Source organism: Schistocerca gregaria, chromosome X (assembly GCF_023897955.1).
Source record: "Schistocerca gregaria isolate iqSchGreg1 chromosome X, iqSchGreg1.2, whole genome shotgun sequence".
Classification (NCBI taxonomy): domain Eukaryota; kingdom Metazoa; phylum Arthropoda; class Insecta; order Orthoptera; family Acrididae; genus Schistocerca; species Schistocerca gregaria.
In genome coordinates, this window is record NC_064931.1 from 652,305,990 (window position 1) to 652,594,347 (window position 288,358).

Sequence of the window (288,358 nt, forward strand, 5' to 3'; positions counted from 1 at the left end):
CTCTAGTGTATTGATCATCCCTCTTTTTGATGATTTGAAGGCTTATGCTTTTATAGCTACATGTGTGTGTTGGTCGCTGTATGTACTAGGTTCCTCCCCATTTCATGTAACCATCACGTGTAGAAAGGGTAACTCCATCGTGAGTTTTATGTTGGTGTGGAGATTATTCTGGCGTCCAAGGAAGTGACCGAACTGTTCCTCATTATGAAGGTATCGTCGATGTAAATCCTCTGCTCGAACTGCTTATAAACCAATTAGAAAGGAATCGGGGAGCTGCGATTCTGTCTATTAGGAAATTAACGAATTTTATACGTATTTTAAGTAGGATATGTACGTACCCTCAATCACATTTTTTGAGTTAGCCGTGTTTATTAGTAGTAGTAGCGATTTTGACAGATGAGGCCATGCCTCACTAGGAAATAGAGCGAGGAAAAACGACATGAATATTTTAGTTAGTTGATACACTGAGTCACTACTCATGTCCTTCTGCATGGGAATGCATATGAAAAAACAGCGATATCTTACAAGGAAGTAAACAGCCCGATCAGTAGCCAAAGGAGATTAACAGTCTTATTGTGGTTTACAGTAGCATCACCACTGCCCTGGTAGCCTTCCTCTTGCAAACAAAAGTCACGGTCCAATGTTAGATAGTTTTGCTCATGTGCAGGATAATATAGCAATTTCGCCCTGACACAACGTCTCTAGAGTGCCCCCTCCTCACACTATTAAGACAAATATATGTAGCATCAGTCCACTCTCCTACAGAACACTGTAGGGAATGGCTTAAGTCTGATAGACGCATTGATTCTTCTCCTTAATTCTTAAGGAATAACATTACTTGTGAGAATCAACTGTAATTGGGTAATATCTATATTCGACTGTATGTGTGAGAACACAGTTATGGAGTGGGATACATATATTTCGCCTGCTTTAATATAGCGCCTCTGTGTAATACTTCATTCGCCTCTGTTGAAGTATGTGTTACGAAAACCCACGTAGTTTACAAGGGGAGGTTGAAACTGAATGCAGCTGAGCATAAGTTTTAAGCTTTTATTGGTCTTGAGTGTCTGCGTACCCCCAATCCACCTCAATTCCTTGCATTTCATAGCACTTTTTCTCTAATTTTATGTATTCTCAATCAATTTACGTAAATTTGCAAGTCTTTTTCACCATTTTACATATTTCGTCATATTTCCCCAAATTTTACGTATTTACCACAATTTGTCGCAATTACACCAGGTTTTCCCCGACTTTTAGGATTATATGTCATTTTTCATATTTTTGTTTGACTTTATACGAGAATATTTGTATGTTTTATACACCAGCCTACTAAAAAAATCTTAAGAATTCCTCTCTTCCTGATGATCTACGTACATGCATTTTGGATAGGCTGACCTTGAAAAGTATAATAACCTAGATGAGGCTCAACAAGTGGTGCAGATGATGAATATATTGGAAACGTGATGTCTGGAAACAATGCTGCGAACTGCTCCAACCCGTCAGAGAGCTTGTATGCAGACTTGATGGAAACACTTTTTCGTGGTCATTTGACTTCCACTCCATCATGAAGGGATCTGCAACAGGGAGTTGACATGTGTACAGAGTTTATTTCTATTGCTGCTCAGATATTTTTTTCCATAAGTATATGCTCTTATTGCTTACCAGATGTGCCTCGTTATTTCTGTTTATACCTCCCAACTCTGATACGTACCCGCAACCCTGCCAGGACATCTACAGACTGTCGATTTCGGGTATTTTTTTATTACTCCAGTAGTAAGTTATTCGTTAGTTGCCAGTGCGTCAACCGCAGGTAGCATCCTGGGCCGTAAGAATTTCCCTTCGCCCTACCTACAGAGTGCGTCTCCTTGGCAGCGTCATTTATAGATGAAGAGTTAACAAGTTATGGGTTAGAACAGTAACGGTCAACCGCTGTCAGCTCTACACACACATGTAGAGACCCTGTGTGCATATTACCAATCGTGAAGTCTTGATTTCAACCAATTGTATGTTATTTTAGACAGTGCTACAGCCCTGAAAATAGCGAAATAAAATTCTGTTGTGGGTGTAAGCACATTTAACTTCCTCCTTCTAAGAGCATAACATCTTCGATACAATTTATATTACCAATATTCGTAAAAAGATTGTCTAGATTCGCCAGTAATAATAACAAACCAAGGCGCCCCGCTGTGCCTATCTTAAAGATCCATGATGACGGCACATGATCATCCGAGTTCCACTATTTTGTGTGCTAAATATTCGTTGGAAGGAGGGAGACAGTCCATCGTGAGTATTATTCTTATGTACAAGATAGAACAGCACATTAGTCAGACAGTATAATATAGCACTGTAGTCAAATGCATCCAGTAACTTCGTACCACATATCCGCAGTTGCGGTGCATTTACTCTATTTTCTGTATGCCTGTGTCTATGTGTGTTTCATAGATGGCTTCCATAAACCTGATCCAGTCCTCTCGCTGGTGGGTTCACCTTCAGTCCAGCACTCAGTTTCCAGCCAAAAATAATAATAAATAAAGTACACTAACCTAACCTTCCACTCCAGCAGCTGAACAGAGACTTACAGTTCCCCGCCATTTGCAGGAGAGGTGGTGGTGGGGGTAGGTGAGTCATAAGGGTGAAGGGAGGTGTGGGGGAGGCCAACAGCGCCATCTGGTGGATGTAGTGTGAACTAGCTCAGTTGGTCCCTGCGCATCGAGGCAAACACACACATCTCCAACTTAGATTACAGGATGCGTCCCGACTGAGCTAGAAATAAGTAAATAAATTAAAGACCCCTCTTTTCTCTCCAGCTCAGAATTACCGTTTCCCACCAAAAATAACCGAATTACGCTAACCAGACTCTCCTGTCCAGCAGCTGGACAGAGTCTGACTATTTCCCACGATTTATGTAGGTGATGTCATAGGAGGGTTAGGGGTGTGTGATGTCATGGGAGTGGGGGCAAGGTGGGGGAGTTAGGTTAGGTAGGGGGTAGTCCAGTTTCCCTATTTCCCTACAACGTTTCCTCCCATTCCCAGGGGCAGATGAAGGAATGACATCACAGGGAGTGAGGAAGGGAGGAAACAGAGCCGCCATTTTGAATAAATTATGTGCACCAGAAATTGCCTAGCCCCACTAATGAGCGAATGATTAGGTTGGATATAGATAGTAACCCAGGTGACAGTTAGGGTTTAGAATAAAGGGTTTGGTGGTGCTATTGAACAAGAGCTGTGGCTGAATGGTGATGTTTTGTGGTGGCTAATTGCAGCTCCATCTCTGGCCAGGGGAAGGAGATTGTCTGTGTGATGGAGGATATAGGGAGGGGTTTGGATTGTGTGATAGGGTTGGAGGAACATTTAATTATGGATGAAGGTATCGACATTGTATTGGGACAGGGTATGCATTAAAAGGGGCTTGTTCGTTGGTAGGGAGTGGATGTTAAGGTATAGGATGCTGTATTGCTGTCGTGTGATGATGATAGCCTGAGGAGTGGGCTTTGTGGGTGAGAGGGTGGAAAGGTTTAAACGAGGGGTGTCAAGGTGGCTGAAGATGAAGTGCACCTGGTTTCAGTAGTAGGTAGCTTGAGTACTGAGATGGAAGGAGGAGCAGGCAACAAGGGAAATTAGTTGTAGGGTATGCAGGCATTGGAAGGGCTGGATTTTTGGAGGACTATGGTGAGGAATCTGTTGATGTGTTTGGGAGTGTGAGTTGGGTGGAGTGAGTTATTGGGATGGACACAGTTAATTCTGAACTGACCGGTGAGGGTGCAGCCTTGCACCTGGAGGAGTAGATAGGGTGCACATCATTATGGGTATTGTAGATGGAAGGGGAGGTAAAGTTTTGGCAGTGTTTGAGGAAATGGGCGTCTTTACAGTGAGGACAGGTGGGAAAATTTTTAGAACCAGGTGAGAGGCACTTTTGTTAATGGTAGGGCTGGGGGAGGAATTTGGAGGATTCAATTTTATGCTGGCAGTTGTATGTCAGGCGTCCAACAACAGTGTTGACCCTCTCTTACATTACAGACTCTCAATTTACTGTATGAGTGCGGCATTTGCATTTATTTCAGTTTTGGTTATTTGTGAGGTGCTTTTAATAACGGTAGGACTGGGGGAGGAATCTGGAGGATTCAACTTTATGCTGGCGGTTGTATATCAGGGGGTCCAACAACAGCATTGACCTCCCCTTATATTACAGACAGTCAATTTACTATGTGGGTGCGTCATTTACATTTATCTCAGTTTTGGTTATGTCTTCCAAATAATAGTTCCCTTGTATTCATCACTGGTTTTAACGTGATTTGGCATGATAAGTAATGTAATCCCTTTTTTATGTTTCACTTAATGGTTCCAATTTAGAAATTTGTGGTAAGCTCCTGTTGGACCAATCTTCTGAGGCCATTGGTCCCTAGGCTCACACACTACTTAATCTAACTTCAACTAACATACTCTAAGGACAACTCACACACACACCCATGCCCAAGGAAGAACTCGAACCTTGGACAGGGGTAGCCACATGTACTGTGGCAAGGCTCCTTAGACTGCATGGCTACCCCATGCGGCAATTCCAATTTAACATCTTAGTAGATGACTTAATGTTATGTGATCAGTGAGGTGCACCACTATCGAATATGAAAAAAAATCCATAGCTGTTATTATCATTGGGTTGTGCATTGTCTTGTCACGACTAGTTCTTAAAAAAATTAATTTTTTTTAAAAGTTTCTAGTCGTTCTTTTTGTAAATTTCTCGTATGTGACATGTAAACTTAATTCTTAAAAAAAATTAACTGCAGGTTTGTGGATTTCTTACATTATGAGAAAATGGTTTGATATAAATGGTGACCCAAAGGTCTATTAACATTTGAAATGGCGCTAATTCATGGTATAATGTAGGTAGAGAGGTAAAAATCATCACACATGAATGAAATAACATGGGGTCTAATTGAAACCAAAAACGAGTGCAAAAACTGCCCAATAGATGACGCTGGACAGCAACATGCTAGTGACACTGCAAGAGGTTTGTGTATACAATGAGCTGTAGTGAGAGTAGGAGCCATCCCCCAATGAACATCCCCATGTCAGTATACATTTTAACTCCCATTGTCTCCACTTACTATATTTTTATGTATCCCTTTATTCCATCTTTTTTATGTATAGTTTCATCTTCTTATTTCATTGTAATGCCACTCAGCTGAAGAGCGGAGGATTGTGCCGCTGCCAGCCCTCCCCGGCCCATATGGGGCAGGAGGATGAAATCACAATAAAGAAAACAAACGAGAAGGAGCCAGAAGAGCCAACAATCGCAGCATGTTGGCTTTGCCGGAAAAGAAACTGTTTGTGAAGCTTTAGTATCAGAATGGAGAATCTGCTACTGCAGCTTTATAATTCTATCATCATAAGAAGGGTATTGGATCGGTAAAGATCCTGTGACAAGTGTCACTGTGAAGAAAACGATCACAAAGTTCGAAGCCACAGTTTGTGGCCCCATAGCGCACAACCAGACACAAGTGCTGTTATTGCTTGGACAGTTCAGGGAAAAATGGAGACTTCAGAAGGTTCATCTCCACAAATATTGGGGCAAGGGGGGTTCTGGCCCAAAGTACCGTTATCTAAGACGGCAAAGATGACGTCATCCAAGGTGGCGGATTTTGGCAGGAAGTTTGAATTTTGGTGGAAAGATAGGTCAATTGGGCTACCTCCACTAACCTAACTCCTCCTCCCCTCCCATCCCCTCCCTCAGAAATATTGGCGGGAAATTCAAATTCCAAAAGGATAATTCATCACACCACGGTTATCTATACTAACCTAAGAAAATGGCTGGAAAGAAAGGGCAGTTGGGCCACCTTCTCTAACCTAAGTTACCTGACCACCACCTTCTCCTATGAACTGGCGCCAAGTTTGAATTTTGGCGGGAAAATAGATCAATTGGGCTAACTCTACTGAGGAAATGACGGGAAAGAAAGGGCTCTGGGGTTACCTACACTAAGTAAGTCCCCCAACCACCACCTCTTCCTAGGGATAGGTGGGGAGGGAACTTGACCTGTGCTTGACATAAGTCTTTATTTTGCATGCACTATTTTAGTTAAACAATTACGGGCACTACCACAATCTAGTGTGGTCCCCAAGGGGTCCAGACTCTAACTGACCTAGTACACAGTATCACCATCAGAGGCTGCTGTCATCTCTCCTGTGACGTAATCCAAGATGGTGGTCTGTAGGGGGAAAATGATGCAAAAATGACTTAGCCTGCGCTGGGCTGCTGGAGAGAGTAAGGAAGGAGTGTACTTTTTTTTTTTTTTTTGGGAACGAGTTACTTATGGATGGAGTATATTTATCACACTGATGCAAAACACACACTCTGATGTGCTCGGGGTTATGCCATACAGCCCACAGACCTGTAAACTACTCCTAAGTAACACACACAAACAACTCCTAAATTACCCAAATAATTTCAGTACAGACATGCAAACTACTCCTAAATAATGCAGATGTGCTGACACACAATCAACTCATAAACTGTCCAAATAGTGCATAGCACAGCCTACAGACCTGCTCGCAAAATAATGCAACAGACACACAATCAATGCGCGCAATTACCGTTTGCTACCTCCTGTCTACTGGACTGCACGTGAGGCTAGCAGCAGCCCCTGCAAAGTGACGCGGTCGTCAACTGTCAAACCACGCACAGGTGCCCGTTCGGGTGTCGCAACCATGAGGTGGCAACATCTCTTTCATTCTTAGTACCTGAAAAATTCCTATCGAAATACGTGTTCACCTAGGCACCGTTGCTGACACGACTGGACAAAAGCGAAGACCTATTTACTGAGTGCTCCAACGCCGACTTGAGCCACCGCCGGACGCAAGTCAGAGCGACCCATCGCTCTCACCCTGCTGTAGGTGAAAGTTGGGTCTATTTTCGAGTATACAGTCAGTGTTATACTAACGTCACAGAAATCCAGGGCGTGCTCTCACCAGTCTAATCTCATACGCGAGATGCCTCTGGGCAACATGTCCATTTACCATTGATGACAGAATAGCACAGGGTGCACTGTTCCTAGCACGACATGCGTGATGCGTCCAACCATGTTTAACTGCTCAGCATGACTGACACAACGCCACAAAGTGCGCGCGCGTGCCACAAACCATCTGGAGTGTATCTAACAAGGTCCTCAATCTTATACTGACGTCACATGGCTATGTAAAATCAGAACCAAGTCGACCTCTAGGAAATTGTATAGTGTCCCAGAAATAGTTAACACTCGCTTTCTTGATGTCTCAGCTTGTATGCACGGAAATTCCTGCCCTAACAGAACCTGTTTACAGAATAACTTCTAATGCAGTCTTCCTAGCGGTCCTAATGTGCTACCCCATCCGTCACGTGTTCCCCTTCCAGCTTTCAAGACACACAAACGTTCCCTCTGCTATGTAGAGACTCCTATATCCCAGCACAAAAGAATGTCTTGTGAATGAATCGAGCATTATGATTGGCTCTTATCGAATTTACCCTCCAAATTACTGACGCGACTGGTGTGGAAGCACCGCCCGCTTTTTCTTTCTTTCTGTAGATGAGACTTTCAGTGGGAAAAAAATATTTTACAATGATAGGCATATTGCATCGACAATTAAACCCTGCAAAGTATCCCTACATATCAGCAATATGGAAAGAATATTACTCTATTACACTGCTCTTCCACTGAGAATAGGAGCTTGAATATTAGAGCGTGAAACCGAACTCCAATCCAGCAATATATCACTGTGTACTGTGTCGATGTACTAAACATACAAAATCGCCTCTTTTACATCATTCGTACATATACCATGAAGACAGACAGCACCATATGCACTCCTCGCAGCACTAGATATCCCCCTGCGAGGTCGGCGGTCATCTACTCCCGCCGGGTGACCAGAACACCCTCAGTGGATCGAAGTCACTCTTAGAACCGTTCTACTAACGCGGGCTCGTTCCCCTCAGCAGGCTTCTGGTCCAGACGTGCTTGCTTTTTTCTACACATATCTGCAGAATCTGGGATTACAAGAACACATGTATTTTTGCATGGTTTGCACACAGCAGCAGCCTACCGATTACTCACGCAACATAATTCCGAAGACACAGACTGGAAATTATTTCTCTACAAACCCAAAACATTAGCGCTTATCCCATCTACAAAGACCTTTATGTGAGAACTCGAAACAAATAGAGGAAAATGATATCTCCACTCATGAATACCGATATCGGTGATGTAACAGGTTCCAGTTCATCCCTATAATTTACAAAGTCAACTAAGGTGTTTCTCATATCTAGAAAACAAGCAAACGTCTCTTTCATCTGCTAGGTGCACACACCACAATCGATGTAAAAATCGAAATGTGCAGAAGCAGTCAACCAAACAATTTACGAGGAGGGGAATAACGGTCCAGCGCAAACACACCTCCATATTCAATCTTCTCAAAAATGGTTCAAATGGCTCTGAGCACTATGGGACTTAACATCTGTGGTCATCAGTCCCCTAGAACTTAGAACTACTTAAATCTAACTAACCTAAGGACATCACACACATCCATGCCAGAGGCAGGATTCAAACCTGCGACCGTAGCGGTCACCCAGTTCGAGACTGAAGCGCCTAGAACCGCACGGTCACACCGGCCGGCCAATCTTCTCAAATTTCCACGCAATCACGAAAGCTGTCCAACGCATATTGAGTATTAGTTCCCTATTCTGCCCTCTAGGGGATGGCCAAGTTAAAGCAGCTACATTCCAGCATTCCAACAGGTCTTTGCATTCAGACGGCAGCTGCCGTTAATAGGAAACGTGCATCATTCCCGCATAGGTCGCAGCGCTGCAGGCCAAGTATGCATACACAGAATAATCCTACGAAATCGTTCACATACATATTTTATCCCTGTACCTACAACTAAATGTTGCCATTGTGGTCTCAGCTGAATGACACTCGACAATGAGCGAAGTATGTCTGAGGCTCTGGAAATAGAAATATCAGTACCCATTCTTATGACTTGACATACTCTTCCCATGCTATCACAGTACTCCATGTCAAATCCATACCTTCCTTACAACTGGAAATAGTCATTTCCTTTGCACATGTCAGAACACAAACACCAACTTTATAAGCCTGATGCTCAAATGCGAACATATCACGCACCCACTACTACTAAGTATAATACTTCATCAATAACTGATCACTGGCGATATGAAATAATACTGAGATAAAATCAACTATGGGTGGATACGTCTCATAAGTTTTTCTTGCAAGTGCTACCACCGTGTCTTAGAAAGAGAGGTTTAACCGTCTTACAAACCACCAAATGTTAAAAAAAAAAACCAATCCCAACAACTACTGTATGTTACTGTCACAAGATGTCTTGGTTCTACAGGTGCATACAAATATCCATGTTAAAAGCTATACCCGCTTTACAATTCGAGGTATGACGCTACCTCTGAATGAGGTGGTTTCTTGTCCAGACAAATCCCGTGATGACGATCGCATGAGTACATAGTATCAGACCAACAGTGAACTTTCATGTCGCCGACGGTGCAACCTCGTAATAATATTTCCCAATTTAGAAAGTGATTCGGCTGAGGAACGTGGTATGAAACCGGTATTTGTGAATCCTTTATACCATCGCAGCTAGATGTTTCTACAGTATTTGTAGCGCATTCTGTCTCGATCCCATGTCAGAGGTTTGGTGATATATCCACTGGGCTATAGGCGATGGTTGATTGAGAAGGATCACAAACAGTAGTAGGTAGTGTGCTGATTCAGGTAGTAAGAAAATGTACACTAGCTTTTCAGATCTCTAGTGTTATGCTACCAGATAGAAATGATGTCTACGATTTTCTCTGCCTTGTGATGACTGGGTGTTGTGTGCTGTCCTTAGGTTAGTTAGGTTTAATTAGTTCTAAGTTCTAGGGGACTGATGACCATAGATGTTAAGTCCCATAGTGCTCAGAGCCATTCGAACCATTTTTTTATGTCTACGATTTGGAATCCGGTCTTTCCATTCAAGCACATACCTGCTTTGGATCCTATTGACAATTCCTTTAATGATTACAACCACTACTCAGACATATTTCTGGCACTCTCGTATCTCGAAACGAGCCACCTTTCTTGAACCTGTCTGCTACAGTAAAATTCCAACCTTATTTTTGTCAGCCCCTACACATATTGCAATTGCTCCCATTTCTACAGCTTTGCGTATGTGATCATTCCAACTGAAGTCAGAACTGAGCAGAAGTCGAAGAAAGACATATCCATCACCTTCAGCAACCCGTGTAGAAACAGAACGACCTGCGTTAGTGCAACAGGACAGTGTTTTGACCATGCGGCAATGTGGTATGTCTCCAAACTAGATACAGGCACTACAGTCTGAAGCAGATCCGCGTCCATTCACTTCTATCAGTCCAGCATGCTATCATCGTTATTCTGTACCATCCAACAGAAAAAATTACGAACTATAAAAGCTCCACTAACTTAATCCAATATAGAACCCACCTAGCTGCCATTGCAGGTGCGATGACGCACAGCTGCGATGTGGATCCAGCACAGAGAGAGAGTTGTTGCGATGCTCACCAGAATAGCATTCCTAATGGGACACCCTGCCCGTCATCGAATTTACCTGTCAAACTGCTGCTGTTGCCAATGTGGGACGATCCTATTAAATATACAGCTTTTGATCCACTGCAGAGGGCAGTTTAAGGTTTCACCACTCATACTGTACTATGATGACTGTATCCCACAAACTATACTGTAAGTCGCAGGACACGCTCCCTGTGACCCTGTGTCATTGTTTGAAACATTGTTTTCTAACATGATTTGTACACTGCTATACATTTTGTTTTTCTGCCACGACTTCGAGGTCTGCGTTAGGTTCTAAACTGACATTAAGATGCTCTGATCCACGGCCTCTAGCAGAAAACTAGACATCGCACGGTGTAAATCATTTTGATACTGCGGCTACCATAACACGCAACACACGGTGGATGATTTTAAATAAAAGACAGATATAGTAAAAGGAAACTAGAAGAGTTTGGCTGCGTTGTGGAGAGTTTCCAAACTGATGTCTGAAAGTGATTCACGACCTCTACATTTAAACTCATCTGTCACAGTGACAGAGTAGATGATGGCTCTCCATTACCTCTCGACTGATTCCTCATATTGCACTAATGTATGCGATCTCTGTTTCGGTGCTAGCAACCCCCAGAAGGTGACACCCACCCACAAAACTCATTCCTCGACTCAAACAAGAGTTGTCAGTCAATCATTATGTGGTAACCAGCAGCTCACCAACGCATGGATGGGATGGAAAATACACAGCCGATGTACTGTAATCATAAGCATCACAGTTGGTAGCGAGAACAATTTTAGCAATATTACAGTAATTTCAACACCGGTCAATGAAGTGACAGCATGTTTCCCCAATTTCAGTATCGAGGCTAAACCGCCCCTTCTCTACTTTGCGAGTATCATTGCAAATGTAGATAGATGAGTGCACAGTACGTCCATTCAGTGTTGATTCACGAACACATAAATCATCAAAGTATACCAGACAGCGCTCTATATATTTCTGACATCTCGAGCACAGTGCTCAATTTACGATCTCTCTCTCTCTCTCTCTCTCTCTCTCTCTCTCTCTCTCTCTATCTCTCTGCGCATAGAAGTCATAGAGCCCTCTCGCTGTCTTAGGGTAAAATTAGAGAGTGGAAGGCCCTCATCATAGTGTCATTGACCAACCCGCCCAGCAGCACTGTTACCGAATTGATCTGCAACCGATCAGAAGTAGACTGCTACATTCCACGTCTCGTGAATGAATGGAGCTTTCCAAGTCCTCACCCATACAAGTGCGCAAGATTTCTCGAGATGCGCCCATGCCGACGAGCTTAGGACTCCTTATCGATGTATAGTAACAGATTTCAAAGTGTCGTGATGTAAAAACAGACGGTTAAGAAGAACAAGAAAGAAATGATTTTTATGCGTGATGGAGCTCCAGACGGATGGATTCGATGCATTTTTACGTAAATCAACCACGCCATCAACTCAAGTATTGTTCTAGAGTCTAGGATCGATACCTGGAAGGTATTGGTAAGAGAGATCATAAACACACGCACTCCTAAGGCTTCAACATTCCGCAGTTAAAACGGGCTATAATGCTAGATCGCTTGCGTTTCCGACCTATCAGTCGTATGGAATGTAGCGCTGTTAATATTCCAATGTAAGAAATATATTTCAAGCGGATAACATACATCCTTCTTCCCAGTTTCTCTGCGATAAATTATGTTATCGAACCGTAAAACGAAAAAACTATTTCCTTAAAATATTGGCTCTGTGTAATACGAGTATAATATAGCTTTCCGGAGATGTATAGCGCCCACTCTTCACATCCAACCACAGTTCGAAAATTATACTATGTCTGCATCAGCCCTATATAAAATGATCGTTAGTAACGGCGAATACCTCTTACAAGAAAACTGATGAACGCATAGCAGCCACCTCTGACATGTGAAAATTACAAGTCATTCCGTCACTAACTCTGTAAGCAGCACATCTGTCAGGCAAATGTATACACGACGATTGGAGCGCCTCACAAGCACCTATCGCTAACTTAGTTATGAAGCTGAAGTCTTGATTTTACACTCAAGATGCGAGAGAGGGATGGAGTACATCACATAAATCATAGTTCGTTTAGAGGAATGTGCCACATTTCATGACACATGAGATGGAAGTCCTCCGATGAACGACAGGTTTACTGTTAACGATCGCCAGTAGAGAGTGCTATAAATCACATACAGAAGACCTGGCTGTATACAAGTCGAACGCATGCTATGTCACGTGAGTGATGCATCCTGACAGAACAGTGGAAAAATTGACCTGTAGCATCTTCACACCTCTCTAGAATGCATCATCAGTCTATCATTAAATCGTACTTCATTACAGCTCCATCTCAACCGATCACTCCATCCACTCTCCGTTATTCTTTAACACAGATGCATGTAAGTTTAGAGGCGGATGGTTCTCGATCTTCCTGAAAATCGTCAAATACATTAGTCAACTCACGTGTATCACTGCTACCTCAATAGACACAACAGTATAATGCTGCCTCGACGGAGAAAAAACCGACTGCATCCCCGATTCCCTTCGCTTCCGTGTCGACGTTTTCGCAGATTCCTCTTAATGCCGCATACTCGTCCCCACATACAAATTGTTCTGCGCGAACCAGAAGATACGCGAGTACTTCCTGAAGTTCACCACATTTCGGTGTATATTCGGTCAATTTCGTCTTCATGAACGACAATTCGCGCCCCCATCGTGCTGTGATTGACTTGCTTCAGGATAACGACATCGCTCAACTAGAGTGGCGACCATGTTCTCCAGACATGAACGCTATAGAACATGCCTGGGATAGATTGAAAAGGGCTGTTTATGGACGACGTGACCCACAAACCACTCTGAGGGATCTACGCCGAATCGCCGTTGAGAAGTGCAACAATCTGGATCAACAGTGCCTTGATGAACTTGTGGATAGTATGCCCCGACGAATACAGGCTACTGGGTATGAGACTTACCGATGTGTATAGCAATCTGAGCCACCGCCTCTAAAGGTCTCGCTGTAGGGTGGTACAACATGAAATGTGTGGTTTTCATGAGCAATAAAAAGGGCGGAAATGATGTTTATGTTGATCTCTATTCCAATTTTCTGTACAGGTTCCAGAACTCTCGGAACTGAGGTGATACAAAACTTTTTTTTTATGTGTGTATCTTACCTTAATTACTACTTCAGTTTTGTTCTGCAGTTTTAGGCATATATGAGGATACATGAAAAAAGAGGGTAATACATCTTGAAAAGAAAAAAAAAATTGCTCAGTCGGATAGAGCATCATCCAAGTAAGCAGGAGATCCCTGGTTTCGAGTCCCCGTTGGGTTACACATTTTCAACTCCCTCCATTGATATTTATCAACGCCTGTAAGCAGCCAATGGTCTGGATTTCATTGTGATTTCATATACTCACTGTCTGCTCTGTTGTAAGCAACAGCTTCAGTTTTGTTTCTGGCATGTAAATGCTAACGTCATCTTTTACATGTTTATGTTCTGGCATGGTTATTATGCTCATTTGACTCTTCTAGTAATAGTATTTTATCGCTATATTCCCACTTATATGGATTCATATGATTGCATTATATACATATTTTGTACCCGTTCTTGATTCTTTCTGTTTTTGTATTTTAGCGCCGCCGCCGACAACGACGACGATGTTGATGACGATGATGATGGTGTTGGAGTCGAAATGTACATCTCCATTGTATTAGAGATTCTACTACTGCCTGCTGTCGTTCTTCACATTTGAACACGGAACAATGTTTGCACAGTTTACAGGTAGGTGGGGTACATGGCCCCTTGCTCATAGGTTACCTTCGTAACTGTGGTGTCAGATAGGGCATCCGACCATAAAGTTAAACAATAAAATAAATTTGCCAAATCCTGCCAAATCCTGAACCACGTGTTAGTCACGATAAACAATAGCGAAAAGAAACAAGAAGATGACTGTTATTTTTGTCAAAGTGAGCAAATACACATTAAGATGAATCATTGTACAAAAAAAAAAAAAAAGTCTCTGAACGCTATGGGACTTAATTTCTGAGGTCATCAGTCCCCTAGAACTTAGAACTACTTAAACCTAATTAACCTAAGGACACCACACATATCCATGCTCGAGGCAGGATTCGAAGCTGCGACCGTAGCGGTCGCGCGGTTCCAGACTGTAGCGCCTAGAACCGCTCGGCCACCTTGGCCGGCATGAATAATTGTAAATGGCATATTGTTAACGGTATTAACTGGGTATATTGTAAATTTTGAATAAGTAAATAAAAAAACACAGACCATCTAGTTTTGCGCTTTACAACTTTCGCCATCTTCTTGACAAATGTGCATCAACCAGAAATAGTAATCATAGCATACTAATGAGAACTTCAAGTAGCATATTTGTTAAAATGGTAGATCAGCAATTTTATCATAGAAGTAATTGCCAATTCTGGGACAAAGAAATCATTCAGTTTATCACATTATCATAGACTGATTTCATATAGGATAATACATTACTTTGGAGTAATTCTTCACTTGGGAAAAACGTATTCATTACAGACAGGAAAGTAATTACAAATATATTCGATGTTTACATGCTACATGAATCTTCAAGGCACCTGTTAAAGTTGTTCGGAATATCAACTCCAGCGTAACGGTCATTTATTGTCTGATTAAATTTGTTTCCAACATTCCATGTATGTGTGAGAATAATAGAGATATCCAAAAATACTTTAACAGAAGAAAAAAAGATGTACACTACACTCTTGTGAATGTAACGTTACCGCAGGAAGGAGTGAGAATACTGACGTATAAAACACTCTTTACACTATCTCTTCACGGAAATCAAATATTTGACAAGTTGTATTAGTTTTTAAAATGCAGATTTAAGTTAGTTTTCTTGGTCTAATCCTTCTGCTCTGTGGACAAAGTCTTGAACGGGAACAGGTAGTCAGATACAAATTTGAAATTGCATAATATGTTATCACATAAACCATTTTCTAAGGAAATGGTTGCAACTTTTGTTCATATAACACGTTCCACATAATAATGATTATCGTATTGTCGTCTATGGGAATGCAGCTAACTGAAGTAAAGCAAATAGTAAGTTTTATATGAAGTGAACGCCATTCTTGCCAATTTGCTTACAGTGCTTCAAGTGTCTGGGAAGAACAATCGCAATTAGGGTCAACAGGATTGCGGGCATCGAACTTCTCACTCCTTGAGCCCCACTGTTTGCTTTTAAAGATATACGTTGATGAAACGGATCCCCTATGGTCGCCCCTTTTTTTTATGAACCAGCAAAATCCGTGCATAAGCATAGTTGACGTTATCTCTGTAGACAAGCACGATCACACTTCCACGCGGAGAGACAGATAAAACTATCTACACATAGGTACGGATTCTGCATCTGCATCCACATATACACTCCTGCAAATGGAAAAAAGAACACATTGACACCGGTGTTTCAGACCCACCATACTTGCTCCGGACACTGCGAGAGGGCTGTACAAGCAATGATCACACGCACGGCACAGCGGACACACCAGGAACCGCGGTGTTGGCCGTCGAATCGATCATCGTTAGCGATCTCCTACACTGGCCGTACACCTCTGGTGATCGTCGAGGGGACACTGAATAGTGCTAGCTGCGCAGCATTTGTGCACCGCCGCCGTCAGTGTCAGCCAGTTTGCCGTGGCATACGGAGCTCCATCGCAGTCTTTAACACTGGTAGCATGCCGCGACAGCGTGGACGTGAACCGTATGCTCTGTTGCCTGTGTCTACACTCCTGGAAATTGAAATAAGAACACCGTAAATTCATTGTCTCAGGAAGGGGAAACTTTATTGACACATTCCTGGGGTCAGATACATCACATGATCACACTGACAGAACCACAGGCACATAGACACAGGCAACAGAGCATGCACAATGTCGGCGCTAGTACAGTGTATATCCACCTTTCGCAGCAATGCAGGCTGCTATTCTCCCATGGAGACGATCGTAGAGATGCTGGATGTAGTCCTGTGGAACAGCTTGCCATGACATTTCCACCTGGCGCCTCAGATGGACCAGCGTTCGTGCTGGACGTGCAGATCGCGTGAGACGACACTTCATCCAGTCCCAAACATGCTCAATGGGGGACAGATCCGGAGATCTTGCTGGCCAGGGTAGTTGACTTACACCTTCTAGAGCACGTTCGGTGGCACGGGATACATGCGGACGTGCATTGTCCTGTTGGAACAGCAAGTTCCCTTGCCGGTCTAGGAATGGTAGAACGATGGGTTCGATGACGGTTTGGATGTACCGTGCACTATTCAGTGTCCCCTCGACGATCACCAGAGGTGTACGGCCAGTGTAGGAGATCGCTCCCCACACCATGATGGCGGGTGTTGGCCCTGTGTGCCTCGGTCGTATGCAGTCCTGATTGTGGCGCTCACCTGCACGGCGCCAAACACGCATACGATCATCATTGGCATCAAGGCAGATGCGACTCTTATCGCTGAAGACGACACGTCTCCATTCGTCCCTCCATTCACGCCTGTCGCGACACCACTGGAGGCGGGCTGCACGATGTTGGGGCGTGAGCGGAAGACGGCCTAACGGTGTGCGGGACCGTAGCCCAGCTTCATGGAGACGGTTGCGAATGGTCCTCGCCGATACCCCAGGAGCAACAGTGTCCCTAATTTGTTGGGAAGTGGCGGTGCGGTCCCCTACGGCACTGCATAGGATCCTACGGTCTTGGCGTGCATCCGTGCGTCGTTGCGGTCCGGTCCCAGGTCGACGGGCACGTGCACCTTCCGCCGACCACTGGCGACAACATCGATGTACTGTGGAGACCTCACGCCCCACGTGTTGAGCAATTCGGCGGTACGTCCACCCGGCCTCCCGCATGCCCACTATACGCCCTCGCTCAAAGTCCGACAACTGAACATACGGTTCACGTCCACGCTGTCGCGGCATGCTACCAGTGTTAAAGACTGCGATGGAGCTCCGTATGCCACGGCAAACTGGCTGACACTGACGGCGGCGGTGCACAAATGCTGCGCAGCTAGCGCCATTCGACGGCCAACACTGTGGTTCCTGGTGTGTCCGCTGTGCCGTGCGTGTGATCATTGCTTGTACAGCCCTCTCGCAGTGTCCGAAGCAAGTGTGGTGGGTCTGACACACCGGTGTCAATGTGTTCTGTTTTCCATTTCCATGAGTGTATGTGCCTGTGGTTGTGTCAGTGTGATCATGTGATGTATCTGACCCCAGGAATGTGTCAATAAAGTTTCCCCTTCCTGGGACAATGAATTCACGGTGTTCTTATTTCAATTTCCAGGAGTGTACATCTACAAACCACAAGTCATTTTAAGGTTTGTCTCGTAGGGTTCTTCTGTACCCCTATCACTTCCCAACTTTCCTATTCCAGTCACAAATGGTACAAGGAAACAACGAATGTTGGCACTCCTTCTATAAGTTTGAGTGTCTCTGATTTTGCATTCGTGTCATTTTCGCGTGATATATGTTAAAGGAATCAATACATTGGTTATCTCCTGTAGGAGTGTACACTCTTGGAAATTCAACAGTACACTGCAGCTTGGTGCACACACCTTTCATCTAGTGTCTGCGACTGGAGTTGGATGAGCATCTTCGTGACACTTCTGCGCTTGCTAAACAAATACATGACGAAATGAACTGCTCTTCCTTTGGCTTTCTTTACTTCCCCTATCAATCCTATGCAGTAGGTGTCCCAGGGTGATGAACAATACTCAGGTATTGGTCGAACAAGTGTTTTGCTAGCTACCAACTTCGTGGGTGGACCATGCTTCCCGAGGATTCTTACAGTGAATCTCAGGCTGGTATCTTCTATAGAGGGCTAGTTTTATCTGGTTGTTATGTACGGATGCTCTCAAATATTTGAAGGACATAACAGTTTCCAGTGATCGTTCGGAAATTGTGTAGTCAAAGAAGACCCGGCCTTTTCGTCTATTTATACGCAACACATTAGTTTTTTTTGTTTTTTAATTGAGTGTTAACCACCAAACCCAGCACATAGTATCGATGGTCTGCAGGTCTTCCAGAGTTTATAGCGTTGCCACTTCTCTATATAGAACAGCATCATCCGCAAACAATGTCACGTTGCTTTTAACATCATTCACTAAGTTACTTATACACACATTAAAAAAAAGTTTTGCATCACCTCGGTTCCGAGAGTTCCGGAACCTGTACAGAAAACTGGAATGGAGATCAACATAAACATTTCCGCTCTTTCTATTGCTCTTGAAAACCACACATTTCATGTTGTACCACCATACAGCGAGACCTTCAGAGGTGGTGGTCCAGATTGCTGTACACACCGGTACCTCTAATACCCAGTAACACGTCCTCTTGCATTAATGCATGCCTATATTCATGCTCGCATACCGTCCACAAGTTTATCGTGGCACTCTTGGTCCAGATTGTCGCACTCCTCAACGGCTATTGGGCGTAGATCCCTTAGAGTGGTTGGTGGGTCACGTCGTCCATAAACAGCCCTTTTAAACCTATCCGAGGCATGTTCGATAGGGTTCATGTCTGGAGAACATGCTGGCCACTCTAGTCGGGCGATGTCGTTATCTTGAAGGAAGTCAATCACCAAGATGTGCACGATGGGGCCTCGAATTGTCGTCCATGAAGACGAATACCTCGCCAGTATGTTGTCGATATGGATGCACTATCTATCGGAGGATGGCATTCAAATGTCATGCAGCCGTTACGGCGCCTTCCATGACCACCAGCGGTGGACGTCAGCCCCACATAATGCCACCTCATAACAGCAGAGTACCTCCACCTTGCTGCATTCGCTGGACGGTGGACCTCCAAACACGTCTCTGACGATTGTCTGGTTGAAGGCATATACAAACTCATCAGTGAAGAGAAAGTGACGTCAATCCTGAGTGGTCCATTCGGCATGTTGTTGGGCCCATCTGTTCCATGCTGCACGGTGTTGTGGTTGCAAAGATGCACCTCTCCATGGACGTCGGGAGTGAAGTTGCGCATCATGCAGCCTATTGCGCGCGGTTTGATTCGTTCATGACCTCCTGTGGCTGCACGAGAAGCATTATTCAACGTGGTGACGTTGCTTTTAAGGTTCCTCCGAGCCTTAATCCGTAGGTAGCGGTCATCCACTGCAATAGTAGCCCTTGGGCGACGCATGTCATCGACAGTACCTGTCTCTCTGTATCTCCTCCATGTTCGAACAACATCGCTTTGGTTCACTCCGAGACGCCTGGACAGTTCCCTGTTGAGAGCCCTTCCTGGCACAAAGTAACAATGCGGACGTGATCGAACCGCGGTATTGACCACCTAGGCGTGGTTGAACTACAGAGCACACGAGCCGTGTACCTCCTTCCTGGTGAAATGACTAGAACTGATCGGCGTCGGTCCCCGTCTAATAGGAGCTGCTCATTGTGAGTTAACGAGCATTGCGCTCTCATTTAAATATATGGCCGAGAAGTCAGCCTACAGGAATTGTGAAACGAACCCTGTCGTCCAAGACCGGTGCTTGTGTTGACATGCGACTCATTGCTCTACAGTACTTGCATCAACCACATCAGTACGTAGCATCAACAGGTTAGTGTTCATCACGAACGTGGTTTTGCAGTCAGTGGAATGTTTACAAATGCGGAGTTGGCAGATGCCCATTTGATGTATGGATTAGCACAGGGCAATAGCCGTGGCGTGGTGCGTTTGTATCGAGACAGATTTCCAGAACGACGGTGTCCCGACAGGAAGACGTTCGAAGCAATTGATCGGCGTCTTAGGGAGCACGGATCATTCCAGCATATGACTCGCGACTGGGGAAGACCTAGAACGACGAGAACACCGTGCAGTTGACGATAACCCTAATGTCAGCGTCAGAGAAGTTGCTGCTGTACAACGTAACGTTGACCACCTCACTGTATGGAGAGTGCTACGGGAGAACCATGTACAGCGTGTGCAGGCACTATGAGCAGCTGATTGGCCTCCACGGGTACACTTCTGCGAATGGTTCATCCAACAATGTGTCAATCCTCATTTCAGTGCAAATGTCCTCTTTACGGATGAGGCTTCATTCCAACGTGATCAAATTGTAAATTTTCACAATCAACATGTGTGGGCTGACGAGAATCCGCACGCAATTGTGCAGTCACGTCATCAACACAGATTTTCTGTGAATGTTTGGGCAGGCATTGTTGGTAATGTCTTGATTGGGCCCCATGTTCTTCCACCTACGCTCAATGGAGCACGTTATCATGATTTCATACGGGATACTCTACCTGTGCTGCTAGAACATGTGCCTTTACAAGTACGATACAACATGTGGTTCATGCACGATGGAGCTCCTGCACATTTCAGTCGAAGTGTTCGTACGCTTCTCAACAACAGATTCGGTGACCGACGGATTGGTAGAGGCGGACCAATTCCATGGCCTCCACGCTCTCCTGACCTCCACCCTCTTAACTTTCATTTATGGGGGCATTTGAAAGCTCTTGTCTACGCAACCCCGGTACCAAATGTAGAGACTCTTCGTGCTCGTATTGTGGACGGCTGTGATACAAGACGCCATTCTCCAGGACTGCATCAGCGCATCAGGGATTCCATGCGACGGAGGGTGGATGCACGTATCCTCTCTAACGGAGGACATTTTGAACATTTCCTGTAACAAAGTGTTTGAAGTCACGGTGGTACGTTCTGTTGCTGTGTCTTTCCATTCCATGATTAATGTGATTTGAAGAGAAGTAATAAAATGAGCTCTAACGTGGAAAGTAAGCGTTTCCGGACACATGTCCACATAACGTATTTTCTTTCTTTGTGTGTGAGGAATGTTTCCTGAAAGTTTGGCCGTACCTTTTTGTAACACCCTGCATAGTACCTGTGCGTGGCCAATTTTACCTTGACGCGCCGGCACCCGAGTGGTGAGCATAATCGCTGGGTCGCTGGATGGAGTCCCGCTCGTCAGTGTTTTTCTTTATTTCTAACACATTTTCTTTACTATTTATATTACAGTTGATGTAATGGGAAAAATATGTGTAATCGGGTGGACTTTTATTAAATTTACTATGTTGTTTGACAGTCTACATACACTCCTGGAAATGGAAAAAAGAACACATTGACACCGGTGTGTCAGACCCACCATACTTGCTCCGGACACTGCGAGAGGGCTGTACAAGCAATGATCACACGCACGGCACAGCGGACACACCAGGAACCGCGGTGTTGGCCGTCGAATGGCGCTAGCTGCGCAGCATTTGTGCACCGCCGCCGTCAGTGTCAGCCAGTTTGCCGTGGCATACGGAGCTCCATCGCAGTCTTTAACACTGTTAGCATGCCGCGACAGCATGGACGTGAACCGTAAGTGCAGTTGACGGACTTTGAGCGAGGGCGTATAGTGGGCATGCGGGAGGCCGGGTGGACGTACCGCCGAGCTGCTCAACACGTTGGGCGTGAGGTCTCCACAGCACATCGATGCTGTCGCCAGTGGTCGGCGGAAGGTGTACGTGCCCGTCGACCTGGGACCGGACCGCAGCGACGCACGGATGCACGCCAAGACCGTAGGATCCTACGCAGTGCCGTAGGGGACTGCACCGCCACTTCCCAGCAAATTAGGGACACTGTTGCACTGTTGCGAGGACCATTCGCAACCGTCTCCATGAAGCTCGGCTACGGTCCCGCACACCGTTAGGCCGTCTTCCGCTCACGCCCCAACATCGTCCAGCCCGCCTCCAGTGGTGTCGCGACAGGCGTGAACGGAGGGACGCATGGAGACATGTCGTCTTCAGCGATGAGATTCGCTTCTGCCTTGGTGCCAATGATGATCGTATGCGTGTTTGGCGCCGTGCAGGTGAGCGCCACAATCAGGACTGCATACGACCGAGGCACACAGGGCCAACACCCGCCATCATGGTGTGGGGAGCGATCTCCTACACTGGCCGTACACCTCTAGTGATCGTCGAGGGGACACTGAATAGTGCACGGTACATACAAACCGTCATCGAACCCATCGTTCGACCATTCCTAGAGCGGCAAGGGAACTTGCTGTTCCAACAGGACAATGCACGTCCGCATGTATCCCGTGCCACCCAACGTGCTCTAGAAGGTGTAAGTTAACTACCCTGGCCAGCAAGATCTCCGGATCTGTCCCCCATTGAGCATGTTTGGGACTGGACGAAGCGTCGTCTCACGCGGTCTGCACGTCCAGCACGAACGCTGGTCCAACTGAGGCGCCAGGTGGAAATGTCATGGCAAGCCGTTCCACAGGACTACATCCAGCATCTCTACGATCGTCTTCATGGGAGAATAGCAGCCTGCATTGGTGCGAAAGGTGGATATACACTGTACTAGTACAGACATTGTGCATTCTCTGTTGCCTGTGTCTATGTGCCTGTGGTTCTGTCAGTGTGATCATGTGATGTATCTGACCCCAGGAATGTGTCAATAAAGTTTCCCCTTCCTGGGACAATGAATTCACGGTGTTCTTATTTCAATTTCCAGGAGTGTATTTTTATTGCCACAAATACTATAATATTCATAACTACCGACTATAAACGACCAAATGCATAAAGTGATACCGAAAATGTATGCTTGTCGGTGATTTGAGAAGTCCCTTATACCTGGAAGGAGCCCGAAACGACGTGTTACCTCCAAGTTTTGACCGGCACAGACGGCTTTCGAAAGAAGTACAATTAATCTTCGCTTTCGACATTACGAGTACAAGTTGCGGGATGATATTTTCCACAAAAACATGAAAAACAAAGTTAAACGGCACCGACTGCATTGAATAAATGCTATGTTTCCGCACACGCATGGTCTTTTGAGGTTTTCCATGGAAAAACAAACCACGTTAACATTTTCAAAAACCTCTCTTTCAAACGATAATTTGGAAGCAAACCATGCATAACGCAGCATTTCATTAAATATCGGCGTTGATCATTGGTCATGCAGTATCGAGTGTATTTTAATAACGTCTTCACGAGAAACATTTTTTTTTATCCTTGTGTTTGGTCGTTGCGGACGTAACATGACATCCATTGAAGTTCCTTGTTGATCCTTTCTCTCAGTTTTTTTATTACAGAGGCCAAGCAGCTCTCTGACCGAACGCGCTGAGCTACTGTGCCGGCTTGCATTTTTGACGCTGTTCCAATATACACAGACAACAGTGGTTTGAATGCAGCATGGACATAATCAATTGGGTCTAGACAGGTGATGCGCCGGCCGCGGTGGTCTCGCGGTTCTAGGCGCGCAGTCGGGAACCGTGCGACTGCTACGGTCGCAGGTTCGAATCCTGCCTCGGGCATGGATGTGTGTGATGTCCTTAGGTTAGTTAGGTTTAAGTAGTTCTAAGTTCTAGGGGACTAATGACCACAGCAGTTGAGTCCCATAGTGCTCAGAGCCATTTGAACCATTTTGAACAGGTGATGCGTCACATACTCCACTATTATGTACGAAACAAACAGCGTCTCTAATCCATCCCGTTCATCAGCTAAAGAATAAAGTACTGAAGAAACACTTCATTCCCGGCAAGGATGCCTTTGCCACTACTGAACGCAAGGATAACGTACTCATATACAAACTGAGGCACTAAACACAATGATAGCCGCGTATTACGTTTAAAATTTTGAAATGAAAGCTACTAACAGCGAACACAACAGAGTCGTACGATTTATGCAAGGAGAGAAGTACTAAAAATCACAGGTTTGTTTGATCATGGGAAAGCAACGATGAGACGGTGACAAACCTAAACTGCCACTGCTGGAAGAGAGATACGAAGCATCCCGTTAAAGCCTACTTACAAAGTGTCACGAAACTGTATTCAGTGAGGAATTAGGAATATATTATAGCGTCCTACGAGCCACCTCAGTACGGATCGTGAACACAAGATTAGACAAATTACAGTGTGCATAGAGCATTTAAGTAATCTAATTATTCTCCTCACGCTCCATAAACGGTAATACACGAAACTGTGCGTAGTACCCTCCACCATCCACTTCAATGGTTTGCAGCGTCTAGAGGTTAACAGGCGAAAAATATTCACCGACGGTAACTTGAATGACGCAGAAGTCCGCTAATTTTTGTTTGTAATGATTATGCTACACAAAGATAATACACTACTGGCCATTAAAATTGCTACACCAAGAAGAAATGCAGATGATAAACGTGTATTCATTGGACAAATATATTATACTAGAACTGACATGTGATTACATTTTCACGCAATTTCGGTGCATAGATCCTGAGAAATCAGTACAAAGAACAACCACCTCTGGCCGTAATAACGGCCTTGATACGTCAAACAGAGCTTGGATGGCGTGTACAGGTACAACTGCCCATGCAGCTTCAACACGATACCACAGTTCATCAAGAGTAGTGACTGGCGTATTGTGGCGAGCCAGTTGCTCGCCCACCATTGACCAGACGTCTTCAGTTGGTGAGAGATCTGGAGAATGTGCTGGCCAAGGCAGCAGTCGAACATTTTCTGTATGCAGAAAGGCCCGTACAGGACCTGCAACATGCGGTCGTGCATTACCCTGCTGAAATGTAGGGTTTCGCAGGGATCGAATGAAGGGTAGAGCCACGGGTCGAAACACATCTGAAATGTAACATCCACTGTTCAAAGTGCCGTCAATGTGAACAAGAGGTGACCAGCCGTGCAACCAATGGCACCCCATACCATCACGCCGGGTGATATGCCAGTATGGCGATGACGAATACACGCTTCCCATGTGCGTTCACCGCGGTGTCGCCAAACACGGATGCGACCATCATGATGCTGTAAACAGAACCTGGATTCATCTGAAAAAAATGACGTTTTGCCATTCGTGCACCTAGGTTCGTCGTTGAGTACACCATCGCAGGCGCTTCTGTCTGTGATGCAGCGTCAAGGGTAACCACAGCCATGGTCTCCGAGCTGATACTCCCTGCTGTTGCAAACGCCTTCGAACTGTTCGTGCAGATGGTTGTTGTCTTGCAAACGTCCCCATCTGTTGACTCAGGGATCGATACGTGGCTGCACGATCCGTTACAGCCATGCGGATAAGATACCTGTCATCTCGACTGCTAGTGATACGAGGCCGTTGGGATCCAGCACGGCATTCCGTATTATCTTCCTGAACCCACCGATTCCATATTCTGCTAACAGTCATTCGATCTCGACCAACGCGAGCAGCAATGTCGCGATACGATAAACCGCAATCGCGATAGGCTACAATCTGACCTTTATCAAAGTCGGAAACGTGATGGTATGCATTTCTCCTCCTTAAACGAGGCATCACAACAACGTTTCTCCAGGCAACGCCGGTCAACTGATGTTTGTGTATGAGAAATCGGTTGGAAACTTTCCTCATGCCAGCACGTTGTAGGTGTCGCCGCCGGCGCCAACGTTGTTTGTATGCTCTGAAAAGCTAATCATTTGCATATCACAGCATCTTCTCCCTGTCGGTTAAATTTCGTGTCTGTAGCACGTCATGTTCGTGGTGTAGCTATTTTAATGGCCAGTTAGTCGGAGACACACTCTCCGAAACTAAATTACGGGGGTAGCATGTACCGGAAGTGTCGTCCCGCGAGTTTCCGTTGCTTGCGGTGGGTGGCTCTGGAGAAGCACCTTCAGTTTGGCGGGTGCGCTTTGTGGCCGGCAGGCCGACCCTCGCTTGAAGGGTCCCTCAAGGAATTTGCGCGCCCCACTGGCCCTTCCGGCCTACTGGACGCAGGGGCGCAACTTTCTCCCACCACTCGGCTGCCGGCGCTGCATAGTAAAAATGGCCACGCTCAGGTGACCGAAATTATCTTGCGATTTTCTCAATAACGCTTGAGAAGTACGCGCTACTGCTTACACATTTTGTTGTTCTAATGGATTACTACGAGTTTACGAAGTTTTCAGTAAACTCTGCGTTCCAAACGTCGTGGCCTCCCCTTGTTAGTTTCTGAGCGGTCAGCAGCCGGGAGCCTGTTGTGAACTCTAACTTTTTGCGTAGCTAACTTGTATTTCACGATGAGATTGTGAAATGATCGAACTGTGTCAAATGGATATGCGCTCGAGTGTAGCAGTAGCTCTAAATACAAACACTTTCGCTATTAGTTTACTTTCTGAATGAACATTATTCTAACCAAATCGCAACTTTGTGGCCTATATCATTTATGGGCCGTTAACTTTGTATTTCGCAGACTTGCCATCAGCCAGACTATTTAACCAAAGGGTCACAAGCGTCTGATTTAGGGCGTGGAATGCGACACGTGCGGTTCAACCTCTAGACGAGTTTGAGCCAAGACATTTCGACTAAGAGGAACCGCAAGTGAGCCCGAACATCTTTGGGATGTTAGTGTTGTGTTGGCTGAAGAGCCAACACCGTGTTACTAGTGGAGGCCGAAATGCACGCGTTTTAGCTCACGCAGGCTGGCGTGAGGAGGGAAGAACTATACTGACGTGAGGTCTGGAACATGACGAGGAATTAGAATTCTGAAAGCGGACGCAATTAGTTTGATACTTAACTTTAATCCATTAATGATGAACGTCGCTCTTGACGGTACATGATTCACAATATTATCTGTTCAGAACACATTCATAGTAACTGAATATGGCGCCTAGCTAGGTCGTAGCAAATGATGTAGCTGAAGGCTATGCTAAACTGTCGTCTCTGCAAATGAGAGCGTATGTAGACAGTGCACCATCGCTAGCAAAGTCAGCTGTACAACTGGGGCGAGTGCTAGGGAGTCTCTCTAGACTAGATCTGCCGTGTGGCAGCGCTCAGTCTGCAGTCACTGATAGTGGCGACACGCAGTCCCACGTATACTAGGGACCGCGGCCGATTTGAAGGCTACCACCTAGCAAGTGTGGTGTCTGGCGGTGACACCCCAGTTAGCTCGCATCATGCATGGTTGTTTGCATCTTTGGGCGGGTTCAGTGACATCTCTGAACAGTCAAAGGGACTGTGTCTGTGATACAGTATCAACAGTCAACGTCTATCTTCAGGAGCTCTGGGGACCAGGGTGATGCCAAACTTTTTTGAAGTGTGTATATGCCGTGTGCACCAATGGTCTCTTAACACGTTTACTGCCACGAGCCCGCCGCCGCCGTGGTCTGGCCTGGCGTGAGTGGCACATCCATGACTGTGCATCTGACAGTCAACGTGTTGACATTTCTTCTTGGAGCACGCCTGAAACTACTTTTATATCTGAAGATATCTCTCCATTAAGAATGAACTGCTGCGCCTTTTTTATTTTTTCTAAGCACCTGCCGGAAGTCAAGGAATACAGTATCAATGTCGGACGCCGGTATCCACTGCTTTCTGTGTCTCGTGGACGAAACAGAGGGAACTTTCACAAGTTTGCCGTTAGCTGAATCTGTATCGGTTCTAACAGAGGATATTGTTGGAATCCGGAAAGCTCAGAATACGGGAGCAGAAAATGTGTTCAAAAAATTTACATAATTTTAGAGCCAGCGACATAGGTCTGTAATAAAATGACCTGCGCATTTTTCCGAATACTTGCACCTTCGTTGCTTCAGCGCCCTACTTTATACGGCTGCTAGAACGGAAACAAGTTCTTTCGTATCTCTTATGTGGAAAATAGTTATTCAAAGACTTTGCTTTCACCATATTTGATGGATGGTAACGGTTCCGGCTTCTCTTCAGAATTTTGGAACACGTATTATGTTCGAGTATAATGACTTTTCTGGAGACTAGAAATCTACTCTGTAAGAATCAGCATGGGTTTCGAAAAAGACGATCGTGTGAAACCCAGCTCGTGCTATTCGTCCACGAGACTCAGAGGGCCATAGACACGGGTTCCCAGGTAGATACCTTGTTTCTTGACTTCCGCAAGGCGTTCGATACAGTTCCCCACAGTCGTTTAATGAACAAAGTAAGAGCATATGGCCTATCAGACCAATTGTGCGATTGGATTGAAGGGTTCCTAGATAACAGAGCGCAGCATGTCATTCTCAATAGAGAGAAGTCTTCCAATGTAAGAGTGATTTCAGGTGTGCCACAGGGAGTGTCGTAGGACCATTGCTATTCACAATATTCATAAATGACCTTGTGGATGACATCGGAAGTTCACTGAGGCTTTTTGCGGATGATGCTGTGGTATATCGAGTGGTTGTAACAATGGAAAATTGTACTGAAATGCAGGAGGATCAGCAGCGAGTTGACGCATAGCGCATGGAATGGCAAATGAATCTCAATGTAGACAAGTGTAATGTGCTGCGAATATATAGAAAGAAAGATCCCTTATCATTTAGCTACAACAAAGCAGGTCAGCAACTAGAAGCAGTTAATTCCATAAATTATCTGGGAGTACGCATTAGGAGTGATTTAAAATGGAATGATCATATAAAGTTGGTCGTCGGTAAAGCAGATGCTAGAGTGAGATTCATTGGAAGAATCCTAAGGAAATGCAATCCGAAAACAAAGGAAGTAGTTTACAGTACGCTTGTTCGCCCACTGCTTGAATACTGTTCAGCAGTGTGGGATCCGAACCAGATAGGGTTGATAGAAGAGATAGAAAAGATCCAACGGAGAGCAGCACGCTTCGTTACAGGATTTTTTAGTAATCGCGAAAGCGTTACGGAGATGATAGATAAACTCCAGTGGAAGACTCTGCAGAAGAGACGCTCAGTAGCTCGGTACGGGCTTTTGTTGAAGTTTCGAGAACATACCTTCACCGAGGAGTCAAGCAGTATATTGCTCCCTCCTACGTATATCTCGCGAAGAGACCATGAGGATAAAATCAGAGAGATTAGAGCCTACACAGAGGCATACCGACAATCTTTTTTTTCACGAACAATACGAGACTGGAATAGAAGGGAGAACCGATAGCGGTACTCAAGGTACGCTCCGCCACACACCATCAGGTAGCTTGCGGAGTATGGATGTAGATGTAGATGTAGATGTAGATCAGAACACATCTACTATCATGTTGTAAGATAAATTTATACTGTCATAAACAAAGTGCTCCTCCATTGATTGGCAGTGCCGTGTCCACTGCAAACGCTCCTTCTTGTTTCAAATGAAGAACTTGGCTAGTCGTTCTGCATACATACCTTCTTCGTGAGAGCTTCCATACTCTGTAGCTGGCGGTATCAATCTTTTGGTGGCTGCGGGAAGTTGCGATGGTGCGGCGGTCCTGTTCCTGTGGCTGCGTAAGAACGTAACTCGGTCATCGACGCACTTTGTAGGACTTAACAGTCGTTGCAGAACCTATGCTTCAATGTCGTTTCCACACTCTATGGGTAAGAGTTGTGCGAAAAGTACCTCAGTTTGATATGCATTTAGTCTGCCAACAATCTTACGTTGTAGTTTGTCTGGCAAATGAGGCACCGATGCGATTCGATGAAGCCGTTTGTTCCTTCTACCTTCTATCACAAAAAAGGATCAATGTAAAGATGACGCCAGGGACCTACAGCGCCCCTGGTTGACATTTGTCCGCGTTCTACAACACTTATATGATACCGTAGAACTGTGAAACTTTGTCACTGAATGCTGCAGCTTTGTATTTTTAAGTGCTGCTACTCGGCCCAACATTCAACATATAGCTCTGTGCAGTGTGTTCTTTCATAATGCTGCCATTAGGGATGGAAGCGACAAGTATGTGCAATACACTTGAGCTGGTCACGAGGCCATTTTGTTTGCAGCTGGAAAAACGTGTTTATAGATTTCTTGGAAACTGTCTGATGCTCCTGGTAACTTTGAAGAGGTGACTATCTGACGGTAATCTGATAGAAATAAGTTTTATGGGCAGATCATTCTGAATGAGAGTTAGATTTTACAAAAATGTTCTTCAACTGTTGGAAAGCGAAAAATGTTATTTCTGTAGATAGTAGGGGTAACTTTCTGACAGCATACATACCTGCAGAAAATGGTACACGACACTAGAAGAAAAGCTCTCTTAGTAAACGTGGGCGCTAAAACGCAGGCCTCAAGAGCCAGGAACATTTCTTTACCACCGCTGCTGTGAAATACATCCCTTCTACTGAACAAGTGCTCATAGATCTTAAGCTATGCACTTTAGAGCGTATGTTTATTGCATACTTTTTCTTGTTTTCGCCCATACTAACTCCTCCCAAAATATGGAAGGCAGAGACCCTCCAATATAAGGGATTTGTTTCACAGTATTGAAGATGATGAAGTGCTCATAGCTGTTAAGGTATGCATTTAGCGCCCATTTCTACTGAGACTTATTTACTTCTATTATCGTTGTACTTTCAACTGTATGCGTTCATGCCTCTGATTGTGATACACTCTGTATATGGAAACCATATATCCCAATATACAGGTTGGTCCATTGATCGTGACCGGGCTAAATATCTCACGAAATAAGCGTCAAACGAAAAAACTACAAAGAACGAAACTTGTCTAGCTTGAAGGGAAAAACCAGATGGCGCTATGGTTGGCCCGCCAGATGGCGCTGCCATAGTTCAAACGGATATCAACTGCGTTTTTTAAAAATAGGAACCCCCTTTTTTTATTACATATTCGTGTAGTACGTAAAGAAATATGAATGTTTTAGATGGACCACTTTTTTCGCTTTGTGACAGATGGCGCTGAAGTAGTCACAAACATATGGCTCACAATTTTTGACGAACAGTTGGTAACAGGTAGGTTTTTTAAAATTGAAATACTGAACGTAAGTACGTTTGAACATTTTATTTCGGTTGTGCCAATGTGATACATGTAACTTTGTGAACTTATCATTTCTGAGAACGCATGCTGTTACAGCGTGGTTACCTGTAAATACTACATTAAAGCAATAATTGCTCAAAATGATGTCCGTCAACCTCAATGCATTTGGCAATACGTTTAACGACATTCCTCTCAACAGCGAGTAGCTCGCCTTCCGTAATGTTCGCACATGCATTGACAATGCGCTGACGCATGTTGTCAGGCGTTGTCGGTGGATCACGATAGCAAATATCCTTTAACTTTCCCCACAGAAAAAAATTCGGGGGACGTCTGATCCGGTGAACGTGCGGGCCAATCCACCTGTCATGAAATATGCTATTCAATACCGCTTCAACCGCACGCGAGCTATGTGCCGGACATCCATCATGTTGGAAGTACATCGCCATTCTGTCATGCAGTGAAACATCTTGTAGTAACATCGGTAGAAGATTATGTAGGAAATCAACATACATTGCACCATTTAGATTGCCATCGATAAAATGGGGGCCAATTGTCCTTCCTCCCATAATGCTGCTCCATACATTAACCCGCCAAGGTCGCTGATGTTCCACTTGTCGCAGCCATTGCGGATTTTCCGTTGCCCAATAGTGCATATTATGCCGATTTACGTCACCGCTGTTGGTGAATGACGCTTCATCGCTAAATAGAACGCGTGCAAAAAATCTGTCATCGTCCCGTAATTTCTCTTGTGCCCAGTGGAAGAACTATACACGACTTTCAAAGTCGTCGCCATGCAATTCCTCGTGCATAGAAATATGGTACGGGTGCAATCGATGTTGATGTAAGCATTCTCAACACCGACGTTTTTGAGATTCCCGATTCTCGTGAGATATTTGGCCCGGTCACTATCAATGGACCACCCTGTATATTTGTATACGGTTATGTTACGAAAAGTGCTAAAAGTGTCACAAGGTTGCCCAGTTTTACGGTAACAACAGTCTGAACTTTTGTGTAAATTACTTTGTGCAGTCGCAAGTTATTGGTGTTTTATGATTTCTCACTAATAGGGAAATCAATGTATACATTGAATAGCTGCGTTTAAACGCTGCTTTAATTTTTTAATTGCTTCTTATCTTAATATGTTTCCCGAAAATCTGGCTATTATCAGCTGTTTTTCATCATCGAAAAAGTCAGATGATAACGTGCTGAGTGGGTACGTTAGTATTTGCAAGCATTTATTAACTACGTTTTACGATATTTTATACCCTTACATGTTAGTGGATTTCATGATTTCAAATATTACTTTTGATAATGACATTGTCCTGTCATCTGTAACAAATACAAAGAAACATTCTTTTGCCTATATAAAATTCTTATCTTTGCAATAAAACACACAGCCAGTTAAACCAGGCTCTCACCATTGCTTTCTGTACAGTTTCATTCAGATTAATGAATTAAGAGAGATATCGAACTAGTAGAAGAAACCCGGCGACATGCAAATCGCGGGCATTTGTGGCCGAGCGGTTCTAGGCGCTTCAGTACGGAACTGCGCAACTGCTACGGTCGCAAGTTTGAAACCTGCCTCGGGCATGGATGTGTGTGATGTCCTTAGGTTAGTTAGGTTTAAGTACTTCTAAGTCCGGCCATATGCACAATCTGGCAACGCTGTAACATGCGGAAGATTTAGGAGGAAGTGTTGTCTACTTCCGAGACGTTGTCGGACTATGTGAGCCCGTGGTCTAGTGACAGAGTCCGCTGTTAGCAGCGGTGGGGCAAGGTTGTCGTGCCTGTGTCCCCCTGTTAGCGCACCGCGCGCGAGTGTTGACTGTTTACCTTCCGCTGCGGCGAGTGTCACGCGTCCGTGTCTCGGTAGTGCCATGGCGCACTCGTACCGCAAGTCCACAATTAAGATCACATTTCAAGCGGACTACGCAAGACCTCGAGCACGTGACATTGAACGTTTCATCCGGGAAGAACTTCATATTGCACCTCGAGACATAACTGGGATACACTTTTCTATAACACAAAGTGTCGTCTACATAAAAATGATCAATGAAAAGGTGTGCACTGATGTTGTGTGCCGACACGCTCATGGACTTAAATTTAAGCATTCTGATGGTCACTTAGGAAATGTCACGATCTACCACGCTGGATTAGGCCTTCGCACTCTGAGGGTCTTCGAGCTGCCATTCGAAGTCCCGCCAGATGTTGTGATGACAGCTTTCAAACCGTATGGCAATGTGCTAAGCCACTTGGCTGAAAAATGGCAAACGTTTGAGACGTACCCCGTCTTGAATGGAGTGCGACAAATTAAGATTGAACTGACGAAGCATGTGCCATCCTATCTAGTAATTGGCGGCTGCAGAGCCATTGTCATGTACGACGGACAACCGCGTACTTGCGCCGGCTGTGGCCAGGAAGGACATGCCCGATCGGCCTGCATTCAACGCCGACTGACTCAGACACCAGTTGGTGAAGTTCCATCCCCAGCGATGCCTACTTCATTCCCCATCACGTATGCACCGACAACCGCAACAGCTGTTCCTGCCCAGGATCGAAACACCATATTGCAGTCAGTGGTCGATGACAGTGTGGCAGACAGCATATTCCCCTCTACGACGTCATCGGCAGACTTGCATCAAAACGGTGATCAATTGTGCCACCAAGACGAGCCTAAAGAGAAGATGGAAGTAGAAACTCAAATTGTCCCGACCTCTGCCTTCCTACCAATGAAGACCGCATCAGATGATTGTCGCCCGCACTCTGACACAGAACAACATGTCCGTAAACAACGGTCCCTTCGAAAACGCAAGAAACGGCGCCATACGCCATCCGATGATTGCCTGCTTCGGATGTGTGACCCAGACGAATATCCGGCGTCGGACGACACTCAGGACTCTACCACCACAACTCACCCTTCCCATCAAGATGCTACGGCGGATACAATTTCTGAGCCTCGGTCTGACAACATCACTTCTGCTACTGAACATACGCGCACGTGCCCTACTGACAGCACTAATCAACAATTACCAATTGCTGCAACCGATTCTTGGGCGGATGATGTCGAGGATGAGCCACAGTACCAGGAGGATGCCGAAGGCAAAGATGCTCCCTCGGCTGTACCCAGCACCAGCCAACAACAGTGACTACGGCTTTATCGTCAGCCTCTGTGGGGCCGCCCCTGCCGCCCACACCTGCCCTCCTACACAACCCAGTTGCCGACCTGGCTGACCAAACATACCGTCTAGCGACGATTAACATCAACAACATACGTGCCCGACATAAACTAGCGATGCTACAGGATCTACTCAACGCAGCAGACATCGACATTGCGCTCCTTCAAGAGGTGTATGTCGCAGACTTCAAGGGACCCTATGGCTACAAGACTTGGGTCTCACATGCGTCTGCCAATGGCAGTAGTGTGGCGATCCTCCTCCGCGAAGGTATATCCGCAGAAGACGTCTAGTATCTCCCTGACGCCAGAGGCATGGCTCTTACTATCCAAGGAGTCAAACTTATTAACATATATGCACCGTCAGGATCTGTTCTGCTTCGCGAACGATCCACCTTTTTCGCTCATACAATCACGCCCCTCTTTATGGGCCGTCAGGACGCCTTGATAATGGGAGGGGACTTCAACTGTAGCCAAGCACCTAAGGATCAGTTACCACATCATTCTCCCTGCGCAGAACTTACGACAATTATAAATAACCTTCAATTGGTGGACTCGTGGGAACATGTTTGTGGCGATCGACCCGGATTTACTCACTACACGAGCCATTCCTCCAGCCGCATCGACCGGATTTACATCTCGCGCTCCATAGCTGTGGGGACAAGAGCTGCCGAAGTTTGGCCCACAGCTTTTTCTGACCACGAGGCCTACATCTGCGCTATTACCCTCGGCCGCCAGAAGGCATGGCACAGCCGTGGTCCTTGGAAGTTGAACGTCGCCCACCTAGCTTCTCAGGAATGCCGCCGCCTTATAGAGAACACGTGGGACTCTTGTAGCCGCCGGCGTGGCACCTACCGGTCTACACTGTCGTGGTGGTTACTCTGCGCCAAACCGGCCCTCCGGAAGACCTTGATAGGCTACGGCCGAAATGTTGCAGCATGGAAGAGACATACCATGGACTTTTACTACAGCATCTTAAGTGAATATACAACACTGCCGTACTCACCTACACGGCAGGTGACGGTGAACCGTGCCAAGGCACAGATCATCAGATTAACACGTTGCCACCTTGAGGGTGCGATCGTCAGATCGCGCACTCAAGACTGAGTGGCCCAGGAGGAACCGTCTATGTACCACGTCATTGCAGAACGACGGCGCCGACGCAGGACACTGATCCAAGCTATCACGACGGAAGATGGTCGACGCCTTGATACCCAGCGCGACGTAGGAAACGCCCTTCATGCTCACTACACTAGGCTGTACTCGGAACATCGACATCCCCCAGAGGTGATCGCCGAAGTCTCTCAACTCACTTATGGCTCGATCTCTCCGACAGCGGCGGCGGATTTGACTGCAGATGTAACGGAAGAGGAAATCATTGAAGCAATACAGGCTGGGGCTGCTCATAAGTCCCCGGGACCTGATGGCCTTCCTCTGGAATTTTACTGGACGTATCAACAATTGCCGGCACCAGCATGGACTGATATTTGCCGCGGTCTTTTGTCTCCCACGACGCAGATACCTGGGGCCTTCCTAGAAGGACTGATTGTGCCCATACACACCACGATGCGGATCCACGATCAGTGACTATCGGCCCTTGACCTTACTCAACAGTGACTTGAAGATTTTCACTCGGCTTCTGGCGGCACGCCTAAAGCGATCAGTACGATGTTTTGTGTCGCAGGACCAGGCATCGTTAGGTGGTGACCATAATATTCGCACTGCATTGTGCCGATATAGAGATACGATCGCGCTAGCCAAAGCTCGCCAACTACCAGGAGTTTTAGCCTCACTCGACTTTAGCCAGGCCTTTGACAGAGTCGACCACACATTTTTGATGGAGGTACAGCGACACATGGGGTATCCGGACGTCATAGTTAATGTACTGATGCGTCTCCTACGCGGCGCTACGTCCAAGCTGTTATATAATGGCCGTCTTACGCCGCCGATACAGATCCAGCGATCGGTACGACAAGGCTGCCCTCTTTCGGCGATATTGTAAGCCCTCGTCTTGGAACCACTCCTCTGCGGCCTCCGACAACGCCTGACTGGGATGTGCCTTGGTGGACACACTTTTTGCTGCACTGCCTATGCGGATGATCTGGTACTACTTCTTCGCAATAATGACGATGTTCGTGCAGCACTGGCGTGGGTGGCGACCTACGGCGCGGCATCGGGGAGCCATCTCAATCTCCACAAATCACACGCTCTGTCTATAGGCAGAGGCCTACCCGACGAGAGCGTCGCACTGCTACGAATCAGTGACACAATCCGCTGTCTTGGCATTGATTTTACATCTAACATGAAGCGTTCAACAGCCCTTAACTACAGGCGTTAATTGAATCAGATGAGAGCAGGAATAAGTGACCACCGTCTGAGACATCTAGACCTCCTGCAACGGACACGGTATGCTAACGTCTATTTGGCGTCACGTATCCCCCATTTTGCACAGATACTCCCCATACCACCTACCCTGGCTCACCGCATGTTGGCGGTTTTGGGATCCTTTGTTAATACGGGCATGTTATTTAAGATTCGTTAAGAGTCTCTAACCCTCCCGAGGAGCAGAGGAGATTTAGGCCTTTGTCATGTTCAGAACAGAGCGATGGCTCTGCTCGTCAGCTGTCACCTGCAACTGTGGCGACGAAGTCCGACGAGCCTCACAAGTCTCTTACTGGAAGCCTTACGACCAATCTCACTCGCACCCCCTGTGATGATATCGGACATCCCAGCACCTTTCTTCTACATTAGCCAATTCTTCCTTGAATTAAGCTACATCCGCACTGCACTACTACCCACACGCTTGATGATGACGAGGGCGATATATGCTGCCATGCAAATGAACAGGACGCCGAATGTGATTGAAAGCAAACACCCCAATACAAAGTGAAGCGCTGTGTGGCAGGCAGTGAATGCCACCACCCTTGATACTGAGGTGCAATCTGCATGGTACGTAACTGTTACTGGGAAACAGTTGTGCCAGTCCCGCCTACATCACATCCACCTCGCTGATTCCCCCTTGTGTGTCACATGCCAAGTGATTGACAGGGATGAACATCGTTTCGAATGCGGGTCGCCAAAGGACGTTTGGTATTTGGTGCGTCAGATATTGGCTTTTCTCACACGCACGACTCCCGACAGGGTAACTACCCGATCACTTCTTTTCCCCGATAAGATTTATTTCCCAAAAGCAAAAACGAACTCTGTGACGTGGATCAGCGGCCACGCTGTCCACTACCTCTTCGGTAATGGCGAAAAGACAGTACCCGATTTTTCGTATTACCTCAACGAACGACATTGTGCGATCGTCAAGAACCCTAAATATAGGCAATATTTTTCTAATTTCCTTTGGAGCGCATTCCATAATCCGCCTCGCAGCTGGATTATCGATGACATGAGAAGACAACCATAGCACCTCTTCCCAGTTCCTTTTTTAATGAGATTGAACAGACAACAGAAACAACACAGCAACGACAAGACAGTCATCGAAAAATTCGCAGCGGGCTATAGTATGGAACATCCTTTGTCGTAACGGGACGACTTCCTATTATTCTGTTTATGTAGCCGAAGAGGAACGGCCTTCCTTTAATCCATTTGTATAAAAATAAAGTGAAATAAAAATAAAAGAGCAGAAAAACAAACCTTCCAAAATCCTTTTTTTCATTCTTGTTAAAAAAAAGTGGCTAGGATAGCTGGCTATTAAATAAATGCCCATTTGTGTTACGTACGAAAAAAAAAACAAAAAAGAGTGGCAAGCGTCGTGCGTTCTAAACTTATAGTCGCCGGTTCTTTTTTTTTTTTTTTTTTTTTTTTACCACAGTCGGTCTAAAGTTATGAGTCTGACTGAACATCGAAGATAATTCGCTTAACATTCTACCCACCAGCAATAAGAAGTATTCCAGAAACAATTCAGCAGGACAGCTCATGGCTGCGCCGCGATCATAACAGCTTACGCTCGAGCGTTTCCTCGCGCTGCAGCGGCTACCGGCCACCGGCCAGACGCCACCCGACGCCTGAAATCCGGCGCCGCCCATGTGAACGCGGCGCCACGCTGTCAGTGTATGTGTCAATTGTCATTTTCTAGTTCGAAGTTCTAGTTGTGATCTTGCAGTTAAGCATTGGGTTTTGCATACTTGAAAATCATGAACTACAGTTAAGCATTGTGAAATTGAGTCGCAAGTGGAAATAGGTGTAACATCTGCAACACAGCGTTTACTTTTGGTATAACAGAGGGGTGAATGTAGAGGAGGCAGCTAGAAAGATTTGAATTGTGTGTGGAGCGAGTGCTTTTGGCAAAAATACGCCAGAAAAAGATATTCTTGTTTCAACAATGATCGTTCTGGCATGAATGATTTTCCACATTATATATGTGATATATATGTGATATGTGATAGATTTCCATTTTACCGTCATGCGACATTTGCATTCAACAGGCAAAGTTCAGAAGACTGGTGTAGGAGTACTGCATGCTCTAATTCGAAACAACAAAAATCAACGGAGTGACTATTATTGGACGTCATCAGGTCGCTCATTCAGCATTCGTGTGCAGTACTGTTACTGGTGACGTGTTATGATGCCTTTATCGCTAACTTCCTAAGAAGAAAAGAAAGGCTGAGCCCCTCCAAAAGACATAAACTCGACCAAAGAGTAAAGTGAACATAATATTTTACATCTGATTGCTCCAAAAGTGTGTTTTGGGCTACGAATTGTGCCCCAAGGGCTGTGTGCAACACAGCTGGAATTTGCTGCCAACAACTGAAACACCTTTCGGTCTCAGCGTAAGAAAATCGAGCAACACAACTACATCACTTGTGCTACTGCATGATAACGCACTTCTTGATTTGAGAAACAAAACTATCCAGGAGATTGAAATTAAAGTCGTCTCCCAGGCACATGTATTGATAGAGAAGTCCTCCCTCAAGCACTTGTCCCTCTCGTCATATATTCGTAAAGCTTTACCCTTCCCGCTCTTGATCGAACAACCGTCAACGTAATTCATCTCTAGACGAAAATCCTCTTAAAACTACTCTGGTATAATGATATCGTTGGAACCAGTAGGTTTCTACATGCGTAGAATTAGTAAACAACTTTAGCATTGTCAGATCGTTACAGATATCGTGAAAGAAAATTCTTTTGCTGATTAATTTCTGTTTGATGATTACTGTTGCGTTTAGTAACCTAATGGAAAATCCAATTAAAATATTCACTGTACTAATACAAATTAAATTCAGCTTTCTACAGAAACATCACGACGGCAGACTATTCTTAATAAAGCATTAAGTATATGTAAGACGATTGAGCCTATTTTAACACGAATTAGTAGGACATTACCGACTTTTGACTTCGAGAAGATCTGTATTTACTTCATTTCCTGTATCATTCGCAATTATTATGAAAATGTGTCATTTCATGGATATAATTATGTGTTCACAACAACAAAAAATATGTCGTCATTATGAATTTGGCAGTACCGTAAGGTTTTCGCTGTGACGCTAAGGGTTACTGAAAGTAGCAAGGCGCATTTTGCTAGAGCGGAGTCTTACGATTCCCTTATTGCGTTTGTATCAGCCTGCTTGTACCTCTGCTACAAAAGAATTAAAGATCTGGCTTTCAGCGAGTCTCTAAAGGCGAACGAAAGCAGCTTGCACCTGGTAGCCAAACATGTTTCTTGGGAACAGGCTACTTCCTAAAGTGGGAAGTCATTCTTTTGTGGTTGAATTGTTGGGCAATGTCAGTCAGACGTGTGCCGTTGGTCTAAGCGTTTCGGTGTGTGAATTTGTACCAATGATTTTTCTACAGGTTTTTTCTGCCCCAAATAGAGAGTTGAAGTCTCCCATTAGTATTTTCACGTCATCTTGGTGAAGTTTGCTCATAGTATTTTCGAGTGTATATCTTTTGTAGGGGCTCTGAATGAGCATAGTCATAAGTCGATTGTTGATGGATGCGATTTCTTTGACAGAGTTGATGATAGATCTGTGTTCGAGAAATGCAGTGCCGAAGATTGGTACGCCTTTCGCTACCTTTTGTTGTATTTTGCTCTTGGAGATGCCATGGTTTCCGTAATGCAAGTTTTAACTGTCAATTAATAGTGTTTCTTGAAGAGCAAGGATGAGAATTTTTTGGCGGTCTTTTTTTTTTGTTAGATTATTGAGGTTTCTTGTTTGGATCAATGTATCGATGTTTAGTTTTTAAATGAATGTTTTCTGCTTGTAGGGAAATTTACCAGAGATCTTCGATATTCTCTGCCGTGCTAACCTGGACTCCCCAGAGTGCGAAAATCCAACTGCCGAATATCGGTAGCCAGGTTGTGTACCACCTGGGGTAAAGTTACCTTTCCTTGCATTGTTTCATGTTTTATTGTGTTTCATTGGTTTGGCCTGGGTGATACCGGGACCAGACAGGACCAGAGGGTGTTGAAGCCTTTGGAAGCAAATATTTTCAGCCCAGCTCATTGAGCTAACAGACGGTGACCAGAGTAGCGGTGATTTTCACTCAGATGTGTCTGGATTTTCGGTTCAAGGGATTGAGTAGCCGTTAAGGATTGTGTTAGTATTTGGTTCATCCCAAGTATTTGATTTCCTCGGTACCACCCATATGGGGGATGGTTTTCCCTATCGGCCGCACGGGATTTTTATTATTATTATTGTTGTCATTATCTCAGCAAATCCGGTATGGTGTATCTTCACTCCACTGAAATAGACGTGTATTGTTCGATTCAGTATTTTCATCACATAAATATGGGTTATAATTACGTTACATTGCTGGTAGTAGACATATTTCTCACTTTTTCTTAGACAGTAGCTAGCTGTTACTCCACCATAGGAATTTATGTGCGCAGCATTGTTACAATACAGACGTTCAAATTATCCGATTTCTGTAATTTCATTTCGATACAAGATCGTCCTAATCGGATTCAGCCAGTCAGTCTTAATGTGGATATCCGACTACGACTCTCATCATATGATAGACTGGGTGAACCATATTCTTAATCGGACTGTTGAATCCAGATCACTTATCTATGACAGGGAATGAATTCTTAAACACTGTGGAAAATAATAATCTAATATGCTTATTACAAATACGTTATTTAAATATAAATATATGAACGAACGAGCTAACAATGTATTTACAGAAGCAGAGACCCATCCATCATAGTAGAGCAGTGCGAGATTGGTTTCAGGGCCAAGAGAGGATAAAGCTGTTGCCGTTTGTTCCACGATCACCGAACATCAACCAGATAGAGAATATGTGGGCAGAGGTAACAAGGTCATTGACATGTGTCCCTACAAATGCAAGCGACCTTTGGACGAATATAGAAAACGTATGGTGGGAAGTAAACCATCACGCTACACTGTCGACGACTTAATGAAATCAATTCCCATACGCCCTCGAGAAATCTTACGTAATGATCGTGGGTGGGTTGGTTACTAAAAGTATACTCGTCCAAAAATTCTTGCAATGCAAGGTAATTGAAAAATCTCAGCCACTCGACGCCAACTGAGGAACTGACTGGTGCATGTGTTGTTCAACACACAGTAGTTATCAACCTCACTGGAATCAATGACTGTTTGTGTGTGTGTGGGGGGGGGGGGGGGGGGGGGGGAGTTACAAACTGAATTTTTACCCATCCCACGTCCTGCGTATTACGTTAAGAAGATGTATTAACTCCATAGTATCGTTAGCAGAGACAGTGCGCTCTTGTTGTCGAGGCTCGCGACAAATGCAGCGATTAGCAGTGCCCAATGCCGCCGCGATTTGTTTATGTTGGTTGATCGTGGACGCTGCACAGACGCTTCGCCCTAAACAGAAAGAAATCACCTTGGCTCTGACTGCAGTAACCGGATATCACTGCCAGCGTGTTCTTATAGTAACCAACGTGAGACTCTACTCACAGGTGCCATGGAGCAGTTGCAACGGGTATCATGTCATAGGTCATCAGAATATTAACCAGTGATGAAATGTTTACTCTATTTGAATCCCAATAAAATGGGAACCTTCTCACAAAGGAATGTGAGGTGATATCAAAATTTATCCAACATACAAAAATTAATTGCAGGACTTTCATGTATGCAGTAATAGCGCACAAGGAAATATTATGTCTTGGAAGCGTATATTTCATTTCCTCTTCTCATATTAACGCCCTTGTTTTAATATGAAGTGAGAAAATAAACACGAAAAACTAAAGTTCCTGAGAAGCATATAAGTCATTTCCTCTTCTCATATCACAACTTTTGTTTTAGTATGAAGTAAAAAATTAAACCGTTTAGAGTTCTGAAGCATAATATGACACCAGATTCTTATCGTAGGCGCTATCGGAAACGCCAAAAGCAGGGAGCTGTCCATTCTTTTGTCCAACAGTCTCTGTCCTTTCATGTATTACTCCCGCTAGGAGATTCTTATTTAAGGATTTGTGGGCATCAAGTTCTTCAGTAGAACAAGCCTTATGTTATTGTGCTAATTACGGTATGGAAAAAATGCAACAAAGACGAGTTCCGCTAGAGCAGTGAGGATATTTGCACGTGTGTGTATTCAGAAATGACTGCCAGCTGCCACAACACTTCACAGAATCCTTGCGGCAGGCAACACAGCTGTGCGTGCACTTCAGACATCATTCAGTGAGACGTCAGGAGATGGATGAAAACGTCAAATTAACGTCGCGTTCCGAGTCGTATTCAATCCAGAATAAGGTGTTATTAAGGTAGTTGAGTCAAAAGAACCCGTTAGTGTGAAACTATCGGGAACTGCATGAATATCAAACTGCAAGAACTTGAGACTATACGTGGACTCTTCTCTTCGCTGGGTGACCTATTACTGTTATTTAGCATTGTCTCCGTCCTAGTCGTAATGCAAATGGAACTTCAGAGGCGCTTTCCGCAATTCTTGACAAACAACAGCAACCTGTAATCACTGAGAGTCACAACTGCGTGATGATAATGGTTAAGGTTGTCAGTAGTTGTGGTGGTGTTATGCTCCCTAACTGCTTACAGTAATGTTAATGGTGGCGCACATAATTTAGCGCTGACTACCTACTTAAGTATAGATAGTGTTGTGGCGTCGTCGTTTGTCTTTATTTGGCCTCAGCTTGAGCAGTATGGCTGCAGAGATTATCGTGCGGATATTACATTAATTCTGCAATGAAATGCTTAACAAATCTTACCCTCAGCTATTCAGCTCGAATGACTCATCACACAGGTACTCCATGTTGCACTTGGTTAAGTGATCAGTTCGCTGCAATCCTGCTTGTACTGTTCGTAAACACTCGTAGACTTCAGAAATGTTTCACATGGCTCTGAGCACTATGTGACTTAAATTCTGAGGTTATCAGTTCGCTAGAACTTAGAACTACCTAAACCTAACTAGCCTGAGGACCTCAGACGCCTCCATGTCCGAGACAGGATTCGAACCTGCGACCGTAGCTGTCGCGCGGTTCCAGACTGTAGCGCCTGGAACCGCTCGGCCGCCCGGCCGGCATACTTGTATATTGACCATTCGTTATTTGACTAAATATGAACTACAGTCTGATTCGCATATATAGGCTAGAGTTGGCACAAAGTAATCATTAAGGGTTGGATGCCATGAAGTCCAGTACATTGATGACAAGACACATGTTCACAAATCACCTCTATTGCCTCAAAAAAGAATTGCATCTTAAATATCGAAGGTCCGACGACCACACTGTCACAGCGCGTTGAAATACAGCAACGACGGCAGACGAAAATTTGTGACCCACTGGGCTTCGAACCCAGACCTCCTGCTTACTAGAGAGACGTTCAGATCACTGCACTACTATTTTTTTAAAAATGTTTGAGAAGACTTTCAGCACCAGGTAGGGTCGAAGAACCGAGGCCTGGCCACAATGCCTCTCCCATACCTGGCACTGAGCAGCTGCATTATTCCCATGTATTCCATGTTTGCACCCATATATTCCTTTAAATTGTAGAGCAAAATTGAAGTAGTAATAAGGTAAAATAAATTACAGATTGCCGCCTCCAATGGCGTGCGTTCCTTGTAGAACATAACTTATAACAATGGAAAGGGTGACGGAAAAATACATAACAAACATGCATTCAGAAATATATTCACATTTTAATTGATTATGCACTGGATGCATATGAGGTCTGTAAGGAAGCCATATATTTTTCAACAAATAAAAGAAATTTTGGAGGTGGTGGGGTTTTGCCAAATTAGAACAGTTCTGATTTTAGATCCAACGTAAAAGAATATTCCAGGAATAAAAAGAGGGAAATAATAGTATTCCTCTTCTAATGAATAAAACTGCCCACCTCTTTGTAACCCACATAAAGCAATAGATAAAAAATTTAAAACCATTCCTTATATTTGCTATTCTTCTTCAGCTTAAAATGTTCTACTGCAATATAGAACATGTACTCTTCTAAGTTCTAAGTTTTGTTTGGTATGACGTAAAATACAAACTGTCCTAGAAGCCACGAATAACTGTTATTCTTTGCGGATTGGTAACATTTTCAGTCGGGTTGTAAAGCTTCAGTTACCGGAATTTGACTTTCTGCGGTTCTATTGACAGTGCTAATTTCGTCCTAGTCCAGTTCCAAATTCTGATTCTATTTTCACATGAGAAGATGTGCGCTACAGTTTCTACAAGCCGTCATTTGTCGCCGTATGGAGATGGTCTCAATTTGATTTTCCATAATCGTTCCGCTGTGGGTATGGTTTCGTTTACAAAGTCGCACCATACGGCACTTACTCCAGTTGGTACAATTTTATTGTTGATATTTTTCCAGACGTTCCTCCAGTTTTTTGTAGGTTAAGTTACCGGAATTGGTTTGTGAAGACGATGCATGGTAATATAATCATAAACGGTTCTAGTGTTGGTTTGTGCTCGTGGAAGTCTTATACAGCTCCAATCGCCATAGTACTTTCGGATGTAATCTAGGCTGGCGTGCTACGTTAACAGGAGCTTTCCTATCCCCAGGATCTAACGAGAGGAACAGAAGTTTCGCGATGCCTGTCTTAGTGGCGTGTATTAGTTTAAAAGCACGTCTTTAATTCCAAGTTCTCCGTTTTGCCTCTGCAAAGTCGCCGTGTGGAAGGATACTTTGATGATATTTTGTTTCCACACATACCAAGAGGCTACAGCTTATATTTATATGTGCGGTGACCTGCAGTATCGGTAAGACTGCTCCGACGTAATATATTTTTCTAAGTATGTATGTATTTATAAACTGAACTTTGTGCAGTCGGTCTAACGATCGCATGTCATGGTCCTTCAACAAGGTTCCGATGACATTAAGTTTCTGCTCTCAATTGTTCGTGGCCATGCGCTTAGGATTCACCCTTAACTACAATCCGAGTTGGAGTCTCTCTTCAGTTACGTCTAACCAATGCGCACCTATTGCACTATTGTAAGAACCGAGATGCAGTATTTTGGTATCAAAATTTTGTAAATCCGGGTTCGAATCTGGTGAGGCACAAATTTTCATCTGACGCTGTTGTTCTATTTTAATGCCCATGACAGCCTGGACATCTGTCCTTCAATCTATAATTGATTAAGAGGTCTGTCTATTTCGATTCGTAGTGTCTGTTCTTTCGGAAATGTCCTAAGAACACACACACACACACACACACACACACACACACATACACACACACACACACACGCGCGCATTTATATCATAAGTGCTATTCGGAAAACGTTTGGCAACTCAGTGATAGTGCCAGACTGGAGCTGTATCAACCTACTCATTTCACTAGATATTGTTGTAATTTTCTGAACAATTCCTGTTTAATAAGTGACAGCGACAGTGTCTCTCATCGTTTACTTTGTCGGAAACCTGCTTCTTTCTGCCCTAGGCTATACTATAGCAATGAGTGGTTGCTCACATTCTTGATACCTCACTGGACGTGCTACTGCAACTGTAGCCAAAGATTCAAATCCCACTGGAAAAGTATGTTTCAAGTCAGATGGTTTTCTCCTCTCCTACTGTCATTGAAAACGATCACAACGAAATTAACTATAGATATTCTATGAAACCCTTGAGTTCATACAGCGGTGCTGTGAAGATGAAAAAGTAGTTTTCACAATTATCAGATGACAGATGGAATTTGTCAGATTCCACTAATTATGATTGCATCATTAACTGTTGGTTCACAGGCGCTTTTCTGTCGCTTATTGTAACTGTTATTTGTATGTTAGAGCTGGAAGAATAGAAATATCAAATTTTCGCCATATGGAATGTTCGAATTCACCTTAAGTCTTCATGTTTCGAGCAAAGGCAGAATATCGGTCAGGAAAGCTGACAACAATAAGCCAGGCCATGCCTGTTTTCTGGTGGATGTGCTAATGACAGTGATCTCAATAACAATATTGTACGGCAAAGAGGCATTGCCAACTCAGCCACTGGAGAAGCTCCAAAATTGTGAATCGCGTCTGGTGAATACGCTTTCAAGGTTTAGATCCGATTAAGACAGTAAAACACAAATAATTGTCGCAGTTATTACTATATGACATTTAGTTTGCATTCAGTGCATCAATGTATTACAAGTAATTGCACTCTAGCCCCTAAACCTAGTTACAGAAACGCGAATAAGACTCATGGGCATATAATGAGGATCTTGCGACCCTTGCCACCCGCAACTTTGAGATGAAGCTATAGGCACTTCCGAGGTCACTCACAGAACACATCAGCTGGTATCCTTCCTGGCACTATAACTGAAACTTGGCAACAGCGCAGAACACGTTTGGCAACTCTGTGACCGACGAGTTGCTTCCTTGATGGCACAGAACTATCCTGCTAAATTCACTTGATATTATCGTGTCATTTCAATTGAATACTGTAAGTGATTTTCTCTTGAGACGTGACATAAGGATATCAGTTAATGCTTTTGAGTCAACGAAAGTGGTTCCACACGGGAAATACAACTACTCTCGTCTCTTATGTTGCGATTTATTTGCCATAGCGGCTACTGAGCCAGTAAGTACGTCAAAGACCCCCACCCGTTCGCTTGCTCCTAGGTAACGTGCTTGCCTGTCAGGTGCACGTTCCCTTTGTTCGCCTTTCGAGACTCGCTGCATTCAAGATTTTTAATTCTTTTGTAGCAGAACTACAAGCAGGCAGATACAAATTCAATGAGGGAATGGTAAGACACCGCTCTAGCAAAATTCGTCTTGCTACTTTTAGTAACCCTTAGTGTCAAAGCGAAATACCTTACGGTACTGCCAAATTCACAATGCCACTTTTATTTTCTGCAGACATACTTTTTTGTTGTTGTGAATACGTAATTTTATCTATGAACTGCCACATTTTCATTATACTTACGAAGCAAATCATGTGAGGTAACACTTCACCAACTTGTCGGGAAGGTGGAAAAAGCACTACCCTTTCCGGATGCTCTCTGTATCTTCCTGGATGTCGAGGGGGTACTAGTAATACGACCTTCGAGTAAATGGTTAGAGATGAAGAACCTAGTGGTGAATGAACTCATAGATGAGCTGAATGCGAGAGACTACTCTTGAAAAGAATAAGTAGACGATTTATTCACAGTAAGACTTAGAAAATATGATAGTATTGTTAAACCTATGTGCACTGAACATTGTGAAAAAGTATTTAAAGACAAGCCGCACGAAAATTGGTGTAGTATTGTTTATGGGGAAGCATGTCCAGCACATATACTGGAAAATTATGTTTCTCGATGAAACTTTAGAGAGGGTTGTAGTGTGTTTAGAGGTAGCCCTGGATGGAAAACTATTATGAACACATCACATAAAGAATATATTCCACTGCGAAAGATAATCTTATAATCACTAGAAGCTGCTGTAGGGTAAACTGGGGACTAAACCCAGTACATACTGGATATACACCTCTGCAAAAATACCAATGATAATTTATTGTCATATAATATGAACAATGTCGAACAGAAGGTGGCTGCTAGAGAGTCTGGCAAAGTGCAGAGACTGGCCTGCTTTCACAAACAGACGAAATTAGCAGATCCACTCTTGGGATGTATATTAGACTGGACATGCCCGCCATACACCTGTGGCTTGAAATGGAGGCCGCAGCAGGGACATAAAGGCTAAAAATTGTAAATAACTGGATATAGTTAGAATATACGGAAACCCAAATCAGTATGGCGATGTTGTTCATTCTATATATTAATGACCTTGCAGACAATATTAATAGTAACATCTGGCTTTTTGCAGATGATTCAGTTATCTATAATGAAGTACCATCTGAAAGAAGCTGCATAAATAATCAGTCAGAACTTGATAAGATCTCAACATGGTGCAGAGATGGGCAACTTGCTCTAAATGTTCATGAATGTCAAATTTTGCACTTCACGAGACGAAAAAACGTTGTATCTTATGCCTATAATGTCAATGAGTCGCTGTTGGAACCGGCCAACTCATACAAATGCCTGGGTTTAACACTTTGTAGGGATGTGAAATGGAATAATCAACAGATTCAGACGTGGGTGAAGCAGGTGATAGACTTCGGTTTATTGGTAGAATACTGGGTAAGCTCAGATCACTCGTGCGACCACTTCTAGAATAGTGCTCAAGTGTGTGGGACCCGTACCAAATATTGGACGTATACAGAGAAGGGCAGCGTGAATGATCCCACGTTTGTTTAAGTCATGGGAGAGTGTCATAGAGATACGGAAGGAACTGAACTGGAAAACTCTTGGAGATAAACGTAAACTATGTAGAGAAAGTCTATTAACAAAGTTTCAAGAAACGGCTTTAAGTGATTACTCTAGGAATATACTACGACCCCCTACGTATTGCTCACATAGGGATTGTGAGTATAAGATAAGAATAATTACTGCAGAGATACTCAAACAATCATTCTTATCGCGCTCCATACGTGAATGGAACAGAAAGAAACTCTAATAACTGATACAATGGGACATACCCTCTGCCATTCACCTCATGGTGGTTTTCAGAGTATAGATATAAATGTAGAAACGTGTATACTTCATGTTACTCCTGGGCTATACAGGGTAGAGAAAACAAGCTGTCAATGAGGTCAGAGTAGTCTAGGGGACTTCGAATCGAGCAAAATTTTTCAAATAACCATAGGTCGGGAACGCACGTTTGCAGAGCTACGGCCGTAAAACGATAGCCAATCAGCGACGAACGTACGGTATTTTGTACGGTGAACGAACGTGATTGGGTGTGGCTGGTTGCGCGGTTTTTTCCGACAAAGCTGGTACTGTGTTATTCTATGGTTGTTGTACTCCACAGCCAATCCTTGCTTCGAGGATGACAGGTGTTGGAATCAGGACTTTCCAGCATTTGCTGTAAAAATATAGTGTCAGGAAAAACAGTGTTTAAAATATAATTTCTATTTTCTTTTTCAAGAATGGTTCAAATGGCTCTGAGCACTATGGGACTTAACATCTGAGGTCGTCAGTCCCCTAGAACTTAGAACTACTTAAACCTAACTAACCTAAGGACATCACACACAGCCATGCCCGAGGCAGGATTCGAACCTGCGACCGTAGAGGTCACGCGGTTCCAGACTGTAGCGCCTAGAACCGCCCGTCCATCTTGGCCGGCTTTCTTTTACACTATTATCTTAGACCACACTTACTGATCCACTGTACTTGTTCGAATAAAAGTTCATTCATGCTCTCCGTACGTTAGGTAACATTACAATGTGTGGGCTTTAGATTTCATCATTAATAACACTGCACTCTACAGTACCGCATGTCGAATATCTTACTGCGGTGCTGTAGGGGCTTCACTAGGTTTTGATTAAACGAAGGTGGAATTTTTTTCTATTTTTAATGAATATGGTAAATTGGGGTTGCCGCATTTTTGGCGAATTGATCTGATACGCAATCGTCACTCTTGTTCATTCCAAAGATGTTCGGTGGTGTTTAGAGTTGGATCTGTCAAGAGTCCAAAACAGCAAACGCACCTAATTTTCTTCGAACCTTCTTGCAGTGGTCCTTATTTGTAGACAAGATGATTATCGTACTCAAACAGAAAATGCTCGATTCCAAACTGTTAACAGAGTGTGGGAATAATTTTTCCTAATATTAGTTAATTAAGACTTGCATTCCTTTTGCCGTGGATCAAAAGTAATATTCTTGAGCCCAAACCAGGGCACACCAAATCCACAGAATTTCATTTACATCTGAACACACTTAGGGAAATATCTTTCGCCTATCATTCGCCAGACCAACATAACGCTTCGAACTCGCCATTCTTCCTCATCCTCATCTATTCTTCATGTCTCCATTGCTTCTTGGATACCCCTAAAATTATCCTTTACACGGTCTTCCTCTTCTTCACTTCCAGGAAATTACAACGAAAGTAGTCTTTTGGACCATCTGTCTTCGTCCATTCTTTTGATGTGCCCTAATCATCCTAGCTGTCTTTCTTCTATTTTATTGGTGACTATAATGAATCAACGTCCTTTGTCTTGCTTCCTTACTTCTTACGTGGTGCCGGCCGCGGTGGTCTCGCGATTCTAGGCGCGCAGTCCGGAACCGTGCGACTGCTACGGTCGCAGGTTCGAATCCTGCCTCGGGCATGGGTGTGTGTGATGTCCTTAGGTTAGTAAGGTTTAAGTAGTTCTAAGTTCTAGGGTACTAATGACCACAGCAGTTGAGTCCCATAGTGCTCAGAGACATTTTTTTTTCTTACGTGGTCAAGTCGGGAGATTCTACATGCTGTTCTCCAGTGATCTGTTCTAAAGCTCTGACTCTCTTTTTATTTTTTTCTGTGAGTTCCCAGCACTCACTCCCATAGCATGTTATTGGTTCCACTATGGACGCATTTTAACATTTAAAATCATTTTTGAGGACCAAAGTACAGGATTTAATTTTTGGGTAGCTGCCCTTGCCTGCCTGATCCGTTGTTACATATCTCCGCCGCATCATCCATAGCACGACAGGATACTATCCAGGTACTTGAACGCTTTACACACTTTAATATGAAGTCCATCTATGTCCAAGTTACTTTCCCTCACTCCGTAGCATAGGTATTCCATCTTCCAAAAATTTATTTTCAGATCCAATTTTTTATACTCTTCTAATAACTTCCTAAGTATGTAACATACATACCTTCTTAAACCTTAGCTGTGAAGATCTGATCATCAACACAGAATAGTGTGTATATATACGCTGATTCCCTACTTCAGTCTCCATTTTCTACACTATAAATCCAGTGACTACTGCATATACATCTTGAAGAGTGTGGGAGACAGGCAGCATCCTTGTTTCAGTCTTTTAGTTATTCTTAAGACCTCTCTAGAAATTTCTTTCCCCACTTTAATGGCACATTCTGCAGACTTATAGAGATTTATGATACTTCTTATATTAATTTTTGGCTTTTCCCCTGACCACACCACATCCACCAGAAGCTTTAGTGGCGCTGTGTTATATGCTTTCTCAAGATCTATGAAGACCAAATGACTGCTTAGATTCGTTTCCAATCTCTTCTCCAAGATTTGCCCTAGAGTCAATACATTATATACATCTACAACCAATCTCCGCAAGCCACCCGACGTTGTGTAGCGGAGGGTACCTTGAGTACCTCTATCGGTTCTCCCTTCTATTCCAGTCTCGTATTGTTCGTGGAAAGAGAGACTGTCAGTGTGCCTATGTGTGGGCTCTAATTTATCTGATTTTATCCTCGTGGTCTCTTCGCGAGATATACGTAGGAGGGACCAATATACTGCTTGACTCCTCGGTGACGGTATGTTCTCGAAACTTCAACAAAAGTCCGTACCGAGCTGCTGAGCGTCTCTCTTGTAGAGCCTTTCACTGGAGTTTATCTATCATCTCCGTAACGCTTTCGCGATTACTAAATGATCCTGTAACGAAGCGCGCTGCTCTCCGTCGGATCTTCTCTGACTCTTTTATCAACCCTATCTGGTACGGATCCCACACCGGTGAGCAGTATTCAAGCGGTGGGCGAACAAGTGTACTGTAACCTACGTCCATAGTTTTCGGACTGCATTTCCTTAGGATCATTCCAATGAATCTCAGTCTGGCATCTGCTTTACCGATGATTAATTTTATATGGTCATTCCATTTTAAATCACTCCTAATGCGTACTCCCAGATCATTTATGGAATTAACTGCTTCCAGTTGCTGACCTGCTATATTGTAGCTAAATGATAAAGGATCTTTCTTTCCATGTATTCGCTGCACATTACACTTGTCTACATTGAGATTCAATTGCCATTCCCTGCACCATGCGTCAATTCGTTGCAGATCCTCCTGCATTTCAGTACAATTTTCCATTGTTACAACCTCTCGATATACTACAGCATCATCCGCAAAAAGCCTCAGTGAACTTCCGATGTTATCCACAAGGTCATTTATTGTGAATAGCAACGGTCCTACGACACTCCCCTGCGGCACACCTGAAATCACTCTTACTACGGAAGACTTCTCTCCATTGAGAATGACATGCTGCGTTCTGTTATCTAGGAACTCTTCAATCCAATCACACAATTGGTCTGATAGTCCATATGCTCTTGCTTTGTTCATTAAACGACTGTCGGGAACTGTATCGAACGACTTGCGGAAGTCAAGAAACACGGCATCTACCTGGGAACCTGTGTCTATGGCCCTCTTGAGTCTCGTGGACGAATAGCGCGAGCTGGGTTTCACACGATCGTCTTTTTCGAAACCCATGCTGATTCCTACAGAGTAGATTTCTAGTCTCCAGAAAAGTCATTATACTCGAACATAATACGTGTTCCAAAATTCTACAACTGATCGACGTTAGAGATATAGGCCTATAGTTCTGCACATCTGTTCGACGTCCGGTCTTGAAAACGGGGATGACCTGTGCCCTTTTCCAATTCTTTGGAACGCTACGCTCTTCCAGAGACCTACGGTACACCGCTGCAAGAAGGGGGGCAAGTTCCTTCGCATACTCTGTGTAAAATCGAACTGGTATCCCATCAGGTCGAGTGGCCTTTTCCCTTTTGAGCGATTTTAATTGGTTTTCTATCCCTCTGGCATCTATTTCGATATCTACCATTTTCTTATCTGTGCGACAATCTAGAGAAGGAACTACAGCTTTGGAAATAGACATTTAGTATTTCGGCCTATAGTCTGTCATCCTCTGTTTCAGTACCATTTTGATCACAGAGTGTCTGGAAATTTTGTTTTGATCCACCTACCGCTTTGGCATAAAACCAAAATTTCTTGGGATTTTCTGCCAAGTCAGTACACAGAATTTTACTTTTGAATTCGTTGAACGCATCTCGCATAGCCCTCCTCACACTACATTTCGCTTCATGTAATTTTTTCGTGTAACGTTTGAGTCTCCCAGTCTATATCTCGTAAATTAAAATCTTCACTCAAAATTATAACATGGTCGGTAAATCTACTCGAAATATTTTCCAAATTTTCCTTCCACAACAGCTGCTGAGCCATGTGGCCTATAGAGACATCCAATTACCATGTCTGAACCTGCTTTAACCATGACATCACCCAGATTACTTCACATTTCGGATCTCCGTCAATTTCCTTCGATACTATTGCACTTTTTATCGCTATAAACACGTCTCCCCCTTCACTGTCCATCCTGTCTCTGCGGTATACATTCTAATCTGAGTTTTGAATTTCATTACTGTTTACATCTGGTTTCAGTCAACTTTCTGTCTCTAGTACTATGTGGGCATTGAGACCGTTTATTAATGATAGCAGTTCTGGAACCTTTCTATAGACGCTCCTGCAGCTTACTATTACCACATTAATATTGTCATTCCCTGATGCGTTTTGCCTACTGCTACCTTGTCGCGTCTCAAGAGGTGTCTTATCGAGCCTATGGATGGAATTCTCTAACCAAAAAAACCCACATGTGCACTCCACACGTACTCCGCTACCCTTGTAGCCGCTTTCTGCGTGTAGTGCACGCCTGACCTATTCAGGGGGGCCCTACATTTCTATACCTTATAGCAGATCTAGAGAAATTTGCACCCCAGATCTCCACAGAATCGTCTGAGCCTCTGGTTTAAGCCTTCCACTCGGCTCCAAACCAGAGGACCGCGATCGGGTCTGGGAACGACACTGCAAATAGTTACCTCAGATTCCATCCCGTGAGCGAGGCTTTCTGCCTTCACCAACTCCGCCAACCGCTTCAATGAACTGAGGATGACCTCTGAACCCAGACGGAAGGAGTCATTGGTGTCGACATGAGCAACAATTTGCAGTCGGGTGCACCCAGTGCTCTCTATCGCCACCGCAGGGCCTCCTCCACATCTCGGATGAGACCCACCGGCAAACAGACAGAGTGAATACTGGCCACCTTTCCCGACCTTTCCACTATTTTCCTAAGGGGCTCCATCATCCGCCCAACATTGGAGCTCCCAATTACTAATAAACCCTCCCCCCATGTGCCTGCTCGGACCTTGCTGAAGGAGAGGCCACACTCACATGCAGAGCGGGCGATGCCACACGGCCAGCCTCCACATTGACCCTCCGCCTCGTGCGACGCGAACGCCGTTGAACCCGCCACTCCCCTTGGGGAGAGGGTGGCACAACCGCAGGGATCGTGGGTGAAGCATGTAATACCTGGGGTGTACCATGCGACGCACCAGACTCCCCACTGCCGCTACACTCCCAGGCAGCAGCCTGAAGACGGCTGACCGTGGCCATCAGCAGGTTCAGCTGTTGGCGAACAGTGGCCAGCTCCTCCTGCGTCCGTACACAGCAGGCACACATCCTATTCATCCTGAGAAATCATCAATTTAGCCGGCCGCGGTGGTCTCGCGGTTTTAGGCGCGCAGTGCGGAACCGTGCGACTGCTACGGTCGCAGGTTCGGATCCTGCCTCGGGCATGGATGTGTGTGATGTCCTTAGGTTAGTTAGGTTTAAGTAGTTCTAAGTTCTAGGGGACTGATGACCACAGCAGTTGAGTCCCATAGTGCTCAGAGCTTTTTTTTTCAACAATTTACTGTAGAGAGTTAATTAATCAACTTTTAACAATACTGCTAATTCACTAAAGACGTCTGATAGCTGACTAAACTATGGTTACTAGAGACTTCTTGTTGGAAACAATGAAAATAAGTACTAACCGTCTCTGAATACCTGACTAAAGGGACCCTCTCTGGCTGTATTCAAAACAAACACGAAATCTATGGAACACTATTAGTAGTATTCGAAAATTAAAGCTTCCTAAAAGCAAAAACACAGTAGATGCGAAGCACACAGCAGTTATACAGATGACCTGCCTCTTCCAAAGCCACTTTTTTCTTCCACTTCATTTACAATCTTTTCCATTCTTGATTTCTCGATCCTCCTGTGCAGCCTGTTAATTTAACTTGTGACGCTTATGCACGATGATTGCTAAACACTTTTTATTTCCTTTTTTATGTATGGGGCTTAGATACGCTAATTTCCACTCTTCTGGAATTTTCTCCCCATACCACAAACATTTATTACATAACTTGCTTAGATATTTGTACAGAATGCTTGGGCCATACCTCAGTAATTCTATCGCCTGGTGATTTCCCACCTCTTTCTGTACCTCTTTCGCACTTTATTTTATGTACCTCTTCACCGTCCTGCGTCTACCGTATCTCCAACTTTATTTCCTGGGACTCTGTCCTTTCTTGTGTTAGCAGGCCTTTAAAATGTTTGTCCCATTCTACCAAACCGCAATAGCGGGTTCGCTCGTTCTTTTACTTCTTTCCTCAGCCCTGCAGCCATTTTCTACGCTGCCGCCACTCTTATGCTCCCTACACATCCATCGACTTCGCAGCATTTATCCTCCCAGACTTCATTTTTCCTTTTTCACTTCTCTTTTCATTCTGACATACAAGTCTCTATAGGGTTTGTCCCCTGTTCCCAGCCAGTTATTATAGAACATGTTCTTTATGCTTACTCTTTCTTCAATGGTTTGAGACCATCATTGTGGAGTGCGCGTTCTTTCTTCTCCTTACTGCCCCAGTGCTTCAAATGTTGCTTTATGTATGCATTTTTTAATTCCTTGGTACATATGCTCCGCCTTTCTTTCTTGTAAGTGCCTCAATTTGATTGACAACCGCAGTTTATAAAGGAATTGTATAGACTCTTGCTTCAAGCTATCCTCAGCCCCGCAGCCATTTTCTACGCTTCCGCCACTCTTATGCTCCCTACGCATCCATCGAGTTCACAGCATTTATTTTGTTTCATAGTATTCATTGTCATTGTGGGAATATTTGCTTCTTTAATTTATCTTTGGCCTTTAGATGTTACCGTTATCTTTACACGTAACAGGAAGTGGTCTGAGCCACATTATGCACCCCTGTAGACTCTAACATCAATTGTTCTTATGTTAGAATTTTTATGTTGAATAACATGGTCTATTATTGACCTGATGTTTGTGGAAGGACTCTCCCAAGTATGCTTATGGATCTGCTTGTGAGGAAAGAAACTATTTAAAATCCTTAAATCAATGACTCACACATATCAACTAACATGTTGAATAACATGGTCTATTATTGGCCTGATGCTTGTTGAAGGACTCTCCCTTGTATGCTTATGGATCTGCTTGTGAGGAAAGGAACTATTTAAAATCCTTGAAGACAATGTCTCACACATATCAACTAACTTTCCTCCATTGTCATTTACAGCGTCATCTCCATATTTTTCCACTACTCCACCGTCTGTGGCCAGTCCTACTTTTCCATTAAACTCTCCCATTAAATTTTTTCTTTGCAAGTGCGTATACTCTCCAGCACACTTGTTAATTATTTGTAAAAATCATCTTTGGCTTTGCTGTCAGCTTCATTTGTAGGTGCATAATTCAAAGCTCTCCCCAGTGTTTCATGGAGTAAGAGCATGTGGCACTGACGATGGGAATCCATCTAGCGAATAGGGATTTTAAGGTTGTCTTTTCGCTTTGTGTTGTGGAGAGGAATAGGCTGTCGTTGTTCCACCTTCTTTCTTCCCTTAGTTTAATACTCACAAATAATAACGCAAACACTACAAAGCACGACTTCTCATCAAAGGCTCACGATAAACATACACACACTACACCGAGTAAAGGACAGGGACAATACATCAGTATTTCACTATATTACCTCTGAAATTGGTGGACTCTCACAAGATAACTGATTTTTCCGCTGAACTGTTGGCCTGGGTACACAGACTGCTGATTAGATTGGCAATGGTTTTAAGACATCCCTCCAGCTCGGTCTGCGAGCTTGTCTCTTTTTCACAAGCATTCACAAGACAGTATCACACTTGTGCACACCTTTCATCAGCTCTTGGCGAGATTGCTTTTTGTTTCTAACTAAGATTACACGGATTGTGAGAAACACGCAGACAGCTGCAGAAATTTGTCGTGAAAGGCTTTCATAACAAATATGAACAGTCCACTATACCCTGCAGTTGAATGGCAGGTATAATTCGCACGCAGAATGTTGCTATTTTTCGTTGTCGATGAAGGAAAATATTGTAACGCTGGAGAAAGACTTCACTATGACATCGATCAGTAGACAGTAACAACTCCCTCATACGAGGACCAAATACGGGAAGTTTAATACACTCCTGGAAATTGAAATAAGAACACCGTGAATTCATTGTCCCAGGAAGGGGAAACTTTATTGACACATTCCTGGGGTCAGATACATCACATGATCACACTGACAGAACCACAGGCACATAGACACAGGCAACAGAGCATGCACAATGTCGGCACTAGTACAGTGTATATCCACCTTTCGCAGCAATGCAGGCTGCTATTCTCCCATGGAGACGATCGTAGAGATGCTGGATGTAGTCCTGTGGAATGGCTTGCCATGCCATTTCCACTTGGCGCCTCAGTTGGAACAGTGTTCGTGCTGGACGTGCAGGCCGCGTGAGACGACGCTTCATCCAGTCCCAAACATACTCAATGGGGGACAGATCCGGACATCTTGCTGGCCAGGGTAGTTGACTTACACCTTCTAGAGCACGTTGGGTGGCACGGGATACATGCGGACGTGCATTGTCCTGTTGGAACAGCAAGTTCCCTTGCCGGTCTAGGAATGGTAGAACGATGGGTTCGATGACGGTTTGGATGTACCGTGCACTATTCAGTGTCCCCTCGACGATCACCAGAGGTGTACGGCCAGTGTAGGAGATCGCTCCCCACACCATGATGCCGGGTGTTGGCCCTGTGTGCCTCGGTCGTATGCAGTCCTGATTGTGGCGCTCACCTGCACGGCGCCAAACATACGACCATCATTGGCACCAAGGCAGAAGCGACTCTCATCGCTGAAGACGACACGTCTCCATTCGTCCCTCCATTCACGCCTGTCGCTACACCACTGGAGGCGGGTTGCACGATGTTGGGGCGTGAGCGGAAGACGGCCTAACGGTGTGCGGGACCATAGCCCAGCTTCATGGAGACGGTTGCGAATGGTCCTCGCCGATACCCCAGGAGCAACAGTGTCCCTAATTTGCTGGGAAGTGGCGGTGCGGTCCCCTACGGCACTGCGTAGGATCCTACGGTCTTGGCGTGCATCCGTGCGTCGCTGCGGTCCGGTCCCAGGTTGACGGGCACGTGCACCGTCCGCCGACCACTGGCGACAACATCGATGTACTGTGGAGACCTCACGCCCCACGTGTTGAGCAATTCGGCGGTACGTCCACCCGGCCTCCCGCATGCCCACTATACGCTCTCGCTCAAAGTCCGTCAACTGCACATACGGTTCACGTCCACGCTGTCGCGGCATGCTATCAGTGTTAAAGACTGCGATGGAGCTCCGTATGCCACGGCAAACTGGCTGACACTGACGGCGGCAGTGCACAAATGCTGCGCAGCTAGCGCCATTCGACGGCCAACACCGCGGTTCCTGGTGTGTCCGCTGTGCCGTGCGTGTGATCATTGCTTGTACAGCCCTCTCGCAGTGTCAGGAGCAAGTATGGTGGGTCTGACACACCGGTGTCAATGTGTTCTTTTTTCCATTTCCAGGAGTGTATTAGCACAGCACCTATAGCTACGCTGAAGATTTTCGGTAGGAGCTCCTTGTGAAAATTAGTGAATATTATTTAGTGATCATTAACAACTTGTTAACATGGACGACTGGAAATGTATTACATCGCCAGACGAATCATATATTTACTTGTATGAGAAGCGGTATGTTTACCGTGGGTCACAGGAAGCCTACCAAGAAGTACTCCGTGTAACGGTTGGTGCAAGCTAGAGGATGATGTATTATATTTCATGAATGTTTTAACTACGTGGAAACAGTGTCTTCCGCTTAATGTGATATGTATCTTGAATCAGAATGGCTAGATTGATGTGCTGAACAACCAGGTTTTGCCATTTATCCATTGTCTTGACAAAGACTGTTACATTACCAGTTCTGTTTACGAAAGTTAAAATGTTTCTGTCCACAGAAATAAAATTGTCACTGCATGCACTATGTGATCAAAAGTATCCGGACACCTGACTGAAAATGACTTACAAGTTCGTGGCGCCCTCCATCGGTAATGCTGGAATTCAGTATGTTGTCGGCCTATCCTTAGCTTTGATGACAGCTTCCACTCTAACAGGCATACGTTCAATCAGGTGCTGGAAGGTTTCTTGGGGAATGGCAGCCCATTCTTCACGGAGTGCGGCACTGGGGAGAGGTATCGATGTCACTCGGTGAGGCTTGGCACGAAGTCGGCGTCCCAAAACATCCCAAAGGTGTTCTATAGGATTCATGTCAACTTTGTGCAGGCCAGTCCATTACAGGGATGTTACTGTCGTGTAACCACTCCGCCTGAGGCTTGCATTATGAACAGGTGTTCGATCGTGTTGGAAGATGCAATCGACATCCCCGAATTACTCTTCAACAGTGGGAAGCAAGAAGGTGCTTAAAACATCAAAGTAGGCCTTGTACTGTGATAGTGCCACGCAAAACAACAAGGGATGCAAGCCCCCTCCATGAAACACACAACCACACCAGAACACCTCCGCCTCCGAATTTTACTGTTGGCACTACACACGCTGGCAGATGATGTTCTCCGGGCATACCCACACCGTACCATCGGATCGCCAATTGTGTACCGTGATTCGTCGCTCAACACAACGTTTTTCCACTGCTCAATCGTCCAATGTTTACGCTCCTTACACCTAGCGAGGCGTCGTTTGGCATTTACTGGCGTTCTGCTCTCTCACGATGTCTAATGACTACTGAGCTTGCTGATATGGAGTACCTGGCAGTAGGTGACAGCACAATACACCTAATATGAATAACGTATGTTTTTGGGGGTGTCCGGATACTATTGATCACATAGTGTACGTAAGGAACATACTGCTGCAATCACTGTTCTTGACTGGCCTGTGAAGTCTTCTGTTTTGAAGCGCATCGAAAATCTTTGGTACCACCTGCAAAAATGTGTTAAACGTCGGGGATGGTTTCCGTGGAACCTGACCAGTCGGCGCGAGCTGTTACGGCGGGCGTAGTTGGATACTTACACTTGTTACGTCCAGAACATTGAGCACTACACGCCAAAGCGATTCGTGGATGGGTTACATGTTATTAAGATAAACGCATCAAATTTTATTTAACAAATAAAAAGAAAGTGTCGTGACACTCCTTGTCTTCCATGCTACTTTTTGTGTGAAGTAGATCCTCATTAGGCCGGAACAAGCATGTGTCCTCCACTCCAATAGCGCTAACCACTCGACCAAGAAGGCAGTCCGTTCAATAAATAAAATTTTATAAATCCTTCCATTGTTTCATATTTCCGGAAAGCTTTTGACAGCGTTCCTCACAATCGACTTCTAATCAAGCTGCGGGCCTATGGGGTATCGTCTCAGTTGTGCTACTGGATTCGTGATTTCCTGTCAGGAAGGTCGCAGTTCGTAGTAATAGACGGCAAATCATCGAGTAAAGCTGAAGTAATATCAGGTGTTCCTCAGGGAAGCGTCCTGGGACCTCTGCTGTTCCTGATCTATATAAATGACCTGCGTGACAATCTGAGCAGTTCTCTTAGGTTGTTCGCAGAAAATGCTGTAATTTACCGTCTAGTAAGGTCATCTGAAGACCAGTAGCAATTGCAAAGCGATTTAGAAATGATTGCTGTATGGTGTCGCAGGTGGCAGTTGACGCTAAATAACGAAAAGTGTGAGGTGACCCACATGAGTTCCAAAAGAAATCCGTTGGAATTCGATTACTCTATAAATAGTACAATTCTCAAGGCTGTCAATTCAACTAAGTACCTGGGTGTTAAAAATTACGAACAACTTCAATTGGAAAGACTACATAGATAATATTGTGGGAAGGCGAGCCAAAGGTTGCGTTTCATTGACAGGACACTTAGAAGATGCAACAAGTCCACTAAAGAGACAGCTTACACTACACTCGTTCGTCCTCTGTTAGAATATTGCTGCGCGGTGTGGGGTCCTTATCAGGTGGGATTGACGGAGGACATCGAAAGGGTGCAAAAAAGGGCACCTCGTTTTGTATTATCACGTAATAGGGGAGAGAGTGTGGCAGATAGGATACGCGAGTTGGGATGTAAGTCATTAAAGCAAAGACGTTTTTCGTCGCGGCCAGATCTATTTACGAAATTTCAGTCACCAACTTTCTCTTCTGAATGCGAAAATATTTTGTTGAGCCCAACCTACATAGGTAGGAATGATCATCAAAATAAAAAAAGAGAAAGCAGAGCTCGAACAGGCGGAGCGAGATCCATAGAAGTACGGTTGTTTCGGTCCGCCTGCCGCCATCAGCGGCTATACAGGCGGTGATAAGCCTGAGGATCGTCTGAGGAAGGGGCCGAAACCGGTTGCTAACAAATAAGAAAATCTGTAAACGCGATGGAGACTGTTTTTTATTGACTTTTAGCATTTCATACAGATCGCTGAGCTCCAATCAAGAATGCGTTCTAAAATTTCACATTCTGTGAACTGAACGGATCAAGTGAAATGTGTAGTCATCACTCTGCCACGTAGGTCTTGTGCTGTATGTCTGTTGCAGACAAGATGAAGCATAAATAAGGTAGCTTTTCCTGAGATCAAATACACTGACACATGTGTCGCCCTCAGAAAGAGAAGGTTTCTGTGTTAGAATACAAAAATTTTATTTGAGTGAACATATAAAGTAATTTGTTTAGGCTAGTTGTTGCACATAATTTAAACATTACAGTAGTAATACAAGTATTTTAGCGCAAAATAGTAGACAAATTTGAAATGTATTTTGTACACATTCCCCAGTCTTTATTTTAGAAATCGATAAAAAAGTACAAAGTGTTTCACATTATTAGCAATTTAATTTAGAATCCAAATATTAAGAAACAATTTTGTTTAAGATCGTCTGATTTGAACAATTTATGACGTTAATAGAGGTGCGTTACTTCATAATTAATAAATCTAAGATAAAAAGTCCTTGTCACACCTGCAGCCCATATTCCTTCACCATTTAGGAAAAATAGCTTAGTTTACTTTAAGTTAAAAAATGTAGTGATATTCTTAATTGTTAACGCACTTGAAGTTCTATAAATATCGTATCTTCAAGCTATCTCATAAATGTAATAAGAAAAGCAGCTAATTCTCCAGTTCCACTCATTTTGTTGTACCTAATGTTAACTTCTGAGTTAAAATGAGTGGAAAATGAAAAGCTAGCGTAGGAGTTTAAATATTACATTTTATCATCATGAACCATTCCAACATTTCTGTGGATCTTCAGTACTTTATGAAAGTCATTTAGGTCCTCGAACACAAACATAATCAACAGGGATTTTCATAGTATTCTAGTTCAATTGCAAAATCGTACCAGCTCTTCATTAGCGCTGTTTCTGCCCAGTTAAAAAAACAATAATTCCTTACTTTTATATGAAAATGAGTTAAATTGACAGATTGTTCTGAAATAAACTGAAGCCACTCTCAGAGTTCTAGTAGGTTAAAATGTAAATTAAATTCATTTTATTTTAAATGCTGTATATGATTTTGTATTTGACATTCGCAGTATATGATTTTGTATTTGACATTCGCAATGAAAGAGCAGTGTTTCACTTACATGCTGCAGTTATTCTATTGTTGGAACTGCAGCAAAACGTCTTTAACAAAAGAACAAGTAACTCACTATGGCTCACGTTTTGGCAAGTGAAAGTACAGCGCTGTTTGAAAAACGTTTCTTACAACAAAAATGTCAGTTATAATACGGTTTGCAATGTTTTTTTTGGTAGGACAATCAGATCCACTGAAATAGGAACTTCCAAGCAAGGTTTGCTCGAATTATTGAGAATCCTTTCATCCATTTGGCACATTCTTTTGTCTGTCATCATCGCGCGAGATCGCTTTACACGAGATTTCAACCTTTCATTACTGCAGGTTCCATCTGCTAATTCTAATTTATAGTATGCGGCCGATGTGAGAGGCGAATCCTATATTATAATATTTAGGAAAATTAATTGCATTTGCAAGCTATTTTTAACTAGCGAAGGTTAAACTGCTCAAACATTTTTAGTACATTCACCACAAACGTAAAGTTGACTAAACTACTCTGAAATGCGAATATGAGAGAAGTATATTTTTGGAATGGAATGAAATGGAATGTTGCACAACAATTCCACGTAAACTATGGAATGTCTAAGAATATCTATCGGCTTTTCGTTGTAGTGGTTCATAGAAGCACCCAGCGCACTGTAAGATTGGATAAAAGGAAGTTGTGTTGTGCTGTTTCTTGTGAATGCAGCAGACTACTTTGCTACGTCCACACGAAGTTTTGATGCCGCCTACAATGTTTGTTGCGTGTTGATGACAACATAGTAGTTCACTGTGTACTCGCAGTCACGAGATGCAGGCGGATATAGATAAATATTTCCAGCTATCAACGCGGTAACCAATGATTATAGCATGTAGCACTTCAGACGGTTGTTTCAAAATGGTGAATTATTGATTAGTTTTGTCTCAAATCTTACTGCGTACTGTGAAGCCTTCTTTTATCGACGTGTGTCGTTACCCGGCTAGATTAGTGTCATGTTTCATTTGAAGCTCGCTTCGCTGTCAGCATCTCCGTACCACTCTTTCGTGTAAGTTTCTCTGACGGTGGTTCGCGAGAAGAGCATCTCCCTGGCAGTGATGGGTTCGCGCAGGGTGGCGCTACGTGAGGAGCGCGGAGAGTGCTCGGGACTGCTGACGTCACCGGACCAGCCCCTTCGGCCGACGGGCGCCACCCACTGTTCGGTGAACTCGGACGCGGACCGGGCGAGCGACGGCTGGCTGGTAGAGCGAACCAGACTGCCGTGCGGCCCGTAATCTTCGTCGTCGGACACGCCTGCAGTGCCCGAGTGTCGCGACCCGGGCCTGTAATAGGAGCTGGCGTCGCTCAGCGTATCCGCTATGTCCGGCCTCGCGAAGTCCACCATCACTTCCGTCATGGAGCGGACGTCCATGTCCGATCTGACGCTGGACCTGGAAGGCCTCCTGAAGCGCGCCGGCCCTGCCGGGTGCCCAGTCGTGTCGGCGACGAGCGTTCGCACCGACGACCCACCGTCAGAGTCGTATTCGTACAGCGTCGGGAGCGAGCTACGCCGGCTGCGCGTATCCCAGTCAGTTTTGCGCTTGTAGCGCTGGTTCGAGGAGCTGGAGGTGCGTTGGTCGTAAGAGGGCTTCTCTGGTGGAGTCAGGACTCTTATAATCACGTCCCACTTCTTCGGCTCGAATAACTTCTCGTACCGTTGGTCTTTTCTGATACGCTCGTAATCCTCACGGACGGTGGCTTCTGTGAGAAGTGTACGTAGTGTCGACTCCGTAGTAATTATCTGCCTCCACTTCTCTCTGTCTTCGATAGTGAGTACAGCTTCGCTCGTTTCGACTGGGCCTTCCGAGACGAGTGGCTGTGTAGTTTCGGTGACGGGAGGCGGGTTGAGCACGCGAATGAGCACGTCCCAGTTGGGCACTGTCGGATCCTTCGGAGGCACCTCCAACGTGGTCGTGTACTGGCGTTCGATATGCATTTGTGCCTGGTGCCGTTCGGCTACAGGCGTGAGTGGAGCACCGGATACGGAGGAAGCCTCCGAGAAACTTTCCCATTCCGGAGCAGACTCGTCTCCGGGAGCGCCCGAGTGCGTACCGGGTGCCGGGTAGTTGCGGATGACGACGTCCCATTTGGGATTCACCGGCGGTTGCGGTTTGGTGTGGTATTCTGTCACTTGGCGACGGTGGCGCTCCACGTCTTCGATAGTACGCTTCTCGGTGATAGTACGCAAGAAGACGTCGTCGACGACGTGGGAAGTGATCTGTGGCCGCGGCTCTGCTACCACCGGAGGTTCTATCAGTTCCAGTGTGGTAGCAGGCGTGATGTCCAACTCGCTCGTATAGTGTCTCGATGGGACGATAGGAGGAGGAGGTGGGGGAGGAGGCGCGACGTTGGTCTCGCTAGTGAAGCGTTTGTGAGAATTATCGACAATTTCGGACATCGATCTCGTGTCAGTCATCTCAGTATTGAGGGTGTTGAGGCTCGCCAGCGACCTACCAGAGGAGATAGACATGCGGCGCTGCGGGGAATCGACAAAATCTTCTCCCTGAGACCAGTTGTCATTATCGGGAATCGACCTCTGGGACAGGGTCTCGTTGGTCATTTCGCGAGTCTGGTGCATATCTTGTTGGCGACGGAGGATTCGGGAATAGACTGGTGGGGTTTGGGCGTACTTGGCAGGTGGTGGCGGAGGGTGGAGCTCGGGAACGTAGGAGAAGGTAGTCGCGCTGGAGACAGGAGGAGGGATGTCGGTGAAGGAGCCCTCGCGCTGTTCTAGGATGGTGGTGAGGTTGCGGGCCTGGATGCTCATGGTGCTCTCGACGTCGGAAGGAGGCGGCGTGGGCGCGGGCGGAGACGGGGCGGCCCGCTTCACTCGCACCGACACGTCGAACTTGGGCTCTGGAAGAGGCGGGGGCGGCACCACATTCACTTGCGCCTCCGAGTAGAAGCTGGAGCCGCCCTCGGCGTGCTGCACGAACGCCTTGTTCTCGTAGCCGGAGCCGGCGGAGCTGACGGTGCTGGGGCGGCGCAGCGAGCGCGTGTCCACGTCCTCCGCCTCCGAGTGCGCCGAGCTGGGCGACTCGGACGGGTAGTCGCTGGGCAGCGTGTCCGAGTGCTCCAGGATGAGCGCCGCGTCGGACCCGGAGGTGCTGCCTGCCGTGGCGTGCGCGCGCGGGATCTTCAGCCCCTCGAACATGGAGATGTTGCCCAGGCTGGAGCCGGACAGCTTGGTGATCTCGGAGCCGGTGCCCGACGCGGTGAGCGGGTGCCTGCGCACCACGGCCAGGTTACGCCGCTTCAGGCAGACGTAGGAGCAGCCCAGGCCGAGCAGCAACAGCGACAGGAAGAGGATGGCGCAGATGATGAGCAAGATCTGGAAGCCGCTAAGCGGCGGCTCCACCGCCGCCGGCGTCGTCGGTGACAAGCTGTGAGATCGACAAAGGTAAGTACTAAAACACCCTCGACAGTGAGGTACAATGGTAAAGCATTGGTCCAGAAATAGAGTAAAAGCAGTACACTGAAATCTCTACGCTACAAATATAAAGAAATCGAAAAATGGCGTTAATTACCAAAATAAATGTATAATTTCGACGATGTAGGTGGAAAAGTTAGGGTAATGTCAATGCAGAACTTGTGAGAATTGCCTTCACTACTTCGGAAGATCAACCTCTGAATTTCGTGGTGGTTCGCCTTCCGAGAAGATCTTAAAATGAATCTAACTATTTCTAATACATATTTAAAAGGACACTGAAGAGTAATGTAGCTCTGACAACATCAATCAGGTGCTATAGTGGAGGATCACGGGATACAGATTACAATGTTTATAATTATTTAAATGTGTGGTGGAGAAGAAGATCAGCATTAGCAAGTTGAGACAGGGACGCTTCTTAAGCGAGGGCCGTCAAATGACGGCAACTGTAAGTCGTTAGAGACTCTTACATAGGAAGTAGATAGTTGATTAGTTCTCGTTTTTGAGAGTAATATAGGGAGGATCATACAGTTCGGTAGTTGTTCAATTAAAAGTATCGAAAGAAGTAAGTCGGCGAAATTTGATATTTTCTTAAGTCATGTGATTAAGCAGTTGATGAAGCTGTTTTGGAGTCGAAATTTAGAAAACGGAAGAAAGGAAGTAGATAAGAAGCAGTAGCTGGCCTGACAAACTACGGGTACATGATGTACAGGTGAGTAATCTTTTAGGGATTCCACGGTGTTAATAAGAAATTGTGGACGGAATAGTAAGGAGATTCTACAGTACAAAAAAGCAACTGCTCGCGACTTAAATGTGGCCAACAAGAGTCAGTACTCACACAATGTTTGCTGTTATGACTTGTATCAATGGTGGAGTATACCCCGAATCACTATGCAGTGAGTTTATACTTTTTATGCGATGCGCTCAGGACAATTTGAGCTTCTGCATACTGTCAGTGGACTGCCCCGTGGTATGATCTATTAGAGTACTGCACAGTACTAAGTAGTTCTCTAAAAGAAATCGCCGCCAGGAGGATTGACTTAGAATTAAATGGAACGCTTTTGGTTTCGATTAGAATGCTGACTTCATTCAACATATTGAAAGAACTGGCTTGGATGCTGTTTCTCACGAAAAAAAGGCTACTGTTCATTCAAATAGACTTCAGTACCTTGAACTGCCATAAAAGCCAACGGTGGATCTAACCCTCATTTATACGATTAATACAGTGAGTGTAATCGAAATGTTTCGAATATTGTGTAGATATATTGCGAAGAGGGCTATATTGTAATGCGTAGATGTTGTGTAACAACAGAGAGCCAATAATGCACAGTACAAAAAAGTCAACGACAGGAAACCGAAATGGTATGCCCCATAAACGCTGGGGATACAAAACTCTTCCCCTCGACGAATGACTCAAAATTGTCACTAAATGAAAAATTTTGATGGAATGGAAGGAAAAACTAGAGCGCAAGTATGATGCAGAGACTTACATGGGAGCCGGCAAAGCGGCAGGCGGTGGTGCTACGGGCGGCGGGTAACGGCACACGATTGTGATGATCTCGTCGCCATCCATCTCCAGCCCCGGGTGGAAGCGCACCACGATGTTGTTCGTGAACACTCGCTGCGGTTCCTGTTCAACACACATCATCGCTATAGTTATTCAGCCGTTTAAGAAACTTCACTCGAAATATAAACATGAAAAGGAAAAAAATGACCACCAAATGGTGTTTCCACCACCCTTCGCCTTGAGGGGGTAGGACGTTATTTGGGAACATTAAGTCCATCAATGGTTGCCAATAGTCTCCAAGTAGCCGAACATAACCATTGGCAGTCAGTTACCGGTTCAGTTGAACCAGAGGACCCATTCAGTTTCATGTAAACACAGCCCACACGTTTATGGAGCTACAACCAGGTTGCAAAAAAATGGTTCAAATGACTCTGAGAACTATGGGACTTAACTTCTGAGGTCATCAGTCCCCTAGATCTTAAACTACTTAAACCTAACTAACCTAAGGACATCATACACATCCATGCCCGAGGCAGGATTCGAACCTGCGACCGTAGCGGTCGCGCGGTTCCAGACTGTAGCGCCTAGAACCGCTCGGCCACTCAGGCCGGCAACCAGGTTGAACATTGTCTTAATGACAACTTGGTTCCATGGCTTCGTGGGGTCTGTGCCACCCACTCACCCTACCATCAGCGCTTACCAACTGAAATCGGAACTCATCTGACTAGGCCACGGTTTCCGGTCGTCTAGGGTCCAACTAATATAGGCACGAGCGCAGGAGAGACGCTGCAGGGGATGTCGCGCTGTTAGGAAACGCACGTGCGTCGGTCGTCTGTTGCCATTGCCCATTAAAGCCAAATTTCGGCCCACTGTCCTAACAGATACGTTCGTCGTCTGTCCCACATTGACTACTGCGGTAATTTCACGCAGGGTTGCTTTATGTCAGTACTGACAACTCTGCGCAAACGCCGCTGCTCTCGGTCGTTAAGTGAAGCCCGTCGGCCACTGAGTTGTCCGTTGTGAGAGATAATGTCTGCTGAAATTTGATATTCTCGGCACACTCTGGACACTGTGGATCTCAGAAAATTAATTCCCAAACGATTTACGAAATGAAATTTTCGATCTGTCTAGCTCCAACTACACTACAGGCCATTAAAATTGCTACACCACGAAGGTGACGTTCTACAGACGCGAAATTTAACCGACAGGAAGAAGCAGCTGTGATATGCAAATGATTAGCTTTTCAGAGCATTCACACAAAATTAGCGCCGGTGGAGACACCTACAAAGTGCTGACATGAGGAAAGTTTCCAACCGATTTCTCATACACAAACAGCAGTTGACCGGCGTTGTCTGGTGAAACGTTGTTGTGATGCCTCGTGTAAGGAGGAGAAATGCGTACCATCACGTGTCCTATTTTGATAAAGGACGGATTGTAGCCTGTCACGATTGCGGTTTATCGTATCGCGACATTGCTGCTCGCGTTGGTCGAGATCCAATGACAGCAGAATATGGAATCGGTGGGCTCAGGAGGGTAATACGGAACGCCGCGCTGCATCCCAACGGCCTCGTATCACTAGCAGTCGAGATGACAGGCATCTTATCCGCATGGCTGTAACGGATCGTACATCCTCGTCTCGATCCCTGAGTCAACAGATGGGGACATTTGCAAGACAACGACCATCTACACGAACAGTTCGACGACGTTTGCAGCAGCAAGGACTATCGGCTCTGAGACCATAGCTGCGGTTACCCTTGACGCTACATCACAGACAGGAGCACTGCGATGGTGTACTCAACGACGAACCTTGGTGCACGAATGGCAAAACGTCAGTTTTTCAGATGAATCCAGGTTCTGTTTACAGCATCATGATGGTCGCATCCGTGTTTGGCGACATCGCGGTAAATGCATATTGGAAGCGTGTATTCGTCATCGCTATACTGGCGTATCATCCAACGTGATGGAATGGGGTGCCATTGGTTACACGTCCCGGTCACCTCTTGTTCGCATTGACGGCGCTTTGAACAGTGGACGTTACATTTCAGATTGCGTTACGACCCGTGGCTCTACCCTTCAGTCGATCCCTGCGAAACCCTACATTTCAGCAGGATAATGCACGACCGCATGTTACAGGTCCTGTATGGGCCTTTCTGGATACAAAAAATGTTCGACTGCTGCCCTGGCCAGCACATTCTCCAGATCTCTAACCAACTGAAAACGTCTGGTCAATGGTGGTCGAGCAACTGGCTCGCCACAATACACAAGTCACTACTCTTGATGAACTGTGGTATCGTGTTGAAGCTGTATGGGCAGCTGTACCTGTACACGCCATCCAAGCTCTGTTTGACTCAATACCCAGGCTTATGAAGACCGTTATTATGGCCAGAGGTGGTTGTTCTGGGTACTGATTTCTCAGGATGTATGCACCAAAATTGCGTGAAAATGTAATCACATGTCAGTTCTAGTATAATGTATCTGTCCAATGAATACCCGTTTATCATCTCCATTTCTTCTTGGTGTAGCAATTTTAATGGCCAGTAGTGTATTATTCCGCGTTCAAAGTTTGGTAATTCCCGTCGTGCGGCCGTAATCACATGGGAAACTTTTTCACATGCTTCACCTGAGTACAAATGATAGTTTCGCCAATGCACTGCCCTTTTATATCTTGTGGCGCGATACTACTGCCATCTGTATATGTGGATACTGCTATCCCGAGACTTCTCTCATTAGTGTATTTTGATAGTGGCACTAATAGCACGGCTGCTGATCACTCACTGTGAAAAGAGGGAGCACATGTCTACTTCAAAGAGTCAAAGATTAAATATACTTCAAGCTGTACACTGGCCGGTGGACGTTTGAGAGCAGACGTACCTGTATAGTTCCGCAGCCCTTGAGTGGCAGCTCGAGACGATACGTGGTGGCGCCCTTGCCGGCCACTTGACATGCGCTATTCCTGTCGAAATCAGCGTACGCAATGCCGAAGAAGGGCTCCTTGAACTTGAGGGTGATATCCATGGAGCCCGACCCGCAGTACAGCGTACCCTTAGTCCGATTCAGCGTTATCTCTGGAGAAAGATCGTCCAGCTTCGTCACCTGAAAAATAAGAAATGCCTTTAATCGGTTCGGTCATATGAACACACTGTGAAGACTGACTCAAAGTCTCAGTGACACCGATGTTAACTTGTTAATGCTTCTGAACATTACAACTGAATTACATTAAATACATTAATACATGCATGACCAAAAGTAACTATGCATCGTCATCAGAATACACAGGCCGTGATATCTTACTACAACTGAAAATCTGTATCGCTCAAGCAGACGTACTATGGTGGTCACAATGGTCGAGGCGACTGGTTGGATAAGCAGAAAATCCAGGTTCAAACCCCAGTCTTGAATGAAATCTAAATTTTCAGTATTCATAAATAGTACGGTATTTGGTTAGCTGTGTGAGTGAAAAGACCGGATTCATTTATTTGATTTCATCTTGCCATTTACTTTATTTTATCAGGTATTTCCCATTACAGCCTACAAAAAGCTTCATCAAAAACTCCAAGACTCTTCTGGCAGCCAGCCAAAAATATTCTCCTACGTCTGCTTGATAATCATTAAAAAAAATATAAAATTCAGATCTGTCTGTCAAGTCTTTACTTATATTAACAGCGGAAAATAACTTGGGCAAGGTAATTAATAAATGTGAAAGCTACTGCTACGATATTCACATTTTGGCTCTCGATTTTGAATAATCTGTTTTAAGCATATATAACGTCAGACAAGAGACAACACGTACTCCACACGTATCAGCACGCCCTTACGAGGAAGGGACCAGCCAATATTCTCTACATGACTGCCAAGGATTTTTGGACTGGGTCTAGCGCACCCTCGTCTTCAAACCCGTACATAATGGTTTTTCACTGGGTTAGAATATTTAGGCAATAAAGTCACGATTCCAGAATGAAATTTTCACACTGAAGCGTAGTTTGCGCTGATATGAAACTTCCTTGCAGATTTAAACTACGTGGTGGACCGAGACTCGAACTCGGGACTCTTACTTTTCGCGGGCAAGTTCTCTACCGACTGAGCCACCAAAGCACAACTGACGACCCCTCCTCACAGCTTTACTTACGCCAGTACCTCATTTCCCACCTTTCAAACTTCCAAGTTTCGCAGGAGAGCTTCTGTCAAGTTCGGAAGGTAGGAGACGAGGTACCGGCGGATGTAAAGCTGTGAGGAGGGGTACTCAGTCGGTACAGAATTTGCCCGCGAAGGGCGAAGATCGCGAGTTCGAGTCTCGGCCTGGCACACCGTTTTAATTTGCAAGGAAGTTTCAAAGTCACGACTGTTCACCGGAAACAACGCTATCCACTACTTTCAAATTTTTTAGAATATTTTTGTTTTATCGTGAGACATGTCATACCGTTTCTTCCTCCGCCAAAAGATACTGTGTACATAAAGAGCAATGGTTCCTTACTTTAACACTACCCAGCATTAGCAGACAGAGCTAATAACTGGTGTGATGGTTCAAAAATGGCTCTGAGCACTATGGGACATAATCAGTCCCCTAGAACTTAGAACTACTTAAACCTAACTAACCTAAGGACATCACACACATCCATGCCCGAGGCAGGATTCGAACCTGCGACCGTAGCGGTCACGCGGTTCCAAACTGGAGCGCTTAGAACAGCACGGCCACACCGGCCGGCTTGGTGTGATGGTGTTACACACCAGTGCTCTCTACTAGTTTCCTTTCTGCAGTAAAATTCTTAGTTAGTGATGAAGATCAGTGACTTGAGAAGAAGACCTCATCGAGAACGGGGCTTCCACGCTGAAATTGTCAGAATCATCTGAACATTCTAGAGCAATTAGGACAGTCTTCTGTAAAAAACAGAGGCACTGACTAATCCATGGTCAGCCCTCGACGAACACTATATATTAAAACAGCTCGCCACTTTTCTCCGTTATACTACGATATCTCCGTCTAACTCGAGCTCTAGGCTACAGTGCATTTGTGGATAAGTCTAAACACGCACAGAAACAGGTGGCACCTCGGTCACACAGAGCTTTATAATACCACATTTTTGCGAGCCTCTCTGTATTGCCAGTCTCTAAGAATCTCACATTTTATCGTTACCTTAAAGTTGATGGGAAGCCAGTCAAAGAGAAAGGGCGAGTAAAGAAATAGAATCAGCAGTAAGACAAGGATATGGCTTGTCGCCTCTACTCTTTAACGGTGCATCGCAGAAAGTGGTAAGAGGGAGGAGGAAGGCCATAAATACTAAGGATATACAACTAGGTAGGAAGCCAAACAAGATCACTGTAGCCCGCATCTCGTGGTCGTGCGGTAGCGTTCTCGCTTCCCACGCCCGGGTTCCCGGGTCCGATTCCCGGCGGGGTCAGGGATTTTCTCTGCCTCGTGATGGCTAGGTGTTGTGTGCTTTCCTTAGGTTAGTTAGGTTTAAGTAGTTCTAAGTTCTAGGGGACTGATGACCATAGATGTTAAGTCCCATACTGCTCAGAGCCATTTGAACCATTTTTTTGAAGATCACTGCAGATTTTCTAGCATTTGCACATAACAAGACACTTACTAATACTCACATGAAAGTGCACAAGAGCAAACACAGAAATGGAACGTCAATCAGCAGAAGAAGGATTACAATTACAAATAACAAAAAAACCGCAGTTGATAACAAACATCAGTAATGCACCTAAAAAGTTTAAAATAAATAACAACAATTTATATAAAGTCGACTTTTTTTAAATATCTAAAAGAATGGACATCAAACAGCATGAAGAGAAAGAGAGCAAAAAGGGCTATAAAATATAAAATGGAGAGCGCCTTTCAAAAACCAAGAAACATCTGTACTACGAAATCTTTATTCTGGAACAAAAAACTGAAACATTATGAAACAGTGGTCACATCTTAAATACTCTACGCAGCTCAAAAAATTAAAAAAAAATGAAATAAGATTCATAAGAAAAGTGCTGTGACCAAAAGGCAGCAGTGAATCAGAACACAAATTAAGATCTAATACAAAACTATATCTTGAAGTTGAAAGGTAACGGATGTAACGAGGAAAAGGAGATTAAATTCTGTGAACTCATAAGAAGGATGAATAACAACAAAAGAACCAAGCTAATCTTTGACGTACTAAAAAATTACAAACTGAGAATCAATCGATGAAAGAAGTAGGAACAGGCATCGAAAATGCAAGTGTCGAGTAGGACACAATAAGAAACAGAACATAATTTACAGAAGCTACAGAAAAGGCAGGCTTTCAGGACAAAAAAATGAAGAACTGGAAGGAAGTGGACGAAAGAAGAGAAGGAACAACACGCCAAAGAATGAACGTAGTGTGAGCCCAAAGGAAACTGTAATTAAAATCAAAGAAGCAGAAACAATGTTGATTTATGGTACCCTCCAAAAGAACTGTGCAGAATAAAAAACATTAGGATGGTTGAAGCTAACATGTCTATAGACTTTTATGGAATGTTGCACCGCAATCTCTACAAAAGGAATGATAAACCGAAAGTGGTTTCGAATCACGAATTAGAGTGATAAACAGGTGGTCTAGAAAAATGTTCGGGAAATGGAGTCGTCATTATAACTGAGCAGCAAAACATCTGAAATCTGTGGGCTCGTAGCTTAAATGTTTGCTTAATTACAAGGCAAGTTCTTGGTGTAAATAACCTATGTGGGCGTCAAGTCCAGTATCATCTCCAAATAAATTACGTTCGTTGAAAGATAACTAATCGCGGACTGAAGATTCCGAGGAAGAATACGCGAATAACCTCGTTCCCTACAACGCGGGAGCCACATAATAATTCGGAATGACGTGCATCACACATGCTTCCGGTTTCTGGGATAGGCAAAACAGGAAAATATCTGCAATCTGCGTCCACAGCAAGAACCCTATTTGGAGGAACTACGAGGAGGATGACAGTAATGCAGAAATGGCGCTGGCCGCTGGCAGAAGGAACGGCTTTCTGACCGTCTGGTTCGCCGACCGTGAAGGAGCAGCGAGCAGGACCGATGGAGGGGGCGGTGCTGTATAAGGACACGGCGGGTCCGTCTGCCGGCCGCTTCCAGAAGCAGACACGGCGGCAGCATTGCTGCACCATTACTTCTGTACTTCCTGTAGCTATCACGCAGTCTGCACTTTTTGTCAGTGCTAAGATTGCTCCGTTAAATTTTATAAATAAACGTGAGAAGTGAGGGGGTGCACAATCATGCTGGAACCACATTTTATTACGGATATTCAGTGGCACAGCTTCCAAGAACGGGTCCAACACGTTTTGTAGGAAGATCAAGTATGCACGACCAGTTAGCTTGAGTAGAAGCAGACGTGGATACGTTGCACGTCTGAAACAAAACCGTCGTATAGCGGAAACGGTGCGTCACCAGACATGGATTCCTATTCAAAATATTATGTACTCCTCCCCTCTACTAGTCCTAAAGGTTTGTAACGCGATTTTCCGACCACCCTGTATTTTCCTCAAGAATCCGCCGGGAGTGGGTCAAACTTACATTTCAAGTACAATACGCATGTTGGAGGCGATGAAAAGTCGCTCTGAACCTTGATGTAAGATAAAAACGGTCAAGCGTATTGTGAAATGATTTGTTCAAAAGTAAGAAACAAAATAGAACAGAGAAACACTTGACGCGCCTTAGAACGTTCCAGGGAATCGTGTGCAGCTGCTGAGATGCTCGCATATTAGTGACGTAAGGAGATCACTCAGTGAAACTTCACCACATAAATGCCCTCTAGTACTATTTAAAATTCTAAGACTGTAAGTCAAACATTGAACTTTAAATTCTCAATCGGCATCTCAACTACCGTACATGATTGAAAGGCGCGCCAAATATTTCTCTAACTTGTTTTCTTTCTCACCTTTAAACAAATCATTTCACATTGTTCGAGTCCTCCCTCGGGCATGGCTGTGTGTGTTTGTCGTTAGGTTAAGTAGTGTGTAAGCTTAGGGACTGATGACCTTAGCAGCTAAGTCCCATAAGATCTCACATACATTTCACATTGTATTTGACCACTTTTTTTCAATTTTCTTTTTATTTTCAATAACATATTTAAATATGGGCCCGTTTTCTATTATTATTAAGAGAATACTGATCAATAAAAAGCAAAACAGTTTCAGTTTATGCTGCGAATTGACATGTTTTGAAGCTGCTGCTGTTCATTAAATATTTCAATTTTCCCTCAAATCACGAAGTTTTCCCTAATTACACTGATCATTTTGAAGCAATTAAATACTTCTTTCAAAACTATACTTCATACTGGTCAGTTTGATACCCTGTTTGCCGACCGGAGTGGCCGAGCGGTTCTAGGCGCTACAGTCTGGAACCGCGCGACTGCTACGGTCGCAGGTTCGAATTCTGCCTCAGGCATGGATGTGTGTGATGTCCCTAGGTTAGTTAGGTTTAAGTAGTTCTAAGTTCTAGGGGCCTGATGATCTCAGAAGTTAAGTCTCATAGTGCTCAGAGCCATTTTGATACCCCGTTTGTCCATCCCGCACTCTTCGTTTCGCTAAGAAAATTTGGCAAAAGATCCATTGTGTAATATCTAGGGAGTCATGTTTTCGTTCCGCTCAAACATTTGACCAATATACAGGGTCAAAAGTATTTAAACCGACAAACTCTGGGAGGTTGTAGGGGACATCAAAACAAATATATTTCCCTAATGTCATTTTTTCCTATGAAGATTATTTAAACCGGTAGAGGCCGTATTGCGCTCTTCATTTGTTAGAGGCCGTATTACGCTCTTCATTTGTTAGAGGCCGTATTACGAACTTCAGTTGTTACAGGGCGTACTACGCTCCTCAGTTGTAGGCAACTGCTGTCCACCAGTGTAGTAGTGGATTGTCTGTGTTTACTAATGGAGCGATACACCTGGAGTGAGTACACTGATATGGTTGGTGCGTACTACGTAGCGCACAGCAACGGACGAGCTTATCAACAACAATATCCTAATCGTCGTATCCTGTATCATACGACCTTTGCTGCTGTCTATCAAAGTCAGCGTGAGACCGGGTTATTTTGCAGATTACCTGGACAGGGACGCCGTCGCACGGTAAGAACACTGCAATTTGAGGAAGCTGTCTTGCAGCATGTGGAGCGGGATCCTTCAATCAGCACTGGTGCAATTGCACGTAACATGGGGACGAATCAGGCCAATGTAAGAACAGTCCTTCGAGAGCAATTGTTACGTCCATTTCACATACAGCGTGTCCGCAACCTGGAACCAACTGATTATCCACCCAGTGCACAGTTTTCGCAGTGGTACCTGGAACAATGTGAAATGCATCCTACATTTCCATCCTCTGTGTTGTTTACCGATGAAGCAACGTTCGGGCGTGATGGAGTCTTCAACATGCACAATTCGCATGTTTGGAGTGAGGATAACCCACATGCCACAGTTACTAGCGCTCATCAAGTGCGGTTCTTCGTTAATGTGTGGGTCGGTGTTGTTGGGGACTGTTTAATTGGGCCGTATCTGCTACCTAGGCCATTAAATGGCAGGCACTATTACAATTTTCTCGCCAGAGCATTGCCAGAATTGCTGGAAGACATCCCGCTCCCTACAAGACAACGCATGTGGTTCCAACATGACGGGGCACCGACACATTTCAGTCGTCGTGTGCGTCGGTTCCTGGGCCGACGTTTCCCAGAAACGTGGATTGGCAGAGGTGGTCCTGTACCATGGCCTGTTCGATCCCCAGACATGTCCCCTCTGGACTTTTTGTGTGGAGAGAGATGTGCAACCTTGTTTACGCAACTCCTGTTGCATCACAAGAGGATCTGGTTGCCTGGATAGTAGCAGAAGCAGCACCAGGAACAATTCAGGGTACTCCTGCGGTTTTTGCCCGTGTCAGACACAACATGATCCGACGGTGTAACCTTTGTTACAATGGAGGCATTTTTGAAAATCTACTGTAATTGAAATTGGCCTGTGTTTAGGACTTGGAAGAGCAGTTGAACGGAATGGATAGTGGCTTGAAAGAAGGATATAAGATGAAAATAAACAAAAGCAAAATGAGGATAATGGAATGTAGTCGAATTAAGTCGGGTGATGCTGAGGGAATTAGATTAGGAAATGAGACACTTAAAGTAGTAAAGAGTTTTGCTGTTTGGGGAGCAAAATAACTGATGATGGTAGAACTAGAGAGGATATAAAATGTAGACTGGCAATGGCAAGGAAAGCGTTTCTGAAGAAGAAAAATTTGTTAACATCGAGTATAGATTTAAATGTCAGGAAGTAGTTTCTGAAAGTATTTTTATGAAGTGTAGCCATGTATGGAACTGAAACGTGGACGATAAATAGTTTAGACATGAAGAGAATAGAAGCTTTCGAAACGTGGTGCTCCAGAAGAATGCTGAAGATTATGTGGGTAGATCACATAACTAATACGGAGGTATTGAATAGAATTGGGGAGAAGAGAAGTTTGTGGCACAACTTGACTAGAAGAAGGGATCGGTTGGTAGGACATGTTCTGAGGCATCAAGGGATCACCAGTTTAGTAATGGAGGGCAGCGTGGAGGGTAAAAATAATAGAGGGAGACCAAGAGATGAATACACTAAGCAGATTCAAAAGGATGTAGGTTACAGTAGGTCCCGGGAGATGAAGAAGCTTGCACAGGATAGAGTAGCATGGAGAGCTGCATCAAACCAGTCTCAAGAATGAAGACCACAACAACAACAACAACAATGTGTTGTCTCTTGGTCATAAAAAATGGAAAAGTGTTTGTTGGTTTAATTAATTTGCCGCCAAAGAAATCTTTTTCGACCAGTTTAAATACTCCTCATAGGGAAAAATGACATTTGGGAAAAATATTTGTTTTGATGTCCCCTGAAACCTCCCGGAGTTTGTCAGTTTAAATACTTTTCACCCTGTAGTGCCTGCAAGGCGTCGGAAGGAGCAGTGGAATATAAAAGCCTCCATTCAGATTCCACAGTACGGGAAACGACATGCAGGCAAGCGATAGGCCACAGCAAGGGCAGTTAGTTTACTTATTCACGTTATGCTTGATTACAGCTCCTTGATTCTAACCCTGAGAGAATCATCGCCGGCCGCGGTGGTCTGGCGGTTCTAGGCGCTCAGTCCGGAACCGCGCGACTGCTACGGTCGCAGGTTCGAATCCTGGCTCGGACATGGATGTTTGTGATGTCCTTAGGTTAGTTAGGTTTAAGTAGTTGAAAACGTCGGGTCTCTTTTTGGACGAATGTTAAGGTAGTTCTAATCTCCGTCAGCGGGATGGCGTCCCCTCGTTGCGTTGTGTTTCTGGGATACTGACCTTTCCGTCCAGCGTGGCGGAGGGCGGCAGCCCGTTGTCGATGTACTCCACATTGTTGGCCTGGCTGTCGTAGTTGGACTGCGCGTCAGCCAGCTGCACCGCCAGCACCAGCACCACAGCACACACCACTCGAGACATCTGCAACACACGCACATGCACACCTGTAGGAACAGCCTTAGTCGTATCGAGAAACAGTACTAAAAAACTAGATTAGATTGAGAACTATACAAAAATGAAGACTTTCACGGCCGGGAATGTCATGTCCATTATGATTATCCGAGCTGTTATGCCGTGGTCGGTTGATGAATTTTGTATCAATTCACAACGTTTCGTCCCCGTCTGCGGGAGACATCTTCAAGGGGGTCTGTAGCTCGGTGGAAGGTCCAACACACCCGCTGGCTCGCTACTGACTTCTTTTTATGGGGTTATGTCAAGTACAAGGTCTAACGAAGACGTGTACCAAATCTTGAAACCCTGCGGCAATGGATAACCACAGTCGTTGAATTGATCCCTCCAGTGATGTTGGCTAATGTGTGGACGGAAACTGAATATCGCCTAGATGTGCTACGTGCTACCAAGGGTGCTCCTGTGGGTGTTTACTGATGTGTGAAAAAAACTTTGATAGTTTGTAAACAATTAGACACCAGTTTCATATTTGTATCTTACTTCTAGCCTGAGTTATCAATTTACGTAATTAGGGAAAGACTTTTCGGACACCCTGTATTATAAGGTAGAAAAAAATTCTCTTCATGTGACGACAATAAGTGTTCTTACCTTATTATAATTTCACTTGTATATACAAAAAGGCGCGTATGTGCAGATGGCTTAAAGTTTTTCCGTTTCAGGGCCTGTATCCAAAGCTGCCTTCGGGTTTCATCCTTAGGGAACCTATGAGTAGGAACGAGAAACAGTTATACTTACTTCTGTAACCGAATTATCACAGATACTTTCTAAAACGTAATATGAGTCTGACTTTACAGGCATCACTTTCAACACTTTAATTTACGCGATACTCTATTTCAAGAGTAAAAAAAAAAAAACATATAAAAGTCACGTCAGCATATTTCGATAAACGCATCTGCACTATCATAGAAACACACGTGAAATGTAATGCCATTTCCCACGACAAAACTCTGAGTACAGCCACAAGCGCAACACGAAACAACCACGTTTTGCCAACATTCATGTGACTTTAGCACAAAGATGTTGGAGCCACGAAAATGACGTCAGGGCCAGTCTATTATACAGGGTGTTACAAAAAGGTACGGCCAAATTTCAGGAAACATTCCTCACACACAAATAAATAAAAATATGTTATGTGGACATGTGTCCGGAAACGCTTAATTTCCATGTTAGAGCTCATTTTAGTTTCGTCAGTATGTACTGTACTTCCTCGATTCACCGCCAGTTGGCCCAATTGAAGGAAGGTAATGTTGTCGTTGGTGCTTGTGTTGACATGCGACTCATTGCTCTACAGTACTAGCATCAAGCACATCAGTACGTAGCATCAACAGGTTAGTGTTCATCACGAACGTGGTTTTGCAGTCAGTGCAATGTTTACAAATGCGGAGTTGGCAGATGCCCATTTGATGTATGGATTAGCACGGGGCAATAGGCGTGGCGCGGTACGGTTGTATCGAGACAGATTTCCAGAACGAAGGTGTCCCGACAGGAAGACGTTCGAAGCAACTGTTCGGCGTCTTAGGGAGCACGGAACATTTCAGCCTATGACTCGCGACTGGGGAAGACCTAGAACGACGAGGACACCTGCAATAGACGAGGCATTTCTTCGTGCAGTTGACGATAACCCTAATGTCAGCGTCAGAGAAGTTGCTGCTGTACAAGGTAACGTTGACCACGTCACTGTATGGAGAGTACTATGGGAGAACCAGTTGTTTCGGTACCATGTACAGCGTGTGCAGGCACTATGAGCAGCTGATTGGCCTCCACGGGTACACTTCTGCGAATGGTTCATCCAACAATGTGTCAATCCTCATTTCAGTGCAAATGTTATCTTTACGGATGAGGCTTCATTCCAACGTGATCAAATTGTAAATTTTCACAATCAACACGTGTGGGCTGACGAGAATCCGCAAGCAATTGTGCAATCACGTCATCAACACTGAATTTCTGTGAACGTTTGGGCAGGCATTGTTGGTGATGTCTTGATCGGGCCCCATGTTCTTCCACCTACGTTCAATGGAGCACGTTATCATGATATCATACGGAATACTCTACCTGTGCTGCTAGAACATGTGCCTTTACAAGTACAACACAACATGTGGTTCATGCACGATGGAGCTCCTGCACATTTCAGTCGAAGTGTTCGTACGCTTCTCAACAACAGATTCGGTGACCGATGGATTGGTAGAGGCGGACCAATTCCATGGCCTCCACGTTCTCCTGACCTAAACCCTCTTGACTTTCATTTATGGGGGCATTTGAAAGCTCTTGTCTACGCAACCCCAGTACCAAATAAAGAGACTCTTCGTGCTCGTATTGTGGACGGCTGTGATACAATACGCCATTCTCCAGGGCTGCATCAGCGCATCAGGGATTCCATGCGACGGAGGGTGGATGCATGTATCATCGCTAACGGAGGACATTTTGAACATTTCCTGTACCAAAGTGTTTGAAATCGCGCTGGTACGTTCTGTTGCTGTGTGTTTCCATTCCATGATTAATGTGATTTGAAGATAAGCAATAAAATGAGCTGTAACATGGAAAGTAAGCGTTTCCGGACACATGTCCACATAACATACTTTCTTTCTCTGTGTGTGAGGAATGTTTCCTGAAAGTTTGGCCGTACCTTTTTGTAACACCCTGTATTTATGGTGACGTGCAAGCGATTCCGTACAGATGATTCTTCGTTGCTCTTTATGGTCCTCAGTTAGGCGGCTAGGAACTCAGCGGGTACACACCTTTGAATACCCCAACTGGTAGACTCGTGTGTCAGAACTACCAACAGAGGCGGCCAGCTGAGCAGCGAGGTGATTGATTGCGACCCATTGATCACCTCGAATGTGAGTGTCCGCACGTTCCAGCATTGCAAGAGTGACAATTGTGTGCGGTCGACTGGCACGCAGGAGATCGGACAGGTTTGTGCGTCCTTGTTGCGATGGCGACAGATGCGTCGCCCAACGACTCGCCGTGCTCTTGTTCACTGCCAGGCCGCCGTTGACATTCTGCAAGCGCCTACGAATATCTGCGATGCTTTGATTTTCCGCCAAAAGAATCTCAATGACAGCTTTATGCTTGGGACGTACCTCCGTTACAGATGCCATTTTGAAGGCTATGTGTAGTGCCGCCACCTATTGGAACTTCATGAAACTATAGGGGCTGAAGTGGGAATATTCCACGGTGTCCACAACAAATTCCGCATTTTTTCGACCGGAATTGGCCGAGGAAAAAAAAAGTGTTGCCTTACTTATTGAACGCCCCACGTATATCGTACATCAACTAATAAAAGTCAGCGATATCCCTAAATTGAGGGACGTCTTCCGATCTGTGCTGTGTCTTGAAAAATCTTCCAGAATATCTTTGCTTCTTGCCCCATTCTGCTGTTACAGCTGCACCACTACAGTTAATTAGGATTTATTTATTTATTTAGTTATTGGTCCGTGGGACCAAATTAAGGAGAAGTCTCCATGGTCATGGAACGATTCAATACATGAAATTATAACACGACAGTAGAAACACATAAAATGAAATATAAGAAGCATATTCGGACGACAAGTCGTAAGTTTAAATAAAGAAAATCAACAACGTAACATTGGAATTTGCTTAATTTTTCAGCTCTTCCAGGAGTTCTTCGACAGAATAGAAGGAGTGAGCCATGAGGAAACTCTTCAGTTTAGACTTAAAAGTGTTTGGTCTACTGCTAAGGTTTTTGAGTTCTTGTGGTAGCTTATTGAAAATGGATGCACCAGAATACTGCACTCCCTTCTGCACAAGAGTGAAGGAAGTGCATTACACATGCAGATTTGATTTCTGCCTAATATGAACTGAGTGAAAGCTGCTAACTCTTGGGAATAAGCTAATATTGCTAACAACAAACGACATTAAAGAAAACATATACTGTGAGGGCAATGTCAGAATTCCCAGGCTATTGAATAGGGGTCGGCAAGAGGTCCTCGAACTTACACCACATATAGCTCTAACAGCCAGTTTTTGAGCCAAAAATACCCTTTTTGAATCAGAAGAATTACCCCCAAAAATAATACCATATGACATAAGCGTATGAAAATATGCGAAGTAGACTACTTTTCGTGTTGAACTGCCACTTATTTCAGATACTGTTCTAATGGTAAATAAAGCAGCATTTAGTTTCTGAACAAGATCCTGAACATGGGCTTCCCACAACAGCTTACTATCTATCCGAACGCCTAGGAACTTGAACTGTTCCGTCTCGCTTATAAAATGCCCATTCTGTCTGATCAGAATATCGGTTCTTGTTGAATTGTGAGTTAGAAACTGTAAAAACTGAGTCTTACTGTGATTTTGCCTCAAATTATTTTCCACAGGCCACGAACTTATTTCATGAACTACGTTATTTGATACTGTTTCAATATTACACACAAGATCCTTCACTACCAAGCTGGTGTCATCAGCAAACAGAAATATTTTTGAATCACCTGTAATACTAGGAGGCATATCATTTATTTAAATAAGGATGCTAAGCTCGTTCTGAGAGGAACAGGATCAAAATCCGCTCCAGGCCAATCATTGTTGACTTTTTTTCTAAAGCGCTCCAGCCAATAATAGCGATGATATCTTCATAGAGAAATAGCCGATTCCTTCCTACACCATTATCCAACTGAACTAGTGTTCTGTCCGTGTCTACTTCCTTGTTAAACTTCATCTGTCCTTTGACTGCAACAGCTTCTTCCTTTACTAAGCATTTTGATATATACTCACACTTTACATTCTACCAGAATGACAGTGTCTGTGTCTTCTGTCGGTATATTAGAAATCCATCAACATAAAATAAATATTTGCGGTCCACCGCTATGTCTCTTCGCATCTCTTTCCTTGCGTTGCCTGCCATCACGAATCTGGGTTTTTGTTATCTGGTCCATTCGCCCTAATTACTGTAATCCGGATTCCTGGAGATTATATGTTCCGGCTAGCATTCCTATGTCATCGAGTCAATCACTAAACCTTAACTGAATTGAAAAATCTTCCAAAATATGCCCAGCGTACCTTTCAATTTACTGCGACTGATAATAGTATGCTTTTTTCGGTGCTTATAATTTCATTATATGAGTCCTGGAAAGTTTTCTGTATAAGGCCACACTAAGGTGTCAAAGGCTCTGTCTTTAATGAATTTACTTTCCTCGAATGTTAATTGCTAGAACTGTTTATTACAACGCTATAATGGACCTGAGTGATTGTACTACTTTGTGATCCGGGCTAGAACGCCTGATGCTGCAAGAAGTTTCAAAATATCTACGACAAACTTCAGGAATGATAAGTCCAATAGACGAAAGGTTCCTTTAAACGCACGTCAAAGGAAGCGTTGTTACTAAATTACACGTTAAATGGTTAAAGGGTATACAGTAGCCACATGACATGGAATGCTCAAAGTATCCCCATAAGCAGCAATGGAGCGTCAAAGCCGTCTGATGTTACCTGACCTTGGAGCTGAACGACCGTTTTGGATACACGGTTCCACGCTGTTTGTGTCATTAACCAGAGTATCATAAGTCAAATGTTTGATGTTCCCGTGCAACTGAAAGTCCAATGTATTAAGGTCGGGAAACCAGACACGCCAGAGCACTGGACATCGACGCCCGAGGTTCTGTTTAGAGTAAATGTCCAAAAAGCAATGTCTATAAAAAGTAAAGTGCTCTGAGGCTTGTACCATATGGTGGGTTGAACTGCGAGGGTCATATTTCGCACTACTGCTCATAGTTTCTCCACCAAGAATGTCAGATATGCCGGTTCTCTCTGTCGTCCTAGAAGCATGCATTGGTTGATCAGGTGGGTAATTGTTTGACGTTTCGTGACAACCACACCATGGGGATTAACAGCTTCCCTTGTGTGAATGACATGTACGATTATAAAGCATTTCATTCAGATACGGCATAGTCGATGAATAAACGGGCTACAAAAACGGTAGAAATGAAGTGGCCATGTGAAAGAACCCGTGCATGGAAAGCAGCCATGCTTCCTGTGCTCTTTGATGTATATGAGTGTAGGACATGATTTATATTGTTCACCCAGACATACGTGATTTTTGGGCATTTCAAGAACTAATCTCTAATATATCCGGTTTTATTTCGTTTCACCCGGTTGTTTTTTTTTCTTCATTTTTTTTCTCTTTTTCTCAACTGTGTGATGACTAATCTCAATTTCTCTTAAGCAGATGGCGTTACGACACTGTCATTTTATTGCAGATTCTTCGTATAGTTTCTTAATGTTATACGTTTCAATGCCATTGCAGTAATCAGTGGGAATGTTTTCACTAGCGACGCCTATCGGCCCAGTGTCATGGAGCCGTCGCCTTTTCTCAAAGTTGTCACGACCTTGGCGACTTAAGTTTCTCCGTCAGTATTTAGCGTGATGTACGCTAAATGTAAGATCCCAAGTTGTTATTTTCAAAATACACTCCTGGAAATGGAAAAAAGAACACATTGACACCGGTGTGTCAGACCCACCATACTTGCTCTGGACACTGCGAGAGGGCTGTACAAGCAATGATCACACGCACGGCACAGCGGACACACCAGGAACCGCGGTGTTGGCCGTCGAATGGCGCTAGTTGCGCAGCATTTGTGCACCGCCGCCGTCAGTGTCAGCCAGTTTGCCGTGGCATACGGAGCTCCATCGCAGTCTTTAATACTGGTAGCATGCCGCGACAGCGTGGACGTGAACCGTATGTGCAGTTGACGGACTTTGAGCGAGGGCGTATAGTGGCCATGCGGGAGGCCGGGTGGACGTACTGCCGAACTGCTCAACACGTGGGGCGTGAGGTCTCCACAGTACATCGATGTTGTCGCCAGTGGTCGGCGGAAGGTGCACGTGCCCGTCGACCTGGGACCGGACCGCAGCGACGCACGGATGCACGCCAAGACCGTAGGATCCTACGCAGTGCCGTAGGGGACCGCACCGCCACTTCCCAGCAAATTAGGGACACTGTTGCTCCTGGAGTATCGGCGAGGACCATTCGCAACCGTCTCCATGATGCTGGGCTACGGTCCCGCACACCGTTAGGCCGTCTTCCGCTCACGCCCCAACATCGTGCAGCCCGCCTCCAGTGGTGTCACGACAGGCGTGAATGGAGGGACGAATGGAGACGTGTCGTCTTCAGCGATGAGAGTCACTTCTGCCTTGGTGCCAATGATGGTCGTATGCGTGTTTGGCGCCGTGCAGGTGAGCGCCACAATCAGGACTGCATACGACCGAGGCACACAGGGCCAACACCCGGCATCATGGTGTGGGGAGCGATCTCCTACACTGGCCGTACACCTCTGGTGATCGTCGAGGGGACACTGAATAGTGCACGGTACATCCAAACCGTCATCGAACCCATCGTTCTACCATTCCTAGACCGGCAAGGGAACTTGCTGTTCCAACAGGACAATGCACGTCCGCATGTATCCCGTGCCACCCAACGTGTGTAGAAGGTGTAAGTCAACTACCCTGGCCAGCAAGATCTCCGGATCTGTCCCCCATTGAGCATGTTTGGGACTGGTTGAAGCGTCGTCTCACGCGGTCTGCACGTCCAGCACGAACGCTGGTCCAACTGAGGCACCAGGTGGAAATGGCATGGCAAGCCGTTCCACAGGACTACATCCAGCATCTCTACGATCGTCTCCATGGGAGAATAGCAGCCTGCATTGCTGCGAAAGGTGGATATACACTGTACTAGTGCCGACATTGTGCATGCTCTGTTGCCTGTGTCTATGTGCCTGTGGTTCTGTCAGTGTGATCATGTGATGTATCTGACCCCAGGAATGTGTCAATAAAGTTTCCCCTTCCTGGGACAATGAATTCACGGTGTTCTTATTTCAATTTCCAGGAGTGTATTTTACAGTGACTTAATTTTCCAGACGCCTAACTTGTGCATCCTCTCTCGACGCGCTCTGATAGAATTCTCTGACTTGCCGTATCCTTCTTTGCAAGGCACGTAATGAGCTACTTCAAGGTATTTTCGTTCTCACAATTTTTTTTTTGCAGGTACTGCTTTTTTTGAGCATGCTATATTACTCTCGCTAGTTCAACAGCTTTAAGTGCTCATCAAATCCTGTTCCTTGCACGGCTGGTAACCCTAGCTCTGCTCGTAATACTTGCCAGTTAGGTTTCTTATGCATGCGTTTTCCCTTGGATTCGCGTTCTCATACAGCGATTGTATCTCATACTTCCGGGACTATAAGGTTATGACCGCTCCTTGTGATGCAATCTGTTACTACCCATAATTTGATTTTTCCATCCTCGTATCTCTTCGGCAGCCTTAGATTTGTATCGCTCTCCAACTCAGTCATGTTCTGAGAGTTGGCTACGTTCCTCGCCTTGTTTATTTTTTGCAGATCAAATATATCTTCTGCAGTCAAGTCTGTTGCACGAAAAGGATGTCGCTTTGTTCTCGACTCAGCACCATTCACACGCTACCAGCTACCTGTCTTGTTGAACGTACCCTACTCGTGCCCTTTCAGAGCTGTGTCATTGCCGCTGCACTTCGCATGTGCTGAACGTGAATAGACGACAGATGCCATCTGTGTATTACACATAGAGGCATATTTGCTCTGTGTTATGTGTACAGTGGTACAATAGCCTTCATAGCCAGTGCATCACCGTAGTATGTTACGGAAGAGATACAAGGTGCCACATTTTGTGCAGCGCCTATGCTTCACTACCAACTTATCACGTTGAACATACGTTCGTAAGAATAATGGTCCTTCTGCTGATACTTGGGAACAGCCTCACCACGACGATTATTACAAAATGCTAAGAAACACCCTGTGTATTACTGAAACCAAAGAGCAATCAAAACTCTATCAAACCATAACTGCAATTCCTTGAGAACGCATTACAATTGTTTTAGAACGGCGAATTATAATAAATATTATGTTCGTAGATAAACATAATCGACCGTACAGTTTGATACATTGATTGATGGTCTGTAGCTTCCTTGGAATCTGTTGTGACACGGATAAAGGCTTAGCAAAAAACCTTGGTGCTGGAGCACGCCCCCGCAACAGTTGTCATTTTCAGTAAAACTTTTCCTCATTTGTGACCACGCCATCATGTTGTTTTATAGAGCAACGTTACGATCAATGTTAAAAACGGCTTCCATCAGAATGCTTCATATTTCTTCTGGGCTATTTTAACTGGTGGTATTCATCCTGTTAACACTATATATTTCCTGAACATGGCACTATTCCATCGGTACACAAGACGCCCTGACTAACGCCCCTTACAACAGGAGGCGAAATGTGAATCAGTAAAACATCACGATGACGCAATCACATCCCCATACACCTAGAAACGTTTTATTAATGATGAAAAAGCTAGTTTAAAACAGACATTTCCAACAAACTATTTTTATTGCACTTTCACGTGGGCATGTTCAAATGTCCGTGAATTACTAAGGGACCATTCGAGGGCATGAATGCTTATGCTATTGACATGTGAATATTAAAATCAAGGAATTGCAAAAAATAATCAAACGTCATTGGAGACAGGAAAGAAGCTCAGATACGACAAACCGAGGGAGGTTGGACTCGCAAATCGAGTCAGATATGCAAAGAGGTTGGCAGTATGAACCCACTTATCAGAATGACGTTGCATCTTCTCTGGCCTTGGTGCACGCACTGATTCGATTGGGAACGGTGTCATAAGGCCGCTGATTCCTTTCCTGAGGCGCACAACTGTTACAACTAGTTCAAACGAGTGTGAAATCTTATGGGACTTAGCTGCTAAGGTCATCAGCCCCTAAGCTTACACACTACTTAACCTAAATTATCCTAAGGATAAACACACACACCCATGCCCGAGGGAGGACTCGAACCTCCGCCGGGGTCAGGAGCACAGTCCATGACTGCAGCGCCTTATAAGTAGTCCTTGATACTTTGGATACAGCCTCTGGCATTAAATTCACGTCAAACTGGTTCCACACATGTTTATGTTGGACAGATCTGCGGATCTTGCCACTGGAGTGCCTCAACATCATGCAGATAGCTCATGACACGAGCCTTGTGTGAAGGAGCATTATACCTTTGAAAAATTGCACCATGGTACTATGGCATGGGAGGTTACACATGAGGATGCACGATGTCCGTGACGTACCGTTGTGCCGTCAGTCACTACTAGACGTGACCTGAAGCCATACCAAATGGGCCCCACACCATAACGCCAGGAGTACCACCGCTATGCCTTTCTAAAACATTGGAAGAATGGGACCTCCCCACAAGTCGCTGTCATACTCGCCGACAATGGTCGTCCGGGGTAGTGCAGAACTGCGATTCATCACTGGACACAATGCGATGTCACGTATCGGCAGTCCATGCTTCCCAGTCACGGCACCACACCAAACACAGGCGTTTGAGTTGTTGTGTTAAAAGGCAGCCTACGCATGGGACAGTAATTCCCCAGTCCGGCTGTTACTAGTCTCCGAACAATGGTGCGGGATAACACAGAATGATGTAGGAAGGTCATTACTTGTCCCCGTGTGGCAGGCGCAGATGTGAAGGAGTTACGATGTGGTGGTCGACTGGAACCTTGACGACGAGTATGGTTCAGATGGCTCTGAGCACTATGCGACTTAACTTCTGAGGTCATCAGTAGCCTAGAACTTAGAATTAATTAAATCTAACTAACCTAAGGACATCACACACATCCATGCCCGAGGCAGGATTCGAACCTGCGACCGTAGCGGTCGCTCGGTTCCATACTGTAGCGCCTAGAACCGCACGGCCGACGACGAGTATGACAGCCCCCATATTCCCGAACAGTCCAACACCGAACCACTGTCTTATTCGAATGTCACAAACATGAATATTGCACGATTCGACCAGTTGGCCAAATGGTGACCCACAAGGAGACCCCTCTCAAACCCTCAAAAATGGTTCAAATAGCTCTGATCACTATGGGACTTAACTCAAACTCTGTCAGGTGCTGATAACGCTGTCTCACACACACATGCACCATCTCAGTGACCTTCACAGCGACCACACATCTGTCGCTGTTCACGCCCCTTATTTACCGTACCCAGGCCGGCCGGTGTGGCCGTGCGGTTCTAGGCGATTCAGTCTGGAACCGCGTGACCGCTACGGTCGCAGGTTCGAATCCTGTCTCGGGCATGGATGCGTGAGATGTCCTTAGGTTAGTTAGGTTTAAGCAGTTCTAAGTTCTAGGGGACTGATGACCACAGATGTTAACTCCCATAGTGCTCAGAGCCATTTGAACCATTTTTTACCGTACGAGACTTGGTAACAACACTAAACACGACCACCACTAATGCACTCTGGTGGGTGTTCTACCTGTCACAGAGAATTGCAACTGTAATAATGTACATACCACCCGATGGTGTATACGTTGTACGTAGGCTGTTTTGGTTTTCATGTTGGTAAAGCCACGTAGCACTCTGTATGAAAATCACTGACTGTACTGTGTGCAGTCTGTGGCTGGCTGGACTCATTGTTGGAATATTCGCTTGTGTAATGTTGGGCAGTTGCATGGGAACAGCACGTAGCGTTGCGCAGTTGGAGGTGAGCCGCCAGTTGTGGTGGATGTGGAGAGAGAGGATCTGGACGATCTGGACGTGTGTCCACCAGAAAAAGGAAATTTGTAATGACGGTTGTCATTAATTGATAGATATATATGATGACTTTGAACATTATTAAGGTAAATAAATTGTTTGTTCTCTATCAAAATCTTTCATTTGCTTTAGTTAGAGTTACGAAGATTTTTGTGAGGTAAGTGATTCATGAAAGGTATAGGTTATTGTTAGTCAGGGTCATTCTTTTGTAGGGATTTTTGAAAGTCAGATTGCGTTGCGCTAAAAATATTGTGTGACAGTTTAGTGATGATCAGAATAACTAAAGAGAGAACTGTCTGAGTACGTTCAGTTGTACTCAGCTGTCTTTGTATCGAACAACAAGGATTGACTAGCACAGTCAAAAATGATCAAATGTGTGTGAAATCTTATGGGACTTAACTGCAAAGGTCATCAGTTCCTAAGCTTACACACTACTTAACCTAAATTAACCTAAGGACAAACACACACACCCATGTCCGAGGGAGGACTCGAACCTCCGCCGTGACCAGCCGCACAGTCTAGCACAGTCATTCATAATTTTTCTAAGGGGACGTTTCAACGTGCACGAAGTTACATTGACTTCCGACCATGTCTTTCGGATGCTTCACTTTTTTATTATGCAGTGTACACTGTCACAAGCTGAAACACAAAGCACGTCAAGGCATTTCGCATACATTGTCTGTACTGCACTTAGCGCCCCGCTCCGCATCGAAGTTGCAGAATTTAGTCGCAGGCTAAGATTGGGGGTAGTTTTCTCTTCATGTATTACGCCTACCGTTTCAGCACGTTGCGTGTTATGTAGTACCGGAGCCAGAGCTAATCACAGAAATCAGCGTTATGAGGCTGGAAAAGGAGAGACGGAAATGTAGGCCGCTTGAATACTGGCCGAAGGACGCGGTCGGCACGTTGGGAGTAACAGCTGAGCAGCTGTGCTACTGACTAGCGGTTCGTGACTCCCTTACCTCAGCGGCAGCACTCGCGAAGCCTGAGGAGCTACACACAGAACTACCAACGTGACACAACACTCCTACATCTTGCCTTCGAAATTCCAGGTTAAGCGGTCGTGATTGGCGGCAGCCTCGGTTCTAATTACGTATCTAAAGAAGCGTGAACTGCAGCAAGGTGCCGTACTCTCGCCAGAGCCCTCACAGTACAGTACGGAGTACCTAATGCACTCGGTGAGGATGACATAGACCATAGAAACGTGCAACAATACTGAAGTATTTCGTTAAACGCTTACATGTCAGATTACTGAGCCGGTAACCAGAAACCTGGATACGTATCGGTAGCAACCAGACTGAAATACCGATACACGAGTTAGGATTTTATATTTCGTGTTTTCCATAAATCTTTCCAGGCAGATGTCGGAATGGATCTTTCAGCTTCTCACTTTCAATTCTTTCTTCCGAGCGGGCAGTCAATAAATTTAGGGTTATATCTCACATTGCTGTGAGGAACACTGCAATGCGAACAAACAAACTATCTTTGTTCATATCCGTTATGCTCACTTAAAGAAGCCTGCCAAAGAATATTTTTATGTGCTTGCTTTCTCGAGAGAAAAAAGGAAAGAAAATTATTTATTATTACACTTTATCGTAACCGTGAATAGCTGTGATTACTCCCAGTGTGTGTCAAATAAAGTAAATACGGAATTCGAGAAGTTCCAACTGAGGACCGTTTAATCAGCTGAAGCATTAAAAGTATGAAAGATTTGTTTAGGGAAATGTTACGACATTGGCGTCAGCGATGTAGAAAAATAACCGAAACCCAATGTGAGGATGTCTGAAAGGCGTAAGTAAACACTCTATTTTCGGCCCCCTAAGGTGGCGTAGTGGTGAAGGAAGGAATATTAAGGTTCAATGATGAGGCCATTAGAGACGGAACGCAGGTTCGGATAGGGGGAGAATGGAGAAAGAAATCAGCCGAGTCCTTTTCAAAGCATATACGTGTTAATTCATTTCGGAAAACCTAAATCCAGCTGGCCTATGTAGGATTATAACTGCCATCCTTCCGAACGTGACTGCATTGTGTTACCCATTGTGCCACGACTCTGGACGGTTGTGAAGATTCGCATTGTGGAAGCGTGGATTCCTGTCCCCAACCGGCCAATCTGTTTTGCATTTTACACGGTTTCCTTATATCTCTTCATATGACTTTCGGTATTGCTCTTTTAAAAACCTCGCGTCCTAGTTCAGCTGCTTCTATGATTCTCTCATGAAATCGATATAGACGAGGCGTTAAACACTAATCTCAGTTCTTTCCTTTGATATTGTCCGTCAGGAGTGAATGGTTGCAGTTTCATGCCTCGTCGACATAGCTATCATTTGATAGGGATCAATAGCTCAAGCTGTCAAGGATAAGTCAGTACATCGACTGCGGTGTTGAAGGAAGGAAGAAACCATATAGACATTAAGTTGAAGTGATTTAGGGAAACCACGAAAAGCATTAAGCTGAAAAACCGAACTGGTACTGCTCCTCTTGAGTAAGCCGGTGGCAGTATTCTCAGGGGTGTGCTCAAGGTGGGCATGGAGATGGAGGTGCGGCCCGGGCTGGTGTCCAAGGACAGCGACGGCCGCCTGGCTTGTCGGCCCATCTTCTCGCGCATCGTTTCGCTCTACACCGAGCAGAACGAGCTACAGTTCGCTGTGTCGGGTGGCCTCATCGGTGTGGGCACGAAGATCGAGCCGACGCTGTGCCGCGCGGACCCGCTGGTGGGCCAGGTGCTGGGCGCGGTGGGCGCGCTGCCGGAGATCTTCATCGAGCTGGAGGTGTCGTACTACCTGCTGAAGCGGCTGCTGGGCGTGCGCACCGAGGGCGGCAAGAAGGCCGCCAAAGTCCAGAAGCTGAGCAAGGGTCATCACGGTCACAAGAATTGAATGGGAGAACTGGAAAATATCTTCTGCTGTTAAAACGAATCAGAAAGTAGAAACCCGAAAGTGTTCGATGTTGTACAAAAATCAGTTGTCTATTGTAATCTAAGACGGAGGTTTTGAAGACTGGCCGGCCGAAGTGGCCGAGCGGTTCTAGGCGCTACAGTCTGGAGCCGCGCGACCGCTACGGTCGTAGGTTCGAATCCTGCCTCGGGCATGGATGCGTGTGGTGTCCTTAGGTTAGTTAGGTTTAAGTAGTTCTAAGTTATAGGGGACTGATTACCACAGCAGTTAAGTCCCATAGTACTCAGAGCCATTTTTTTTATTTTATTTATTTTTTGAGGACTGACAAGTTACCTTCACAAAATTTGGCTGTAATATAGTACTGCAGCTCGTTCGTGATATATGTTGTTAACTGTAGCTTGAATCTACGCAACCACGTTAGCTATCTTAAGGGACCCTTACTGGTGTGAAAGAGCCTTGTCTTACGCAGCATTTCACAGCCGACTGATGCATTGTTGGAAACTATGTTTGTAACGTAATTGCAATCAAAAAGAACTCAGAAATGAACGACTCTCACAAAAAGGTTTTAGAATAACGCATTTGACAGTGTACGGGTCCAGTTCAGCTAATTCAGACACTGCAAACGACAAACTCCCGTATCGGATTCACGTGAATCAACAGCACCCGTCCCGAGCTGCCCGGACCTCCGATAATAGTGCAAAATGAATACTTTTACAAGACAGCGGTGGACTTCGTTTTTCGTCCTTGTCAATTTGAATTTTGTATATAATAATCTAGACGTATACGGGCGTTAATCTCGGAGCTTCATTCTAAGAGCAGTTCAAAGATCACAGGAGACTATATTCTGAAAAACAAAGAGCACGACGAAAACGATTAAGTTGAGAAACGCTGTGAATAATGTTGACGGAGAAGGTACATTTAGCGTGGAAGAAAATGAAGTCATTAGAGCTCATTGCTCGCAGTACGATGCGATGTTTCAACGCTGAGGGGATAACTATTAAATTCACATTTACGAAAATTGGCCATGACATCCGGAAATCTGTTTTCTGATCCACATCACGCCGACCTCCAATTTAGTGATTACCATAACCCGTAAGTGTAGTTTATAAAACAAGCGATGTTTTGATGTGGAACTCTTCAGTTTCAGTCATTACCTGAGGTTCCTACTGGAAATCCTGTATGACGAGGATAGTTGTAAGATTCGGTGGTATATGACTTTGTGTTGTACTAACATATTTAAATAAAAGACCCTCATAAAGGTATGTAAAGAACATGAACACCGTACAAACCAATATTTAAAATTGTGCAATGTCACGACGGGAAAGAATTATAACCAAGTAAGGAGAATTACTGTAGGTCATGCGGAGAGAAAAACTAGGACAGAGTAAAACAAATTTACAGCATTTGCAGATTTAAAAAAGGTTTCTAACAAACAATGGTCAAGAACTTGTTGTAGCAAGCGCTGATTATCTGCAAGTCTGACTGTCTACCACCTTCTTTGTCCTTTCCCCAACAGGAAACAACAAATAAAACTGATAGTTGGTAAGTTTCGATCTGTATACTTCTAGTACCGAGCTGTTTGTAAGTTTGGAATCTGTCGTGTGAGTTCATGACGATCTCGTTCAATATTAGCTGTACACAGTTGGTCACACTGCATGAGGTTACGGGGCCCACTTCGCGTCGTGACGAAGCACTGCAAGCTGAGGGCAAGCGAATATTAGCTTAGTCCTGCTGAGCGTTTCCGAGTCGTTGGCCGCCGTTTCTGAGCAAACGTGTGGCACGAGTTTACTGCATTGCTCAGACATCATACACACTACCCAGAGGGAAAAGCGCCGGTGTGCCTTGCAGCTGTTCCCGTGTGTGACATTAACGTAGTGCCATGGAACTGAAAACGTCGCGACGGAGATCTAATGGACTACAAACACTTCAGCTATTTTTTGAAGAGCGGACACAAAAAGTAGAAAGTAAATTTCGTGATTCGCACCTCTTCTTGTGATATATTATCATAGTCGCCTATCGATTATAAAAGTAATGTCGATCACGACCAGTAGCAAAACACTCTTTGACACCATCACCATCACCATATTAGATAATTCCAATTTTTAAATACGTAAAACATGTTTATAACATCACTACATTGCTGACTCCATCGATACCATACAATCCTTCTGAAATTATGTTTCAGATTTCGTGTAAGAAGTCTATATTTCGAATGTTGAAACCAGTTAAATTCATCACCCCACATTTTGCTACCATGAACTGAGGATATTTAATGACTAAATATCATAATAGGATAACAGGTTTCATCTGGCTAATTCCGCAGATGTGTGAAGTATGAACAAGAGAATTTATGATGCAGTATCGAAATTGCATTAAATGGCTGGTTTCAAAAGTAACTTTCATTCAACTGAGGCTAGAGAACAAAAGAGCATGGCCGGCCGGAGTGGCCGAGCGGTTCTAGGCGCTACAGTCTGGAACCGCGCGACCGCTACGGCCACAGGTTCGAATCCTGCCTCGGGCATGGATGTGTGTGATGTCCTTAGGTTAGTTAGGTTTAAGTAGTTCTACGTTCTAGGGGACTGATGACCTCAGAAGTTAAGTCCCGTAATGCTCAGAGCCATTTGAACCATTTTTTTTTTAACAAAAGGGCATGTTTCACACATACAACTGTAGCTCAAATGCACCAGGTGAATTAATATTAGGCCTATGAGAACGAAGTCTTTCGCTACGGCACTGTTGTATAAAAAACTCTCGGACTTCTTGCCAAGAAGTCCGAGAATATCTTATACAATATTAGGCCTAATAAAAAATTAATGATGGTGTTAAATTCTCCATAACTTCGTAAATATTACAGACTCGCAAAATTTAAGACCATTCCTGGAATCAGCAAACAATTTCTTTTAAGATGAGACGTTTTATGTATCATTTCATCGTAGTAAAAATTATTTTCCATTTTTTTTACTAAGATGGCAGAACGAAGGGTGGAACGAATATTTGACTCACATGTTGTGCTACCACATTAATATACATTACGATTAACTTAATACATAAGGAGCAGACTCTACTATTTCAAAAATAAATTAATTAAAGTAGTGATAGTCATCAAGTTACTTATTTCTATAACGAGGGACACAAACTGATGGGGAGAGGCGTGATTATGTGCAGATTTTTACGAGACGCCACAAGCAGAGAAGTGTGGGTTAATGTTGAGGCAGATCATTGCAAACGACAATACCCGTATTTTTGTGATTTCCTTCCAAAGCTAGGTTGGCACCACTGAGAAAACATGTCGAAGCATGTCGATATTGTGACTGTATATGTAAACTGTGTTGACATAATAAAGGCAATTATATGGAGGCGTGTTTTGACTTATTGCTTAGTACATGGAGCACAGTTCTAGCACAAGTGAACCCTGGGAGATACTTTTGGAATGGACTGCCACCGGATTGATTAATTCATCAGTACCTGTCGATGATATCCACCATATAGATTTGTGGCGTTATAGAAGGGGCCTCAGAATTTAATTCCTTATTGACGTCGAGTGTAGAAGATTCCACAGTCCATATCGAGGTCATTACAGACGGCAAATAAGCTCAATGTGGCAAAGATGCCAAAATAAATTGTCCATGAATTATCTGAAAAAACCACATCGGCAGTCACCTAAAGTGCTCCAGAGAAACCATAGAAAATTTATATCGTGGTGCCTGGATTGGGATCCGTATCCTACTCCTTCCGAACTCGAGCTGCTCACTGGGTTCCAGATACCGTACAGGCGTCTTAATGATTCATCTCGCTCACTGTGTCAAGCGAGGAACTCCAGCTGTAATACTCTGGCCTAGAAGCTCCTAAATCAAGTCTCAGTCTCGCCATCTTTCTGCAGATTCACAGACTATTACAGCAGAATTGAGGAATGATCCCTTACGCAAGAGTGAGATCGATTTGTGAAGTCGTCCTTGAGAAACTGAACATTTTTACTGTATTTAATGATGTTGTTTTTGATTTAGCGACGAATTCGGAACTGATATACAGGGTGTTTCAAAAAGGTACGGCCAAACTTTCTGGAAACATTCCTCACACACAAATAAAGAAAAGATGTTATGTGGATATGTGTCCGGAAACGCTTAATTTCCATGTTAGAGCTCATTTTAGTTTCGTCCACCTACGCTCAATGGAGCACGTTATCATGAATTCATACGGGATACTCTACCTGTGCTGCTAGAACGTGTGCCTTTACAAGTACGACACAACTCCAGAAAATAGTACCCTCAGAGAAATCAAATTCGTACACAAAAGTTCAAGTTTCATTGACAAATCCACAAACGCTATGACAGTGAAGCTTTTGTTTGAAATTTCATTTTTTACTGAATGATTCTTTGCACCTAAGATTGTAAATACACCATATTAGTTAACTGAGTTGCTTACCAGAATAGGATAGTTTTCTGCGTACTTGCACGTCATTTTCTGCACAAATATAGTATATACATGGTTAACTAGGAGAAAAGTAAAGCTCGTTATTTAATCACGCTGTGACCAATGGCTGTAGTGTGCTGCAGATTTAAGAACCATCAATTGGTTATTCTAACGATTGAAAGACATCATTTATAAATTCTGCCCTCCGCTTTTCCATTTTCGTATAAAACAAGAATTATCTGGCAGTTATAAACCAAAGTGTCAAATGAAACCAATATAGACTAACTCGTGTTCCGGAAAAAAGTGACAAATATTTAATTAAAATTTTCTAAACATCAACAGAATGTCTATTTGATTCACGTATGGAAGCTAACACTTGGTTTAAGAATCATGAAAGAAGGTTGTATACGTGGAAGAACCCTGGAGATACTAAAAGGTATCAGATAGATTATATAATGGTAAGACAGAGATTTAGGAACCAGGTTTTAAGTTGTAAGACATTTCCAGGGGCAGATGTGGACTCTGACCACAATCTATTGGTTATGACCTGTAGATTAAAACTGAAGAAAGTGCAAAAATGTGAGAAATTAAGGAGATGGGACCTGGATAAACTGAAAGAACCAGAGGTTGTACAGAGTTTCAGAGAGAGCATAAGGAAACAATTGACAGGAATAGGGGAAAGAAATACAGTAGAAGAAGAATGGGTAGCTCTGAGGGATGTAGTAGTGAAGGCAGCAGAGGATAAAGTAGGTACAAAGACGAGGGCTGCTAGAAATCCTTGGGTAACAGAAGAAATATTGAATTTAATTTATGAAAGGAGAAAATATAAAAATGCAGTAAATGAAGCAGGCAAAAAGGAATACAAACGTCTCAAAAATGAGATCGACAGGAAGTGCAAAATGGCTAAACAGGGATGGCTAGAGGACAAATGTAAGGATGTAGAAGCTTATCTCACTAGGGGTAAGATAGATACTGCCTACAGGAAAATTAAAGAGACCTTTGGAGAGAAGAGAACCACGTGTATGAATATCAAGAGCTCAGATGGCAACCCAGTTCTAAGCAAAGAAGGGAAGGCAGAAAGGTGGAAGGAGTATATAGAAGGCTTATACAAGGGCGATGTACTTGAGGACAATATTATGGAAATAGAAGAGGATGTAGATGAAGACGAAGTGGGAGATACGATACTGTGTGAAGAGTTTGACAGAGCACTGAAAGACCTGAGTCGAAACAAGGCCCCCGGAGTAGACAACATTCCGTTAGAACTACTGACGGCCTTGGGAGAGCCAGTCATGACAAAACTCTACCAGCTGGTGAGCAAGATGTATGAGACAGGCGAAATACCCTCAGACTTCAAGAAGAATATAATAATTCCAATCCCAAAGAAAGCAGGTGCTGACAGATGTGAAAATTACCGAACTATCAGTTTAATAAGCCACGGCTGCAAAATACTAACGCGAATTCTTTACAGACGAATGGAAAAACTGGTAGATGCAGACCTCGGGGAGGATCAGTTTGGATTCCGTCAAAATGTTGGAACACGTGAGGCAATACTGACCTTACGACTTATCTTAGAAGAAAGATTAAGAAAAGGCAAACCTACGTTTCTAGCATTTGTAGACTTAGAGAAAGCTTTTGACAATGTTGACTGGAATACTCTTTTTCAAATTCTAAAGGTGGCAGGGGTAAAATACAGGGAGCGAAAGGCTATTTATAATTTGTACAGAAACCAGATGGCAGTAATAAGAGTCGAGGGGCATGAAAGGGAAGCAGTGGTTGGGAAAGGAGTGAGACAGGGTTGTAGCCTCTCCCCGATGTTATTCAATCTGTATATTGAGCAAGCAGTAAAGGAAACAAAAGAAAAATTTGGAGTAGGTATTAAAATTCATGGAGACGAAGTAAAAACTTTGAGGTTCGCCGATGACATTGTAATTCTGTCAGAGACGGCAAAGGACTTGGAAGAGCAGTTGAACGGAATGGACAGTGTCTTGAAAGGAGGATATAAGATGAACATTAACAAAAGCAAAACGAGGATAATGGAATGTAGTCAAATTAAATCGGGTGATGCTGAGGGAATTAGATTAGGAAATGAGACACTTAAAGTAGTAAAGGAGTTTTGCTATTTAGGAAGTAAAATAACTGATGATGGTCGAAGTAGAGAGGATATAAAATGTAGACTGGCAATGGCAAGGAAAGCGTTTCTGAAGAAGAGAAATTTGTTAACATCGAATATAGATTTATGTATCAGGAAGTCGTTTCTGAAAGTATTTGTTTGGAGCGTAGCCATGTATGGAAGTGAAACATGGACGATAACTAGTTTGGACAAGAAGAGAATAGAAGCTTTCGAAATGTGGTGCTACAGAAGAATACTGAAGATAAGGTGGATAGATCACGTAACTAATGAGGAAGTATTGAATAGGATTGGGGAGAAGAGAAGTTTGTGGCACAACTTGACTAGAAGAAGGGATCGGTTGGTAGGACATGTTTTGAGGCATCAAGGGATCACAAATTTAGCATTGGAGGGCAGCGTGGAGGGTAAAAATCGTAGAGGGAGACCGAGAGATGAGTACACTAAGCAGATTCAGAAGGATGTAGGTTGCAGTAGGTACTGGGAGATGAAGCAGCTTGCACAGGATAGAGTAGCATGGAGAGCTGCATCAAACCAGTCTCAGGACTGAAGACAACAACAACAACATGGAAACTACTGTTTTTCAACAGATGTGAAAGTTATTTTATCTCCGTGTAATTATTTCCTGGAGAATTATCGCCAAAACTGCGATTTGCAAAATTTCAAAACATAGGTATTAATTTTCGTTCCTGCGCCACTACATAAGTCCTGCAAATATCATTAAAATCCGAGAAAAACATCAGAATCATGGAAAAATTAACAACGATTCATAAAGATCTCCGTCAAAGTTGTACGTCTTCCTTTTCATCGCTTGTACTTCACCTTTAACCAATGAATATAAACGCTGAGAGTACACTCTTTAGTACGTAATCTACCACATATAATTTAACTATCTATATTTTATACTAAAAAAAAATGAAGTTGTTGAAGTCTTCACCCGTGCAACAAAAGTTCAAAATAACAAAATACAGAGACGATTCAAAGAAGAGCATTTTCATCCGTGAGTTGTTTGTATAATTAGCGTCATAGAAGGGCTCAGTAATATACAGGTGAAGATGTCAACGGGATGAATAGTGCGTTATATAAAGGTTTTTTTTCTTTAGTTACTGGAATGTGGATTTCAAAACGCATAGAGATATATATTACTTCCTCCTGTACGCATTTCGCGAAATGGCTGTGACAGTATACTGGAAAAATTCGACTCAAGTAAGCGACAAAAAATGATATCGATAGGCAGTACAAAATGGCTAAGCAGGGATGGCTAGAGGACAAATGTAAGGATGTAGAGGCTTATTTCGCTAGGGGTAAGATAGATACTGCCTACAGGAAAATTAAAGAGACCTTTGGAGAAAGGAGAACCACTTGCATGAATGTCAAGAGCTTTGATGGAAACCCAGTTCTAAGCAAAGAAGGGAAAGCAGAAAGGTGGAAGGAGTATATAGAGGCGATGTACTTGAGGACATTATTATGGAAATGGAAGAGGATGTAGATCAAGATGAAATGGGAGATATGATACTGCATGGAGATTTTGACACAGCACTGAAAGACCTGAGTCGAAACAAGGACCCGGAGTAGACAACATTCCATTAGAACTACTGACAACCTCGGGAGAGCCAGTCCTGAAAAAACTCTACCATCTGGTGAGCAAGATGTATGAGACAGGCGAAATACCCTCACACTTCAAGAAGAATATAATAATTCCAATCCCAAAGAAAGCATGTGTTGACAGTTGTGAAAATTGCCGAACTATCAGTTTAATAAGTCACAGCTGCACAATACTAACGCGAAATCTTTACAGACGAATGGAAAAACAGTTAGAAGCCGACCTCGGGGAAGATCAGTTTGGATTCCGTAGAAATGCTGGAACACGTGAGGCAATACTGACCCTACGACTTATCTTAGAAGAAAGATTAAGGAAAGGCAAACCTACGTTTCTAGCATTTGTAGACCTAGAGAAAGCTTTTGACAATGTTGATTGGAATACTCTCTTTCAAATTCTGGAGGTGGCAGGGGTAAAATACAGAGAGTGTAAGGCTATTTACAATTTGTACAGAAACCAGATGGCAGTTATAAGAGTCGATGGGTATGAAAGGGAAGCAGTGGTTGGGAAGGGAGTGAGACAGGGTTGTAGCCTATTCCCGATGTTATTCAATCTGTATATTGAGCAAGCAATAAAGGAAACAAAAGAAAAGTTCTTGGTAGGTATTAAAATGCATGGAGAAGAAATGAAAACTTTGAGGTTCGCCGATGACATTGTAATTCTGTCACAGACAGCAAAGGACTTGGAAGAGCAGTTGAACGGAATGGACAGTGTCTTCAAAGGAGGGTATAAGATGAACATCAACAAAAGCAAGACGAGGATAATGGAATGTAGTCGAATTAAGTCAGGTGACGCTGAGGGAGTTAGATTAGGAAATGAGACACTTACAGTAGTAAAGGAGTTTTGCTATTTGGGGAGCAAAATAACTGATGACAGTCGAAGTAGAGAGGATATAAAATGTAGACTGGCAATGGCAAGGAAAGCGTTACTGAAGAAGAAAAATTTGTTAACATCGAGTATAGATCTAAATGTCAGGAAGTCGTTTCTGAAAGTATTTGTATGGAGTGTAGCCACGTATGGAAGTGAAACCTGGACGATAAATAGTTTAGACAAGAAGAGAATAGAAGCTTTCGAAATGTGATGCTACAGAAGAATGCTGAAGATTAGTTGGGTAGATCACATAACTAATGAGGAGATATTGAATAGAACTGGGGAGAAGAGGAGCTTGTGGCACAACTTGACTAGAAGAAGGGATCGGTTGATAGGACATGTTCTGAGACATCGAGGGATCACCAATTTAATATTGGAGGGCAGCGTGGAGGGTAAAAATCGTAGAGGGAGCGAAGAGATGAATACACTAAGCAGATTCAGGAGGATGTAGGCTTCAGTAGGTACTCGGAGGTGAAGAAGCTTGCACGGGATAGAGTATCATGGAGAGCTGCATCAAACCAGGTTCGGACTGAAGACCACAACAACAACAACATGAATTTTAGAGGCCATGTTTTCTGGAATGGCCAGTAAGGAAACCTTATACGAAGATTAATAATATTAAGGGGCTGATTGTTAATTTATTCAAAGCATAGAGGCTAAATCTTCGGTTACTGACAAACGCAGTTTCCTCGTCTGTTAACGAGACTTAACGGTCACGATGGCAATAGACTGTTAGTTGAGAAGCGAGTAAGGGACTGCGCGTTACCACACTGGAGCCTGTAGCGCTGAATGGCAGTAGGTTACACTCTCGCTGGATGGCAGCCGGCGCCAGTCGGCGACGTCAGGCGCCGCACATCTGCAGCGCCTTGGCACGTGCGAGCCGAGCTGCCACGTTGCACTGGCCACACTGCTTGCTTGGTTGCACGCCGCACGCTTTCGATTGCCGGCCTTCGGCCTTGGGAGCGGCACTCTGCAGCGAGGTCGTCGGCGACTTGCCAGCCAGCTCTGCTCGCAGCCCTGGTTTTTTATTCACAGCTGCGCCGACTAATGCATCATGCATCACCTGCATTAACTTCCTACCTAACGACACGCAGTTCCAGTCGTCTTTCTTTTTGGAATCGTTACCTGTATGTAACTGGTTGTGTTATTCACAATTCTTCGTAGGTGATGATTCGTCGTCACATCACATGGCAACGGCTGCTCCAAAAACTGACACCGGGTTGTTTCACTGGACTTCCTTTTTGCTGGAGGTAGTTGTGGAGGTGGTGAACAGTGAAAATCGATATAGATCACTGATAAAATGCGGTATCGTGCCTTAGTCTCTTTGGTATTCGTTTTGATAATCAAAACAGTCTAATATGGAGTAACACGAACGACAAAGTTAACCGTTCTGTGGACGTCAAGCTCATTACATACGGAACAATAGTTTCTTTGGACAAAAGTGGGAAGGAATATAGAAGGGGGTTCAAAGAATCATCATAGTACTTCTCTCATGTGATTTGTGGTAACTACGAAAAATATACAGGGTAATCAAAAAGTCAGTATAAATTTGAAAACTTAAGAAACCACGGAATAACGTAGAGAGAGAGGTAAAAATTGACACAGATGCTTGGAATGACGCGCTGGACAGGTGTTACAGAATCGCATCATCCCCAGCCTGGCTGATAAACACCTGCCGGAACGTACGATGTTTATGCAGGATGGCGCTCCACCCCATATTGCCAGACGCGTGAAAGATCTCTTGCGCGCGTCGTTTGGTGATGATCGTATGCTCGGCAGGCACTTTCGTCGTGCTTGGCCTCCCAGGTCTCAGACCTCAGTCTGTGCTATTATTGGCTTTGGGTTTACCTGAAGTCGCAAGTGAATCGTGATCGACCGACATCTCTAGGGATGCTTTAAGACAACATTCGACGCTAATGCCTCACCATAACTCGGGACATGCTTCACAGTGCTGTTCACAACATTATTCCTCGACTACAGCTATTGTTGAGGAATGATGGTGGACATATTGAGCATTTCTTCTAAAGAACATCATCTTTGCTTTGTCTTACTTTGTTATGCTAATTATTGCTATTTTGATCAGATGAAGCGCCATCTGTCGGACATTTTTTGAACGTTTGTATTTTTTTGATTCTAATAAAACCTCATGTCATTCCAAGCATATGTGTCAACTTGTACCTCCCTATCTACATTATTCCGTGATTTATTCAGTTTTCAAATTTATACTGACTTTTTGATCACCCAGTACATTGCAATGGCCGGAGGTGGATTTCAACCCTGATCCTCCAGACTACGAGTCCAGTATTTTTAATTACTGCGGCACCTGTATCTGTGTAGTCTGTTGTAACAAGCGTTCAACGCGCCGAAGATAAAAAATAAACAAGTAAAACTAGAAAATAATATGTAAAATTGACTGGCAGTGAGCAAATAAACATTTCCGTAACTCTTTTAAATAGCTTAAATAGCGTCATATACAGCATGATTATAATTAAACATTCAAAACGCTGTAGAAATAACACCACTGGTCAGAATGACGTCAAATTGCAACGGAATATTATCGCAGAAGGGCGGAAACGTATGGCAGAAGAAGAAAAAATAGTGTGAAAATTGATCAATAGATGGCGCTGTATGTGTCAGAATACGTAAATGAAAACATGACCTATTGAAGTTGGTATAAACCCGCCGGGTACACGTCTGCGGCGTTCATCATGACTGTCTAAATGCAGGATCGCGCTCTGCTTGTAAAGCTGTGCACACGTTGCTCTGCAGAAGTTCCGCGAATTGATTCGACGTCAGTGGAAGCAGTGGCCACAGCAAGGCAAGAGGAGACGAGTGGTGGTGTGCAAACGTGCAGTGCACGGAGAACTGCCCGAACATTGGACGTACCTGTGAGCACGGTGCGTAAAATCCTACGAAACACCCTTCTTTGATATCCATTCAAAATTACCCACGTGCACGAGTTGCTTCGTGTTGACCTGCCAGCAACAGAGACCTTTGCTTTAGAATTTCTTGCTCGCATGGAAGTGGACAATGATTGGCCGTGGAAGATTATGTGAACAGACGAAGCCCACTTACATCTGACAGGATATATCAACACACAGAACTGTCGAATATTGTCAACGGAAAATCCACACGCCAATCATCCAGTACCACTTCATTCTGAAAAGGTCACTGTGTGGTGTGGATTTGCGGCATCATTTATCATAGGGCCACAGTTTTTCGAAGATACAGGTGCTTCCAGTCCTTTTACCTGTACCATCACTGGTAAGTGCTATGAGTGCCTTTTGCGCAACCCCCTCATCCAGTTCTCGAACAGCGTGGATGTGTGGATGGTATCATTCTTGTGCAAGATGGCGCACCTCCACACATTGCAAATCCAGTTAAGCAGCTGCTCCAGCACCATTTCGGAAATGCTAGAATTATCAGCCGCCATTTCCCTACAGCCTGGCCGTCCCTATCACCTGATCTTAATCCGCGTGACTTCTGGCTGTGGGGCTATCTGAAAGATGTTGTGTTCAGTGTTCCGATTCTAAACTTAACTGTACTGACGGCACGCGTTGCGCAATACATTCTGAACGTGACCCCGGAAACAGTTCGATCATTTGTGGAACATACTGTTTCTCGATTTCAACTTGATGCAGAAAACGGTGGACAGAAAATTAAACATGTTTTGCGCCAGTTACACGGAAATTAATAATCCGATTTGATTTTGATTGATGCTTTTTATGCGGTATTTGGCCTCAGGATAATTAAAAACCGATGTGATTGATGCTTTGCATGCGTTTTTTACCCTCATGACAATTAAAAACCGACTTTTTTCCATCCGATGTGATATGACCTTGCCGTAGTGGATGGGCTTACGTAACTAACAGTATCACACCTGTACACCCATGCACACTAAGTAGTACAGTTTGTTTAACGTCAAACGTACACCTTAGGCATTGTTGTATGATTCATTTGTCATTTGTAGTCGACAACTATTAAATTATGATGCTTACAGCACTATCTATTGCTACATTTTGTAATTATTTATTTTTCTTCTGCCATACGTTTTCCCCCTTCTCTGATATCTTTGCGTTGCAATTTGATGTCATTCTGACGAGTGGTGTCATTTCTAGAGCGGTTTGAAAGTTTAACTTTAATTATAATCACCCCGTATTTCTCTTTAAGACTGGTGCGGTAGATTCGTTCTTCTCAAATGTTCTGCGTGCGTCCGATCTAGAAGTTTGAACAATTGAAACGATTGGTGTATTAAAGTGAAGATATATAACTGCTGTATTACAAGTATCGTATTGGTATTAGTTGGAGTTTTTGGCTAGTGCTATATCGACAGAAAGCACGCCCAGAGCACCTGCGTGTTAGGTGTTAAAATTCTGGGGAAGAATACCACGATACAACCAGTCTACACCGCCTATGGTTCCTTAGAAGTGAAGAGTGAAGATTCATATAGAGGTTATCGGAGATGATTGAAGATTTCTCTAAAAAGAGCGTAGCGTCTTGCAGTCTCTCGATCAAACCGGTTTGATTTTATTGTGATCGTCCTACAGACAATAAAGGAAATTTAATTACGAACGAAAATATTCACTTCTCAATATAAACTAATACACCTGTTTCCTTAAAATACACTCCGGTATTCTGAAACAGTCAATCTTGTCAATAACAACAAAGACAAAACAGTACCTGCATTCGGGATTTTAATATTATTGTATAGGTTTCCGCGGCCAGAGCCAGTTGACATAGTTTTCTGGGTATGGTAGCGCATCATACGGTCAAAAAAAAAAAAACCTGTTACTAGAGTTTGTGACTACTGTTACATTCTGGATCTACTGGTGACAGTTTTTTACAATCAATATTACGCAGTACAATGCCCTTACTTGTGTCATTGTGATGATGAGAGCTCTAATTCTGTTTTAATACGTCAATGTGTGTGTGTGTGTGTGTGTGTGTGTGTGTGTGTGGGTGGGTGGGTGGGTGAGAGTGTGTGTGTGTGTGTGTGTGTGTGTGTGTGTGTGTGTGTATGCAAGTCATTACCGTCCCTGTGGCAAGAAGGCGCAAAGCAACCCGTCAAGTAAATCCGTTGATTGGGTTGCCTATCTGCAGGCGCGCCGTTCGTTGCTACAACATGGAGCAGATAATTTGTCTCCATGTTCTGACAGCTTGTCCCTAGTGGTGTGATCTGCAACAATACCACTGCGCTTATCACGAATCGAAACTTGGAGATATGCTCCATCCACTAATATGTGTCTTTTTCGGTATATCTTGTCGTTTTCGTGCAGTTGCCTTGTGAAATCCCAGCGGTACTTATGGATAACCCTGTACTTCTCTCAAAGGCCACATTCTTACGAAATCCGAAAAAGATACCCACCTTCAGTAATGCCACTGTAAGAGGAACGTTAAGCCACACAAAGAGACTATAAAGACTATTTTAATACGTATTTCCTGGATAGTTAATTGCTAGTGTTGTTTCATCAAAGCAAGAGAGGTGGTGCAACGTTAAGAAACTGGGCTCACGTTCGGAAAGGTGGTGGTTCAAAGCCCCTTTCGCCTCCCAGACTCAGTTTTTCTGTAGTATGTCTAAATCGTTTAAAGCAAATGACGGATGGGTTCCTTCAAAATGAACATGGCCAGTTTCCTTTCCCATCCCTTCGCTATTCGATTTTAAGCTCCGTCCTTGATGACGTCGTCGACAGGACTTTAAATCCTGGTCTTCTTTTCTTTCTTTATTTTGTTGTCTCGAGTTACAGTGTGGTAACTGAATTGTGTTTCCTCACTCTTTTCGGCAAACTTGAATTTGTGTAGGTTTTTCTCAGTGCCGTCAGTTTTCAAGGAAGTTGCTGCTTAGTTTTTCTTTGTTTGCCTGTCATACGGATCTGCATATACTTTACCAGTGCTCATTTCATGTACGTTTACTAACAAATAGTCCGAAGGAAGGTTGGAATTTAATGTAGCCTTAATACAAAAGGAGACTGACAGGGTGTGATTTATTTGGGTGAGGGTGAATTGCAGGTGGAGGAAAACATCGGCTCTGACCTGCTGGAGGAACCGTTCTATCATCCCTGAAATGATTTATGTAAATGAAAATGCAACTTAAATCAGTTTGGCTAGATCAATACGAGCACAGTGCCATAACTTTTTCACCGCCTCTGCCTTCTTTAAAATGCGAGGATGGTACTTCCGCTAGTGTCTCTGCTGCCCGGAAGATTTCCGAAGGCCAAATGTTACTAGGCTGCGTAGCCACCCGCGGCCATTGTCAATCGAACTTCGTTGGCAAGTAGCTTTTTCTATAAATGCTTCCATAAAATTTACTGCTTGCGTTTCCTTTCTGTGCAACTGCGAGTAGTCAGTAATCATTAGTGTTGCATAGTTGAATAATTTATCCAGTCGTTCCTGGGAAAGCTTCATACCGAAAGGGTTGCAGCGAACCGTTAAACGGTACGAATAATCTGCACTGGGCAATAACGTTCCCACAGCTGTTGATTATGTGAAAATTCTACTTTGCATACAGTATTAGAATACGTGTTTTTCATGTCATCGTTCTACACATATTACGTTGTTGGTGGAGAAAGCGGACGTTGTGGTTAGTGCCGGAAGTTGAACTGAAGACGACATTTGAGAGGTTTGCAAGATCAAGGGCCTATTCACTTTGCAGGTGTCCTGGGCAGTTCCACACGACTAACTTTGTCGGATGCTCTGTCAGGCCTTAATATTGTAGGAGGGAGGCGGCAGGAACTGGACTGGAAATCCGGCCGCACATGTAGTGATGCGCGCCCTCATTTTTATCTTATGCTTATTCTTCCCTCCATTCTACTGCTACTTCTCCTGAATTTACATTCAGTCTTCTCTAATTGGGACGGATAGTAGATCTACGAAAGTAAATAACAAGTGTCAAGCAGCCCTCTGATAAATAATAATAACAATAATAATATTTGCTCAAACGGTGACTTTTATGTAACGCACCTGGTCATTTCCACATAGCCTACATTCTGTTACAGAACCTTTACTGTTCTCAACAAGTTTGCTGGGCGTTTCTCGTACAGTCAATAACATGGGGTTCAAAGTTTCGTTTATGAAATACTGGTAATCGTCGTTTATTTACACTGTTTTTAATGCAATGATGAAGCATTACCAGGTATGCATAAATAACATGTCTACCGGTAAAATCCCCTAAGTTTTTCATGCGTACCTACTATTTCCCTTCAACTGAAAAGCAACCGGCAGAAACTTTCCTGGTTTTCTTTCCTTACTGTATGTGAGTTAATGCATCATTTGAAAGTTACACGCCAATATCCAGGAAACGCCTTTATATAACATTATCCAATGATACTGCGAGAGACGATTTCGTTAATTACTTGTCAAAGGGACATTGTAGTTTTGCTTCTTTTTAAAATGAACAGTGATCTATTCAGACTTTCAGTGTGAAATAATTAACGTTTCCATGACGGACGCGTTACTAGACTAGATCCAGACGCAAGATAGTGTGAAGTCCCACATCCAGCAGCTACTGACAACATAAACTGCAAGTTATTATATCTCGTAATAACCTGACGTTAACTGTTTTGTAGAAGACGATTAATGGTCTTGTGGGGTGACGCAATCAGAACTCTGGAAGCGTTTACGAGTATAAACACGAGAAGGTACAGTTAGGTGTTGTTTAATGTCTAACTGAATCGATGCTTATCGAGAACGACATTTTTTAGTATACATTGAAAACTTTTTTTGTCATAGAATTATACATATCTTTGTTAATGAAACGATTCAGAGTCGTTCGAAATTGATTAAAAATGCCAAGGAACTGGAATCTGATGCTCTAGCTTCAGAAGCGACTAGTCGATCTATACAAACAAAATAAATAATCCTGGCACATTAGACTTTGCTAAAACTGAAATGTGCTGCAAATTGACTTGCATAAGCATGAAGAGATCCTCCGAATGTTGCAGTTATAGTTGGAGAAATTAGTTCCATCGTCAGCCTGTATTTGTTGAGTCGTGTCTGTTTTACGAATATTGAAGAGATGGAAAAATAGACCTGGAAAAGTAGATATAACGGAATTCTAGAAGTAATACATGTTGATTCTTGCAGAGAAGATAACATCAATCAGCCACTTTTTATAATACTATTTATTCACATAAATAGCGCCGTCACTGGTTTCGAACCATCAGGTTCATCATCTTACGGCTTGTTCACGATAAGATATATTTTTGTTGTAGTTTACATTGATTTTCACTTTTTATTCCCCCAAACAGTGAAAATTGCTTGGGGTAGTCACCACTACCTACTACCAAATCACATGTGAGAAACTGTCCATTTAACCGTAATTATGCCTCAGAACGATTTTAAACAATGTAAACAATTATTCTACAAGTAAACTGCAAGGACCATGATTACTGACGTGAACCTTATGTTACTGCTAAAACTCTACTGTCTAATACAACAGTGCTATAAAATCTACATAAGAACAGAATCAACTTGAAGTATTTATTTCCTCACTCATATAAGAGTGAGAGTATACATCGAACAGAGGTGTTACAAGTTTTCGAAGAGAAAGGAGAAGAAAAGACTTTAAGGACTTTTGCGTCTGATTAGTTGCTAAGGATAAGGCAACAGTCATTTCACAGCTTATCGGACAGACAAGTGACTTCAAAGTTTTGGGGTATACGGTGCTCTACTGGTCTCTGCAATATTTTGTCTCAATGGAAGGAAGCGACCTGAAAAACCTCACTTGAGGATAGTCTAGTTACCGAGTTTTGATAAATAGGATGTATTCACCAAAAAGCACGGAATAAAATTTTTGCATTTTATAAATTAATCAAAGGCAAACGATGAGAAAAATATACAAAAAGCTTTTTTTGAGGGTGGGGGGAGGGGTAGCTAACGTCATCTGACCGTCATTATTTCTGAACTGAAGTTTTACAGTTATAACAGGAACTCATAATTTATCGAACAGTTTCTGGTAACAAATTTTGCAGCTAATGATAATCAGAGCAATTTACATTAGTCACACAGTATTTTCCAGTTTCCAAATTTTATTTTCAGGCAGCAACAAAGGAGAGCAAAAGAATAAAACCTCGGTCAATATTAATGAAATGAATAATGTTATATTAATACGCGTTAACAATATTCTCCAGAAATATTTTTGCTAAGACAGAGATGCAATTGACCTGCCTCTGGTAGGTGGGATGGTTATTAACGGAACGTTAGTAGACTGTCTTAAAAGGAAACGAAATTTTAAGCCATTGCTCCTGCTCGCGCGAATACGTACGACACTAGGAAATCTCTGCGTTTAACTGTCAAACGGGATACACATGTACTAGTAACTGGGGTTCAGTATTACACAATGTAACAATACCACATCAGGTATATGTAAATTATGATTGCGGTGCTCCTGATAAACAAAAAGATCTTAAGACAAGACATTGATCTATACGGAACTAGTACCGAGAAGCATACTGTAGAAGCACTCGCACATTAGTTCCCATAAATCAGAAAGAAACCAGAAAATTGATGGGAATTAACACGAACATTGAGTATATTGTTATCACGGTAATGCTGCCACATAGAGAACAGCAACACTCTAATGTGCTAACGTCACGTGCATGTAACAGACATCTGCATGATTGAAAATGCGAAGGGAGGTGGAGCTGTGTTAGGGAACGGGGAGGGGTAGGAGGAAAATATACCTGGAAAAGCCAGCTTGTGTGAATGGCATCGAATCATAGTCGCCGTTAATATATAGGCAGGTGTTTCAAGCTCTTTGCGAGAAACGTCTAGGGGTGATACATCACGTCGTGAAGAACAGCTTCTGTTAGAGGCTTAAGTCCACTGATGCTTCCCAGCGACGCTAGGTGTCAAGACTGGTTATGCCCTTTAACGGCGGTAACTCTTGACGTTCATATGCATTATGTGTTGTCTATCATCCAATCATTTTCTCCGTGTGAAAGGTGGTAGGCTGAGAAAAATTGAAGTTCCTGATTCGCTTGTAAAATATCTTTCTATGCTTAGAGGTACTCATTCTTATGATTTTCTTGTTGAAAATCACTATCTGTTTCTGGGGTAGGTAGTATGCTGCATATCTAGTTGGTAGACCCTGCTACTTTGGTGAAATCTCGTTACCCCAGGACCGGGGAATACTAACGGATACCTTTGTTCCATCGGAAGCATCAGTGAACATTTTGTCTCTAACAAAAGTTGTTCCCCATGGCGAGATCTATCACTACTCGATGTTTCTTGCAAAGACTTTGAAACATCCTGTAAAATCATTTGACCCCATTTTTATGTGATAGGAGTGTAACTGTTGCTCTATCAGCACTCTCCGTATTGTAACAAGCAGTTTTTTGGTGTGAAACATATGTAAGAAGTTTACAAACATGGATCAAACGTGCACTACTCTTTCAAGACCTCGAACTAACCGAAATATGGGTTTTCGATCACGGATTTCCCATCTAAAAATACTCACTTTAGGATTCCCTACAATTTATAGATTTGACAGCCATGGATTGGAAAATAGGGCGATGGTTAGATGTGTACCAAAATGTCGTGTGCACAAATAAAATATAATATGCAGAGAATAATAATTTGGTGTGGCTCAAGTGTGGTGTCGTCCTGAGATCGCGGTGCCATACCAAAGTCGGAAACGCTAATCGATAGCAAAGTCATTAGCGAGGGCACGCTGCAATCCCCAACGACGTATGGGAGGTGCTCTTGAAGACCACGCTTCCCTCTCGGCACACAGTACCCTCGCATCAGAGGTCAATATAGTATTGAGCATGCAAGAGCTCAGCCTAGTTCGAGACCTTGGCTACAGCAGTCAACATCATAGTGTACGTCAATGACAGTTAAAGTTTCTCATGAAATGTACTTTCGTAAATTTTGCATTTGGTACTGCGAGAAAATAGTGTGTTAATCTGTGCAGCAAGTTGTGCTTTCATAGTCAGTGACAGCTGCAGATTGCCCAGTACTCCTGAGACAAAATTATGAAAATCTTCTACTCATTTATGTAAGAAAGTGAGCCAATATTTTATGTGTTCTAGCTTCGTGAGCCTTCTCCCAGAACGATCAAAGGACCCACAGTTATGGCCGGACGAAAGTGGTTTCGTCTGGTCGCAACACAAGTCCTTCAATTGGACGCTAGTTCGGTGACTTGCGTCTCTGTAACATGTCCCAATAACCCTTCGGGGAAAAGGGACCTACAGTTTAATGTGGAATCCGAAACAGGTGTCGTTCCTGACAAATCTTCACATCGTTCAGAAGTGAAGGCAGAAAGGCAGAAAGAAAATTCTGTGGGCCGAGCAAGAGTCGATCCCACGACCTTTCGTTTCCCACTCGCCTGCTTTACCATTACACCACCAACGAATATTCCTGTTCAATTTTTTGTCTAGTCAAGGGCTTAATCAATAAGTAACGTCTAAGTCTTTTGTCTGTAGTAACGATTTTGGAAAGTGCCTGTGGACAGAACAAGTAGCCGAGCGCAGATGTCAGAACGTGCAGTTGCGTGGGTGACTTCCCGGTTTGCGTGCGGCGGATAATTGCAAGGAAAATTATGCCACAACTGTTTGACGACATTCGCAAGGAGCGCTGCCAGCAAAGCACGCAGCAAGTGCAGTGTTTCCAAAGTTACAACCCTCTTCCGACTGGTTCACTGATGCAACTTTTCGGGTAGGTATTTTACGACCAACGTGTTCTTTTAGACAAAGCAACCCCATGCAATTTTTATAATTTGATCATTTTACGATTAAATTACCTCGGAATTCTTGCGACAGCCAATTTGCAGCAAACAGAAGAGTGGCGGTAGCTTCGTAAATACCACTTTGCGCGAACAAATGGACGTAACATTTCTATCCCGTTCCGAGTTATCGCCCACGTAGAAGTCGCAAAAATCTAAAATTGTAGGGAAATGCAGGAAGACTTGCAGAGGAGCGGCGCTTGGAGCAACGATTATCAATTGAGCCTCGACCAAAACACATGTAACGCATTAAGTGTAAAAAGGCAGTACTATTAACGACTAAACGACTACAGAACAATCGCTGGACGCCGTCACACCCATTAAATATCTAGTAGTATGCTTGGAGCAACCGCATAAAACTAATTTCAAGTAAGGCTTGTATTTATTGGAAGGACACTCGGGTAGTGTAGCCCACCCACAAAGGAGGTAGCTTATAAAACTCTCTTTCCACCAATACTTGAATATTTCTCGTCAGTCTGGGGTCCGTACCAGATAGGATTGGTAGGGAAATTAGCGAATATCCTAAAAGGAGCAGCGCGCTTCGTCACAGGTGCGTTTAGTAAGCGCGATAGCGTCGCGGAGATGCTCAGTCAACTGCAGTGGCAGACACTGCAAAACAGGCGTTTTGCATCACGCTGCGGTTTACTGTTTCAGTTCCGGGAGCGTACATTCCTAGAAGAGTCCACTAATACATTGTTTCCTCGTACGTATCTCTCGCGAACAGACGAAGGTAATATTAGAAGGATTCGAACTTACACGGAGGCTAACCGGCACTCATTCTTACCATTAACCATTCGCGACTGGAACAGGATGCTAACACCGATGAAACATGTGATAGTTTCATTCTCCAAGACGACAGCGCTATACTGCGACTAACTCATCTCGTGGCCGATCATCTTCAACAGAAAACAAGTCAGCGTAAGGAAGAACCAACTCCATCTTCTCACTTTAATCCCATAGTTCCTTGTTTGGAACGCTCCTTGGAGGTGTGTTGCTACTCACAATTTGTAAGACACGTAATTTAATTCCATAATCGTAATATTGCTGAGGGGAGTACATGAATGTGTATCATCAATGTAGGAAGGACCTTCTGCTGTGTCAACAGTGAAGGAATATACGGATGGTAACTGGCGTAGATTTAAGTGTCAGGAAGTCGTTTCTGAAAGTATTTGTATGGAGTGTAGCAATGTATGGAAGTGAAACTTGGACGATAAATAGTTTGGACAAGAAGAGAATAGAAGTTTTCGAAATGTGGTGCTACAGAAGAATGCTGAAGATTAGATGGGTAGATCACATAACTAATGACGAGGTATTGAATAGAATTGGCGAGCAGAGGAGTTTGTGGCACAATTTGACTAGAAGAAGGGATCGGTTGGTAGGACATGTTCTGAGGCATCAAGATATCACCAATTTGGTATTGGAGGGCAGCGTGGAGGGAAAATATCGTAGAGGGAGACCAAGAGATGAATACAATAAGCAGATTCAGAAGGATGTAGGTTGTAGTAGATACTGGGAGATGAAGAAGCTTGCACAGGATAGAGTAGCATAGAAAGATGCATCAAACCAGTCTGAGGACTGAAGACCACAACAACAACAACAATTGGCGCTGCGCGGCAGTGACACTTCTTTTCTAGTTGGCTTGTGTGAACCTTCGCTGACAGCTGCCTTGGACTGGCACGCTTTTTTCTAATGTCAGAACAACTCTTTGTAGCGTTCTCCTAGTAAATATTCGTAGAAAAGTTGTTTTGCTCTTAAACAATTGTTAAGTGGCACATAATATGGAATTATGTGACGAAAAAGTATTATAAATATAAGTGTAGTCGTATCGAGGCACTAAAAATCATCTTGATGTGACACACTCTGAACTTGGTCTACGTATTGGAGGGGAGGAGGGGTGTTACAAGTTCTCTTCTCTGGATTACGTACGTTGAGAGTAGCAATAGAAGAAGAATTTCCTATTGATACCGTCATTAACGTCATTGTATACCGCTTCTTGGTATAATGACAATACGTACTGAAGTTATTGCTATTTATCTAACTGACTTATTCATTCTGAGATTTCAGTAAATAGAAGGAAGTTGAGCTCCGTTAGGAGTCACTGTCACTGTACTAATATATTCACAACGGATGCATAAAAAAATACGTTGAGCAAACTAAACGCTACAAGAAACTGGAATTTAGGGAATAGTCTTAGAAACGGTTTGGGCGTATTAACACATAATTCTGATTTCAGAGAAATTTGTAATTCTTGTATATGGACTTACAATTGATTGGTGAGATCTGTAACACACTAAACTTAACTGTTACAAATTCTAGAATAATGATTTATGATGACTGCAGTTACAGCATCTGTTCTGTATCAGCACAACATTCTATAGTGTGTTTACCAGATTCACCGACGAACTTAACAGAAGAGAACCGTAGCGGTGTGATATGTGATTTGAACAATTCAACTAAATAGGTTAAATATAAACCGTAAAATTAGCAGACGAAATGTGGGTCACTTCATTGTCATTGTGGTCTGTTTGCTTGAAAAAGGTGCTCAACTGTGATAAGCAAACAAGGTACCATGTGTTTCATTCTTGGATGTGCCGCAGTATGCTATCCCAGAATTCACACTGAGTGCATCTTTCAACAAAGCTGCCTTGAGGGCCTCCCAGGCCATGAGCTTGTGTAAAAAACGGGTTTCAAATCACCCAGTACATACGGTCTAGCACAGTTCAATCAAGACCGCATTCACAAATCATAGAACGAGCGCACTCCGAAACTACTGGGGACTAAATTATACAAGGCATTCAAGCACTGATGATCCATGTAGTGGGACGTTTTCTGAGATGACGAAAATTTTGTATTTCAAGAATATTTTGCGCCTTGAACGGATGAATCGTGCGTGTGTAGTTCTAACTCAAATCTATGCCAAGAATAGTTAACTAACAAAGTGACCAGTAATTTGGAGCACCCGCTTACAACATACTATCATCCACATGGGAAACGAACTGTAGTGAGGAAAAAAAGGATCCTGGTTGTCAGTTGATATAACTTCCTGGGTTTGGGCAATCGTCGAAAAAAAAAAAGAAAGATTGACATTTTTTGACGAACTATCTATAATCGTAAGAATAACTTATTATTACAGCAGTAGTTATGAAGTGGCTCTGAATTTAAGCTCAGCCTGGTCCTGAAATTACGCGAGTAAAAACATTCCCTCTTGGTTGGGAAAAATTACACTTCGTCGCCACTTTCTTTAAGGAGATGATTAGTCTAATACTGAAGCAATTCAGGGAGAACTGGAGAAGACTATTCAGCGGAATGCCTGAATTTGATATCAACGTAGTAACATTCATTATCTCCTTCAGTAATTTCCTCGTGTTTGCTATACCGATTGCTTGAATAGAGGGCTGAACGAAAACAGGCAGCCAAATAATTACGAGAGTACCGTGAATCCGGAAGGAGCGGACATGAAATCTTTGTTCGCATAGTTTCTTTCACGTTTCCTGTAATTTCTCTAAACCCCCTAAGGCCAATGCCGGGATTTATTTATTTATTTATTTTTAAAGTCAAAGCGGATTCCATCCCACATATACAGCGCTAATAAATCCGAATTCGAGGAGACTCTAAACACTGACGTTCATTTCTTCTTAAAAACAGTCAGTCTTCAGAGAATTTTTGTTTAAATTTAGGCGTCATTCCGCCATATTCTTAAAGTAAGAATATTGTTCATCTGTGTTATCCCCTTGTGCCTGCTAGAATGTTCGTTACACACGCAGTCTTCCCACGCGTCCTTGGCGCCTGACTCACAGGAAGTACTGTCCTCTTTGTCCACTGCCCCGTTCTGGACCTGCCTGTTTCCTTTCTCTTGGTTGTACACAGGGGGCTTCAGAAGAACAAGAGTCACCTGTGAAAACATAGTTGTCGTTCCACGCCCAAGGCAGCTGAACAGATGAAAAGTCATTATGCATTCACACAGCCTCTTCCTCAGCATCGCTAGTTAGACAAAGCAAGGGTGAGCAACGGTCGTCTCGCTTCCCAGACTTGTCTTTTGGCGTGGCCCTCTTCTTTTTCTGATTAGAATGCAACGCCGCTTCATAGATTAAGTAACAGTTATTTTTGCTTAGAATTTCACGAGTAATTCCTGCCGCTGTCACTGAGCCGGTATTGAAAGTTTATAATCAGAAGTTCTGAATACCGTATTGTGGAGGTGATTTTAGTTCCGAAATGCTGAAGAGATCGTATGTCATGAGTCTATGCGGCACAATAAAACTAAATTAGTGCTTGTATTGTATTTGGAATATCTCTTGTTGTAAAGCACAGCCTAGTAAATAAGGGCCGTAATAAAACAGGTAATTTTGTACCGAGTCAGATTTCTGATCAAGCTACGCCGATAAAGCTTGCACCACTGATGCTGACCTACTGTTCCGAGAAAAAGTACCTGCGTACCTGATCTGGAATCGCGGCACAGAAAATCTATATTACCAAACGACTATCCCGGGACCAGGCCACAGTTACATGTTGCCTACGGCTTCCAGGAGCAATAAAATTTTGATTTTCGATATTTCACACAAATAGTGGCCGAATTTAAAAATTTAAAACGCTCACGCAATCTACTCATTAGAGAAAAATTGGAGTGTGGACGCTCATGACAATATATATAAATGACCTAGTAGATAGTGTCGGAAGTTCCATGCGGCTTTTCGCGGATGATGCTGTAGTATACAGAGAAGTTGCAGCATTAGAAAATTACAGCGAAATGCAGGAAGATCTGCAGCGGATAGGCACTTGGTGCAGGGAGTGGCAACTGACCCTTAATATAGACAAATGTAATGTATTGCGAATATATAGAAAGAAGGATCCTTTATTGTATGATTATATGATAGAGGAACAAATGCTGGTAGCAGTTACTTCTGTAAAAGACCTGGGAGTATGCGTACGGAACGATTTGAAGTGGAATGATCATATAAAATTAATTGTTGGTAAGGCGGGTACCAGTTTGAGATACGTTGGGAGAGTCCTTAGAAAATGTAGTCCATCAACAAAACACTCGTTCGACCTATACTTGAGTATTGCTCATCAGTGTGGGATCGGGTTGACGGAGGAGATAGAGAAGATCCAAAGAAGAGCGGCGCGTTTCGTCGCATGGTTATTTGGTAACCGTGATAGTGTTACGGAGATGTTTAGCAAACTCAAGTGGCAGACTCTGCAAGAGAGGCGCTCTGCATCGCGGTGTAGCTTGCTCGCCAGGTTTCGAGAAGGTGCGTTCCTTGATGAGGTATCGAATATATTGCTTCCCCCTACTTATACCTCCCGAGGAGATCACGAATGTAAAATTAGAGAGATTCGAGCACGCACGGAGGCTTTCCGGCAGTCGTTCTGCCCGCGAACCATACGGGAGTGGAACAGAAAAGGGAGGTAATGACAGTGGCACGTAAAGTGCCCTCCGCCACACACCGTTGGGTGGCTTGCGGAGTATAAATGTAGATGTAGATATAGATGTAGTTGAATCACAAGTTGCACTTCTGTGGTAAACCAGCAGCTACAGTTTCCTGATATGCAGGACCTTTTCAAACTGTGTACGAATACTTCACGTATCAGCATGTAAATCGTCGTGATCATCTGGGCGTCAGACGACCTTTAGTTTATAAAAGCAAGTACAGCCCCGTTTTGTTCTTGTCTATATGTGCTGGATTAGATATAAGTTTTTCTTAAGATATCTGTCACTAACATTTTGCTCCAATCCGCACTTTATTATATCTTTCATAAATAAAGAGTGTAAGTGAATGTAATGAGCGACTGTATAAAGTGATGTTTGTGTTGTGTGTTGATGATAGAAGAAGAAGGTGAAACCTGGTGCCGGCACATATCCTACTGCCATCGAATTGCAGCAACGGGACCGGCTAAATGGTCCCGCCGCCTTCTCATCCTCACACACTCTGACGAATCACCATCAAGTGTCACATGGCCTCACTTTATGAGCCTCAGCGGAGAGATCTGGAATTTAATCTAGGCCATTGGCGCAAAGACAGGTGATCAGGAGGTTCGCATCATTAACTTCCCTCCCCTCAAAGGCCAAATACTGTCGGTGACAATGTATTCCTTCACCAGTATTCGAACTGGCTATCTCGGAGTCAAGCGCCACCACATAGGCGTTCGTTAGCTGCCTCGAGCACGGGAGAATATCTTTCCTCAGAAAAGAGTGAAGATCGTGCCTGTCAAGTGTATTTATACCACTCGGTAGGAAACGAAGTACAGGGTGTCCATCATTTAAAAAAACTCAGCTTGGAAAGTATTAGCGATAGGGAATCGTGGTTTGTTGTAATAAGTTTAGCAAGTATTAATTTTTTTCTTTGTACTTTATTGTAGATTTTGTGTGGAGTGGATCAAAGTGGCGACACTCCAAGAGAAGGCGCAATGTGTGTTTTGGTATGCAGAATCCAAATCTGTGACACTTGTACTGCGGAATTATTGACGCCTTAAGAAGGTGAGGGGCGGGGGTAGGGGTGGGGGGACCACCTGCAAAAACAAGCATAATGATGTGTTTCAAAAACTTTACTTTAAAAAGACAGGCAGTGTCAAAGATCTCCCTCGAAATGGATGCCCACCTGTGTCTCAAGCCATCCATCGTCTTTCAACATGATGGTGCATTCCGACTTTGCAGTTTGAACAAGGAGCAGGATGTACTGAATAACAGACTTCCTCAGAGGTGGATGGGTCGTAATGGTCCTAACGCATAGCCCCACCGCTATCTTTGTCGCGTGTACGCAGCGTCAGTGAATGACATTGCTATTTTTCGTTCGCGAATGAATGAAGCAATCGGAACTGTTGATGTTGCAACGCTGATCCGTACATGGGCAGAGCTCGAACATCGCCTTGATGTTCTACGAGCGACTAATGAGGCACACATTGAAATTCTGCCATTACAGAAAAAATCCAGGATGCCCCGTCTCTAGTAGTTTCAAAGTTATAATTTTTTGAAATGGCAGACGGACTTTATGGGCACCCTGTATATGTTTGACCCACCTTAAAGAAGGAGTTGAATAGGAGTGTCGACGAAATGAGTCTGCTTGGACCTGCGAAGGAGATTGGTGGTCTCTGTAAAGGACTAAATCATAGAAATCAATGTCTTGGTCTCATATTAGCTCATTAAAATTCATGAGCGGTTTCGGCTGTGCAGCCATCATGAGGTCCAACGAGTTTAATCTGATGATGGCTGCAAAGCCGAGACTGGTCATGAATTTTGATAAATTAATATGTTATAATGATACTAATTTCTGTAACTTTAAGAAATGGCGACGTTTGTACGCAATGAAGGAAAATAAAAAGGGTACTAATTTCTGTAACTTAATAAATGACGACATTTGTATGCAATATGGGAAAAAATAAAAAGAAAGTGAAGTATTTACAGCATTGGCACAAACTTGGACTTTGTGTGAGCGCTGCATCGCAAGTAAGTTAAGAAAACGGGAACTACTGTTTTATTCCGTACTCGCTTGGTTTTATGCACGCTTGGCTGTTAGAGCTATACACTACTACTGTCTGTAAAAATTCCAACACCATGACGGATACATGTGAGAGAGACATAAAATTTATATCACACATTAGGTACATAAAAAAACACAACTGATTGCGATTACAGAATTTTACATGATCTGGAACTCTTCTTTGTTCAGTATGGAGTATGGTCTCACACAGTGCAGTCTATAAACATAGTGCCATGGAATCAAAGACTGCATGAATACGTTCCTGGGAACCCTCCCGCCACGCTGATTATATGCAAGTCCACAAAGACTCAATAATGTTTGTTGGAATATTATATCAAACAAGTTGCCAAATGCCAGTATTCCAGACATGTTCGATGGATGACACGTCAGACATTGTCCATTAACAACACGTTCACAGGATGCACGCACTCACGCTGCGCGGAATGCTACATTTTCTTCACTGTGTGCCACCATCCTCTATCCACACGTTTCACACACGCTCACCGTTGCTTCAACTCTGCTATGATCCTTGTCAACTCTATATTCAAAACACCGCCACAGGTGAAAGATCAATACGGTGCTCACTCTATTCATATTCTACGTAGACGATTTGGAACTATGCATCTTCAAGGCAACTCTTAAATGAACTCCGATATAACGTCAAATATTTTCCAGATAACAGCTGAAAGGCGCTAGGCTATAGTAAATATAAAATCCTTCGTATAAAACGGAAAAAGCAAGTGAGACAACTAAAAGCTGATGAGAAGTCAATCAAAATATAATTAAGAAGCAGACTACAGTTATGGACCTGGCCACTTGTATCGAAGTTCATCAGATCGAACCAATTGTAACTATGTAGCGATGGATTTAAAAACCGTCACAAGAAAAGTTGTAACAAGCTCTGCAAAGAATTGTCAGATGTCTGAATATGGAAAGGTAAGTTACATGCAGAAATTCAGCAATTGAGTGCGACATACTCCCGACAAGAAATTAAAGTTGTGTGCAAAATCGATCCCTCTAAAGCGACAATAGCTGGAGATGCAATGGCGTATCGGAAATGACTGCCTACATCGCTACTGACTGTATCTCAACATAGACAATCAAATAGTCGACATGTTATATCAACGGATCGTCAAGAACACAACAATGAAACACTGCCGGGCTGTACTACAAAGACAAACCCATCACTAGAACTGCAAATATAGATTTTCATATATATATATATATATATATATATATATATATATATATATATATATATATATATATATAGGCTGATCGTACAAAAACACAGGTTAAGGTAACAAAATGGACCAAATATCATTGTTCTGAAAAAAAAAATTGAGGCTCTCGTCCTCATTGAAGGAGCTACAGAAACAAGCAAAGCACATATTGAGAAGAATCAGGTAATAATATAGTGGACATTGTGGTACAGTGTCAAAAGGCTTTTGAAAATCTAGAATGACGGAATCTTCCTGTTGAATTACATCTACTGTTTTACTTGTGTAGATAAAGCGACCTGTGTTTATCAGTAGCGTTCCTTCCTGAATCCGAGATGCTTGTTTAATAAACGCTACTTTTCCTCCAGGAATAGCACAACGTTCGATATTAGAACATGTTCTACGATCTTGTCCGTAAAAGTTGCAAATAACCTTTCATCCCTGTATTTTATCAGCGCTGCCTTCAGAAATGAGCTACGAAATGATTCGGCAGTATATTAAGTGTAAGATCTAAAGGGAATGTTCGCTAGCAGTAGTCTAAATTTTGATTACTGCGAACATTTATTTCAATGTCAGTCATTTGTGGGTGCATGTGGCAGTCGAACATTGGTACGGTAGAAAGATACTCGCGTGTGAATGCACTTTAAATGGTGAATTTAATATTTTGACTTTCCTTTTGTTGATTGCAGTTTCAACCTCATATAATTGTTATGAGTCGTCCCAACCCGGAGTGGTTTGGAAAAAAAAGAAGAATGTAAATCACTATGTTGCAGAAGTAATGGAAGTCAGTGCCTGCAGACATAAACGAAAAGTCTTCCCAGACGGTGAAGGGCGGAGTTAAGCGGTACTGGTACAGTAAAACATTCAGCTCAGGAATTTTCTCCGCATACCCAGTCGTGAGAAGTAATCGACTGCGCCTAGGTTCGCTCTGTTTCTTGCAGACTGCTGGATGTCGGAGGGCCTTGAGGCTCGGCTGGCTGGAGTCCAACAGGGCGGCTCCAGCCGGATCCCACACGCGGCCTCCAGCAGGACCAACCGCTAAGGAAACCTGCCGCCATCTGCATACGTCCACGCAGCGCCGACGCGCCGCTCCTTTGTCTTGTACTACCACCATAGCTTATAGCAGGTGTTTCTGTTTTGAAAGACAACAGCAGCCTACAAACTGATGGTTTAGATTCACAGACTGATTATGTAAATGGAGAACTTTATCTTGTCTCTGTTTTCATCTTGCTGATGCACTACTACTTACACATTACTACTTCAGTTCAGATAAAAAAATCCGTTTGGTCCAGTTGTACTTTGCCGTGGCATGTTCAGCGCCAAACACATGGCGTTAATGAGATATTTCTAGAGGCTATGATATTTTGTATCGTAGTCACTGACGGGGACGGAACGATAATACAGTGGGAAGGTAAAGGTAAAGTTCCGTGTTCTGGGCGCAGTGTCCTCCTCTGCCCATGGCGTTATTGGATGCGGCATGGAGGGGCATTTTGGTCACCACACCGCTCTCCCGGTCGTTGTCGGTTTTCTTGACATTAGAACAGCTACTAATCGATGAAGTAGCCCCTCAGTTGTCCTCACGAGGCTGAGTGCACCCCATCTCATTCCCAACAAAGAAGAAGTCCCTGGCAGTACTAGAAATCGAAGCCGGATTCTCAGCGTCATAGTCTGTCTCGCTGGCCACTTAGCTGCGGAGGCAGAAGCAGTGGGATGAAGCCAAGCACAATTTCGATTTGCCTAAAAACGCTTCAAGCTAATGTGCATATGTTTTGCCCTCATTCAAGCCATTGTCGCTTCCTTTGGCACGTCCTGCTTCAATTGTACTAGCGATCCATTGTACTGATCTCGTTATTGAGAGAAAGTAACCCCCCCTGACCAGTCACCCGAAATTTCCACCTGGCTATTGTTTATAGTCCTTTAACCTAAGGTTTTTTTTTAATCTTAGGACATTTTGTGGCTGCTTACGTGATTTACACCTGTAACAATGCCGTGTGTATAGAAATGAAGTTGGAACTGTGGTTTCGATACCCTGTTAAACTGTGTGTATTCTGATAACTGCTGTGTGAGCTTAGCAAAACACTGTAGTTACTTTCTCCACACTAAAGCACTGCAATGTTGAAACCAGCCTTCGACTCGATCGATTCTGCAATTTTAATCCTGGCAAAGAGATGCAACGGAAGAAAGTTGGACCCGTCATTGGAAATGCTGTCATTGAAATACCAGCCCTGTATATCCACATTTTTCGTCAAAAAGACATAGAGAGGGAAAGGGTTTATCGTCTCGTGGATGTCGATGTCATGAAAGTCGAGACTGCCGGCCGGAGTGGCCGTGCTGCTCTAGGCGCTACAGTCTGGAACCGAGTGACCGCTACGGTCACAGGTTCGAATCCTGGCTCGGGCATGGATGTGTGTGATGTCCTTAGGTTAGTTAGGTTTAATTAGTTTTAAGTTCTAGGCGACTGATGACCTCAGAAGTTAAGTCGCATAGTGCTCAGAGCCATTTGAACCAAAGTCGAGACTCTAGTTATATTGGAAAAAATGGGGAATGAAACTGGCCAAGAGTCTGTTTGTAGACCCATCCCAGAATCTGCCTTATATGATTTAAACCACAAACTTCCCGTGAAATATCCTAGACAAGTGCCCGAAGGTGTGTATTCCTAAGGGATCAAACTGCTGTCATCAGTCCCTAGACTTACACACTACTTAAACTAACTTAAAGTAAGAAATACTAAGACCAACACACAGGCCCATGCCCGAGGGACGACTCGGATCTCCGGCGGGGCAAGAACTCGAATATTGCCATGTAAACACTAGAGTCGGTTCATTTTCTCATTATCCTCAGGCGTCAACTGGACTCCCTGGCAAACTTGCCCCCGGTGGGATACTAATCAAACAATAGTAATAAAAATTACGATTTGTGCTCAGCCTATTTCTTAGGATATGCACTATTCACGAAGTGTCATCGACACTAACAAGGGAACCTCCCCATCGCACCCCCTTCAGATTTAGTTATAAGTTGGCACATTGGATAGGCCTTGAAAAACTAAACACAGATCAATCGAGAAAACAGAAGAAGTTCTGTGGAACTATGAAAAAATAAACATAATATACAAACTGAGTAGTCCATGTGCAAGATAGGCAACATCAAGGGTAGAGCGGGCTCAGGAGCGCCGTGGCCCGTGGTTCGCGTGAGTAGCTGCGGAAGGAGAGGACCTTGGTTCAAGTCTTCCCTCGAGTGAATAGTTTTCTTTATTTATTTTCGCAAAGTTATGATCTGTCCGTTCGTTCATTGACATCCCTGTACACTGTAATAAGTTTAGTGTCTGTGTTTTGCGGCCGCACCGCAAAACCGTGCGATTAGTAGACGAAAGGACGTGCGTCTCCAATGGGAACCGAAAACATGTGATCGCAAGGTCATAGGTCATCCGATTACTCCACAGGGAAACACGTCTGATATATCCTATACGACACTGGTGACGGTATATGCGTCACATGACAGGAACATGTCCTGGAATTTTTGAGAGCGAAGTTGATTATGTATGAGTGCCTGAACTTTGATAATTGTCTGAAAATAAAAAAATAAACTTTTCACTTTTTTATTTTTGTCTCATTTTGTTCTTTATTGTTCGTTCCATTTGTTCGGGGCGGGCGTCCCATGACACCCATTTAGGTTTATCGTTGACCTGTTTACTGAGTTTTTTGTTACTCGTACAGAGAGCGACTAACCCTCTGACCGAACACGCTGAGCTACCGTGCCGGCATAATTAAACTTTTCACGTGAGGGAAGACTTGAACCAAGGACCTCTCATTCCGCAGCTGCTCACGCTAACCACGGGACCACGGCGCTCCTAAGCGCGCACACTCCTTGATGTTGCCTATCTTGCACATGGACTACGCAGTTTGTATATTTTGCTTATTTTTTTCATAGTTCCACATAACTTCTTCCTGTTTTCTCGATTGATCTGTGATCAGTTTTTCAAGGCCTATCCACTGTGCCAACTTATAACTAAATCTGAGGGGGTTGCGATGGAGAGGTTCCCTTGTAAGCAGGTTTCATCGTTGTCTGCAGCAGTTCTTTCGTCCTTCCGACCAGAACCGTAATACTTCGGCTCGCCTCTTTCGGCAACGCCGAGGGGGCGACATACCGCAGCGTGAGCGATTATATGCAGAAGAGCTCGAATGCGTGGTCGGGTGATCAGCAGAAGGGAAGGCGATATGTGGGAGTTTTATTGGCTGCGCTGCACGGCTCAGTGTACGGCGTTCACGTATCACCGTTATTCGTGCGAGTCTTTGTCCGGAGAAAGGGAGAAACCGGTTTGCTGGCGAGGCGCGGCGAGGCCTTGGCTGGCGCTGCGCTGCGGGTCGGTTGCCGCAATCGCCGCTGCGGACAGCCACCGCGCAATTTACGATGCCCTCAACGGCCGAGATTGCATTCGGAGCAAAAGAACAACCTCTTTCCTCCAACGTTGACGTATGTAGCGGAAATCTGCGATACCGGAAAGCGTAAAATAAAATCTTCTTTCATATATGGCTGTCTTCGCGAGGATGTTTTTCATAGTACCATACTATTAAGAATTCTTTCCACTTCGGCATGCTAGCATGAGTTTCTTAGAAGTAGATACCTTAGGGGTTGCGAAGCAACTCAAATCGCTTGATACGGGCAAGTCTTCAGGTCCAGATTGTGTACCGATTAGGTTCCTTTCAGATTACGCTGATACAATAGCTCCCTACTTAGCAATCATATACAACCGCTCGCTCACCGATAGATCTGTACCTACAGATTGGAAAATTGCGCATATTCAGACATTACGAATCACTTCGAAGGGAACGATCTGTTGATACGTAATCAGCATGGTTTCAGAAAACATCGTTCTTGTGCAACGCAGCTAGCTCTTTATTCGCACGTAGTAATGGCCGCCATCGACAGGGGATCTGAAGTTGATTCCGTATTTCTAGATTTCCGGAAAGCTTTTGACACCGTTCCTCACAAGCGACTTCTAATCAAGCCGCGGGCCTATGGGGTATCGTCTCAGTTGTGCGACTGGATTTGCTATTTCCTGTCAGGAAGGTCACAGTTAGTACTAATAGACGGTAAATCATCGAGTAAAACTGAAGTGATATCAGGTGTTCCCCAGGGAAGCGTCCTGGGACCTCTGCTGTTCCTGATCTATATAAATGACCTGGGTGACAATCTGAGCAGTTCTCTTAGGTTGTTCGCAGATGATGCTGTAATTTACCGTCTAGTAAGGTCATCCGAAGACCAGTATCAGTTGCAAAGCGATTTAGAAAAGATTGCTATTTGGTGTGGCAGGTGGCAGTCGACGCTAAATAACGAAGAGTGTGAGGTGATCCACATGAGTTCCAAAAGAAATCCGTTGGAATTCGATTACTCGATAAATAGTAAAATTCTCAAGGCTGTTGGAAAGACCACATAGAAACTATTGTGGGAAAAGCGAGCCTAAGGTTGTGTTTCATTGGCAGGACACTTAGAAGGTGCAACAAGTCCACTAAAGAGACAGCTTACACTACACTCGTTCGTCCTCTGTTAGAATATTGCTGCACGGTGTGGGATCCTTATCAGGTGGGATTGACGGAGGACATCGAAAGGGTGCAAAAAAGGGCAGCTTGTTTTGCATTATCACTTAATAGGGGAGAGAGTGTGGCAGATATGATACGCGAGTTGGGATGGAAGTCATTAAAGCAAAGACGTTTTTCGTCGTGGCGAGATCTATTTACGAAATTTCAGTCGCTAACTTTCTCTTCCGAATGCGAAAATATTTTGTTGAACCCAACCTACATAGGTAGGAATGATCATCAAAATAAAACAAGACAATTCAGAGCTCGAACAGAAAGGTTTAGGTGTTCGTTTTTCCCACGCGCTGTTCGGGAGTGGAGTGGTAGAGAGATAGTATGATTGTGGTTCGATGAACCCTCTGCCAAGCACTTATATGTGATTTGCAGAGTAACCATGTAGAGGTAGAGGTTGGCAGAATGTGGGAAGAATGACTGCTTATCAGCAAGATGAAAACAGAGACAAGATAAAGTTCTCCATTTACATAATCAGACGTGAATCTAGGATTCGGTTCTGACGAGGTCAGATTTCCTATCTGTCCGCCCCCAACACCACTTCCCCCCCTCCTCCCCACACCACCCTCACCGCAACCTCTGCCCAAATACATTGTTCAACGGAATTAGAGGACCACTTAAATCAACGTCCGATATGTTAAGTCAGTTTTCATACAGGCGGTAGCCGTGGTCTTATGGCATGGTTTGAGATCTCAGCCTTCAGTATATGCAACAATTAAAACCATTCGCCATCTATTCGCTGTGTCATGCATTGTAGTGTCCGGTGACCCCTCAGAAGGAAGTGAGTAAGAGAAAGCAATTCGCATTCAGTTCTACCGTTCCCATGTCAACTGTCAAATTCGTCGATAGCGAAATATGTTATTCACAGACGAGTCCAGATATCCTCTGTCGCAAGATGATGACCAGTCCATGGTCGCATTACCGCAGGCGGTACATTAAACAGATTCTGTTCTACATCTACATCCATACTCCGCAAGCAACCTGACGGTGTGTGGCGGAGGGTACCTTGAGTACCTCTATCGGTTCTCCCTTCTGTTCCAGTCTCGTATCGTTCGTGGAAAGGATTGTCGGTATGCCTCTGTGTGGGCTCTAATATCTCTGATTTTATCCTCATGGTCTCTTCGCGAGATGTACGTAGGAGGGAGCAATGTACTGCTTGAATCCTCGGTGAAGGTATGTTCTCGAAACTTCAACAAAAGCCCGTACCGAGCTACTGAGCGTCTCTCCTGCAGAGTCTTCCACTGGAGTTTATCTATCATCTCCGTAACGCTTTCGCGATTACTAAATGATCCTGTAACGAAGCGCGCTGCTCTCCGTTGGATTTTCTCTATCTCTTCTATTAACCCTATCTGGTACGGATCCCACACTGCTGAGCAGTATTGAAGCAGTGGGCGAACAAGCGTACTGTAACCTACTTCCTTTGTTTTCGGATTGCATTTCCTTAGGATTCTTCCAATGAATCTCAGTCTGGCATCTACTTTACCGACGATCAACTTTATATAATCATTCCATTTTAAATCACTCCTAATGCGTACTCCCAGATAATTTATGGAATCAACTGCTTCCAGTTGCTGACCTGCTATATTGTTGCTAAATGATAAGGAATCTTTCTTTCTATGTATTCGCAGCACATTACACTTGTCTACATTGAGATTCAATTGCCATTCCCTGCACCATGCGTCACTTCGCTGCATTTCAGTACAATTTTCCATTGTTACAACCTCTCGATATACCACAGCATCATCCGAAAAAAGCCTCAGTGAACTTCCGATGTCATCCACAAGGTCATTTATGTATATTGTGACCATGTATTGGGTGCTGGATACGCTAGTGACGCTGGATTTCTTTAACGCTAGGACCCATGTGGCGAGCGTCAGCAGTGCTCTCTTTGGAAGACTGAACACTGAAGTAATGGAATAGCCGGCGATGAATACCGACCTCAACCCCATCGTGCAAATGTGGGACATGCTTCATAGACGTGCTCGTGGTCGTCTTGTTCAATCACAGACTCTCCGAGGATTCTCCTGGGGCCTCACTGAAGAATGGGAACGGCTACCACAGCGTGACCACCGTAGATATGTGCGGAGTATGCCACGTTGGTGCCACGCAGTGAAACGCTGACGGAGGACATGCCTGTTACTGAACCTCTCAAAGTCCAGTGAAAAGCACCCATGATGGCGGGTTGAATGATTGTTTCTACTTTGTTTCTGACACCTATCGAACGTTTCAGTTCTTTTTATGTAAAAGATCGAGGATGTAATGAAGTTTTGTTGTGTACTTAATTTGTGAAAAATAAATGTATAATTTGGTGACATTCCCAGTCCTCAATTATTGCTCATTGAAGTCTGGCAAATGCCCAGAGTCATGTTCCCCTAATTCTTTTGAGCAGTGCGTAACTGGCAGTCAGTCTTTCTTTTGACGTGACACATATGCCCATTACTTTGATAACAATAACTATTAAACACAATGTCTGACAATAATAGTGATGCACCCAGAAGAAATGGTCGGATGTCAGTGCAGCGTCGTACACACACACACACACCACCGGCGGGTGTGTAACTGATTGACAACAACTAAGCGAAACATTAAAAAGCAACTGCTGGCACGCTTCGTAGCGCTAGAGAAGAGAAATGTAGCGTAAACGAGCTGCGCTCAAAGAGCAACACCCTATATTTTTGCGTAGCTATACAGTTATATATTTTGCTGCTATTTAACGGTCGGCTACCAATACACGCATCAGACAGGTTCTGGTTATGCATCATATTTTCCTCCTAAAAAGAGATTTACGCTGTTGTGTATAGATTTCCCCTTCAGTACAGATGCCAAGATGAATGGTAAGAAATTGAACGAAATGTAATTACTCAGTAACGAACCACCGGAGACCACGGGTCACTCATCGAAAATACTTAGAACGTTTCCCTGAAGAACCTCCGAAATTTCGTCGGTTGAATTCGGGTTCACTCTCTGTTTCATCGCAGATGCAATTAATTTAGTATATACATAATTGTTGGTCTCGATCTATCTTTCTTTTTTATTTTAGCAATTTTTTATGGATTTCTACATGGAATTAATTGTTTAGCTGTGTTTATTGAAGTATGCCCTAGTATACCATTTGAGTGTGGTGAAATGCTTGTTTTGTTTCTTTCATCTTCCATACCTGTGCTTCTTGTTTGTCTGAATGTCTACCTTAGTGTTGTTGGATTTAGTTGGTTCATTTTTTCTTTTGATTCTTGTGAACTGTTTTCTTTTTTATCTTAAGTTTCTCCCAAAGTATTTGCTTTTAGTCATTTTTCCGCTATCTGTATCTTGATGTCTACCTCTTTTTGGTAATAAAAGATGTTAAAGGGGAGTATTTCATAAAAGCAAAGAAATGTGGTTGCACAGACATTCCTGCAGTAAATAAAGTGAATTATGTACCCTGCTCGTAAACATGGCAGGATGCAGAAATTCTGACATGGCTGACAGCAGAGCAATAATAGCGTACTAGATTTACGATAAACGATTTCTTCATAGGATATTGCTTACTTTCATCATATCTTAAGACGATACTACCATCGCTTCAGAGAACTAAGAAGCTTTCTAATGCATTACATCAGCCTTCATTGATTACGTTCCACGGATATTCCCAGTCTCGATGTACGAATAATGTGTAATGGACACAATGAGTACTGTATGATGCGTCGAATGACAATTGTGACAGCGTATCCAGTCCAATCTGAGCATAGGTTTCTTGAGAATGTGATTTACTGACGAGGAAAGATTCAGATGTGAGGACATGATTAACTTTAAAACAACCTGCATGGTCGGATACAATAGTGTTCATGCACATTTGCTGTTTATGAGCGGAGTGTTACAGTGCCATAGTTGCTAGAAGATGTGATTCAGTACATGAAGAGGCAGGAGACCACTTTCTTCGTAATACATCCTTAGACTGTAACAGACAAAGCACTGTGGTGACGTACGAAATGTTTGGTTTGTGCGTCTGCAATTAACAGCTGGTATGAGCACATAAGAGGGCTAATTGTGTTCTTGACAAAATATGCAATGCGCTAGTAATAGTACGTTAGCCATTGTCACGTCATAGCAAAAGCTTGTTTTGAAATGGATGCAATGCGTTTCGAAATGACATCTCGAATTGGTGAACATGGAAGATGTATGGAAATAGCATGTTTGAAACATATCAAGGACTGTTATACCAAAATAGAAAGACTTCAGGTCGCATGTTTACTTATGCTTTTCTGCTCGAAGTTTGTGTGCACCATTATATGGGGCGTTAAGTACTATTTATGAAGCTGCTTTCAGAGCATAAAAGTCTCCTGACCAGATATTGTAAACAACACTGTTGAGCGTGGAGGGAAGCTGCTTTCAGAGCATAAAAGTCTCCTGACCAGATATTGTAAACAACACTGTTGAGCGTGGAGGGAAACAGTCTTTTATTCGGAGCACAATGGGAACATATCCCTTGTCACAATTTACATGCTTTTTGTCTGTGTGTGAACTCTAATTAAAGCGGTCTGGCGATTATGAATGATTCGTCTGCCGATATGGAAGATAACGTATCGAAATATCAACATTCCAGCTCAGGCAAGCTACTAATTACTTTGTAAATTTAATAAGTGAGAGTTAACTAACGGATTAACAACGAGACTGGGCCGTTGAGCATAAATGTATGATAACAATATTTCATTGTACTGCCACAGTCATTGTATGTTATATTGGCACATTTTTCTTTTAATGCAGGAGCGGCCACACCTTCTGAGGACGAAGGTACTTCTGCAGCAGCTGACAATAATGTTCACAATCACGATAGAACACAGAGCAGAGGAAGAAGACGTTCTCGATGTCCTGAGAAATGGAAGGAGTGTTAAGCAACGGCAGCGGAACTATGTGCAGGAGTGTGTTACAAGGAAGGCCTTAAGAGTTCGAGCTAAACGCTCTCCTGCTAACACCTCCTGTTGCAAGTTGCAATTCCACTACGAGCTTAAAGAAGAAGAGAGAAAACACATTTCATTCCTTTTGGAATCTTGGGACTAAAGTTACCAAAATGTGTACCTTCGGGGACTTGTTCAGTCAGGTACAATTACGAGGTCTCGGAAAAGAGTTATTTCCGGGAATTCTAAAGGCATTAGCTTCAGATATTTCTTAAGTACCAGGGTGACATCTATGGCGTGTGTAACACCTACAAATAATAAAGTAATCTTACGTTCATTCTTTTGTACTGCCCGAAACAGGAACATTAAGTTGTCATTGTCTCTCATGAATTTATCTCAATACACGAGCGTGAAGTCTCAGGCATTGACCACAAATTCTCGGCATCTGGACATTCTTACTTACCTAATGATAGCAGAGAAAGCCAGCAGGAAAATATCGCACATCTGTGCACCAAATTATTCTATCGGTATGGTTAGACAAGCAAATAAAACATCCTCCGGATGTGAGGATTGAAATTCTCACACTACTTATCCTCTAAAAACTTGGAGACTTCAGTAGTTAACAGAGAAAAGTGGTTGACGGTTATGGTAACAACTGGTTGACTATGAGGTAATTACATTATGAAACAGAATCTCCTTTTACCCTGTCGTTCAAGCAGACTCTGAACGCTAATGTGTAATTTGACAAAATTGACTTAAGAAAGAAGCCTAACCACATTGTGACATGCTTTTGTAATATCCAGGGCCCTCTTTATACAAAACGTCGACCAGTAACAGTGAATGTATTTTCCTTTAAATCTATAATGCATAGCTTTCTCTTTGGAAACACTGTTACAAGAAAACACAGGGAATTAAATTATAACTACATATTCAAAAAATGTGTTTACTGCTTTCTTTAACAAAACATAAGACTGAAATACAGGTACAATACATTCAGTGCAAAAAAAAAATCAAGTCCAAAAGCTTACTTTTCTATACATATTAGCATGTAATAGCACTTAAATTTAGCTTTCTTCAATATAAGAATACATTATACAAAGTATCTTCTTTCATTCAAACATTTTAAAATGGTGTAAACTTTTTCCTGTAATTTATTATTAAGCAAAATCTGTATGTATATTTTTCTCAGAACTTTCTTACTGCGACTTGACTCCCTTGTGTGCTGAACGTCCCATATATCTGACACCCTGTATAAAGGATATGCCATCCCTGTACTAAATAATAATGACTCAGAGGATCACATTATTGAATTTCGACTCGCTCAATCACAGTTGTTCACCACAGGCTGCTACCGATCAGTGACAGTGAGCGAAGAATCATGCTAACACTGGGTGATTTAAGGGAGAGATGTCTAATTTCAGTGGTAACGGGTGGACCACTTCAGAGGTGCGTATGTCACAGTCGTCTCTCCCTGCTCTTCGATGTATATCGTATTTAGACGTGTGTCTCACAAGTATGCTAGTACACAACGAGTCGCCGTACGAACCTAGAAAATGTTCGGATGCAAAAAACAAACGAAAACGCGGACAAATGCGCACAAAGCTGGCATCTGCAGTGCCTAGACAATTCAACAACCAACAAGCTGGCTTCCAGCTCGCACGCTTTCTCCAGCCAGCATCAGACCAGCACAAAAGCTGTATGCCTCCGTAGCAGAAACCGTAGCGAAATTCTTTCGTTGCGGATTGAACCGAGAAGTTAATGGGATGCTGATTACCTTCCTATTGACCAAATGCTAAATGCTGAGAGCTTCAGATCCTGTTTTTTGTTTGTATCACAACACAAGTGGTGCAGACAATAAACTAGATTATTCAGTCGTTGGGAATATTCCAGACAGCCAATGTCCTTTATGAATAGTATCCCCAAACGGAAAACCCCAACTTGTATATTATGAAAGGCAGAGAGAAGGATATCAGTTCAGTTGTAACACTGAAAGACAGTGGGCCGTCTATACAAACGGAAAAAAATTTACTGAGATTGAAATTTGATTTTACGAGCTGTCTGGATAATGTAACGTGTTGCGTGTCACTTTTCGAGTATCCGGACACACCTACGTACTCTTAATGCGGAACCGACCACTACGTCTACATCTACGTTTATACTCCGCAAGCCACCCAACGGTGAGTAGCGGAGGGCACTTTACGTGCCACTGTCATTACCTCCCTTTCCTGTTCCACTCGCATATGGTTCGCAGGAAGAACGACTGCCGGAAAGCCTCCGTGCGCGCTCGAATCTCTCTAATTTTACATTTGTGATCTCCTCGGGAAGTATCAGTAGGGGGAAGCAATATATTCGATATATTCGATACCTCATCCAGAAACGCACCCTCTCGAAACCTGGCGAGCAAGCTACACCGCGATGCAGAGCGCCTCTCTTGCAGAGTCTGCCACTTGAGTTTGCCAAAACATCTCCGTAACGCTATCACGCTTACCAAATAACCCTGTGACGAAACGCGCCTCTCTTCTTTGGATCTTCTCTATCTCCTCCGTCAACCCAATCTGGTACGGATCCCACACTGATGAGCAATACCCAAGTATAGGTCGAACGAGTGTTTTGTAAGCCACCTCCTTTGTTGATGGGCTACGTTTTCTAAGGAGTCTCCCAATGAATCTCAAACTGGTACCCGCCTTACTAACAATTAATTTTATATGTGATTCCACTTCAAATCGTTCCGCACGCATACTCCCAGATATTTTACAGAAGTAACTGCTACCAGTGTGTGTTCCGCTTTCATATAATCGTACAGTAAAGGATTCTTTTCTTATGTATTCGCAATACATTACATTTGTATACGTTAAGGTCAGTTGCCGCTCCCTGCACCAAGTGCCTACCCGCTGCAGATCTTCCTTCATTTCGCAGTAATTTTCTAATGCTGCAACTTCTCTGTATACTACAGCATCATCCGCGAAAAGCCGCATGGAACTTCCGACACTATGTACTAGGTCATTTATATATAGTGTGAAAAGCAATGGTCTCATAACACTCCCCTGTGGCTCGCCAGAGGTTACTTTAACGTCTGTAGATGTCTCTCCGTTGAGAACAACATGCTGTGTTCTGTTTGCTAAAAACTCTTCAATCCAGCCCCACAGCTGGTCTGATATTCCGTAGGCTCTTACTTTGTTTACGTGTTACGAGAGGCTGACCCGCCAATATATAAATTGGCGGAGAGTACTGTGTTGTAAGTGGAGAAGCAGTAGACGCAGAATGAGTCGGTCTAGAGAGCTCAACGACGTCTAACGTGAACTACTCATTACATGTCACCTGAGTAACAGATCCATCAGGCACATTTCAACCCTTCTAAAGCTGACCAGTTCGAGTGTTGGTGATGTGACTGTCAAATGGAAACGCGCAGGAACAGCCACAACTAAACCAAGGCGTGGTAGACCTCATGTACTGACGGACAGGAATTGCCAGCATTGCGGAACGTGGTTGCAAAAATCGCATGAAACCAGCGGAAGGATTCACTCGTGAGTTCCAAAGTTCTACCAGCAGCCCAGCTAGCACAGTGATGTGCGTGAATTAAAAAGAGTGAGATACAATGGCCGAGCAACTCCTGATAAGCACACTTCTGTAGTCAGACGTAAGCGATGCTTGAGGTGGTGTAAAGAGCAACGCCACTGGACATTGGATGACTGGAAACGAGTGATTTGGAAGAGTTTAGGTTTGGTGAATGCCTGGAGAACGCTACCTGCCATCAGCGTTGAAGTACGTAGGAGATGGTGTTACAGTATGTGGGTGTTTTTCGTGGTTGGGGCGTCATTCTATTATTGCGCTGAAAAAAACGCCAAACTCTGAAGGATATGAAAACATTTTGCAGCTTTCTGTGCTGCCTACAGTAGAGGATCAGTTCGGAGACGATTACTATTTGTATCAGCACTCCAGTGTATCTTGTGAAACAGCAGCATTTCTGAGGCAATGTTCAAATGTGTGTGAATTCCTAAGGGACCAAGCTGCTCAGGTCATCGGTTCCTACACCTACACACTAGTTAAAGTGACTTATGCTAAAAACAACAAACATACCCATGCCCGATGGAGGACTCAAACCTCCGGCGGGAGGGTCTGAGGCAATGGTTTGTGGACACTAACGTTCCTGAAATGGACTGGCCTACTCTGAGTCTCGATCTGAACCCAATGGAACTCCTCTGGGATGAATAAGAACCTCGAATTCGCTGCGGGCCCTCAGCACCTAACATCAAATGCCTTCTGTGATTTTGTTTCTTGAGGAAGAACGGGCTGCCATTCCTCGACAAACATTCAGACACCTCACTGAAAGTGTTCCTAGCAGAGATCAAGCTATCATAAAAGCGAAGGGCGAACACACTTCATATTAACGTCATCTAATTGGTATCCAGGTACTTTTGATTGTGTAATATACGTCACTGAAGAATCAAACTCATTTGTGAGTTCTCCTAACGTGGCATAAAATTCCTCAAACCATCTTTTGTTGTGTGGCTTAGGATGATACGTGTAGCAGCATATTTTTTTCCTGGAAATCCTATTACATTCTTGAATTGCACGTGGGCAGAACGACTGTCAGTAAACCTTCGTATGAACTCTAATTTCTCTCAGATTACTGTCACGGTCATTTCGCAAGACGTATGAGGAGGAAGTAATAAGTTGTTTGACTCATCTTACAACGCCCGTCGGAATTTTAACAATGAACCTTTCTGCGTTGCAAATCACCCAACTTGTAGCACTGTAAGCCACTGCATTTGGATGTGCGTGTCCGTGACGTTCATGAACGTATTAAACGAACCTGCCGACGACACGTATTACAATTCTTTTTAGCTACTCTGTCTCGTCTGTCACTTCTGTCTAGTAAGGATTAGAAACTGAGGAGCTTTACTCAAAATGAGCTCGACCTAGGGTAAGCAGCCTAGCTGTGACTGAATTATAAAGGGCCATCAAATGAAAACGAGACAGAAGGAAAAAAAGTAAGTAAACTGTTGTTTCAAAAGTAATCACCATAACGATTTAAACATTTCTCCCACTGTGAGACAAGACGGTTGAACGCCTTCATGGAAAAATGTTTTCAATTGCCTACGGAACCATGTTTGTACGGTCAAAACAAATAGACGGCCACGAATTCTTTTATCTGGAACCAAAAAATATGGAAATGGCATGGGGGAGAGATCGGGTCTGTATGGGGGATGTGTAATGGTTTCCCAGCGAAACCTCGGCAGCATAGATCAAACAACCTTGGGAATTTTTGGGTGGGCATTTTGTTGGTTTGTTGTTTCGACTACGCTGCTTAAAAATGTTATTAGGAAGGTAAAGAATATGTGGTACGCAAATAGAATAGCTATTTCACAGGATAGAATTAAAACCATATGGTCAGTTGTGAAGGAAGTGTCATGTCAGCAGCACAAGGTCGACGATATAAAGTCAGTTCGTAGTAAAAATATATCTGTTGCTGATAAATCAGATATATGTACAGTATTTAACAATCATTTTCTGAGCATTTCTGGCGAATTAAATAAAAAATTAGTTTCTACAGAGAATCATATAACTCTCTTGGGAGGTGGCTCTCCGAGATTGATGTCTGAAATACTCCTCTGTGATACAGACAAGGGGGAGATTGAGTCAATATTTAAATCACTGAAGACCAAGGACTCTCATGGATATGATGGAGTGCCTAACAGAATATTATGTGCTGCACATGTTAGTGGTATTCCTTATCACATCCGCACTTATCGAAGCACATGCTCTGACAGTTCTCTCCCGCATATTTTCAGGTATAGTATGAATGTCTTTATAAACAATGTCTTTTACGAATCTCCACAAGAAAAAATCCAGATGCGTCAAGTCTGGCGATCGGGCCGGCCACGACACATCTCCTCCGCGTCCAATCCAACGATTTGGGAAGTGTCTCTGCAACTCATTGCTAGCCATCAGCGAAAAATGTGCCGGATACCCATCGCGTTGATACTACATTGTATTCCTTGTGCCTAAACGTATTTGTTCCAATAACAGGCCTAATGTTTCTTACAGGAATTTGGTGTACTTCCTACCATTAAGATTTCCTTCGATGAAATAGGGGCCTATAATTCTGTCCTCCAGAATCCCACGCCATACGTTCACCGACCACGGTTTTCGGTGTGCAACTTGCTGCAGCCAACATGGATTTTCAGTTGCCCAATAACGCATGTTATGCAAATTAACATTTCCATGGTTCGTGAATATAGCCTAGTCAGTAAATAAAATCATATTAATAAATGTATCATCTCTCTGAATCTGAAGTTTACATGTTAATGGCACGTTAGATGGATACGCCGTATTCGGCGAGTGTTTACTATTTGCACGATATACGAGAGAGAATTGCCAAAGCATGTGCTTCGATAAGTGCCGATGTGATAAGGAATACCACTCAATCCATGATAAGAATATTGCAGCACTGCATTGATACCAATGGTCGTCACTTCGAACACCTTCCGTAAATGGACGTTCATGCCACCTTTTTGACCTTCATTGGCCTTCAGAGACATTACTGTTACACCTCATTGGATTCGTCTAGATAACCGCTATCAGGAAATAAGTACTAAACTATAGCATCCCATTTAAAAAAAAACTTGACTTTCATATCTCTGACGCGACCTCCCCTAGCAACAAAAAACCAACGTCATATTATGGCCCCCGTTGTCCCATAAAACTTTTGTCCCACAAACTTTTCAGCTGCTATCATACTTTCGGAATTATTCTAGGTTGCAATAGATAGTGACTCACACTATATATATGTATTCCTTACTGTCATTTCTTGTTAACAATATTACCTTATTCCCAAGAATAAGTAGCTTTCACTCAATTAATCAAACCTGCATTTGAATCGGACTTCCTTAACTCTTGTGCAGAAAGGTGTGCCGTATACTGCTGTATCCATTTTCAATAAGCTACCACAAAAATTCAAAAATGTTAGCAGAAATCCACGTCCTTTCAAATCTAAACTGAAGAGCTTACTCATGGGTCACGCCTTCTATTCTGTCGAGGATGTCCTTGAAAAATTAAGCTGATTCTTGTTGTATTGTCGACTGCGTTTACTTAAACTTATGGGTTGACTTTTTTCCGTAGCATAAACATTTTATTTTTATCTGTTATTACTTTTATGTTATAATTTCATGTACTGTCACGTTCCGTGACCATGCGGATTTGCTCCTCAATTTGGTCCTAAGGAACTAGACGTGTAAATAAATAAAGTTTCGCTGGGAAGCTCTTACACATCCTCTATTCAGTCCTGATTTCTCCACATTTGTCTTCCATACTTTTGGAGCCGCAAAGAATGACGTTAGTGGCCGTCGGTTGGCTTCGGACGAAGAGGTGCACTACTGGATACAGTCATGGTTCAGCATGCGATAATAAATATTTTTCCTTGAAGGCACTAATCGCCTAGACTCACAGTCGGATAAAAGTATTAACAGTTATGGCGATAACTTTTGAAATAATAATTTTTTCTATCTGTCTCGTTTCCATATGACTGGCGCTCATATTTCAATAGTGACAGATTGTGAAATTTCAGGTGAAAAGAGTCTCTCGTAGTTGTCCACAGTGCGCTCAGCTGTTTGGCGTATTTTCGATAGCATCCAGCATTGCATGGGAGGTAGTTGCGCATGGTACAGTTAGACAGCTGGGCGGTTGCACGCCGTCTGAGTCACACCACCGCCGCTTGCGTAACTATCTCAGCACTCAATACTGGTTCCTCCAATCTTTCATAAAGGTCACGACCGCCCACTTCCACAAACCCTGCTATTACTTTGAACGTTGCAGCGCTAAGATCTTTGACGCTGGTGGATGCTGAACACGAATACCAGCAATTATCCGACAGCAGAACTTCCTTACTATGTGCAGTTGTGTTATCCTATATGTGAACCAGGACAAAATATGTTTTCCTTCTCTTGTTATTTCTTATGCTGGAATGGCCGCAAATTGGGCTTACGATAAACTGCAACTGTAGCATAATTACGTTATGGTTGAAACAGATGACGTGGAAATGATTGGAGCAACAGAGCATAGTTTGTCATCTAAGCAAATGGCTGCCCTCTTATCGAACTACAACCAGCTTACAGTTAAAATGTGGCCGTGGGAACTAGTACGCCACAAGCACCACGGATTGGTATCTTCTCTTGCGCGAGTAGTAGGCCATGTTCCAGAAGACGAAGCTCCTTTCACAGTAGCGTTACTGCAGCTTCTCTCCTAGGTTACTACAGACTAAGTCGGTGTAGTGGTAAGACACTAGTCTCGCATCCAGGGGGAAGCTGGTTTTAATCACTGTCTGGCCATCGAGATTTAAGTTTTCCTAGGTTTCCCCAAATATTTTAAGACGGTCACTAGACTATCAACAATAAAGCGTACAGATATTGTACAATATTGTATACTTCCAATAATTCTATAATGGACGAGCGGGTTCCGTTGATCTCGAAGCCATTTTCACAATTCGGTTTACACAACACAATAAATCGCGCAAAATATACAGTTTGGCGTACGGGGCCGGCCGCGGTGTCCGAGCGGTTCTAGGCGCCTCAGTCGGCTCGGGCTCTGAGCACTATGGGACTAAACGTCAATGGTCATCAGTCCCCTAGAATTTAGAACTACTTAAACCTAACTAACCTAAGGACAGCACACAACACCCAGTCATCACGAGGCAGAGAAAATCCCTGACCCCGCCGGGAATCGAACCCGGGAACTCGAGCGGCCTCAGTCGGGAACCACACGACTGCTACGGTCACAGGTTCGAATACTGCCTCGCGCATGGATGTGTGTGATGTCCTCAGGTTAGGTTTAAATAGTTCTAGGGGACTGATGACCTCCGATGTTACGTCCTATAGTGCTCAGAGCCATTTGAACCATTTGGTGTACGGGAATAAGCTGACAAAGATGTACAATATTAGCCAGAAGCTATAGTCTAATCTAAAATCTAATTTCAGTAGATTCAATGTCGTTCACAAAGCGTCAGTAATATTGCACAATACTAGTTACTGCACTATATTATTGACAATATAGGGAGTGCTAAGAGGATTCCTGGTTCTTTTGAAGAGTAAACAGCCGCTTTGCTTCCCAATACGAACTCCTGCTGCGTCTCTAATTACCTCATCGTCGACTGGACATTAAAGCCTAGTCTTCCTTCTTTCCAAGATTAAACGCGCTATATCATCGACAGCTAATCCAGTAAAGTTACCTTAGCGGAAAATTCGTGTAACTTATTACACCTTGCTTTAGGCAAGCACAGCAGCATGAGGACTGATGTGAAATCTTGGTTAAAATACACAACACTTCATTTGTGTTTACACACATCTCGAGAGCAGAGATTGGACATTTTAGCATTTGCTTATATGATTGAAGAAGAGATTGAAAAACCACAAAGAATGTATAGGGGTTGGACAAAATTACGGAAACACCGCGAGAAATGCATGCTTGAACATAAACGCAGAGGCTAGACAAGCCTGCAGGTTTCGCTGTTGTGTTTGACCACGATCGGCACCTGCGCAATGTCCTCAATACGTTGCAAGTGTCAGTTGCAGTCAGAACAGTGTTCTGTGTAATTCCGAGTGCATTATGTCGGAGCTCAATGAATTTCAACGTGGGCAAATTGTTGGTGCTTACATGCTGGGTGCTTCTGTAGCCAAAGCAGTCGAGGTGTTTGGTGTTCAAGAGGCACCGCACCGAAGATTTATACCGCATCTAGATCTACTTCTACATCTACAGCTTGAGTACCTCTATCGGTTCTCCCTTCTATTCCAGTCTCGTATTGTTCGTGGAAAGAAGGATTGTCGGTATGCCTGTGTGTGGGCTCTAATCTCTCTGATTTTATCCTCATGGTTCTTCGCGAGATATACATAGGAGGGAGCAACATACTGCTCGACTCCTCGGATTGCATTTCCTTAGGATTCTTCCAATGAATATCAGTCTGGCATCTGCTTTACCGACGATCAAATTTATATGATCATTCCATTTTAAATCACTCCTAATGCCTACTCTCAGATAATTTATGGAATTAACTGCTTCCAGTTGCTGACCTGCTATGTTGTAGCTAAATGATAAGGGATCTTTCTTTCGATGTATTCGCAGCACATTACACTTGTCTACATTGAGATTCAATTGCCATTCCCTGCACCATGCGTCCCTTCGCTGCAGATCCTCCTGCATTTCAGTACAATTTTCCATTGTTACAACCCCTCGATATACCACAGCATCATCCGCAAAAAGCCTCAGTGAACTTCCGATGTCATCCACAAGGTCATTTATGTATATTGTGAATAGCAACGGTCCTACGACACTCCGCTGCGGCACACCTGAAATCACTCTTACTTCGGAAGACTTCTCTCCATTGACAATGACGTGCTTCGTTCTGTTATCAAGGGAAAGAGGTAAAACGTCATCCACTCAGCCACAACACGGGCCAAGTGCTCGTGACGAATGGTCATTGGAGAGGATTGTGACGAAACATAAGATGACGTCAGCTGCAAAAGTAACTGCAGAGCTAAATGTCGCACTCACGAACCGTGTCAGCACCAAAACCACACGAAGGGAATTCCATAAGCAGGGAATAGCTGGGTGAGCAAGAATTCTGAAACCACTCATCAGTGATGTAATGACCGAAACAGGAAAACGTGATGCCGACGAAGTCATGTAACCTGGACTATGGAGCAATGGAAGAAAGTCATTTGGTTGGATGAGTCTCCTTACGCAGGTTTCCAACTTCTAGCCGGCGCAAGGTTGAAACATGGCGGGAATTCGTTGACAATTTGGGCAGCCATATCGTGATATTCCATGGGCCCCCATGGTTACTCTGCAAGATCGCATTACTGCCAAGGATTGGGTGAGCATTTTGGCTGATCGTGTCCATCCTATGGTACAATGTCAGTTGACCAGTGGGAATGCTGTGTTCCCAGACGACAGGGCCCCGTTCACACAGCTCGCATTGTCCAGGACTGGATTTCTAAGCACAAGGAGGACTTATTGCATTCCCCTGACAGTCGCCAGATCTCTACATTATTGAGCCTTTATGCTATACTTTGGAGAGAGAGAGAGAGGTACGTAATCGCTATGAACCTCCGTCATCGTTACCTGAACTTGCCACTATTTTGCACGAAGAATGCTGAATGTTACCTTGAAAATCATTCAGGACCTGTACTTATCCATTCCGAGACGACTGAAAGCTGTTTTGAATGCCAAGGTTTTGCTACACCATATTAGGCATGGCAATGTGTTGTGTTTCTGGTCTTTCCACATTTTTGTCCATCCCTGTACGTCCATAAAGTGCAGGTATGTCAAAAAATCTTAGTCGTTTGGCACAGTAACCGACGATCAAAGTGGGGAGCACAATACCGAATTTTGTGGCCTGGTCAGCGACATTGCTTCCTCCCATGGCTTTTCTAAACGAGAGTATGAATGGTCAAACCACTGCCATTTTTTTAATGAATTGCTGCAGAGAAGTATTTTCTGGATAAGTTTCAAATATGTCAACAAAGCCGCTAGATATGTGCAACTATCATAGCGCTTTACGTCACTTGGCATGCTGACATTTGTCTGGTATGCGAGGCTGGCGGTCATACCATCACTGCACTACAGCTGTCTGCAGACTGCGTGTCAATGTGAAAACTTCACACGGAATTGTTGTTGGGTGATGCAGAAATTCGTCGCTCGAGAGCGAAACTGGAGAGACGAGGTTGACGATAGCAGTCACGACCACATATGGCTAAAGGCCATAATACCATAATTCAGGGCTTAAAGAACGGAAAATTTTGATGTTCCCAGCTGCTGACAAGAAGAATGGACTTGGTGAAATATTACAGAAGATGTACATAATAATTATGTAAATTGACGCCGGCTGGTGTGGCCGAGCGGTTCTAGGCGCTTAAATCTGGAACCGCGCGACCGCTACGGTCGCAGGTTAGAATCCTGCCTCGGGCATGGATGTGAGTGACGTTCTTAGGTTAGTTAGGTTTAAGTAGTTCTAAGTTCTAGCGGACTGATGACCTGAGATGTTAAGTCCCATAATGCTCAGAGCCATTTGAACCATTTGTAAACTGAAGGTGGAGAGCAGAGAAAGGAAAGGAACTAATGATATCAACTGCATTGGGACTCTATGCAGAATTAGCAGCGACTATTGACATCTTGTGCCGGACCAGGACCATGTATCTGCAGTCCCCGTCAATCATCTCCATTCCCTCTAATTTTAGATTCCAACTGGAGGTCGGACGAAAATGTGCATCCGCACTGAAGGTTATGGCTTCATTGCCCATCGAGGCAAATCAGTTTTATGAACGCGTGGAGTCTAATCTTTCGGACGGAACAGGCACCACACATTGATGTTATTAATTCGGATCGATGGGCAATGAATCCACAACCTTTAGTGCGGATGCACATGCGGTCGACTTCCAGCGGGAACCTATAGTTAGCAAGCATAGAGGACATGGACGGTGACTGCAGATAGGTGGCGCTAGGTGCCTGGGAATGTGAGTCGGCCAGGGATTGTGTCGAGACAGTCCGCGATAAACACTGTGTCCGGGTGGCGCAAGGGTTAACGCAACTGCCTCGTAAGCAGGAGACCCCGGGTTCGTGTCTACATCCAGCACACATTTTCACTCATCGCCGCAGATTTCGCATGCAATCTCCATGCAGCTAACATATTTAGTTTCTTCCCTTTCCTTCCCTTTCTCCTCCGTCCATCTTCAATTTACGTAATATGTACCACAGCTGCAGATTTCGCATGGACACTATGCATTCATATAACAAATAATAATGCCGGTGAAACAACACTTGCACCGAGCGAGGTGGCGCAGTAGTTAGCACACTGGACTCGCATTCGGGAGGACGACGGTTCTAATCCCGCGTCCGGCCATCCTGATTTAGGTTTTCCGTAATTTCCCGAAATCGCTTCAGGCAAATGCCGGGATGGTACCTTTGAAAGGGCACGGCTGACTTCCTTCCCTAATCCAATGAGACCGATGACGTCGCTGTTTGGTCTCTTCCCCAAACAACCCAACCCAAATACAGTCAAGGACGCCTAGTACACTATCTGATCAAAAGTATCCTGATACCCACATGTAATGCGTGCTTAGCGCACTGGACTCGCATTCGGAAAGACGACGGTCCAATCCCGCGTCCGGCCATCCTGATTTAGGTTTTCCGTGATTTAGGGAAATCGCTCCAGGCAAATTCCGGGATATTTCCTTTGAAAGGGCACGGCTGACTTCCTTTCCCATCCTTCCCTAATCCAATGAGACCGATAGCCTCGCTGTTTGGTCTCTTGCAACCAACCAACCATATGTAATGCGGAATTGACCACTAGATGTCAAGCGTGGCGGGGCCGCTAGTGTAAAAGGAGGCTTGGAGTATTGTGTTGTCGTTGAGAAGCAGTAGCAGGACAGTGGGTCGGGCTGCAGAGCTCACTGACGTCGAACGTGGACAAGTTATTGGATGTCACTTGAGTAATAAATCCATCATGGATCTTTCTACCCTTCTAAAGCTGCCCAAGTCGACTGTCGGTGAGATGATTGTGAAATGGAAACACGAAGGGACAGCCACAGCTAAACTGATACCGGGCAGACCTCATGTACTGGTGGACAGGGACTGTCGAACATTGCGGGGGGTGGTCATAAAAATTCGCATGAAATTAGCGGAAGGAATCATTCGTGAGTTCCGAAATGCTACCAGCAGTCCAGGTAGCTCAGTCACTGTGTATAGGGAGCTGAAAGGAATGGGACATAATGGTTGAGCAGGTCCTCATAAGCTACACATTTCTGTAGTCAAAGCTACACCTTTAAGATGAGTTAGAACGACTTCGCTCCAGACCCCAGCGTCAAACATCGCTACTTCCTCTGGTTTCGGTTCTTGTGGACGATTGGGCTGCCATTCCTCTACAGACGTTGAGACGCTTCGTTGAAAATGTCCCTAACAGAGTTCAAGCCGTTGTAAAGGCGAAGGGTGGGTACATCCCATATTAATGTCCACTAATGGGTGTCCATATACTTTCGATTATATAGTGCACATAATTAGTGATGAAGAAAAAAATCTGGGAAAGCCTCAGGGAAGAAAGCAGCTAGGCCTTTTCTATGGAGCCATTGTTGCATTCACCGGCATTGATTTAAGGCAGTCAAGGAAAAGCTAAGTGAAGGTTGTTTCCGGAGGGGTGAATTTGATCCATGTTTCGAAACAGAAGCTAAATTTTTACGCTAATACTCTCATTAAGTTATATCTCCAGTGCTGTTCATTTTTCTTGGTCGCATTAACAGTGATGCTACAAATTTACGGTAACTACCTAAAAGTTTAGGACAGTCTTCTTCTTCTTCCACTTACGCCATAGTCCCGCAGCGATCGCAGGGTCGGCCCAGTCACAACGTATTTGGCAGTGTTAGTATTTTAGGGATGGCCGGATGCCGTTCCTGCCACCACCCCGCACCCCCCAGGACGGAATCAGTGTACCCAAATAGTGCGGACGGGTTGCAAATGTCTGCGACGCGTGTAACTAAGGTTGAACGTGGAAACCAGCCCGGTATTCACCTAGCGGGATGTAAAAAACCGCCTAAAAACCACATCCAGGCTGGCGGGCACACCGGCCCTCGTTGTTAATCCGCCGGGCGGATTCGATCCGGGGCAGGCGCACCTACCCGAGTCCAGGAAGCAGCGCGTTAGCGCTCTGGACTACCCTGGCGGGTCTAAAAGTTTAGTACAGTAACGTCCTTAAATAATAAAGAGCATTAAAACAAATATCCTGCTTAACAGTAACTTCCTTTACAGATGGCATAGTAAATGAAACTTTGGTTTCAGTTTGTAGCCATTACCTGCTGAATTACTCAGTGTGATCATAGTGGATGGAGGACCTCTAGTGGGATAACACAATATGTTCAAATGGGATCACCAGGTGGACATAAAAGTTAGCCTGACAGGATGCCAAACCTTATGCAGTCTCTTTGAATGGCACTCCAAGCAGATTTTGCATGGGTCCACCAGTGTAGATAGTCGGGTACTCCTCTCAAGGACGAACCTGGTATGGTCATTTACCCCATATTTACGAAAACATGCGGATACATCTGGAAGGATGTCAGTGAGCTACCTTCTTGTACCATAGTATTCATATTCGAATCAGTCTAAGTTTGTGAGCTTTTATGACCAAACAATGCCAGCCGCCCGCGGTGGCCGAGCGGTTCTAGGCGCTTCAGTCCGGAACTGCGCGACTGCTACGGTCGCAGGTTCGAATCCTGCCTCGGGCATGGATGTGTGTGATGTCCTTAGGTTAGATAGGTTTAAGTTGTTCTAAGTTCTAGGGGACTGATGACCTCAGATGTTAAGTCCCATAGTGCTCAGAGCCATTTGAACCAAACAATGCCATGAGACTCGTTATAGCATAACATTTTCACAAACAAACGGGCCACGTTCTGTTTACTAATTACCCATCCAGCATCGTTTCCGTATCATATACGCTTTTAATTTCTCTGCTATCCTACTCTCTCTCTGCCGCTAAATTGAAATTTGAACTCGGAGGCAGACCTGTTAACATTATTTTCTCGTGTCCCACTTACTCTGTGTGTCACAAAATGCATTAATGATTTTCGAAATTAGTGTTTAGCCGTTTCGCAGATCACAAACGAATCAAATTCAATGCACTTATGATCTATAGTGACGCAAAGAAACGATCAAGCCTACAAAATAATAAAGTTGTGTGATAGCAAAAAGTACGCGCTTTGATATGAACTAGTGATAACTGTTACCTCAAGTTAGACGAGCTTTTAATTACAGATGAATCGTGATTGTTGGAAATGAAACAGAGGATGGAATACGAAACTTCGCGAAACTCATTTTCTGGTTGAACGGCACATCGAGACCTAGTTTTCTATCCAAATGTTGCAAATTACCCGTTGGTTTTCACAAAAGATTTGCCATACGAAGGCGGATCAACTTTCTAATAGGCCTCAATAGTTACTTGAATGTGAGATGTTAAATTTATTTCTGGAGTGAAGTAGTTCCATATAGTATGATGAAAGACTGTTCTGGTTTTTGCGAACTGTTAGACGATAGCGTACTACTTACTGATCTCGAATTAGTGTCCTGCCCAGGTAGCTTGATAGTTAAGGCAGTGGATTCAACCCCACCTCACCCCTCCCCCTCCGGCCATTATGATTCACGGTCTCTGTCGTTACCCTAAATCCCTTGGGACGAGGGCTGATGTGGTTTCTTAACAAGATTACGGTTAGTTTCCTTCCCCCTGCCTATTCCGAGCTTGTGCCGCATCCGTTAACGACCTCAGGGTTGGCTCTGTGATTACAGCTTTCCGCCTTCTGAATCCGCTGAAATGACTCAAAGCGATCGTCCGCTATGGATTGGAGCGATGGATCTTCCACTGCTGTCTGATGTGCAAGAGTTTTGCATGGTACATGATCAGTGCCACGGAACTGTATCAGAATTGCAAGCATGCTGTTCAGTCCAGTGTAAGACACCGGCGATTTGACACGGAACCTTGTTCACAGAGCGTAACGGAAACAAGGCTAGGGATGTCAGATGAGAAACTAAGCATGGCGCGTAAAAAACAGGCGTAGTAAAAAGAAGTCTGCGTCGCTAGACCACGAAGGTCCTCAGAAGGAAAGTCGTTGTTGGCAGCCGAACAACGTCGACCGAGTGCATGAACACTGCCAGCGTTACTGGGCAGTTAAATAATGTGCCACTTACGGATTTTTTTTTTTTAGCGATAGACACTTTCCTCTTCTCTCATGGGAGAGTACTTTCTCTCATTAAGTACTCAAGGACAAATAGAATAAAGGACAACTAGCGACAGCGTGGCGGCGACGCGTCGTGGCATACATCGAACTCGTTGGGGAACCATCCTGCCGCTCGTCTGCTCAACCGCTGCCACACCTCACATATACTGGGACCAAGATGCACACATTCACTCGGTAGTTTCCCAATTTGCTTAACTGGACTGAGTCAAGTGACACGGGAAGGGGTGAAAATAAGAAGCCTCATGCTTGATCATATTGACACAATAACCAGCTCTATTACAGGTGCTCATGAATGTAGGTTGATTGTTCTGGCCTTCTCTGATGGACGGAGATAGTCCAAATGTAAAAGTGCACGAATAGTAGTAAAATTAGAAACCGTGATTTCGATCCTAGCGTTGCTGTTCTGGCTTTAGAGTAAGTGGTTTACCAAACCCTTTTTATGATGTGTGTAATATGTAACTGAACTGTGACGATTATGGAATGAAGAAAAGGAATACTGTGAATCCTGGCAAAGCACGTAGCCTGTTCCTGTTCAGTGGCACCAAATGGGATAAATGAGTAAGTTTCACTATCAAGTGCGTCTAGAGCTTCACACAAGGAATGACCAGGGACAGCGATTAATTCAAAGCCCCGTCCGGCTGTCTTGATTTAGATGTAGCATAATTGACATAACGTACTTGCGGCGAATACCAGGAGATTCATCCGATAAAGCAACGGCCAAGTCCTTCCCTAATCCTTTTCCACCTTAGCTACTGCTTTATCTTTAATAGTCTTGAACAGCAACAGAGTTTAATCTCCCCTCCATTCTCCTTGAACCGTAACTCCAATATAAACCACCAAGGGATTTGGAATCTAACTCGGCACTCTATTATATTATCTGTCAATCAAGAATTGTCACTGACACTTCCCTAACCGTTGTCGTCAAAATGCTATTGATTAAAACATTTTTCATTGCCAGCAACGAAACCACTATCTCGCTGACCAGTGCCACCGTGATATCTCAATTCTACATCCACCCAAATTTACCACACGACCATTGTGCTGTCTGAATCAAAATCATCTGCGAGGAAGGACTACCTCCACGAGCGATTTTACTTCTCCAGTCTATATGGCTTTTCGCGGAATACGCTGTTAATGCAATAGAATCTTCTTATAATCTTGATTTAATAGTATTGATTCTCTAGATCAGCCGTCCTGAAAGAGGGGGGGGGGGGGGGAGAGGGTGACGAGGGAGGGGGGGGGGGGGGTGGAGAGTAGTAGAGAGGGTGCCAGCTTTTACTGAAATACTTATATTTCATATTACGTAAGAAAAAAATTTCCGGTGAGAAAATATTGCTAGCGTCAGATTTTCATTTTCATGAACCAAGTTAGGAAGCTCCCACATCGTTAATTTGCTGTCTTATTTCGCAAGAACTGATTAATACATACTGTCAGCAGGTATACTAAGAAAAGTAGCGAGTAATGTTCCATCATAAAGCCCCTGTCACGGATCACCCGCAGGAATAGCCACTTATCAAAGTTAACAGCCTCTAATGACAATAAGCTGCTTGACGATGTGGCCACTACTCCCTTGTGACACTGACTACGAGAATACATCGTTAATCACAGCCATTATGACTGTCCATTCAATTCCATCAGTTAAAAGATAATGAGTTAGCTAGTAGTTGAATTCTAATGCCTATGCTGTGAAAATAGCTAACCGGGTTTAAAATAAAGTCATGCAAGTTCCTCCAGCCGTCCGAGGTGGCCGAGCGGTTCTAGGCACTTCAGTCTGGAACCGCGTGACCGCTACGGTCGCAGGTTAGAATCCTGCCTCGGGCATGGATGTTTTTGATGTCCTTAGGTTAGTTAGGTTTAAGTAGTTGTAAGTTCTAGCGGACTGATGACCTCAGATGTTAAGTCCCATAGTGCTCAGGGCCATTTGAACCATTTGTAAACTGAAGGTGGAGAGCAGAGAAAGGAAAGGAACTAATGATATCAACTGCTTTGGGACTCTATGCAGAATTAGCAGCGACTATTGAAATCTTGTGCCGGACCAGGACCATGTATCTGCAGTCCCCGTCAATCATCTCCATTCCCTCTAATTTTAGATTCCAACTGGAGGTCGGACGAAAATGTGCATCCGCACTGAAGGTTATGGCTTCATTGCCCATCAAGGCAAATCAGTTTTATGAACGCGTGGAGTCTAATCTTTCGGACGGAACAGGCACCACACATTGATGTTATTAATTCGGATCGATGGGCAATGAATCCACAACCTTTAGTGCGGATGCACATGCGGTCGACTTCCAGCGGGAACCTACAGTTAGCAAGCATAGAGGACATGGACGGTGACTGCAGATAGGTGGCGCTAGGTGCCTGGGAATGTGAGTCGGCCAGGGATTGTGTCGAGACAGTCCGCGATAAACACTGTGTCCGGGTGGCGCAAGGGTTAACGCAACTGCCTCGTAAGCAGGAGACCCCGGGTTCGAACCATTTGAACCATTTAAGTTCCGCCACTCTCATGGATAAATAGCTGATTCGCAGTGGTAACAGGAGATTCCATGGAAGTGATTCAGCGAGTGTCTCTTATCCTTCGAAAGTATGCGGTTCGAATAAGGAAAAAGATTCGAATTTAATCAAAGTACGCTCTTCTTTTACATCTTCCTTTGTTCCTATCACCAATCTTAGTTTTAAATGCAAATCCAATGTGCGAAAATATCAAGTTGGTTATCTGACGTTAGGCTTCAGCAGAATTCTTCTGAATAATGGGGAACGGCCAAAATGTGTTCTTTGTTAGGAGATTTTAGCCAATGGTAGCTTGAAGCCTGTAAAACTAGAGAGACACCTGCACACAAATCGTCCAAACCTTGTAAGTAAACCCGTCGAATTTTTTAAACGACACGAGAAAAAATTAAAAGGAAATGTTAGAGTCCTCAAAAACAGATACCAGTTCCTAAGTAAACAGTAAGAGCATCCCTATCGGCTTCTACGAGGGTCAGTCAAAAAGTAATGCCTCCTATTTTTTTTTCTACGTTTAATTGTCAGGAAATTTAAATGCAATTACATAGGTTGAAAACCACAACATTGAGGATCATTTTGTCATTTTTCAATGTAATCTCCGCCCATCTCTACAGTTTTGGTCCATCTTTGAACAAGGGCATGTATCCCAGCACGGTAAAAATCACAGCTTTGCTTCCTAAGCCATTGACGCACAGATGTTTTGACGGCCTCCTGATCTTCAAAATGAATCCCACGATGAGCTTCTTTTAGTGGCCCGAACAGATGGAAGTCTGATGGTGCCAGGTCAGGGCTGTATGGGGGATGAGGCAAAACTTCCCATCCAATTTTGACAATCTCGTCAGAGGTGTGACGACTGGTGTGTGGTCTTGCATTGTCATGCAAAAGAAGAACATCTGCCATTGATTTTGTTGGGCGAACTCGCTGAAGACGTGCTTTAAGTTTTTTGAGGGTTGTGACGTATTGAACAGAATTTATTGTGCATCCCTGCTCCAAAAAATCAACCAGAATCACACCCTCTGTATCCCAGAAAACTGTTGCCATAACTTTCCCTGCCGATCGCACAGTTTTGAATTTTTTCTTCCTCGGCGAGCTTGTGTGACGCCACTCCATTGACTGCCTCTTTGATTCGGGTTCAAAAAAATGCACCCATGTTTCGTCCCCGGTCACAATTTTTTTCAGAAACTCATCTCCCTCCAAACGGAAGCGCTGCAAGTGTTGGGAGGCTATTGTTTTCCTTGCCTCTTTATTCTGATCGGTTAACATTCTTGGAACCCACCGTGCACAAACTTTTGAGTACCCCAGTTATTTAATAATCGTGATCACACTGCCTTTACTAAGAGAAATAATGCGACACACTTCATCTGCAGTCTCCCGACGGTCACCACGAATGATGTCATCAACTTGCTGAATGTTGTGTGGAGTCACTGCACTCACCGGCCTGCCGCTCCGCTTTTCGTCAGTCAACAGTGTTTGCCCTTCAGCTTCCTTACAACGACGAACCCATCGTCTAACAGTGCTGACATCCACTGTCACAACACCATACACCTTCTTCAGTCTTTCATGAATGCGTATGGGCGTTTCACCTTCTGCATTCAAGAATTCAATCACACAACGCTGTCTCAAACGAACATCGATGTCGGCCATCTTACAAACTTCTGCTGTGCTGCCACCTGTTGACACAGAAAGTTACTACTGCAGTGGATTGCAGAAGAAGGTTTGAGGAATGGCACCAAATTCAAATTTTTCACTTAACTTAATTTTTTTAAGTAGAAAAAAATGGGAGGCATTACTTTTTGACCGACCCTCGTATTTAACAGCAAAATCCAAATCATCACAAGTTTGTGGTGAGAAATCACTTCTTCCCAAACCGTCAAACTGTTCGAGATCATGCGTGAAGAAAGGTTTGGCGAGACTGAAGTCGATACCACTCTCAGATGACACCGCTGCTCGTCGTATTGATGCAACAGCCGCTGACATGCAAAAGCATTGCTGCCGCTTCTTTATTACAGCCCAAAATTCGGCCTGTAACTTGACGACACTTCTGACATCGGAAAATCTTTTCCAGCTTCTTGTATGTGTACTCTACATCTGTACGCTACTGCTATGAAAATGAAATGTAGAAGGACTTTCTACTTTCTAGAAATAGTAAATAGCTTCTATACAGGCGAGGATAATTTATTTCTTATGAAACCAAAATTGGGGATGTGTTAAATGACAGTCAGTTTGGCTTTAGGAAAGGTAAAGGCACCAGAGAGGCAATCCTGACGGTGAAGTTGATAATGGACGCCAGATAAAAACAAATCAACACCCATTTATAGGATTTGTCGATCTGCAAAAAGCGTTCGACAGTGTAAAATGGTGCAAGATGTTCGAAATTCTGAGAAAAATAGGCGTTAGAAATAGGGAGAGGCGGGTAATATACAACATGAACAAGAACCAAGAGGGAACAACTAGTGTGGACGACCAAGAACGAAGTGCTAGGATTAAAAAGGGTGCAAGACAGCCCTACTGTTCAATGTGTACACGGAAAAGCAATGATGGAAATAAAATAAATGTGCAAGAGTGGAATTAAAATTCAAGGTGAAAGGATATCAATGATACGATTCGCTAATGACATTGCTATCCCGAGTGAAAGTGAATAAGGATTATATGATCTGCTGAATGGAATGAACAGTCTAATGAGTACAGAATATGGATTTAGAATAAATCGAAGAAAGGCGAAAGTAACGAGAAGTAGCAGAAACGTGAACAGCGAGAAACTTAATATCAGGATTGATGGTCACGAAGTTGATGAAGTTAAGGAATTCTAGTACCTAGGCAGAAAAATAACCGATGAAGGGCGGCGCAAGGAGGACACTAAAAGCAGACTAGCAGTGGCAAAAAGGGCATTCCTGGCCAAGAGAAGTCTACTTGTCCCAAACACAAGCCTTAATTTGAGGAAGAAATTTCTGAGAATGAACGTTTGGAGCACAGCATTGCATGCCAGTGAAACATGGACTGTGGGAAAACCGGAACAGAAGAGAATCTAATCATTTGAGATGTGGTGCAAAAGACGAATGTTGAAAATTAGGTGGACTGATAAAGTAAGGAATGAGGAGGTTCTGCACAGAATCAGAGAGGAGAGGAATATGTGGAAAACGCTGACAAGGAGAAGGACATGACGATAGGACATCTGTTAAGACATCAGGGTATGACTTCCATGGTACTAGAGGGAGCTGTAGGGGACAAAAACTGTATATTAAGATGGACGTTGGAATAAGTCCACCAAATAACTGAAAATGTAGGTTGCAAGTGCTATTCTGAGATGAAGAGATTGGTACAGGAGAGGAATTCATGGCGGGCCGCGTAAACCAGTCAGAAGACTGATGCCTCAAACAACATGAAGTTTATTTTGTTGACAACAATCTGTAATGGACAAATTATGTTGGTATATGTACCGTTGGAGCGGCAACCTCTAATGGAAGTAAAAGGGGGTTTATGGCAAGAATGTCTACTGCTTTCATAAAATTCACGCATTGTGTGATACACATGGGGGCACTGCACTCTCAAGTAGTACAAGCGTAAGTCAGTAATGTGCTGAACGATGCAGCCAGTGCTGTAAATTTCATGAAAAGGCGAGTTATAAACAGTAGGCTATTTCTCATTCTCTGTGAGGAGGTGGGTGACGGCCTTGATACGCCTGGGCATTGAGTCAAACAGAGCTTGGATGCGTGTACATGTACAGCTGCCCATACAACTTCAACACGATACCACAGTTCATCAAGAGTAGTGACTGGTGTATTGTGACGAGCCTGTTGCTCCGCCATCATTAACCAGACGTTTTGAATTGGTGAGAGATCTGGAGAATGTGCTGGCCAGGGCAGCAGTCGAACACTTTCTGTATCCAGAAAGGCCCGTACAGGACCTGCAACATGCCGTCGTGCATTATCCTGCTGAAATGTAGGGTTTCGTAGGGATCGAATGAAGGGTAAAGCCACGGGTCGTAACACATCTGAAATGTAACGTCCACTGTTCAAAGTGCCGTCAATACGAACAAGAGGTGACCGAGACGTGTAACCAATAGCACCCCATACAATCCCGCCAGGTGATACGCCAGTATGGCGATAACGAATACACGCTTCCAATGTGCGTTCACGGCGATGTCGCCAAACACGGATGTGACCGTCATGATGCTGGAAACAGAACCTGGATTCATCCGGAAAAATAACGTTTTGCCATTCGTGCACCCAGGTTCGCCGTTGAGTACACCATCGCAGGCGCTCCTGTCTGTGATGCAGCGTCAAGGGTAACCGCAGCCATGTCCTCCGAGCTGATAGTACAAGCTGCTGCAAACGTCGTCGAACTTTTCGTGCAGATGGTTGTTGTCTTGCAAACGTCCCCATCTGTTGACTCAGGGATCGAGACGTGGCTGCACGACCAGTTACAGCCATGCGGATAAGATGCCTGTCATCTTGACTGCTAGTGATACGAGGCCGTTGGCATCCAGCACGGAGTTCCGTATTACCCGCCTGACCCCATCGATTCCATATTGCGCTAACAGTCATTGGATCTCGACCAACGCGAGCAGCAATGTCGCGATACGATAAAGCGCAATCGTGATAGGCTACAATCTGACCTTTGTCAAAGTCGGAAACGTGATGGTACGCATTTCTCCTCCTTACACGTTTCTCCTGGCAACACCGGTCAGCTGCTGTTTGTGTATGAGAAATCGGTTGAAACTTTCCTCGTGTCAGCACGTTGTAGGTGTCGCCACAGGCGCCAACCTTGTGTGAATGTTCTGAAAAGCTAATCATTTGCATATCACAGCATCTTCTTCCTGTCGGTTAAATTTCGCGTCTGTACCACGTCATCTTCGTGGTGTAGCAATTTTAATGGCCAGTAGTGTAGTATCGAGGATATCAAGGACCAGTTACAACAGTTGTGGGCCAGCTTGCGTCAGTAGAGGTTACAATGGCTTTATGACAGTCTTCCCAATCGAATCTGTACATGAATCCAGGCCAGAGCGAGAACAACATCACACTAACTGGGTTCATAGTGCCAAGTTTTTTGTAAATTTGATTCGATATTGTACTCAATGTAATATCACATACCCTCTCAGGTAGTGGAGTTTCATATCGTTTCCTCCTCCCCTCCTTCGTGCTTCAGTATTTTTGTCAGGCAGCTGTTTTATGTAGCTCAACACCTAGTGGCTTTCCAAATTAACAATGTCCAACAACATTTTCATTTTGTTGTCAGGGTCTTCGGTATGGGTGTTGGAGCTTAAAGAAAAATATATCCGTCGTCAACCCGAAAGTTGGTTTGAACACCACAGGGTTTTATTCGGCAAGGTCGTATAGGAGATAGCTATGATTTCCTCTGATACTTAAAGTAACTTACCCAACCGGTTGTAGGAGAACCTGCAGCTTAACGACTCACGGCGCGACTTTGCATTTTGCACGTTAACACATTATAGCAGAGATGAAAAAAGCGACAGATATCCACGGACCGATTGGGGATTGAACTCCAGAGTTTTTTTTTCCATTTACTACAGTGATTACGAAGTACGAAACGGATTGCGGTTTCTCGAAATCGAGTAATTAAGAGGGGAACGCGTTGGCTACCTGGACAGCAGAATTTTTCTACTGGAGTGAGATAGCCGGGAGCGTTGCGCCCGGACCGTAGAAAGCCACGGAGGGCGAGGCGTGTCCGCTGGGAAAGGCGCATGCGCACTCGCCGATTTCTCCGCTGATACCGCGCCGCATAATTCAGACCGCCAGCTGCTCCATCCCAAACAATAAAATAAGAAGCTGCAGCAGCTGCTCAACACAGCTGGCAGGCTTTAGGCATGCAACGTACCCTAGCGCGAAGTTTCATCATTTTGCGTCTACATCTGTACGTAGCGTCTCTTCTTCTTTTTCTTCCTTGCCTTTTCCCATTTCTCTAGGGGACGGCATTGTTATATGGGTTTTGGCAGTTTTAGTGGCAATTGGTGGCAGGATGCCCTTCCTGACGCCACCATTCCCTCATGCGAGAAGAATGACTGTCAGTGCATCTGACTGCAAGCCTGAATTTATCTAATTTCATTATCTCAATAATTATGTGACATATATGTGGGAATGATCAGCCTCCTTAGTTGAGCGATCAGGATTTCTGACTGCCATGCGGAGGACTCGGATTCAGTGCTTGGCACTTCCAATGTTTTTCCTTGGCGGGAGCTCTAACTACATGACTCTTTACTATACTGTACCCAAATGACGCCATTGGCAGCGGGCAGTTACATGTGCTGTCTTCAGGGCCAGATCACAGTGTTTAGTTTTAGTTTAGTATGTGGACGGAGAGACATGTTCCTTGATTCGTCTTGGGTTTTTTAAGAGTAAGGCTGCAATCACAGTCGCACCGACATCGGGATATTCCGCCGACGATAGTTCAAATGGCTCTGAGCACTATGGGACTTAACTTCTGAGGTCATCAGCCCCCTAGAATTAGAAATTCTTAAACCTAACTAACCTAAGGGCATCATACACATCCATGCCCGAGGCAGCATTCGAACCTGCGATAGTAGCAGTCGCGCGGTTGCACACTGTAGCGCCTAGAACCGCTCGGCCACCCTGGCCGGCCCGACGCTAGTCATCGGCTGAGAACGGTCCCTCTTTTCAGTTCAGTACGCCAGAAAATGCACGCTCTCACTGCAACGATATCAACGCCCGACCGTAGACTTCGGACGACAGTCGGCGGGATTCAGATCAGTTTGCTTTCTTGGATCGAATATGGCGACGTTCCCACATGCAAAACATAAATTACGAGAATGTTGTAAGTGGAGTACAAGAAAGGAGTTTCTGGTGTCTTGAGGATGACAGGTATAATAACATGGATATTCGGGATATGTCTACGAATGTATGATCTGAAATCATTATTTTACAGGAAATAACGAAGTTGGAACAATTTAAAAATTTAATCATATTTCACTGCGTGTTATCTGACCGCCATGCGGAGGACTTGGATTCAGTGCTTGGCACTGCCAATGTTTTTCCTTGGCGGGAGCTCTAACTACATGACTCTTTACTATACTGTACCCAAATGACGCCATTGGCAGAGGATGATACAGCGGGCAGTTACATAGTGCTGTCTTCAGGGCCAGATCGCAGGGTTTAGTTTTAGTTTAGTATGTGGACGGAGATACATGTTTCTTGATTCGTCTTGGGTTTTTTAACAGTAAGGCTGCAGTCATAGTGGCACCGACATTGGGATATTCCGCCGACGATGGACATCGGCTGAGAACGGCCCATCTCTCCTGTTCACTACGCCAGTAAATGCACGCTCTCACTGCAACGATCTCAACGCCCGACCGTAGACTTCGGACGACAGTCGGCGGAATTCAGATCAGTTTGCTTTCTTTGATCGAACCTGGCGTCGTTCCACATGCTGTAGACTGTTGTAAGTGGAGCAAAAGAAAGGAGTTTCTGGTGTCTTGACAGTGAGAGGTATAATGACATGGATATCCGTGATATGTCTCCGAATGTATGGTCTGAAATCGTTACTTTACAGGAAATTACAAATTTAGAACAACTTAAAAATTTAATCATATTTCATTGCGTGTTACCTAATGCTGAGTTAGCCGAGCGGGATTGGCCGAGCGGTCTAGGGCGCTGCAATCATGGACTGTGCGGCTGGTCCCGGCGGAGGTTCGAGTCCTCCCTCGGGCATGGTTGTGTGTGTTTGTCCTTAGGGTAATTTAGGTTAAGTAGTGTGCAAGCTTAGGGACTGATGACCTTAGCAGTTAAGTCCCATAAGATTTCACACACTTCTTATGTTGAGTTATGCATGGTCTGTGGGTGTCTATCCATTCCAGCCTTATCTCTATACTTAAAATGCAGCACGTCGTGCAGGAAAAATCTGTGTCGGAAGTTTTGGGCCTAGATTAGAACCTCAGTAAATTATGTGTTCAAGTGAGAAACGTGTCGTACGTCAATTTTTATGCTTAATATTACTGTAGTTGATCATTTTTGGGTTGTGGTTCGTGGACATTAGCCATCTACGAATTATTATTACTGCTTACTGGACCTTTCATGCCAGTAAGATGGTAATTTCGTTACATGAGATGGCTTGTAAATGTGACGTATGTGTTTCCACTTTTCAGCAGTTTAGGTGTTAAGAGTATCTTATTTGTCTTCTACGCATATGATGAACGACAGTCGTTGAATGATAATTGCCGTATGTGTATTTTGATGAATTTATCTGAAGCTGTGCAGAATGTTTGCTTTTCAATGTCACCACGAATCATTTCGAATATGAATTACAACGTTCCTCTCTTCATCATACATATTCGTAAACTTGTATGGTTATTCCAGTAAGTGAGAAAAGGGTGTGCAGTACTCGCTCCTTTAGAATAGATTCAAATCTGCTTGACACAATAGATTCTTATCTCCTTGATAACACCAAAAATTGACTAAGAAGATCGAGGGCACTGTGACCAAGCTGTCGGCCGACGTTATTGGGCAACCTCTGGCGACGGCGTCTGGCGACCGTGGTCAGTTCTACTGTGAACGCAGTCTTTGAATTTACGGTGTAGCTTCTGGTTTTTATAGATCCGCCTTTTCTAAAATACAAAATATTATTCTTCCTTTTCTATTAATCCAGTCTGCAACGATACCAGATTGGTGAATAATACTCGAGATTCGGCTAAACGATGGCTTTGGTTGCGACCTTCTTTGTCAATGCATTATATATTCTTAGTCTAAACGTGAAATTATTCTCCTTTTCTCAGGACTTTTCAGGTAACAAGGTGAGACCATACTCTGCGGCCCACCGATTTCGACATGCTCTGGCATTTCGCTGGACAGTAGCTCCTGTGAATGGATTTGGGTCACTACGGTTCCGGTTCGAGAAACCTATGTCACAAGTCATGACGCAGGATCCGTTTGAGAGCAGTTGGAATCGCTAAAACACTCGAAAACACGGAAATTTTACTTTCAGACATCAGGCTAGCATTCTAACAGTTTCGGGGAAATTGAGAAGTTAGTGATTTCGACGTATAGCAGCTGTATTTGAGCAAGAAAGATCTTGATGACTGAAGCGATGGCCTTTTAGGTCATAATCAACTTTACTGCGCAAGAACTAGTGCTCGTACTTCTGAGGGTATGTGTTTTAGAGCTCATGTTTATTAAACTTTTTTGTCTTTTTTTGGTCTATAATACCACCTCTTAAAATAAGGGATACTTTTTAAATACTCTGTATATTGTTATATTAAAAAATAACGTAAAATTTATTCTGAACAAGGAGTAAAAGTGCCAAGCTTACACGTCTGCCAATTTTGATAAAACGTGTGTGATCCTCTATCAAAACTGTATTTTTCTTCCCCTCAAAATGTATTTACCGCTTTTGGAGAACGTGTTGTGTAGGGCCCCCGCGGTCACACAGAAGTGCTGCAACACGATGTGACATGGACTCGCCTAATGTCTGACGTCGTGCTGGAGGGAAATGACACCATGAATCCTGTAGGGCTGTCCATAAATCCGTAAGAGTGATCTCTTCTGAACAGCATGTTGCAAGGCATCCCAGATATGCTCAATAATGTTCATATCCGGAGAGTTAAGTGACCAGCGGAAGTGTTTAAACTCAGAAGAGTGTTCCTGGAACTGCTCTATAGCAATTCTGGACGTGTGGGGCGTCGCATTGTCCTGCTGGAATTGCCGAAGTCCGTCGGTATGCACAGTGTACATCAATGGAAGCAGGCGATCTTACAGGATGCTTACGTACGTGTCACCCGCCAGAGTCGTATCTAGACATATCAGGGGTCCCATATCACTCCAACTGCACTCGTCCCATACCATTACAGAGACTACCCCAGCTTGAACAGTCCCCTGTTGACATGCAGGGTCCATGGATTCATGAGGTTGTCTCCATACCCGTATACGACCATCCATTCGATACAATTTGAAACGAGACTCGTCCGACCAGGCAACATGTCTCCAGTCATCAACAGTCCAATGTCGGTGTTGACGAGGCCAGTCGAGGCGTAAAGCTTTGTGTCGTGCAGTCATCAAGGGTACACGTATGGGCCTTCGGCTCCGGAAGCCCATATCGATGATGTTCCGTTGAATGGTTCGCACGCTGATACTTGTTGATGGCTTAGCATAGATATCTGCAGCAATTTTCGGAAGAGTTGCACTTCTGCCACGTTGAACGATTTTCTTCAGTCGTCGTTGGTCCCGTTCTTGGAGGATCTTTCTCCGGCTGCAGCAATGTCGGAAATTTGATGTTTTACCGGATTCTTGATGTTCGCGGTACACTTGTGGAACGGTCGTACGTGAAAATCCTCGCTTCATTGATACGCCAGTGATGCTGTGTTCCATCGCTCGTGCGTCGACTATAACGCCACGTTCAAACTCACTTAAATCTTGATAATCTGCCATTGTAGCAGTAGTAACCGATCTAGCAACTGCGCCAGACACTTGTTGTCTTATATAGGCGTTGCCGACCGCAGCGTCATATTCTGCCTGTTTGCATATTTCTGTATTTGAATACGCACGCCTACACCAGTTTCTCTGGCGCTTCTGTAACAGCATGAATTTTTTTTCTATTTTAAATGTAACATGAAAAATATGAGATGACATCGCAGGACAGTTGCACACTTGATGTTTGTCGGTGTTCAGTTAACAACCTATAGCAGGTAACGAATCGTGGGTATTAACAAAAATGTATTAAAGTAAGCTTCTGTACGCATGCACACATGAAAGGATTGTCTTTCGAAAATTCTATCAGCTCGCGCCGACTTCTATGATCAAGGATTACCTCGGATCGAAGAAAATAAAGGAGTCTTTTTGAAAAATAAGAAAAAGAGAGAGAGAGATACCAGCGATATTGGGGTCAGAGTTTTGTTGGCACTTACACTTCGCATTTCCTAAAAACGAATAGTACAGTATATTTTGTCAGGAAGAAAAGGAAGAAAAACACAAAAATTTATTGACTGCAGTATCAAACACGTGTCGTCAAAGTTCACAGGCACCTTCCTAAACATTACTTGATTGAAAATGACGATGAATAAATTTCGCGACAGCTTTCATATCCTTCTCAAACAGTTTTAAAAAACTGCGATATATGTAATTCGTACTCATACTCCACGTAAATGGTCACGACTCCAATTAACAAGGGGATTCTTGATCAAGTATATCTTTTACGGGCTGAAGTCATTAATTCTTCGATTACTCGGAAAGTATTAGGTTGGGAGCCTGATACGTATAAGTAAATTTCCATAGTTCCGAATGTTCTAACGGTTCGAGGCGGTTCGAAACGGTTCCGGCATCATCACATTTGACCTCGATTTCTTTCGTAAACGGAAGCGTTCAGACTAAGCCCTTTTACACGAGCTACGTTTGAGTGATCAATCAAAAGCACACTGATGTTCACTGAAAAGGATGCGCTGCAGGTACGGATGTCTCCCTGTGACCTATGTGGCGTGGAACACAAAACAAAGTCCAGTATTGAGAGCAGAGCATCCCAATATCATGATTACAATCTTAATATGTTGGCAGGAATAAGCATCTGGGAACGTTTGTAAGTGCATTTCGTGGCAAACAGTTCTTCGGTGACTCGAAAATACTTCGATTTTTTATCTGCTCTTTACCTTTGTCATTACTGTTTCTTTATCTTTTAAGGGCGGCAGTTCTTGGTCTGACGGTTCCCAATATGTTCCTGCAAATAACGGATCGGGATCTATAAATTACTGTCTGTGATATCAGAACACAATTAAACAATGCATGTTGATGTATATAGGCACGGGTTATAGACATCGGATTCTCAACCTGTGTCGTAAACATTACTCATATAGCGTATATGGTCAGAAGTATCAGAACACCAATTCGATGGAACTGTTGAAGTCAGCTAAATCGTAGAACACATGGATACCATCCGAATTTATATGAGTTTGATTCTTTTCTGTATAATAGTAACTTTAAAAAGTACGCACGGTGAAATATACAACTTGATAATATAGTGACAATCTTGTTGTGTGTGTATCTGAGGAATTTTGAGCCGATTGCAGTAGGGTTTTGGAGCATATACTGTATTCAAACATTATGAATCACCTCGAAGGGAACGATCTATTGACACGTAATCAGCATGGCTTCAGAAAACATCGCTCTTGTGCAACGCAGCTAGCTCTTTATTCGCACGAAGTAATGGCCGCTATCGACAGGGGATCTCAAGTTGATTCCGTATTTCTAGATTTCCGGAAAGCTTTTGACACCGTTCCTCACAAGCGTCTTCTAATCAAGCTGCGGAGCTATGGGGTATCGTCTCAGTTGTGCGACTGGATTCGTGATTTCCTGTCAGGAAGGTCGCAGTTCGTAGTAATAGACGGCAAATCATCGAGTAAAACTGAAGTGATATCAGGTGTTCCCCAGGGAAGCGTCCTGGGACCTCTACTGTTCCTGATCTATATAAATGACCTGGGTGACAATCTGAGCAGTTCTCTTAGGTTGTTCGCAGATGATGCTGTAATTTACCGTCTAGTAAGGTCATCCGAAGACCAGTATCAGCTGCAAAGCGATTTAGAAAAGATTGCTGTATGGTGTGTCAGGTGGCAGTTGACGCTAAATAACGAAAAGTGTGAGATGATCCACATGAGTTCGAAAAGAAATCCGTTGGAATTCGATTACTCGATAAATAGTACAATTCTCAAGGCTGTCAATTCAACTAAGTACCTGGGTGTTAAAATTACGAACAACTTCAGTTGGAAGGACCACATAGATAATATTGTCGGGAAGGCGAGCCAAAGGTTGCGTTTCATTGGCAGGACACTTAGAAGATGCAACAAGTCCACTAAAGAGACAGCTTACACTACACTCGTTCGTCCTCTGTTAGAATATTGCTGCGCGGTGTGGGATCCTTACCAGGTGGGATTGACGGAGGACATCGAGAGGGTGCAAAGAAGGGCAGCTCGTTTTGTATTATCGCGTTATAGGGGAGAGAGTGTGGCAGATATGATACACGAGTTGGGATGGAAGTCATTACAGCATAGACGTTTTTCGTCGGGGCGAGAGCTTTTTACGAAATTTCAGTCACCAACTTTCTCTTCCGAATGCGAAAATATTTTGTTGAGCCCAACCTACATAGGTAGGAATGATCATCAAAATAAAATAAGAGAAATCAGAGCTCGAACAGAAAGGTTTAGGTGTTCGTTTTTCCCGCTCGCTGTTCGGGAGTAGAATAGTAGAGAGATAGTATGATTGTGGTTCGATGAACCCTCTGCCAAGCACTTAAATGTGAATTGCAGAGTAGTCATGTAGATGTAGATTAGTGTCCGGGTGCTTTAACTCATTTATCACATGATCTCTCCCTGCCGCGCGGTTTGATGCGCCATGTCACGGATTGCGCGGCCCCTCCCGTCGGAGGTTCCAGTCCTTCCTCGGGCATGTGTGTGTGTGTGTTGTTCTTAGTATAAGTTAGTTTAAGTAGTGTGTAAGTCTAGGCACCGATAACCTCAGTAGTTTGGTCCCTTAGGAATTCAAACACATTTGAACATTTGATCTCTGCCTAGGCACTGAAGATTGATGCAAGACTGATTTAAACTAAGGCATTAAACATTACGAGCACTTCATCTAATTTCAGTCAAAAAAGTTTCGAAGCCATTCTAGATAGGTTCGCAACAGGGAAATATAGAACCTTGTCAAAAATAAGTAGAATAGAAGATACTAAGAGATCTCACGACTAATTAAACCTCAGTGGCTTGCTGCTGAATGCCGGACACGGAAGTTCGCTACCGGTGGATAACAGGCGTCTAACGGACACTTTCTCTTGTGTGGCAGTCCGTGGGAGGAGAAGAAAGAAAGTCCTCGATCGGAACCTTAAATGGCCGCCGGACGGGTCCCCAAGAGCCGCAATGCGTTACCTAATACTGTTGCAGGCGCAAGCAGGTTTCTTCTGGCCTGCTCCTTATGGCCTTCTCGTGTGGGCGGCCACGTAGGTTGTTACGGACATCTGGGAACGCGGTCGACAGCCAGTACCTGAGAACCCTACGCCTACGCTTTGAGGAAATGTAGCTCGTGTACGGCAATAAACAAAATCGCCACATTACAGATTGTCTGTAGATAAATGGACCATATGTTTCATAACTCAACGTACATTTTTCAGTCTCTTCATATTTACTTAAGCAAAGCAGCAAAGGTACTGTGGTTTCAGTACCAAGGATTCTATAACGGCGATCAAAAAGTTTTCTTTCGAAGGACGTGCAGTCTAGAATCGATATGGCAATGTAGCAAAACCACCGTGAGCGTTGAGGTAATCATTACACCGACCAACCAGGTTGAACACACCCGTTTGGTAAAACACCTCGTCCTGTTACGTGAAGAAGTCGCTAACTGCCTGCTGCACATCCTCGTCCGACAGAAATTCGACCCTTCAAGGGCTGTTTTAAGGGGCCGAGGGTGTGATAGTCCCATGGGGAGAGATCAGGATTATTAATGCTGAAATATTTTGTGCCGGCCGCGGTGGCCGAGCGGTTCTAGGCGCTTCAGTCCGGAACCGCTCGACTGCTACGGTCGCAGGTTCGAATCCTGCCTCGGGCATGGATGTGTGTGATGTCCTTAGGTTAGTTAGGTTTAAGTAGTTCTAAGTTCTACGGGACTAATGGCCACAGATGTTAAGTCCTATAGTGCTCAGAGCCATTTGAACCAGGACTATAGGGCGGGCGCCGATTGGCGTCTTGTGTCGAGTAGCGACCAGCATTGCATAACGGTGTTTCTCGACAGACGTTCTGCTTCATCCACAGTATTCATTCTCCGGTGAATGTCTACATTTGTCCTTTAGCGGGCGAGAAAAGTATAACATCACGCTGCTCCTGTTTGGACGCATTTGGTAATAACTTCGCAATAGTTTACGTTTCCACATTTACTACACGCACACGGGAAAGACACGAATGCCACATGTCGGTGTTTATACACTCATATCGCAGTCGCGCAACGTTGCATATAAGCTGTAGTAACGTCCTCAAACGGAAACTTTTTGATCGGCCAGTGTGGTATCGACTCATGGGTCCAGTACATTTCTTATCCGACAAAAATGTAATTATCTCAATCAAAAACGTTGTTTACCTGTATCTGATTAACTGTATGTTGCACATGTTTTATGTTTTCCCTATGTTTAATTCACAGAGCTGCATATTTTAATTTTTGCCCATCCTTATAACGTGAATAGATCCGCGACGATGAGGTAGCGTTCACGAAACCGCTACACAACCGGAATTTGAAAATAAAAAGTAATGCATTGGACTATGTTGTTGTAACAAAACAACGAAATCATCCATATTAACGTATAAGACTGCTGACTCACTGATTTTCTGAATTGAGCAGGCACGAGCGAAATTCAAATGTCTCTGTGTAGATCGCAAGGCTCATTAATTCTTACAGATCTGGAAGCACATCCACGCATTAATGATTGTACCTAGCACAAGTATAAGAACATAGTAGAGAAATGAACTTTTCCTATTTTACTACCTATCATTAAATTCAATTTTGTCAGAAACAAAAGGAAACAATCATCCATCATAGAAGAGGGACAGCAATTGCAAGCATGATGATTGCAGAAAATCACCATTTATTATAGGTGGCGTTTCAATTTTAGATTCTATTAGGTCGACGAACGTGCTCGTCTCATATTTAGTCGTATAATTGATAGTACTCTACGTGGTAAGTTGACGTCATGTTTTTGTAATCAGTTTGGAGAAAATTGTAGCTACGAACAGTAATTGTAAACGGAATAAATGTAAGAATGATGAGAGCGAGATCGTTACAATCAAGTTATGACACATCTACAGTTGAAGGCGACTTGAAAGGCTTCTTTCCCCTAATGAAATGGTTTTGAAATAGATAAGAATCGTATATTATATGAAACCGATAGAAATTCAAGTACGAGTGTTGTATCGTCACGTTCATGGCCCTCCGCAGAAAAAATCCTGGCGCGCCTTTGAGATTTGAATTTGGGGAATTTGACGCCATAGTTAACTATAGTAACTTGCTATAACAGCTGAGAAATTGGCAACACAACACTAGCATGGCTTTAGGCTCGTTAACATTTAAAGCTGCAAATAATTACTGAAAGCGCAAGTACCTAAGATGACCCAACACTGAATACCTTTCGAGGTAACACAAAGCCTGAAATAGCCCACTGAATGTACTTTCCAGTGATGTTGTTTCCATGTTATTACAAGAATAGTGAAGTAAAGTAATGCTGAAGTTTCATTAATATCGCTATTTGTTTGAGTTAAAAAAAATGGTTCAAATGGCTCTGAGCACTATGGGACTTAACAGCTATGGTCATCAGTCCCCTACAACTTAGAACTACTTAAACCTAACTAGCCTAAGGGCATTCACACAACACACAGCCATTTGAGTTAAAACCTTAATATAATACTGGGATTATCAAGAACACAGAGAGACAGTTGCAACTGGATTTCCAGCGTTTGTTCCAATGGTAAGGAACGGAGAAGAAGGGATTTGGCTGACTCTACCAACCAAGCGATAGGGATGGGGCCCTCCGTCTGTAATGGGAAAGCACCATGTTTAAATATTAGGCATATAGCAGGGACACCGAATAACTTTATGAACTTGGTCGAGTTCAGGCCAGATGACACGGGAACTGCTTGCTTAACTATACAGGGTGATCAAAATGTCAGTATAAATGTGAAAACTTAAAAAACCACGGAATCATGTAGATAGAGAGGTAAAAATTGACACACATTGCAGCGCGCAATAAGTTTAAAATCTGGGTCCGTCGGGAACCGTGTCCGGAGGGCCGAAGCGATTAAGGCAACCCCTCATGAGGAGCAGTATATCCGGGTTCGAGTCCCGGTCTAGCACAAATTTTTAACTACCGCCACTGCATTTCCACAATGCACTGTGCGGATGGAAGTCACTAGTTTCCTACGTACTCTTTCCCTTTTCTTCCTATTCCTCTGTTTCATATGCAACTTCAGATTGACCTACAAATGCCACCAAGCTACAGCTCACGCGCGCAGCGCGAGATTTTCAATATCCTCTCGCTCTCTTATGCCAACGCCTTTGTCGGCTATTTCATTAACATTTTTAATTTAAACTTTCCCTTCAGGCTTTTGTAAACGTTATGAAAAATTTAATTACGTTTACAATGCCATCTAAACTTAGCTCTCACAAGCACGGTAGTTTCGAAGTAAGAATGTCGGACCAAATACAATGAATTAATTGTTCACGTTTGCTGTTAAAAATTACAGTATTTTAAGGTAAAATTTAGATAAATGTCAATTTTAAATTTTGTACGTGGACGAAAAAGGCTTTTTAGTATTCACAAACGATTTTAGCCAAAATCTCAAGTGGCAAATTCATCAAAAATCCTTTCCACCATGGGACATTACAAGCAACTAGTAGAAGCGCGATACTTGCTTTGTGTGTTTCACGTGTTAATAAGCTGGAAGAGAATTTTAACTGATTCTTCAGGCCCGTAAGAATGCCTTCCGCTCCAAATAGCACTGGGTGAGAGGCACAAGACGTTCCGCTAAGCAGGAAAGGAAGCAGAGTGAGCGACGCGGCTTTCATGAAACAGAAGCGCTGATGCGAACCAAAGTAGCTCTGAAACATCTCTACCTTACAGATACCACAAAAACGCTAACCCTCGTGACGAGCTTTCTCAGAGAGCAACATCGCTAGGGGCTGATTTGAAATACTTGTCCAACAATCTCAGCTTATCTTACACTCGTTTTGTGTGTGTAGGTCGTAGCGAGCGTTGAGGTGTTCTCTGTGACAACTCTCTCATTCCTTACATCATGCATGTCAGATCTGATATTGTTCTCAGTCGCTGTTGCTCTTATTTTCGACAGAGCGTTTATTCCAACGAGAAAATTGACAAAAGAGGGCGTTGACCAGACAATACCGTAGAAATTTCGCTGACATTGATTTCGGAATGAGATACCATGACCAAGGAGCTCAGAGAACATGTTACAGAAATTCCAGACCTTAGGCACAGTAAGCAGAGACATTTTGGTGGATATTTCTGTCCATACAAGACTCTATAAACAAAAATTTATGGCCTGATTGTTAACATCACAACAAAGGCGTATTCTGTGTTAACAAACACGTGACAGCTCTGAGTGAAGATTACCTTTGTTAACCCATGTATAATCTCTTGAAATGCTTTCTTTTCTGTAGTATTCCTATTGGGAAAACGGGCCGCACACACGCACACCGTGCTCCTGACACTTGCATTCATAAATCCGTAAATTAAATATGTGCCTCTGCTTTACAGTGGAACTTGTTTTCGAACACTTAAAATACAAGTCACAAGTGAAAACCAAACAAAAAGTGAAACACGTTCATATATACTTCTTTGCATTTTATTACTTATCTCATCTGCTGCGAATGCGAGTTCCATCTTGACAAAAAATTTAAATACTTCAGCGAAAACTGTTTTGAGATTTTTAATGGACTTGTACGACATTTTATGATTTTATTCAACTTCCGTCGATGTATGCGCGCTGTAATATTTTGCGAGAGTCCCTGCCAGTTCGTCTCTTGTACGACTGGATGCCGATGCGCTATTTTACAGATAACTTTTTCTAAAGATGGGTAACGTTGCAGTGGTTTAACTTGCAGTTTCTACTACAATATGTTAGGTTTAATGCATTCTGGGGCTGAGCTTGTGATGGATACAAACAACGCTTGTTAAATAAAAGGATTTTAGAAAGAATGTAAGCCACTTGCAGAGAAAGAAAAACGCAAAAAAATTAAGAAGATGGAGACAAAAAGATATGATAGATAAGATAATTTTGAGATTATTTATTTATTTTTATATTTTTCCCATTTGTGATCCATTTTGTCGGCTGCTCTTGAAGATGAGGATACTACTTGGCTGACACGTGAATAGATAATTATTAAGTAATGACAGTTTTTTCTTCCACTTGTAACAATGTGGGCAGCGTAAAATTTGAACGATTTTGAGGATATTGAAAAAAATGTATAAGAAGGAGAGCGTAAGATAATATGAAAGATCAGAATGGAAGTTATGAGTATTACATTTCAAACAAGGAATGATTTCCGAAGACATGGGGTTACCAGTTTTGGATAAAAGGCGCGTTATCTTGATAGAGCTGCTGATTCTGAACAGCAGTTCCATCGTAAAAGTACACATTTTCTTCTTTTGTTATGATAAGTAATGAAGGAGAAACGTTTAAAATTTTAGTTTACTGCCGGCCGCGGTGGTCTCGCGGTTCTAGGCGCTCAGTCCAAAGCCACGCGACTGCTACGGTCGCAGGTTCGAATCCTGCCTCGGGCGTGGATGTGTGTGTTGTCCTTAGGTTAGTTAGGTTTAAGTAATTCTAAGTTCTAGGGGACTGATGACCTGAGATGTTAAGTCCCATAGTGCTCAGAGCCATTTGAACCATTTTAGTTTACTGTATTTTAGTGTTTTGTTGTTACCGAAAGAGATGAGGTGAAAAGGACTAAGGCATTTAGCGTGTCAAGAAGACTTGCACAGGTGTCATTTGAGGCCAGACATTGCAAAGTGCGTCGTAAACAAATGTAAACAGCAGGAAGAAAATAAAAATTATTGGTGAAAAATTAACTGATGCGATCCAGGCATATTCGATTACAGAAACATACGTTTAAAAACTGATTTCCTTCCAAAAAAGTTGTGTATTAGGAATCAAAAAAGCCTCCAGCTCATTTCACTAAACAAGTGCATGGAATTACCGAGCGCTGCTCGATAATCGCGGTGTTTCCTGCAGCGTGCTGTGTGTCACAAAATCAGTGCTCTGCTAAGGCTCTGACTCTTTAAGTGGCTTTCCACGGCGGCCTCGACTTCGAATGAAGCTAAGTGAAATGACCCTATACCGATGTTATAGCAGAGTGTGTGTCGGGAAAACGTCCGTCAGTAAAACCTGTACAAGATTCTTGTTCGTGCTGAATATACAAAATCTACTACATGAATCTAAAAGTCAACTGAAAGTTTATGAATTATCCATTAAATACCTCCAGCAACGTGTCGACAGTGTTTCTTGCGGAATAATATCGATATTCATTTAACTCTAGTCACTCTAGACAAAGTTCCAGATGCATCACACAAAAATGTATTTTTTGCAAATGTTGTTGTTGTGGTCTGCAGTCCTCAGACTGGTTTGATGCAGCTCTCCATGCTACTCTATCCCAGCTCTCCATGCTACTCTATGCTGTGCAAGCTTCTTCATCTCCCAGTACCTACTGCAACCTACATCCTTCTGAATCTGCTTGGTGTATTCATCTCTTGGTTTCCCTCTACGATTTTTACCCTCCACGCTGCCCTCCAATACTAAATTGGTGATCCCTTGATGTCTCAGAACATGTCCTACCAACCGATCCCTTCTTGTGGTCAAGTTGTCCCACAAACTTCTCTTCTCCCCAATCCTATTCAATACTTCCTCATTAGTTATGCGTTCTACCCATCTAATCTTCAGCATTCTTCTGTAGCACCACATTTCGAAAGCTTCTATTCTCTTTTTGTCTAAACTATTCATCGTCTACGTTTCAGTTCCATACATGGTTAGACTCCGTACAAATACTTTCAGAAACGACTTCCTGACATTTAAATATATAATCGATGTTAACAAATTTTTCTTCTTCAGAAACGCTTTCCTTGCCATTGCCATTCTACATTTTATATCCTCTCTACTTCGACCATTATCAGTTATTTTGCTCCCCAAATAGCAAAACTCCTTTACTACTTTAAGTGTCTCATTTCCTAATCTAATTCCCTCAGCATCACCCGACTTAATTCGACTACATTCCATTATCCTCGTTTTGCTTTTGTTGATTTCATCTTGTATCCTCCTTTCAAGACACTGTCCATTCCGTTCAACTGCTCTTCCAAGTCCTTTGCTGTCTCTGACAGAATTACAATGTCATCGGCGAACCTCAAAGTTTTTTTTCTTCTCCATGGATTTTAATACCTACTCTAAATTTTTCTTTTGTTTCCTTTACTGCTTCCTCAATATACAGATTGAATAACATCGAGGATAGGCTACAACCCCGTCTCACTCCCTTCCCAACCACTGCTTCCCTTTCATGTCCCTCGACTCTTATAACTGCCATCTGGTTTCTGTACAAATTGTAAATAGCCCTTCACTCCCTGTATTTCACCCCTGCCACTTTCAGAATTTGAAAGAGAGTATTCCAGGGAACATTGTTAAAAGCTTTCTCTAAGTCTACAAATGCTTTAAACGTAGGTTTGCCTTTCCTTAATCTTTCTTCTGAGATAAGTCGTAAGGTCAGTATTGCCTCACGTGTTCCAGCATTTCTAGGGATTCCAAACTGATCTTCCCCGAGGTTGGCTTCTACTAGGTTTTCCATTTGTCTGTAAAAATATCGATTTCTAAAGTAAGTAACCAAATCATTCGTCCTCGCGCAAGGGGACGACACGTGTTGAAACCCAACCTGTCACATTCTTACTTCGACTGCAGCTGGAATACATTTACATGTTTGATCGGAATGTGGAAATCAAAGAGCCGTGGTTTTGTTTAGTGAACGAACATTATAGTCATCCGGAGTGATTCCAAGAAACTATTGAAAACATGAATTATAAACCCAAGACGAACATATGACTTGGGTTCCGTTAGATTACGGATCCGATATTTTGCATTTGCGCCACAGCTTTAGGTCGATTGATAGAAATTGCGCAAAATGTCTATAAATAGTACGTCCTTTTCGAGGATAATACTTCCTCAAATGTCAACAGTATTAGTAACGTATGGAGTAGTTTTAATCTTTGCTGTTCTGTATTCTTTCAATGTTGACATGTTGACTGATCCACAACAGATGGTTCAAATGGCTCTGAGAACTATGAGACTTAACATCTATGGTCATCAGTCCCCTAGAACTTAGAACTACTTAAACCTAACTAACCTAAGGACAACACACAACACCCAGCCATCACGAGGCAGAGAAAATCCCTGACCCCGCCGGGAATCGAACCCGGGAACCCGGGCCCGGGAAGCGAGAACGCTACCGCACGATCCACAACAGTGTCGTTTCCCATCAGGCAGTACACCACTCCAGATAATGCACTCATGTTTGTGAAAAATGCAACACCAGAAAGAACAGGCCGCACGAACACGAAAGAGGACGTGTGGACCTTGTAGCAGCAGTAAGTGATTAAGACTGCGGAAGAATGGTGTACACTTGACAGTCGCATTCGTGTTAGCAGCTGCTGTGCTGACGGTATTCCAGTAGGTCGGCAGCAGAATGCACACAGTCAGGTGTAATAGACTGTAGAGTCACTGGGCTCAAATTGCGATCTCGATTCCTACGTATTGACGGCAATGTGCATACCATTCATCAGGAAGCCTTCGCAGGCACAGGTACGACTGCTGTTTTGAGAAACTTCACATGCCTTACATCAGCAACAAGCTGACTGGTCACATGTCGTGAGGGGTATGAAGGATGTTTACCATGGCTTCCCCGAACTGCAGCTTCACCTGACGGAAACCGCTGTTCATGCAGTGTGGACTTGAATAGGAACGGTTTGGCGAGAGACTCCACAGGAACATGCCCAGATTCCTTTCTACTCTATTCCTTGACATTCCGTTTCTCTTATTGCTGCATTTGGGTATTGCAGCGTGCTGCACATTCAAAGCCAGTGATCACATACGGTTCTGCAACATTAATCATTTGTGTACTGTCATTGATATTTTAGAGTTCGCAAACAATAGCGTACATATAAGTGTCCAGTTAGCCCAGTCGCCAGAGAACGAGCTGATCACAGAGAGCACACAGCCCGCCATTCATTTCAGTTCTGACAGCCGAAGGGATTTCAAAACTTAACCTCTCTTCCTTCCATCATTTCAGTACAGAGGTTACACATAGATGTAATTCCACACAGAAGTTTCGCCTGATCTCTTGCACGCTACAGTATTCTACTTTACTTTCTCTTTGATAAGAGACAGCTGAAGCGGACTATTCTTCGTTGAAGGTAGATTCCGGATTTTTACAGCGCAGAACTGTATGGCTTCAAGAAAATCAGTGACATACCTCTCGAGATGATTCAAACACGATCTGTGGAAGCAAGGCGGGGGATCTACGTACTCTTTTCATTCAATGAATCGTTTACTACAGGCTGTATTCGTCCAAAAGTCTAATTCTGTAAGGACGAGGACTAGCGTACGTCTACATTAATAACGACAACTCAACAGACCTGCCGAGTCCTAGCCCTTTGGTCCCACGGATGCCTCATAACGATAACAGCATTCGACTATTCATCAGATCAAATCGTGTCAGCACTCACTCAGGCCTTAACTGGAACTCAGAACAGTTTTCCATTGAGCGGTTCAGCATTCCTGTAGACACGGCCACAGCAAATACACCTGCCTATAACGAGAGTTTGCTGGTTGCTGGTCGCTTTGCATGCATTCTACATTGTTTGAGACTGAAGTTAGGGAAACATCTGGCATTCACGTAGACGAATTTGAGAAACTAGGGAAACAGAAATTTAAATTAGCTGGTTTATCGGTATAGGCGAGTGAGAGAACAATTGCTGTTTTCGTATGCTTCACGGTCTTTCTTTTGCGTCCTACTTATATCAGCTGAGCCCACCGTACTCCCCGTGAAGGCGTAAGGCTGAATTGCGCGCCAGCGACCTGGTGTACGGGACTGGAAGCGTGCCTGCGTACTTCAGTCGTAACGGTGCAGAATTACTCTGCGCCTGCAGATAATTGCGGGCTATTAAGTCGGCCAGCAGCGAAGGCCGTAAAAAGCGCAGGAAGCCGCTTCATTTTGATAGAGACTCTGCAGGACTCAGCATTACGCAAAACGTACTACTTACGCATTCACAAGGTCTTTGGTCTTCAGGAATTTGTGGGTTTCTGTGACTCCGAACCGATGTTATTCGACAATATTGCAGTACACTTACGTAACCTCACGAATTGATCAACCAGACTAGACATTTTCAATATTTTATATCAGTTCCACAGTGTTCAAGAATTGTAGAAGCGTCACATTACTTTCCACATGAAGGTATCCAGCGCCAACAATGTACCTCAATCACCATTCACCGCATCTCCAGCGTCACTCCACTTTTCAATTTCTGCGTAAGTGCTTCGCAACTTTCCCTCTCACTTGATTCAGCAATTTTCTCAATTTTCATTAATTACACACTTTTTACGCAATTTTTGCCAATTCAGTCCTATTTCGTATATATACATTACATCACTTAAATACTACATTAAAAAAATCACAGACAAGTACTTACATAGAACATATGCACTTTTCCAACATTCATTTTTTCTGTTTTTTCAGCACTGATTTCGCTGACTGATATGACGTCGCAGTTGTTGGTTAGTTGTTGTCACGTACCAAGTGCATACCACATTGCATTCACACCTTGAATATTCGAGCTGCTGTGAATACAGTTTTCCACTTTCTTTCTTAATTTCGTACACCCTATTTTACGCGTTTCTGTAGAGAATACCTGTAATGAAGTTTAATGTATTTTTTTGGAGAGTACGTTACTATTTGTATTCGTATTATAGAGGTTTCGTTCTATTTAGAATTCGCATTGCTGGAATTTCACTTGCAGAGGAACACATCTGGTTATGTAAGCTCGGATTAATAGACTGATCACAGATGTCTTCAATTATACTGCAAACCTCTTCTCGATGTCTGATGGAGTGAGAGCACACAACACTTTTTGTGGTAGTCTGTCCGACTGCTGGTAACGTTAAACCTGGAGATCCTGGTTATAGGTAGAATACATGTCTTCCAATCGCAACCTCTCTGTGTTCAGCCGTGAAAATAAAAATATGGCTTTACATGTAACAGGCACTTGGTTCTTCTGAGGACACACGTAAACTTTTGAATCATTATAGTATGTCGTGATTCGGTTCTGTGAAGTTTTAAGGATTTTTTCGCGCTTGCGTTTGCGATTGTTGCCATAGGATCCAAGTTTATTCTCACTTACTGTTTTCATCACAATAAGACATGTTTTTCAACTGCATTTACAATTTCTTGGAAAAATATGTGGAAGTTACTTTCTTATCTTGAACAAGGTTGCAAGAAGTTACATGTAATATTTCGTGTTTATGCTTTGATTTCATGCTCCCGACAAGGCGTGAGCTCTCTCTCTCTCTCTCTCTCTCTCTCTCTCCCCTTATACTCACTCTTTCCGTGTGTGTGTGTGTGTGTGTGTGTGTGTGTGTGTGTGTGTGTGTGTGTGTAAGCGTTAAATATAGACTACTCGTAGCAGTAAAGAATTCATCACGCTGAAATTTTGGCCAGTTAATGGAATAATTGTATTTGATTTCTTCTTTCGGTTCCCCGTAACGATACTAATTTCTTCGGCTCGCTGCAAAGAATTCTACTCATGCTCGCGACATACGTATTAAAGTGATTGGAGACAAGCTTACCATCGTACTCTTCTCTGCGCAGAAAATTCAGGTGGCAGCAGAGAAGCTTGAGCGCTTTACATCCTCTTTCTTGTGGCCTGAAAATAAACAAATTAAGATATAAGGATGAACTGTAAACAAAAATAGCCGGTTAGTGTACTGCCATTGGTTCTGAGTATTTGAATTTTTTTCCAATTTGTAAACTGTATGATAGAAAATACTACTGCAGACGTTGAGAAACTAAAGCGACAGGAAATTTATTACACACATGAAGTAGCATTAGAAATTAAAACAGTGTTTTATTTGCAGCATTGAGTGAAGAGCAAAAGCGTTTGATGTGTGCAGCAAAATGGAAGTGAAAATCCTACGTGCAGATTGTTCTTGAAATACAAATTGCATCCATTACAGAACAGATCATAAGGCCGCGACAGTGCTGAACTGTATCATGAGAGCGCTGACCACCAATCCTTCCCACAATCCCTGGTTTCAGTAACCCTACGTCCGCCCGGTAGCTGAGTGGTCAGCGCGACAGGAAGTCAATCCTAAGGGCCCAGGTTCGATTCCCAGCTGGGTCGGAAATTTTCTCCCCATCGACGCGCGAGTCGCCGAAGTGGCGTCAAATCGAAAGACTTGCACCCGGCGGACTGTCTACCCGACGGGAGGCCCAAGTCACACAACATTATTAGCAAACCTGCGACACCCTCTGAGGAAGAATTTGTCTGCACACATCAGTCTATCGAAGGAATCAAAACGGAATTATCGTTTGTACGGCATATGTGATAGAAAACTTCCCTGCATTCGCTGCTTCGTCAAATGTTCTATTTTCTCAGTCGCACGCAGCTGACACTTACGCCTCTAGCTTCAAGCGAATTTGTATTAACTAAACGATACACTTTTTTAGCCCTGTTTCACAAACTTTATTACTACCATTTGACCTAGATTTCGGGTTAATAGCCTATTTGCTAGTATATTTAATTCAATGTATTGATTTGTTGCATAAATTCATAGCGTTTTCCCATAAGTTTAAAAAACACACAACAAATACACTTAACAGAGACTCTAGTCTTCAGTAATAGTCTCCTTCACTATTTACAACAGTCTGCCAACGAGAGGGTAACTTTTCGATTCCGCGACTGTAGAAGTCATTTGGTTTTGAGGCGAAGAACTCGTCGAGCGACGATCCGAGCGCATTTTCATCCGGAAAGGAAGTTCCCTGAAGGTTGTTCGATAAAGAGCGGAAAAGGTGAAGCTCTCAGAGCTCAAAACCTGGTGAATAAGGTGTGTACGGTATGACTTCCCAACCCAACTCCTGTATGGTGTTTTTTTAGTCTAGCAGAATACTGTCGGGCATTATCGTGGAGTAGCACACTTCACGCAATCTTCCTGGTCGTTGTTCTTGGATTGCGTATGTAAGACGTCTCAGTTGTTGACAGTAAATGTCATTAGTGATGATTACAGATACATAACATTAGCTTTTGTGGCCGAGCGCATGTCTTCGAATGGAGAGTTGTGCTTAGTTTCGGCTCAGACATTCCTTCCTTTTACTAATGTGAGCATAAAGACACCAATTTTCGTCATCAGTAACAATACAGGATAGTAATGGTCAGTGTTGTTCACGAGCCAACTGATTACGAGCAAGCAGAGATGCACATTTAGCCTCCCACTGATTTTTGTGATTTTGGTTTAGAGCATACACCAGACTTTTGAACCTTCGCCATTGTATGCAAATGTCGCACTATGGTGGAATGAACACAATTCATCATATTTGCCAGTTCTCGAGTACACTGACGAGTATCATTATGGACTAATGCGTTTAAACCCCAAAGGTCTTCCTGAACGTGGAGAGTCACCATGTCAAAACGATCCTCCTTAAAACGAGTACTGTGTTCTGTCCAATGGCATATGTTTCAGGCGGTCCCCGATGCTGTCACCCCTCTACCGAACTCAAACAGAAGAATATGTCGTAAATGTTTCAACTTACCCATTTGGCACTCACTTTCTAGCGTTCACAGCTCCATTCACTATCTCCAAATGACAAAATGACAATATGTAAACTCAAACAGCACTAGGGAACTACAAATAAAAAAATGACGATCGATAAATAACCCCATACTGACCGGAATACCAACATGCAAAACAAAAATGCTACGAACTTATGCACCAACCTAATACAATGTTTCACCAATAACCCACAGATGAATCAGTTAAAATGATAAAGCAAATTTGTTTGGAACTGCGAAACTATTAAGTGTTCCTGTGCATATAAAATGTAATGAAGAGGATAGTAATGGTCTGTTCCATTGAGGAGCCCGCAGATGACACAAAAACATTTGGATACATATACCTTAATTCAGTGGTAATTTATTAATTCAGAACTCATGTTTGGTTTGGTTTGTTTTACTCTTCGTGTGATAAGAGGAAGCACTATGCACGCATTTATAATATTTTAGCTCACTTAACTATCATGAATTGTGGGACAGTTGTAACTCTCTTTCGCAGCATTTATTCCAAACAATTTTTTTTATACATACTGAATTTGGATGTAGTGGCCTATTTTCTGTTATAATAAAACTTCAACTAAAGACGTTAACAGAGCACCTTGTGTGCTTAATTTCAAAGATTTAACAACGAAATGAGAGATTTTACACAGTATTTAAAATTCGCATGTCGATATTGCAGACGACATAATTAATCTCTGATTTCGTTACTGAAATTTTACTTGCACACATGCCAGAGTGTTGTAGTAATACCTTAGAGCTGTATGTTGTAACAGTCTAGTAACTCGAAAACTAGATCATATGATGGTAAAATGTTCGTGCAGTTTAGGCTATAGAAACATGGGTGTCAGTTCATCTTATTATTTTAAATATAATATGATGAGTGTATAGCCAATGGCTTTGTCCGAGCTAACACAGAAGTTAAGCGATGTGGGCTTGGCTAGGACTTGGATGGGTGACCTTCCGGGGCTGCCGAGGGCCGTTGGCATGCGGGGTGCACTCAGCCTGTGTAAGGCCAAGTGAGGAGCTGCTTGATTGAGAAGTAGCGGCTCCAATCAGAAAACTGACAATGGTCAGAAGAAGAGAGTGCTGACCACATGCCCCTCCATATCCGCATCCAATGACGCCTGTTGGCTGAGGATGACACGACGGTAGGACTGTCGGTCCCTCAGAGACCTGTTCGAATCGAAAGAGGGAGGTGGTCTGTAAACTAACGAGTGTGTTAACATGCAGAACCGTTTGAAAATGTCTGTTTCAATACAATATCTTTGTGAAATTGACTTCATTGTCATAGCCGGAAAGAAAATTATAAATTAGGTATTTTTTCGAGTGTGCGGCTTTCACGTAGGAGTAGGATGCTGAACAAAATGAACCTTGGATCTTGAGGTGTACTAACCAGCTGGTAGTAAGGAGATACGGGTAGGGAAACCCGTTTCGCAAACGGCTTTAATCAGTCAAAAAGGCACATACACATATTTTAAGTGTTATACAGGGTGAATACATGTGTGAAAATCAATCCAAATTTATTAACCAAATTTCAACACGAAAATGAAATATCTTACGAAGAGCTACATATCAAAAACCTTACAAAATATTTCAAATGGTTCAAATGGCTCTGAGCACTATGGGACTGAGCTCATCAGTCCCCTAGACTTAGAACTACTTAAACGTAACTAACCTAAGGACATCACACACATCCATGTCCAAGGCAGGATTCGAACCTGCGACCGTAGCAGCAGCGTGGTTCCGTACTGAAGCGCCTAGAACCGCTCGGCCACAACGGCCGGCACAAAATATTTCAGCATTAATAATCGGCTACGAATAATCACAGTTCCATTTATAATTGTTGCATCAAGAGCAACATTAACTTGAATTTGGTACAGATTTCAAAGTTTTTAAAGTTACATTTTTCATTTTTAGCTACTTTTCCTGTGTTTTTCGTTGGATGTTTGATTAATCCATTGGTTTCGTCTACAGCACACGTCTGATAGATCCATGGGATACGCAACTAATACTAGTAAATTACTCAGTGCGACACTGGGATCAATGGCGTTAGATTGCGACTGTTCAATCAAAGAAAAAATAAACCTCATAAAGCGGGAACGAGTTTTCACTAACGTTAAGTGGTTGATATGTAAGGAAGAGTGGTAGAGGGAGGAATCAAATAAGCAGTTAATACTACATTAACGTCTCAACAAAAAGCATTAGTTGTCAGATAAGATTGATGGAGCTGCCTGCAAAACAATTTCACCCCGTTCGCGAAATTATTCATCATTCTACTTCTACTATTCTGTAGTTGGTATGATGCTGCCTGTGTTATGTTCTGTATTCTGTTTCGTGGTCTTAAGTAATCAAACTTATGATCTACTTGTATGCTTTTACTTTCTCGTTCGTTACTGTTTTGTTTTCTGTCCACAGCTAGTTAGAGTTAAATCTTTAACTTATCAGCACAAGGTAGGATGAATGAATCAGCAGTGACCATCACGCGAAATAATTTAGGGAAACCAAGAAAATTTGGAACACGGTCAACATACGCGAGTCCAGCTTCACTCTTTCACTTCATGTCCACTGTTACAACACTGAGCTACGTTATCCATTTCTCAAATTATTTGTGTCGCTAATGTAAGAGCAGTAGAAAATGAAAGTTGTTTTTAGCCTCGGGTGAAGAGAATTTTGTTTCCAGTCCCGGCTCCCATTGGCGTTTCAAAAATGGTTCAAATGGCTCTGAGCACTATGGGACTTAACCGCTGAGGTCATCAGTCCCCTAGAACTTAGACCTATTTAAACCTAACTAACCTAAGGACATCACACACATCCATGCCCGAGGCTGGATTCGAACCTGCGACCGTAGCGGTCGCGCGGTTCCAGCCTGTAGCGCCTAGAACCGCTCGGCCACCCCGGCCGGCCGTTGGCGTTTCATCATTATTGCTATCTAATAGCCTAATACTCTTAACAGTTAATATATTGCTTTTTTTCACTTTTGTTGATGTATAGGGCCTGTCTGAAAACAGGATACGAGTAGTGATCCTAAATGTCGTATGTATAACGCCTCTATAGTTATATGGCGAGGCTTGATTGTGATACACGAAGGGAAGAGCAGCCTGGGATGTAAGTTGTAATTGTTTCTTTTGGAAAAGAAGGCATGAAAGTGAAATAGTGGAACATCTTAGGATAGTATCAAAGCATTACCAAGTGAATGGCCCAAAGTATAACATCGAATATAATCGAAAATTGACGCAATTGGCCGCGAAACTCCATAACTGGACGAACTCCAATACCAATCCAAGGTCTTCCCTTGGAAAGTAGCTCCAGCAGTAAGTGTGGTTTTGTCAGCAGCACTGCTCGTTAGTGTAACGGTTGCTAACTGGCCGTCTGTAAAGAGAAAGGTAAGGAATAACGCTATGCAACATTCGCAGATGCACGTTTTTTTAAAAAAATTAAGTGTCGTGGCGACAGCGTATTTCTCAAAGCCGTAGCACTAGCTCGCTGTGATAAATTACGCCTGGAATACAAACGAGAGCTTGTTCAAGGGAGTGTTTCAACATCTGCACGCGACAGTTTACTCAAACTACGTGAAACCTCAATCAGGATAGCTGGTTGGAGTCTTGAAACCGGCTCGTCTTGAAAACGAGTCCAGTGTTTTACCAGTCCGTTCTTATGCTCCGTCGCAGTCCGGAACCGTGCGACTGCTACGGTCGCAGGTTCGAATCCTGCCTCGGGCATGGATGTGTGTGATGTTCTTAGGTAAGTTAGGTTTAAGTAGTTCTAAGTTCTAGGGGACTAATGACCACAGCAGTTGAGTCCCATAGTGCTCAGAGCCATTTGAACCATTTTTCTTATGCTCCGTGGAACTGCCAATCAAGCAAAGGAGGGTAACAATATGGGCAACGATCTACAGATTCGTGCCTGAGGAGGAAGCCCCAATGCTCGCCGAAATTGCTTATTAGGCCGTACGGAAGGTGATTCTCCATAGAGCTACACCACATATCAAGGTATGGATAGGATGCGAGAGGGGCCTCACAATAATCGGTTAAAGAGCTTAAGAACGGCCATGTCCTAAGATTAAAAGCTGGAATTTCTAAGCAGAATTGTGAAGGATATAAACAAAGGTATTTATGAAAATATTTAGACCGCAACGATGGGAGACACTGAATACATTTACTTCATCTTACTAAAAAGTAAGGTAGTGTATTTAGTTAATTACTTAGGTGTTTGTATAGGATTACACCTTTCATTAGTCTCTATCAAAAACTGTTTTTTTGAATTATCTTATATTTATATCTGACACTCGATTGCAGAACCATGTCTTCTCTTAAGAAGATTGTGCCCAGTACATAAGAATTTCCCGGGTGAAGGCGCATGCGGTTTAAAACCTAACCTAATAGTGATAATTTCATGTGGCTCTCAGCCCTACATACACCTTTCGACTTGGCACCTCTTTGGACGTTTGCACGTTAGTGTCGTGACTCTTTCATTCATCCATCTTTTCTATTAGTCTCATGAGATTATGTTTGCTGTATTCGATATCGCCTCAGGTATCGTGATCTACGACGCTATTAATGTTACTAACAAGAGTATCACTAATTTTTTCATATTTGAGCATCTTAATTAGGTCCAGAACATAGGCTTCCCACATTGTATGTGAAGTCTTGAAAAACCTAGTACACTGTATGAATTAACCGCTATTGAATTCAAGCTATAGTTTTGCCGCAACTCAAAAAAAGTCTTCGCCCTTCTTCCTTTTAATATGAAAATGGAAACGAGCGTTTGGCGTCACTGGCCGGGAGGCCTCTTACGGGGTAGGTCCGGCCGCCTTGGTGCAAGCCTTATTACATTCGACGCCACATTGGGCGACCTACGCGCCGGATATGGGGATGAAATGATGATGAAAACAACACAATACCAGTCCCTGAGAGGAGAAAATCCCCGACCCAGCCAGGAATCGAACGCGGGCCTCTTAGGACGGCAGTCCATCACGCTGACCATATATATATATATATTTGCGTTTGGTCTGGGCGGACGCCACATGACATCCGTTCACGTTGATCGTTGTTTACTTTACGCAGTTTTTTTATTACAGAGGGTGGGTGTCAACAAAATATTTTCGCATTCGGAAGAGAAAGTTGGTGATTGAAATTTCGTAAATAGATCTCGCCGCAAAGACTGTCACCCCAACTCGCGTATCATATCAGTGACACTCTCACCCTTATTGCGCGAAAACACGAAACGAGCTGCCCTTCTTTGAACTTTTTCTATGTCCTCCGTCAATCCTACCTGGTAAAGATCCCATACCGCGCAGCAACATTCCAGCAGAGGACGGACAAGTGTAATGTAGGCTGTCTCTTTTGTGGGTTTGTCGCATCTTCTAAGCGTTCTGCCAACAAAGCGCAATCTTTGTTTCGCCTTCCCCACAATATTACCTATGTGGTCTTTCCAATTTAAGTTGCTCTGCTACCATACCTTCCAATCTGCAAAGTGAAACTGCTTAAGAACAACAATGTTTACTCGCGTGGTGAAAAGCATGGCGTGTCTGGTAGTACAGCGGTAAGATATCTGTTTGACATCGCAGATTCCATCGAGATTGCGCCGTTGATTTAAATAACACTTAACAACAATTTATTTTGCTTGTTTAAACGATTAAATTGTCTGATAGAACAATGACACTTAGTGATAATGCAAATAACAGTGTAAACGCGATAGTTTTTTTTTAGTGTCTTTAAGGTCTCACACTATGCTTAGCAGCCAATTTAAGAAAAATTGAACACTTTAGATAGTTTGAACATTGCCTTTTGCACCAGCACCAGTATAATCGTTGTTCACGGCGTTACCACCAAGGCGCAGACCACCATAGGTGTTACATTACTTGTAAATTACATTGTGTTTATCATCTAGCTAGTTGTAGAGGTACGAGGGGCGTTCAACAAGTAATACTACACATTTTATTCTGAAAGCAGGTTAGTTTATTCAGGATTCCAGAACATCATATTATTCTTCATTCTTTTGGCTAAAAAACCCTATTTTTAACATAATTTCCGTTCAATTCGACGGCCTTTCGCCACCTTACTGAAAGAGCCTGTATGCCCGTATGTACCACACTACTGGGCGAAGTCGAAACCAAGGTCTTGCTGCACTAACTTCCCCATCATCCACGTACTGCTTCCCACGGAGTACATCCTCCATTGCACAGATGGTACTTAGTTGATCTTTATCGTCTTCTATTAGGCACTGAGGAACCCAGAGGGACAGTCTGGAACCGCGCAACCGCTACGGTTCCAGGTTCGAATCGTGCCTCGACATGGATGTGTGTGATGTCCTTAGATTAGTTAGGTTTAAGTAGTTCTAAGTTCTAGGGGACTGATGACCTTAGAAGGTAAGTCCCACAGTTAAAAAAAAAAAAACAACGGGCACACATCTTTGTGTACACCAACTGGTGGACGGTTGTGTCAGCACTGCCAACAGAAAGATCTTGTTGTGCAGCGAGGTGTTTGACTGTGATCCATCGATCACCTCGAATGAGAGTGTCTGCACGTTCCAACACTGCAGGACTCACAGCTGTGTTCGGCCCGCCGACACGTGGGAGATCGGACACCTTTGCACGACCTTATTGTGATGATGAGAGACGTCTCGCCCAATGACTCACCGTGCTTTTGTTCCCTGCCATGTCTCCGTAGACATTCTGCAAACGCCTATGTATATCTTCAATGCTCTGGTTTTCCGCCAAAAGAAAGTCAATGACATCTCTCTGATGCAAACTCACCTCCGTTACAGACGTCATTTTGAAGGCTACGTATAATCCCGCCAACGGTCGGAAATTCATAAAACTGTATGGGCTGACGCGAGAATATTCCACTGTGTCCCACAACAAATTCTGCCTTTCCAATCTAAGTTGGCCAAGAAAGAAAAATGCGTTGCATTACTTATTGAACTCCTCCCGCACTTTGGATAGTTACCCGCAAATTAGCTTTGGCTTAAAATGCAAAAGTAAAATTGTCGTAGTGCAAAACTGTGAACGTACGTTTTGGTGCACGTGTAAGAAACCAAATCTCCCTGCAAGCCTTTCAACTTGCATAAAACTTGGCGTCGGAAGCGTTTTGGCTTCGGCGTCTGACAACAGCGAGGTCGGCCAGCATTTAACCGGCGGCTACCGCTTTGCGAGTGGTGGCCACTCCAAGGCCTGCCAGATCCCGCTGTAAATGGCAGCTGCAGCTGCGGCTTGCAAAGAAATACTGCATCAGCGGAGGTGTCCCGCTGGATGACGATTACCGTTAGCCAGTTTCTCTTTCGCGGCGAATTCTTACATTCTAAATAGTGCTCCGTTCAGCAATACGAAACTGCAAAACCAGCATTAAAATGCTGTAATTGCGATTAAGAAGTATCAGTGTCTTTCGGTGTATGCATCTCATGGGCACGCGCTCATCGAAGGTTTGGAATTTACCAGTTTCTGTGGTCCCATACAATTCTTGTGTGTGTGTGTGTGTGTGTGTGTGTGTGTGTGTGTGTGTGTGTGTGTGTTTCCCTCAGGAAGCAAGACGTAGCAAGACGAGTGTGGGAATAGCTTAAAAGCTACGGCCTGGTGGTGCACCGGGTCAGCGATTATTAATGTGGTGTGCTGCTTCTTGCTATTGTGGCTCACCTTCGTATCTGAGAATCTACAGCTGCATCTACACTCTTCAAACTACTGTGAAGTGCATGGCAGAGGGTACCTCCTATTGTACAGCATGTTAGGGTTTCGCGCGAAAGGAGCGCGGGATAAATGATCGCATAAATGCCAGTGTGTGTGCTCTAATCAGCCTAATGTAGTCTTCGAGTCCATGTTATGTTTACACTTCACATAAAAGTTGTATTTGTATGAGTTGAATGATTCCAATTGCGGGTCACACATTTTGTAGTCATAGTATACTCCGCTTTTTGTTTTGTTTTGTGAAGTGCACAATTTTACATGTCTGAACTTTTAAAGCAAGATGGGAATGTGTTTGAAATCTTATCAAGATCTCACTAAACATTCGTGTTGCTTTTTTCGGAAAGTACATTAATATAGCTACATCATCATCAAAATGCCTGAAGTATTTATCAATACTGTCTGTCAGGACTTAAATACACAGCATGAGCAGTGTAGCTCCCAACACACTACCCTGAGACACGCCTGAAGAAACTTCTGCCATACGTCGTAGACTTCCCATCAAAGATAATATGCCACGTCCTCGTTCGATCGTACTTTCTTTAATAAGTGTTGGTTTAGTACCGATAGTACCAAGCCAACAACTTTTCGGATGTCAAGGAATACTACACCTCCCTATCTCCTTTGATCCATGGCTGTAAGATATTATGTGTTGATAGCACGAGTTGAGAATCATCAGATACCTGTTTTGGAATCGAGGCTGAGCAGCGCGGAGGAGGGTATTATGTTCGACAAACCTCACTATGTTTCAGCTCAAAATGCGTTGTAACATTCTACAACAGATTGGCGTCAAAGATATTGGACGGTAGTTTTGCGGACCACTTCTGCTACTTTTCCTGTAGACGTGTGCGACCTGTAGTTTGTTCCAAATACTTGGCAATTTTTCTATTTTATTTCTTTTTACACTGGCATCTACAAAACGTAACAGTTAGAAGAGGGGCTAAGTCTGACACAAATTCCGTAGAGAATCTGATCTATATTACAGTAGTGTGAGAAATAAATTGGGGAAGGACTCCTAGCACGCTAAGTGTTCAGCTTTGCTAGCCGCTCGTACGCACAAGTTCTTGCTTTCCATTTCATTTCGTGGCCTTGCGACATGTCATTGTGGCTGACACACGGAACTCTTATCCCAGGAGACTGGGTCTTATCCATCCGGTTACTCCTACTAACATTTTCCGCGGCTTTAGTAAATCGTTTCGCACTAGTGACAGGGTAGTTTCTTTAAGGAGGCCGCGACTGGTCCCTTTCTTTTTCTTATCCAACTGAGCTAGAGTTCTATTTATACTGATTTCTTGCCACCGATGAGACACTGAACCGTGACCTTCCTTTTTCATTTGCGTGGAAAGGAACGGATTATAGCACGCAGGATTCAGTTCCTTGTCGTATCGGAGATATTTTTAGGGGTTCGTACCTCAATTAGTATCAACGGAACTTCTGCAAGAACACTTTGTTGTCCGCCTGTCCGTCTGATGGAACCGCGCGACCGCTACGGTCGCAGGTTCGATTCCTGCCTCGGACATGGATGTGTGTGATGTCCTTAGGTTAGTTAGGTTTAAGTAGTTCTAAGTTCTAGAGCACTTATGACCTCAGCAGTTGAGTTCCATAGTGCTCAGGGCCATTTGAACCATTCGTCCGACTGACTGTCCGTCTCTTCGACTGTTAAGACTCCTATTTCTCAGGAAAGGGTAGAGGTATCAAGCTGACATTTGTGTCACATAGTAAGATCTACGCTCCTTGGCGGTACAAAAAATTTAAGCTTCAATACAGTCAAAAGATACAGCCATATATGTCACATATTTAAACATTCGCAAACTCACTCATCAAAGGCCATAGGGTATTTTCCTTTTATCTAGAGTCATAAAATTTTGCAAAAAGCAAGATTTCACAGTATAACTAAAGGAAAAAACTCGAAAGTTGTTAATTTGTTATTATATCACATAAAAATATTTTTTGCCATCTGTTGCCCGTCTGTTTGAATTGACTGACAGAGGACGTCGAAGCGCGTATCACCAAACCGTGGGGTCACGGAATCGAATCGCTGTCGGCCCCTGTATTTTTCAGTCTTTGTTTTAACCCAGCTTAACCTCTCAACGATGTGAGGAATCGCCAGAAATAACACATGATTCGGATTCCACTTTAAACTCTAGGTCCCCTTTCTCCTGTTAGACAACTGGGGTAGGTTAAGGACACGCAAGTAGCCGAAGTGGCGTCCAACAGAAAGACTTGCACCAGGCCATTTAGCCACGCGAAATTATTATTATCTATATACATATATGGCTCTGAGCACTATGGGACTTAACTGCCGTGGTCATAAGTCCCCTAGAACTTAGAACTACTTAAACCTAACTAACCTAAGGACATCACACACATCGATGCCCGAGGCAGGATTCGAACCTGCGACCGTAGCGGTCACGCGGTTCCAGACTGTAGCGCCTAGAAGCGCACGGCCACTCCGGCCGGCTATACATATATAATTAAGTTTGTACGGAAAACTCAGAGCTAGAGTCCCACTCGCACCTGTTCGGCGTTTTTTTTTTAGAGTTACGACGCCTCGTTGTTCGACAGAAGTGCTGCCAGAATTTTTATGGAACAACGTGACAGTGCTTCTCTTCCTTATGCACTGCCAACACACGACGAAGCAAAGATAATGCAGTTCAGTCACATACGTGTCGTTAGCTGCAAGGACAGGTAACGTGGGCCGCTCGCAAGTCAGCTGCGCCCACACTGGCAGTAAAGCCGCGCCCAGTAACTGGTCGCTCGGCGGGGAGTTGCGTCAACTCTAGCGTGGGCCTGGCTTTTCTCTCTGTTAGCTGACAGAGTATTGGATCCACATCATGGTTCTCTTCACAGATATCATCATTCACCCAACTTTCACGAGTACGTTATCCAAAGAAGGTGCTCAAATGAGAGAGAGAGAGAGAGAGAGAGAGGGGGGGGGGGAGAGGGAGGGGGAGCCGGAGATTGTAAAATTAAAGTCGCTGAAAGAGTCGTAATGGTGTTGCCTGCGGAAGAAACTGCGATCCCTATAAGAGCGGAGCAATGCCGAACATTTGCCACGCCGGACATTTGCCACACTTGCCCCTTCGCCAGGTAGCTTGAGTAGCGATCCCTCAGGTAAGGGACGCCCTTCCTTGTACTACTTCTGTCCGCTTTCAAACCGCCGTCTCCACATCTTACTCAATACAACTAATACGTAAGGGACCTTCTTCTTCGACACCTTGGCCAAATTCAGAGCTTCTTTCTGGAAGCGAAATATTTATAACTTTTGGGAAATGAAAGCAATACCGACGATTATGTCAGTATGTAATTAGTTTGGCAAGTATAAATATAGATTCCTCTGTCTGTACGGTAGCTTCCTTTCACGGTTATTGATTTCGATAGAAACAGTCCATCGTCATGGGAGCAACAAGAAAGGAACGATGTAAAGAGAATGCGAATGTACGCTAATCATTTCTTTTTGATGACAACATTTGTGCCTACTTTAATTACTACAACTGCATGCCGAAAATACAACAAGGAAAGAAGAAATGGGTGTGTGAATGTTTGAAAAGAAGAACGACATACTCCGTATTAATTTACTCTTTGGCCGGCCGCGGTGGTCTCGCGGTTCTAGGCGCGCAGTCCGGAACCGTGAGACTGCTGCGGTCGCAGGTTCGAATCCTGCCTCGGGCATGGATGTGTGTGATGTCCTTAGGTTAGTTAGGTTTAATTAGTTCTAAGTTCTAGGGGACTAATGACCACAGCAGTTGAGTCTCATAGTGCTCAGAGCCATTTTTTTGAATTTACTCTCTAAAATGCGCCATCCTTTGCGGCGAAGCATTAGGTAATAAAGTGTAACGGGACAATGTTCAAAACGTGACTGAATATACGTTCACTAAATAGAGATAAGAACATCTATGATTGACATGTCATCTAAAGTCGATGTACAATTTTAAAATGTTAGAAATAAGGAAATGAAGTAATACAGAATGCTATGCTTGTAAGGTACGTTGTTGTTCTACATTGTTTAGCTCTGGTATTTACAGGATCACAGAGAAAGCATCCTGGGTTTTGTAGGGAAAAGCCGTAATTCTAACGATCTGCACTACAACGGAAACAAGAAGCACAACTTAAGGAAAAATAATGTAATGTATGTTCCAGCTCACAAGCGACATTGAAGCAGATAGTTCCTGTGACTTAGTATGGACAGAAGTTATATTCGACAACCGGAATAAATTAATAACTGGCTTCTTTTACCGACCCCCGGTTTCAGATGAAACAGTTGCTGAACAGTTCAAAGAGAACTTGAGTCTCATTACAAATAGGTACCCTACTCTTACAATTATAGTTGACAGTGACTTCAATCTACCTTTCATATGTTGTCAAAAATACGTTTTCAGACCATATTGTAGATAGAAAACAACTTCCGTAATTGTTCTAAATGCTTTTTTAAAATTAGTTTGAAGAATTAGTTCACGAGGCCATTCAAATTGTAAAAGGTTACGAAAACAGACTTGACCTCTTAGCCACAAATAATCCTGAGCATCACGACGGATACAGGGATTAGTAAACACACAGTCGTAGCGAGGCTCAATTCCACAAAGAAATTCACCAAAACTAAACGCGAAATATATCTGTGAATCATGGACGATAAATAGTTTGGACAAGAAGAGAAAAGAAGCTTTCGAAATGTGGTGCTACAGAAGAATGCTGAAGATTAGATGGGTACATCACATAACTAATGAGGAAGTATTGAATCGGATTGGGGAGAAGAGAAGTTCGTGACACAACTTGACCAGAAGAAGGGATCGGTTGGTAGGACATGTTCTGAGACATCAAGGGATCACCAATTTCGTACTGGAGAGCAGCGTGGAAGGTAAAAATCGTAGAGGGAAACCAAGAGATGACTACACTAAGCAGATTCAGAAGGATGTAGGTTGCAGTAGGTACTGGGAGATGAAGAAGCTTGCACAGGATAGAGCAGCATGGAGAGCTGCATCAAACCAGTCTCAGGACTGAAGACCACAACAACAACAAAAGCAACTAAAAATTCGGTAGACATCTTTCTAAGAGACAGTCTCCAATCCTTCCTAACTATGTAAGTGAAGACCATATGTGACTTAAATTCAAAGAAATAGTATCAACAGTACTCGAGAGATTCATAGCAAATAAATTAATAAGATACGGAACTGATCCTCCATGGTACACAAAACACGACAGAAAGCTGCTGCAGGAGCACCGAAAAAGGCGAGTATAATTTTGACGAACGCAAAATGTCCAAGATGCGAAGTTTTACTGAGGCTCGAAATTTGGTGCGGATTTCAGTGTGAGATGCATTTAATAGTTTTCACAACGAAACTCTCTCTAGACATGTGGCGGAAAATCAAAGGAGACTCTGGTTCTATGTTAGGTAAATCAGCGAAAGGACTTATTAAGCGATGGGGAGGAGGAGGAGGAGGAAGGGGAGACAAGGGACGCAACCCTTCGGAGCAGGTAAAATCGTGGCAAATGTCCGCACACCGAGCGGAGAGGTCCCAAACTTGCCATTAGAGGGGCACGGGCGCAGATCGTCGTGACGACAGGAAGAGCACACTCACGTGTCGACCGTCCATTGCACTCAGTCGTCCTGCAAACAGTGAAGTGGAGGCTTCAGGAGAAGAGCAAACAGCTGTGGTGAGTTTCATGATAGCCGAAGGGGTGCGAGAAATAGAAAATCAATGACACAAATGTACGGAAAATGTATAGAAAATATTGTGGTAATGCTACCAAGGCCGGCCGGAGTGGCCGTGCGGTTCTAGACGCTACAATCGGGAACCGAGCGACCACTACGGTCGCAGGTTCGAATCCTGCCTCGAGCATGGATGTGTGTGGTGTCCTTAGGTTAGTTAGGTTTAATTAGTTCTAAGTTCTAGGCGACTGATGACCTCAGAAGCTAAGTCGCATAGTGCTCAGAGCCATTTTTGCTACCAAAGACTGTGTTTCATTGGCAGAACACTTAGAAGATGTAACAAATCTACTCAAGAAACTGCTTGTACAACGCTTGTCTGCCTTCTTCTGGAGTATTTCTGCGGTATATGGGATCTTTAACAGATAGGATTGACTGAGAACTTTGAAAAAGTTCAAGGAATGGCAGCTCGTTTTGTACTCTCGGAAATAGGGGAGAGACTATCATGGACATGATAAGCGAGGTGAGGTGGCAGTAACTAAAACAAAGGTGTTCTTCGTTGCCACGAGATCTTTTCACGAAATTTCAATCACCAACTTTCTCCTCCGAGAGCGAAAATATTTTGTTGACGTCTACCTCTTTGGAGAAGAATGATCATCGTAATCAGAGCTCGCACGTAAAGATATAAGTGTTCATTTTTCCTAGGCGCAGTTCGGGAGTGGAACGGAAAAGAAATAGGCTGAAGTTGATTCGATGAACTCTCTGCCAGACATCTAAGTGTGAATTTCAGAGTAGTCATGTAGATTTAGATGTAGGGAGAGCACTATATTCCACTGCAACGCCGAAGGCGTGGCAGAAGCGTTTCAGGGAAGGACGGATGTCGCTGGCCGATGATACACGGGGTGAAACGCCAAATAGCATTACCAGTGCCACTGTCCAGTATGTGGAGGCGCTCATCATTCAGGATCAGCGAGTTACTGTAGCAACCGTTGCCGCACAGGTTGGATTGAGAGTCGGAAGTGTTCATACCATGTTTTAAGAGGAGACTGAAATTTCACGAATTGTGCACCCAGTGTATGCCCCACAACACAGGAAGCTTGTGGAATGGGACTCTCTCTTTGACATCTGCAACATTATGCTAAGGAAGGGAATGAGCTCCTGTCATGAGTGGTCGATAGAGACGAGACATGGAGTCATAACTTCGACCCCCAGTCGAGATAACTAAGTTTCCATAGGCGCATGCAGGGTCGCCGACGCCCAAAAAGTCCATGGCCGTCCACACAACTGCGGGAAAGGATATTTTCGCCTTTGACCAAAAGGGGCCACCTTCTTATCGGCTTCCTGCAGCATGGGACAACGGCAGATGCTTAGCGATATTCACAAACTTCGACTACCTTTCGTAAAGCGAGCAGATGAAACAACCAGGAAAGGGCTCTGCGGGGTCACTCTGTTGCATGTCGATGTAAGGCCCCGTACAGCAAACGTAGTTAAGTAGCTCTTGAAAATATTCAGATGGGAGGTCCTCAGTACCCTCCATACAGTCCACAGTTGTCTCCCTGCGATTATATCATTTTTGGTAATCTAAAGAAGGTTCTGAGAGGCAAACGATTCGTTTCGAACGAGGACGTCAAGCATAACTTTCCGAACTAGGTCCAAACGCAGCACCAAGAACATTACGAGACGGTCATTCACCGCCAGTGGGACAAGTGCCTCAACAGTGTTGGGCCAAACTATTGAAATAAAGGTAAAAGTTTCTGTTTATAGATCTGCTGCTCTTTTTAAATGACCGTCTTAGGTAAGGCCCCGTGCCACTGGGTGTATATGTACAGCCAATTGTGGAAATTGCAACACCGAGGAAGAATGATCATAGATGGAGTGTTGAGCAGTGCACAAAGGACTTCAGGGAGAGGTGGCGTACGCGTACGCCTTTAAACATGCTGTCTTGTGTGATTCCAAGTTTAATTGGAGGAGATCCAACAGACAAGATGGAAATGTGAAATCAAGTACGTAAGGGGCTCCACAAACATAAATTATCGAAAAGAGGCGACATTTACGTTTCTTCCGGAAGTCGCCACAGTCGTATTACATATAAAACTGAAAACGAAAACAAAAATAGTTAAAAACAACCAAATTATAAGAAGTGGTAGTTACTCTTTGTATTTTTTTTATTTTTCGTCTATTGGTTTCTTTTTATGCCCTGTTGTTTGTAATTACGATCACTTCTTTGCAGTTACCGTTTGAAAATGGCATAACAGCCGCAGTTGACCAAGGGCGGAAAATAATAATTACAGTCATGTTGTCATTTCACAAGCGACATTTTTTTTCACTCAGGCTGAACTATTCCTTAAGACCTCTTCTTGGTAACGTGTTATACCCAACTAGTTTCAGCATATATAGCCGGTTTCAAAATTGCAAATCCATTTCCGCTTTCTTATGGAAACGTACAAAGTTTATGTCTTAACGGACACTGTGGTTGAATTTGCACATTCTATTGTGAGTGCGGGTATCAAACATCATGAGAGGGCATCATGGTTATGCCCCGCTGATACAGAGCGTGTTATCAATGTCAGCGTAAGTGCATAAAAAACACGTGACATTACCGCCAAGAAATGGAACACAGTCGTACGAATGTAAAATAATGGCAATGCAGGCTGCATGATAATTAACAGCGCAAACTGACAATGGTGAAGGTACGAAATGATATAAGCAAAACCGTTCTATAAGGGGCATTCAAATGAAAACGAAACATACGGAAAAAGTAACTAAATAGTTTATTGTTTCAATAGTAATCACCATAACTGTTCATTCATTTTTCTCACTGTTAAACAAGACGGTCAGTGCCTTCATGGAAAAACGTTTGCGGTTACCTACGGATTGTAACCAGGCGTGCGCCACTTCGTTCGAAGAAAATTGGCGGCCACGAATGTCTTAATATGGAAATTAACAATATTCATTCCGATGAATTTTTATCCCACTCTTGAACTTTTCTTTTATATGTCATTATTTCTACAATGTCTAGATCGAACAGTGGGGGGGGGGGGGGGGGGGGGGGAAGACTATATTCCTGTCTTACACTCTTTTTAATCCGAGTATTTCGTTCTTGGTCCTCCATTCTCATTGTTCCCTCTTGGCTCATTTCGAGCACGTTGCACGATCCTGCAGCGTTGAACGCGTTTTCCAGGTCAACAAATCCTATGAATGTGACTTGCTTTTTCTTAAATCTTGCATCCATTACCAATCGCAACGACAGAACTGCAGCTCTGGTACCCTCACCTTTCCGAAAGACAAATTGACAGTCATTTAACAGTTCCTCAGTTTTTTCCATTCCTCTGTATAATATCCTTGTCAGCAACTTGGATGCATGAGCCATTAGCCTGACTGTGCAATAGTTCTTGCAGTTATCTGCCATTGCCTACATTCGGGTTTCAAAAGTCCGATGTTAGGTCTTGAGTCTAATAGATTCTACACACCACCTTGAATAGTGGCTTAGTTGCCACTTCTCCCCAATGATTTTAGAAATTCTGAGATAATGGTATCTATTCCTTCTGCCTTGTTTAATAGCAAGTCTTCCAAAATAAACTCTGACTCTAATGCTGGATCTTCTATGTCTTCCAAATCAATTCCCATTTCTTGCTCAATCACGTCATCAGACGTTGAACTATATTACCAGAATTGCAATTACTCCTTTTTACCTTCAACTAGCAATTACCTTTCTCTAAGGTGGAAAACCGTTTATTGATTCATAGACAGTTTATGATACCCTCGATGTGATGATTTTTCATCCTCAAATCAATATGGTTTTCACAATACTAGCGCGATCCATTAACAGCTGTTGGACCGCTCTTCCACTTTTGGTAACATGTATCTATATTACTATACTACGGGGGATGGAATTCCGTGAGCATACAGTGACTGGACGCACATTTAAAAACTGGGTTGCGCCATTTTGTACATACTGTGATTCATTCCCACTTTAGACTAGAGAGCAGTTGATGTGCTGCAAAGACGTTTTCGCAATAACCGGTGGAATAAACACCATGAGAGGGCTCCCAGTTTTACGAGAAAATTAAAATAAGTTAGCCCCTCCCAATTTCTATGACATTCAATGCGTCGTTTGAGATTTTCCGTCGTACTGTTGACACTTTCCTCCTTCGACACCTCTTTCATAGTCATCTCACATCGTCGTCCTTTCCAGTGAACCGGCAGCGTCTCTGGGAACTGGAAAATTGACTATTCGCGAAGTTTTGTTCGTCCTTGTTTCTGAAAACTCTACATGTAAGTTCGTATTTTAAGCTATGTAACAATTTAATGCTTGTTTTAGATCGAATGTATACCATCCGAAAAAAGAGGTGTGCTTGTGGTATCTCTTGTTTTTTCTTTTTTTTCCTCTTCCCGTCCCGTCAGACGGACCTGTAGTTCCTTAAAATGCATCACATGAACCACAGACTACCACAGGGTATCCGTACAAAGAAAGCACTACGGCCTTCCGACATGGTGGATGCCACAACGCGAGGACACGTCCTCGTCTGCTTAGCAGTCAGGATGCGCCACATTTCACTGTCGCCAGACCGGCAGCACAGGTTTGAGCCCGCGTCATGGTGCCGACATGTGAATATTGCTTTCTACACCGCCGCATAGTCCTCGTCCAGCTCCCACGTACGTTTTGTAACTGCAGCTCTCTCTGCAACGCGGCAGTACGTCAAGCTACAAGTTAGCTGACTTTCTCCAAGAAGCTCTTTTATCTCCTGCTGTACCTTATCGCCTTTGTCATATCTCCATTATTTTATTTCTGACTTCAGAAGGTGGTATGTGCATTGTGAAAATGAGCTGTACTGGCACAATTTTTGAGGTTACCGTTCGAGGTAACGCTGTGATAATAATTTCGTGTGGGTCAATGACCGAGTGCAAGTTTTTGAGATTTCGGCGACTAACGTGTCCATAATCTTACCCAGTTATCTTAGTTGCGAAGGTTGATTAATGCACGGACTTTTACTCTGAGGAGTTCTTATCACCTTCCCACCATAGTGATTTAGATCTTACCGGTTTCTAAGTCACTTACACCAAGTGACGGGATGATTTCTTAAAAGAAGGGAGAAGGCAAAGTCGATTTCCTACCGCGTTCTTGTTCATTCGAGTTAGTGCCCGATTACTAATAACGACGTCGAAGGGATGATAGTCCACAAAAATTTGTGCTTCTTTCTTTCAGAGGTTGTTCGGCTACGTTCGTTGTAAGGCTAGGCAAAAGGAATGTTTTATAACATGGATGTCATTACCAAATAACTGCATTTTCCGACAAAGTAACTGGAAACGCCCACAAAAGTCTTTGAATTTAACCTCCCAAATATGCTGGAAAATTTTGCCTCATAATTCGTTGGCTTATGCTGTTTCACCATGACACGGTCACGCTTCACATAAGATGTTATGGATTACCTTGCTGTACGATATGGACAACGATGGATTTATTTTGGTGATAGCATTGGTCACCAGTTACGAAAAACGAAAAGGAAGGGAGATCCGGACATAAATTTCCCGCCGAAGACGAGGTCCTACGAGACGGAACACAAGTACGAATTGGGGAAGGAAATCGGACGTGTCGTTTCCAAAGGAATCATACCCGTACTTGCCTTAAGCGGTTATAGAAGCCACTGAAAACCTTACTCTAGAGGGCCGGATAGGGGTTTAAACTGCTGTGATTCCGAATGCGAGTCCATTGTTTTACCACCGCGCCAAGTATGACATCAACTGACTTCCTGTACTGTGGTTATATATAGAACATAGTTTACGAGACGCCAGTCTCGTAGATCTGCCTCTGAAGTCAAATCTGTATCTCCGGAGATGTTCTGTCTTTCCGTCTGTTCCCAGAGTAAAGTCTAGACGGCTACGTTATCATTAGAGGGAAGCACTACGATAATGTAATCAAACACGAAAGAAACAATTTGCCCCTGTGCTGATTCGAGCTCATATTCAGCGCTTTCGTACACTGAGATGACAAGTCTTCGGATAACGATATGTACATATTCGGATGGTGGCAGTACCGTATACACAAGGTATAAAAGGGCAGTGCACTTGAGGAGCTGTCATCTGTATCTGGGTGATTCATGTGAAAAGGTTTCCGAGCAGATTAGAGCCGTGTGACGAGAATTAACGGACTTTGAACACGGAATGGTACTTGACGCAAGACGCATGGGACATTCAGTTTCGGAAATCGTTAGGAAATTCAGTACTCCGAGATCCACAGCGTCCAGAGTGTGCCGCCAGTCTCGTAGATCTGCCTCTGAAGTCAAATCTGTATCTCCGGAGATGTTCTGTCTTTCCGTCTGTTCCCAGAGTAAAGTCTAGATGGCTACGTTATCATTAGAGGGAAACACTACGATAATGTAATCAAACACGAAAGAAACAATTTGCCCCTGTGCTGATTCGAGCTCATATTCAGCGCTTTCGTACACTGAGATGACAAAAGTCTTCGGATAACGATATGTACATATTCGGATGGTGGCAGTACCGTATACACAAGGTATAAAAGGGCAGTGCACTTGAGGAGCTGTCATCTGTATCTGGGTGATTCATGTGAAAAGGTTTCCGAGCAGATTAGAGCCGTGTGACGAGAATTAATGGACTTTGAACACGGAATGGTACTTGACGCAAGACGCATGGGACATTCAGTTTCGGATATCGTTAGGAAGTTCAGTACTCCGAGATCCACAGCATCCAGAGTGTGCCGACAAGACAAAATTTCAGGCATTACCTCTCATCACGGACAACATAGGGGTCGATTGTCTTCACTTATCAATCGAGAGCAACGGCTTTTACGTAGAGTGGTCAGTGCTAAGAGACAAGAAACACTGCGTAAAATAACCGCAGAATCAATATGAGACGTACGACGAATGTATCTGTTAGGACAGTGCGGCGAAATTTGGTGTTAATGGCCTATGGCGGCAGACGACCGGCTTGAGTGCCTTTGCTAACAGCACGAAATCGTCTGCAGTGCCTCTCCTGGGCTCGTGACCATATCGTTTGGACCCTATACGAATGGGAAACCGTAGCCTGGTCATATGAGTCCCAATTTCAGTTGGTAGGAGCTGACGGTAGGGTTCGAGTGTGGCCTAGGCCGCACGAAACGATGGGCACAGGTTGTCATCAAGGCACAGTGCAAGCTGGTGGTGGCTCCATAATGGTGTGGGCCATTGACTGAAAATGGTTATGTTCGGCTACTTGGAGGCCATTTTCAGCCATTCATGGGCATAATGTTCCCAAACAACGATGGAATTTTTATGGGTGACAATGCACGATGGCCGCGCGGAATTAGCCGAGCGCTCCAAGGCGCTGCAGTCATGGACTGTGCGGAGGTTCGAGTCCTCCTTCGGGCATGGGTGCGTGTGTTTGTCCTTAGGATAATTTAGGTTAAGTAGCGTGTAAGCTTAGGGACTGATGACCGTAGCAGTTAAGTCCCATAAGATTTCACACACATCTGAACATTTTGAACAATGCGCCATGTCACTGGGCCCCAACTGTTCACGATTGGTTGGAAGAACATTCTGGGCAGTTCGAGCGAATGATTTGGCCACCCAGGTCTCCCGACATGAATCCCATCGAAAATTTATGGTACATAACCGAGAGGTCAGTTCGTGCAAAAAATCCTGCACCGCAACACTTTCGCAATTACGGACGGCTAGAGAAGCGGCATCGCTCAATATTTCTGCAGGAGACTTCCAACGACTTGTTGAGTCCATGCCACATCGAACTGCTGCACGACGCCGGCCAAAAGGAGGTCCGACGCCATACCAGGAGGCATCCCATGACTTTTGTCACCTCGCTGTATTTTAGGATAACTACTAAAAGACTAAACCTTGATGGTTGGAATTATTCAGTGTGTAAATTTACATTAAATAATCCAAGTCCATGAAATTTTGCAATGCAGTATGTCTAAGGGTAACATTGTTTTCAGGATAAGCCATAATCCCCTACGTCACAGAGCAGGGGCAGCCTTTCTCCGGCTAGCTACGGCCGCTCTTGGCGGCGGGCGACTCTCGTGCAGCTGCTCGCCGAGCAGCCGGTGGCGCAATGGCTGCGCTCGGTTGCGTGAGTGGTATTTTCAGCTGACCGGGGCCGCGACTACTCTTACCTGTCACTGGTCTGCAGCACGGCGTGTCCAGTTTGCCAGCCACGCTCCGTAACGGCTTTTCGTGCACCAGAGAGCTTGGAATCAGACGAAATGGCACTTCGATTCGTAACTCGCATTTGACAGAAATCCCGCGGTCACGGGTGCCCAAAATACAGGATGTTTCAAAAACATTCGTCCAATCAAACGAAATGGCTCTTCAGTTCGTAACTTCAGTGTGCAACATTAGCTATGAATTTATCTTGATTTTGGAATAGGTTTCCAAGATAGAGGATCGAGTGAGCTGGCGCAGTGGCTAGCACACTGGACTCGCATTCGGGATAACGAAGGTTCGGCAATTCTGATTTAAGGTTTTCCGTGAGTTTCCTAAATAGCTTCAGAAAAATGACTATCCCAAGCGGATACTGATTTGTAATGGTAAGACAGAGATTTCAGAACCAGTTTTTAAATTGTAAGGCATTTCCAAGGGCAAGTATGGACTCTGACCACAACTTATTGACTATGAATTGCAGATTTAAACTCAAGAAACCGCAAAACACAGGAACCTATGGAGATGGGATCTGGATAAACTGAAAGAACCGGAGGGACATTGAGCACTTGTGAAAGGTAAATGAACATTTTGATCCTAAACTAACTGCAAAAGGTACCCCATAGTTGTATGTGCATACGTGTAAAAGATGTATCCTTATCAAATCGGATGATTCTTTTGAAAATAAAAGGTTTGTAGCAATTCGCAAAGTTAAAATTCAACCCAAATTTCTGTCTTCGTTCATGGAAAAGATACACTACTGCAAAATAGGATGAATGATTTTGAAACATCCATTAGTCAGCAGAATTTATAGTTTTAGAATTGAATTTTGCAGAAGGTTCAAATGGTTCAAATGGCTCAGAGCACTATGGGACTTAACTTCTGAGTTCATCAGTCCCCTAGAACTTAGAAATACTTAAACCTAACTAACCTAAGGACATCACACACATCCATGCCCGAGGGAGGATTCGAACCTGCGACAGTAGCGGTCGCGCGGTTGCAGACTGTAGCGCCTAGACCCGCTCGGCCACCCCGGCCGGCTTTTGCAGAAGGAGAGAAGGAAGTAAGGCTGTTGTTTAACGTTGCGTCAGCATCGAAGGTCCGTGGCCTTGTTGTAGTAACCATCCGATGATTTGGGGAAACGATGGGAAACCTAAATCAAAATTGTCTGATAGGGATCTGGACCCAGGTCTTCGCGAATACGGCTATATCGTAGTAAGTACAGCAGCATCTCCTTCGGTTTCTTCAGAAGGGGATTATTAATTGTCTTCGTGAGTGCAAATGCAGTGGTATGTCAATTATCAGACAGTTTATCAAACAACTACAGTATTAATGCGAAAATCGACTCAAATATGAAATCATGTTACCAGTGTGCGGTGTCAAAATTGGAGCCTCTACATGTTAGCCGCTGTCAACTGTCTGCCGACTCCAGAACAATGTCGGCGCAGTGAACTGCCATTACTTTCTCCTCGCTTCTTGCACAGCGCACGGGCTGTGCCTTCCCGGAAATACACAGCGCCAGTATTCCCCGATTCCAGTGACATGTTCTGCAAGGAAAACTCGGATACCGTCATTACTTTCGTTCCACACGTTCCATTGCTTAATTAAATGAATGGAGAGAAAGAAAAGCCTGAAAACGTGGAGCCTACATGAGACTGATTAACACAAGTCCAAGCTAATACAACCACGCATAAGCCCGTTTGGATGATCTGACCAGTCTAAGCGTAGGTTTTGCACTGTTTTCTGCTGTCGCCTGCGAGAAGAGTAGGTTTCATTTTATCCATTCCATTCACAGAAGTGTAAATTTACTAGCGGGTAAGAAGAGATTACATTCGCTAGTAGTAACAACATAGATAAGTTCCTTCCTCGAGATAATTTCTAGTAACTTGTCAGTAGAAAAGTTTATAATTCATACGTAATGACTCTCATGTCGATGTTCACGTTACATTTCATACACATATGTCTGCCTCTTTCATCTTACATCGTTGTCTTAGCTTTCGGATTTTGTTCTTGGGTCGGAAATATCGCGGGAATAAATCAGTTTTCGGAAATGATCCCTCTTCTAATCTACATTATTTTTTAAATCTCCTATGGTCTTTTCTAACCGACTTCAGATGCTTAGTTTTAACTTTGAAAACCAGTTAAAACTTTTGTCCGTCAGCTTATTGCTGTTACGTATGTGACCATGTCCCCTCAATTTTCATTTCCTTATTATTAAAATTTTTTCTTTGATTTTTCTGTTTTTCTTCATAAATATTTCGTCTTTCTCTTCATCGAATTATTACGTTTGTTCTTTTGAAATGCGTAAAATCATACGATGAGAATTCTGGGGGTTCAGCCTGCAAATCAACGGCCACATTCTTTCCTCACTTTTCCAGTTCTAATGACCTCAGTGCCGACGAGACGTTGGACGCTAACACTCCTTTCATTGGCCTTTTGGAAGCCTAGTAAAACCTAAAACTGTAATAAAGTATTTTCTCCCAAACAACATTTGTAGATGACTATACCACAGCCAATTTCATTCTCCATTCTTGTCCAACTCTAGTGATATCGACGGTACGCTAAGCACTCAGCTATGTTATTCTTTTGTAAATAATAGATTTCAGGTATCAGTCGTCCTTTCGAATATTTATTGGCAGATCTAGATTTCGGCTAGCAACTAGCCATTCTCAATGCACTATCCTTTTTTGATCAATGCATGTGATGCCTGTTGGTCTGGCTTTGCACACAGTTCATGGACTCCCCTCCATGCGGCTTGTACGGAAGTCCACAAAATATCAACATTGCTTGCTGAAGGACCGTGACGAAAAAATTGACGACAGACCTTGTCCGAGGAATGTTCGATGTTTCGATGTGCTACGTGTCAGGCGAACGTGTGAATCAGAGTAGGAAACATTGCTCAAATGACAAATAGCCTTCAGAAAAGCCCGACAAAATCGCAAGGCCCGCTAGTTGTGCAAATGGGAGCAAAAGTCTGTAATTTTATAACAATATAAAAGAAAGATCTGCATTTTTATCTTGACAAATTTTGTATGTTGCGTAAGTTGAAGCTTACAGATCAACCTGCTCTTGCCCAGTTGTGCCGGTGGTTTCTAATGAGTTGCGCGTATCGGTAAATTAACGAGGTTGCAGCGGTCATTGTTTGAGGAGTGTATTATAATCAATTTTAGTTGCTATTAATCCTTCGTTACGTGCTCCTACATCTTAGGAGAGTTACCTTCACATCTGCAGGGTGCGTGTTCGATATTATTTATCGCTCGTTTTAAGCATCAGTTCCGACTGACATTTGACTGAGATCTTTCTTTAATAACGTTCCTTGTATTATTTTGTTACTTGCGTGAGTCTCCCCCATTCCTGGCCGATCCGTTACAGTAACACCTTTAGAAAGAGACAGACAGAAAAATTAAAAAGGTTCAACCAGGATTCGAAGTGTCGGTCTGACTCAGTGCAGTTGTCGGTCTGACTCAGTGCAGTGCACAAAAAGGAGCAAATGTATGGGATGACAAGCGTAAGTGAGGGCCAACAACGAATCCTGTACCGGGGTAGAGAACTTTTGTAGTCTTCGCTGGAGCTTACTCCAGCCGACAAAGGTGACTGCGTCACAAGACTGTCAACCAAGGGAAATTAGGTTTTCAGTGGGACTCTCAAGAAATCTGCTAGTATACTGCGAAGACATGTCAGTCTTGTTGCTGCCGGCACCGCAAGTATTGTGAGCGTGGATTCGTCTTTCACTGTACCGTACACTCTGATCTTCTACTGGAAACATCGATTCCACGAGAACCGGGGATGGAGTGGACGACATAATATTCAATTTCACGCTGAAGCAGTATAACGGTAGCAACTGCGCTATTTGCTTGTTATTTGACAGCTTCGGTAAAGAAATAGTCAGAGAGTAACGAGAGTTTATAGTCAGCAGCTGAGGTGAAAGTTGAAGGAGGCAGTATTCAGACGTGGCAATGTTCAAAGAACCACCCCTGTGTTCCCCTAAAGCGATCTGGGAAGAAATCAAACCGTAAATCAGAATGACTACAGGAGGATTCAAACCCGGCTCTTGCTGGAACAGAGTCCAGTCTCTAATCATAAAGAGAGGATGGTTGTTTCATAAGTTTAGGTTCTAGTTCCTCCAATGCCACACTCCTTACAACATTCTTGTTATTTAGAGGCTGCTAAATATGACGCAGAATATCATACTTGCTTACTGCTAGCTCATGTCTCAATGAATTGAGAATATTGTCTTGAAATGGACAGATTATATGGGAGGCGTTGCGAGCTAAAGTCAGTTGAGACAGTGATTAAGAGACTGGATTCTTATTTACGAGGAAAGGTGTTCAAATCTCTGTCAAATAATCCACATTTAAATTTATCCGTTCTTTTATTTTTTTTTAGGCAAATGTCGGAATGTTCCCTTAATCAAGGCCACAGCTACCTTCTTACCTATTCTTGTCCTGTCGGAACTCATGTTCCGTCCTAATTCTCTCGATGTCTACCGAATATTTCTCAAGCAAAACTGAAGATTAGGGGGTGATTACAGCGACTGCTTCTGCTGTGTGATGTTGTGTTTGAGTTGTCTCAATGAGTGTGGATTGAAAGGAGCGGGGAGGGCTAAAGTAATGTTGACCATTGCTACATCTATCGAAACGAACTAACGAAGTCGCCAAGTCCACATCTAACGGAATATTTCATCGCCATCATTGTCGTATGCTCGTACTCTGCAAGGAAATGCAGAGACGTTTTGATATATAACCCGTGGCACTGTAACAGAAACCGACAACCGCGAACCTCATACTCGCGCTCCTGCTGCTGTTGCCGGCCAAACAGTACATGAGTCAACTTATTCTAGTGTCACGGCTCGAAGTGGGAACATCCGGGTCGAGCCACACCGCACCGCCGCGACTGGGCGAACCCATCCACGACGGCGGGTTTCGTTCCTGTGTACGCTTCAGAAATATGAACTGTCGTCAATATTCATATTTTACGTCCAACTGATTGTCTCGTTTACAGCAGAGTAACTGCAGCTACTGAATTCATAACAATAAATCGCTTCCGTGGAAGTACCAGTGTCAGCCACGATCGAGACTGCTCCCTGACTTGAGGCAGTTTCAAGTCGTGCAACGACTAGTCTTCAATCTATCTGCAAAATACCAGAAGCTTGGAGGAAGGGCGTTCCTTAATCATATCTGTTAGCCTAATTTAGCTAAAGGCTATTCACAATTTGAATAGAAACCAGATGGCAGTTATAAGAATCGAGGGGCATGAAAGGGAGTGAGACGGGGTTGTAGCCTATCCTCGATGTTATTCAATCTGTATATTGAGGAAGCAATAAAGGAAACAAAAGAAAAATTTAGAGTATATATTAAAATCCATGGAGAAGAAAAAAAACTTTGAGGTTCGCCGATGACATTGTAATTCTGTCAGAGACAGCAAAGGACTTGGAAGAGCAGTTGAACGGAATGGACAGTGTCTTGAAAGGAGGATACAAGATGAAATCAACAAAAGCAAAACGAGGATAATGGAATGTAGTCGAATTAAGTCGGGTGATGCTGAGGGAATTAGATTAGGAAATGAGACACTTAAAGTAGTAAAGGAGTTTTGCTATTTGGGGAGCAAAATAACTGATAATGCTCGAAGTAGAGAGGATATAAAATGTAGAATGGCAATGGCAAGGAAAGCGTTTCTGAAGAAGAAAAATTTGTTAACATCGATTATATATTTAAATGTCAGGAAGTCGTTTCTGAAAGTATTTGTATGGAGTGTAACCATGTATGGAAGTGAAACGTGGACGATAAATAGTTTAGACAAAAAGAGAATAGAAGCTTTCGAAATGTGGTGCTACAGAAGAATGCTGAAGATTAAATGGGTAGATCACATAACTAATGAGGAGATACTGAATATAATTGGGGAGAAGAGGAGTTTGTGGCACAACTTGAAGGGATCGGTTGGTAGGACATGTTCTGAGACATCAAGGGGTGACCAATTTAGTACTGGATGTCAGCGTGGGGGGGGGGGGGGGGGGTAAAAATCGTAGAGGGAGACCAAGAGATGAATACACTAAGCAGATTCAGAAGGATGTAGGCTGCAGTACGTACTGGGAGATGAAGCAGGTTGCACAGGATAGAGTAGCATGGAGAGCTGCATCAAACCTGTCTCAGGACTGAAGACCACAACAACAACAACAACAATGATCTCTATAGCACTAGGCTTTCCGATCACGTAGCTGATCGAAACGTTTGTGTTTGATATCGTGCTGTCTAATTGATTAGATATCTTTAAAGCAAGAAAAAATTTCATCGCCTTTCTAGACGAGTGTTCGATTGGCAGTTGGTTACCGGGAGATGTTACTGAAGTAGGAAGAATCGGAATAACGCACTGTTGTTCTAGACGACGAGCCGGTTACAGACATCGTTTTCTCGTCTGCAGTTGTTTCCGAGTGCATCTGCTACAGCTATTAAGTGGCAATGTGACTCTGTAACTATGACTTTCCCGAATATAAGAGAAGCAGCGTCAAGCACAGGAAGCAATCGGTGACACCTTTCTGAGAGAAACGAGACATCGCATTACCACATGTAGAGTGACGAGCACAGGCGATAATTAATAGCAGAAATTAGCAATGTCTTTATACATTGTTACGTAGTGAGTAATCTGTATCTTTATTTTTGTACGACTGTATGTATCTACCAAATTCTGTGCCACATTAAATCTCTCATTATCAGTGCAAGATGACACTCGAACTGCTCATCGCCTTGCTTGCTGTTGCTAAAAATTAAATGTAACTGATAAAACACATTGTGACTATATTAAAACTTGTGAATGTCACAGGAATCTTTTCCATTTATAAAATGAAACAGAAAGATCAGTGATGTCTCACAGTTTAAGATCATATTCGATTTCGCATTAGGTTTATGGACACAAAAAAAGAAAATGGTTCAAATGGCTCTGAGCACTATGGGACCTAACTAACCTAAGGACATCACACACATCCATGCCCGAGCCAGGATTCGAACCTGCGATCGTAGCGGTCGCGGAGTTCCAGACTGAAGCGCCTAAAACCGGTAGGCCATGGCGGCCGGCCAAAAAAAAGTTCCCGAAAAATCGGTTAAGTATTTTGTGAATTGATTTTTCCAGAAGTAAGAAATAAAATCGATTTGAGAAATATCTGTCGCGCCACATTTGCTGAAAATGATGTCGAACATCATTCAAAGGTGCATCAAATGTTTCTGTAATTTATTTCACAAAACATTTGACCGATTATTTTCAATATTTTTTTAAATTTTGTTCAGAAAGCATGATATCATTGGCGCGGTTCCAGGATGAAGGGCCTAGAACCGCTCGGCACACCGGCCGGGTTTTACAGTTAAATATCACACAAAATGCAACTTTTTATATGCAGAATGGCTAGTCCTTGAAGAATGAACTTTTTGACCCCTCATTTACATAGTTAGCGGGTGAACTTTTAGACTCTTCAAATACAAAGCAGCAGCTGTCCGTGAAGTATTTCAGTTTCCGCTGAAATACACAGTTAAGTTTTTCTTAATTACTATGACTACTTTTAAGCAATTAATATTTTTATTTTTATTTTTATTTTTTTTTTTTGCAAAAGTAGACCTCACGCTGGTTAATTTGATACCACATTTATCTACTTCCCACTCTTCGTTTAGCTATGAAAATTCCGACAAAAATTTGCCCTCAAATCATTAATTAAATTTTTGATAATTCTCCTAATTATCTTCAACAATTAAACACTTTTATGTTACACTAGACTTCACGTTGGCCAATTTGATAAACCATGCAGGCAGTTCGCACTCTTTGGCTAAGAAAGTACGGACAAACATACATTGTGTACTTCATGGGACGTCTTGTTTTCGCTCAGCTCAAACATTTGAGCAAAAAGCGGTGACGTTGTAGGTACGTACTGGCAAAGATAATCGTTGCTGCCTAGATTACACACTCTCTCCTGGTGTCTGTTAATTATTCCGAGTCAGAGAAGAGTCCGTAGTTCCTGCGCGAACTTTCTCGAGCCTCTTGAGCGAGTGTGGCGCGGTTGGCGAGGGCCTTGCCATCACGTAGGCAGAGGCGCGGTCCGCACAGCACACACGGCCGCAGTTCAACGGCCAGCTTGTAAACACTTGTCAGGTGCTCGCTGCTCGTTCAGCACTCGCAATGGGGCAGGGTGGGGGCTGCCATAGCGGTTCATATGTCCTCGTGCCGAACTGGCTGGTTTCCTGTATCTGTTGTACCCAGTTCCAGTGGTAATGAAAAAGATGGTTTAAGGATCGAAATCACAAACAAAAGGTGCATATATAGAACAAAACGATCAAAAGTAACGACATTTGGCATATAATTTCGTTATACACGGGTAGCGCGCAATCTACCAGCATAGCCTCAGAACTTCAGCTAGGATATTAATTGAGGTAATAGATGCAAGAAACCGATGTCCTCGAGAGAGTCATTACCGATAATTTGCGTTTCTCGGAAGACTGATCGGAGACATCTTCAAAACATTGCTTGTAGTAGCTCATCCAAACATCCGGAAAGGCATGACTCGAATAATTCATATACTCCTATGACAGAAATATGACGTAACGGGGACTAGTTTGTGTGCAGTATGAGGCAGTCTGGAGACATGCCATCAAGCTTTCGGCAAAATGTCATCCACAAAATCCAGAAGATATTAAGGAAAGATCAGTGCGCACAGTCAACTTCACGTCTGATGGCTCTATTTCGCTGTAACAGTTTACACAGCTCTGTTCGTTTTCTGGAAAACTATATTGGTGCCAACTGTCATCAGGAATCTTGCTGTATGGAACAGTAGCTTCACGGCTTTTGAGGCTGAGCTTCTAAACTACATTGTTCAAGGTTAGTCGGAAAATTTGCAGGAAGATGGAGCCTACTTTTCACTCGCAGAAAGAAGCAAGTTTTCCTTTCGGGCGTAAAAAAATGAAGTACTTGGTGATCAACTTTCTAAAAGAACTGAGAGTACACTATTCGCAATGAATGAAAAAAAAAAAATGGTTCAAATGGCTCTGAGCACTATGGGACTTAACATCTATGGCCATCAGTCCCCTAGAACTTAGAACTACTTAAACCTAACTAACCTAAGGAACACACACAACACCCAGCCATCACGAGGCAGAGAAAATCCCTGACCCCGCCGTGAATCTAACCCGGGAACCCGGGCGCGGGAAGCGAGAACGCTACCGCACGACCACGAGATGCGGGCCCCAATGAATGAACAAACGCCTAACTTTTCGACTGCGAGACACATAGAAAGTAAAGATAACTAGAAAGAAGAGGTAATGTAGAGTGAAGGTAACAGCGTACTAAGATTTTCTGCCACGGACCTAACCAGCAGTGACGAATGGTCATAAAAAGAAGAGCAAGCTATGCATCTAGCGTCTTGATGCATTTCTGCTTGAATCAACAGCTGATTCTTGAGTGCAGTATGTACCATTCATGTAGTTCTATATCAATTAAGTGATCTTCAAGATCCACGAAGCAAGGCACCAGGCATTGGGAAGATAAACAAATTAAAAGGTGTCCGGCAACATTGTGATACGTGACACAGTGATACTCGAGAAAATCCGCCATAACCCGTGCGTGGCACTTACCGTGGGTGGTGTCAATACGGTGAGTGATGTTCTCGCATAATAACATAAAATTCTCACCAGCTCCATATACTGTAGATCAACTACTCCAGCATGGCTCAGCGACTGTATCTTCTATTGTTGGACAAGCGCACTCTGTAGGACTGCAATGCCGGTGTTAGGGCTACAGTTCCTCAGCCCGTACCGTGCGTGTTCAGTCGGATTTAAATCCTCTTTGCGAGCTGGACTCTCCACAATATGATGTCCTCATGTTGCAAGTACTCATCTATCACGTCAGTGGGAGGGGGGAGGGGGACGGAGGCACATTAACGCCCTCCTTCAGCTGGAACTCATATACACATGCAGTACAAATGGTTCAAATGGCTCTGAGCACTATGGGACTTAAACATCTGAGGTCATCAGTCCCCTACAACTTAGAACTACTTAAACCTAACTAACCTAAGGACATCACACACATCCATGCCCGAGGCAGGATTCGAACCTGCGACCGTAACGGTCGCGCGGTACCAGACTGTAGCGCCTAGAACCGCTCGGCCACCACGGCTGGTCATGCAGTACAGTAAAGCTCCAAATCACCCGCATATGTCATCCCTATACACGGCAACCGTTACAGTAACACAGCAACGCACGTAGTGGCGTAAATGCTCATAACATGATGTCGCGCCGGCCGCTGTGGCCGAGCGGTTCTAGGCCCTTCAGTCCGGAACCACGCGGCTCCTACGGTCACAGGTTGAATCCTGCCTCGGGCATGAATGTGTGTAATATCCTTAGTTAGGTTTAAGTAGTTCTAAGTCTAGGGGACTGATAACCTCAGATGTTAAGTCCCATAGTGCTTAGAGCCATCTGAACCATGATGTCGCGCTAGACGAGAACACTGGCAAACTGTATCGGCGGTCCTATTCATCTGCACCTACCTCTACATATGTAACCTGCGAGCCACCCTATGGTGTGTAACTTATGGTAGCATTATCAATTCCCACTCCCTCTTTCCTGTTCCATTCGCTATTGGTGCACGCCCAGAGTGATTGCTGATAAGTCGTCGTATCAGCTCTAATTCCTCGGTTTTTCTCGTCATGGTCATTTCGCGAGACACATGTGGGAGGGTGGGGTGGGATGGTAGAGGGGGTGGAGGGGGGGAAATAATGCATTTAATTTCTTGGAACTTACGCTCTCGAAATTTTAATATTCCGGACAGTCAAAAAGTTTCTGTTTGAGGTGTTGCTGCGGGATATACACAAAGCAGCACGACTCCGATGCAGGTGTATAAGCACCGACATGCAGCAAAGGATTAGTGTGGCATTCGTGTTTTTGTGGCGTCCGTATGGTAAATGCGGAAGCGTGAACTGTGCAACGTTAGTACCAAACGCGTCCAAACAGGAGCGACGTACTATTATTGTTTTCTTGGCTGCCGAATAACGAACACCAGTACACATCCGTCGGAGAGTGAAGAATGTGTATGGGGCAGCATGTCTGTCGAAAACCCCCGTGGTGGAATGACGTGCCAAGTGTCGTGCAAGGGGTGCTGCTGCTTCATCATAAAGCACGTCCCCATATCACAAATGTCGAAACACAGAAATTACACTCGAGCACCCGCACTATAGTCCTGGTCTCTCCCTATGCAGTTATCACGCCTTCGGTCCCTTAAAAAAGACCTCTAATTGTCGACGATTCCTGTCGGACGAGGATGTGCAGCTGACAGTTAGGGACTTCTTCATGGAGCATTACACGGTGTTTTAAGCAACTTCGTGCGTCGGTGGGATGACTGCCTCAGTGCTTAGTGCAATTTTGTCCAATTGGCGTACCGATTCTAGACTTTACGACCCTGATAGTAAACCTCTCCTTGATATACAACACCTCTCTCTTGAAGTCTACTACTGGAGTTCGTTGAACATATCCACAATGCGCGCGGGCTTACTAAACAATCCGGTGACGAAACGCGCTGCTCTTCGTTGGATCTTTCCTTTCACTTATGTCAGTCTCACCTGGTGAGAGGCAGACGAGGAATCCTCAAGAATTTGCAGTACAAGAGTTTTATAAGTCACTTCTCTTGCGGATGAGGTACATTTGCTTAATATTCTTCCAATGAAATGCAGTTTGGCATCAGTTTTTCACAGAATTAATTTTATACGCCCATTCCATTTTAAATAGCTACGGGCGGTTACTCCGTGGTATTTTACAGTTGATACCGTTTCCAGAGATTTATCGCTAAGAGAGTAGCACAACTTTATTTGTGTGCAAAACATTACATTCATTTATATTCCGGATCAACTGCCAGTCCCAGCAATTATTGTCGCTCCTCTTGAGATCTTCTTGCATTTCGGTACAGTCTTCTGACATTGCGACATTCCTATAGCCAACAACGTGGTCGACCAGCAGCCTTATACAGCTTCTGACAATATTATAGCGTTTTAACCTCACGAGCTAAGTTCTACATCTAATGATGAGCGCATTGTCTCTCGAAACGCGTTGTTGAGTTACGTGTGGTGCAAAAATTACGGCTGAATGTTATTAATTATTACTGTAAAAACAGTATAATCGTTAGCTCACATCCGTAATGGATAATGTTGATACTGACATGATTTTAACGTGTCCCAGAGGTGCCCCAGATGAACGAGAATCACTCTCCAGACTAAATTGCTACTCATCCGTGAACAAGACATTATCTGAAACGTTGCTGGATCCACCCATTACATTCATCTAACAGCATAGTGCCTTTGTGTGAAGAGAAAACATCTTGCTGGTCCCAGAGCAGTTCCTCGAAAAGACCTTTCGCAGTAAAAAAAAAAAAATCGTTCAAATGGCTCTGAGCACTATGGGACTTAACATCTGTGGTCATCAGTCGCCTAGAAAAAAATGGTTCAAATGGCTCTGAGCACTATGGGACTTAGCATCTGTGGTCATCAGTCCCCTAGAACTTGGAACTAGTTAAACCTAACTGACCTAAGGACACCACAAACATCCATGCCAGAGGCAGGATTCGAACCTGCAACCGTAGCAGTCGCGCGGTTCCGGACTGAGCGCCTAGAACCGCGAGACCAACGCGGCCGGCTCAGTCGCCTAGACTTGGAACTACTTAAACCTAAGTAACCTAAGGACATCACAAACATCCATGCCCGAGGCAGGATTCGAACCTGCGACCATAGTAGCACCGCGGTTCCGGACTGAAGCGTTTCGCAGTCTTGTAATAAATGTGTGGCCCAGCTGTCTCTAGGCAGGGTTGCCGCCCTAATGGTTCAACGTTTTCAGTTAAACGAAGATAATGATCCCAGTAATGTTTTTTTTTTAACTCTGACGACCTTATCTGTACTGCCGTTGAATGTTTTCCCTTTCCTGGAATACTATCCACAGCTGTGAAATGACATTATAAGCGAAATTCAAATTCTGGCCAACTGTGTACTGAGTGTGGTCAACCTCTAATTTGGCAATGATCCGGCCACACGTAATGTCACCTAAACGTGTTAGCTGTGATCTCCTGCTTCCCTATGATTCGAATACGTCGTTCCAAAGTCACGCAACATGCAATCAAAATCACTCCATCGAAGACCTCCGCCTGTCTGCCCACTCAGGCTGTTGCAAACACATTAACCTGTCTTTTACTGGCATGCTACAAATATACTGTGATTTCCCGCTACGGTTTAGTCTACGTTATTACTATGACGCAATATTTTCTCATGAAGATCCGCCAATCTATTGAGTTGCGCGTAATTAAGAGAAAGCTCCGTAAGCTGGGAAATTGAAGATGAGGGCGCAATTATATAACTACTTGTATCGCATACACGTAAACAAACTAGTTATGGTCGGTACATAATTTCAACGAAGAGCTGTTTGGACTACACTCAGCTGCCCGGAACTCTCCGCGGCGAGGATCGTCAAGTATGAGAGCTTGCAGCTGGGAGAAAATCATAAACTTCACGATTTATGTATTCTCCGTGAACGGGAATTCCTTTCCATTATTGACTTTCGATATCTCCAATAAGGTGTCAAAAACAATAGCAGAGATCAACTACCAGGCACGCTGTAAATACGCGTGTGTCCTATTAATTTAACAGCTGAAGCATGGAAAATATTTTTGTAATTCATCTGATCTATTTAGCTTTGTTTTCCAACATAACTTTCTCTACAGATCCATCTACTACCTTCGCTACAATGTCCTGACGGCGATAACTATCAGTCAGAACACCAGCCACATAAAAACAAAAACTACATGAACTGAGCAAGGGAAACATAATACAACAAACTCACATGCTACAGTAAATTCACTCATAACACCTACAACATCCTCTGGAGGCAAGTTTAAAAAGAGCATTAAAAACTAATATACAGACGAGATCCACTAAACATTGTAACAGAAAAAAAAGAATACAGGCACCAGATATAGTGGAATACACAGAAATGAGCATAGCAATGAGTTGCAAGGAGAAGCTTTAACATAAGAAACAAATAGCCATTGAAATCCCTTGGAAGCGAATCTGGTTACATTATCCACGCAGAATATTTCAATACAGAAAACTGTCAACAATAACATGAGCATACTTTATGTAAATAACAAAAATAAACACACACTGACATTAGGAGCGAGCTATTACATACAAAATGAATAGAAAAAATGGAGGGAAAAGAAAGGACATCTCTCTCTCTCTCTCTCTCTCTCTCTCTCTCTCTCTCTTCCTACCTCCCTCTGTCTCTCTCACACATGAAAACACTTCTACTCTCGAAAACCAATTAGAAGCATTCCTCTGGATCAGGAACAATAGTTTTCATACTCTCCTGCGGCACCAATAAAATCTGCATTCTTTGAGCCCCGACCGCCAGACAGTCCCCTATACAATAATTAATGGGAATGCCAGATACAGCAATCGCTTTGAAATGGACTGTGTAATATACAGGAGGCTGTAGGGAACGCAGGTTTATTTCGTGTCCTATGACTCCTGGAAGGCGTTATGCACTGAAGAGCCAAAGAAAGTGGTACACCTGCCTGATCTCGTGTAGCGCACCAGCGAACACGCAGAAGTGTCGCAGTACGACGTGGCATGGACCCGTCTAATGTTTGTAGTAGTGCTCGAGAGAATTGACACCATGAATCCTGCAGGGCTGTCCATAAATCCGTAAGAGTACGGGGGGGTGGAGATCTCTTCTGAACAGCACGTTGCAAGGAATCCCAAATATGCTCTATGATGTTCTTCCGTGGGGAATTTGGTGGCCAGTGGGCATGTGTGAACTCAGAAGAGTGTTCCTGGAGGCACTCTGTAGCAATTCTGGACGTGTGGGGTTCCGCATTGGCCTGCTGGAATTACCCAAGTCCATCGGAATGCACAATGGACGTGAATGGGTGCAGGTGATCGGACGACTGCTTACGAACATGTCACCTGTCAGCGTCGTATTTAGACGTATCAGGGCTCCCATATTACTTCAACTGCACGCGCTCCACACCATTACAGAGACTCCACCGGCTTGAACAGTCCCCTCCTGACATGCAGGGTCCGTGGATTCATGAAGTTATCTCCATATCCGTACACGTCCATCCGCTCGATCGATACAATTTGAAACGAGACTCGTCCGAACAAGCAACATGTTTCCCGTCATCAACAGTCCAGTGTCAGTGTTGACAGGCCCAAGCGAGGCGTAAAGCTTTTTGTCGTTCAGTCATCAAGGGTACACGGGTGGACCTTCGGCTCCGAAAGCCCACATCGATGATGTTCCGTTGAATGGTTCGCACGCTGACACTTGTTGATAGCCCAGCATTGAAATCTGCAGCAATTTGCGGAAGGGTTGCACTTCTGTCACGCTGAACGACTCTCTTCAGTCGACGTTGGTCCCGTTCTTGCAGGATCTTTCTCCGGCTGCAGCGATGTCGGAGATTTGATGTTTTACTGGATTCTTGATATTTACGGTACACTCGTGAAATGGTCGTACGGGAAAATCCCCACTTCATCGCTACCTCGGAGATGCTGTGTTCCATCGCTCGTGCGTCGACTACAACACCACGTTCAAACTCACTTAAATCTTGATAACCCACCATTGAAGCAGCAGTAACCGATCTAACAACTGCGCCAGACGCTTGTTGCCTTATATAGGCGTTGCCTACCGCAGCGCCATATTCTGCCATATTCTACATATCTCTGTATTTGAATACGCATGGCTATACCAGTTTCATTGACGTTTCAGTGTATATCGGTCAATTTAGCAGATCTTTTCCTACGCGTACACTGTAACCACTTAGCAGTGGGTTGATCTTGCTATATGAATCTTTAATTTATCTGAGATTTTCAAATGATTTAGGTTGACCCGCTATCATCGACAACGAGCGCAGTTAACTTAATTGCGTGTAATTTAATGTAAACAGCAACATTTCACTAGTAACGTATTCTTGGCGATGTATGAGTAGCTCGCAGGGTTAGCAGTAGCAGAGTAGGAGTAGCGCGGCCAGTGCGTGTGAAGCTGTTGTTAGGCGGTGGCTAAGCGGCGCGAGAACAAGGCAGCGGCCACACAAAAAGCTGAAAGTGAAAGCGACAGACCGGCCTCGGCCCCTGCAATGCGCCCAACAATGTTGCCTTTTCACGCCGTCATGTCAAAAAGCTCCTTCTTCTCGCCCAAGTCAGCTGACAAGACACACCTATTCTACAAACAACACCGCTAAGCAATTCGTTTCTAGTTCTTAAAGTGACATAGTCTTAGATAGCTATAGGCTTCGTGACAAGATGCAGGCTGGAAACCATTCCAAGTAAGACACGAAGAAGTGTTCAGGACGAGGTGCTCTACCTGTTCACTTATTTAACAACTTTCCATTGCGTCTTAGTGCAAAACGTGTCCTTTTTTAATACTGACTTTATATACTCTCGTGGATAATTAGGCAGTTTTAGATATGTGCTTTAATTCGTGGCTCCTATCTCTTCCGAATGTCACATGAAATAGAACAATAAGTTTCTGCACTTCAGTTAGCAGTGGCAATGCTTCGTACCCAAATTAAAGGCTGGCCGGAGTGGCCGTGCGGTTCTAGGCGCTACAGTCTGGAGCCGAGCGACCGCTACGGTCGCAGGTTCGATCCTGCCTGGGGCATGGATGTGTGTGATGTTCTTAGGTTAGTTAGGTTTAGTTAGTTCTAAGTTCTAGGCGACTGATGACCTCAGAAGTTAAGTCGCATAGTGCTCAGAGCCATTTGAACCATTTGAACCAAATTAAAGTATTTAAGATTACGCTCTCAGTTAAGACCTCAATGTTAATGATAATTTGATCTTCCTTAAAAAAGATGGAAGTATAAATACCTTAAATTTAGAAGTATGCCTAGGAGAGGTACACAGGGAAGCTTTCAAGTGTCGTTTCTTTTACTCATATGGAAATTTACGAGCTTGTCAACAATACCTGGTGAGATGTATGTCCACAAATTGTAGAAGTCACAACTTATACTGGTCTCACATTGGTACGGACAGTGGGTCCTGCTCAGGCTTCCTCGGACGTGCACAGAAATTTTAGTTACGTCTCCAAGTTAGGCTCTGAGCAACCGTGAGACAGTCTCATCTGTTCTGGTATCATCAACTGCCCACCAATGGAGACTGGAAAATTGTGTAAGCTCTGACCATTGTCTTCATGACGGAGTTTTTAGTCACGTCAGTTAAGTTATTTCGCAACATGCGCACGTTGACGTAATTTCTAAGGAATCACGCCGTATTATAAATGGTGCAGGATATTTTGTGGTCTGTAGATGTTGCAATCAGTTCAGTTTATTAATACTGCAGAGAAAATAATGAGAACCAAATACCGAATACTTTTTAAAGCAGTTTTCCGTTGTCTTCTCTTGTGGAAGAATGTTAAACTGGAGGCCATGTCTACCAAGAAGCATTTATCAAATTTAATGCAACGAAGAGAGATGCTGCCTAGTGCCTTCTATTCTTGGAAGCTGTAAGACTTTGTTCAAACTGTTATCGCAGTCTGAGTGTGCTTTCTTGTTTTGTTTTTTGTAGCGTTGGCAAGACCCAGAAACCGTTAAGACAGTGTTGTTGCATGTGCTGTCTACCTAGCTACACGTTGTATACGATGAAACCTTGGAGCACATATACTCTTTTCGTAACCATTGTAATGACAACATAAGATAAGCACGAGGGAGGATAAACACCCATACGTCTTTGTTTCGAGAAGGAATACAATATTAGTTCTACTTGTGGCATAGCGCAACTGTAAACTAAGTTTTAGGTGCCTATCCACTTTAGATGTGAAGGTTACACAGCCACCTGCACCTAGATATTGAGAAAACATGTTTCGTATTTGTAGAGGTGCTGAATCTAATATCCTCATACCAGGTGTCTGTGATAATCTCTTCTACATATTCTTCCAGATGAATACACTCCTCTCTGCCCTTATAAATTCCGAGATGTACTAATTGCTAAGAGCTTAAAAGTTTGCTTAACAGGCGACGACTTCGTTCTGCCTGTTTTCTAAGTTCATAATTAAATTCTTTGTGGCTCTTTGTGTTCAGACAATTTCGAAGCGTTCTGAAAAGTTTAGGAAAGAAAAGGGATGCTTATATCGCGTGTAAGCGCGGCGTTGTAGTAGTAGAATATATAGGAAAAAAACACAATTTGCATTTTATGAAAAAAAGACCGCACTGGGAAAAGTGAGAGCTGCCTCAAAGGTATTCAGGTATTCGAAAGAGGAAAGGAAAATTACAGTTTGTCTCATCGCCGACGAAATCATTATAGGCAGACGATTTGCCAAGATCAGTTACAGAAGTATGGAAGGAAGAAAGCAACATTGACCTGCTGGAGAACAATGCCGATATTTGCTTTCAGTGTTTTCTGGAAATTGTAGAAAACGCACGTACGGTAAGGGCTGGAAAATCATTTGAACCCCGCTTCTGGATATAAGTCCAGACTCTTTAGACGAAAAGGCTTCAGAAAATGTGCCCTCCGCCACACACCGTTGGGTGGCTTGCGTAGTATAAATATAGATGTAGATGTAGAAAATGTGATGTAATTCGTCCTTCCTCGAATGTATTTTAGATTTACATATTGTTACCGGTGCCTTCTGAAGACATTTTCGCCAACTAGATGGCAATAAACTAATAACAAATTTAGTTAAGTATCCGGCAGCAGACTGGTCGTTAAACTCAATCTTTCTGTTTTTCCGCACCAAGTATGCGGTGTTAAATGCGGTTACGAACGTTGTTAGAATGTGACGGGACAGTACGAAAACGTAACAGTTAATTTGTCTCCTGCACACCTTATGTTGGTTCGTCCATTACACGAGTCCTACCTACATGCTAAACGGCCTCGGGAGCAAAACCCAGATTGATCGCCTACGTATTGCAAAGCCGGTTCACCATCCCATTGACAGGAGAGAAAAAGAAGGTAATATTTATTATGTGATGGCGACATCTGGATACATCGTTCTAGATTTTTCGCATTATACAGAGGTAGAAAGTGTTCTAACAACAATAATTTCTTCCAGGTTTTGCACAATCTTAGTAACGGTCGCAGTAATAACTATGTTTTTCAAGTACGATTATTATGCATTACTAATATGGAAAAATTTTTCCAAATACTACTATGTTTTCCATCACAGTTAACAGTAGGAATACTTCGATTTATTTTTAATACTTGCGAGTTATGATTTGAAAGCTAAGGTCTTAAAAAACGAAGTTCCTTGCAGTACACTACAAGTAACAGGATATATCTAAATTCATCTCTCCCAGTCTACAACAATTGTAAAAACATAGTGTTAAGTCATTTACTGGTGGAGGCTAAGAGAAACAGTAATCGACATTAGGCTCCGCACATTTGTGATGTATAGTTATGCTACTGTCATGGTTATAATACAAACTGATTTGTTTACTCGAACCAATTTTGGCATAGCATGTACAAAAATCGCGCAAAAACACAGAAATTCCATAATTTTCCGCTGCGGTCGTGGATGAACAGATAATTCACGCCATGATCTTATTTTTCTTCTTCCTAAATACCTCAGTTTGCTGCTGCCACTTACAGAAATGGTCCAGTTACTCATTTTCCTGAAATAGGATACAAGCAGTTGGCAATTAATTCACTTTGCCTTCGAAGAAAAGGTTCCTTGTAGAGAAAACGCTTCCACTGAAGCAGAAAAGACTTGTGAGCGGTCAACGGCCACTTCGCCCTTTCACTGTAGCCAATGCTTATCCGGTCCACAGGATTTGCTTCCTGCTACCTGGATCACCAGCAGTAGAGTATCCGCCGTGTTACAGCCTCTGTGAGTAGTTACAGACGCAGATCTGCATACACGTTCATTTAAGCGTAATAAATAGTGCAGGCAACATCACAGAGTCACATTCAAAGTCCCACAAAGAATGTTCTCCTTATATTTATTAACATTAAGAACAAATACGACTGTCTTAACTTTTTCGAAAGAGTCTTGAATTTTAGGCGTGAAACAGCAGAATGCCTAACATTCTTAAGTTATGATATAATGAGATAATTAGTGAGTATAATGAGACAATTAGATAGTATCAAATTACAAGATCAGAAGAAAATTTGTAGAACCTGTCACATCTGTAACAAATCTAGGTGCAAAATTACGGACATGAGTTGGAAATTGCTACTGTCACCTATGGATATGGTGTAGTTACTCATTGCTTTGCCATAGGGTGCGAGCAGTTGGCGACCTATTCGCTCTGCCTTCGACGATAACGGACACTGTAGATAAAACGCTTTCATTGCATCCGCTTTAATATAAAACATGTGGTAAATGATTTGGTTTGTAAACTGGCGATTAAGGACGTATTCAGCAGTCAAGATATAACTGCAAGAGCTTGATGTCAATTTCTTCGTTAAAGACGTTACCTAGGTATCCCAAAGCAAGATATGTTTCAACATGCATTGTGATTCTGTGGAAAAATAGTGCTTGATTCGTTCATAAGGGGTCTCTATATCTTACCATCTGCATCACCACCTTACGTGCTTAATGGTCGTTAAGTATCCAGAAAAATATTTGTAGGGTCATGTATTGTCCAACAACTACAGTCAAACATTATCCTCTGCTGTTGGTGCTTGATTGGTGATGGCGGCAATTTACCGTGGGCTCTGTTATTCCACTTAAGCAACACTAACAAAAAGTGCTATTCGTTCTACCGAAGACTTTTTAAAGGAAGGAAGTCACCATATTCTTACTAGAGGCATCGTTCAGTTCAGGGCACTTTGTTGAGTTACGATGTGACGTGCCGTTCTCTTTTCTGTCTTCAAAGAACTTACGTAGTTCTTGGAAGTAATATATAACTACTAAATAAAAAATGTGTCCCTTTCGTACTTAGCGCTTTGTATTGGTCCGAGGATAAACTAAAATCTGGATCATGCAGATACTGGTTGTTGAGATCTCAACTTCGAAATTACTAAACATTTTAACCAAGAAAATATGAGTTAATAACTAAATACCAAGAGTACGGAAAATAACGTCATTATACAACCTTTACACACTTTTAGAATCTTTTAGGACCCTTCCTACACTACCTGATTGTGTCCTTTGTAAACAAAAAATCTATAAAAATACTCGTGAGAGTATTACAACTTTCCAGTACAGATTCCCAAACAAAATTCAACAGTTTTCAGGTTTCTACAAAAAAATTCAGAATATCATTGCACAGCAGAAAATGATTTGCCAAATTTGTCATTCATTCTTCTTAGGTAAATATAAAGCTTGACCGAAAGGTTAGTTCGAGCACCATTGTGCTGTACTAGACACAGTGCAGTTGGAGATGGTAAACCGTTGCCTTCGTCCGACCTTTGAACTGACTTCCAGTCACTCAGTTTCCTTCCCCCATCCTTGGTCATTTGCTATAGACGTTGTTTTCAATGATCTTTACGTCGACGAGACGTTTATCACCAAATTATGATCTTAGCCGTCGGGAGCTATTACGCTCTGCTATTATGCTGACTGTTACCTGAGCAAAGTGCAGCTAATACTGGTGCGCTATTGTACGAAAGCTATTCCTGCTCTGTATATGTGATAAGAAGCTGCACTTAGTGTATTTTGTTACCAATTAAACATCAGTCTTGTACGTCACAAGCTCTACGGTTTCCAGAAAAGACAATTTCAATTCATTTTTTTTAGAAATAATAAAATATAAACATAAGTGGAAACTGTTGTGTCTGGAATGAAAATTGCAGAGATTCCACTGTGTGTTTAACCCCTTCAGACCCTCTGGCTACAATTTTGTACATTAATATTTAGTGTGCATTAGCTGCCACACAAATATTTTTCCTCAATGGAAATATCGTGTACACATTTGTGAATGTTCAATCTTTTATCGCGTACAACTGCTCCCACCTGTTGGGCATCACAATAAAAATATCAACAAGTGAAAGTACCAGCAGCTTGTGACCGCCAGAATTCAGGTAGTTTTTAGTAATCTATACTCCATTGTCCAGTTGAACATTATTTTTGTTATTTTGCATGGTAATTATTGAATTACCAGTTTATTTATTACAACAGTGAATCTTCCAGTATTATTTACTTTCGTCCATAAAAAGAAGTTCAATGTTGAAAGTATGTATTGAAAATGGGTACATATATTTGTATAAATCATGCATCTATCATTAAAATCATTAAAAAATCACCCAAGAGCATTACAGCATAAAGATAAATTTTCCTTCCTCCAGAAGAAATTTAGATAGGAAAGGGTTAATTTACTCTAATCACTAAAACATGTTCCCTGCTTGTGTTGGGTCCCTTCAAAAACAACTTTATAAAATGACAGATAAAATATAGGCTTGAGCTTTCTCCAGAAAACTTAGAAGTTTCTGATCGAATGAAATACCATTTCAATGGAAGTTTTAAGTTAATTCATTTTCATCAATTTAAAAGTAACAATTATACAGTCACAAACACGTCGGGGGTCTGTAGTAATCTACACAACTTTATCATTATAGTTTACAGTCCAGTTTTATGTCGCAAGCATCCGAAAATTTCTCTCTTTTGGTATGAACTAGTTTTCGGCGCCATTGAAAGGCTCTTTCATATAGGGGAGTAACTAATACGTTCTCCCGCTAGGATGTCAGGGGTGGAAGTGTGACAAAAGACGTATAACTTGTTGCGAATCATGAAAGAGTAATTAACAGCGAGTCATCATTTCAAAGTGAGAGACATGTAAGATACCTATATGAACATCAACACATGACGATAGGCAAACATTGTTTAGAAATCTCTTCAACAATATTCTTTCACTTCTGTTATCCCATCTGCCCTCCTCGAGGATAACATTGTATATAGGGAATAGTACAAACCTACTTAACTATTCATTTAAACACAACAAAAGCTAAGTCAATGGAATTCAATAGAGGGGCCATTCCAGAGTATTTCTAGTTATTTTGATTTCTATTGCAAGTTTATGAGTAGTAATGAATTTGATAATTACTTATTCTACGGCTCCTTTACTGTCAGGGAAGACTCTTTCTTCACAATGTAGGCTATGTCTATGGATTTGCTTTCGTTTATATGCACTTACTGGATCTCGTTAATGAACGCTGTTAATAGTGTTTTTCGTTGGAAAACGACTGTTTCCACTAAGCATCCTAGAGGAGGTTCCGTAACTGACGAATTTCTGTTGTTCTTACGTCTCGGTTTCCCATTTTTAAATTGGATTATTAAAGTAAGTTTCTTCTTAAAGGTTTCACCTGAAATATGAAATATTGTTTATTGTGGCCGAAACGTACTAACAAAGTGGCTGTGCGTCTCAAGAGTTTTATTTGTGATGCACCCAAGAGAATTTTTGTCAGACAGTAGTTTACTTCAGCACAAACAATATAACTGTAGAGATATGCGCGATGAAATGGTTGGAGAATAGTGTTGTCTCTTGGAAACCCTCGTGTTGTCTACCCGATTCTGAAATATAAACATCCTATCAATACGGTAAAAATATTGCATTTCGACACCGAAATCTGTAAATTTCCATACAATGTGAGAAACAGAATGCACATAAAAACAGTAGATTGTCTGGATTTTTTTCTATTCAGCTCAGTCAAAAACAAGGCAATGCATCGTATGTTGGAGGTCCTAGTTTACATCTGTGGGTTTTCTGTAAAATATGTGTGGTAAAAAGTATTATCTGTAAAGAGGCGTTACTTATACCTTCCTGTCGGTTGGTGGTATCTGTAAGCCTGTCCGGAAACACTGCATTTTCAAACAGACTTCGGTTGGTGGGAGGGCTGGACCAACGCCTACTTTCTCGGTACTGACAGTGCTAAGAAGATGACGTCAGGTAAGGAAATACCTGTGTTGCTCATGCTGCCTACAGTCAGCGCAACAACACAGTGCAGCAAACTCTTCAGAATATTTTGTAGGAAAATAATGTCTCCTATATGTTTTAGGGATTAAAAAATGCCGTGTTAATGTATACCGTACATCACTGTTTGGAATGTTGTTTAATAAATTGATCTACAATGGCGCGTTTAAACCGTTCCGGTAGAAAATCTTTTCGTTTTGCCTTACTATCTCAGAAGCCTCCAACACGATAGCACTGTCAGGCGTCTGCTAAAGCAGTGTACACTGTCTTGTCTTTTACACGAATGCCAGCGATCGCTTTTACAGTATTCTCTTATTATTATCCTGGATGGTGGAATGAGTTTCTACGTTCATGCTTTTCTACGGGATATTGGAGATCATCTAAAATAAAATAAGTTCCCCGTCGTCTTTTTGATTGCACAGTTGTTACTTTTTCACCTCTTAAAAAGATTTAATATCGAACAGCATTTGATTCTACCATAAATGTCGTTAAGAATCACCATTCGGATAATTTTGAATTACCTGAACACTTCGCCAAAATTTTTCTTCCATAGGTTGCGTGTTCCGTGTCTGTAGAATGACCACTCCAGTAAAATTAGTACCTCGTTGTCCGGTAGATCTTGTTTTGACGCAATGGGTAATCTATAATCGTTTCTTTTGAGTAGTTCGTTCTTCTTTTGCTCGGTGTTTATGATCTTAGCTCCACTGGTTGCGTGTTTCTTGGATCTCACAGAGGTTCAGAGCGGAGCGTCGCCTCGTAGCTTGGAAAGCGTGGGCTGTTACGCTGTCTGACGTCGCACCGTACCTTCACCAGCGGCAGGAAGGAGAAATCTCACAAAAGCACTTCTAGCACCAGGCATAGCTGTCGTGTTATTGAGAGCGTACGGCAGGTTATTTTGTTAGCTTGCCACTAGAGGGTTGGGAATTGCGACTGACCTGAAGAAGGAAGCAGCGGCTGTCTCGGTGCTGGCTGGCCGACTGACGGAAGCGGCAGGGGAGCAGCAGCCGCGGGCAGCTCCTTGTGACGTCACGCAGGTATGGCCGGCTGCGGCCTATCGCAGCGCAGCATCTCCCTCCAGGGCCGCCGGCCTTCAGCCGGCTTCGGCTCTGCTTACCTGCAGACATTCTTCTGGCTCCTACCTCCTAGACGTTTTTGTCCCGCTCTGCCCACTGCACGCAAAGAGATCTTCACTGTCTGCACTTATACCTACAATCGAGGGTACGCTCTGGCTGCGAAATGCTGATACGGTAGCATTAATTCATCTATAAATGTAGGGTAACTGCAGTGAAAGTCAGAAAAACTGGGAGGAGCACACCTCAGAACTGCTGAAGCGTCTTAACAAATCTCTGTTTGCAATGCGAATTTTGTCAGATGTCGGGGATATAAAAATGAAAAAGCTGGCATACTATGCTTACTTTCATTTCATAATGTCATATGGGATTATTTTTTGGGGTAATTCATCAAGCCAAGCTAAAGTTTTCCGGGCACAAAAACGTGCAGTAAGAGTTATATGTGGTGTGAACTCAAGAATATCCTACAGAAGCCTGTTTAGAGAACTAGGGATACTAACTACTGCTTCCCAATATATTTATTCCTTAATGAAATTTGCCATTAAAAATATATCACTTTTTTCAAACCAACAGCTCAATTCATGGAATCAATACTAGAAATAAGAGTAATCTTCACAAGGTTTTTAAGTCACTTAGTCTTGTACAAAAAGGTGTGGATTATTCAGGAACACACATACATAAAAAGCTTAACAGCCAATGAAATTCACTTTAACAGAAGCCTAAAGGATTTATTGGTGACCAACTCCTTCTACGCCATTGATGAATTCCTTAGTAAAACCAACTGATTATATATATATATGTGTGTGTGTGCAAGGACAACCTAACCTCTGGACCATTTCAGTGCAGTAATGTGTTCATTGTAAATAAGTATTATAGTAGCTGTATTACATGTTTATTACCTTATAAATAAATAAAAAACTTTTTAATTTTAAATTCAGTCCAATAATTTTTTGTAAAATGACTCTTTCATATAGTGTTCATTAAAAAATGACGATCATTCCACTTTGGACCTGTGGAATGGTACATTAGCTTATTTGTTTTAGTTGTAAATATTTGTCATGTATTGTTTTTCTGACATGTTCCACATTCTGGAGGACCTCCTCACTACGGATCATTTGGAATCAAAGTAAATATAATCTAATCTAAACTTGTAATGAACGGCAGCTTGCTTTAAAGGTGGATAACGTGCGGCATATTTGGCTTTGGAATAAAAATAATCCGGTAGCTTTCGAGAACAGCATTAAAAAAGTGCCATTAGAGTCGATGGCGTTAATTAAATATTTAGACAGAACGTTGTGGAACGAAATGAAGTTGTAGTTAGAATAAAGGGACGATTTTTGTGTATTAGGGGGGTTCTGGGAAGCTGTAATACAGCTGCAAAGGGATAGAGTACGATGAACCATGGACCTTGCCTTTGGTGGGGAGGCTTGCGTGCCTCAGCGATACAGATGGACGTACCGTAGGTGCAACCACAAGCGAGGGATATGTGTTGAGAGGCCAGAAAAACGTGTGGTTCCTGAAGAGGGGCAGCAGCCTTTTCAGTAGTTGCAGGGGCAACAATCTGGATGATTGACTGATCTGGCCTTGTAACACTAACCAAAACGGCCTTGCTGTGCTGGTACTACGAACGGCTGAAAGCAAGGGGAAACTACAGCCGTAATTTTTCCCGAGGACATGCAGCTTTACTGTATGATTAAATGATGATGGCGTCCTCTTGGGTAAAATATTCCGGAGGTGAAATAGTCCCCCATTCGGAACTCCGGGCGGGGACTACTCAGGAGGACGTCGTTATCAGGAGAAAGAAAACTGGCGTTCTACGGATCGGAGCGTGGAATGTCAGATCCCTTAATCGGGCAGGTAGTTTAGAAAATTTACAAAGGGAAACGGATAGATTTAAGTTAGATTTAGTGAGAATTAGTGAAGATCGGTGACAGGAGGGACAAGACTTCTGGTCAGGTGAATACAGGGTTATAAATACAAAATCATATAAGGGTAATGCCGGAGTAGGTTTAATAATGAATAGGAGTGCGGGTAAGCTACTACAAACGGCATACTGAACGCATTATTGTGGCCAAGATAGATACGAAGCCCACGCCTACAACAGTAGTACCAGTTTATGTGCCAACTAACTCTGCACATGATGAAGAAATTGATGAAATGTATGATGAGATAAAAGAAATTATTCAGGTAATGAAGGGAGACGAAAATTTAATAGTCATGGGTGACTGGAATTGGAGAGTCGGAAAAGGGAGTGAACGAAACATAGTAAATGAATATGGATTGGGGCTGGTACAATTTTGCACAGAGCATAACTTAATTATAGTTAACACTTGGTTCGGGAATCATAAAAGAAGGTTGTACACATGGAAGAATCCTGGAGATACTAGAAGGTGTCAGATAGATTATATAAAGGTAAGACAGAGATTTAGGAACCAGGTATTAAATTGTAAGACGTTTCCACGGGCAGAAGTGGACTCTGACCATAATCTATTGGTTATGAACTGTAGATTAAAACTGAAGAAACTGCAAAAAGGTGGCAATTTAAAGAGATGGGGCCTGGATAAACTGACTAAACCAGAAGTTGTACAGAGTTTCAGGGAGAGCACAAGGGAACAATTGTCACGAATGGGGGAAAGAAAAACAGTAGAAGAAGAATGGGTAGCTCTGAGGGATGAAGTAGTGAAGGCAGCAGAGGATCAAGTAGGTAAAAAGACGAGGGCTAGTAGAACTCCTTGGGTAACAGAAGAAATATTGAATTTAATTGATGAAAGGAGAAAATATAAAAATGCAGTAAATGAAGCAGGCAAGAAGGAATACAAACGTCTCAAAAATGAGATCGACAGGAAGTGCAAAATGGCTAAGCAGGGATGGCTAGAGGACAAAAGTAAGGATGTAGAGGCTTATCTCACTAGGGGTAAGATAGATACTGCTTACAGGAAAATTAAAGAGACCTTTGGAGAAAATAAGAGAACCACTTGTATGAATATCAAGAGCTTAGATGGAAACCCAGTTCTAAGCAAAGAAGGGAAAGCAGAAAGGTGGAAGGAGTGCATACAAGGTCTATACAAGGGCGATGTACTTGAGGACAATATTATGGAAATGGAAGAGGATGTAGATGAAGATCAAACGGGAGATACGATACTGCTTGAAGAGCTTGACAGAGCACTGAAAGGCCTGAGTCGAAACAAGGCCCCGGGAGTAGACAACATTCCATTAGAACTACTGACGGCCTTAGGAGAGCCAGTCCTGACAAAACTCTACCATCTGGTAAGCAAGATGTATGAGACAGGTGAAATACCCTTAGACTTCAAGAAGAATATAATAATTCCAATCCCAAAGAAAGCAGGTGTTGACAGACGTGAAAATTACCGAATTAGCAGTTTAATTAGTCACAGCTGGAAAATACTATCGAGAATTCCTTACAGACGAATAGAAAAACTGGTAGAAGCCAACCTCGGAGACGATCATTTTGGATTCCGTAGAAATATTGGAACACGCGAGGCAATACTGACTCTACGACTTATCTTAGAAGAAAGATTAAGGAAAGGCAAACCAACATTTCTAGCGTTTGTAGACTTAGAGAAAGCTTTTGACAATGTTGACTGGAATATTCTCTCTCATATTATAAAGGTGGCAGGGGTAAAATACAGGGAGCGAAAGGCTGTTTACAGTTTGTACAGAAACCAGATGGCAATTATAAGAGTCGAGGGACATGAAAGGGAAGCAGTGTTTGGGAAGGGAATGAGACAGGGTTGTAGCCTATCCCTGATGTTATTCAATCTGTATATTGAGCAAGCAGTAAAGGAAACAAAAGGAAAATTTGGAGTAGGTACTAAAATCCATGGAGGAAAAATGAAAACTTTGAGGTTCACGGATGACATTGTAATTCTATCAGAGACAGCAAAGGACTTGGAAGAGCAGTTGAACGGAATGGACAGTGTCTTGAAATGAGGATGTAAGATGAACATCAACAAAAGCAAAACGAGGATAATGGAATGTAGTCGAACTAAGTCGGGTGATGCTGAGGGAATTAGATTAGGAAATGAGACACTTAAAGTAGTAAAGGAGTTTTGCTATTTGGGGAGCAAAATAACTGATGACGGTAGAAGTAGAGAGGATATAAAATGTAGGCTGGCAATGACAAGGAAAGCGTTTCTGAAGAAGAGAAATTTGTTAACATCAAGTATAGATTGAAGTGTCAGGAAGTCGTTTCTGGAAATATTTGTATGGAGTGTAGCCATGTATGTAAGTGGAACATGGGCGATAAATAATTTGAACAAGAAGAGAATACAAGCTTTCGAAATGTGGTGCTACAGAAGAATGCTGAAGATTAGATGGGTAGATCACATAACTAATGAGGAGGTATTGAACAGAATTGGGGAGAAGAGGAGTTTGTGGCACAACTTGACAAGAAGAAGGGACCGGTTGGTAGGACATGTTCTGAGGCATCAAGGGATCACAAATTTAGCATTGGAGGGCAGCGTGTAGATTAAAAATCGTAGAGGGAGACCAAGAGATGAATACACTAAGCAGATTCAGATGGATGTAGGTTGCAGTAAGTACTGGGAGATGAAGAAGCTTGCACAGGATAGAGCAGCAAGGAGAGCTGCATCAAAACAGTCTCAGGACTGAAGACCACAACAACAACACGATAGACATGTAATACCTACTCTTGAGTATTGTTCGATTGTCTGGGTTCCACATCAAATCTATAAATTAAAACATCTATCTGTGTTACCCACATTTAGTTTCTTTCACGACGCTTTTCGAGATTTTACACCCCCACTTGAAGGTGAATCAGTAGATTACATTCCACTTTATTTTTCTGGATCGAACCAGTTGTCTGTCTTAACAGTATTTCGAAGATGTCGCAATAAAAAGAACACCGAAGGTCGTTGATATTTTGGTTTCGAATTTTGTACTATTAAGAGATGCAGATGACGAAACTTAGTGTTCTTTTTTGTTGAGACACTTCCGAGGTGAAGGTTAAGGGAGACAACTAGTCTACAACCATTAAAAGAAATTCTAATGTAATGCACTGATGCAACAGGAGAACAGAGTGTAAGGCCACATAGCGCGTCGTGGAAGAAAATAGAAGTTACTGACACATATGATTTTTTTAAAAATTTGTCCCATAAATTGGCTCAGTTTTTAGATTACAGTCCATCATGGACAACAGACGCTCATCAAGTCTGATTAGAGGACGAACTGAAGAGGCGCGTTGTCAGGATTGTGGCAGGCCAGTTGAGTCAATACGAGCGTATTAGGCATCTTAATGCAAAGATCCGGAAGGAAGAAGTCATCCTCTTGGCAGAAGGCTGTTGGGAAAGATTACAGAATTATCATCTTAATGCGAAGCCCTGGAAGAAAGAAGCCGATCTCTTAACGAAATGCTATTGGACAAGGACAAGTGAAACTCATAATCTCTAAATGCATCGACAGGTGCTTCGTGAATTTTATAACGATATTTGGTGTTTCACACCACCTTCAGAAACGAAAATATCACCACGGTGTACAGACGTCTAAATTATAATTTTCAAACCCAGTTTGAATAGTCAATATGTGTCAAGTTTAAACAATGACTTGACACCGGGTATCATTAACGAATGACGTGATCTGCTCATATCTTTGTAATTGTCCCAAACAATGTATAATGTCGAAAAGCCGTATCATCTAGCCTGTTGTTATGGGCGAATTATGTTCTGAAACTTATCTTGAACATTCTAAGTCCTACCAGAACGAAAATTATCACGAATCATAAGAGTAAGATAAGAGTTTTGGACGCGTGCGAAGACATACAGTCATTCTTCCGTGATCCATTCACGGGACGGACAGGAAATAGAGGGTCAAGTGTACTCTCCGCCGTGCACTCTACAGTTATTTACAACTATGCAAATGACTGTATATGTAAATTTGTAACTCTAAAAATGACTGGACATGTAAATTTAGACTGTTTTATTCGATGCAGATAAACAGAATTTTGTTATAAGAATAGGGTTGTATCCCACTGAGACCATCCGAATACTAACTACACCTGCGGGTGAAGTGAAATGGAGCTTCCATAACCTCTTAATATGGTACTGAGAAGAACTAAAATAGAAAGAGAGGAGGACATAAATATTTAACGTCCCGCCGCCAACAAGGTCGTTATAGACGGAGCGCAAGCTCGGATTATGGAATGATGAGGGAGAAAATTCGACCGTGCCTTTCAAAGGAATCATCACGGCATTTGCCTGAAGCGATTTTAGGGAAATCGCGGAAAACCTAAATGAAGATGGCTGGACATGAGCTTCAACCGTCGTCCTCCCGAATGCGACTCCACTGTGCTAACCCCTGCACCACCTCGCTCGATAAGAAATAAAAGGTGTAATTGTCTAGAGTACGCACTTGTGCATTAGATATTAAAGTCCTGCATAGGAATGATGATAAACAGCGTGCTCTGAATTAAGACTTCAGTGGAGGAGAGCTACGCTTTTAAAACGCAAAGAAGCACCTTATAGTTTTAGAAGTAAAAAAAAAAGTGTCCAGAACTACAACAATTAATCATTCACTGAATTAAGTGCAGAGCAAGGGATTTACTCCGGATCGTGTGGCAGAAACCGTATATAAGTAATTTTAAAATACAGAAATGTGTTTGTACTATAAGTCCTTGAGGTCATATAAAGAGTGTTGATATCAAACGTTGTAAATGCTACTTTTTTCACAAATGCGTTTTCAGTGCTATTGTGTTTTCGGTATCCTGTTGCAGGTTTGTAGACTCTTTTCAAGTGTTAAAGCACGAGGAAAATGTTTAAAACATTTATTATTAGATGGTGCATTGTCTTCGTGACAAGCAGAGCTTCTCTGTAGAGTGCCAAGTGCCATGGGTAAAAATCTCCTTCATTTACACTACTGGCCATTAAAATTGCTACACCACGAAGGTGACTTGCTACAGACGAGAAATTTAACCGACAGGAAGAAGATGCTGTGATATGCACATGATTAGCTTTTCAGAGCATTCACACAAGGTTGGCGCAACGTGCTGACATGAGGAAAGCGTCCAACCGATTTCTCATACACAAACAGCAGTTGACCGGCGTTGCCTGGTGAAACGTTGTTGTGATGCCTCGTGTAAGGAGGAGAAATCCGTACCATCACGTTTCCGACTTTGATAAAGGTCGGATTGTAGCCTATCGCGATTGCGGTTTATCATATCGCGACATTGCTACTCGCGTTGGTCGAGATCCAATGACTGTTAGCAGAATATGGAATTGGTGGGTTCAGTAGGATAATACGGAACGCCGTGCTGGATCCCAACGGCCTCGTATCACTAACAGTCAAGATGACATCCATCTTATCCGCATGGATGTAACTGACCATGCATTCACGTCTCGATCCCTGAGTCAACAGATGGGGACGGTTGCAAGACAACAACCATCTGCACGAACAGTTCGACGATGTTTGCAGCAGCATGGACTATCAGCTCGGAGACCATGGCTGCGGTTACTCTTGTCGCTGCATCACAGACAGGAGCGCTTGCGATGGTGTACTCACCGACGAACCTGGGTGCACGAATGGCAAAACGTCATTTTTTTCGGATGAAGCCAGGTTTTGTTTACAGCATCATGATGGTCGCATCCGTGTTTGGCGACATCGCGGTGAACGCACATTGGAAGCGTGTATTTGTCATCGCCATACTGGAGTATCACCCGGCGTGATGGTATGGGGTGATATTGGTTACACGTCTCGGTCACCTATTGTTCGCATTGACAGCACTTTGAGCAGTGGACGTTACATTTCAGATGTGTTACGACCCATGGCTCTACCCTTCATTCGATCCCTTGGAAACCCTACATTTCAGCAGGATAATGCACGAGTTCATGTTGCAGGTTCTATACGGGCCTTTCTGGATACAGAGAATGTCCGACTGCTGCCCTGGCCAGCACATTTTCCAGATCTCTCACCAACTGAAAACGTCTGGTCACGGGTGGCCGAGCTACTGGCTCGTCACAATACGCCAGTCACTACTGTTGATGAACTGCGGTATCGTGTTGAAGCTGCATGGTCAGCTGTACCTGTACACGACATACAATCTGTGTCTGACTCAATGCCCAGGCGTATGAAGGCCGTTATTAGGGCCAGAGGTGGTTGTTCTGGGTACTGATTTCTCAGGATCTATGCACCCAAATTGCATGAAAATGTAATCATAAGTCAGTTCTAGTATAATATATTTGTACAATGAATATCCGTTTATCATCTGCATTTCTTCTTGGTGTAGCAGTTTTAATGGCCAGTAATGTAGTTGATGCAGAATGCATGTAAGCTTTCGTATATATCAGTAAAACATCTTTGTAATGGAAGGAGATAATTTCGGTTTCGAAAACAGTAAAAAAAGTTGGAGAAATGAACAGACGAAATGACGTGTATTTGGAGAATTTTGTGAAAGGCCAGTTCTTTCTCAACAGCAATGGGAGTTCTACAGTAAACCTTTCAGCATCTGATCTCAAGAACAGAGTTACGTAAGAAACACAAGTCAATACTTCATAATGGTTCAAATGGCTCTAAGCACCATGGGAATTAAGATCTGAGGTCATCAGTCCGCTAGACTTAGAACTATTTAAACCTAACTAACCTAAGGACATCACACACATCCATGCCCGAGGCAGGATTCGATCCTGCGAGCGTAGCAGCGTGAACGGTTACCTCGTACTTCTGTTCATAGGGTCCACAACGTCTTAGACCCCGAAACTTCTTCAGTTGAGTTAGCGCACCACGAAATCACTCTTCGCTGAAATGTTTATAGTGAAAGACACGTCAAACGTACGTTGTGCTATCGACCAACCGAGCGAGTGATGAAAACAGCGTGGCGGCGCCTAAGTCTACGGCCTTTTTGCCTTACGCAGGTAGCATTTTCAAAGGATTGGTCGTATTCTGCGGAAAGAAGTGTGTTTTAGACCACCATCTAAGATTAGGACCCTTTTAAGGTTTGTGAAGGACGATAGTGGTTTGCGTACGGCTGGTGTCTATGTGTCCCTTGCATTAGTCAGACCCACCAGGACTGTCGTCGAGGAATGCTGTATAGAGCGTAAGCGTCACACTTACAACAGCACAGCAAATGTGCTGATGCAGAACATTTCCTTCGTGCCGGCCATCCTTTGGAATATAACAACACAGAGATTCTGGCGTGCACTTCTAACGACTAGGGTAGCAGTTGAGATTAAATTAGCCAGTGACATTATAGAGACGGATAGTTTTGCATAAATTCTGCTTGGAATCCTACAGGGAAGCAAAGTTAATAAGAAAGTATTTTTAAGAATCGAAGGTCAGGGAATAGGACCTCCTCTCATAATCCAGCTCTCAGTTAGTACTGAGACGACTGAGGGCACCCAGAATTAAATAAGATAATGGACAGTTGTGCTGGAACCACCTCCTCTCTGGTACGACGGGACATATTTCCCACAACTAAAGTAAAACAGTGGGTATAAATGCGTTTGCGCCAATTTAGCTCACAAATGAAGGAAATAGCATGGAAATAAATGAAACAATTTGATGAACGGCCCACACGGGCGGTAAACATACGTAAGCTGGTGCATCAATATTAAAACACGCCTTTTCGTTTCCAGAATATGTATAGAGGAGTATTTCCTTTCTTTTTCACACTTCTACAGACTTCACACCTTCTACTTGTCCTTTCGCATATTATCCATCTACAGTTTTGGTATAAGCTAGTTAGTTTTTCACTCTCACAAAGGGGATAAATCATTCATAATCAGTGAAGACAAGAGCTTAGGTCTCATCACACAAAATGCAACTTCTACCATATGGGATACTTTTTCAGTTGTGTGATATTGCCAGTAGCGGTCAGCTTGGAAGCCTTGGAGAAGATGGTGATGTAGCTCGACGCAGTGCAGGGACAGGAACAAGCGTGACGTGGCGACAGGCCTTAGCGATGCGACAGGAGACGCGAGTACGCTGCCACGGCATGCATACACGGGTCGCAACCGATGACACACCAGGGACTTCCACAGCACTTGCTGTCTCACTCAACTCGGCCAATGCGCTGCATTCGTTTTGAGCCTGTATTCTTCTCCTGAGTATACGTCCTCAGGTTCTCAGTAGTTACGTCAAATAATTACTGCAAGAGAATGGACCTACAGTACAATAACAAAACCCATCCGATAACCTTTCACGTCTATTTGGAAAGAACAACATTTTACTCGAGCTGCAGACTAAAGTGATGGATAGTTATGAAAATAATTTGTTGTCCGACACAATCACTCTAAGGTGAAACTAAATGACCAAATTCGGTTGACATCGGCTTCCTTCATATCATAAAATATAAGGTACGCCTGATTGAAAAGGAGACTATCGCTGTAGCGGCGTTTATGTAATCCCAGCCAGTAAAGTGTTTACCGGCAGGTAGTGTGGTGCTATTCCCAGTTGTACAAGCGGAGTTAACGGCTTCGCGCGGTTCCCTCACTTCTGGAGAGTTGTTTCCGCAGTTCGTTGCTTGATGGATTCTTCCCGGTCAGTAGAAAGAGCGGTTATCCAATTTCTTCGCGCAGAAGTCTATCGCTAGCTGAAAGAGTTGTACGGAGAGCAGTGTCCCGCACGTTGCTTAATATTCTGGCGGTGTAAGCGTTATGACGTGGGGTGTGTGGGCAAGAAGACCTTTGAGTTCCGTCAAAAATTTCGATCGGGAGTCCTGGAACATCCTTCTTCAGTCCCGCACCTGCGAAAAGGAAGTGTAGGACACCGTGAAAAACTGGATCCGTCAACAACCCTGGAGTTTTTACACTGAAATCATCCATTGCCTCCCTATGCCTTGGGGTCAGTATATTAATGTAAATGACAGTTACGTATAGTTGTACTATTCCACATTAACTAGAATTACAATATTGTTATTAAAATTTGTTTACACATAACTGTGGTATGCTTTTCATCTGGGCACACCTTACACACACTGTATCTCAGTTCTAAAACTGTAGAAACCAATATGCCATTATGATTTGAGGATAGCCGGTGCAGGCTGAAGTTGATCATTTCGCTTGAAATTAATGTGATTGTATCGGACAATAAATTATTTACAATCTTAAAGTCTGTCTGTAATATCTTAGAGGTATGATGTCTTCAAAGTTTTACAGTGCAGCACTAGCTAACTTATTTGTTCACTAAATTCTCTGTCTGTCCCCGGTAGCTGAATGGTCAGCGCGACAGACTGTCAATCCGAAGCGCCCAGGTTAGATTCCCGGCTGAGCAGGAGATTTTCTCCACTCAGGGACTGGATGTTGTGTTACCCTAACCATCATCATTTCATCCCCATCGACGCGCAAGTCCCCGACGTGGCGTCAAATATAAAGACTTGCACCAGGCGAGCGGTCTACACGACGGGAGGCCCTCGTCACACGACGTTATTATTATACTAAATTCTGTCAGGGACATTTCCTTCTATTACCTCTTTAAATACGCGGTCCACAAATACCCACGTACATAGATGTGAAATACACGAGCAAACAAACGATTGCGGTTTATTCAGGGGAAAGAGCTTCACAAATGTAACAACTTAGTAACGCGTTGGTCTACGTTTGGTCCTTACGCGAGCAGTTATTCGTCAGGTATTCATTGACAGAGTTGTTGGATGTCCTCCTGAGGGATATCGTTCCAAATTCTGTCCAACTGGCGTGTTAGATCATCAAAATCATGAGATGCGAACAATAGGTGACCGAGACTTGTAACCAATGTCATCCCATACCATCACGCCGGGTGATACTCCAGTATGGCGATGACGAATACACACTTCCAATGTGCGTTCACCGCGATGTCGTCAAACACGGATGCGACCATCATGATGCTGTAAACAGAACCTGGATTCATCCGACAAAATGACGTTTTGCCATTCGTGCACCCAGGTTCGTCGTCGAGTACACCATCGCAGACGCTCCTGTCTGTGATGCAGAATCAAAGGTAACCGCAGCCATGGTCTGCGAGCTGATAGTCAATGCTGCTGCAAACGTCGTCGAACTGTTCGTTCAGATGGTTGTTGTCTTGAAAACGTCCCCATTTGTTGACTCAGGGATCGAGACGTGGCTGCACGATCCGTTACAGCCATGCGAATAAGATGCCTGTCATCTCGACTGTTAGTGATACGAGCCAGTTGGGATACAGCACGGCGTTCCGTATTATCCTACTGAACCCACCGATTCCATATTCTGCTAACAGTCATTGGTTCTCTACCAGCGAGAGCAGCAACGTCGCGATACGATAAACCGCAAACGCGATAGGCTACAATCCGACCTTTATCAAAATCGGAAACGTGATGGTACGCATTTCTTCTCCTTGCAGGAGGCATCACAACAACGTTTCACCAGGCAACGCCGGTCAACTGCTGCCTGTGTATGAGACATCGGTTGGAAACTTTCCTCATGCCAGCACGTTGTAGGTGTCGCCACCGGCACCAACCTTGTGTGAATGCTCTGAAAAGCTAATCATTTGCATATCACAGCATCTTCCTCCTGTCGGTTAAATTTCGCGTCAGTAGTACGTCATCATCGTGGTGTAGCAATTTTAATGGCCAAGTGTGTAGTTAAGTCTAACCGGCCATTGACTTTCTTCTTCTGTGCGGATGCACACGTATTGCCCGAACTCTTATGGGACTTGGTAAGATTGTCTGCCGCGAGGAATGAGAGTAGTGGGCGGGGGTACTACGAACGTAGTGTGTGGATATTAAGTTGGGAACGTCGCTCTCACGGGGAGCGTGCAAGGGATAAATCCCTGTAGTTACACTATCCTCTGTGCACTTGGTGGCTCAGATGGATAGAGCGTCTGCCATGTAAGCAGGAGATCTCTGGTTCGTGTCGTGCTCGGGGCACACATTTTCAACTGTTCCCGTTGATGTATATCAACGCCTCTCGACAGCTTACGGTATTAATTTAATTATCATTTCACCTGGTGTGATGGTCTGGAGCGCTATTTTTTTTCACAGCAGGACCACTTTGGTTGTTATCCGTGGCACCCTTACAGCACGACGGTTTGTCGAAGGTATTCTGCGTCCCATCTTATGGCTCTTCATAGAAGACCATCCTGGGCTTACATTTCAGCAAGATAATGCCAGCCTGCCCACTGTGAGAGTTACTATTGCTTATCTTCGTGTTTTCCAAACCCTACCTTGGCCACCCAAGTCGCCGGATCTCTCCCCAGGTGTATCAAGGCCGTTATTACGGTCTGAGGTGGTTGTTGTGGGTACTGATTTCTCTGGATCTATGCGCCCAAATTGGGTGTAAATGTAATCACATGGCAGTTCTAGTATAATATATTTGTCCAATGACTACCCGTTTATCATCTGCGTTTCTTCTTGGTGTAGCAATTTTAATTACCAGTAGTGTATATGAAGATGGTATCCCTTCTTTCGGACATGTCCGAATGCACAGATACCATCTCCATATACCATATCCATCTCACACCAGGTTATCAGGCCGTATGGCGGGCGACAGTGAGGTTGGTGCTCCACCACTGTCCGGGGCTATCCAGACACGTCTTCGCTGTTCGTCGGCCTGGAGATGCCCCGAGCAGCAGTGGGATACCAACGTGACTGTCGCCCACCATACAGCCCGACAAACAGAAGTCCTGGTCTGGGGTGCCGTTTCTTTTCATAGCACGACTCCTTTGGTTGTCATCCGCGGCAGCCTCACAGCACAGCTGTACGTCGACGACATCCTACGTCCCGTTTCGTTGCCCTTCGTGGAGTGCCATCAAGAGATTACTTTTCAGTGCGATAATGCCCGCTCGCACACGGCGAGAATTTATATTGCTTGTATTCGTGGTTGTCAGACCCTACCTTCCCCAAAAAGGTTGCCCGGTCTCTCCCAAAAAGACAGTTGCGACCCGTTTATGGACAGGGCCTTCCAACAAACTCTGGATTTTGACTATTTAACGCGCCAATTGGACATAATTTACCACGATAGCCTTCAGGAGGGTATCAAACATATCTGTCAGTCATTGCCAAGCCGAATAACTGCTTGAATAATGGCCAGAGATGGACCTACGCGTTATTTACTTTCTTTCTTTGTGAAGCTCTTTCTCTTTGATAAATCATCCAATTTTTCTGAATTCGTTTGTTTGTACATGTACATCACATCTACCGATTTCCGTCCCCTTCGGATAATTCCTTCCTAGGGAGTCGTTATTTTTTTTTCTTAGAGTCTATCAGCCTGTTGTCAATCTTAGTGTTAGTGGCGAACAAAGACTGACGCCTGGTATTATAAACAAGCAAAGGTATGTTTACAATATTCGATCATGAATCATTTCAACAGTTACATTAAGAAACTGTGGGTAACAATCACTTGTTGTGCATTCTGTAACGCGTCTTTAAACGAGCAGAAGAACTGTGTTACTGACCTCGCCTTCCTCTGCTTGATTGAAAAAATCGTATCATTGAAATAAACGGTCCTTATACACTCCTGGAAATTGAAATAGGAACACCGTGAATTCATTGTCCCAGGAAGGGAAAACTTTATTGACACATTCCTGGGGTCAGATACATCACATGATCACACTGACAGAACCACAGGCACATAGACACAGGCAACAGAGCATGCACAATGTCGGCACTAGTACAGTGTATATCCACCTTTCGCAGCAATGCAGGCTGCAATTCTCCCATGGAGACGATCGTAGAGATGCTGGACGTAGTCCTGTGGAACGGCTTGCCATGCCATTTCCACCTGGCGCCTCAGTTGGACCAGCGTTCGTGCTGGACGTGCAGACCGCGTGAGACGACGCTTCATCCAGTCCCAAACATGCTCAATGGGGGACAGATCCGGAGATCTTGCTGGCCAGGGTAGTTGACTTACACCTTCTAGAGCACGTTGGGTGGCACGGGATACATGCGGACGTGCATTGTCCTGTTGGAACAGCAAGTTCCCTTGCCGGTCTAGGAATGGTAGAACGATGGGTTCGATGATGGTTTGGATGTACCGTGCACTATTCAGTGTCCCCTCGACGATCACCAGAGGTGTACGGCCAGTGTAGGAGATCACTCCCCACACCATGATGCCGGGTGTTGGTCCTGTGTGCCTCGGTCGTATGCAGTCCTGATTGTGGCGCTCACCTGCACAGCGCCAAACACGCATACGACCATCATTGGCACCAAGGCAGAAGCGACTCTCATCGCTGAAGACGACATGTCTCCATTCGTCCTTCCATTCACGCCTGTCGCGACACCACTGGAGGCGGGCTGCACGATGTTGGGGCGTGAGCGGAAGACGGCCTAACGGTGTGCGGGACCGTAGCCCAGCTTCATGGAGACAGTTGCGAATGGTCCTCGCCGATACCCCAGGAGCAACAGTGTCCCTAATTTGCTGGGAAGTGGCGGTGCGGTCCCCTACGGCACTGCGTAGTATCCTACGGTCTTGGCGTGCATCCGTGCGTCGCTGCGGTCCGGTCCCAGGTCGACGGGCACGTGCACCTTCCGCCGACCACTGGCGACAACATCCATGTACTGTGGAGACCTCCTGCCCCACGTGTTGAGCAATTCGGCGGTACGTCCACCCGGCCTCCCGCATGCCCACTATACGCCCTCGCTCAAAGTCCGTCAACTGCACATACGGTTCACGTCCACGCTGTCGCGGCATGCTACCAGTGTTAAAGACTGCGATGGAGCTCCGTATGCCACGGCAAACTGGCTGACACTGACGGCGGCGGTGCACAAATGCTGCGCAGCTCGCGCCATTCGACGACCAACACCGCGGTTCCTGGTGTGTCCGCTGTGCCGTGCGTGTGATCATTGCTTGTACAGCCCTCTCGCAGTGTCCGGAGCAAGTATGGTGGGTCTGACACACCGGTGTCAATGTGTTCTTTTTTCCATTTCCAGAAGTGTATATTGAAACTGTAAGCGGCCTTTCGAGTCACATTTCGTTAACAGCTGACTCAATAAATCTATTCAGAATATACAAACAAAAACTTAAAAAAATGGGGCATATACACTGAAATGACAAAAGTCATGGGACAGCGATACGCACATATACAGGGTGTTTCAAAAATGACCGGTATATTTGAAACGGCAATAAAAACTAAACGAGCAGCGACAGAAATACACCGTTTGTTGCAATATGCTTGGGACAACAGTACATTTTCAGGCGGACAAACTTTCGAAATTACAGTAGTTACAATTTTCAACAACAGATGGCGCTGCAAGTGATGTGAAAGATATAGAAGATAACGCAGTCTGTGGGTGCGCCATTCTGTACGTCGTCTTTCTGCTGTAAGCGTGTGCTGTTCACAACGTGCAAGTGTGCTGTGGACAACATGGTTTATTCCTTAGAACAGAGGATTTTTCTGGTGTTGGAATTCCACCGCATAGAACACAGTGTTGTTGCAACAAGACGAAGTTTTCAACGGAGGTTTAATGTAACCAAAGGACCGAAAAGCGATACAATAAAGGATCTGTTTGAAAAATTTCAACGGACTGGGAACGTGACGGATGAACGTGCTGGAAAGGTAGGGCGACCGCGTACGGCAACCACAGAGGGCAACGCGCAGCTAGTGCAGCAGGTGATCCAACAGCGGCCTCGGGTGTCCGTTCGCCGTGTTGCAGCTGCGGTCCAAATGACGCCAATGTCCACGTATCGTCTCATGCGCCAGAGTTTACACCTCTATCCATACAAAATTCAAACGCGGCAACCCCTCAGCGTCACTACCATTGCTGCACGAGAGACATTCGCTAACGATATAGTCCACAGGATTGATGACGGCGATATGCATGTGGGCAGCATTTGGTTTACTGACGAAGCTTATTTTTACCTGGACGGCTTCGTCAATAAACAGAACTGGCGCATATGGGGAACCGAAAAGCCCCATGTTGCAGTCCCATCGTCCCTGCATCCTCAAAAAGTACTGGTCTGGGCCGCCATTTCTTCCAAAGGAATCATTGGCCCATTTTTCAGATCCGAAACGATTACTGCATCACGCTATCTGGACATTCTTCGTGAATTTGTTGCGGTACAAACTGCCTTAGACGACACTGCGAACACCTCGTGGTTGATGCAAGATGGTGCCCGGCCACATTGCACGGCCGACGTCTTTAATTTCCTGAATGAATATTTCGATGATCGTGTGATTGCTTTGGGCTATCCGAAACATACAGGAGGCGGCTTGGATTGGCCTCCCTACTCGCCAGACATGAACCCCTGTGACTTCTTTCTGTGGGGACACTTGAAAGACCAGGTTTACCGCCAGAATCCAGAAACAATTGAACAGCTGAAGCAGTACATCTCATCTGCATGTGAAGCCATTCCGCCAGACACGTTGTCAAAGGTTTCGGGTAATTTCATTCAGAGACTACGCCATATTATTGCTACGCATGGTGGATATGTGGAAAATATCGTACTATAGAGTTTCCCAGACCGCAGCGCCATCTGTTGTTGACAATTGTAACTACTGTAATTTCGAAAGTTTGTCTGCCTGAAAATGTACTGTTGTCCCAAGCATATTGCAACAAACGGTGTATTTTTATCGCTGCTCGTTTAGTTTGTATTGCCGTTTCAAATATACCGGTCATTTTTGAAACACCCTGTACAAATGGCAGTAGTATTGCGTACACAAGGTATAAGAGGGTATTGCATTAGTGGAGCTGTCATTTGCACTCAGGTGATCCGCGTGATTATGACCACACGACTGGAATAAAAAGAAACTTCCTGGTACACAGTTTTAATCTGCCAGGAAGTTTCATATCAGCGCACACTCCGCTGCAGAGTGAAAATCTCATTCTGGAATAAAAAGACTTTGAATGTGGAATGGCAGTTGGAGCTAGACGCATGGGACATTACATTTTAGGAATAGTTAGGGAATTCAATATTCCGCGATCCACAGTGTCAAAAGTGTGGCAAGAATACCAAATTTCAGGCATTACCTCTCGCCACGGACAACACAATGGCCAACGGCCTGCACTAAACGACAGAGACCAACGGAGTTTGCATAGAGATGTCAGTGCTAACAGACAAGCAAAAATACGTGAAATAATCGCAGAAATCAATGTGAGACGTAAGACGAACTTGTCCATCAGGAAAGTGTGGCGAAATCTGGCATTAATGAGCTATAGCACCAGAAGACCGACGCTAGTGTCTTTGCTAACAGCATGACGTCGTCTGCTGCGCCTCTCCTGGCTACTGAGCATGTCGGTTGGACCCTAGACGTCTGGGATACCGTGGCCTGGTGACATGTGTCTCAATTTCAGTAGGTAAGAGCTGACGGTAGGGTTCGAGTGTGGCGCAGACCGCACGAATCCATGGATCCAAGTTGTCAACAAGGCACTGTGCAAGCTGGTGGTGGCTCCATAATGGTGAGGAATGTGTTTATATAGAATGGACTGGGTCCTCTGGATGTTTGGCTCCTTGGAGACCATTTTCAGCCTTTCATGGACTTCATGATCCTAAACAACGATGGGATTTTTATGGATGGCAATGGGCCACGTCACCTGGCCACAACTGTTCGCGATTAGTTTTGAAGAACATCCTGGATAGTTTGAGCGAATGATATGGCCACCCAAATCTCACAACATGAGACATAATCGAGAGGTCAGCTTGTGAACAAAATCCTGCATCGGCAACACTTTCGCAATTATGGATGGCTATAGAGGTAACATGGCTCAATATTTCTGCAGGGGATTTCCAACGACTTGTTGAGCCCATGCTGAGTCGAGTTACTGCTCTACGCCGGTCAAAAGGAGGTCCGACATTATATTAGGAGATATCCCATGACTATTGTCACCTGAACTAACATAAAATAACGTAATGAATAACAGAATGAAACTAATAGATTTTAAGGATGTGCATGCGTTCGAGCAGTTAAAGCACAAGTGTTCAAAAATGGTTCAAATGGCTCTGAGCACTATGCGACTTAACTTCTGAGGTCATCAGTCCCATAGAACTTAGAACTACTTAAACCTAACTAACCTAAGGGCATCACACACATCTATGCCCGAGGCAGGATTCGAACCTGCGAACGTAGCGGACGCGTGGTTCCAGACTGTAGCGCCTAGAGCCGCTCGGCCACTCCGGCCGGCAAAGAATAACTGTGTACTGGAAAAGTATTTGATAGAGAATGAAATGAACCGATTTATAAAAGGCATTTATTAGTTTAAAATTTGCGTACTTTTTCGAAAGTTATACGTTTGTTTATTTGTATATGGTTTTGGACTGCATTAATAATTTTTTCCTCTGTTTCTGAGAAATGTCTTAATCCATACGTTGCTTACCAAGGAAATAAATCATTGTGTAACAAACACTGTTCCGTTTTGGTATACAAACGAATGAAATAATATAAACGGAGCGCCTGGTGTACATAGCCTAATGAGCAGCTGAACGCTAATTCGTCTATCCTTGTTAGAATAATTTTGCATGTAAATTAATGTAATAAGTATCTCACGTTAGTGCGACATGGTGTGTCGTGCTTCGATTTAGTTCTGCAGCACTATGTTCGAAACGTTTTTTACTGTGCATCAGATAGGTTGACTAAGATATCTGCAGCAAAACCTAGCTAAGAACAAAGGTCCACGCGAAATGTTTCCGTCTCACCCAAGCGTTGAAGTCACCGCGTAAGGTAACGCTTCGGAAGGAACACCCAAAAGTAGAATTGCTCTTAAATGCTTTCTTATCAGGTTGACATAATGGCGCCAGGTAATTAACTTCAAATCACCGTAAAGTGTAGTGCACGCTTGAATATACAAATAGTTACATATCAGCACAACCGCGTAAGATACGTATAAGTAGCGCCATCTACATTCTGCTTATAAAGAAAGATTACGCGAAGAGATTCTCATTCTGAAAACGCGTTTGGATGTCATTTGCTTGTGAGAAGATTGCGTTATACCTCGAGTGATAATGAAAAAGTCTATTAGTTCGTGCCGGAAACCAGCAGCGGCAGGATAGTGGCATGTCGAGACTGCCGATTATCGTTTCACGATGTTACTGTTTGCTTTGGTCGGGATGCCACGACTGTCACGAGAATATGGAAAATGAGCGCAGGAGGGCCATATTCAACGCCACGCATGATCTCATCGGCCCCACACGACTAGTCTCAGAGAGGAGATGTGTACTGCTCGCCCGGAGTGCAGAATTTTACAGCATGTTACGTTCTTGAATCAGGTGAAAGCTTGAAACTTCCTGGCAGATTAAAACTGTGTGCCCGACCGAGACTCGAACTCGGGACCCGAGTTCGAGTCTCGGTCGGGCACACAGTTTTAATCTGCCAGGAAGTTTCATATCAGCGCACACTCCGCTGCAGAGTGAAAATCTCATTCTGGAAACATCCCCCAGGCTGTGGCTAAGCCATGTCTCCACAGTATCCTTTCTTTCAGGAGTGCTAGTTCTGCATGTTTCGCAGAAGAGCTTCTGTAAAGTTTGGAAGGTAGGAGACGGATACTGGCAGAAGTAAAGCTGTGAGTACCGGGCGTGAGTCGTGCTTCGGTAGCTCAGTTGGTAGAGCACTTGCCCGCGAAAGGCAAAGGTCCCGAGTTCGAGTCTCGGTCGGGCACACAGTTTTAATCTGCCAGGAAGTTTCATATCAGCGCACACTCCGCTGCAGAGTGAAAATCTCATTCAGGTGAAAGCTTGTTCGCGGGAAGTCCGATCTCCACAAGAGCAGTGTGACGACGTCTGGACCATCACGGACTCTCAGCACAGCGACAACTGTTCTGCTTGCCTTGACATGGCACCAGAGCGAGGGGCGCCCACAGTGTTGCGCCCAACGACATCACTAGACATAAACGAGTCTCACTTCTGCGTACAGCACTACGACGGACGTACCCGTATGCAGTGACTCCGAGGAAGACAAACGTAGCCTCACTGCGTTCACAATCAGCATAGAGATTCAGCACCTGGTATTATAGTATGGGGTACCATTAGGTACTCAACACGATCACCTCTGGTTCGCTTATCCGGTAATTTGAACAGCAGACGTTACATTTCTGACCTTTTAAGGCCGATAGTTGCACACTGTCTTCGAGGTCTCCGTTTCGTTGCTTTTCAGCCGGTGGATATTCCACCGTTGCCCTAACATGTTCTACAGATCTTTCACCAATTGAAAACATTTGGGTTCAAAATAGTTCAAATGGCTCTGAGCACTATGGGACTTAATATCTGAGGTCATCAGTCCCCTGTAAGTTAGAACTACTTAAACCTAACTAACCTAAGGACATCACAAACATCCATGCCCGAAGCAGGATTCGAACCTGCGACCGTAGCAGTCGAGCGGTTCCGACTGAAGCGCCTGGAACCGCTTGGCCACCGCGGCCGGCAAAACGTTTGGGCATTGGTTGCGGAGAGACTGCTGGCACGCAATCTCTACGACTACTGAACTCTGGCATAGAGCTGAAGCATCGTGCAGTGACGTACCCGTATCTTGGAGCCAAGCTCAATTGGACTCGATGCAGTCTAGGTTAGAACTGTTGGTGTTGCCAGGGGTGGCATCCTTGTGTACTAACTTTCGCACCCTGTACACCCCCAAATCACCTACAAATTTAATCCTGTATTTTCCTGCTATAATCTATACAACAGGCAAGTAAAATTTTGCTGCTTGCTATTCTCTGATGTTCAATTTAAACAGTCAGCTGTGCTTCTGTAACTCATAATAATTTAATTAAGATGACAACGAACTAATCAGTCGGAGCGTGGAAACGGCGAACTCCCATTCAGGAAGTCTCAGGGTAAATCATGACACTAACACTACTAACAGCGCAAATCCCGCATCACACAGTCTGAACATTATTTCTGTGAAGTTGGGTATCTATACGATAAGTAGTTTTCCAACCAAAACACCGCTTCCCACCTGTTTCAAAACACTTCAGTCAAAACATGTGACCAGAAGTGGCAATTTGTGAAGTATTCCCGATGTCATTTGGATACACAGAATTATCTGTATTATTAGCCATCACGATAACTTAAATTTACATGTGAGTTATAAGACACATCGTAATTGTGACGTAGTGCTTGTCTGACGACATGAGAATTATGTCGCTAGGCACTACAATAAAAGCAGCAGCTGCCTCATCTGACGGGCGATCTTTTTTGGCAGTAGCATTTGCGTGGGTGGTTGTTGTGGTCAGAGTCTGGGTAGACGCTTCAGTAGACGGCAGATTTGCGTATGTCTGCACTATATCGCTGCATTGTTTTTGTCTAGGGTGAAAATGACGACAGTCACTCAATAGGCAGCAAGATACTTAACCCATTTAGCGCATCGATTTTATGTTGTTTATGTACAGAACAATAATAAAACAAAATTATCCGAAGTGGTTTTTTGTTATTTACAAAGTGAAAAGATCACCTCAAAGATACATTTGAAGCCATTGATCTGGAACCCTGGAAAAAAACGGCTACAAGATGAGTATATCCACGGGGGTTGTGGATTTGGGAATTGTATTAATTGTGGGGACTTGAAAAAAATGCCAATTAAAATAAACCATAGGTGAATCTCATCATCTTGCGCTATTACTAATCCGATGCAGCTCATTTTCTTCCTCTGATAACGTAGGACTGTGATACTCATAGCAGTGCCGTGCAACTGAAACGTTCATTTAGTGTGTATCTTGAAGTTAAATTCATGAAGCGAAGTTATTACTTAATTTTTATATTTCAATTCGATGTTTTGCAAATCCTGTGTACTTTTGAAAGGCAAAATCCTGTGAGTGTCCCAACAGTGTAGTAAGACGTTTGGCCAGAAAATAGGTAGGAGCTCCAATGTTGCTCACTATTGGGAGAAGAGGAGTCCTATCCTTATGTATCTTAGGTAGACCATACAGTCTTGGGGAAACTGCAGCCTGTTGGCGTAGGCTCTTAGTCATTTTAGAAGGAATGGAACTCTTCTTGAGAAGATGTAATGTTTTTCTCTGGCTCATGATGTCGAGCAGTTGCATCGATAAAATACTGTGCGAATTACTCTATACGATCCGGCGGCAAACCCGTGAAGTGTACTTGCAAAGCAAGCGTCGGGAAAGCATGAAAAGTCACATCACTGTTATATCCCCGCGCCAAGAGGCGCACTATTTCTGTGTTATTTTGGTCCTATCGACTTGCATTTATGAGCTGACAGCGAGTTGTGTAGCTTATCGTTCACTTCTGTAACTTATTTTAATAAGTAATCGCCGGCTGCTGTGGCCGAGCGGTTCTAGGCGCTTCAGTCCGGAACCGCGCGACTGCTAGGGTCGCAGGTTCGAACCCTGCCTCGGGCATGAATGTGCGTGATGTCATTAGAATAGTTAGGCTTAAGTAGTTCTGAGGCTAGGGGACTGATGACCACAAATGTTAAGTCCCATAATGCTTAGAGCCATTTGAACCATTAACTAATCACCATTTAGAGACTGCACTTCATGTTTTCTGGCACTGTCGTTGTCGCAGTAATTAATATCATAACACGTTATGGAGATCCTGAATATCTTTGAAATATAAAAAGGTGTCAATACTTACGCTGCACCAACATCTGTCAGCATATCGAGTGAATGTAGTTTATCTTGGAACTCGGTTGAGTCAGAACAGGTTGCAGCCAACGCCCACCTCGTACCCTATAGCGCAAGCACTGCACGGCTGACTTTCACGCGCTAAGAATGCTCATGCTCCCCCACGCATTGTTCAAGACTAGAAAAAAATTGTACTGCTAGTAATTTTTTATTTTTATCTTTTATTTATTTATTTATTTATTCATTTATTTATTTTTTGCAACAGAGTCTCTAGTACATCGGGTGTGTAAAACTTAAGGACGAAAATAACTTTCGCAACTTTGACCACGTTTAGAAAGAACTACTGCAATGTACGTGGGGGTGTTGGAAAATAAGTTTCCCCTGTCGACTGTGGTCAGAGTTGTGTGTGAAAGGAGAGAAAAAGAGAATGAGACATTAAAGACAAGACATATCTTTGTTTTTCTACATAACTTCCAAGTACATTGAGACATTTGTCATACCGTTTTATAAGCTTCAAAAAGCCTTCCAGGAAAAAATCAGGGCGTTGCATACGGAAGAAGCGTTGAACGGCTTGTTTGACGTCAGAATTGGTGCCAAAGCGCCTTCCGCCGATAGTCTCCTTCAAAGCACGAAACAGATGGAAGTCACTTGGTGCGAGATCCGGACTGTAAGGCGGATGGTGTAGGAGCTCCCAACCAAGAGTTGCAATATGGTTTTGCATTGCCGTCGCCGTGTGTGGTCTCGCATTGTCATCCAACAGCAGAACGCTAGATCTGAAAAGGACAGGCCGCTTTTTCCGAATCACCTCTTTCAATTTCGACTGAGTGGCACAGTACCGCGCGGCACTGATGGTTGCATCCTCCAGAAAGTCCAGCAGTAAAACTCCTTTAGCGTCCCAGAAAACGATGAGTTGCACTTAACCTGCATACGGAGTGCTTTTGAACTTCTTTCGGTCAGGTGATGACGGATGTTTCCACTCCATGGAAGCGGATGCGGCCTTCGATTCGGGCGTGTAATGGTGGACTCACGTTTCATCCCCCGTCACAATTCGAAACAGAATGTCATTGACAGATTCATTCGAGCTGTTCAAAAAATGGTTCAAATGGCTTTGAGCACTATGGGACTTAACATCTGAGGTCATCAGTCCCCTAGAACTTAGAACTAATTAAACCTAACTAACCTAAGGACATCACACATATCAATGCCCGAGGCAGGATTCGAACTGCGATCGTAGCGGTCGCGCGGCTCCAGACTGTAGCGCGTAGAACCGCTCGGCCACTTCGGTCGGCGCACGAGCTGTTGCAGCTGAACGCCATGCGTTGTTCCGTGTGTGTCGGGGTCAGTTGGCGAGGCACCCATCGTGCTGACACTTTCCTGTATAGAAGAATGTCGTGGATGATTTTGTAAGCTCGCTCATCTCTGATTCCAAGTTCTGCTGCTACTCTATCGATGGTGATACACCGGTTCGCTTTAATTAAGTCATCCACCTTCCTGGCATTTGCATCTGTAGTGGCCGTGTTCTTCCGTCCAGGTCTCGGTATGTCCTGCACTTGCTGACGTCCATCACTGAATTGCTGGCACCATCTCGGCACCATATGCCACGGCATCACACCTGACCCATACACCTCAACAAGGCGGTTATGAATTTCTGTGCCTCATACTCCACGTGCCCATTCATAGCGGATAACAGCTCTCAATTCCGCCTTTGACCACGACCCCAAAACGCACCTTCTCTCCATAGCTTCGGGAAATGACTATGAGGCTGGCCTCCGCTTCGCGCACGCACTGCGACAGCGCCATCTGCTTGATCGCGGTCGAACTATACCCAATGGTGTATTGGTGTATTGCACATGTGCGTTCACCTGCCGTGTCGTCTTTCGCCCATATCACACAACTCTGTCCACAGTCGACAGGGGAAACTTATTTTCCAACTCTCCCTCATAGTACAGAAGGTAAATGAAAGGAATACGCAATGAGACAAACAGAAATGACAATTTCATTCAAGGAAAATAATTGCACTGATGTGACCGCGACTCATAATGGCCCTTGGACATTACAAAAGGCGAGACATGGTTCTTAATAGGGTGTGTGATCACCAGTGCATGCTCTACCATCTGCTCCCATGCTGGCCACAAGTCTGGTAAGGAGTTATTGTGGAAGGGCGTTCCATTCCTCCAAAAGCGTGCTTGCAATCGGTGAATGGTCGTTGGAACAGGTGGACGGGCTGCAATACATCTCCCCAACACATCCTATATGTAATCGATGGGATTTAAGTTGAGGGAACGGGCAGGCCAGTCCATTCGCCGAATATTCTCTCGTTCCTACAGTTCCTCTACGTGCGCAGTTCGATGTGGTCGCGTATTGTCATCCATAAAAATGGAACCAGGACAGAATGCAACCATGAAAAGACCCCCATAAGGAAGGCTTCCAAGTCCTTTGTCGGCCAGCAAAGGACTTGGAAGAGCAGTTGAGTGGAATGGACAGTGTCCTGAAAAAAAGGATATAAGATGAACATCAACAAAAGCAAAACGAGGATAATGGAATGTTGTCAAATTAAATCGGGTGATGCTGAGGGAATTAGATTAGGAAATGAGACACTTAAAGTAGTAAAGGAGTTTTGCTATTTGGGAAGCAAAATAACTGATGATGGTCGAAGTAGAGAGGATATAAAATGTAGACTGGCAATGGCAAGGAAAGAGTTTCTGAAGAACAGAAATTTGTTAACATCGAGTATAGACTGAAGTGTCAGGAAGTCGTTTCTGAAAGTATTTGTATGGAGTGTAGCCATGTATGGAAGTGAAACATGGACGATAACTAGTTTGGACAAGAAGAGAATAGAAGCTTTCGAAATGTGGTGCTACAGAAGAATGCTGAAGATAAGGTGGGTAGATCACGTAACTAATGAGGAGGTATTGAATAGGATTGGGGAGAAGAGAAATTTGTGGCACATCTTGACTAGAAAAAGGGATCGGTTGGTAGGACATGTTTTGAGGCATCAAGGGATCACAAATTTAGCATTGGAGGGCAGCGTGGAGGGTAAAAATTGTAGAGGGAGACCAAGAGATGAATACACTAAGCAGATTCAGAAGGATGTAGGTTGCAGTAGGTACTGGGAGATGAAGAAGCTTGCACAGGATAGAGTAGCATGGAGAGCTGCATCAAACCAGTCTCAGGACTGAAGACCACAACAACAACAAGGAAGGCTTCCAGTGTAACACTAGGTTTGGCCGGTGAGAACACCGTGTTCATAGATTTGGAGGTCAGTACGCCTATGTAACATTATGCCGCCCTACACCATAACACCAGAACTGCCAAAACGATCATGTTCGACAAAGTTCCTGTGTCCATTACATGCTCCCAGCTCTCGCTATGTGAGGGTACGTCCAGAACACCTATAAAGACTGAATCTGCTCTAATCCAAGAAGAGCACACGACCCCACTCCCCACAGCTCCTATGCTCTTGCCACCGTGGCCAAAGACTACCCATGTGTGGGTGTCATGTTTTGTAATTGCACTAGCTGATTGTCGTGGTTCCCTTCTTGCTTGTTGCACAATGTAGTAATCATCTGCTGCTATATTCGAACGTGGTCGATAGCCTCTCCTCATTCACCATTCATCTTACAGTGATAGTGTCGGGTGCAGTGCAATAAAGGGTCATTGTGTAGGCATGTGACACTTTCAGTGCAACAATTACGAGTCAATAGGATTACCATTCTCACCTTTCTCAAATACCATCATAACGTTTTCGACCAAATTTGGTGAACACTCATATGTAACAAGGTGCATATTTTCTGTTCAAATGTGTGAGAATTCCTAAGGGACCAAACTGCTGAGGACATCGGCCCCTCGACTTACACTCTCCTTAATCTAACGTAAACAAACTTATGCTAAGAACAACACCCACACCCACCCGAGGGAGGACTCGAACCTCCGGCAGGAGGGCCCGCGCAATCCGTGACATGGCACTAATATCTTATTTTGATTGTTTATTGTAGCATTAATCTTTTCTTAGGCTGGCACCTGATGACCTCACGCATTCACTGTGAATTCGTAATTTGTTGTCTATGACCTCAATGACGTCATATATTCATTGTTTGTTGTTTTCATGTGTATCCATTCCGCATATTTACCTTTAATGGAATTGATTCAGTTTATCATTAGGAAGTTAATATACACTCCTGGAAACTGAAATAAGAACACCGTGAATTCATTGTCCCAGGAAGGGGAAACTTTATTGACACATTCCTGGGGTCAGATACATCACATGATCACACTGACAGAACCACAGGCACATAGACACAGGCAACAGAGCATGCACAATGTCGGCACTAATACAGTGTATATCCACCTTTCGCAGCAATGCAGCCTACTATTCTCCCATGGAGACGATCGTAGAGATGCTGGATGTAGTCCTGTGGAATGGCTTGCCATGCCATTTCCACCTGACGCCTCAGTTGGACCAGCGTTCGTGCTGGACGTGCAGACCGTGTGAGACGACGCTTCATCCAGTCCCAAACATGCTCAATGGGGGACAGACCCGGACATCTTGCTGGCCAGGGTAGTTGACTTACACCTTCTAGAGCACGTTGGGTGGCACGGGATACATGCGGACGTGCATTGTCCTGTTGGAACAGCAAGTTCCCTTGCCGGTCTAGGAATGGTAGAACGATTGGTTCGATGACGGTTTGGATGTACCGTGCACTATTCAGTGTCCCCTCGACGATCACCAGAAGTGTACGGCCAGTGTAGGAGATCGCTCCCCACATCATGATGCCGGGTGTTGGCCCTGTGTGCCTCGGTCGTATGCAGTCCTGATTGTGGCGCTCACCTGCACGGCGCCAAACACGCATACGACCATCATTGGCACCAAGGCAGAAGCGACTCTCATCGCTGAAGACGACACGTCTCCATTCGTCCCTCCATTCACGCCTGTCGCGACACCACTGGAGGCTGGCTGCACGATGTTGGGGCGTGAACGGAAGACGGCCTAACGGTGTGCGGGACCGTAGCCCAGCTTCATGGAGACAGTTGCGAATGGTCCTCGCCGATACCCCAGGAGCAACAGTGTCCCTAATTTGCTGGGAAGTGGCGCTGCGGTCCCCTACGGCACTGCGTAGTATCCTACGGTCTTGGCGTGCATCCGTGCGTCGCTGCGGTCCGGTCCCAGGTCGACGGGCACGTGCACCTTCCGCCGACCACTGGCGACAACATCGATGTACTGTGGAGACCTCACGCCCCACGTGTTGAGCAATTCGGCGGTACGTCCACCCGGCCTCCCGCATGCCCACTATACGCCCTCGCTCAAAGTCCGTCAACTGCACATACGGTTCACGTCCACGCTGTCGCGGCATGCTATCAGTGTTAAAGACTGCGATGGAGCTCCGTATGCCACGGCAAACTGGCTGACACTGACGGCGGCGGTGCACAAATGCTGCGCAGCTAGCGCCATTCGACGGCCAACACCGCGGTTCCTGGTGTGTCCGCTGTGCCGTGCGTGTGATGATTGCTTGTACAGCCCTCTCGCAGTGTCCGGAGCAAGTATGGTGGGTCTGACACACCGGTGTCAATGTGTTCTTTTTTCCATTTCCAGGAGTGTATTTCTGTTCGTGTAATATCATGTATCCTGACACATTGCTAACACGTATTTTGTTCAGGTGTATCTGCAACTTTCACGTTTAGCTTTCTGTTTAGACACTATAATTCTCATATGGTACGTACTGAGTTATCCACTTGAAGTATTATGTACACATGTCATACGTAACGTGTATCGACAGTTATTGCATTTGTCACGGGTGAATGAACGTTGGTATGAGGAGAGTATTGAATGCTAGACCTTAAGTCAATTAAAAGACTTGTTTCTTCGCACTGGACTCAGGGAGACCATCGTTTTGTGAAGATACAAAACTTCTTTAATGTTTTTGAAAGCGTTTTCCATGTTTCTTCTCTGACCTCAATAAATTAGTTAGGTTTTTTTTCAGCTGAATACGTTTCATTTGAGTTCTACTTACTTTAATTGTCTGTTGGAACGTGACGCTTGCAGAGACCATGCGGTCCTATCAAATGTTATCAATATCCAGCACGGCATTCAGCCCATACTCAGCAGTTAATTATATATACACTTTATCTTCATATTGTCTTCTTTGTTTTCCAGTCTCTTTTTTCCTCAGCTGCACATATACAAGTTGAATAGGTTAATTGCCGCCTTTAGCAAGTGTAATACAAGCCATATTAAGACCAGACACGTTTCGCTTTATTTTAAAGCATCTTCAGGTGGTCAGATTTTTGTTGTTGTTCATTACAGAAAAACAAAAAATGGCGAGAGGACAGTCATATTTCTTAATACAAAAGTGTAAATGTGTTAAGCGCAGTGAAAGTTTTTTGTAAAAAAAGTCAACACATACAATTGGGGACGAAGAAAAATGCAATAAATAACAAAAAAAAAGTTGACCGCTTGAAGAGGCTTTAGCCGGCAGCTGGTGGCCGAGCGGTTCTGGCGCTACAGTCTGGAACCGCGCGATCGCTACGGTCGCAGGTTCGAATCCTGCCTCGGGCATGGATGTGTGTGTTGTCCTTAGGTTAGTTAGGTTTAAGTAGTTCTAAGTTCTAAGAGACTTATGACCTCAGCAGTTGAGTCCCATAGTGCTCAGGGCCATTTGAACCATTTTTTTTTTTTTTTTTTGAAGAGGCTTTAAAAGAACACGAAACATGCTTGTTCTTAATAAGACTTGTATTACAGTTTCTAAAGACGGAAATTAACCTATACAACTTGTATACCAATATCTGTTGGGATACCTGAGAATGTTTGTTTGTTGACTGTTGCTGCATCATGTTTCATTTTTGTATGGCTGGTAAAGTTGCCCTCTTTCATTATTATTTGGTTCAGATTGACTGACATACAATTTTTGCTTTTACATGCCACAGCTTTTGAGTGGAACAAGTCGGGCGTAAAAGTTTATTGTGAGTGGAGGGCTGTGAAAGATGTCAGGTCCTTTCGATCCGCCTTTCTTGCACGTTATTTACTCAGTCGAGCTGATAATCTCATGTTCTACGGTCAATGCGATTATTAGAGAGGGTTGACAGTGGTTGTAACGCTGAATTTAATCGTAGTGAAATGCGTGCAGTTACGCGAGGTGGAAGAGAAGAGTGCTTGTTTTCGTTCGGGCAGCCACAGCTGTGACGGGTGAAGCTTAATGGTGCCAGTTCTAAGGAGGACAGCCACCACCGACTCAAAGGAAGGCCTCGGCGCTTGTTGGTGACGTCACGTCAGCTAGGCACGGAGAGCGCCAAGTCTGTTGCAGGCACAAACTCCTAGGCGTGCTTATCACTATAAATCTCTTATTTTTGGACAAGATGTTTGGTATTCTTTCAGATTCTGCAGTTTTATTTAGATGAAAGATTTTCTTACTATCGTAAAGCTACAATTGAAGATCATAGTTGTGTATTACTGAATCCTGTCGAAACAAACGTAGATCAATATGAGAAGACGCTTTTCCCCGTTGCAAGCTTAGGAATTTTTACATTCAAGTAACTATATTTACTTGTTCCATTTTGTTATCGAAACTTACCCCAGCCCCCTTACAATGAACTCGTTTCTTTTATTTATTTGCCGGCCTGAGTGGCCGTGCCGTTCTAGGCGCTACAGTCTGGAACCGAGCGACCGCTACGGTCGAAGGTTCGAATCCTGCCTCGGGCATGAATGTGTGATGTCCGTAGGTTAGTTAGGTTTAATTAGTTCTAAGTTCTAGTCCACTGATGACCTCAGAAGTTATGTCGCATAGTGCTCAGAGCCATTTGAACTATTTTATTTGTTTTCGTTTGACATCGTCACTGGAAATGTGAACTAATTTACATGTGTAAATGTCCAACTGTTGCCAGTCGTTAGATTACAGTCGTTTTCAACGAAAGGAATTCTAAACAGGAAACAAAATAGCTTCATACATCGAAAATACTGCTGAGCCTAAACTTATTTGAACATGCACATTAGAAAAGATAAATATTCCCCTCTTGCAACTGAAAGGAGAAACTTTATAAGGTAAATAATCTTATTTGATAAAACAAGTATCTCTCTTCTGCCTCTTCTTCTGTCCCCAACCCCCTCCCCCAACGTGTACAATCGCAAGATATTTCATTAACATTCGGTGCTCCTCACCCCATAGTCAACCAAGATACCAGTTTCTTGTAAAAGAACCCCGTACAAACGTAACTTCCTCAGACTTACAAATAAGGTAAAGAAGCACGAATTCTGTTGCTGCTGGACCATGAAGTTGTTTTTGTATGTCAATCCATAAATCAGGTGGAAATTTAATTTCAGGAGTACACTATTTGTTAAGAAGTGTAATAAATTGCACAATTAAAAATGGTTCAAATGGCTCTTAGCACTATGGGACTCAACTGCTGTGGTCATCAGTCCCCTAGAACGTAGAACTACTTGAACCTAACTAACCTAAGGACATCACACACATCCATGCCCGAGGCAGGATTCGAACCTGCGACCGTAGCAGTCTCACGTTTCCGTACTGCGCGCCTAGAACCGCGAGACCACCGCGGCCGACTAATTGCACAATTAATTGATTGCAGAAATCTCTCAGAACAATGTGTGTTGGTCAACTACCGCCAATGGTTTCACATTTTCCTGTGTCAGAGAGGGAGACACCACCATTATGAGTATGCCTGCCATAGACCTGGTGTTCGCCGTGCCTAGCTTTCGTGACGTCACGAACAAGCGCCGAGGTCTTCCTTTGAGTCGGTGTTGGGACAGCAGGGCCGGCACATTTGCACGCCAGAAGTCACCTCAGAGGAAGCAGCCCGAGCGCCTGTGTCCCTGGCCACTGGGAGTGAAAAGCAAGGAGCAAGGGGCCTCGGCGTGTTGTCCCTGTAGCTAGAGGGGGAAAACGTTCTCTCAGTTTTTTTTGCGACGTTGTGCAGGAATGTGAGAGCTACAATTGTTCACAGACGAGGTAAAGTGCAGTTCACTATTTCGGCAGTAAGCCCCGAATCGTTTCCTGCTTCTGCGAAGAGCGGTATCACCTTCACTGGTGAAAACTGCGCAGATGCAGTGTGGCGGCTGTACACTGGGTGGCCGAAAACGCTGCAACGTTTTTTCTAGGTCACCTAGACACTCCGGATTGGGTGGCTTCCCATATGCGCAGAATAACAGAGTGTTGATTGCATTGCAGTCTGTGACACCAATAATCGTCACAGAACATGCCCGTCAGTGTGATGGGATTGGAGGAACAGCATTTTCCTCTCTTCTGGAGGGTTGCTACAGTGCACGAAGTGATACGCAATTGGCGCAGGAGTACTTTCCGGGTTTTGAATTTGTGGTTTTAGTATTCTTGTCGAAAATTCCAAGCGCATTTTTGTCGGGGTCTGGGAGGTAGTGTGAGGAGTAGGGGCTCCGTAGCAAACCAAGAGGGGGGCGGTGAAATTCGGTTGCATCCCACGAAGGAGATTTGGTTCCTTGAACTTTGAGTCTGGGCGCAAATGAGCATCGAACCAAAGGACGTGACAGATGTCAATAGTCTGACCAGACGCCGAGGAACACTAGGTATTGCATGTCGCGTTTTCTACGCATGCATGGTGAGGATTTCGCAGCACCGGCGCTAGGAATTTTTAGAGTGAATTCCTTTACTCTACTCTCCATCAACAGCAGGAGCCAATGTTGTCCGATTGAAGCACACTGTAGTAGTTTGTTTCAGGGTTCAGTTCAAAATCACTGTCATTCATATTAATCACAGTCAGATCACGTTATTGATTGAAAGTGTCAGTTAGACCGTCAGTGAGAGAGTACAGCTAGTTCCTGCAGCTAATAAGGCGATTATACCGTTCATTTACTACATATTTTTACGAGGTTCAAACAAGAGCGACTTATTTTCAGTTGTCTCTGTAGTAACTAGTTGATTTTTGTAATTTCTTTCGTGTCTGAGTGCTTACTAGGCACAACTTTTTATTTCTATAACAGTGTAGTGTATAGTACCGCCGTTGCTAACGACCCTTGTATCGACCCTCGTATCGTTCAGGCTTTTGCTTGTTTTGGTTAGAACAGCTGTGTCAGTTAGACCATCAGTGAGGGAGCACCGCGAGTTCCTGCTGCGAATAAGGCGAGTACACCGTTCGTTTCTTACATACACTATGTGATCAAAAGTATCCAGACACCTGTCTGAAATGACTTACAAGTTAGTGGCGCCCTCCATCGGTAATGCTGGAATTCAATATGGTGTTGACCCACTATTAACCTTGATGACAGCTTCCACTCTTGCAGGCATACGTTCAATCAGATGCTGGAAGGTTTCTTGGCGAATTATGGCAGCCCATTCTTCACGGAGTGCTGCACTGAGGAGAGGTAACGATGTTGGTCGGTGAGGCCTGGAACTAAGTCGGCCTTCGAAAACATTCCATAGGTGTTCTATACGCTTCAGGTCAGGACTCTGTGCAGGCCAGTCCATCACAGGGATGTTATTGTCGTGTAAACACTCCGCCATGGGCTGTGCATTATGAACAAGTGCTCGATCGTGTTGAAAGATGCAATCGCCATCCCCGAATTGATCTTCAACAGTGGGAAGCAAGAAGGTGCTTAATACATCAATGTAGGCCTGTACTGTGATAGTGCCATGCAAAACAACAAGGGGTGCAAGCCCCTCCATGAAAAACACCACCACACCATAACACCAAGGCCTCCGAATTTTTCTGTTGGCACCACACACGCTGGCAGATGATGTTCACCGGGCATTCCCCATACCCACACCCTGCCATCGGACCGCCACATTGTGCATTGTGATTCTTCACTCCAAACATATTTTTTCCACTGTTCAGTCGTCCAATGTTTACGCTCCTTACACCAAGCGAGGCGTCGTTTGGCATTTACCGGCATGATGTGTGGCTTATGAGCAGCCACTCGATCATGAAATCAAAGTTTTCTCATCTACCACCAAAGTGTAATAGAACTTTCAGTGGCTACTGATGCAGTTTGGAATTCCTGTGTGATGGTCTATATAGATGTCTGCCTATTACACATTACGACCCTCTTCAACTGTCGTCAGTCTCTGTCACCCAACAGACGAGGTTGGCCTGTACGATTTTGTGCAGTATGTGTCCCTTCACGTTTCCACTTCTCTGTCACATCGGAAAGAGTGGACCTAGGGATGTTTAGGAGTGTGGAAATCTCGCATACAGACGTATGACACAAGTGACACCGAATCAGCTGACCACATTCGAAGTCTGTGAGTTCCACGGAGCGCCCCATTCTGCTCTCTCACGATATCTAATGACTACTGAGATTGCTGATACGGAGTACCTGGCAGTAGGTGGCAGCACAATGCACCTAACATGAAAAACGTGTGTTTTTGGGGGTGTCCAGATACTTTCGATCACATAGTGTATTTTTACGAGCTTCAACCAGGAGGGAATTCAGTAATGGATAGTAACTGTGACTGCTGTGTACAGATGTGAGCTGAGTTGTTCACCCTTCACTCACAGCTCCAGGCTGTGTTGGCTTCCCTTGAGGCTGCTGCCAAGGGGCATCACAGTCAGGGGTTGGACGTGGTTATGCGAGGGACTTCAACCACGTCCCACGCGTCCCCTGATCGGTCCACTGTTGTGGCCGGCCTGGGTACTGCCTGCACAGAGGTTGATCCCTTACACGTGGTCGAATGGGAGATCACTCCAAAGTCTGGCAGGCAGCGAAAACTTTGTGCGGGGCGGATCGTAGTGCCTTCCCGGTTCGTTTGACGAGCAGGTTTTGGGCGTTATCTGTGGCTGACGAAGTCTCTGAGCCGGATGCAGTCATCCACCCTGTTCCAGAGGAAGCTTCTGTGCCTGCAAGGTCTTTCCATTCACAGAGGGCTGGTTTGCTGGTTGTTGGGAGCTCCAACGTTAGGGGCGTAATGGGGCTCCTTTGGATCATGACTGCCAAGGTGGGGAAGGAAGCCAGTGTGTACTCCGTGTGCATACAGGGGGAGTCATTCCGGATGCAGAAAGGGTGCTTCTGGATGCCATGAAGAGTACATGGTGCAGCCAACTGCAGGTAGTGGTCCATGTCGGTACCAATAACTTGTGTCGCTTTGGATCGGAGGAGATTCTCTCTGGTTTCGGGCGGTTAGCGGAAATGGTAAATACTGCCAGTCTTGCTTGCGAAATTAAGGCTGAGCTCACCATCTGCAGCATCGACTCGAACCTCCGACGGGGTGAGCCGCGCGAACTGTGACAAGACGCCCCTGCAGTATAGACTGCAATTGAGATTTATATACCACATAAATTAATAAGTGATGGTACTGATCCCACATGGTACACAAAACGGCTCAGATCGCTGTTGCAGAAGCAAAGAAAAGAAAGCATGCCAAATTTAAAAGAACGCAAGATTGTCAAAGTTTTACAGAAGTTCGAAATATAGCGCGTACTTCAATGCGAGATGCTTTTAATAATTTCCACAACGAAACTCTGTCTCGGAATCTGGCAGAAAACCCAAAGAGATTCTGATCATACATAAAGCACAGCAATAGCAAGACGCTATCAATACCTTCACTGCGCGATAACAATAGTGAAGGCAAGGCATCCTGTCCATATTGTATACCAGTCAGGCTCCTTTCAGAGTATGCTCATACAATAGCTCCATATTTAGCAGGTATATACAACCGCTCGCTCACAGAAAGTTCCGTATCTAAAAACTGGAAAATTGCTCAAATGACGCCAATACCCAAGTAGGAATTATCCGCTGAATTACAGGCCCATATCACTAACGTCGATTTGCAGTAGTGTTTTGGAACATATAACGTGTTCGAACATTATGAATTACATCGAAGGCAGATGTGAGGGCCCGCTGTTCGCCACCTGACGTCGTCTGCATCGCACCGCATCGATGACATCACAACACAACAAGAATAATGTAAGTGTCGCTAACCAACGTTTTGCAGCAGTCAGCTCACCTAAGGAAACAAAGGACGTCGTGGCCACCAAAGAAGAAAAACAGTTTTCTTGTTTCCAGGTATTGTGTCTGAGGAAAGTTTTTCGTGTATTTGTAATAAAATTGTTTCTAGTTTTGAGTGAAGAAAATGTCCACTACACAGTCATAAAAGGAGAGCAGTCTGGAGACGAGTTCTCGTTATTAGCTCACAACGCTGCAGCACCAGGAAGGCGCCCTTACTCTTAAAAGTAAAAAAAATAGCCACCATCTACTCAAAAAGTAAACGTAAGGGTTCTACAGGACGCACTGATATTGGGAGTATTTGTAATTGTTTGAAGAGGGGCCTCGGTGAGTTCTTTGAGAATTGCGTGTTATAATTCGAATAGCTCTTTTCTGTAGTTTGAAGGTATCTATTAATAGTGATTTAGTTTTAACACAGAATACTATACCATAAGACAAAACAGACTGAAAGTAAGCAAAATACACTAATCTAGCACACTCTATGCTGCATACTGTAGATATGATATGCTCTTTCCAGCTTACGTTTTTATCAATGTGCATGCCAGAAACTTTGTGGATTGCACATACTCTATCTCTTTGTCATTCAATTTTAACTGGAGGTCATTTCCTTGGGCTATTTTAGCATACTGTGTATAATTTGTTTTACTTGATCTGAGTGTTAACTCGTTTGCATCAAACAAGTATTGTATAAATTTCAGGACTTTGTTGTGGTGAATAGTGATTTATTTATCTTCACTTACAATTATGCTCGTGTCATCTACGAACAACATAAATTTGGCAGCAATTCTTTATGTGATTTATATAAAGCAAGAATAATAAGGGACCAAGAACACTGCCCCGCGGGATGCCTATTTGCATTTTTTTTTTTTTTTTTGCATCTGAAACCCACTTAATTTTCTGGTTATTATGACCTGAGATGATTTCTACAATCTGAGTTCTGTCTTGAAGGTAAGACTCAAAGCATTTCCACACAACTTCAAAGCATTTCCACGCAACTCCTCTTACCTCTAGTGCCTCCATCTTGTTTAACAAAATTTGGCGATTTACTGTATCGAAGGCTATCTATAGATCTAAGTTGATTCACACTACACATTTTTTACTGTCAAGATTCCTGACAATCTATTCATTATAGGCACCGATAGCTGGTTCTGTACTGTGGTCTGAACGGAAGCCATGTTGACTGCAGTTCAGAAGTTTGTATGCATCTAAGTCTTTTCATGAGCTGAGTTTCATTAATGGCACTAAAATTTTAGAAAATGACTGGAGAAGGGAAACTGGTCTATAATTTTCTACTTTATATGGATCTCTTTTTTTTAAACAGAGGTCTAACCTTATAGATTTTCAACCTCTTTTGAAACACCCCTTCACTGAGTGACAAATTGCAAAATGTTCCAGGGGCTATATAATTTGCTGGGCAACTTTTTTAGTTAGCGACATTGGCAAATCATGTACATCTGCAGACATTTTTGCTTTTAGACTCTTTATAACCTTTAATATTTCCTTTTCATTTGTGGTAGCTAACACTATACCACTGTCTACTTTTGAATTTGTTAATTTCTCATGTTTGGAAAAGTTTTTGCTTAATGACACAGCAATAGTGACTATATAAATTATATGGGGAAATACTAATATTAACTAATTCATAACTCTTGCGTCAATGTTCTTGAACACAAATACAGTCTATTCTACATTCACTGTATATTGGATGTAGTGGTAGCATCTTAGTTTTGTAATCATGAAAGTTGTTTGGTTCCATTCGACACTGGCTACTTTTTACATTTTAACCCACTCAGTTACAGTGCTGTCACCAATTCTATGTACCAAGTTTTATCTACACCGTTTCCACCGAATCTCAAAGCATATTTCTAATGTCTTGCCCAAGTACATGATCCTTAAGTGTATACGCACCTATCCCAGAATATCACACACATTAAATTCCTAATAAAACACAATGAACAACCGTGAAATTGTACTGATATTCGATTGCTGAGAGCGTAATTCATCAGCAATCAGAATTAAGACGAAGCGTTTAAATTAGTCCAAACAGTCTGCACAAGTAAAGCATGTAAAATTTGTGAAACGAAAGTAAAACGTTTTGTGAAATGATTTGTCTAAAAGCAAGACACAAAACGTTTTAGAGAAACGTTTGATGCTCTTCGTTTTCTGTACATGATTTCGTGCATCATTCAAAGGCACAGGACATATTCCTCTGGTCGATTTTATTTCTTTTAGACAAATCATTTCACAAAATATTTCGCAGATTACTTTCATTTGTTTATTTTCAAGTTCTATACAGAAAGTATGATCTTATTGACACTTCATTTGCCTCCCTAGCATCTTTTGTTCTCGAAATTATTAACCTTAGTACTTGATTCGAAGGAAGCCTTTTTGACAATTAAGTAACACACCAATGTATCTTTTTATGCACAAGATAGCTAGGCCTTGAAGAGATGAACTTTTTGACATTTCATTTACATAGCTAGCAGCAAATCTTCATGAAATATTTAAATTTTTCCTTAAACCAGTAATTAATTTCCTTAGTAACCCTGATTACCTTCAAGCAATTAAATATTTTCTTGCAATAGTAGACCTCATGCTGGTCACTTTGATACCTCATTTGCCCGTTCCTCTCTCGTTATTTGGCTACGAAAATACTGACAAAAACTCATTGTGTAATTTATAGGGAGTTTTGTTTTCGCTCCGCTCAGACATTTGACGGAAACTTTGGAGAGCTAATCGTAAGACAAAATACGTCCTTTTTGCGAGTTTCCATTTACAAAAAACTTCGTTTCGATACCTTCAACCGTTTCTGAAACATTCCGATTTTTACGACCATTTCATTCCCGATGCGCAGGAAACGATTCGGGTGCCCCGTGAGCGAACCATCCACGGGTATAAAAGCCAATATCTCGAGAATGATAATACATCTACATCTACACCTACATTTATACTCCGCAAGCCACCCAACGGTGTGTGACGGAGGGCACTTTACGTGCCACTGTCATCACCTCCCTTTCCTATTGCAGTCGCGTATGGTTCGCTGGAAGAACGATTGCCAGAAAGCCTCCGTGCGCGCTCGAATCTCTCTAATTTTACATTCGTGATCTCCTCGGGAGGTATAAGTAGGGGGAAGCAATATGTTCGATACCTCATCCAGAAACGCACCCTCTCGAAACCTGGACAGCAAGCGATGCAGAGCGCCTCTCTTGCAGAGTCTGCCACTTGAGTTTGCTAAACAGCTCCGTAACGCTATCACGTTTACCAAATAACCCTGTGACGAAACGCGCCGCTTTTCTTGTATCTTCTCTACCTCCTGTGTCAACCCGACCTGGTACGGATCCAACACTGATGAGCAATACTCAAGTATAGGTCGAACGAGTGTTTTGTAAGCCACCTCATTTGTTGATTGACTACATTTTCTAAGGACTCTCCCAATGAATTTCAACCTGACACCAGCCTTACCAACAATTAATTTTATATGATCACTTCACTTCAAATCGTTCCGTACGCATCCTCCCAAATATTTTACAGAAGTAACTGCTACCACTGTTTGTTCCCCTATCATATAATCATAAAACAAAAAAAATCCTTGTTTCTATGTATTCGCAATACATTACATTTGTCTATGTTAAAAGTCAGTTGCCATCTCCCTGCACCGAGTGCCTATCCGCTGCAGATCTTCCTGCATTTCGCTGCAATTTTCTAATGGTGCAACTTCTCTGTATACTACAGCATCATCCGCGAAAAGCCGCATGGAACTTCCGACACTATCTAATAGATGTCATTCCGCTCTCAACTTTAAATATAGCTTCGACAATATTCTTATCGGGTATGCAGCCGGATCATAACGTCTTCATGACACAATATTTCCGCGGTCCAACTGGCCGCCATCTTCAGGTGAGAGTGCTGGTGCACGATCTCGCCGGAACTGACTTCCCAGCGCAAGCGGCGGACCCCATATAGGCCGCAGAAGACCCACAACGCGTGCGCGAGAAGGTGCCGTAACTGCCCTCTAGCGCAGTAGACATACCCCGCCGCCAGTGATGGAAACAGGGGAAATCGAGATATCGCTGTCAAAAATTAAAAAATAAAAATAAATGAAAATTTTATTCCGACGATAGAACCACAGACCGTTGTTTTTTAATGTCAGATAACACTGGGTCCCAAGTCTTACTTAAAAGAAAACCCTTGTCTCTATTAATAAGATTGTCAGATAACCGAATCTCTATGGATTCTCACCTGAAGATGGCGGCCAGTTGGACCGCGGAAATATTGTGTCATGAAGACGTTATGATCCGGCTGCATACCCGAGAAGAATATTATCAATTCATTTCACAGCCAATAATGTATGGCCTAAGGTGAACTATATTCAACGCGATTTTACCTCTGCAAGCTCTTAAAAATTACATATAGTCATTTATTTAGTTTCCTGTAGCTCAGTAACTATGACGAATAACGAAAATAAATTCACTCCTGCATCAATCTAAAATATCAAGCTTTAAGAAGCGGAAGAATCAATTTTTTTCACTTAATAGTCTTCTTGAAATTGGATGATTAGTATTTCATAGCAGCCGGCTCGTCTGCTCCAGTACATTGCCGAGAAGACTCGTAGATGTCACTGTGAGTGTCGCGCGTGCTGCAGCGACAAGATTCAAACACGTTTGAATACAGACGTCGCAGGTTGTAGCAGAGGACAGGCATCGCTGTGGACGTTACTCGCCTAGGACACTTCCGTTACTACACATGCGGCTGTGTTTTGTCTCTGAAGCTGTCGACCGCTTCTGCCACTTAACGTAGGATACGGCCTAAGAAGAGATATGAAATGGGACGATCACGTAAAATAAATTTTAGGGAAGGCGAATGGAAGACTTACATTTACTGGGAACGTCTTTTAAGTTGCAGTGCACCAGTTGGGTTGGCTTGATTTGGGGGAGGGACCAAACAGCGCGATCATCGGTCTCATCAGATTAGGGAAAGAAGTCGACCGTGCTCTGTCTAAAGGAACCATCCCGGCATTTGCCTAAAAGCGATTTAGAGAAATCACGGAACACCTAAATCAATGTGGCCGGATGCGGGATAAAGCCGTCTTCCTCCCGAATGCGAGTCCAGTGTGCACCAGTTGGAAAACCACACACAAGACGCTAGTGCGACCAATTCTAGAACATTGTTCCAGTGTTTGCAGACCTTACCATGGCACTACAACGCACATCGAACAAATAAGAAATGGTCTGATAGGATCGTAACAAGGTGGTGTAGCCTATAGGAAAATAGCAGGAATGCTAGGGGAAATAAAGGGAATCGTTGGTAAAAAGACAATGCAGTTCCAACCCTGTTTGATGAATTTAGAGAACTGGTCTTCGAAGAAGGACCGCTATGCACCAACCATCGTATATGTCGCATAGTGGTGTTGAGAATAAGTTAAGCGAGATTAGGGCAGGTGCAGAGTCATATGGACACTCAATTCCCTCTCGCTCAATAGGGGCATGGAATATGATAGAAATTCGGTAATATTGGTGTGACGTATACTCCGCGATACACTGTTCAGTGGCTTCTGGTGTACTTGTAGATCTAGAAATAACGACCACCCAAGGCTGTTTCATCCAGCTGCTTACACCAGGCAAGTTCATTTTACCCTAGTCTCTTTCAGGTTGCGCGGTTCTTGGTTGGCGCACACACAGATACGGCCTTCTTCCTTTTCCTTTGGCGCGTTTACGTTTTTCTGTTGTACAGAAACGTCCCCCTGCTTTTCCTATCTAAACTTAGATGCCCCTGAATATTGATTATCATTGTATGTAGATAAGTCAATATTATTTACACACCAAAAATATATGGAACTCATTTTGATAGCATTTAGAATTCATTACATAATTTCAATTAAGTATTCACTTGCGTCTGTACAAGCTACACTACTGGCCAATAAAATTGCTACGCCAAGAAGAAATACAGATGATAAACGGGTATTCATTGGACAAATACACTCCTGGAAATGGAAAAAAGAACACATTGACACCGGTGTGTCAGACCCACCATACTTGCTCCGGACACTGCGAGAGGGCTGTACAAGCAATGATCACACGCGCGGCACAGAGGACACACCAGGAACCGCGGTGTTGGCCGTCGAATGGCGCTAGCTGCGCAGCATTTGTGCACCGCCGCCGTCAGTGTCAGCCAGTTTGTCGTGGCATACGGAGCTCCATCTCAGTCTTTAACACTGGTAGCATGCCGCGACAGCGTGGACGTGAACCGTATGTGCAGTTGACGGACTTTGAGCGAGGGCATATAGTGGGCATGCGGGAGGCCGGGTGGACGTGCCGCCGAATTGCTCAACACGGGGGGCGTGAGGTCTCCACAGTACATCGATGTTGTCGCCAGTGGTCGGCGGAAGGTGCACGTGCCCGTCGACCTGGGACCGGACCGCAGCAACGCACGGATGCACGCCAAGACCGTAGGATCCTACGCAGTGCCGTAGGGGACCGCACCGCCACTTCCCAGCAAATTAGGGACACTGTTGCTCCTGGGGTATCGGCGAGGACCATTCGCAACCGTCTCCATGAAGCTGGACTACGGTTCCGCACACCGTTAGGCCGTCTTCCGCTCACGCCCCAACATCGTGCAGCCCGCCTCCAGTGGTGTCGCGACAGGCGTGAATGGAGGGACGAATGGAGACATGTCGTCTTCAGCGATGAGAGTCGCTTCTGCCTTGGTGCCAATGATGGTCGTATGCGTGTTTGGCGCCGTGCAGTTGAGCGCTACAATCAGGACTGCATACGACCAAGGCACACAGGGCCAACACCCGGCATCATGGTGTGGGGAGCGATCTTCTACACTGGCCGTACACCTCTGGTGATCGTCGAGGGGACACTGAATAGTGCACGGTACATCCAAACCGTCATCGAACCCATCTTTCTACCATTCCTAGACCGGCAAGGGAACCTGCTGTTCCAACAGTACAATGCACGTCCGCATGTATCCCGTGCCACCCAACGTGCTCTAGAAGGTGTAAGTCAACTACCCTGGCCAGCAAGATGTCCGGATCTGTCCCCCATTGAGCATGTTTGGGACTGGATGAAGCGTCGTCTCACGTGGTCTGCACGTCCAGCACGAACGCTGGTCCAACTGAGGCGCCAGGTGGAAATGGCATGGCAAGCTGTTCCACAGGACTACATCCAGCATCTCTACGATCGTCTCCATGGGAGAATAGCAGCCTGCATTGCTGCGAAAGGTGGATATACACTGTACTAGTGCCGACATTGTGCATGCTCTGTTGCCTGTGTCTATGTTCCTGTGGTTCTGTCAGTGTGATCATGTGATGTATCTGACCCCAGGAATGTGTCAATAAAGTTTTCCCTTCCTGGGACAATGAATTCATGGTGTTCTTATTTCAATTTCCAGGAGTGTATATTATACTAGTACTGACATGTAATTACATTTTCACGCAATTTGGGTACATAGATCCTGAGAAATCATTACCCAGAATAACCTCTGGCCGTAATGACAGCCTTTATACGTCTAGACATTGACTAAAACAGAGCTTGGATGGCGTGTACAGGTACAGCTGCCCATGCAGCTTCAACACGATACCACAGTTCATCAAGAGTAGTGACTGGCGAATTGTGACGAGCCAGTTGCTCGGTCACCATTGACTAGACGTTTTCAGTTGGTGAGGGATCTGGAGAATATGCTGGCCAGGGCAGCAGTCGAACATTTTCTGTATCCAGAAAGGCCCGTACAGGACCTGCAACATGCGGTCGTGCATTACCCTGCTGAAATGTAGAGTTTCGCAGGGATCGAGTGAAGGGTAGAGCCACAGGTCGTAACACATCTTAAATGTAACGTCAACTGTTCAAAGTGCCGCCAATGCGAACAAGAGGTGCCTGAGACGTGTAGCCAATGGCACCCCATACCATCACGTCGGGTGATATGCCAGTATGGCGATGACGAATACACGCTTGCTATGTGCGTTCACCGCGATGTCGCCAAACACGGATGCGACCATCATGATGCTGTAAACAGTACCTGGATTCATCTGAAAAAATGACGGTTTGCCATTCGTGCACCCAGTTGAGTACACCATCGCAGGTGCTCCTGTCTGTGATGCGGCGTCAAGGGTAACCGCAGCTATAGTCTCTGAGCTGATAGTCCATGCTGCTGCAAACGTCGTCGAACTGTTCATGCAGATGGTTGTTGTCTTGCAAACGTCCCCGTCTGTTGACTCAGGGATTGAGATGTGGCTGCACGACCCGTGACAGCCATGCGGATAAGATTCCTGTCATCTCGACTGCAAGTGATACAAGGCCATTGGCGTTTCGTATTACCCTCCTGAACCCACCGATTCCATATTCTGCTAACAGTCATTGGCTCTCAACCAACGCCAGCAGCAATGTCATGATATGATAAACCGTAGTCGCGATAGGCTACAATCTGACCTTTATCGAAGTCGGAAACGTGATAGTACGCATTTCTCCTCCTTGCACAAGGCATCACAACAACGTTTCACCAGGCAACGCTGGTCAACTGTTGTTTGTGAATGAGAAATCGGTTGGAAACTTTCCTCATGTCAGCACGTTGTAGGTGTTGTGTGAATGCTCTGAAAAGCTAATCATTTGCATATCACAGCATCTTCTTCCTGTCGGTTAAATTTCGCGTGTCTAGCTTGTCATCTTCGTGGTGTAGCAATTTTAATAGCCAGTAGTATATAAATGAAAGTTCTCTGACATGTTTTTTTGTCTGTATGTTGTGGCTGTTCTCAGGAACTACTGTAGCGATTTTGACTCAGTTTTCACTAATCTATAGACTGAATCACATGGAAGGTTTGTGTACATATTTTATTGCGTATAGTAGGGGAGAGTATTGTACTTTGGAACACTTTTCAGAATGTTGCCTTTAGCTAGCCCTGTAATAGAAGTTTAATTTGTTTTCTTTATCAGTTTTTAAATGATGGTATTCCCATTTCATGTGCTGCAGCCTTTTTCTGAAATTACTTAAGTTACTTCAGAAAATTAAGGTTTTTCCTAATATGGAAACATGTTACAATGTGCAATATGCTCTTGTAAATAGAAATAAGTATTCTTTTGAAATTTAAAAGTCTTGTAATCGAGAAAATTGGCAGTATTGTATTTAGTCATCTGCCTGTTACATAATTACTCTGATATAGTCCAATAATCCGTATGTGAAATCATATTAACCGGGTTTTTATCAAAACCAGTTATACGTTAAATGAATTTTGAGAGAGAAACTATTGAAAACTAACAGAAGTTTCCGTTTTCAAGACAGGTAAAATGGTTTAAACGTTAACAAAGACTCAGTTAATTTGCAGATATCACATGTTTCATGACAAAAGACCTTTCTCTGTTTCAAGAGTCAAGGTGGTGCACGACGGACGACGTACGGTTTCACCACCCATATATTTCATAATTAGTTTTAAGGGGAGCCGGAGGTGCCTATGCTGCCCATGTTAAAATCACAAAGTTTGAGGAACATTTATGAATAAACTAACAAATAGAAAAATTTGAATTTTTTTTACATATAGAGTGGTTTAGTATTCCTTCCAATAATTTTTTTATTAATGACCCAAATTTATTTACAAATAATTGCTTTATAATTAAACTGAAATGAAACTACTAAACACGTTGCCAAATGGGTGTGTTACAATGTAAGTTTGACCACTAGGAGTGCTGTATAAATATTTCATCCCTCTAGCTTGAGTGGATTTTGAGAAAATGTTCCTTATATTCGAAAAATTCTATTTACGGGAAATGGCTATCAAAGTTTCTCAATACATTCCTGCACAATAGGATGGATTATCAGGGTCTTCTTCTTCATCTACCAAAAGCTTCCTCTTCTGTCTTCTTTTCTGGCCTGTTGTTCCATCATACTTCATCTGCCTTTCTCTTCTTTCTGCTCCGCTTATCCTTTCTCTGTCAATATTTCTTAGTGCTCGTACAGTGTTCACCCCAGCTGTAAATCCTAATGCCTTCAGAACTTCACACTTCACACTGTTCCCTTGGTTGTAGGTTGCTATTGCATCATAAATGCCAAAGTGCAGTGTTTTTATGCTTACAAACACCCTTTTAGGAATCACTTTCCAAATCAAATTGTTTATGCTCTCATTAGGACTCTGCATCTTTCTGTGTAGACATTTGTGTAACAATTCTGACTGTGCTAAGTCATGAAAAATTGATTTTATTGCATTTATCACAGCTGCTGGCACCATGTTTGTGATCATAGTCCTTTTTTGCATTATATTTGCACCAGGAATCTTTTGGGCATGGGCTGTGTTGAGGGTATTCATTGGAAGAGGCAGTATGAAGGAAAAATGCCCACACTGCTTTTCGCGTGTCACTAACATTACTAGTATTTTGCCTTATAGCATAGACGTTCAATCACCTCATCAGTAAGCCTGCCTCTCCCTCCTATTGTCTCTCCATCACTGAGCTTACTTGAACCCAAAGTTTGTTTGAGCCTTCAAAGCCGTGCACCCATACGCTTTTTCACATGCCCAATGCATTCCAACTTTTCAACTACAAATTCATTTCCATATGGTTCCAGTTCCTCTGTAGTCTTGAAACCTTTGGAGTCACCATCCCCAAGGTAGTATTTGTACCTAACATTGTATCTGGGAACTGAAGGTTCAAAAAATTGTTTCACTCCATCCACTTCCATTGCTCCACTTGATCCACTAAAATTTGCAGTACAGGTTCCACTGTGTTCTCCTTTGATTTTACTTTTGCACCTATAATGTTTTGATAATATTGCAACATCTATCACTTTTGCACTATCACCACAAGTAGCAGTTACAACTGCATTCAGGGATTTATGACCCATATTTTGCCAGGAACCATCTAATGCCACTACCAAATCCCTAGAACCACCGTTCATTTCTACAGATTCCTCCACTGCTTCCTTCATGGTTTTCAAAGCCACATCTTCAACAGAGGATCCTACCAGTTCACAATAGTACCCAAATTTGCTTGGAGGTGATTGCAAGTTCATAATACCACAAAACAGTTTACCAGCAGCAGACCCTTTTCCAATGGATCGAAGACCATACACAAGTCGAACATTCACATCAAACACTCTAGATCGTTCATTTTCACCAAAGAGACTGGCATGTGAATTGTAGAAAGTTACTTGATACTTGCAACATGAACAGATTATCTTCATCTCACAAGCTAAACCAAAGTGCTTTGTTGTCTCTAGTCCCACTCCTACACTTGAACACATTTTGCACAGAACAGTTTCTTTCAGCACAGAAGATAATAATCCAATATTCAATACTTCGTTAATATCATCACTGTCACTAACATATTCACGAAATCTGTCACTTCCACCAGTCAGCTTCTTTCTAGAAGATGTCACTGGGCTATGGCCGGCCATGTGTTGCTTAGCAGAAGAATGCAATGTTTCAGTAATTGTAGTATCGGAACTTGGTATTAGTGTTAATTTTCTTTTCCCTACGTTCTTCCTCTTCTTATATACACGGTTACTAAAACGTGGCATCGTAACCAGAACAACGCTTTACACAAGAAGTATAATACTACCAACAACAGGCGCAACACTGAACTAATTCGAAACGGTAAACAGCAAAGAGACGATGTTCTGCGCTCTTAGCGCTTCATTTGTCACAGAAAACAATGTAGCCAACGCTTGCACACTCGCTGTATGCGTAACATAAGGCGCTGTATGCGTAACAGACCGAGAAAACCCCAAGCAGTTCACCAGGAAGTCACGAGAGGGTGTTAAATGCATTCAGCGGCCGCCCATTTCCTCTGCAGGCGTGGGGGAAAATGGTAATAACTACACTTCTAGAACGAGTAGAATAATAATTCAAAGTTTAAATTAAAGAGGAATGTTCCAATTAATTTTCGCCAGCAAAAAAGAAATCGTAATTTTTTGGATTTGACCACCTCCGGCTCCCCTTAAAAATATGTAAATTTTACTTGCCATATCAACCTGTAACTGAAGTATTAACAATATATACTAAATAGCTTTCATAAATTGTATAGCAGTTAAATATTTAGAACTCGAAATATTTATAATTGCTGCACTAAACACCGACCAAAGAACATGTTTCTAGGAACACTATACTCTACTTACAGCTCGATCCTCTAATGACGAGTGGACTGTGAAAAAATGGGTACTTTGTATGGGCGCGCAGTTGAGCGCCCCATGAACGAAACATCATCATTATCATCAAATGAGCGAGATTGAAAGAGGTCAAACCGTGACCTTCCGAGTGGTGTGATTGTTGTAACCGCAGAAAAGCCAAGTCTAAATGCAGTTGTTCTCAGACGATACACCAGAAATCATACGGGGAGATAGAGTTAACAGGGGACGCAGGCGTGTCAGAGGGGTCACAAAAGATAACGACGCAGCCAGATAGCCGAGGCGGCGGTCCAAGCGGCCAGGCAGCTGCGCGTGATAAGCAAGGAAGCAGACTCAGCTATTAAGATAAACAGAGCGCTCTGGGCAGGTCCCTTAATAAGCAATAACTTGCAGTATCAACACTCTTGGCTAGAGGGAGAAGTCTGGGAGCGGAGAGAGAAAGAAAGAGGGCCCTAGGTGGGGACCGCACTACGTCATGAGGAGCCAATGAAGGGCTCAGGACGCAGTGCGTGACCATATAGGGAGAGGCCCCTCTACCCCTCCACCCAGCTTCTGAAGAAAAGTACTGAAGTTAATACTAAAACAATCCCTAATAAGGAAAAGTTGCACTCGACGCTACGTCATGCCAAGCGCTGGCGGGGTCGAAGGGGAAGAGCTAACAAAACTCGGAGGCACGCCGCTCCGGAGATCTCTCTCTCTCGGGTTTAGGCAGCGACGGTAGTCAGCGTGAGTAGCAGCCGACTTGGGCTGAGGGCGGGCTGCAGGCAGACAGTTGGAGATAGTCGCCGATGAGCGTTTAGGCAGCGACCGCGGGACTCTGACGTAGGGTGCTAGTGTGGGCAGCAAAGTGCTGGAAAGTTCTATCAGGCAGCCAGAACGGTGGAAGTCAGTCACCGTCTCTGTAATGGGCTTGGCTATTCTGTAGGTACAATCACTACGCAGTTAGGGTGATCTGTATTCTTTATGAATAAATTAGAACTTTTATAACGTCCATACGAGTTTACTTCTACCAACATCCTAGCCTTGTACCTTCACACCAGGGAATTTAACATCTTAGCCAGATCAAAAGTCTCCCTCTCAATTAGGTCAACCGGCTAATTCCCGTTTACGAACCGTGTCGCTCAATCCCTCGCAAAACCCACGCTTGGGACGCGACATAAATAAAATTTTTGGTGCCAGGTGTGGGGTACCACAAAGGCATATAGGCAAAAAGGAGATAGGAGCCAGTAGATTTTGCTACAGCGACTGTGGCAATTAGCAGGAAGTTGTGGCGACTCGCAACTTTCAGCATTAGTAGCCCCACTACGACAGAGTCCAGAGAAGTAGTCCTCTCGGGTGCAGGGCAACGCAGGATAGCGGCAGCACGACGCGGAGCGACGAGGCACAGAGGTGCCTAAGCAGCCAGCGTTCGAGACCGGGGGTCCGGGCCGAGCAGCGGCAGCAGCCGTAGCAGCGGCAGCCGAGGCGAGCGACGGGGTCGGCACAGCCCAGCAGAGCGGCGGCCGACGTATCGCGGCAGCGCGGAACAGCGCGGGCATAGAGAGCACAGAGACAGCGCGGAGCAGCGCGGCACAACGCGGGACAACGCGGATCAGCGGAACAGACGGCGCACCACAAGAGAAGCGGTACATATAAAATTATATTAAGAATTTTGTATCTTGTATTGTAAAGTGCTAACATAGTTAAGTTGGTAAGATGGCCCAAACTAACGAAGTTCCGTCATCCTCCAGTAGCGGTAAGATATCAGTGAAAGAAGCCTTGTGTATAGTTCCAAAAGTGTTCGAAGGAAATAAGAGAGATCTTAGGGAGTTTATTGAAAATGTAGACGCTGCATTTGAACTTGTGAGACCGGAGGAACACGAAACGTTACTGAAGTTTGTTAAAGCCAAAATAACCGGAGAGGCCAGATCGAGGCTGCAAGTAAGGGAACGCACGGGGACATGGCAGGAAGTAAAACATGTTCTAGAGGAAAATTATGCGAGTAAGCGTACCATTGACTACTACGCGTGCAAGATATTTCAATCGAGACAGGGACAAGGAGAGCCAATTGCGACATGGGCAAGCCGAATAGATGAAATGCAAAGGGATTTCAGGGAAGCAGTAAGCAGAGTTACGGCTAGGGAGAACTTAAAGGGTGCAATAGAACTGGTTGATTCACTAGGAAGAGCATGCTTTATACAAGGGTTAAGCAATGATAGAATACAGACGATAGTAAGAAGTAGAGGCGATGAAATCACGCTAGCAGCGGCCGTGGAACTAGCATTGCAAGAAGAAAGTGCAATACTGTCAATGAAAGAGCGGGGACTAGCCCCAAGAGTAACTTTCAACCGGGGAAAGGAAACGGTGAAGAATACCAGAGATATTAGATATTTGAAATGTTTCAATTGTGGATTGAGAGGGCACATGGCAAGCAAGTGTAGAAAGAATAGGCCAGAGGGAAGAGTACGGATAATGACGGGCAAAGAGTTTACGAATTTTTGTTACGGGTGCGACAAGCCAGGACATACAGACGCGGAATGCCGGGTAAGATTAAGAAAAATTCAGCCGATAGATACAAGAGACTTTAGAGGAAATCATAGGGAAGCTGATGGAGGGTTACGAGAGTGGAGGTGCCCACAATGTAATCTACCAGGGAACTGTGGAGTTCCGTGTACGAGGGTAAAAGACGTTGCTTGTTTCAAGTGTAAGCGGCCGGGACATTACGCGAAAGATTGTCACGCAGGGCCCTGGCACGCATGGAGAAAAGGCAGGGTGCCAGTATCGAGCAAAACCGGTAAAGTGGTGCAGGGAAACTAAGAGGCGGCAAGGCCTTGTTGCGATAGGTAAACCCTCAGTTAGGGTAATCGACTGTGCAACAGAAAATGACGTTTTGGTTTTATACTGCATAGAATTAAAAAGATATTTGAAGTTGCTAATAGACACTGGAGCACAGTTGTGTCTGCTCAAGAGAACGAGTATTCCGATAAATAGTACACTTGCAATTAATGAAGCGGAAAGGCTTCGGCTAAAAGGTGTAACCAGTGAGGCCGTCAGCACAATAGGTACGGTACAGGTACACTTAAGTGTGGACGGTTCTGAGCAAGTAGGGCAAAAATTTCACGTGTACGGGAGAGGATTAGATATTCCGTACGACGGACTGATAGGCAGAAATTTCTTGACAGAGCATAGAGTTAAGTTAGACTATGCAGGTAAAATAGTGAGACTAAAAGGGCGAGATATACCCTTAGTAGTAGAGGAAGAGCCAAAGGGACATGAGAACGAACAAGATTCAGAAGTAGGCGGGGAAATAGGGCCCCGAGAGGAAAAAATAATGTTATTAAAGGTAGAAGGAAATGTAAAAAGGGGAATCGAAAAGGAAATGATTATTCCTAGGCAGGAGATTGCACAAGGGGTACATGTACCTGAAGCGTTAGTAAAAGTGCGAAATGGGAAATGCATAGTAAGTGCATTAAACTTGTCAGAAGACAGAGTGCAGTTAGGAAACGTCAGGTTAATGACGGAAGAATTAGAAAAAGTAGGGAAAATACGCGAAGTAAAATGTTGTACTAATGTCATAGGAAAGACAGAAAGTCGTACTAGTGTGTTGCGAAGGCAATTAAGAATGGATCATTTGAACGCTGAAGAGAAAAGCGCTCTAGCAGAGGTTTGCGCGGAATACGGAGATGTATTTCATCTACCAGGGGACAACCTGTCCTATACTTCCGCAGTGAAGCACAGAATACCGATTGCACCGGAACACGCGGGAAAGGTAGTAAACGCTAGACCGTACAGGATCCCGGAAGCGCAAAAGGAAGTGCTAAGGGAGCAAATAGAGCAGATGCTAAGAGATGACATAATTGTCGAGAGTAAGAGCGCTTGGAACGCACCGTTACTGTTAGTTCCAAAGAAGCTAGACGCTAGTGGCAAACAGAAATGGAGAATCGTAGTGGACTACAGACGATTAAATGATATCACTGTAGGCGATGCATTTCCACTACCGAATATCTCCGAGATACTGGATCAGTTAGGGCAAGCTAAGTACTTCTCGACGCTTGACCTCGCAAGCGGGTACCATCAAATATTGACGGACGAGAAGGACAGAGAGAAAACGGCATTTAGCTCAAACTATCAGCATTACGAATACAAACGAATGCCGATGGGACTGAAGGGAGCCCCAGGATGTTTTCAGAGACTGATGAATACAGTCTTGGCAGGTTTACAAGGAGTGAAATGCTTTGTATATCTAGACGACATAGTATGCTATGGGAAAAACCTGCAGGAGCATAACGAAAAGCTCCAGGAAATATTTGACAGGTTGCGAGAGCACAATTTGAAGCTGCAACCAGACAAGTGTGAATTCCTGAGGAAGGAAGTAATCTTCCTAGGTCATTGCATCACTGACAAAGGAATATCACCAGATATGGCGAAGGTGGACAGCCAAAGACAACTAAGGAACTAAAAGGGTTTCTCGGATTGATAGGTTACTACCGCCGTTTCATTGCTAACTTCAGCAAGATTGCGAAACCTCTCCATGAGCTCTTAAAAAAGGGAGTGGAGTACCGATGGAGCGAACGTCAGAACAATGCGTTCGAAGAACTAAAAGAGAAATTAATAAATCCTCCGTTACTTCAGTACCCTGACTTTACGAAACCGTTCATCATTACAACGGATGCGAGTAACGCAGCCTTGGGTGCAGTGTTATCGCAAGGTAAGAAGATTGGCGAAGACTTGCCCATCGCATATGCATCCAGAGCATTGAACAAAGCCGAACTAAATTATAGCACAACGGAAAAAGAGTTGTTGGCTATAGTTTACGCAGTAAAACAGTTCAGACCACATGTATATGGCAGAAAGTTCACTGTAGTGACAGACCATAAACCACTAACGTGGATATTTAGTGTCAAAGATCAGAGTTCGAGACTCCTGAAGTGGAGACTGAAACTCGAGGAGTATGATTATGAAGTAATATACAAGCCAGGAAAGTTAAATAGTAATGCGGATGCGCTGAGTAGAATAAGGCATGAAGGGAAGGAAGAGATAGATGCGAAGCAGAAGGTGGAGACAGAGATCTCGGCAGCAAAAGCAAATGGGGAAGAAAGTTCCGTAAACGTGCGGCAAGCACAAGTGTCGAGTGAAATAGAACAGGAAACGGATAGTGGTGAGTAAATTAGTCCCGAAAAAAAGAAAATATACTAAACGAAATGCATGACAATCCCTTGGGAGGTCACCAAGGAATGCACAGGACTCTCGAAAGAATTAAAGCATACAAGCAGTGGCGCGGAATGAAGCGTGACATTGAAAATTACATTAGGAAATGCCCATCGTGTCAAAAGAATAAAAACACGCAAATGAAAACTAAGATGCCCTTAGAAATTACAGACACAGCAGAAACAGTATTCGGAAAGTGTGCGATGGATATAGTGGGTCCACTAGATGTATCTAATACAGGAAAAAGGTACATGTTAACATTCCAAGACGATCTGAGTAAATTTACCTTAGCAATCCCAATTGACAAACAAGATGCCGAAACAGTAGCTGAGGCATTTGTGGAAAACGTAGTATTAAGGTATGGAATTCCATCAGTATTATTAACAGATCAAGGGTCTAACTTTCTGAGTGATGTATTTAAAAGTGTATGTAAATTGTTGAAGGTAAAGCGTATAAATACTACAGCGTACCACCCTGAATCAAATGGTGCACTAGAAAGAAGTCATAGAACTATTGTAGAGTATCTCAGACACTTTGTAACAGGAGATCAAAGTTCTTGGGACAAATGGGTACCGTATGCAATTTTTGTGTTCAACACTACACCACACAGCAGCACAGGATACACACCATTTGAATTACTATACGGAAGAAAGGTTAACATACCAGGAGTACTGCAGCAAGAAACACAGCAGGTAAGTTACAATTATGAAATGTATGTAAATAAACTAAGAGCGAGAATGCAGGACGCCCACAGAGTGGCCAGAGACTCGATTATAAGAAGTAAGAAAATCAGTAAGGAACAGTATGACATGAAACAAAATCCAAAAAACTTCAAGGTAGGAGATAAAGTATTACTGCACGATGAGTCGGTGAGACGGGGTAGATCTCGGAAATTAGATTCACAATGGAGAGGTCCATTTGAAGTAGTAAAAGTGGAAGGTCCTAACGTAGTAATAAAAGTTAAAAGAAATAAGGAAACAAAAGTACATGCCAACAGGCTGAAACAATTCTTTTAAATTTCAGGTATGGCACTCAAGTGGCAGGTCGTGAAATTCGTCATAGTGATAACAGCATACTACATCACTGCATCAGAGCATGCAACAAATGAGTACCAAGTGACGCCATTTCCGAGTTCATCAGGACTATATTACGATAATAGAGGACAGGTAGAAATATACAGTACCACATGGAGAATAGTCACATACGTAAATCTAGATATAATAACAGAAAGGTTTCAGAATGCAGAGAGGTATGGTAGGGCAGCGGTACATAGGTGCCGAGAAACACTAACACAATTAAATGTAGGATTAATAGAATGCAGGGTACTAGACCAACAAGTAACCCATCATGTGGAAAAAATCACAGGATTGCAACTTTTAGTACAGCAGCTAACGAAACACGAGACCAGAAGGAAGAGAGGAGTATTCAACTTCGTCGGGCAGGTAAGTAAAATACTGTTCAGGACGTTGGACGAAGCAGATGCAGCATACTATAAGGAAAGAATAGACGCTATGGAGAAAAACTCAGAAGGGTTGTTGAGGCTAACAAAGGAACAGGTGGCAGTGGTAAGAGCCACATTGGCGGGAGTAAACAGGACGGTATATACACTAGAGTCAAATGAGCACGTTCTGAAGACAGGTATGCAAAGACTAGAACGATTCATGAAGGAATACGTGAAGGAAACCGATATAGGGTTTAAACGTGTAGCGTCCTTCGCCACAGTAACAGAGCAAGTATTACAACTATCGGCAGTGTTTGGTCAGATCGAAGAGGAATACGAACAAATGATAAATGCCATTGTAAATGCTCAGAAGGGAATACTACAGCCTCATATAATTAATCCAGTCCAAATTGTAAAATACCTAAGTTTAATACGGGAAGAACTAAAAGATGTAAAGTTTCCTGTTCCTCTTACGGAGTCCTCAGGTTATCTATTGTTAAGAATAATTGATTTAGATGTTTTCATCTCGGGTAGCATACTAGGATATGTAATTAATATTCCATTAATAAATAATAACAATTTGAATTTGTATAGAGTACTCCCACTACCAAAAGAAATTCCAAACATGAAAGGTAAACATGTGTACATACAGCCAGAGAAAGAATTCTTACTAATAGATGAATCCAAAAGGCAGTACGCGAAACTTTCTGCGGAGGAACTAAAATGCAAGGAGCTAAGTAAAAATAGGAGACTGTGCAAACAAGCATTCGCCTTGCTGTCAGCATTCGACCACGAAGAGTGCGAAGCCAAATTGTTGCAACCGGTAAGAGAAATTCCGGAAGATTGTGTGCGAAAAATAGTCGCACTGAATCAGAGCCTTTGGACTCATCTAAACAGTAACGAATGGCTATATGTAGCACCGAAGGAAGAAGGCTTAACAGTATTGTGTGGAAGGGAACCACCAAACGACCTAGTAATAAAAGGGGTAGGAAAAATTAGTTTTTACAGTAAATGTGAGGGGTATGGCACTAGAGTGTTCATACAAACAGATAGAGTGATTCAGAGTAATGTGACGAAGAAAGACATAGTTCCGCAGATCAATCTAGAATTCGATTGTTGCATGGTAAACAAGGAAAAAAGGAATGTCTCAACGTTAGCATTAGATTTGCCATTGGACCAGGTAATAACACAGTTAGACGACTTGAAAGTCGCAGGAAAAAGACTGGATGATGTCCAGAAGATGGTAGAGAGACAAGAGGAGGAAATGAAGTACTCCAGGTACTTCACACATTACTCCATAACTACGTATGTAGCCATATCAATAGTTATTCTAATCATAATAACATGCTGTTGTAAAAACTGTAAATGTTGTAAAGACTGTTTTAAAAGTATATGGAAATATTTTGAAGACAGTGATTGTTGTGGAAAAGTATGTATAAGAAATACCATAGTGAACCAATACCCAGAGACTAGTTCAGCTAGAAGACACAGTAATAAAGAAACTGAAGAGATAGTAATTTATGAAAGATGTGGAAAAGACCAAGGTGATACGGTCGCTTTCAGAAACAGACGTTAAATAACTGTATTTGAAATGTGTAATTGAAATGTAACTGTATTTGAAATATGTAATTGAAATGTAACTGTAGTTGAAATGTGTAATTGAAATGTAACTGTATTTGAAATGTAATTCTAATTGAAATGTGAATGTATGTATCAATGAAAGTGTCTTTTGATTTTAATGCAAATGCTTTTGACATAACTGAATGTTAGGCATGTATAATGTAATTGTATTATTGTGTGTTTAATGAATTTGACTTTACTAAATGAAAATGAAAAATATAACATATCAGATGCTAATGTAATAAACAAATCTGTAAAGCATGTAATGGAAAAAAAATAAATAAAAGAGTCACAATTGACGCTACTCTGAGGAGTAACGCCAATTTCCCTGGCGGGGGAGGTGTTGTAACCGCAGAAAAGCCAAGTCTAAATGCAGTTGTTCTCAGACGATACACCAGAAATCATACGGGGAGATAGAGTTAACAGGGGACGCAGGCGTGTCAGAGGGGTCACAAAAGATAACGACGCAGCCAGATAGCCGAGGCGGCGGTCCAAGCGGCCAGGCAGCTGCGCGTGATAAGCAAGGAAGCAGACTCAGCTATTAAGATAAACAGAGCGCTCTGGGCAGGTCCCTTAATAAGCAATAACTTGCAGTATCAACACTCTTGGCTAGAGGGAGAAGTCTGGGAGCGGAGAGAGAAAGAAAGAGGGCCCTAGGTGGGGACCGCACTACGTCATGAGGAGCCAATGAAGGGCTCAGGACGCAGTGCGTGACCATATAGGGAGAGGCCCCTCTACCCCTCCACCCAGCTTCTGAGGAAAAGTACTGAAGTTAATACTAAAACAATCCCTAATAAGGAAAAGTTGCACTCGACGCTACGTCATGCCAAGCGCTGGCGGGGTCGAAGGGGGAGAGCTAACAAAACTCGGAGGCACGCCGCTCCTGAGATCTCTCTCTCTCGGGTTTAGGCAGCGACGGTAGTCAGCGTGAGTAGCAGCCGACTTGGGCTGAGGGCGGGCTGCAGGCAGACAGTTGGAGATAGTCGCCGATGAGCGTTTAGGCAGCGACCGCGGGACTCTGACGTAGGGTGCTAGTGTGGGCAGCAAAGTGCTGGAAAGTTCTATCAGGCAGCCAGAACGGTGGAAGTCAGTCACCGTCTCTGTAATGGGCTTGGCTATTCTGTAGGTACAATCACTACGCAGTTAGGGTGATCTGTATTCTTTATGAATAAATTAGAACTTTTATAACGTCCATACGAGTTTACTTCTACCAACATCCTAGCCTTGTACCTTCACACCAGGGAATTTAACATCTTAGCCAGATCAAAAGTCTCCCTCTCAATTAGGTCAACCGGCTAATTCCCGTTTACGAACCGTGTCGCTCAATCCCTCGCAAAACCCACGCTTGGGACGCGACATGATGGTCCTTTCGGAGAATTGCCACACAAGCTCGACGTGCTGAGGAACATATTCTGGACCGCATCCATGAAGATCCTACTCAGAATAATAGAAGCATCGTCCGCCAACTGGGTGTATCGCACACTGTCGTTCATCGCGCTTTGAAAGAGGAGCGGGTATAGCCTTATCACATTCAACCGTACAAGCATTGGAAGAGCAAGATTTTCTCCGCGACGAGAATACTCAGAGCGGTTCTTGTTAAAGTGGGGAGCTCGATTTGGTAAGCAAAATACTCGTCACAGATGAAACGTGTTTCACTCGAGACGGAATAACCAATTTTCATAACATGCACACGTGCAGTGTACACAGTCTGCACCAAGTACTAGCAGCACATTGTCAGCGCCGCTTTTCAGTTAATGTATGGGCAAGGCCGGCCGGAGTGGCCGAGCGGTTCTAGGCGCTACAGTCTGGATCCGCGCGACCGCTACGGTTGCAGGTTCGAATCCTGTCTAGGGCATGGATATGTGTGATGTCCTTAGGTTCGTTAGGTTTAAGTAGTTATAAGTTCTATATGACTGATGACCTCAGCTGTTAAGTCCCATAGTGCTCAGAGCCATTTTTTTTTTTGTATGGGCAGTTATAATCGATGATTATAGTATTGGGCCTTACGTTTTATTTGCTCGTCTGACTGGTAACAATTACCGAAACTTTATAGAGGAAACATAGCTACTAACTGTATTAGAAAATATCCCGTTAGCCATACGTCATAATATATGGTTCCTCCACGACATCTCGGACAATGGATAGGACATTCTCGTCCATGTCGGTGGCCAGCACGCAGTCCTGATTTAAATCCACTGGGCTTTTACTTTTGGGGCCATATGCTCAGCAAGTAAATAATGTGGACGAACATATAAAGAGGATTTTCGATGCTGCCAATACCATAAAGACAAATAGGCGTGTGTGTAAACGAGTGCGGTAAAACTGGGTTCGCCATAATGAAGCATGTGTCGAATCGAATGGTGGGCATTTTGATACTACAGTATTGGTGTAACAGGAAGCAAAATAATGTGGGTTTCATTTTCGTTGCGGTAAGTAGGAGGCTGAGAAGGGCATGGTCCCAGTTTTGATATCAAATTGATATGCAAATTAATTAAATTGATCAATTAATTACACCCATCCACGCCCACCCCCACCTTCCCCGAGATGACGTCATGTGTTTTCCTCAGCCCGCACGTGGGTCCCCGCACCCTCCCCCATCCCCCCTCTCCCTACCTACCCTATTGGTGGGAATTTCAAATTTTGGGTGTAATTTCTAATTTTGGTGGCAATTCCGAAGTTTTGCTTTAGAGTTAAATTTTCAATTCAGAGGGCGTAGTACTAACGGAAATTGGTAATGGAAAGCGTTTATAAAACTGAAATAGGTGGCAGAAATTGGGAAAAAATTCAGAGGCCAGGAAATCGGTGAATTATGCTCTGTAAAGGACATAATTTGCATCTTGTAGGAGAGGGATACTCTTGTTTAACTTCCGATCGCTTCGTATACTGAGATCTCAAAGACATTAAGACACGCCGTGCTCCATGCCGGGCGCAGGTGCAATAGTGGTGTGCCAAGATTCATCCCTTCCCCGCCTTCTACACCATGTCGTCCCGTATGACCTTGGAGGGCTCCGTTCATCCACCAACAGAGAGTATTCATGACGCCTGCTGCAGCTGCCACGCCTCGCCGTCCTGTCCAGACCGGCCTACCTCCTTCCTCCCTGCTTTGGGGGGCATGAGATGAAAGGGCGCCGTGCCATGCGCATTTGTAGCTCTCCGCAGGCCTTAGATGACACAACCCTTGCACGTGCGCCGCTTGGCTCAGTGTCCGGCGATATACACGATGACCCCGTGCACTTGCGGCCCCACCTCGTCTTCCATGCTACAGGGGGTGGGAGCCAGAAGTTGGAAATCGGCAGATGACAGTAATATACAAGGCCATTCTCAAAGCGCGCTTTGTTGAGCACCCACAATGGACAATAGATTTGTTCTACAAGGTTAGCGTCTTCCCCCATAGCTGTGTCCTAACGAAAAGAACAATATATATTTCGAGGGATACAGCTGGCATTGGGCGTGTGAATGAACAAAGGGCGTTTTTCTAAATATAGCAGATGTGTCGTTTTTCCATTCACTTGCCGGCAACCAAAGGATGTTTCCAGAAGGGGCCTCCATCTGTTTCACAGAATTTTGTGTCTCTCGGAGCACCCACCTGCACCAAGCCTGCTTGAAGAAGTAAAAGAAGGCGAGGTTATCGTCCTTAAGCCACACTTGTACCTGACTAACAACAACATGTATTTCGGGGGATGCAACTGACATTAGAAATGTCAAGCTATCTGTTTGCCACAGAATAAACAAAGAGTGTTTTCCGAAAGCTAGCAGCTGCGTTCAGTTTTCCAGCCACTTGCCAACAAACAAAGGATGTTTTTCTCAGAATATTTTTTCTGCTTTGCAACCATGTTCTGTTCCTCAAACACCTGCACCAAGCCTCCTTGAAGCAAAAAGAAGGCAGGATATAACTTGTTGGTATTGCATTCTGAGTTCCTATTCGTTCTCCACAAAATAGAGGGTGGATTCTGAAGGTGATCAAAAAGTCAGTATACATTTGAAAACTTAATAAACCACGGAATAATGTAGATAGAGAGGTAAAAATTGACACACATGCTTGGAATGACATGGGGTTTTAGTAGATGCAGGATCCAGGATGGCGCTCCACCCCATATTGCTAGACGCGTGAAAGACCTCTTGCGCGCGTCGTTTAGTGATGATCGTGTGCTCAACCGCCACTTTCGTCATGCTTGGCCTCCCAGGTCCCCAGACCTCAGTCCGTGCGATTATTGGCTTTGGGGTTACCTGAAGTTGCAAGTGTATCGTGATCGACCGACATCTCTAGGGATGCTGAAAGACAACATCCGACGCAAATGCCTCACCATAACTCCGGACATGCTTTACAGTGCTGTTCACAACATTATTCCTCGACTACAGTTATTGATGAGGAATGATGGTGGACATATTGAGCATTTCCTGTAAAGAACATCATCTTTGCTTTGTCTTACTTTGTTATGCTAATTATTGCTATTCTGATCAGATGAAGCGCCATCTGTCGGACGTTTTTTGAACGTTTGTATTTTTTTGGTTCTAACAAAACCCCATGTCATTCCAAGCATGTGTGTCAATTTGTACCTTTCTATCTACATTATTCCGTGATTTATTCAGTTTTCAAATTTATACTG

General features: G+C 43.7%; 1 protein-coding gene across 3 annotated transcripts; it reads right to left on the minus strand.

Moving 5' to 3' along the window:
- Positions 1-62,473: 62,473 nt before the first annotated feature.
- On the minus strand, positions 62,474-227,009 carry LOC126297795 (uncharacterized). 3 transcript variants are annotated; one of them, XM_049989000.1, is made up of 7 exons: positions 226,923-226,968; positions 226,509-226,791; positions 178,702-178,778; positions 79,541-79,678; positions 71,110-71,331; positions 68,222-68,361; positions 62,474-66,687 (listed from the first exon to the last, which is right to left on the minus strand). In XM_049989000.1, the coding sequence occupies exons 3-7, from the start codon at positions 178,702-178,704 to the stop codon at positions 64,266-64,268; spliced, it is 2,925 nt and encodes a 974-aa protein (XP_049844957.1). In that variant the 5' UTR covers positions 178,705-178,778; positions 226,509-226,791; positions 226,923-226,968; the 3' UTR covers positions 62,474-64,265. The 3 variants fall into 3 exon arrangements, with proteins under 3 accessions (XP_049844957.1, XP_049844959.1, XP_049844958.1); XM_049989002.1 differs by lacking the exon at positions 226,509-226,791 and having other exon boundaries at positions 226,923-227,009; XM_049989001.1 differs by lacking the exons at positions 178,702-178,778; positions 226,509-226,791; positions 226,923-226,968 and adding an exon at positions 103,967-104,104.
- Positions 227,010-288,358: the final 61,349 nt, after the last annotated feature.

Coding starts and splice junctions, on each gene's coding strand:
- LOC126297795 (XM_049989002.1), bottom strand. Junction 68,362..71,109: donor AGGGCTGCGGAACTATACAG/GTACGTCTGCTC, acceptor TGTGTTGAACAG/GAACCGCAGCGAGTGTTCAC. Junction 66,688..68,221: donor GCCGCTTTGCCGGCTCCCAT/GTAAGTCTCTGC, acceptor TCGATCTCACAG/CTTGTCACCGACGACGCCGG.